Below are 267689 nucleotides of genomic sequence, written 5' to 3' on the forward strand. Positions count from 1 at the left end.
AGTCCAAGATCAAGGTGTCTGCAGGTTCGATTTCTCCTAAGGCCTCTCTTGTTGACTTGCAGACGGCCACCTTCTGTGTCTTCACATGCTCTTCCTTCTGTGTGTGCCTGTCCTGATCGCCTCTTTTCTTAAGGACCCCAGCCTATTGACCTCATTTTAACTTAACTACCTGTTTAAGGACCATATTTCCAAATATAGCCCTATTCTGAGGTCCTGGGAGTTAAGACTTCAACATAATGAATTTAAGGGTGAGGGACCACTCAGCTCCCAATAGGGTTTGTGGATAAAACTAAAGGAAAGTAGAAAGGGGAAAAAAGTGACATTTTTATTTTCACAAACCTCTAACTGAAATGTGACATTTCCTTCCTACATTACAAATGTGGGCAATAAACCATGGTTGCGCTGGCAGCACCTGTGACATTATTACCAATAAAAGTCACAAATATTTTCACATCAAATTATAGTTGTTGCAGATATCCTGAAATATTGTTTATATTTATAACTACGTTGAAATTACAGTTGTTAAGCCCACTGCTGGTTCTTCTTCACTGCATTTATTAAGAAGCCTATATGTTGCTATATAACGTGGTTTTCTCAGTATGTTGATAACTTTATGATAATTGGTTTCCCTTGCAAATTCAGTTTTATATTTTGTACTTTTAAACATTATTCTGAGAAGGCGTCCAGAAGCCTCACCAAACTGCCAAAGGGATACATGGTACATTAAAAACCCTGGACCTAGTTGAAACCTTCATTTTTACCAGGGAGAAAAAGAGAGCCCAGAGAGGGAAACTGACTTATCTGGGGTCCCACAGCTTGGTTGGTGGAAGGGCTGGGCAAGAGCTGAAATCTTCTGATTTCTAGTCCACTGCTGGGTCCACTCCATCACTTTTGCTGGCTATTCTTCCCTGGTGAAGATTAGTATAAAATCATTAGCTGTGATACAAATTTTCAAAATACCTTCAGATTATAGTGGTATATCCTGCATGTCCCCCAGATGGGCAGACTTGAAGGTCACCCATCCCCTTCCTAGCCAACTAGCCCAGTCTCTTTCTGAGAGATGGAAAGAAGGCCAGCTTTTAACTGCTTCTCCTCCTGACAGGTTAGGGAGATCTTAGAGGAGTGTTTACAGGTTTCATGGGCACTGGTTTTCTCTGATCACCCCATCCAGTTGGTTTCTCAACTTATCCTGGTTCGTCTGGAACTTTCCCAGTGTTTGCATTGAAAATCCTATCACCTGAGAAGCTCCTCCTTCAGGGTAAGCAGGAGTAGTTGGCCACCCTCCCAAGTCAACTTCTTACCTGAACAGCTGCTCCAGGCCCCTGGGTCATCCCTACTCTCTCATTACTCACCTATCCAAGCTGATTCTTCTTTGCCTACCTTGCGTACTTTTCCAAAGCCCAGCCTAAACCAGGCTGTCTCTTGCTTTGCAATTTCTCTGAAGACCTGGGAATTATATTATGGGTAAGAGAACAGCCTAATATCTTATTGTGGATCTCAAAGCCCCTGGACACCCGGTACACTTGCCCAGACTGGTTCTCTCATTGGTCACCAGCCTGCTGCTGCTTGACATGGGTCAATATGGCCTCTGCTGAGGCTGCTCAGCCTCATCTCTCCCGAACAGAGGACCCTGACCTGTCGGGCCTCATATCACTAACATCCATCCTCTTCTTCCCAATCACCATTCCAATCTTTCTTAGAGGTGCTTCTCTACAGTGAAGACTGGCTCTCACATTATTACCACAGCACACCTCAGCCTCTGATTTTCATGCCCCCAACTTGGCTTCACTTCTGCCAGTGAGAAGATTCATAGACATAGTTTTTTCAAAACAGTCAGAGCTTCCTTCCCTCCAACGTGACTTCTGCAGTCATTCCTAGAGCAAGGCAACATTAAAATAGCAGCCTGCTCCTGACCCCTGGGACAGTAAAAATACATCATTTTTGCATTTACGTTGAGGCATTCATGTATGCACTTAAGACATTTACTGAGACCTAGCGTGTACTGGCACTGAGCTGGGATGTGTTTATCAGAAGCATTTAAAGGTGAATGTTCTATTTGCAGCTACCTAGAGCAGATAATGGGGTTTCCCAGGTGGCTCAGATGGTAAAAAATATACCTGCCAATGCAGGAAGTGCAGGTTCGATCTCTGGATCAGAAAGACCCCTGGAGAAGGAGATGGCAACCCACTCCAGCATCCTTGCATGGGAAATCCTGTGGACAGAGGAGCCTGGTGGGCTACAGTCCACGGTGTCGCAAAAGAGTTGGACACAACTTAGCAACTAAACAATGAAGATGCTATGCTATGCTAAGTCACTTCAGTCGTGTCTGACTCTGTGCGAACCCATAGACGGCAGCCCACCAGGCTCCCCCATCCCTGGGTTTCTCCAGGCAAGAACACTGGAGTGGGTTGCATTTCCTCCTCCAATGCATGAAAGTGAAAAGTGAAAGGGAAGTTGCTCAGTCGTGTCCGACCCTTAGCATGGACTGCAGCCTACCAGGCTCCTCCATCCATGGGATTTTCCAGGCAAGAGTACTGGAGTGGGTTGCCATTGCCTTCTCCGAACAATGAGGATAGATCATCACATAAAGCAGCCGTGGTTGAATGGTGCAATCGACCAGGTGTTGGGTGAACCAAGTGAGGGTGTGGTTATTTCCATTCTGGTGACAGCGTGGAGAGAAGGAAAGGAAGAGAAGGTGACTCTCAAAGAATGATGTCTGGATCAGCTGCATCAGCGTCACCTGGGAACTTGTTGGACATGGAATCTGTCAGTCCAACCCAGACCTCCTGAATCAGAATCTCTGGGGCTGGGGCCCAGTGGTCTATGTGCTAAGAAGCCTTGCAGAGAATTTTACAGACACTCAAGTCTGAGACCCATCAGCACAGTGGATGTTGCTGGTGCCCCTCCCCCAGTGACCTTTACAGATTAGTGCAGGCATCACCCTGCTACTGCAAGTGCTGGCTGCTAACTCCTCACTGATGCCATTTCCCTGCAGTGGTGCCCTCTGCCAGGAAGGAGTTTCACTTGGGAGGTTACCTCCATCTCTATCGTACATTACAGATCACGGGCAAAGGTGGACATGGGCTACAACCCAGCTGCTCTCTTTGCCACAGTTCTGTGTGGGGGTAACTCTGGGTACAGCTACAATCTAGAGCTCCCGTGTGCTCCAAATGAAGCTGGTCCCAGCTGAGTCCACATTCCTGCTCAGCTGGTTTCCCGCCTCCATCCTGCTTCCCTCACATCTTTCTCTGAGGCCACCCCCAGAAGTCAACCTCATGCACCCCAGCTTTAACTGACCTTCCAGAGCAGAGGGTGACAGCACAGGGAAGCCTGTACACAGACACGCATATATAAAGCACCCCCAAATCTAGACTTCACACCTTGGGCAGGTATTAGCAGATTGATTTGCACATATCTGGGCAGAAGGGTGATGATTTAATACAGCTGACATTATTCGAACGTGCATTTTTCACCAGTGAAAATGCAAGGATGCTGGCCGAGGCAGTTTTTGGCTACGCTTTAGAGAGAAGCCTAATCAGTCACTTCTGATTCGCTGGCTGTTTATTGGAGCCATCAGTCATGCTGAACTCTCTTGGCATTAATGGCAATGTCATCGGTGCTTTTACAGGATTCTCCCTGTGCCTCCGCTTTAAATAACAAGATTATTATTTTTGACATGTTATTCAAGGTGGGATTTCCTCCCCAACCACTGCTTCAAGTCTGGGAGACCCTCACCTTGGAAGTGCTTCTCCTTCTGGCCCACCGGAGGCAAGTCAATTTGCCTCGGATTTGAGGAAGAAACTAAGTCAAGATGCCCTCACACAGACTGATCAGGGTTTGTTTTTAATTACAGGCGTTCTAACATCTTTGCAAAGGCTGCCACATGACTCTTTTGATTTTGGATGCTTTTTACCCGAGGCTGGGAGAGGCCATATGCTTGGGCTTCCCCAGGGGTCTGACAAGTTGCTGGGGCTCCTCGTGAACTTTATGTGGTTGTAGTGATGTAGGCTGGGCCCTGAGACCTGAGACCCTTTACCGCAGTGCTTGCACCTGGACAACCAACTCCTCGAGCAACAGGATACCAAAAAACCCTAAGGGACTACGCATAATTGCACACATGCACAACTGGGGCTAATTATGAACAACACGATACAGAAAGGCCAAAACCTAACTGCCACTTCTGAGTGCCTGGAGCAAAAGCAAGGAACGGCACATGATTCCTACATACAGCACCACCAAGGGGGTGGGCAGACCACCTAAGCCACTGATCTGCCCCTGCCCCTCACCCCAATTAAGGAACCAGCTCACCTACCGCCCCGCCCCCCCCCACCTCAGGGAACAAACAAGGGCACCTGTTACTTGTTTTCACTCCCCCATGTTGCAGCGCTAACTCCAATAAAGCCTTGCCTGAATTTCTCATCCGGCCTCTTCTCAATTGCTGCTGATTAAAGGAGTTCAGGAACCCAGGTTGGTAACAGTGGTGATGGTAATCTTGGTGATCTGTGAAGTGGGCTTTCTTCAATCACAAAGATGATATAAAAATAGCACCCAGCTGTTACTTCCCTGTGATTATTCTCTTTGACCAAGAAAAATCTGTGAATCAGAGGAACAAGTGCATGGATCCCCAAGCTAGTCCCCTAAAGTGAGCATTTCCTGGGGACTTGTGAGATTAAAGGACTCAACAGCTGGGTGAGAAATTGAGTGAATGAAGGGGGGTTGGGGTGATCTGGGGTGGAGCAGAGAAGAGTAGGGGAGCGTGCGAGGCCAGGCTTGGGGTGCAGAGCAGAGACCCGCTGAGCAGCGCAGAACAGAGTCTGGTTTCCGTCTCCACCATAGTTTTGTCTCATCCATATTGACTCTGACCTTGGGTCCAAAAATGCCTCCTTGACAATCATCCCTTTCAGCCCTCCGTTATTGCTGTCTGTCTGTCCAGTTTAGGGGTTACTGGACCCCTGTTATGTTTCTGCTTTTGGGTCATTCTCTCCAGGAGTGATTGTGAAGCACACCTGTGCTGGGCACAGGAAGAATGCAACTCAGGTTTCACATCGACTCCCCAGGCAGTCTTGGAGAAGCCATAATGTGGACAAAACGGTTTGGAATGGCATTATCTATCGAGTTTTTGTCATTTGTACCTTCTCCTACCCTCACTACCACTTCCAAGGGAAGAGATTATGGGTTGAGTGAGTGGATGAATGAATGAATGAAGTTGATCTTCACCTTGCTTATTCCCTCCATCGGACCCTCATACTCCTTCTTGGCTTGGACTGTTCTTCACATGCTCCATTTTCCAGCCCCTCCTGTGCCATCCTTGACTCAGCTCAAACATTGCTTGTACATGTCACTCTCTTGATCTTTCTGAAAGACAAACATGATGCTGTCACCTCTGTGCTTAGAACCTTTAAATGACTTCCCATTGTCATGAATTTATTCAACAAATACACATGGAACGCCTTATGCAAAGGTTGCCTTGTGGCTCCCTATACCTGCGATTGATGCTGGTTACAGGCAAGACTCCAAGTTACAAGTCTGTCTCCTAGTGGGACTGAACAAGTGAAAACAAACCAGAACCTTCCAGACTGTGGCCCTCAGAGTACGTAATCTTGGGCAGACTGGCAGATGGAAGGCCCATATTTAGTGCTTCTTTGTGAACCACACTCTCATCCCATTCACCCCTGCTGTCTGTGTTTCTTTCTCTGAATCACTTTCCTCCTCTTTGACACACACAGCTCCAGTTTTCTCGGATGTCACAGGAAGCTAGAAGAAGCATCTGGACTGGCAGCTTTTGCCAACATGAAATGGCATTCCCAAGGGGGCCCTGCCAGAGATACTGGTTTAGGCATGAGGAAAGGCCTTGATCAAGTGACCTCAGAAAGGGGCTATATGTCTCGGAGGCCACACCCCCTGCCTTCCAGCCCCTGTCTTCCCCTCCACTCCTTTCAGACCAGGACAGCAGTGGGTGAGCCATGGAGAAAATTCTGTTTTGGGTCCTAGGAGAGCTGGGTTCCAGTCCTGCCCCTGAGGTGACCTCAGGGAAACCTCCCGTGGGCCCCGGTTCTCGACCCTGAGAAGACGGGGCTGTATTAGATGACGTCGCTGGCCCCTCCCAGCGGTGCGTGAGACCCGCGTCTGGCCTTCCCTGAAGCTTGGCGAGTCGCTGTGCTTCAGCATCTCCCCTGGGGACAGCTCTGCTCTGACCGTTAGTTTCCTGATGTGAAAAACATGGCGGCAGGAGCGTTCACTCAGGGAAGACTTCCTGGTGATCTGTCACACTTGCGACCCCTGCCCTCTCCTTCCGCTCTCCGCTACTGGAAATCAAGAGGAAAGTGGAATTCCAGAATAAGGAACGCACAGGCAGAAGAGAGGGACGGGTCTCTGCTGAGGTGGTCAAGTGCCAGGGGTTTCCTGCCCTCTGCCTCCTGGGTAAGCAGCAGGATTGCACTTCCTGACCCCTTTGTGTTTGGATGGGACCATGTGATTAATTCTGGCCAATAAGTTATGAGGGGAGGTTTGCACGTGACTTCCCGGCCAGAGCATGGAGGTGAGAGGTGAAACCCTCTGGTGCTCTTGACAGTGTTTGAGAAGCAGTCTGTTCAGTCAGTGTGGGTCTCTGAGTGACTGTGTTAAACAGAGCGTCCAGCTGACGCCAGATAGACATGTAACAGAACAGAGAAATACCCTTTTTTCTTAGGTCTCTGAAACTTGAGGGTTATTTCTTATTGCAGCATAACTCAGTATGTCCTGACTATTACACAAACCTAGATTTTGTCAAGAACAGTAGAGAACATGGTTAATTTCCTCTGAGCAACTTTCATTTAAATCTTCATTGGTGGAGAGCAAAAAACACAATATGCCTAAGTGGAAGCTTAACTGAGTCTTTCCTTCCCATATTCCATGGTGCAATTTTGAAGGATAAAGAGGCCTTGGGAATCCTGCATGAAAGTGAAGATCTGTGCAAATTCCTGCTGCGTCAGTTCAGACCTTAGGATGTGAGGTCTGCCTGTCCTCTGCCTCTTCTCCCCAGCCTGACTCCATACCCCAACACGAGGAGTTTCCTTTGCCTATCAAGCTCTTTCTGAGTCAGATGGATGAGAAAGCAGTTGAGGAAGGGGAAACAAGACAGTTTGATATTCCAGGAATGAGTCTAGCGACATTTCCTGACTTGGTACTTTATCTGCCAGGGGGAAGAAAAGAAAATATTCATTAGGAAATTATCTTTAAGAGTCATGTGATGGGTAAGAACTTTCCTCATAGTTTTCAGTAATGTTGGTAGATGACATGATTTACTATGAATAATATAGAGAGGGATTATTACTGCTGTCCATCTCACTGTTTGCCTCAGGCATTTATTACCAAGGAAAGCTGATTACATGTGTAAGAATTTTCATGTCTAACCAAATAGTAGCTGATTTCAGTAAAGCAAATGTATAGACTTAAGAAAGAAATTTTAGCAGAAAATTTCCTGTTGAAAAAATTCTACAAATATAAAGTTTTTAAGTCCTATCATATTGGTTCATTATCCCTGAAGTAGAACTTGGTGTGTTTCTAGTACTGGACCAACTAATGGGATTCCCAGTGGGTCAGTGGTAAAGAATCCGCATGCCAATGCAGGAGACGCAGGTTTGATCCTTGGGTCAGGAAGATCCCCAGAAGAAAACGGAAACCCGTTCTAGTATTCTTGCCCAGGAAATCCCAGCAGAGGAGCCTGGCAGGCTACAGTCCATAGAGTTGCAAAAGAGTCAGGCATGACTAAACGACTAAACAACAACAAAATATTTTGTTTGACAAAAGATGTCTGTGCCATCATAATTATCAATGATAGAATGTATATAAACCCGTTGGACATGCCCCACAGGGTCCCTGACTGGCTCTCAGATTTGGTGTTAAAAGGCTCAGATTCAAGACCACCTCAGCTACTGATTAGCTCAGAAACCTTAAACGAATCAGTTCATTTCTCCAAGACTTGATTTCCTCATCAACAAAATGGAGATAAATGCACCCACTTCCTAAGGTAGTTTCGAGACTCTGCTGCTTCTACGGCCCAGTTCTGGTCAGGTTCTCTCACTGCAAACTTTCCATTCCTATTACTGTGTTGTCCAGGATGTTGGCCACAAGTGGCTATTTCAGTTTCAATTTATATTGATTAATGTGAAATATAGCTGGATAGCTGGTTCCTCAGTTGCTCTAGCTACATTTCAAATGTTCAACACCCACCTGGGGTGGGGAGTAGAGGCTGCCATACTGAATAGAACTGAAAGTTCTATCAGACGGCGCTCGATAAGCACTACCAGATTCTCGGTCCCGCCCTGTCCCCCAGCTCTCCTGTCCACCTTTTGAGAGGCTGTAAGGAACCCCACAGGGGCCCTCAGAGGAGAGTTGGAGAACCACTAGTTCATAGGCTAAGGTTCAGACTGCTCTGCAGGTGGCCCTTTGCGACCTGGCCTCAGCTCATTGTGTTCTCCTCCATCTCCAAGTGGCCACCCCCTGCCCGGCACAATGAGTTTCCTCTCCCTAACATGCCCGCCCCTCTCCTCTGCTTGTATCACGTAAATCATCTTTCAGGAACCAGTTTGAATGCCCTGAAGTAGACCGCACTCAACTAGAAGCGTTAGTCACTGTCCGCCTCCTTTACTGGTACCTTAACTGTCTTGGATTGGACCTGTCTCCCTAAACAGCCTGTGAGCTCCTGGAGGGCAGGGGCCATGCCCTTTATCTTTGTATGCCTGGTACACGAGCAGCACTTAGGAAATGTTAGTGAGGGGCATGGACAGAAGTTGGGTGTGGCCTTGCAATGGGCCTGTCTCCCCAAGTACACTTATGGAACCAGGGTGTTCTGTTCTCTCAAGACAGCAAACTCACACCAACCGCTGCATACACGCAATCCAGCCCCGTTTCTGGACTATACGGCTGCCTGCAATTCTCTGGCCTGTCCCCAGTGCTGGCAGGACACGTGGCCGGGCCGGGCCTAGAGTTCCTGGCTCCTCTTTCTTCTCTCCCATAAACATTTGTCAGTCGCCTCCTGCAGGGATGGCAGGAACTGGGGGAAGGGGAGTGGAGCCCAGGCAAAGCAACGCCATCCCCCACCCTCATGAAGTTCACATTCTAAGTAAAATAAGCAATAAATAAGTAAAACATCTCTTTTGTCAGATGGTGCAATGGAGAAAATGAAGCCAGGGAGGGTGGGTGTGGGGTAGGAGAGCCGTGCTGAGGGCGTCACAGTGTGAAGGGGGGTAGGCAGGTGGGTTTCATGGGAGGTGAGTGACATCAAGGCCATGTGGATGTCTGGGTGAAGGATGGTTTGGACAGAGGGGATCACAAAGAAAAAGGCCCTGTGGTGGAAGGGTGCTGGGTGTGCTTGAGGTCAGATCAGGGAAAGCCTCGTAGGTCTCTTACTGTGGACTGAGCCGTGTCCCCTCCAAATTCCCATGTTGAAGCCCTAACCCCCAAGGTGGCTGTGTTTGGATACAGGGCTTTAGAAGGCAAACTTAAATGACAGGGTGTTGGGGGGTGTCCTAATCTGGTAAGTGAAAGTTGCTCAGTTGTGTCCGACTCTGTGACCCCATGGACTGTATGTAGCCTGCCAGGCTCCTCCGTCCATGGAATTCTCCAGGCCAGAATACTGGAGTGGGTAGCCATTCCCTTCTCCAGGGGATCTTCCCAACCCAGGGATCGAACCCAGGTTGCCCACATTGCAGGAGGATTCTTTACTTTCTGAGCCACCATGGAAGCCCCAAATCTGATAAGATTCTGTAAGCAAAGGGAGAGAGAGATCACATCAGTGAGCACACAGTGAAGCCAAGCGGAGCGTCTCACTGGAACCTGACCATGCTGGCCTCCTGATCTTGGCCTTCCAGCCCCCAGAACTATGAGAAATAAATGTCTGTTGTTTAAGCCCCCCAGTCTGTAGAATTTGTTATGGCCACTGGAGCCAACTAAGCTGCCTCTGCAGGGACTTTGGCTCTTACTCTGAGTTGGGAGCCCTGGGAGGGTTTGAATTTGAGTTGCATGTACTGACCTATGGTTAAAAAAATTGTCTGGCTTCTTGCCCAGAATAGAGGGGACAAGGGGACAGGGAGACCCAAGAGAAGTCTGTTGCAAACATTAGTCAAAGTCCACACAAGGGGATATACTTCTCAGCAATAAAAAAGAACAAAGTGGAACCTGCTACAACATGGAAGAACCTCCAGGACACCCTGCTAAATGAAAAAAAACAGACGCAAAGACCACAGAGTGCATGACTCCACTTACATGAAATGTCCAGAAAAGACGTGATGGAATGTTCTAGAACGAGACTGCAGTGATGGTTATGTAACTATAAATTTACTCAAAATCATTGGGTTAAACCAGAGTGATAAGAGGGGAAGTGGTGAGAAACAGTCAGGCACTATTTTGTGGGGGCAACAAATAGGATTTGCTGACAGATTAGACGTGAGATGTGAGAGAAAGAAAGAAGAGGCAATTAGTGTGCTCATTCAGTCAGTCATGTCCATGCTCATACTAACAGAACTTACTATGCTGCAGACCCTGGTCTCAATCCATTACAAGCTCATTTAATCCTCATAAACATTCTATGAGGTAAAGACTATGGACCCCATTTTACAAATGAGAAAACTGAGGCACCACAAGGTGAAGCAACTTACTGATGGTCATGTATTTGGGATGAGTCCAAAGAACTGGATGAGTGGAGTGGATGTGTATTGAGATGAGGCAAGCCTGTGACAGGAGCTGGTTTGTAGGGACAGAAGGTCAGAAGTGCTGTGTGGACAGGTCAAGTTTGAGAAGCCTGGTGGACCCATGGGATAATCAAGTCACAAGTTTCTAGGAGGTTGCTTTGCTGTGGGATCCTCTTGCCTAAGCTTAAACCGAAGGTGCTTTTATTTGGAAATGCAACTTGGAGCTGGTGGGATGAAATGGGGGACCTGAGCCCTAAACAGCTGGGAATGGGATGTCAGAGATGGTAGTGGATTGAGTCAGGGGAGTCTGGCCATCATGGGTGGGACACTTGATTTTTTTCCCCACCCTCAGGACAAACCAAATGTGAGGACAAAAATTCTGATTTCCAGACATGAATCAGCATACCTGGTGATTCTAAGAACCTCAGGCAGTGAGTAAGTTTCTCTTCAGCCAAGCAGACAGAGCCTCAACACAGAGATTTGGGTAATTAGAATCATTAGGGGAATTAATTGACCTGATTTGGTCTCATCTGGACTATACAGGTCTCAGCAACATTTGCGTTAAATTAGAGGTTGTTCCCTGCTGACCTGCTGGTGGGAGGTTCTCTGAGTTCACCTGGTGGGGGTGGGGTGTGAATGACTTCACCTGGCTTATAGAGTTAAATGCAGCGTCTATACTTTCAGCCCTGTGGTAGGTGGGAACCCATCAGACTGGCTTCTGATAATCCACAGACCACTTACACAGAGGGCAGGCAGGCAGGCTCGGTGATCTTCAAATCCCACCTGTATTAGTCAGCTAGGGCCACCATAACAGAGAACCACAGACTGGCTTAAACTGAAATGTATTAGCTCACAGTCCTGCAGGCTAGAAGTCCAACATCATGTTATTGACCGGATTTGTTGTTCCCGAGGTCTTTCCTCTTGGCTTGCGGATGGCCGTCTTCTCCTCGTTTGCTCACGTGGTCTCCCTTCTATGCCTGTGTCCTAATCGTTTCTTATAAGAACACCAGTCATATTGGATTAGGGTCCATGCTAATAACTTCATTTTAACCTAATTACCTCTCTAAAGACCCTCTCTCCATATACATTTGCATTCTGAGCTACTAGGAATTAGGACTTCAACATATGGATTTGTAGGGACACAGTTCAGTCCCCAACTCCATTCACAGCTCAGGAATTCAGGGTCTCTTCTCTGTTGCTAACTCCCCATGAACCTAGGTGTGACATCCTCCCTTGGGCCTCAGTTTCCCCATCTGTGCTGCCTCCCTCATCTGGGAGGCTCAAATTAGTTACTGTTCAAGAAAGTGCTTAGCCATCTCCAAAGGGGTGGTCCTGGGAGGGACAGCAGCACCCCCCAGGGAGCATTTTAAAATTTATTTATTTTGAATTGAAGGATAATTTCTTTACGTTATTGGGTTGGTTTCTGCCATACATCAACATGAATCAGCCATAGGTACACGTATGTCCCCTCCCTCCCATCTCCCAGCCTTCTAGGTTGTCATAGGGCTGCAGTTTGAGCTCCCTGAGTCGAACAGCAATTCCCCCTGGCTATCTACTTTACACAGGGTAGCCTCTTTGTTTTTCTGTTGCTCTCTCCATTCATCCCGCCCTCTCCTCCCTGCCCTGTGTCCACAGTCTGTTCTATGTCTACATCTTCATTGCTGCCCTGCAAATGGGAACATTTTTTTAAGTCTGCAGCTTCATGCTTTGGGTTGTCACCATAGGTGGAAGACCTCAGGACCTTTCGAGGGCAGGAGCCAGAAGCTGTCCTGCTCTGGGGGGACATTTCTACACCAAGAACGGTCCTCTGCCACTCACGACTTCCTAATATCCTCTGTGTGTTCATGTAGGTGAAAAAAACAACCGATAATCATCTGAACCTAGCACCTAATTCTATTTTACATGTAAACAAAGAGGATTTTGTTTTGCAAAGTTTAAATGTATACTTTTTATGGGAAGGCACTGCCAGCAAATCAAGGGAAGATTGTGTCTTGTTTTGTTTGGAACTATATCAAAAATTATTCATTACTTTAGAAAACTCGCATTTTTAACAACACGTTCAGCAAACCGTCCTCTAATGCAGTGCTGTGCATGGTGCTTGAGTCACTGGTAAGACATGCTTGTACCAGCTTGCATGTGTGGCAGCCTCGTCCATTTCAGCTAGAGATGCAGGTGTCTCCTCAGGCTGTCTCCTAGCTTAACTGTGAAATGAAAAGTGAAACTATTAGTTATTCCATTGTGTCCAACAACCCCATGGACTGGAGCCCTCTGGGCTTCTCTACCCATGGGATTTGCCAGGCAAGAATACTGGAGTGGGTCGCCATTTCCTCCTCTAGGGGATATTCCAAACCCAGGGATGGAACCCGAGTCTCCTGCATTGCAGGCAGATTCTTTACTGCCCAAGCCACCAGGGAAGTCTGTGAAATACATTGTCCTAATTTACTTTCCTTCCATCCCTTTTACTTTTTTTTTTTTTCCATCCCAGGGCATCATATATTTTCTTAAAATTATGAGTTGGATAGTTATATTATCTATGAATTTCACTTAAAGATTGTAAAGTGAATGCTAAATATTTTCTAAATGGTGCCTCTAATATAGGGGTTGAGAAATTCTGCTCAAAGGCACCACGTGGGTACCGACTTGTGCCTGGCTGGTCAGTGCGGCTCTCTGGGGGCTTTGCATTTCCTCAGCCCCAGGGCACAGGCACCCTGACATCCCAGGTGATCTGGTTGCAGTGGTGCTCCCTCAGAGAGAAGGGAACTTCTTTGCTCTCGTCATTTCTCCTGCCTGTCACCCGGTGCGGTGCTGGCATCTGTGTTGGTCACTACTCATCACTTTAGATGATAGAATCGGCCATGGCTGAGGTCTCTGGGCTTCTGTGGGTGAGAGCATCGCTGAAAGCACATCTCCCCTGAGCCCAGCTACCTGTACCAAGCAGCTGGCAACAGCCCAAGAAACCGAGTCACCCGGAGGCTCGGCTGGGACAGAATCCTGGGGACAAGGTCATCACCGGCAACGTCACTGGGCAGTGTGGGGTGTGGGTGCAGCCTGCACCCTGGGGCAGGCCACCCTGCCGCCCTGACACTTGTTTGTGCTCCAGCTTCACTCCCAGCCTGGGTGCCAGTCCCTCCCCAGCCCTGGGACCTCAGGCTTCATTAGCGGCATGGCACAGAAATGAAGCCTGGCTCCCCTGGGACAGCCACTCTCCCCAGGGTGCCGCAGATCTTGCCCCAACCTCTCTCCCTGGCCCGGATTGGCCTTAGTGCTCCAGGTGACACAGAAAGTCCACCAAGAGAGGCCTCTTTGGCATCAAGCCAGAGAAGGCCCTGCAGTTTCCCTCGGGGCACCTGTCCCTCTGTGATAGTCTCTTTCCACTGCCTCCTCCTCCAGGTCATTTTCTCTGAGCTTCCAGCTGAGAATTCCCAAACACAATGCCCTGCCCCTTCCTTGAAACCCCACCACAGTTCCTGGGCTCCTACAGAGAGATTCTTCAAGCATTCCTCACTGCTTATCAACATGCAGATTCTCAGGTTGCCTCTTGGACTTGCAAAATCAGAGTTTCTGGGGATGTGGCCCTGGAATCCATACTTTATCACTCATATGAGCTCCCTGGGTGATTCCGGTTTTTTGTCTAAATTTGGGGCATCCTGACCTACAGAATCAAGTCCAGTTGTCTTTGCAGCACCGGCGTCTTTCACGGCTAGGTGCTGGTCTAATTATCCAGCCATGTTTGTCACAACAAGACTCACAGTGAACTTGTCATTCTTCCTTGCAAGTGTGGGTCCTACCCTTTCCACATTCCTCTACACATGTTCATCCCTCTGTCTGGAAGAATGGTCCCTCCTTTCCCCCTTGCAAACTCCTACACACCTCTTAAGACAAGACCCAACAGCACCTGGAGAAGGCAATGGCAACCCACTCCAGTACTCTTGCCTGGAAAATCCCATGGATGGAGGAACCTGGTAGGCTGCAGTCCATGGGGTCCCTAGGAGTCGAACACGACTGAGGGACTTCACTTTCACTTTCATGCATTGGAGAAGGAAATGGAAACCCACTCCAGTATTCTTGCCTGGAGAATCCCAGGGACGGAGGAGCCTGGTGGGCTGCCACCTATGGGGTCGCACAGAGTCGGACACAACTGAAGCGACTTAGCAGCAGCAGCAACAGCACCTCCTCTGGAAGCCTTCCCTGATTGCCTCCTGATAAATCCTTGTGGCTGCAGTGCAAGGTCATAGCTGCTTATAGCACTTTCCATCCTGCTGTGTCCTCATCCTTCAACCCCACCTGGCAATGCTCCTGCTCCCTGTCAGCCCCAGGTGACAGGAGGACTGTCTTCTTTCTCTTTGAAACCCCAGCAACGAACATACTTTCTGGTATATCCTTGGTGCTTGGTAAATTTTTCTGTAACTTTAAGTGGTCTCTTGGACATTAATTTCCAATCTCTTCTTAATTGGGGTTCTGCCTTAGGGTGCTGGGCTTCATTTAAACCTTGGTCATTAAAGAGCAGTTCCTTTGTTTCTTCTGTATGGTTTATATTTAGCCAAAGAGATTTATTTCTCCAATAAACCCTGCTCTCCAGACAGCCGCATTCATCTGCTCCTCCTGCTGAGAAACGGAGGGACAGGAGGCACCTAGATCGCTGGTGCTGGGGAACGCAGAAGAAAGGGACCAGGGACACTTGGTTCAGTCTCACCACCAGCCAGCAGTCGATCAAGGCTGTTCCCTGGCATTTGTTTCCTGTGTTTGCAGGGTTAAATGAGCTTCTTTAGGGGGGAAAAAACCTCAGAACTCATTTCTTTGTTCTATTGACTGCTCTAATTTTTAATATGGAAAAAAGAGAATCTGATTCTTGTTCTAAAAGGGTGGCTAAGCTGTCAGGGAAATCAGAGCTGACGGGTGTGTTGCTAGCAAACCCAACTGACTCCAAGTACTAAGCTATAGAAATGCAGGCTGGGGATATTTCCTACCTCCTGGCGACCCAAGACTGCTGGAGAATTTCTCCCTGACATTGTGAATTCAGGTACAAATTTGGTTTTAAGAATTGGGGTTGGGACATCCCTAGTGGTCTCGTGATTGAGAATCTGCCTTCCAATGCAGGGGACATGGGTTCAATCCCTGGTTGGGGAACTAAGATCTCACATGCCTTGGAGCAATTAAGCCTGCATGCCACAACTAGAGAGAAGCCCATTTGCTGCAACTGAGACCTGATGCAGCCAAAAAATACAAATAAATGTTTTTTGAAAAAATGAAAAAAAAGAGTTGGGGTTGATACTCATCTGATTTCTTCTGCATGGATCTCTTCCTTCCTGTTTTTCCTGTGTGAGAATTTGATATCTTGAAGGATTCCTGCTGCTAAACTATTTTCATAGATGCAAACCAATTGTTCTGGTGGCGAGGCTATTGTATTCCTTGCCAACTTGTCTCCAGGAGAATTAAGGGGTTTGGGGAAAGGGGAGGATGGCAAGCACTAAATGAATTGGCTGGGTGCTGAATTGGACACAAACAATACAGTCTTGCTCCTAGAATTCTGGAAGTTCAGGGTGAAAAGGAACTTTGGAGGTCATCTTGTCTAGCCCCTCTCTCCACGCTTGACCTACCTTTGTGACATTCCCAGCAAATGTTGATTATCTAACCCCCATGCAATCACTTCCCATGCCAGAGAACTCATTACTCTCTTAGGCAGCCCGTTCCATTTTCTGATTGCTCTGCTTGCCAGTTTTCTCATAGGGGTCAGTTCAGTTCAGTCACTCAGTCATGTCTGACTCTTTGTGACCCCATGAACTGCAGCACACCAGGCTTCCCTGTCCGTCATCAACTCCCGGAGTTTGCTCAAACTCAGGTCCATCGAGTCGGTGATGCCATCCAACCATCTCATCCTCTGTTGTCCCCTTCTCCTCCTGCCTTCAATCTTTCCCAGCATCAGGGTCTTTTCCAAGGAGTCAGTTCTTCACATCAGGTGGTCAAAGTATTGGAGTTTCAGCTTCAACATCAGTCCTTCCAATGAATATATAGGACTGATTTCTTTTAGAACTGACTGGTTTGATTTCCTTGCAGTCCAAGGGACTCCCAAGAGTCTTCCCCAACACCACAGTTCAAAAGCATCAATTCTTTGGCGCTCAGCTTTCTTTATAGTTCTACTCTCATATCCGTTCATGACTTCTGGAAAAACCATAGCTTTGATTGGATGGACCTTTGTTGGAAAAGTGATGTCTCTGCTTTTCAATATGCTATCTAGGTTGGTCATAGCTTTTCTTCCGAGAAGCAAGTGTCTTCTAATTTCATGGGTGCAGTCACCATCTGCAGTGATTTTCGAGCCTCCCCAAAAATAAAGTCTGCCACTGTTTCCATTGTTTCCCTATCTATTTGCCATGAAGTGATGGAACCGGATGCCATGATAAGATGAGCTGATACTTCTAGAAGAGGGCCTTGCTTGGATTCCTTGTGTCATGTAGAGAGAAGTTAAGGATTGGAGGTTTTCTCTTGCTCAAATTAACCATCCCTGGTTCTGTACACTGCCTCTGTGGGGGATGGGAACCCACATCAGTGTTACACTTTTCCCACATAAAGGAGGTGTTGTGACAGGAGCCCTTCGGGGAAAGCTCCCCTGTGGCACAGTTCACTTACTTCCCAGGACAGGTATGTGAATTCCATCCACAGTTATTGACATCCAAGTGGCGGCTGTCACTACCTCAGTACTTAGTACTGTAGTACTTAGTACCGTAATACTTAGTACCTTAGTACCTGGGCACATACAAGGTACTCAGTAAATATTTACTGGATGAATACAAGGATAAATGGATGAATGGTTAGATGAACAGGTGACTGGTTGAATAAATAAATAGATTAATGGATGAGTAAATAAAATTATGACTCACTAAAGTGGAGAAGGCCAACCTGGATGTGTTTGGATTAATTAATCAATATCTCTGGAACCTCTGCTATCCTATATTGTGCTGAGTAGAGGGAAGGATGCTGGGGAGAAAAATGAGTGGTTTACAAAGAAGTATAGATATGATCTTTGTCCTAATGATGGAAATAAGCTGGACCCAAACTCGTGAAAACAGCTTCCTCCCTCTAGATCTGATTGTTGTTGACACCTGTCTGTAGCAAGTTACCATCAATGTAACTTTGGTTCTTTGGAATTCCATCCTGTGATTTGGGATTAAAAGAAGTTAGAGCTGGAAGGGGCTTCCCAGGTGGCGCTAATGGTTAAGAACGTGCCTGCCAATGCAGGAGATATAAGAGATATGGGTTCAATCCCTGGGTTGGGAAGACTCCAAGGAGGAGTCCACTGGGATGGCAATCCGCTCCAGTATTCTTGTCTGGAGAATCCTATGAATAGAGGAGTCTGATGGACTGCAGTCCACATTGCTGCAAAGAGTCTGACACTACTAAGCAGCTAATACACACAAGAACTGGAAGGGATATTAGTGATCAATCAGTCATGTCCTCTCTTTTACAGTGAGCACCTGGAGATGGGAGCCAGTTGCCCAAAGCCGCATAAGTTGTTACCGATAGAGCCACTCCTAGAATTCCTGTTTCTCAACTCCCAGTATAGCACCTCTTTCCAGCATGTTTTCTTTGCTCAGAGAATATCTGTTTTAATCCACATTCATTGTGAACTTGCTCCAAAATGTCTGCTTTGCAATGACTTTGCAGACCTAGCTGGCTTTGGATTCCATAGACATCATTCATTCGTTCCTTCTCTATCCAGCCACCCTGGGGGGGAATATTTGTTATTTCACATTAGTATTAAGGATAAAAGATGCTCTGGGTATTCATTTTAAATAACTTGGAAAATAGTCTCCTTGGTTTATGCAAGGTTTGCAGCACTCTCCCTTGGAAGCCAGTGTGGAGATGAAGAAGGCTACATGTGATTTAAATTTAAAGATGGGTCAGATATGACCTGTGATCAATTTTCAGTGGCTGTTGTGCACTTGGGTTGCAGAGACATTAAGGCAAGCTTGTAAAATACCTAACAGAGCACTTAAAAATCTAATAAATAAGAAATACAATGCCACTGTCAGAAGCCTTGATGGAGGTTGGAGGGAGCCAGGGAAGTAATTTGTGCAATAAATCCTGTGAATTCCTATTATTTTTTTCCCCTTCAGAGAGGCTAAAAATAGAAGTCCCAAATAAATAAATATATATCAGAGGAAGAAAAGAGAAAATGGTGATTTGGAACGAATCGCTTGATGGTTTAAGCTGACAATCTAGAAATTGGAATGAGAGATTACAAGTATGGGGTATGATATCACCATGTCTTTTAGGGAGCCATATTTGATTTGGCAAAATACCTATCAATTAAGGGCCAGTTGGGGGAAAATGTTGCTATGTCCCTTAGAAATAGATCAAGGCAAACAAGGTAAAGACCCAGGAAAGTATGAATTTAGTCCTTCCTTGGCTGATGTCTTCTGGACATTCCAAGGTCTGAGTTCTTCTTTATGGTCATTAATAACCATGACCGAAGATGTTTCAGCTCTGATGTCTCAAAGCATCTGGCTTCCCCTTCTATCATACAGCTACTCTTCTGATGACCATCAGTGACTTCTTTTTCACTGAGGCCAATGGACACTTATCATATTTTATCCCTTGCTTCATGTGGCACTGATACTGACTCCCTGAAATGTGCCTTTCTTAGCGTTCATGATACCTGCACCTTGTGCTTCTCTTCCCATTTCTCATCCTTGTGTTCTCGGTATCCTTTGCCGGCTCCTTATCACCACTCGTGTTTGAATATTAATGTCCCAAGGGCTGTCCTTCACTCTCCTCTCACCCCACACATTCTGAGCAGCTTTGAGATTCTCAACTTTCTGTCTTCACCCATTATATGTCTTAGCTCCATGTTTTCAAATTCTTTCTAGATCTGTGCTGTGCTGTTTAATATAGTTGCTGCTAGTAACATGTGGCCTTTTAAATTAAAAATCTCAAAATAAAATAAAATTTAACAGTTGGATTTTCATTCGCATAAACCACATTTTAAAAATTGAAGTATAGGTGATTTACAATGCTGTCTTAGTTTCAAATGTACAGCAAGAAGCTTCAGTTATACATACATATACATATATATATATGTCTACTCTTTTCAGATTCTTTTCCATTATATGTTATTACAAGATATTGTATATAGTCCCCTGTGATATTCTGTAGGTCCTTGTTATTTATCTTCTTTACACATAATGGTATATATCTGTTAATTCCAAACTCTTTATTTATTCCTCTCTGCCCCCTCTGCCCATTTGGTAACCGTAAGTTTGTTTTCTATGTCTGTGAGTCTATTTCTGCTTGGTAAATAAGCTCATTTGTGGCGATTTTTAAGACTCCACAGATAAATGATATCATGTGATATTGTCTTTGTCTGGCTCACTTCAGTTATATTGTAATCTCCAGGTCCAACCATGTTGCGGCAAATGGCGTCACTTCATTCTTTTAGTAATGGCTGAACAGTATTTCATTACGTATACCCATGCCACATCTTCTTTGTGCATTTGTGTATCGATGGCCATTTAGGTTGTTTCCGTCTTGGCTATTGTAAATGGTCACACAAACCACATTTTAAGGGCTTGATAGCTGTGTGTGGCTTTCATGTTGGACAGTGTAGCTACAGAACTCTGCCATCATTGCACAAAGTTTTTTTTTTTTTTTTTGTCCAGCCCTGTGGCTTGTGGGATCTTAGCTCCCCAACCACAGATTGAACCCAGGCCCTTGGCAGTGAAAGCACAGAGTCCAAACCATTGGGCCACCAGGGAATTCCCCACAGAAAGTTTTGCTGGATATGCTGTTCTAGTTATTGCCACCTGCATAGTAGGAGAAGACTCTTGAGAGTCCCTTGGACTGCACGGAGATCTAACCAGTCCATCCTAAAGGAGATCAGTCCTGGGTGTTCATTGGAGGGACTGATGCTGAAGCTGAAACTCCAATACTTTGGCCACCTCATGCAAAGAGTTAACTCATTGGAAAAGAATCTGATGCTGGGAGGGATTGGGGGCAGGAGGAGAAGGGGACAACAGAGGATGAGATGGTTGGATGGCATCACCAAGTCAATGGACATGGATTTGGGTGGACTCCAGGAGTTGGTGATGGGCAGGGAGGCCTGGCATGCTGCAATTCATGGGGTTGCAAAGAGTCGGACACGACTGAGTGACTGAACTGAACTGAACTTAACTGAATATTCCACAAACACCTCAAATTCATCCTGCCTTAAGTATATTATCAGATTAACTTTGGTATGCATGGAAAAGGCTGACAAAAAGACATAAGAGAGGGAAAAAAAACCTTTCAGTTGTAAGTAATATAAAACCCATCTCAATGGTCTTAAATTATAAGGGGAGTGTTTTGAGCCACATTACTAAATGCTCTAAAAGAAGGGCGAGTTCTAGCAATTCAGCAACATTATCAAGGACTACTATCTCTCTACTGTATCTGTAGTGTTGACCTCATCCAAAGGCTGGCACCGATTATAGACACAAGGTGGCTTCCAGAAACTTCCAAAGCAACAAACTTCCTCACTCTTGTTCAAGGAAGACAGGGGTAGTTTCAGGTACAGAACACAGTGGGTTTTTTGTTTTTTGTTTTTGTTTTTTTTGCAGATTATATTCCATTATACGTTATTACAGGATATTGGTATAATTTCCTGAGCTAAACAATAGACCCTCGATACTTATCTACTTTATGTATAATAGTTTTTATCTCTGGGCTTCCCTGATAGCTCAGATGATAAAGAATCTGCCTGCAATGTGGGAGACCAGGGTTCAATCCCTGAGTCAGGAAGATTCCCTGGAGTAGGGAATGGCAACCTACTCTAGTATTCTTGCCTGGAGAATCCCACAGACAGAGGAACCTGGGGTCACAAAGAGTCAGACATGACTAAGTGACTAACACTTTCACTTTTGTATCTATTAATTCCTTACTCTGAATTTGGCCCTTCCTCCCTCCCTTTCCCCTTTAGTAACCTTAAGTTGGTGTCATATGTCTGTGAGTCTGCTTCTGTTTTGTATACAGATTCATTTGTATTAATATTATTTTTTAGAGCCCACATTAAGTGATATAGTTTTGTCTTTCTCTGGCTTATTTCACTAAGCATTATAGTCTCTAGATCCATCCATGTTGTTGCAAATGGCAATGTTTCCTTTTTTGTGGCTGAGCAATTTTCCACTGTATGTATGTACCAGATCTTCTCAAGCCAGCCATCTGGTGATCGGCACCTGGGTTGCTGCCACATCATGGTTATTGTGAATAGTGCTTTTGCTTTGGCATTATCAATCAAAGTCTTGAGATCCTCTCTGGTTGGACCAGTGCATGCTGACTGCCTATGCCTGAACCAATCAGTGTGGCTAGGGGCATGGAAGGTATTGACTGGCTTAGGGCAATGGTCCATCCCCAGATCTGGAATCACTTGGAATGAGCTTTTCCTGATGCATGAGGGTTCTCAGACAGAAACTGGGAGCTGCAAGGAAGACATGACAGAAACATGAATCAGAGGTCTTACCCACAGATGTCTGACAGGAGGGGATAGCATGATTTTAAAAGGAGATTGATCAGTGAAGTTTATTTTGAGTCTCCTTTATTTTCCGGAGAAGGCAATGGCAACCCACTCTAGTGTTCTTGCCTGGAAAATCCCAGGGATGGGAGAGCCTGGTGGGCTGCCATCTATGGGGTCGCACAGAGTCGGATACAACTGAAGTCTCTTAGCAGCAGCAGCAGCAGCAGCAGCTTTATTTTCAAGCTTTAGAATCAGAACTTGGGTACTTTGGGTTGAATTTGAAGAAAGCCAAACAGCAACTGCTGCAGGACCGTGCTTCTCTCTTATAACTCACTGTTGACGCTGAGCAGGACTGGGCTCCTTCCATCCTGTGTGTTTCCTAAGGAAAGCTTTTGCTTCTCAGCCACAGAAATGATGGCGTTTTCTGTGGGATCCAGAGGACCAGCAAATAGGGTTATTTTTTAAAACAAAAACAAAGTGGGGGAAAATGTGTATTGTCCATTTACTGTGATATATTCTTATGTTATTATCCATTTACTGTGATATATTCTTTCTCAGGGGTTTCCCAGGTAGGGCTAGTGGTAAAGAACCTACCTGCCAATTCAGGAGACATAAGAGTTGCAGGTTCTATCGCTGGGTTGGGAAGATCCCCTAGAGGAGGGCTTGGCAACCCACTCTAGTATTCTTGCCTGGAGAATCCCCATGGATCGAGGATCCTGGCAGGCTACAGTCCGTAGGATCACAAACAGTCAGAGAGGACTGAAGCGATTTAGCATGCACACACACATTCTTTCTCAAGCTGGGGAAAGAAATGCGAAGAATCAGGAAGGGGGATGAAAGCATAACGTAAATGAACACAGTACCATACCTCCTGGTTCAGACTGGCACAAAGTAAAACTGCGTCTCCAATGGCACAACCGATTGTGATAGATGCCAAAATTAGAACAGAAAGCTTCTCTATAATTTTTAACTGCTCTATTTGTTTGCCAGTACTCCATATCATTAGTAAGAAGGGCAAAAATCGTCTTAAAATTTCTGGCAAAAATTCACTTCATTGCATGGGACCAGAAGACAGTAAGTTCACATCTTTTCAGCAAGTATTAGGACAAGTATCCAAGTGGTTCAGACTGAAACTGCTTTCTTTCCGCATCTAATGAGCATCTTAAACGCAGAGAGAGAAAGCAGCCTCACAAACTCCATTAACAAATAGTGCTTTATTCAGAGAGCCTTAAAAATGTCTTTTAGCTTTAAGTATTTGTCCCATCTAGAGGGTATCCAGTGGAGGGGCTTCGGTTTTCTTTAAGTAATTCGGTGCTGGGGAAAACTGGCCAGAACTTGTTGAGATTCTCTTTTTTGCATAACTGCAGGTAAAGATTTTTCTCTAAAGTTGCTTAAGATTATCTTTCTCAAAGTCAAAACTTCTGAAATGTGTCCACTGTGGCAAGCCATCCCGATAATTGTCTCTGAAGCTCTGGAAAGTGGTGGAATAGAAGGCATCCAGTGTTCTGGGTTCAATTGTATTCCCCAGAAAGATATCCTAAAGTGCAAACCTCCAGAGCTTGTAAATAAGATTTTATTTGCAAATGAGGTCTTTGCAGATGTAATCAATTAAAGATGAGGTCACACCCAATTGGGGTGGGCCCCAATCCAAAGACTGGTGTCATCTGGATACAGAAATAGAAGCAGAGGCAAGAAGTGAGGACAAAGGCAGAGGCGAGATTGGTACAGCTGCCCTCCAAAGAACAACGAACACCGCTCGAAGCCACCGGAAAGCTGGGAGGAGGCAATGCAGACTTTGTCCCTAGACCCTTCAGATGGCGTCTAACTCTGCCAACACCTTGATCTTGGACTTCTGGGTCCAAAAGCATGAAAGAAAGAATTTCTGTTGTTTGACGATCTCCTCTGTGCGGTAGTTTGTTATGGTAGCCTGAGCAAGGTCCTCTCCCAGTTAGAACAAGACCCAATCTCTGCCATCCCTGGCTCTTCAGAGAAACTCAGGTCCTAAGCTGTCAGACTGACTCAGAGTGACCTTGCAAATACCCTATTCTGCTGCTATGGCCACTTGCTAGAGTTACTGTGTCATTTTTTTTGCTTCCCAATCTTTTTTAAAAAGTTCTTTATTTATTTGGCTGTGCTGGGTCTCATTGCAGCATGCATGACCTTTGATCTTTGTTGTGACATGTGGAACCTTAAGCTGTGGCATGCAGGATCTAGTTCCCTGATGAAAGATTGAACCTGGGCTCCCTGTGTTGGGAGCGTGGAATCTCAGCCACTGGACACCGTGGTAGTCCACTGCTTCCCAATTTTGAAGACTCCCTCGACCTTCTGAGTTAAGTCTCGACAGCCAGGTAACACAATTTAGTTACAACAGGGGAGATTTGGAGAGAGAAGCCATACCTGATCCAATTTCCAGGGTATGAATTCACTCCTGAGCCCAAGAAAGTTTGCACCTTCTGGTAGAAGGCCATTCTTCTGAAGACCTTCTTCTGAAATCTAATGACTGGAGCCTTGGATAAGATGCTTAAGATCTGTAAACCTCCAGTTCCTCATCTGTAAACTGGGTCTATAATTCCTGCCCTGTCAATTTCTTGGGGTTTTGGGGGGATCAAATGAGAGCGAATATGAGTGAACCAGTTAGAAATGAAAATTGCTTACAAATCTAAGGTATTGATTTTATCAGGATGGCCACAAAACCCAATTTCTAAGGAGGGAGGGAGAAAGTGTTAGAGTGGGAGGCTGTGGGAATTTAATACCAGGATGTTTCTAAAGCAGAACTCAGAATGGAGAACTGCTCAAGGTCAACCAGCAGAACCAGAGATCTTTAATCAGAGTTTGGCTCTCTAAAATTCACCATTCTGCCCCATTCCTCACTCCAACAGCCTCTCAGTTCAGTTCAGTTCAGTTGCTCAGTCGTGTCCAACTCTTTGTGACCCCATGAACTGCAGCACACCAGGCTTCCCTGTCCATCACCAACTCAAGTTTGGAGCTTGCTCAGACTCATGTCTATTGAGTCAGTGATGCCATACAACCATCTCATCCTCTATTGAGCCCTTCTCCTCCCACCTTCAACCTGCCCCAGCATCAGGGTCTTTTCAAATGAGTCAGTTCTTCGCATTAAGTGGCCAAAGTATTGGAGTTTCAGCTTCAGCATCAGTCCTTCCAATGAATATTCACGACTGATTTCCTTCAGGATTGACTTTAGGATTGACAACAGCCTCTACACATTTATTTTTTGTTTGTTTTATTTATTTATTTACCTATAATTTTTATTTAGCAGGCAGGTCCCTGGTGGCTCGGATCCCCTGGAGAAGGAAATGGCAACCCACACCAGTATTCTTGCCTGGAGAATCCCATGGACTGAGGAGCCTGGCAGGCTACAATCCAAGGGGTAGCAAAGAGTCGGACTTCACTTTCACTTTCAATTTTTATTTTATATTGGAGTATATTTTATTTATAATGTTGTGTTAGTTTCAGGTGTTCAGCAAGGTAGTTCAGTTATACATGTCCGACTCTTTGCTACCCCATGGACTGTAGCCTACCAGGCTTCTCCGTCCTTGGGATTTTCCAGGCAAGAGTACTGGAGTGGGTTGCCATTTCCTTCTCCAGAGGATCTTCTCAACCTAGGGATGGAACCCCTCCTGCATTGTAGGCAGACGCTTTACCGTCTCAGCCACCAGGGAAGTCACAGTTAGACATATACATATATCCAGTCTTTTTCAGATTCTTTTCCAGATTGTTGTTGTTCAGTCACTCAGTCACGACTCTTTGCAACCCCATGGACTGCAGCAGGCCAGGCTTCCTTGTCCTTCACTATCTCCTGGAGTTTGCTCAAATTCATGTCTGTTGAGTTGATGATGCCATTCAACCATCTCATCCTCTGTCTCCACCACCCCCTACCCTTTACTTCTTGCCCTCATTCTTTCCCAGCATCACGGTCTTTTCCAATTAGTCGGCTCTTCGAATCTAGGGAAGAACTAGAATACTGAGTAGAGTTCCCTGTGCTATGCAGTGAGTCCTTGTCATTTCCCTGACATAGACACTAGTGTGTCTATGTTCATCCCAAACTCCTAATCTATCCCTTCCCTCCCGACCTTCCCCCTTTGGTAACCATAGGTTTGCTTTCTAAGTCTGTGAATCTGTTTCTGTTTTGTAAACTCATCTGTATCTTTTTAGATCTCACATGTAAGTGTAATTATATGGTATTTGTCTTTTTCCATCAGTCTTACTTCACTTAGTACAATAAAGACTACACTTTCAGGGATAATTTCTAATAGTTTGTTACACATTTTCATCTTTAAATTACTTTTTATAATTTAGGAAATTTCTGCCTCTGCTTCTCCCCCTCTCAATTCCTATCCTCTCTCTGTCCTCTATTCCTCATCCTCTTTCTCTCCCTCTCAAACCCCATCTTTCTTCTGAAAGGTTTCAAGTAGAATGAATTCAGTGTTCTCAGCCAAGTCTCTGCATAAAGAGCTCACTATGTACTTTAACAAAAATTATCTTCTTTGAAGAATCCCTACTTTAATCTCCCCCAAGGCAGGTTTTTACGGTGTTAGAAAAAAATGACACAATTCTCTTCAAACTAAAAGCCTTATTAAGTAGCATTCAGAAAATCTTGCCGCTTCCTCTTCTTACCTTCCTTGTAATTGGAGGCTTAATTAATTGGATGAGTTTCAATGATTTTTTAATAGCATGTGGTTATTAGGACTAATCAAATACTCCAGCATAATTGTCTCAGCTTTTAGAGGGGGGTGATGAACATCTCTAACATTGTTAAGATTTAAAAAATACAGCTTGACTGAGTTAAAACTTTTTTCTGTATCATGCATGTCTCAGTGGGGCTGAAACCAACACATACCTGAGCCAACAGCCTTTCCTGGCAGATGTGGACCCAGCAGGTGACCCCAGCCAGGAGAACATCTCTTTCATGTGAGGTCTCTTGTTGGGCAATGAAAAGCTTGATTGTTTCAGGGAGACCTGTTTGAAGATCTGATTACAGATATGGGGGAGAGACCTTTCGATTATATCATGTGGTGTCATCTCACCAGCAAGATAATAACCACCACCCCAGGCTGGAAATGCCTCCATCCCTACTGACTATAGGACTTCAGAAAAGTGTAGTGGTCATGAGGTTCTCAGCAGGGGAGTGGAGCTTAATGATTCCTGCCCTTACCTGCCCCATCCGCAGGAGAGACTGTCAGCAACCTTGACATCAAACTGCAAAACTGTGTTAAGTGGGAAGTGCTATTCTCCATGTAATAAATGATCTGAGCGACCTCAAAGAGACCGGAATGGAGTTGGTAGATGTCCCCTGTACTATGACTTTCTTTGACTTAAACATCAATTGAGCTTCCAGCCCAGGCCCTGCTCGGAAGTTGGTCTTGACACTCTGATTCAAAGGGACGACTCTTTAGGACTCCCTAACATGTCCCTCCCCATTGATTTTGCATTACCCGCAAAGAAAGTGTCGTACTCAGAGATTCCCAAAGCAAACTTAGTCCTTCCGTCCCCCGTGGTCCTGCGGCTCCCGTGACTGCTCCCCTGTGGTTGCTGAAGGCAAAGCCTTAGAGCACCAGCGAGGGGGAGGCTGCCCTCAGCTTGGTACCTCCGGCCACCTACTGCCACTCCAGCCGTGACCGGAGACACACCTGCAGGTCCAGACACTGCCGCCTGCAGCTTGTAGGTTCCAGGGACAGTGGACCACACCACGCCTCCATTTCCACCTTTGATCAGAAAGCTCAAAACAAAACAAAGCCTGGCCCCAGGACACACACTTTACTCTTGTCAGATCTCCCCTCTTTTCTCAGGCCCAGGGCACAAGGTGGGGCTGGACCTGTCTCTGGCAGGGAGTGTGCTCTGGGAGGTCCCAGAGCATTGGTCCCCAGCAACTGTGAGGTCCTTGCTCGGGGGCTGTGATGCAACCTTCCCTGCCGGGGAAGGTGGTGGTGCTGGTGAGGCCATTCCTCAAAGAGGCTCTGCCACTGGCTGGAGCCCTCACTCTCCTTCTTTGGCACCCTGATCCATGGAGTGGGTTGGCGGAGGAGCGGCGGGGACACAGCGGTCCTGGGAAGCTTGGGGGTGGCCCTTCTGCAGACAGTCCTTCAGGAGAATGAGGCTTCTCCACTCTTGCCAGTGCCTGCCTCACCCGCACCCCTCAGGGCCACCTTCCACGAAAACGAGAATCCCTTCCCCTCCATGGGCAGCTCTGGTACTGCCTCCAATGGCACATGAAGGTCCTCTCTGGTTATCCCCTTCTTCCTGCAGTTCTAGGCCATGTAGTTTAGTTCCATTACTAAATTCATAAAATTGAGACAAGGTGTGGCGGTCAGATTGGAACCTGTTCAAGGGGACGAGACTTGAACCTGGGCTTAAGAATCCAGGAAATATAAGGCTTCCTGTGAACCTCTCTTCTGAGCCCATATCTGGTTCTTCCAGATTCCCAAGACAGGAGCCTGGAGTCATCCTCCAACCCCTCCCCCGACCCCACTGATCTTCAGTCAGTCAGCAACTGCAGTCCATTCATCTCCTAACTTTCTTCCAGGTCCAAACCCTGGCGCCTGCCCCTTTGCCCAGTCAGGCTTAGCCCACACTTGGCTTCCTCCATGAGATTTCCTTCGGTCCCTCTTCAAACCATCTTTTCATACAGGCTGCATAGTGCTTTCTTTCAAAGTCGAGTCTGACCACGTCACTCACTCACTCACGCCGAATCCCCCAGGAGCTGGTGTTGCCTCCAGGACATTAACCCAGCCCCGTGGTCTGACACCCAAGGTCCTTGAGGAAGTGGCTGTGGCTGGCTTCCCCAGGAATGCTTCAGCCATTGCTTGGCACCTTCTCTTTCTCCCTGTTACTGTTCCTCTCTTCAGGGTTGTGCCTGATTTTTTATTTTTTTATGTGTAACATTTCTGAAATTCATACATGTCTGAAACTGACACACATACTTTCATCCCCCACCCCACCCCTGCCCCGAGAAACTTAATAAATCAATGGTGCATCACAGAATCAGAAGCGTATTGGATCAGAGGAGACAGCGTGGCAAGTGGCAGAGGTGACCGTCACTTTGGCAGGGCAGGCAGGAAATGGGGAGCGCTGTTGTGTTCTGGACTTGATCTACTGGCAGCTGCCTGAAGGGGGTGGGAAGGGTCAAACTGGTCTTTTGACAAGACAAGATCTGTCTAGAAGTCCAGCGAAGAATGGGTTGGGATAGAGGTTCCCAGCCCCCGGGCCATGGATCAGTACTAGTCCGTGACCTGTTAGGAAGCCGGCCACACAGTAGGAGGTGGGCGGCGCGGGAGCTAGTGAAGCTTCGTCTGTATTTACAGCTGCTCCTCATCTCATATCACCTCCTGAGCTCCACCTTCGGTCAGATCAGCCCGGCATTAGATTCTCATAGGCGCTCGAACCCTGCTGTGACCTGCGCATGCGAGGGATCGATCGGGGTCTAATGAGAGTCTCTCTAATCCTGATGCAAGTCCAATGCCTGATGATCTGAGGTGGAGCTGAGGCAGTGACGCTAGTGTTGGGAAGCAGCTAGCGATACAGATAATCACTAGCAGAGAGGTTTGACTGCACAGGGACCATAATGAATGAATTGCTTGTGGACTCTTACCAAAACCCTATCAGTGAGTGGAAAGTGACGATTAAGCTGCATCTGGTGAGTTGTATAATTATTTCATTATATAGCACAATGTAATAATAATAGAAATAAATTTCACAATAAATGTAAAGCCCATGAATCATCCCCAAACCATCCTCCTGCCCTCGTCGGTGGAAAAATGATCTTCCACGAAATCGGTCCCTGGTGCCAAAAAGTTTGGGGACCGCTGGATTGGATGATGGAAGGGGGATGGGAGAGAGAACAAGACTTTAGAAGCTGAAATGTCTAGAGGGCGCTTTGCAAACGGACCTTAGAGTAGGGCCCCTTAATGTACAGTTAGTGCACATCGAGTGTGAGCCAACTTTTTCTATAAAAGACCAGATGGTATCTCAGACTAATGAACACTTTAAGATATTCCGAAAAGCCTGTTCCGTAATCCTGCTTTAGTAACTGAGTGCATTGCCCAGTCGTTTCTAGCCAACAAGCATTTCCCGCAATCTGAACCTCAAGTTTAATTGGTATTGTATCCTCTTGCTCTAACGCATGGATGCCAGGCACAGCTTTAAGTACTGTGGATAATTCAAAGGTAATTAAGACTCCAGGAACTCTAGTCAAAAAAGAGAGATCAGCTGAACAACCAGAGAGGGATTCAAACATGCTGTATGAGAGATGCGAACCAAGGGCCATAAGAATACAGCGGAAGGAGGGCGTCGATCTTTCTGGTCTAACAGAAGGCTCTGCTGGGAGCTAACACTGGAACTGGCCCTTGAAAGATGGAGTAGGGTTTGTCCCGGAAGAGGAAACAGCCTGAGTGGAGACACAAGGTGAAAATGGTGTGTTCTGGAAGAGGAAACGGCCCCCAGGAAGAGAACTGGGGTGGACTGAGTGAGTGCAGAGCCTGCAGGAGAGCTTAGATGGGGTCGGTGGGGAGGTGGTGTAGGTCGTGAAGGGCTTTGCCCACCCTGCCAAGGCCTTGGAGTCTGATCCTGAAGGCACAGCTGACCAAAAAAGGCAACTACTGATTGCTCCCCAGACCCTGAAATACTAAACTTTGATATTAAAAATTGTAAAATTCTCTCTAAAACTCAGTTCTCCTGCCTTCTCTGCTCTGACATCTACATCAGTTGCAGTTCCAGCCACGTCTCAGAAACACCCCCACCCCAACCAGCCCTGAGTTCTGTTCTGCTGCTCTTGGCCGTGACGTGACAACTCTTCTTCCAAACAGGTAAATGCAAATTTTGGGTCTCCTCGATCTGTTTCCACTTATTCCCTGTGGCAATTAAAAGATTTGCCTGATGGAAAGTGGGAAGACAAATTGTCTTCTCCTTGGAGACATCATCTCTGTGCCTGCCATTTAGAAATGATTCCAAGTTCATGCTTTGTGAGAAAAGTTACAAATTGCTCCCTGGCCTGGAGTTAGTGTACCCATCCATGAGTGACCTCGCCTGGGTCTAGGTGTTCTCTTAGCTGCAACACCCCATTGATGCAGCCTTGGGGAATCGAATGAAGTCATGGATCAAGGTCACTGCTCCGCATTCATTCACTTATCAAATATTTATTAACAACTGATTAGATCCCAGCACTGGGCATGTAGGAGGTACACACATGTGAATCAAAAAGTGCAAGTCAAATAGCACCACGTTGTAAAGAAACTGTACTCTAATAAAAATTAATTTTAAAAAACCACAAGTACTCCCCCACTAGAATATAAGGTCCATGGAGCAGGGACTCGACTTGTCTGAGTCACGACTTTATTGCCAGTCCCTATCCTGGAGAAGGATATGGCAACCCACTCCAATATTCTTGTCTGGGAAATCCCATGGACAGAGGAGCCTGGCGGGTTACAGTCCATGGGGTCACAAAAAAGTAGGACACAACTTAGCGATTAAACGATAGCAATTATGGTACCCAGCACATAGTGGCGGTGGGGGTAGGGTGGGGGTGGTGGGTCAGTCAATATTTTTCCTAATGAATAAAGGAACAAAGGCATTTATGTTGTAATGGAAAGAATACTGGAAACCTGGGTTTGAATCCTGGGATCTGAGTGTGAGCAAGCCAGTTTCTTTATCTATAAAAATGACTTGCTTCATCACTTAAGTAGTTGAAGCTTTGATCCTAATAATATTGAATATCTATAATTTCACATAATATCCCTATATATCTTCCTGCATGGGAGAAACCAATCTAACAAAATACTATAAATGTCATGGGTTCTAAAATGTCATCATCTACTCTCTGGGTCCCAGATAATATCAACTGATACTAGAAACAGGGGAAACCAAGGCTCCAATAGAATAGAGAAAAAAAGTACAGAATGAGTAACTGCTGCTTTTCTTTTTCAGTGTGGTGTTCAAGAGCCAGAGGAAGGACAGAAGCCCCACCAATTCCTGCCCCGCCCCAGATGTGCAGCGCGAGTTGATGGAACTTTCTCTAGCCCCCTTGTTACACAATCAGCAAAGTGACGTGATCAGCAGAGAGCTGGGTGCTCCGCCCCCACTCCCCTCTGCTTTTTGGTCAAGTGAGTCGTGATGGTCAGCAAGCCTGCCCTTCCTGGGCAGTTATAACAGTTCAGATAATAGACCCACAGGCGTCAGCCCTGCATTTATCCGCTCACAATGGCTCAGTTCTGCACCGCAGCATTATTCCAAGCCCACTTTGAAACAAACGCGCCTTGAAACACACATAGATGCGTCCCCCTGCCCCCACGTCTGCTGGAAACTTGAAAAGACACCTCAGCGAAACCAAGCTGGGCTATAATGAGAAGGGGCTGTTCCTGAGCACGAGCCCTAGGGCCGGCAGAACTTTAATCAATAAACTCAAATGCCAGGTGAGGTTGAGATGCAGGGGCAGAGTGAGGTGCCAGGGCCTGCCTGGCTTGCAGAGTTCCAGCTGATATAGGGCTTCTCCCAGACTTGGTCACAAATAGATGTGGAGGACATGGGCGACCTGAGATGTTTCATGATGTCCTGTTTAGATGACAATGCCATCTTCCGCCTCTCTGACTATCTCTTTTCATGCCTGAAGTGTCCAATGGCAAGCCAGTCATTTACATTATTCGAGGCACTGGGTCCCTAAAGCTTCTTCTAAATAACGGAAGTAAGAGATGCGCTTATCGTCACCACCATCCACATCACTGTCCCCATGGTCATCAGCTGTGCTCTGATTCGTGTTCACAATTACAAGGGGCTCCTGTTGGTTTCAGAGAAGGCAATGACACCCCACTCCAGTACTCTTGCCTGAAAAATCCCATGGATGGAGGAGCCTGGTGGGCTGCAGTCCGTGGGGTTGCTAAGAGTTGGACACGACTGAGCGACTTCACGTTCACTTTTCACTTTCATGCATTGGAGAAGGAAATGGCAACCCACTCCAGTGTTCTTGCCTGGAGACTCCCAGGGATGGCGGAGCCTGGTGGGCTGCCATCTTTGGGGTTGCACAGAGTCGGACACGACTGAAGCGACTTAGCAGTAGCAGCCTGTTGGTTTGCCATTTAACCCTTGCAATATCCTGATTGAGGTACGTGAGGCAGAGACTCCACATTTATAGATAAAGAAACGAGACTCATACAGGTTCAGTGACTTACTCAGGGTCACCAGCAAATACACAATAGAACCAAGGACTCTTATGGTTGGGATGGACTCAGAGCTCATCTAGTCCCAGGCATCTCTTCTCAGGTGCCTCTTAGCCTCCTAGGCAGGCAGTCATTTCACTTCCACTTGGATGCTTCAAGCAGTGAATTTACTTCCGCACAAGACAAGTGCTTGGTTCCAGTTTCTCAAGCCTCCTCATCATTCTGTTCTCCTTTATATTACGCAGCCCACGTCTGTCTGCCTTTATTTGACAACCCTTTTCGGCTACATGGAGTAGGTTGAGTCCTTCTCCATGACAATCATTTCTGTCTTTGAGAATACTTATGCCTTCCATTCCCAGGTCATCTTTAAGCGAAACAACTCCCCAGAGTTTCAAGAAACCCTCAATATCATTGTCAGTTTCTTGAATGTGTTAAATTGTCAATATTCCTTTAACGATGGAACCGATCTGAAATTGACATGATAGTCTACCTGTGGCCTGAGAAACAGAGTAGAACCCTTACTATCCCCTTCTTGGATTAGGCCCCTGGGCTTGTATTAATACCACCAGAGTCTGCAGAAAATCTACCCTTCACCTAGAATAATGATATGCAGGGAAGGTAAGATTTGATAAACAAATCATAGAATAATGAGACAGAGGAAAGGTAAGATTTACCAAAAGATCCTGGAACAGCAAGTGAGACACAGGAAAGGTGAAATTTGATAGGAAGGAAGCATGGAATGCAGCAGTAGAGAGGTTACCCTGGGGACAGGATGGTGGGGAATCTTGTCGGCGTTGGAGCTGCTAGAGAGGACAGGCAGAAACTCTAAGAAAAGAGGCCCTTGGGTCAGCCGTACACCCACCTTCTCTGCCCTCCCCTGCAAGGTCCCAAGGGCTGCTTCCATCCCCCACCTTGTGATGGCCAGGGTGACTGAGGACATGTACAGCAGAAACGGCTCACGGTCCACAAAGTCTGCGCTCTCCTGCCATTAGTTAGATAATAATAGAATCAGAGCTGGAGAGGCGGCCACCCAGTTGAGACGACATTTCCCCGCCCTCCTTACGGGTGGGTGTGGCCATGTAACATTCTCTCCAGTGGACTGTGAGCCGCTTGCTGGTCTAGGTCTGAGAAAAATTGGCAGAGCTTCTCTAGGACCTTCCCTCTCTCCCCCTCCCTCCACCAGCTGGGATACAGGATGTGGCAGGGACCCAACTTCAACCAACCCCAAGAGGATAAAACCTGTTGCAGTGGTTCTCAAATGCGAGCTCATCAGAATCACCCAGAAGGCTTGTTAAAACACAGATTGCTGGGCCCACCCCTCAGCGTTTCTGGGGTGGGGCCTAATAATCAATTCTGACAAGTGATTTCTTTTTCTTAAAAAATTAATTAATTTTAATTGGAGGCTAATTACTTTACAATATTTTGGTGGTTTTTGCCATACTTCAACATGAATCAGCCATCGGTGCACAAGTGTTCCCCATCCTGAACCCCCCTCCCACCTCCCATCTCCCTCCCCACCCCATCAGCTTTGACTGTCCTTCTTCATGCATCAAATTTGCACGGGTCATCTATTTTACATATGGTAATATACATGTTTCAATACTATTCTCTCATATTATCCCACCCTTGCCTTCTACATAGTCCAAAAGTCTGTTCTTTACATCTGTGTCTCTTTTGCTGTCTTGCATATAGGGTGGTTGTTACCATCTTTCTAAATTCCATTTATATGCATTAATATACTGTATTGGTATTTCTCTTTCTGGCTTACTTCACTCTGTATAATAGGCTCCAGTTTCATCCACCTCATTAGAACTGACTCAAATGTGTTCTTTTTTATAGCTGAGTAGTACTCCACTGTGTATATGTACCACAGCTTTCTTATCCATTCGTCTGCTGATGGACATCTAGGTTGCTTCCATGTCCTGGCTATTGTAAACAGTGCTTCAGTGAACATTGGGGTACGTGTGTCTCTTTCAATTCTGGTTTCCTCGGTGTGTATGCCCAGCAGGGGGATTGCTGGGTCATATGGCAGTTCTATTTCCAGTTTTTTAAGGAGTCTCCACACCATTCTCCATAGTGGCTGTACTAGTTTGCATTCCCACCAACAGTGTAAGAGAGTTCCCTTTTCTCCACACCCTCTCCAGCATTTGTTGTTTGTAGACTTTTTGATGGCAGCCATTCTGACCAGTGTGAGATGGTACCTCACTGTAGTTTAGATTTGCATTTCTCTGATAATGAGTGATGCTGAACATCTTTTCATGTGTTTGTTAGCCATCTGTGTATCTTCTTTGGAGAAATGTCTGTTTAGTTCTTTCTAACAAGTGATTTCTAACAGGAGATACTGCTGCTGATAATGAGGGAGCAGTCTGCAAATGACACCTTAAGAATTTCTGCCTTGAGAGGTTGCCTTAGTTTAAGGACACAGTGAAGATATCAGAGACTAGACCTGAGTGAACCTGGGTACACAGAGGCGCCTCTAAGGGATACCTGGACCATACAGGGCGGAGGGCCCAGGACCAAAGTCCGGGCGTCTCCAGTCAAGTCGGCGTGCAGAAGGGTGAGCCGCGCTCTGACCTCTGCTGTGTGTTGATAGTTTGCAGCTCTGAGCCCAGAAAGCAGGATGTACCAATGACTCAAGATTTTGTTCCTTTCAGTTCTCTGAAACTGGGCTCTGCTCATCTGAAGAGATCTTAGGAAATGTCACCTTGGATGTGGGGTGCTGGCCCCACCCCTGACCTGGGACAGGAAGACGCAGTTCTCCTGACATCCAGCAGACTCTCCGCTGTCAGCCACGATGCTATCTACCTGGGGTGTCTGCTGTTTGCCTGGCTGCAGGTTCCCCGTGCTGGCGGGCTGGGGGCCCTGTCAGGGCCAGCAGGACCAGCCCTCTGAGCGCCCCCTCTGCCCTCGGGCACTGTGCCCGCTCTCCTCTGTGCTTTCTCCCACTTTGACCCCCTCATCTCTTTTATTCATGTCCTGATAGCTGGATTCACCTCAAAAGGGTTTTAAGGTAAATTTGTTTTCTGGCCCTCACAAAAGCCTGTGAGGTAAGGATTATTATTTCCATTTTAAAGTCCTTGAACTGCTGCTTAGAGTGGGGACATAGCATAGCTAGTGGGCACAGCTAATGGCAGAACTGGGGTTGGAACATTGATCTTTTTGACTCCAAATCATGTTCTCTCTTCCTCCCCAATAGGTTATTTTTTAAAAAAGATATGAAGAATTAATACATATAGAAGAATATATGTAAACTTATGTAGATTATGTGCTATGCTTAGTTGCTCAATCGTGTCTGACTCTGTGACCCCATGGACTGTAGCCCACCAGGCTCCTCTGTCCATGGGGATTCTTCAGGCAAGAATACTGGAGTGGGTTGCCATGCCCTCCTCCAGGATGTAGGTTATAACCCATAACCAAAAAAAAAAAAAGCCCCTTGTGAACCTGCCCTTGGGCTCTCCATGGGACATGCTGCCTCCACACAGATATTGCCAGGGACCCTCCAGGAGCCAAGGTGAGCTGAGGGCATTCTGTTTTTTTCCTTTTTTCTGTCACTCTCATCTCCCCTGGGAGTCAGGCATGCCATGCTCAGCTTGGAGACAGAGAAACCAAAGTGCTGAACCTCTCCAACCAGACCAAGATCCCAGGTGGGGTCCCAAGGTGACCTGAGGTTCGCAGAGCCCAGGGCGTCCTCACTTGGCTGTTTGTCACACCCTCTGGGCCCATTTTTGAACATGTGGATCCCTGGTCTCCATCCCTGATCTCCAGGGCTGTGGTCCAGGGCAGTATTTTTTCAGAATTCCATAGGTGATGACCCTGGTGCAGCTGGCCCACAGTCCAGGTTGGGGGACAAGGTTCTTGGGCCCCAGGCTACACCGAGCAACCCAGGGAGCTGGAGCTGGAGCTGCAGAGCCAAGGCAAACACTTCTACTTGGCTTTGCCCCCTCCCAGTTCTCAGGGTGACCTGCAGCCATGGGAGGGTGGAGGTGGGGTGGGCTCCTGCTACAAACATGTAAACCTTTCCCTCAGCACTCCACCCCAAAGGCTGTCATTTCACATAAGACCAAGGTTAATGAATGAGTGTTAAGGGTTTCTAATATTTGTTGTTTATAAGGTAAGATGAGCCTACTGCTAGAGCTGACTGAAGACTCTTAATTCAGTATTCTACTGAGAAGCCTGGCTGTCACCCAGCTCTTGGCATCAGAAATGGCTGGGAATCCTGCAACTTTGGGGAGGAGTACACGCTGCCAGAGTCCCATTGCTGCTGCCTGTGTTTTCAGCTTCACCAGTGGCATTGGTGGCGAGCTGTCTGGTTAACCCTGCAGTGTGCAGTGATGTCCATTTGCATCAGCCGTTTGGGGAATCTATCATTTTCCAATAACTAGATACTAACATTATATCCGGGCTTCCCTGGTGGCTCAGTGGTAAAGAATTTGCCTGCTAATGCAGGAGACATGGGTTTGATCCCTGATTCAGGAAGATCCCCTAGAGAAGGAAATGGCAACCTATTGCCATATTCTTGCCTGGAAATGCCCGTGGACAGAAGAGCCTGGTGGGCTGCAGTCCATGGGGTCGCAAAGAGTTGGCCACAACTTAGTGACTGAACAACATCAATAACATTAAATTCACATGCAAACTATCCACACGCCTGTGGCAAAGGTGGATGTGAGCATGCACTTTGGTACCCTCAAATTTGCTTGGATAAAGGCATTGCATGTTACCACACAGTTTCTTTTCTACGGAAAATTGGGACAGGTGGGGGCTAGTGGTCCATGGGGTATCTTTTATCCAATCGGGTCACCAGGCGACAAAGTTTGAGAGTCATCGACGAAGTTTGAGATGCCTGAACCTCTAGGCATCACCTCCTAGAGTTGGAGGGGCTTCTGCCCCAAAGTCAGGGAACCTCAGAATCTGCTATGGTTTCTTTAATAGACTAGACCCAAGAGGTAGTTTCATCCAATTTCTAAGCCCAAGACCAGGCACATGTACAGTGGCTGCCTGCCCAATAACGTGCTATTTCATTTACAGCAGCCCAAGAGCGTAGCTTGTGCGTGTTAATATCGGATTATTTCTCTTCATAGTTAGCTGCCTCCTCACTTCCCTGTCTCCATGGCAACACTTCTCAAACACCACTTCATACTCTGAATACACAATGTAAACAATCTGCAGTTGAACATTTCCCAATTTAGGGATTTGGAGCCACAGCCAGCAGGCTTGCCGTTAGAAATAAAGGCGAGACTCCAATCCTGAGAAGCCGCTCAGAAGCAGCGCGCTGTGGGAACACACGACAAAGGATGCCTGAGCCAAATTCTTGATGGATAAGAAGCCCAAAAGTCACTCACCAATACTCTGTCCTTTCTTAGTATATGAGGGACTCAGGGTGACTCACTGAACTGGCAGGGACTCCTCTGTCATTTAGAGACAGAGCTTGAAAGAGAGAGAGAGAGAAGGGAAGTGACTTTCCTATTGTCACAAGGGTTGTGATGGAGTGAAGACCAGAACCAGGGCGAGTCCAGGGAACGGCACGTGCTCACCTTGCATGCGGCCCCCCAGCACCCCTGCGCTCGTGACAGACATTGTTGGTACATCTTTCCCGTTGAGCCTAGACTTGTGCTTCTTAATTCTAGCATTAACACTCTGGGAAGTCATTGCCAGTTGATTGGAAATGGCATGTGAGATGGTGATGGGTTGCCATCCAGCATGACTAGTACTAGATCCAGTACTACAAAGAGAATGGCATCAGTGTGGGTCACTCGTATGTTCCAGAAGCCTGGAGATCCAAGAAATAGGAAGATAAGGCAGGAAGGAAGTAACTCAATTGAGCATCTTCTGAGAGCCAGACGCTAACCAAGGTTGGTGTTCCCATAAGCATATGACCCAAAAGATGCCCATTCATGGGGCGTCAAGGGTTGGCTCAGTCCAGGCAACAGTCAACAGAGGGGCAGAGCCAGTTGGGGAATATCAGAGAGGAGCTAAGCATGGACATTACAAGAAGCATAAGGCAAAGCGAGTCCATGGAGGCTCCAAGGAATGGACGGGGGGAAGCTGAAACAGAAGAACAACCCCAAAGGAGGACAGTGGAGCCAAAAATGGGAGACCAAGCCAAGTGCTGCTGGGTGTGGGGCCCTGGAGGAAGCACAGCTGATAGGCAGAAGTGGGCAGGAGTGTGGCAGAGCAGAGCAACTTTAGAGGGGCAGGAGACTGGTGAGGGTGCCTCCTTTCCTCCAGGGGTCTGGTACAGGCAATGCTGGTTGTCCAGAGCCTCCTGACATGGGGCTTCCTCAGCAGCTGGGGGCCACACCATTTGTGTCTCTTGTCTTGAGAACTGCCTCCTCTGGGCTTGCTGGCTGCAGGAATGTTCCCCGAGGCAACCCAGACTGGCACCCCACCTGTGCTTCAGGGAAAGGCACTGATCCATCCAGGCAGGGGAGCCTGGAGGAAAGCCACACGTCCTTTCCCCCCAAGCCCAGAAGAACACCACTGGGTGCTAGGAGGGCCTCAGTGGGCTCCAGGCTCAGGCAGCTCTACTGTAGGAACTTCCTCCACTGAAAAAATAGGGACTCAACCTGCTAGGTGGGGAACGGCTTAGGACCCCTGTAAAGGCATTGTTTTTTTCTCTTCATCAAAGGAGATATTTTTCTTTCTAGTCTCTACCCACGTATAGTAATGCACACATTTTCCACATAGTTATAAGCTTTGCAAGGATGATTGTTGGGTTTTTTAAAATAGAAAAACTCAGATCTTTTACTTTCTAAGTCTTAGCAACCCTTAGCATCCTTTGATTTCTGAGCAAATGATCACATGCTGTATCTTTAGCAGAAAAACAAAGTGCACCCCTAGCCTCAGGAAGCTGAAGACAGACTCAGATAGTGGGTCCAGAAACATGCCACCAGTGGTGTCCTGTGGGAGCAGGCTGCCATTCCAAAGGGTGAATACTCTGGGAAGTGAGTGAGGAGGGGGGATCCCCCCATTTAGCTGCCAAACAGGCTTTGGAGCAGTGGGAGGATGGAATTCATCATTTCCAGGTTTTAAACAAGCAAACAGAAGGAGAAGCTCATCCCTAATATAGTTGCTGCACAGTTTCTGCCTCGTCATCTGCATCCCAGGGGCCCTGATTCTGCCCCCTCAGCCATCAGAATGCTGGTGACAAAGGGGTGCATGGCCAAGGGGGGTTTACCAGTTGTCTGTACTCCTGGGGATGGCATATCAGGTTTCCCAGTGAGACCAGGGCAGGTCCCAGATCTATAAACGTCCTTGAGAGTCAGGCCTGGGCTTCAGGTCCCCATTCAGTAACCTATGCTAGGCTGATCTTGCCTGGGGCCCTCTTAATGAGGAGGCAACATCCTTAGGGCATCGCCATGGAAGGAAGTTCACATTCACATCAAGGTTCTAGGCTGTGATGACCTGGAGATTGCATCTGAGCATTAGACCTGGGGCGCTGAGAATGCCTTGGATATTGTTTCTGCTTTCTGTTCATTCTCCTGCCTCCTCTCAGAGGAAAGACAAGGCTGATTACAGCATCCCCTGCCAGAGAAGACCTCTTTGCTGGGGCAGTTTGCTGAATGGAAAGAACTCCGAGCCAGGACACAACCTTCTGGCTTCACCTATGACTCACTCTGAACTTGGGAAAGTCTTGTCCCTTTTCTGGGCCCCAGTTTCCCCATCTATAAAGTGCAGGGATTATATAGCAAGATTCCTCAAAACATCAGTTCTGTGGGATTATTAACTGGAGATAAGAGCAGAAAGGAAAGTGGGGCCAAATTAGTTTGGGAAATGTAGAATTCAGCAAAATAAAAATGCTCCATTGCTGTGGATGTTCTCAGAGTCTTTAATACACTTTGCAGGTTTCCAAAAGATTATAGCACAAGGTATTTCCAAAATTTAGGCTTCCTTGGTGGCTCAGTGGTGATGAATCCACCTCCCAATGCAGGAGACACAAGAGATGCAGTTTCTATCCCTGGGTTGGAAATCCCCTGAAGGAGGGCATGGAAACTCACTCCAGTATTCTTGCCCAGAGAATCCCATGGACAGAGGAGCCTAGCAGGCTGCAGTCCATGGGGTCATAAGAGTCAGATATAACTTAGTGATAACAGCACATTTCCAAAATTTATTTAAACACAGACCTTCTAAACTCTTTCAGGGTCAGTATTAGAATTCTTTTTCTTTCCTTGGAGAGCCTACAAAGTCATTGATCTTCACTTCTTTGAGCATCTCAGGCTGTTTGGTTTTTCAGTTTGTTTCTAAAATATAAATAGTCCTTGTGAGGTCTTAGGGTGGGGGGAGGATTCACCTTAAACCAGAGGCTCTTGAAAGTCCTTGGAAGATGGTTTTGTAGGGAAGGGTTTGGTAGGGAAGTTTCTGCCTCTCTGGCAGAAACTGTATTCCAAAGCAGGTGCGTCTACTTTGGACACTTTTCCAGGGGGACCAGAGTAAAGCATTTGTCAAATTTTCAAAGGCATTTATACCCCAAAGATGGTGAAGCATTGTGTTCCAACTCTTGGTAGAAATGGTTTGATTTTGTCGGAATTTGAATGAGACTTTGAAACCTTTAAAGAGTATTTATTTATTCATTTTTGGCTGTGTTGGGTCTCAGCTGTGGCATGCAGAATCTTTGTTGAAGTGTATGAGCTTCTTTCTAGTTGTGGCTCGTCAGCTCTCTAGCTGTGGCGTGTGGGCCTAGTTGTCCCGCAGCACGTGGGGTCTTAGTTCTTTGACCAGTATCAAACCCGAGTTTCCTGCATTGGAAGGTGGATTCTTAACCACTGGATCACCAGGGAAGTCCCGAGACCTTGATATCTTGATTGGAATCAGGGCAGTGAGGAATAGGGAAGAGAAGTGACTGCAAAGTGGACAGAAGATGGGGAAAACAAGAGGATTCAGCAGTGACTGCATACAGGGCAGGGCACAGCATTCCCTGGTGTCTTCCCTCTTCCCCCTGTGAGCACCTCTAAAAGTCATCACGTGATTCTTAGCGATGGAACTCAGCTACTGAATATTAATGCTCCAAGGCAGGGAGAAAATTACCACTGCCCCAGAAAGTCTCCATCTTTTACAGGTCGCCAGGGCTCCATCTATTAAATTCTTGCTCACGGGCACAAATGTCCAGAAAGTATGTGTCTCCTCAAGGCCAGATACTGTCTCTTCCTCAAAGACACTGGGGCCTCCACCTTGGACTCCATACACGAAAACCGAAAACTGGTGAGGTTGCTGAAAATCTGAGAAACAGTGGCAGGAAACTGCCCTGCTCCACAGCAGAGTCCACACAGACCAATGTGTCTGGAGGCACTGGGGCATTCGTGGGGGTGGTTCAAAGAAGATTCTGGTGGAACCAAAACCAGAAGACTACATCCACAGAAGGAGACTTTGAAGTGTTAATTCAGCAGAGTTCTCAAGTTCACCACTCTGACCATCCTTTGATCACTGGCCTTTGCAACAGAATACTAATCATAAGTTTATGCATTATTATTTATCAGCAGCTCGGGGGATTAGAATTCTCTCTGCTTGAACAGCCTCATGACTGTTTACACACATGACCCCAGGAAGCACGGGGTTAGCAGCAGTCTGAGGGGAGAGCGTCACTTACTGGGTGTGCTCTCACAAAAGCTCTTTCTTTGTATTTTCAGAAATATCTCCACCCTGCAGGTAAGAATTGACGTTCAGAACCTGGGTCAAACGAGGGAAGACGGGAAGGTCAGATCCCAAAGCTAATTGACAGCATTCATCCAAAATCTTTTAAATTAATTTAAAATGATGAGTCATACCCACCCATCCACATTTCGTAACAGTCATGAAAGTATTAGTGTTTCTTTGGGGGGCTCTTTATTATGCAACCCAGTGATGAATCTCCTCTGGGCCTTCAATTCCCTCAAAGAGTTGCAGTTTGCTAATTTATTTTCCAGTGAATTGAGCCTTCTATTTAGCTTTTTGTTTCAGCTTAAGGGTGGTGGACCATGTGAAAGTTGATGTCTGGCCTAAAAACCTTGCTTGATGTTTCAAAAAGACTTTAAATCATCTACCAAAACAGAATCACCCATCCATTCACTTAGCAGGTATTTGCCAATGGCTTAGACGTGCAGGCGTGAGGGGAAACACTGACTGAAACCACCCACCCTGGCCAGGCAGCACAGTGACCATTTGCATGAGTTATTTTATGACAAGAGGTCCTGATAAGGAATACGGAACTAACAAGCCACCATCAACCGGAAGAATTTGGGGACAGGTCAAAAGGAGACACCAGTCCATAATGTCATACAAACCTCCCAGAATCCTCCTTGCTGGAATCCATCTTGGCTGAGCGATGCGTGCACCATCATGAAGGAGGCTGAGTCAGAACGATTGTCCAAAGACAATCCGGAAACTAACCGTATCATCATAAGGCTTCCCAGGTGGCGCTAGAGGTAAAGAACCAGCCTGAAATGCGGGACATGTAAAGAAACATGAGTTCGATCCCTGGGTCAGGAAGATCCCCTGGAGAGGGGAATGGTAACCTATTCTAGTATTCTTGCCTGGAGAATCCCATGGACAGAGGAGTCTGGTGGGCTACAGCCCATAGGGTCGGGAAAGAGTCGGACACCGCTGAAGCAACCGAGCACTCAGGCACTATCACCCTCAAAGCCATAAAGGTGAGTCTGGGTGTGTCAGAGCAGTTCTGCTCTCCACCCGGGCACCTGATCCCAATATGTCTCTTCCTTTCGTTGGCACGTGTGTCTCCTTGGACAATTCATTTCCGAGTGCTAGACAAGAACCTGCTTGTGGGCCCTGGAAGGGAGTCCCCTCCTTGCAACACAGGCGGGTGAACTCTGAGCTTCCATCTCACTCTGGCTTTTCTGGATCTCAGTTTCCCCACCTGTCAAAGGAGGGCTTGGACAGGAAGCTGCCTTCTTGGGGCAGGACAATGAAGCGCAGAGATCCTGGATCCAGACTGCCTGGCTTTGAATCCCAGCTTTGTCATTTACCAGTTGGGTAAACTGATGACTACAGCCTAGTTGGGAGGATTAAGAGGGTCGATAGATATAAAGTGCTTTGAACACTGCTTGGCCCCCGAGCAAGGACTGATAAATGGGCTATACTGTTATGATTATGCTTGCTGAGGCCCTGGTGAGATGACTCCATGTGCAGGGCACAGACCCCTCACTGTATCCTCGGCTCCCCAGCTGCTCAGCTGGACTGCATTTCCGGCCTCCCTTGCAGCTCTGGCACATGGATGAGCTCTAACGTCCCAGTGTGGGTGGAAGTGAAATTGCCATGTCCAGGTCTGACTCATGAAAATCTTCCCTGGAGGTTGGACTTTCCATGTTTCTTCCACTCTGCTGCTTCAGTGCAGGTGAGCTTGGAACACCTAGAAGCCCAGTGCTGAAGATGGTGTGGCCACAAGAGGGAAGGGACTGGGAACTCCATCCTACCACTTGGAGAAGTGCTGCCTGCCTTGACATCCAGTTCAGACTATGCCAGTGAGATCTGTGGCTGGGCACCAGGCTAGTGTGGACATTCGCGGCAACTCAAGCATCTTTTCTGAGGGGCTGGACCTGCTTGTGGTCATTTCATGTCTTGTCTCCAAGTTTCTGATGTTATCTGGGTGATGGAGCCAAAGGACACCCAGTTCTCTGGCTGGGGACAAGAGCTTGTATGTCCAGCAAGCCCTGGACTTCTCTCTGGCAAGCTCCCCACAGACAACTGCCCAAGTCTGGCCACCCGGGCTGGCTGCCCTCACTTTCTGAACAATGGGGCTGTATTTCTGCCCAGATGCCACAAAAAGCTGCTCAGGTTCCCCAGCAGCAGCCCATGTTCAAAGTATTCCATCTCAGTCATCAGGTCTTGGTCCTCCCCTGTCTTCCCCACGGTGGTCCCTTGAGTGGGAACTAGTAGGAGGGTTGTGGAGAAGCCTCCAAAGTGGGCAAAGTGAAACTTTTCTTCATTGGAACTCAAACTGTAACACCCTCCCTGATGAAGCCAGGGCTAAATGGATGCTCACCGTGTGAAATTGGTTTCTGGTGGGGAGTGGTTTGCTGACAGTGTGCCTGAGTTGGAGACACGTGTGTCCCCGTGGTCCAGCGGCACTTATTAATTCCCCTTGTGGCTGAGTCCCTCTCCCTTTGATGAAGATCTTCTCCAACACTTCCTCTGTCCCTCTCTCCTGACCCTTGTCATTCTCCTGGCATGACTGACATTTCTCCCCGTGTATTCAGGCCCTTCCAGAGATGCAGAGAAGCCAGGGCTTTTGAGGTCTGAGCCATTAGAAAGAAAGAAAAGTGAAAACAAAATAAAGCACTTCCAGAGAAAAATAAGAACCCAAGCTGCTCTAGCCTTTGGCTGAGTGGTACATCAATTGTAAAGGAAAACTCAGCTTTTGTGCAATGTCATGTTACATACTGAGCTGGGAGAGGTCAATCCAAAAGCAGAAAATTAGCAAGGGTCAAAATTGGAGGTACCTTTGAACCGTGTCCCTTGCCAAAGAGCCCTTCCAACTGTCCCATGGGGTCAGCCCTACCTGCCTCATTTCTACTTTCAGACTGACAAGCACCAGGTGGTCAGAGAGGCAGTAGGCAGAGGGCACTCAGGAGTCTGCACCTTGGAATGGAGTCTGGGACTGTGGCTGGTTACCCTGGGGATTTTGGCCAAGTCACTTAGTCTCCTTAAGTCACAATTTGACGTCTGTATGGAGGCTGACAGTTGCCCACCTAAATCCTTCCTCTTCTTCTGCAAGAACAGGATCCTCCTGGGCACAGGCTGCTCAGGGAGGCGTTTTCAGCCTTCCTTGGGCAGGCTGATCACGTGACTAAGCTTTTCCCCAATGGACTGTAAGGAGTGACACAGACTGGGCCGGGACTTCTGACACCAGGTGTTTCTGTTTCATGCTCTCCCCCTCCGTCCTGTGGATTGCAACCCAGGCATGCTGGTGAACCAGCTCTGACCACAAAGTTGCTGAGAACGCCCTGGAGGCTGGAGAGCCACAGTATGGCAAGAGTCTGAGTGACAAGGAGGAGCACAGCCACCTTACAAACCTGGGTGGCCCTGTGGGGACTCTTGCATAAAAGAAACTACTGTTCTCAAAGACACTCTTGTTTAGTGACCAAGTCATGTCCGACTTGTCTGTGACCCCATGGACTGTAGCCTGCCAGGCTTCTCTGTCTGTGGGATTTCCTAGGCAAGAATATTGGAATGGGTTGCCATTTTCTTCTCCAAGGGATCTTCCTGACCCACAGCTCCTGCAGCTCCTGCATTGTAAGCAGATGCTTTACTGCTGAGCCACTAGCAAAGCCACTCTAAGACATTCTTCACTTCAATTCAGTTGCTCAGTCCTGTCCAGCTCCTTGAGACCCCATGGACTGCAGCACGCCAGGCTTCCCTGTCCATCACCAACTCCCGGAGCTTGCTCAAACTCATGTCCATCGAGTCAATGATGCCATCCAATCACCTCATCCAGCTTTGACTAGATGGACCTGTTTAAACATCTTTCCTCTGCTAGTTGGCCTTGACTGAGATTTCTCATCATAGTCAGTAACCAGGAGCTGACCCAGGCAGTAAACAAGGACATCATGTATAGCCTTCTATCTCTACCCAGTGAACTAGTTAGCACACCCATGAGATCGATCAGAAGGAGGAGCTGTGGCTTGGTGTGGTAGGTGATGGGTATGGCTAATGAGCAGAATATGTGTGTTCTTAGTTGCTCAGTGGTGTCTGACTCTTTGCGACCCTATGGACTGTAGCCCGCTAGGCACCTCTTACCATGGGATTTTCCAGGCAAGAAACTGGAGTGGGTTGCCATTTCCTGCTCCAGGAGAACCTTCCAACTCAGGGATCAAACCCATGTCTCCTGCATTGGCAGGCAGATTCTTTACCACTGAGCCATCTGGGAATGGGCAGAAGACTGGCTTCAAATCCTAGCCATACTGCTAACTTCTTCTGCAAACTTAAGTAGGCACTTAATTGTAAGGATCCTTAGCTTCCTGTTCAGTTCAGTTCAGTCGCTCAGTCGTGTCCGACTCTTTGCGACTCCATGAATTGCAGCACGCCAGGCCACCTTGTCCATCACCAACTCCTGGAGTTCACTCAAACTCATGTCCATCGAGTCATTGATGCCATCCAGTCATCTCATCCTCTGTCGTCCCCTTCTCCTCCTGCCCTCAATCCCTCCCAGCATCAGGGTCTTTTCCAATGAGTCAACTCTTTGCATGAGGTGGCCAGAGTACTGGAGTTTCAGCTTTAGCATCATTCCTTCCAAAGAACACCCAGGACTGATCTCCTTTAGAATGGACTGTTTGGATCTCCTTGCAGTCCAAGGGACTCTCAAGAGTCTTCTCTAACACCACAATTCAAAAGCATCAATTCTTCGGTGCTCAGTTTTCTTCAGTCCAACTCTCACATCCATACATTACTACTGGAAAAACCATAGCCTTGACTAGATGGACTTTGGTGGCAAAATAATGTCTCTGCTTTTCAATATGCTATCTAGGGTGGTCACAACTTTCCTTCCAAGGAGTAAGTGTCTTTTAATTTCATGGCTGCAATCACCATCTGCAGTGATTTTGGAGCCCCCAAAAATAAAGTCTGACACTGTTTCCACTGTTTCCCCATCTATTTCCCATGAAGTGATGGGGCCAGATGCCACGATCTTCGTTTTCTGAATGTTGAGCTTTAAGTCAACATTTTCACTCTCCTCTTTCACTTTCATCAAGAGGCTTTTTAGTTCCTCTTCACTTTCTGCCATAAGGGTGGTGTCGTCTGCGTATCTGAGGTTGTTGATATTTCTCCTGGCAATCTTGATTCCAGCTTGTGCTTCATCCAGCCCAGCATTTCTCATGATGTACTCTGCATATAAGTTGAATAAGCAGGATGACAATATACAACCTTGACATACTCCTTTCCCTATTTGGAACCAATCTGTTGTTCCATGTCCAGTTCTAACTGTTGCTTCCTGACCTGCATAAAGGTTTCTCAAGAAGCAGGCCAGGTGGTCTGGTCTGCCTATCTCTTGCAGAATTTTCCACAGCTTATTGCTGATTCTGGCTATGCCTGTTCCCCAGGGATATTATGGGGGTCAAAGGACACAAGATGGTGAAAACACCACATATGGCAGTTGCCAATGGGAGAAACAGGTCAAGTCATATTTGCTGAATGTGGAACATTGTCTCTTCCTTCCATCTGTATTTGCTGAGCATCTACCAAGTCCAGTGAATGTGCAGGCAAGATGTGGTTCCTGTCCTCACAGAGCTTGGAGTCTGCTGGAAACTCTACACAAGGAAATGGCTTATCACAACACAGCGTGATGAATTCTTTGACAGAAAAACATAGACGAGAATGCTCTTAACTCAGCCTCCAGTGGTCCTGGGAGGAAATGATATATCCTTTAAGATTGGAAGCAACAGAAATAGTTAGCCAGGTGCCTTAGTCCAGGCTGCTTTAACAGAAGTACACACAGCAAGCGTAAACAACAGAAAGTTATTTCTCAGAGTTCTGAAGGCAGGAAAGTCCAACATCATGGTGCCAGCAGATTCAGGAACTGATGAGATCCACTTCTGATTCATAGATGGGTATCTTCTTGCTGTGTTCCTACAAGGGGAGAGGGAGTTCCTGGGGTGCTATTGTGTGTGTGTGTGTGTGTGTGTGTGTGTGTGTGTGTGTGTGTGTTAGTCACTCAGTCATGTCTGACTCTTTGCAACCCCATGGACTTGTATCCTGCCAGGCTCCTCCGTCCATGGAATTCTCCAGGCAAGAATATTGGAGTGTGTTGCCATTTCCTTCTCCAGGGATGCTATTATAAGGGCACTAATCCCATCCACGAAGGCCCCACCTTTAAGACCTAATCACCTCCTAAAGGCCCCACCTCCTAACACCTCCTAACATCAAACTTGACAATAGATTTCAACATGTGAATTTTGTAGGGACACAAACATTCAGTCCATACCACCAGGAAACGTGAGCTTTGGAGGTGGCAAGGCATGGCTATGGAAAATTAAACAAGGGTCACCTTTGAAGAGCAAGAAAGAGCCTGAAAGAGGTTTGAAAGCTGGAGCCTGGAGTGAAAGTAAAGGAATAATGAAATATTGAACTGGAGGCGCCAGGAGGTTCTGGAGCAGGTTGGGTAAAACAGTCTTGTCTGCAGCTTGTATGAAATACCATTGCCCAGCTCCCACCCCCAGGTGGTTAAAAACAACCCAGGTGAATTGAATGCAGCCAATGTTGAAAGTACTGATTAGATCAAGCATTATCTTATTTGTTTAGTTCAGGAGCTGGAGGTCTAGCTTGAAAGCAGCAGGGTATCTCTGAGGATTCTGTGGGAGGAAAGGACATAACTGGATTTTTCCTTTACCCTAGCTACTGGGTAGTCATTTCCAGTAGTCATGTGCGGATATGAGAGTTGGACCACAAAGAAGGCTGAACACTAAAGAATTGATGTATTTGAATTGCAGTGCTGGATAAGACTCTTGAGAGTCCTCTGGACTACAAGGAGATCAAACCAGTCATTCCTAAAGGAAAATAACCCTGAATATTCATTGGAAGGAATAATGTTAAAGTTGAAGCTCCGATACTTTGGCCACACGATAGGAAGAATCAATTCACTGGAAAAGATCCGGATGCTAGGAAAGATTGAAGGCAAAAGGAGAAGGGGGTGGTAGAGGATGAGATGGTTAGATAGCATCACTGACTTAATAGACATGAATTTGAGCAAACTCTGGGAGATACAAAAGGACAGAGGAGCCTGGCGTGCTATAGTCCATGGGGTCACAGTCAGACATGATTTAGCGATTGAACAACAACAAGAATAGCTGCTGGATGGAGGAAAGAATGTGATGTAAAGACTGGTTAAGAAGGCTGCTTGGGGGTGCAGGTGAGGAATGGAGCCAGAGCTGATATGGGATGACAAGAAGGGGACAAACCTGAGGCCTAAGTGACAACAGACTGGAGGGCAGCGGGGAAGAGGCAGGAAGACAAGACAAGAATGAGCCCCAGATTCCTGACACAGGGCTCAGAATTCCTGAAAAGACTCCAGATATAGACACATGAGTCAGTAGCAGAGAGTAAGTAACTTCAGCTGGAGAGTTGATGAGCTTTTCTGGGAAGAGGGGTATAAAAAGGGAAGAAAAGAGAGCCTAGGATAGAGGCACAGAGGACCAAGGGAAGAGCTGGTTGGAGAAGGAAGAGAAAAACTACAAGCACACACTGTTAAGATCTTACGTTAAGGATGTGACTATTGTAAGAAGGGTATATTCAGAGTGTCCAATTGTGTTGAGATGTATCCACAGGTCACTGGTGGCCTTGACAGTAAAGATGAATGGGAGCTTGGGGTGGCATTGAAATGATGGTGAGAGCGGGCTCCACCTAACAGAGGTAAGCATTCTTTATCTTTTTCACATTGTAACCAAGCCATGTTCATTTATTCATTCCATAAATACTTCGTTTATTAAGCACCTAATGTGCTGGGCACTGTGTCCAGAGCTGTGGATAAGACGGCAGGTCCTTGAAGTCCTCACTGGCCAGGAGGAGACAGATATTCTCATCCATTTCACAAAACCACGTGATGGAAGTGCTATACTGGCGATGCACTCCAGGGGCTTTGGAACAAGCTGGATCAACTCTATCAGGGAGGGGGAAGGGGCAGGCAAGAAAGGTTCCAGAAAGCAAGGAGGCGGATTGAGGTTTGCACTGGTATGGCTGTCATGGGGGTTGCCCACTGCAGAGTGCAGAGCTCAGCCTGGCAGGGGAGGAAGGGCACTTCTGGCTCCTCCCACAATGCTGGGGCCATGTGACTAGCTTTAGACAATGAGTGGTGAGCAGTGGTGTGCAGAGCCCAGAGTCGTCGACTGCCAGCTGAAGATCCTCTAGAGCGCTTTCTACCCTCTGGCATGACAAGCAGCAGTCTTTGAGAATGTGGCTGCTCCCAAGAACCCAAGTAACTGCCCTCAAGACACACACCTCTTTATAGACAAGAAACGTAGGGGGTAAAAACTATTTTCCATCCACCTATCTTAGGTTCATTGGCTGGACACTTGTAAATCAGACCAACAAAAGACAGACTAACAAGAGGAAAACAAATGAGTTTATTAACATGGGCATCATGCATACACATGGATTACCTAGTAATGAGTAATTCAAAGGGGTGGTAAGAATTTGGGCTTACATAACATTTTAATGTACATTTCATGTATTCAATGGAATATAAATTAAAGCAATTTCATATATACAATAGAATATGACTCAGCCATGAAAAAGAATGAAAGAATGCCATCTGCAGCAACATGGTTGGACCTGGAGAATGTCATGCTGAGTGAAGTAAGTCAGAGAAGGAAAAATATGACTTCCTTTAAACGTGGAATCTTAAAGGAGATGATACAAATGAGCATATTTATGAAACAGAAACAGATTTATATTGCCAGGGGGAAAGAATAGGGGGAAGGGATTGTCAGGGATGTACACACTGCTATGTTTTACATGGATAACTAACAAGGTCCTACTGTATAGCACAGGGAACTCTGCCCAGTGTTACACGGCAACCTGGAGGGGAGGGGAGTTTGGGGAAGAATGGATACATGTATATGTATGGCTGAGACCCTTTGCCGTCCACTTGAAACTCTCACAACATCGTTAATCAGCTGTACTCCAATATAAAATAAAAAGTTATAAAAGGTACATTTTCAGAGAAGTGAGAAGACAAAGGAAAAAGACTTTGTGTTTCTAAGGTGGCAAATTGTGGGAAGGCAAATGTAAGGGCTTCCCTTGGAGGCTCAGTGGTAAAGAATCTGCCTGCCAATGCAGGAGATGCAGGTTTGATCCCTGGGTTGGGACAATATCCTGGAGCAGGAAATGGCAACCCCCTCCAGGATTCTTGCCTAGGAAATCCCATGGACAGAGGAGCCTGGCGGCTTATAGTCCATGGGCTCACAAAGAGCTGAACACGACTTAGTGACTAAACAACAGCAGCAACAAAAATATACGGGGAGATCAACGGTGGATAAGGGTGAATTTTAGCAAAGTTTGTAGCTAGATTCCTCTGGTGCTGTCCCTGGGTTGATAAGAATCTAGAGTTGTTCCAGTGATTAACTTCTGTCCTTCCTGGTAGAAAGGAGTGGGGACATCTTTACAGGTTTATTTCCTACAGTTAGGCAAATAGGGGAAAGGCAAGTAGAGGAAGCTTTTCTTGTATTTGCTTCTTCTTATTTAGCTTCAGCTCTAAATAATCCTTATGCCAAAGTGGCATGTTTTGGGGTCAAATATTCTGCTACCCTGAAGCAAACTTTTGTTGTTTTACCATATGTTATGGTTATCAGGGCATAACCTAGCCCAGTGGCTCTCAAAATATGGTTTCTGGACTAGCCGCATCAGCTTCACCTGGGAACTTGTTAGAAATACTAATTCTCAAGCCCCACCCCAGACTTCAGTTCAGTTCAGTGGCTCAGTTATGTCTGACTCTTTGCTACCCCATGGAGTTTCAGCTTCAGGATCAGTCCTTCCAGTGAATATTCAGGATAGATTTCCTTTAGGATGGACTGGTTGGCTCTCCTTGCAGTCCAAGCCGAGTCTTCTCCAACACCACAGTTTAAAAGCATCAATTCTTCGGTGCTCAGCTTTCTTTATAGTCCAACTCTCACATCCATACATGACTTACTGAAGCTGAAACCCTGGGGTGGGGCTCAGCAGTTGGATTCTGAAGCATGAAAACTGCTGTCCTAGGGGTTGCCAACTGATACTGCCATCTGGAAAACAGAGCAGGAGGAGTTACAATTCATAGAGAAAGTCATTCTGGTAAACTTGCAAAAATGAAGAAGAATTAAATGGTGAGGCTCTTCATATCATAGGAATGAATTTTTAAGAAAAAAAATTTTTTACTTATCTCCACCTACTGAGCTTTCCTATCAAAATGGTGAAAACTGGTCACGTGGACGGTCTCCTACTGTGTCATATGACAGAAAACACTATTGCAAAGAGAATACTTGGAATCCAACGTCACTGAAGCCAGAACTAGGCTAACGAAGACAAACCCAGAAATGCACTTTCCATCTGTCTCCATGGCCCTGCTTAGAGAATGCTCCTGGACGCTTTGAATTGAAAAGAACATAAGACCCAATTCTCTCTTCTGCAAGGTGAGTCATTAGAACTGCAGCAAAGACTGTTTGGTAATGGGCACTATTTAGATGAAGCAAAAAGTACAGTTTCAAACGAACTGCTTTTTAAACTGTCAAATAAAAAGAATCCGTTTGTGCATATGAAATTATTCCAAGGGTTCTATTAACTGAGAGCAGGTGAAAGATGTCAAAGAAACGTTCTATTAAAGAGCAGGTTAAATGTTTAAAGATGGACACCTGATGACTCCTTTGGCCTGTTTTCTATTCAGAAATGTCTATTTTCGCCAGCCCTACATAAGCTCCATGCACAAGTTTTAAGAGAATATTGCATGCTCAGTGTCTAAGTCATATCCAACTCTTTGCCACTCTGTAGACTATAGTCCGCCAGCCTCCTCTGTCCATGGGATTTTCCAGACAAGAATGCTGGAGTGAGTTGCCATTTTCTGCTTTAGGGGATCTTCCCAACCCAGGGATTGAACCCAAGTCTCCTGCATTAGCGGGTGGACTCTTTACCACTGAACCACCTGGGTATCCTAGTAATAAGATTCCATTTTTAAAGCTTCAATAAGTTTTTTTTTAATTGAAACATAGTTGATTTACAATGCTGTATTAGTTTCAGCTGTACAGAAAAATGATTCAATTTTGCGTATATATCTGTGTGTGTGTTTTCAGATTCTTTTCCCTTATGGGTTGTTACAATATATTGAGTATATCTTCCCGTGCTATGCAGTAGGTCCTTATTGGTTATCTATCTTACACACAGTAGTGTGTATATGTTTATCCCAAACTCCTAATTTGTCCTCCCCATGCCCCCTCAACACTTTCTCCTTTGGCAACCATAATTTTATTTTCTATGTCTTCAGGTCTAATTCTATTTTCTAATACAAGTGAATAAGCTCACTTGTATTATTTTTTAGATTCTACAATAAATGATATATAATATTTGTCTTTGGCTTATTTCACTTAGTAATCTGTAGGCCCATCCATGTTGCTGCAAATGACATTATTTCATTCTTTTTAATGGCTAAGTAATATTCCATTGTACAAATATACCACATCTTCTTTACACACTCATTTGTCAATGGGCATTTAGGTGGCTTCCATGACTTGGCTATTGTATTATAAATGTGCTGCAATAAATACTGAGGTGCACGTATAATATGTCATTTTGTTCATTCTGCTAAGTTGCTTCAGTCTTGTCCGACTCTGTGCGACCCCAGAGACGGCAGCCCACAAGGCTCCCCCGTCCCTGGGATTTTCCAGGCAAGAACACTGGAGTGGGTTGCCATTTCCTTCTCCAATGCATGAAAGTAAAAAGTGAAAGTGAAGTCGCTCAGTCATGTCCGACTCTTAGCGACCCCATGGACTGCAGCCTACCAGGCTCCTCCGTCTGTGGATTCTTCAGGCAAGAGTACTGGAGTGGGGTGCCATTGAGAGTTGCCTTAACCAATGTGATCTGAATGCTGTCTTGCGGATGGGATGAAAGCATATTATCACTTTAACTCTTTTTCCTTTGGCAAAAATAGGATGTCATCAGCTCTTTGCTAGCTTTCCAAATGCCACATTTAACACTGTTTTATGGTTTTTTTATTTGCTATTGCTAAATAGCAATCTTTGTACAGCCTGGTCATTAAGAAAATTCTTCAAACATATGAAAAGTGGGGTTTTTTGGTCACTGGCAGGTTTGCTCGGTAGAGGTCACTCACATAGAGAGAGGTCCTCAATGGTAAGGCTGCTCTACAGACAAAACAGAACCCTGAGCTGTTCTATACAAGGCCTACCCGGCTGTTTCCATCTCATTTACTCTAGGGGTTTCCACTGCAATTAGTCTTGTGTTCATGCCTTCAGTATCCGTGGGTACTGAAAAGGGACTATGGAAAATAATTAGTGAAACTTCTCCCTCCCCTGGCCCTCCAGGTACCTCTCACTTGTGTCACTGTGCCAGGCCAACACAAGCAATGCTTAGTCTGAGAGGAACTGTGCAGATGGTGTCCCACTAGAATCAGTGGGACAGATTTGAAAGGGTCACGCTTCTGACACTTGAGTGTACACACAATCCTCTTAGGGGGTCTGGTTAAAAATTCACATTCTCAGTAGGTCTGGGCTGGAACTCTAGAGCCTGAATTTCTTGCAACCTCCCAGGCAATGCTTATGCTGCTGTGGACCACATTTTGAGTAATGATAAATAAAATAACACACATCCTGCAAAAACAGTGACTTTTGTAACTGACTCTGTTAAACCGGCATTTATCTAAGGGTCTGGCTCCCCTTTGATTTGGGGTTCCTTGAAAGCAGGAACTGGATAGTACACATATTTTGGTTGTTTTGTTCTCTGACTGGCACTTGGCACTGATCCTGCACTCGGTGGGTGTGTATTTATTTAATTAAACAGACCTGGCCTTGTTCCAAAAAGGATTTTACATGGACTTAACCCCTAGCACGCTCTAACTAGGTGCTCAATGGCCAGGGAAAGAAGTCATTCCCAGGGGCTGAGGCCCTCTGGCTCAAGGTCCCCACCACCTGCTTGCACCTGGATAACAACTGAGCGGCTGCTCTTCTGAAATTCTGCCTCCTGCCCCATTTTTGAAGCGGTTTACGCTAGAGGGCCGATCAGAGAGAAGGAGGAAAAACAAAACCAAGCCCAGAAAGCCCCGTGAAACGGTACGGCTCCAGAACATCAAAAGCTCAACTCTCCGCGGCGGGGCGGCAGAACTCTCGGGTTTCTCTCCAACGGGTCTCCTGCGTTTTGCAGGTCAGCGTTGCGCCCCCGCCGCCGGCTCTCCCGCCCGCCCCGAGAGCCCTGCAGGAGCTGGTCCCCGCGGGCGCGGGCGCTTGTTGGCTTGGTGCAAGCGTGTTTGTTATCTCAGCTCAAGCAATTAATCTTCTCCTGCATCTCCCGCCCCGCGGGGGTGTAGGGGCCTCGGGTCGCCTCGGGGGTCGTGCAGAGCCGGGACTAGAGCGATCGTTCTACGGAAACCCTCGTTTCCAGAGTCCCTGCGGTGCCATAACCTGTTCCTCTCTGCAGCAGCCCCGCAGGGTTAGAGAAGGGCTAGTTTCGGCTCCGTAGGGGCAGGGGGAGAGAAAAAGGGAGAAGGAGGGCGACTGTGTGGGTCAGTAGCTGAGCCTCGCCAGGGAAGGGAGGAGCGCACCGGCGAGTGCGCCCTAGGGGAGGAGTACACGTGCTGGGGAGGAGGGGCGGGAGGGGAGGAGAAGGGAGGCGAGAGCTGCAGGCGGGAGGCGCCGCGGCCTCACAGACGCAGGCGCCGGTAGCCGGAGACAAAGTTGCCGGGGAGAGCTCGCCCCCGGAGGGCCGACGTCTAGGCGGCTCGCGGCGAGGGTCGCAGGTCCCGCGTGTCCAGTCTGCCTCCCCACTTGAACGCACTGGGCCGGCCCGGCTCCGCTCGCCGGGAAGCAGGGGAGCATCGCTGGCCGGCGACCGCCGCCAAACTTGGAGCGGGAGGATGCTACGAGTGGGAGCCGCGGCGCGGCGCGCGGGGGCGCACTGAGTGCTCCCGCGGGCGCCCCGGGGCACTGCTCCCAGGGCTACGGCCGGGCGAGGGCGCCGAGGCTGAGCGGGCAGGTAGCGGCACCAACGCCGGGACTGCGCCAGCCCTGCGATCCAGGGCCGCCAGCGCCGCCGTGCCGGCGTCGCCTCCTTGCCGCCGAGCCATGGTACGCGGAGCGCGCACACCGCGCGCGGGACTCTGAGCTCCGGCTGCGCCGCGCGCCCCCCACCTCCTCTCCCTGCTTCCCTGCCGAGCTCGCCCGCTGGCCATGAACCTTTGGCCTGGAGCCCCTGGCCTCTGAGCCTCGAGTCGCCCGCTCCAGTCCACGCCGCTCGGCCCCAGATAGCACTCCGGCCGCTGGGGCTCCCCATCCTCTGTCAGAGACGGCATCCAGGCGCTGCGGGATGGCGCTCCGCGGGCCCCCTGGGCCGCGCAAAGTTCGCAGGAGGCGAGAGATGCTGCCGCAGCAAGTTGGCTTTGTGTGCGCGATTTTGGCCCTGGTGTGCTGTGCGTCTGGCCTCTTTGGCAGCTGGGGTAGGTAATGGTGCGGGCCTGCCCGGGGAGTTGGGGGGTTTGGGCTGGAAAACCGCGGGACAGTTCTGGGAGGTGTTCCCTCTTTTCCCAGCCAGATTAGCTCCAAGGGTTCATCCAGTCCCCTCCCCATCAGGTAGGTAGAGCGCACCCAGGAGGGCTGATGGCTACGCTCCGAGCGCTGGTGCCTGTTCCCCTGAGCTGCGCGTGGCCGCTGGGGGCTCAGAACGCGGCTGCAGGTCTGTGTTACTAAGACGAAAGCATGAACCACTGGCCCCTCGGCGCCAGAGTTCTGTCCCTGGGGGTGCCCAGGGGGTGTGGAGAGCGCAGCGGCGAGGTCCATGTATGGATTCTCTTGGCCTGGGGCGGACGAGACTGAATGGACCACCTTCCAGTTTTGCAGAGCACGGAAGATTGTTCTCCGCGTCCCTCGAAAACCCAGGTTTTGAGTCTCAGCTCTCGCCCCCGCCCCTGCCGAAGGGGCGCCCGGGGTGTCCTGACGCGTCCTCTCCAAACCCTAAAAATGGTGGGGCAGTCTGTCCCCTGGGGAGGTTGCCGCTGTGTTTCAAAATCACTTTTCAACTCCTCTTAATCCCCGCGGAATTAGAGTGTTGGTGCCTGGAACCACTCTCCACACGCCTTCCAACCGAGAAGAGACAAGGAAATTTGGGAGTTGCTTAGGATATGCCAATTTAAGATGGAGAGAAAAAGAAACTTACAAAAAATGTTAGGGATGGGGTAGGGCATGTGACCCCAGGTGGAACCTTCAAAAGACATTCAGAGTGGCTAACGTTCCCATTATATGGGTGCTGGGGACCTTTTAGTGTTGTTTTTAATATTCTATTTTAATTTTTAATGTTCTCAGGCAACTTTATTTCAACTTTTCAATTGAAGTATAGTTGATTGATAATGTGTTAGTTTCAGGTGTACAGCAAAGTGATTCGGTTATACATATATGTGCATATGTATGTATGTGTTTATTTTCAAACATTCAAGAAATGCTGTGATTTAACAATCAGGATATGGGGAATAAAGCAGATGGTACCTTCTTGAGTAGTTAGGGACAATTTAGAGAGGCTCATAGTGATTGATAAGAATCAGGTGGCGCTTCATTAAACTTTATACAGCCTTTCAAAACTCAAACTTCGTGATTTGAGGATGAAAGATTAAACAAAACTTGCCCTTTCCAAAAGAAATCCAGAAAGGTTATTTGAACACCATAGTACCTGGTGCTTTGCAATTGGGCAAGTTGATGTGTTTTCTCCCTCAATTACACACTAGAAATAACAAAATACCTAGAGGCTCTTAGATGTCAGCATTATAGAAGAGGTATTATTACCCAGCTGAAGCTGTGTGCACCTCAGGAGAGGTAAATGAATACTTTAAAGGTCTTAAAGTGAGAATTATTTTTTATTTGCTGGATCAGGAAGGCCTTTAGAAGTTCAGCTGCGCTTGGTCATCAGCATCCACTCCAGTGATCTTCCTTGTTACTCAGTATGGCCCTTGGACCATCAGAATCAGTGTCACCTGGGAGCTTGTTAGTGTAGAAGTCCAGCTCCTGGCTCAGACCTACTGAATCAGAATGTGCATTGTAACAAGGTTCCCAGGTGATTTGTATGCACATTCGAGGGTGCAAAGTCCCGGGACAGACCCTATCACCTTTCTCCACCTGTTTGCTGACTATCCTTCGGGACCAGAATACCTGAGCATGTTTACTGGCTAAGAACTTAACGGTCGCCTGTCTAAACCCTGTATTGCACTTGTGAGGGGCTGAGACCGAAGCAATCTTGGCCAAGGTCAGAGCACATGCTGACCTGTCTGGGACTAGAAACAATGAGCTAGATCTAGGAAACAGATTACTGTAGGTGAGCAGGTGATCCTGTGCTTCCAGTCACTGTATCATCCCTGCAGATGGCTTTAAATAGTCAAACAGGGCTGTTGCTGACAGAGCTAGATATATGCTGTAAGGCCATTGTGAGAATGTAGGTGCCATGTTGATATCATGGTGTTTGTGACTTATTTTCCAATCCAGGGCACAGAACAGCTTCTGTGAGCAAATATGTTCTCCCAGACACATGGAGAAATAGAAGGCTGATGGCACCAGTGAATGGGACTGAGGCAGCCAAGAACTGCACAGATCCTGGTAAGAGATTCTTCCCAAGGCATTGACTTGGCCTCAAGATGGTATGGATGTAGACAGTCGTAACCAGAGCTGAGAAAAGATGGTTTTGTGACCCTGAATGGGAAAGGGTAGCAATAAGGAGCTGAAAGGTAACATACAGACATTAATCAGTTATGCTGCTAAGCAACTCACATTCTTTATCCAACAACTGAAAAGGTCATCTTTGAGAGTTTTCCATTTTCAGTTTTTGTTCTCACAGTGCTACTAAAGGGTCAGTGTTCTGCCCCGACCCCCCATTTTGTTTGTCTGGATGTCTTTGTTTTCTCTCCCTTTTGCTCGCTGAGTCCATCTGATGGAACTCCAGGGGCAGCACACCCAGCTGCTCTGGGAGGGGACACTTTGGGATGACCCACCAGGTCATACCACCCAGGGTCGCTGCAGGGGTGGGACACACTGGGACCCCTTCTTTGGGAGAGGAATTCCAGATATCATTGCAACCTGAGAGATGGTTCTGCTTGCCCTGGGAGGTGGTTTGATGTTCCTCTTCAGACTTCTCCAGGGAGTCAGAGGCTGTAGGGACCCAGTCTTGTCTGTTCTTCTTGCCAGACACAGGCTTTGCTTAAACGGGTAGAGATTTCTTCCCAGGAGCTGTACTGGCCAGCTAATAGAAGCTCAGACAGGCCAGTCCTAGGTTTTAGCTTCAGCCCCCAAACTTGGGGCCCCTTGTGCAAAGGACTCAATGGGATGATGCATTTGAAAGCTCTTTAGGAACCGTGAAGTTTTATCTTATTTAAAATAATTGAAGTATAGTTCATTTCTAATGTGTTAGTTTCAAGTCTATAGTAAGGTGATTCAGTTATATATATATGTCTATTATCTTTCAGATTCTTTTCCATTTAGGTTATTATAGAGTATTATAGAGTGTTGAGTATAGTCCCCCATACAGGCTTATACATAAACCTTGCTGCTGACCTATTTTACATATAATAGTGTGTATATGTTAGTCCCAAGCACCTAATTTACCCCCACCTCCCCTCTATCCCCTGTGGTAACTGTAAGTTTCTTTCTAAGTCTATGAGTCTATGTCTGTTTTATACATAAGTTCATTTGTATCATTTTTTAAGCTTCCATATATAAGTGATATGATATTTGTCTTTCTTGCTTGATATGATAATCCCTAGGTCCATCCACGTTGCTGCAAATGGCCTTATTTCACTCTTTTTTTTTTAATAGCCAAGCAATATTCCCTTGTGTGTATATCTTCTTTATCCATTCATCTGTTGATAACATTTAGGTTGCTTCTGTGTCTTGGGTGTTGTAAATAGCTCTGCTATGAACATTGGGGAACATGGGGTGCCTATCTTTTCAAATTATAGTTTTCTCTGGATATATGCCCAGGAGTGGGAGTGCAGGATCACGTGGTAACTCTATGTTTAGTTTTTTAAGGAACCTCCATACTGTTCTCCATGGTGGTTTCACCAATTTACATTCCCACCGAGGGTGTAGGAGGGTTCCTTTTTCTCCACACTCGATGGAGGTTTTATTTTAGATGGATACCACTCAGCTTTTCCACCAAGTTGCCAAGCAAGCCAGTCTTTTTAGATGTCTGTTTTCTTACCTGTAAAATGGGAAGAATAGAACTTGGCCTCCTACTCTAGGGTTGTTAGAAGAACCGGGTGAGGCTCTGCATGGGGCTGTATGAAAAAGGAACTAGAAACCCAGGCCAAAGGAACAGGTTAGGAGGCAGTCTTCCCATGACTTATTCTCATGGGAGTGCCAGCAGAGCAGTGCTGTGCTCCATTGTATCCAACACTTTGCCTGTAGCCCACCAGCCTCCTCTGTCCATGGGATTCTCCAGGCAAGAATACTGGAGTGGGTTGCCATTTCCTTCTCCAGGGGATCTTCCCCACCCAGGGACTGAACCCGCATCTCTTGTGTCTCCTGCCTTGGCAGGCAGATTCTTTACCACTAGCGCCACCTGGGAAGCCCTTATTTTCATAGGCAAGTCTTATCCACATTTTACAGGTGGGTAAATACCTAGGGAGGAGACAGGAGGCACTCAAAGTCATGAAACTTTTAAGTGGGAAGCTGGTCCGGGAACCTAGGCCTGTAGGTCTGAAATGTTTGGTTAGTTCCACGCACCGACGAAGGCCAGGGCCTTCCCTCAAAGCCTGTTTTCAACACCATCAACTTCCCTTCCCTCAAAATGCTGTCAGAGGAGTCCATCTGGGACACAGAGGTTTAGCTAAATCTCCAAATTGTTCACCCTCTGCTTGATGGGGATGGGGCCGGGTGAACTCGCAGAAAAGCAGCTGGGATTCCCTTTGAACTCCCACCTGTCCTGGTGACCCAGTGGGCAGTGGTGCCGTCCTGTCATTTCACCTCCCTCAGCACATTCTTCCAGCAGCAGGAAGTGGCTGACGCATGTGTGGGACTAACCCGTGAACATGTGTACAGCCAGAAACTGTGGCTGGGGCCCATCCTCTCATTCCAGTCTCCTGAGATGCTAAAATCAGCACTATCCATGTGGGGAATGCTTTTTCACCCTGGGTAAAGAGGGGGAGTGCATTCTGCACTGATTTCTAGCTCACCAAGCTCTCATCTTGGACTGGCTATGTCTTCCTCCTGTAGCCTCTGTCACGTGTAGTCTGGGCACATTGGCTGATTCAGGACCCCATTTCTTACGTTAGAGTCTCCGATGCCCTAGTGTTGCTCCTATCTCTTCAGTGTACTGTCTGATCAAAAATTATTCCACTAACTATGGAGCAGTCAGCCCTATATGGCAGGAATGCCTGGTTTTGTCCCCCTTCAAAGAAGGAAGCAGGGAAACTGGCAAAATGTTTAGCAACAAGTCACTTGAATTGGGCTTCCCAGTTGGCACAAGTGGCAAAGAACCCGCCTGCCAGTGCAGGACACATGAGAGACACGGGTTTGATCCCTGGGTTGGGAAGATCCCCTGGAGAAGGAAAGGGCAACCGACTCCAGTATTCTTGCCTGGAGAATCCCATGGACAGAGGAGCCTGGTGGGCTACAGTCCTTGGGGTTCCAATGAGTTCATTTTGTATCAACTGTTTCTGGGATCGTGTCCTGCACATTAGAAAGGACTTGGTAAATATTGGTCAGGTGATGGAATGAAAGTGCCCTTTCCAACATTAAACACCTCAGTGTTTTTGCAAAGGTGAGGAACACAAGGCTCAAAAGTTTAGTGACTTCCCAGGATCTCTTGGCCGCCATGAACATCCTGGGGTCACCTGGCTCTGATCGCATGCCCTCCCTATTGTGCTTGCCCCTGCTCTCTGCCCAGGCCAGATGGGGCCGAAGCCTGAGTTCCCTTCCAGCCTCTTCATCCGAGGACCATGAGACTATCTAGCCCCCTTTCCATTTCACAAGTGGGTGCTTGGTGGAGGTAGAGGCAAGTATAAGAGGCAGCCCTTGTCATCAAGCAGATCATAATCGAGTAGAGAAGACAGAGTCTCAACCCAGGGGACTCAGTGACATGGGAGACTGCAGAGGTCCTCCAGGCAGCAGCCTCACAGGACCACATCAGGGGCTTGGAGAATGGCGAATGAGTCCAAGGCAGTTCTGCAGAGTCTGGGGGTCAGGATGAAGCAGGCCTCTGCTGCAGTGACGGAAAACTTTCCCAAGCTGGGTTTAGCCAAAAAGGGGGTTTATTGGTTGAGATCAAAGGTGAACTGTGATGCTCACTTTCTGCCTCTGAGCTCAGATATCATCCAGCATGCGGTGACCACAGCCCTGGCCTTAGGTCCTCCCAGACCCCAAAATGCTGGACAGAGTGCTGCTGGCTGAGGTGTTTCTGCAGAAGCCCCGAGGTTCTGGTGGGTTGGTGTGACTTGAGTCACATGACTTCCTTAAGCCAGCTGCTTGGCCAGGGGAGTGTTGGGCCTGGACCCGCTTAGAGTTAGGTCACAGGCTCTGTGTCTGGAGGGATGGGACTGAAGCTTCCTCCTCCAACACCTGAACTCCCCCTGGGAGCCAGCAGGGTAGGCATTTTCAGGAGGTGGCTTTGTAGCAGTCCTGTTCTGGGGCTGCTGTGATGAAGGTGGACCAGAGCTCCCTACCAGTTAGTGTCGGGGTGTGGGGGGGTAGTGGTGACAAGGTGGCATTTGATGGCTGCCTTCTTTGCTACACAGTTACAGGAGCTGCCTGTAAAGAACCACAAGTTTCTTGCATCCTCTGAGAATCCACTGTGCATCCCTCTCCACCAGTTAGACCGCCCCCTTTGTGATCTACCAAATGGGGTCTTTTAGGGATGCGGTCTCCCCATGTGGTCTCTCCACATGTTTCTTCATGTGGAGCTTGAACAATGGCCTGCTGTGTCAGTTCCCAGACCGGAAGCATTGCCCACAGTAGGTGTTCAGCAAACATTAGTTCACATTGCCTGCAGTAGGTGTTCAGCAAACATTAGTTCACATTGCCTGCAGTAGGTGTTCAGCAAACATTAGTTCACATTGCCCACAGTAGGTGTTCAGCAAACATTAGTTCATGTTCTCATAAGAACCTCCAGGAAGGAAACGTGTCTTATTTTCTCTCCCCTCAGAGTGCAACCTGTGCGTCTGTCAGAGAGATAGCTTTGTGTCCTAAAAACACAAATGGGACCCTGTTCTTGTCATCCCTTAAGACTTGAGGTGGACAGTGGGCTCTTTTCTCAGCCTGGGGTCATGTCTTCCTATCTCGGGAGTGTTTCTCTCTTGCTGTTTGCGCTTCAGTGTGATTCCGGCTTGCCCCCCTCCCCCCACCCCCCGCTGACCTCATCACGTTATCCCATGTTGTTTTTATGACATATGTCTCTGCTGTCTAAAATAATTTAGTTATTTCTCATCTGTCTCCCCTTGAGGGCTACCTAGCTCACTGATCTATGTCCAGAAGAGCGATTCTTAACCCTGGCTGCACGTTCAGATCACTGAGCCCTTTATTTATTTCTGGTTGTCCTGAGTCTTCATTCCTGCGCGTGGGCTTTCTTTAGTTGTGGAGAGCAGGGACCACTCCACGTTGTGGTGTTCTAGGGCGCACGGGCTTCAGTAGTTGCAGCACGCAGGCTCGGTAGTTGAGGCACATGGGCTTAGTGACCCCGAGGCATGTGGAATCTTCCTGGACCAGGTATCAAACCTGTGTTGCCTGCATTGGCCTGTGGATTCTTATCCACTGTGCCGCCAGGGAAGTCCCCACTGAGCACTGTTGAAATGCCTGGGCCCCACCCTGGAGTGTCTAATTGCTTTGTCTGGGGTAGAGCCCAGAAATCAGGACTTGCTCAGACCTCTCCAGCTTATTCCAAGTTGAAGCCAGAGTTGCTGCACTTGCTGGGCTGGAGTCCTGCTGCTCAATGTAGTTGGCATCGCCTGGGCGCGTCAGGGATGCAGAGTTTCAGGCCCACCCCAGACCTACTGCAGGGTCAGAGTCTGCATCCTAACGGAATCCCCCAGGGCGCTCCTATGCCCACCGAAGGCCAGGCAGCACTGGGTTAGGACACTGTCTGCCACTTGTAGGCTTTCAGTATCTGAATGTTAAATGAAGGCTTAGACTTGGTCTGACATAGTGATTTTCCTGAAACACAGTTTGGTTTCTTTTTAAATGTAGGGAAGCTAAAAAACAAAAACAAAAAACAAAAAACCACAAGCTTCCTTTTGACCACTGAAGTCTATGGAAAAGTCATTTATTTTTCTTCCCTCAGAGGCATTGGGTCCCTCCCTACAAAATGCATGAAATAGGAATGAAGGGCAGTGACACTGAATCCTGTGGGAACTACCTTAATTTGGGCTGACAGAACAAAGCATTATAGGCTGGGTGGCTTAAAGAGCAGACATTTATTTTTTCAAACATTGTTTTGGAGGATAATTGCTTTGCAATATTATGCTGGTTTCTGCCATCTATCAACATGAATCGGCCATAGGTATACGTATGTCCTCTCCCTCTTGAAGCTCCCTCTCATCTCCCACATCATCCCACCCCTCTAGGTTGTCACAGAGCTCTGGGTTGAGCTCCCTGTGTCCTACAGCAAATTCCCACTGGCTATGTATTTTACATACGGTGATGTATGTGTTTCCATACTACTCTCTCAATTCGTCCCGCCTTCTCCTCCCCCACCGTGTCCACAAATCTATTCTCCATGTCTGCATTTCCATTACTACCCTGCAAGTAGGTTTATCAGCAATATCTTTCTAGATTCCATATGCATGCATTAATATATGATATTTGTTCTTTCTCTTTCAAGAGCAGACATTTATTTCTCGCAGTTCTGGAGCTGAGAAGTCTAAGATAAAGGAGTTGGCTAGTTCCATTCCTAGCTTGCAGATGGCTTTCTTCTTGCTGTGTGTCCGTATGGTGGAGAGAGAACTGGAGGTCTGGTCTCCCTTCCCTTTATTAGAAGGGCACTAATCCTGTCATGCGGACTCCACCCTCATGACCTCAAATAAATTTAATCGTTTCCCAAAGGCTGTACCTCCAAACACCATCACATTTGAGGGTTAGGGATTCAATGTCAGAGTTTCAGGGAGACACAAACCTTCAGTCTGCATCAGGACCCAAAGGGTTTCCACACATCTCTCGGTGGTGACAGCTGGAGTGTTTGAAGACAGTTGAGGGTGGGACCTGTGATTCTGGGAGGTTCTGAGAGCTGCAAATGCCTGAGCCTGGCACTGACCTGTGAGATCCAGGGATGGACACATTCTGTGGCCGACTTTGGAGCTTCTGGGGACCACGTACTCCTCCACTCTCAATCTTCCACGATGGGTTCCTTTGTGTGATTGCCAGCTCCCACTGGTCTTTCCTGATCACCCAACCCAAAGTAGCCTTCTCTGTCACTGGTTCTCTTGGTTGCGCTTTTAACAGGCTCTATATCTATTGTTACACTGTTTGCCTCTCTCAACTAGGATATAAAAGACAAGGCTCATTTGCTCTTTAAAACCATAATAGGTATTTAGTGTTTCCTTTTGTAAAATGATGGTGGTAAGGGGGTGATAATTGCATTCATTTCATAGGGTTGTTAGAATTAAATGAGTTAATACCCATCAAGCATTTATACGCACATGTTCACACATCAGCTTCCATTTCCATGATTATTTTTTTAATCAGCTTATCCGGAGATGACACAGTGCCTGTGTATTATAAGGACTGGAAAACTATCTGTCAATTGAATTTTATGAGGACAAGTTAAGAAGTAAACATCTTACCACACACTGTTTATTTTCTCTTCTGGAAATACATTTACATTTCTTATTTGTTTTTAACCTTTTGGAGGTTTGGGATGCTGGAGGATGGTGTACCTTGCAGAAATTGCCTCTGAATAAAGAAACTGGTTTTCATCTCTCGGCATTTAGGTGGCGTTTTATCCTTTGGCTTCTCAGCTGGGGTGGGAATGCCTTCCCCCATTCTTTTCTGCCTTTTCCCACACATTTGAGATGGAATCAGTGGCCCTGCCTCTGCCATGTCACTCCTGTTCATTTGGGCTCCCTACATCCTGTGCCTTGTGCTTGAAAAGGGAGAGAGGAGCTTGGTTCCCCCCACTGATGCTGGAGGAATTTTCTTCATCGTGTTTGATTTTCCTGCTTTTCACATATGTCTTTTGAAAGGGCTCACGGTGCTGTGTCTTTGCTTGGGTGGCTATAACAAGAATACCATAGGTTGGATGGCTTAAACAAACAACAGAGATGTATTTTCTCACAGTTCTGGAGGCTGGAAATCCAAGATCAGGATACCAGCATGGTCAGGCTCCTGTGAGAACGCACTTGCTGGCCTATGTGTATCCTCACGTGGCAGGAGAGAGCAAGTGAGAACAACTCTGCTGGCTCTTCCTGTGAGGCCACTAATCCCATCAGGTCCAAAGCCATCCTCCATGACTTGTGCCACCCATGTGACCTCCCAGAGGCCTCATCTCTAACACCACTACCTTGGGGGGAGTACGGTTAGTGCTTCAGCAAAGGAATTTTGTGGGGACACCTTCAGTCCATATGGAGTAGGAAATGGCAAGCCACTCCAGTATTCTTGCCTGGAAAATTCCATGGACAGAGGCACCTGGTGGGCTGCAGTTCATGGGGGTCACAAAAAAGTCAGACATGACTGAGCATGCATGCATTCAGCCCATAGGAGTGTCCATAGAGGGAAGGCCAGGGGGAAGAGAGGGCAAACAGGTTCTTGAGAGGCGTGTGAAGATGAAGGGAGGCTCTAGATTTTCAGGAAAGCAGAGGCATTGGATCACATTCTAGGTGGAGGATATTTTGCAGTCAGCCTGGCTCTGATCTACTTTCCCTTTCTGTTCCGGGTCAGGGCTACATGTACAGACCAGGGGGAGAGGAGAGGGGATGGATGGTGGGGGGTGTGATGTCCTGCACACAGGAGCTGGCATTGAGCCAGGTTAGGAGGACATGTGATCATGGAGCAGGAACCCACTGCTGTGGGTCCCTGTAGGCGCCCCCGGTGTGGGGAGCAGAGGTGCAGAAAGCACGAGAAGGCAAGAGTAGGAGGAGGGGACCCAGAGCTGCAAAAAGTACATCAGGCCGCGTGGGTGTGGAGGTGAGGTGGTACCGGAGACGAGATGAAGTGTCTGGATTCTGAACGAACGTCTGTTTGGAGGCTGCTCCAGCAGGCTTGGGAGACAAGTCACATATCCCAAGTTTGAAAGTTGTTATGTAAAAGCAAATGCTGCTTTGGAAAAGCAAGAATTGAACTTATCCCTGTGGGCAGGGAGATCATGGTTCAGTTACTGTCCCAAGTGGCAGAGCAGGCGGTCCAGCCTGGGCAGGGGCTTTCCTGCAAGGGACAACCTCTAGAGGAGCCAGGTGACTTCTGGGGGCCGTTGTCACCATCTGCCTTGGAACAGAGATAGGCTGGCAGAGCCACAAGTGGAGGCCAAGGAAGAGAACAGTCTGTCATCGGGGCGATCACTCTTGGCTTTTTTATGTGGGTGAAGTGGATATGTTAATACAGCGGATCAAGTGGGAGCCAAAGTCTGGGTTCTAGTACTGGCTCTGCCAAGATCCTGCTTGGCCTTTGGGGTTTGCCTCTCCCCTTCTATCCCCCCTCCTTCCCCCACACCCCTGTCCCTCTCTCATGCCCCCAACCCTCCAAAGCGAGATTACATAGGATAAGTGTAAAGCCTTCCAGCAGCCAGACAGTGGCCCTGTCCAGAGAGCACTTTCCTCCTTGGACATGGCAGCTTGTGGTGGGGAAGGCAGACGTGTGGGTTTGAGTCCCAGCTCACTCTTACTGGCCAGCCATGTGACCCCCAGCGAGTTATATAATCTCTCTAAGCTTCAGGTTTTCTCTTTTGTAGCATTTCCTACCTGCCTTGTAGGGCTGCTGCAAGCCTTAAATCCCATGATGGATGATTTAAGTATCTCAGGGTAGCTGGCACACAGTATCTGTGGCCATCATTGTAACCATGGCTAATACCAGCATACTATGGGCAGGAGCTATTCCACGTGCCTTCTGTGTATTAACTTACTTACTCCTCATAAAAACCATTTGGGTGAGTGCTATCAGTGTCTTCATTTTGAAGATAAGGAAAAGGCGACTTAGAGAGGTTAAATGACCAGTTCAAGGTCACCCAGCCAGCAAGAAGAGCCAGGTGTGTGTGTGTGCGAGGGAGAATCCACAAACTTTGTTTTAGAGTTGTTTTAGGTTTTCAGAAAATTCGAGAAGAAAATAGAGTTCCTCTATTATTCCTCTTTTTCCCAGCTTCCCCGTTAATACTTGCCGTTACTGCGGTACATTTGTTGCAGTTGATGAGCCAATATTCGTACATTATTGTTAACCACAACCATAGTTTACATCAGGATTCACCCTTTGTGCTGTGCATTCTCTGAGTTGTGATATAGACCTGTAATGACGTTGTATCCACTGGAACAATATCCTGCAGAATGCTCTCACTGCCCTAAACATCCTCTGTGGGGCCAAGCTTTTTAATTTGGATGGTCTGAATTGTGTGCCTACATCCTTATCCATAATTATGAATAAACTGGGTGGAAAAAGACAATTTAGAGGTGAGGACTTGCGTTGCAATTCCAGCCTCCGTCACTGACTGGGACTGGGTGCCCCCCCAAAGGAACAGGGAATGCCTGCCCATTTGCAACAGCAAACATCTGTGTGGGCCTCTCTTCTTGGTATGCTTCTAATACCAATTTGTTTGCAATCAAAAGTTTTTTTTTTTTCTTTTTGCCTTATCCAAACTATGGGGGCCATCTGCTAGCAATCTCGCCTCCTTGCTGGGCCATCTGCTCCCCCCGTCGACTTCCAGATTCTCCTCTCCTGACGCCATGCGGGCCTCCCGCAATCCAGAGCGCCCACTCGGCTTCCTCTTGAACTCTGAGGAACGTTCCTCCTTGAGTTAAAAATGGAAATCATTAAGCATTGCCATGTGTTGCCTTGGGTGGAAGAGATCCAGCCGTTCAACTCAATAGCAAAGTCAAATGCTTGAAAAGGGTTTTTTTTAAAAAAAAAAACAAAAACCAACAAACATTGTCCATTATGAAGAGGCCATTGGAGCATAGCATTTGACGAAAAAAGAAGAAAAATAAATGTGCCGGAATAATTTACAGTTTCTTCTGAAAGGGCAGTGCATGTCCCCTTTGGGAAAGAAATAGGAAGGTCACTATGTGGCCGAGAAGCAGAGGAGCTCGCTGCCCAGTGGCTTGTCCCCTTGCACATGGGAAGGTGCCCCCAGATTCTGAGTCATGGCAACCTTTGCTAATTCAGCACAGGAGGGGGCTGCAGCTCTCGGTCTCAAGACATTGCCTGAGGACCTAATGGCAATGTGTATTTCTCAGCTGTCTGCAAAGCCTGAGATGTACTAGGCTGTGAAGCTGGGGGTGGGGCGTGGGGGCTGGGTGGGGGTGGGGGTGGGGATCTAGTCTCCGCTGTCAGGGAATAGGCTTTGCACGGAGGAGTCGGGGGCTTAAATAACAGAGTCGCCTATGGCAAATGCCTCTGGAGGAACGAGTATGGTGGATCAGGGCAAGGGTCCCCTCCCTGGAGAAGGTGACGCCTGATCGAGCCCTGGAAGGGTAGGAGGTGGCGGTTGAAGGGTGTTCTGAAGTGGAGGGCTAGGTCCATAGGAAAGTGCTGCGCAAGAAATCACAGATTTATCCCCTACCTGAGCAATGCTCACTAGCAACCACTGCCTTCTGCTCATTGGCTGTCCACGGGGAGAGAGAAAACAAACACCTCCTAAGATTACCATGCACAATAGTTAAGTAATTAGGCTTTGGGGATTTAGCAGGGAGTCAGTGCTCAACCAGGGCTAGGCTGAATCAGATTACTTTGATTTTTTTTTTTTTTTTAAAGCAGAAGGAGGTAGGGTTGGGCATTATGCTGGGGCTGCTCAGGATGATGTTGGTAAACGGTTTCACGTTGCCCCCACCCCAAGTCACAGTTCGGGCAGTTCACCCCAGTTCACAGGTTGTGCTGGCCCCAGCGCAGATGGTAAACTAATAGAAATATTTTGCTAGTCTTTCCGCACTAGCCTGGGAGCTTCTTGAGGGCACGGCTGTGTGCCCTGCATCCTTGGCTCTAGAACTGAGGCCGGAGTCGGGCATGAACTCAGTTTGTGGCAAATAGTGATTGGACAACAGAGGTCCCCGTTCTCCCTGGCAGGGAGGTGCAGCCCACGAAAGCAGCTCCTGTCTCCCCCGCTGTCCCCACTTGCCTGTTGATGCTTTGGGACAGATCAGGACACCCAGCCAAGAGGAATTAAGAGTTAAGAGCTCAGGGGTTAAGAACATGGACTCCGGAGCCAATGTGCCTGGTTTCCAGTCCTGCCTCTGCCCTTACTGCTCACTTGACCTTGAACTAGTTACTTTATTTTCTAACGTCACAGAGGGGGCAGGGTTTGTTTTGTTCACTGATACAGCCCAAACTCTAGAATAGCACTGTGTGTGTGTGTGTGTGTGTGTGTGTGTGTGTGTGCGTGCATGTAGAGGGCTGTACAGTACCTTCCTCCTGGGGTTGCATGTGCTTAGCATGTTAATCTACATAATGTACTTACAGGAGAGCTTGGCACAGAGCAAGTACTGAGCAGCTTTTTGCTGCTGAAATTACCTCCAAAAGATAACTCAAATTGAACATCATTTTACAGGATGAATTTTTTAGAAACAAAGGAATGAGGGTGAATTTTGTAAAGGCAGCACTTGCTTCATTTCGAGTAGAAAGGTTAAGAAATCAATATCTGGACCTATGTGTACTGTTGGCCTTTTGCGTGGTTGATGCTGAGATGGCCCAGACTATGGAGGCTGCAGGAGGCCTCTGTGTGTTCCACATCTGGTCCTTTCAGGTGGTGAAGGGGGACTTAATGAATTCGATCTGGAATCTGGAGATCAGAGTCTGCATTCTGGCCCTGATACAACCTGCACAGATGAGTCATTTTGGCTATTACAGCCTTAGTTTTCTGCCTGTGAAATGGGGGCATCATGATGACACTGTTTATTCTAAGGCTTTTAAGGATCAAGTGCCAGGTGCTATACAAGTATTATTCCTAGTGTTTGCATAACTATGTTGTTGTTTAGTCCCTAAGGCCTATCCTGCTCTTTTGTGATCCCATGAACTGTGGTCCATCAGGCTCTTCTGTCCCTGGAATTTCCCAGGCAGGAATACTGGAGTGGATTGCCTTCTCCAGGAGATCTTCCTGACCCAGAGATTGAACCAGTCTTTCCTGCTTGGCAGGTGGATTCTTTATCACTGAGCCACCAGGGAAGCCCTTTGCATAACTATAATAGATGCTTAACCGTTCGAAGACCATTCCTTCATTGTGAAATGGAGAAAATCAGTTATTTGGGACTTTTCAGAACTGACTCAATAAACCACAAGTAGGATTTGGTGCAAGCGCTGCACATGGCCTGCATGCAGGAAAGCCTCTCTTTGTGGAATGTCCGGCTAGAAAAAAAAGATGCAGGAGGTCTTTAGAACATCTTTCCAAATACCAGCTTTTATGACCCTCCTCATTGGTTTATCTCATTTCACTTTATAAATGTCTGACTGTTGATTTCATTATACATGCCTAGTTCAGGGACTAGCCTTTTAGCTGGGTCAATCCCATACCAGCTGGTTCAACTCTGTACTTAAGATTTATGAAAGATTTAAGATTTATTACAATAATCACATGGATTTTAAAAAAATTAATTAGAAGGCCTCCTGAGGGCAGTTTCTCTGAGCTCAGGTAGGAAACCATCTTCGAGTTTAGTACTTGGCGGCTAGATGAGTTTTGATCGAATAGTACTATCTCCTAGGCCCGTGGGCAAGTGAAAACTGATCTAGATGTGACCCTGCCTCATGTGAGGGAGCTCTCATTCCAGTTGAGAGGCTCAAAATACAAAATTGAGTGTACTACAAGTAGGGATATGAAGTGTTCCAATCCTGGGGATTAGAACCCAAGAAGGACAGGTAGGTTGTAAATATCAGGATCCAAGAGCATCCTGTCAAAAGGGGGCCCTGAAGATGGGCCTACACATTCCCTTGCTGAGCCTTGTAGCAATCCTAGGAAGATAGGTGGTAGGTGGGTATTACTGTTGTTTTTATTATATTCGGTTTACAGAAGATACGAGGGAGGCACAGAGAGCTTAAATAGTTGGCCCAAGTTCTCCTAACCTGGAATTGGCAGAGTGGGGACTAGAACTCAGGCCACCTGGCCCCAAAGCTTGTATTCTTTGGGGAGATGATAAAGGGTCTCCTGGGTGAGGGACAGTTAGATCTCGGGGTAAGCTTGGAGCACAACGTGTATGGGCGGGTGTGGGAGGCTAGTCATCGTGTAACAAGCATGTTGGACCAAGAGACTCAAACATCACAAGGCCTTTGTCCCCTGCCCTGTAAGCAGTGAGGGCCACGGATGGTTTCTGAGCAGCTCTGTGTTTTAGGAAGATGACTTTGCTGGCACCATGGGGGATATCTTTAAAGTAATAACTTTAAGGTAATAAGGTGAACATTCTTAGCATCATGCCTAGAGAAAAAGTGAAGACAGGGAGAACAGTTATGAGCTATTGCAAAGAAATGTAGGCAAAAGTGGTTGTCTTCTGCCGGATGTGGAGGACCAGATGAAGAAGGGCATCTTCTGCAGGTCTCAGCAGATGTTGGAGGTAGGAGGTGTCATTTCTGACCACAGATGCAGATAAAGGGCCCGGAAAAATCACCATTTTCCAAGATGGGGGCCTGGGAAGCACCCCTTTGTTCTTTAGACTTGGACCCCTCTATAGGGACCCTCGCCCAGAACATTGTGCTGAGCACAATGGCTGGTTTCTGTCCTCTATTTTGTGTTCTGAAGTGCACAGACACTCATTGGCTCTCCGTGTGTGAGGCCCTCGGTCAGTGCTGAGGGGAGGGAGAGAAGGCCCTGTTCTTGGTGAGCCCATAGGTGTGACTGCGACGTGTGACCTGGAATGACACTCTAATGCCCGGCGCAGCTGGAAGACATCATGCAGGGTTGAGATGTGCTTTGACGCAAGTGGTGTTTGCTGGACAGATGGGAGCGTGTAACATTCCTGGTGCTGGGTATGGTGGTTGCAGAAATAGGGTGGTAAGAGAGGACCCAGCTGGATCAGGGGCAAGAGTGGCCCTTTTCAGCTAGCTTTGTTCGGGTGGGCATGGTGGGCCCTGTGGCTGCCTCGTGCCAAGCCTGAGGGGCACTGCTCCTCCATCTGGCTTGTGCAGGGTGAAGGATGCCATTGTTGGCCTTGGGGCGCACAGCCAACTGGTGAGGGAGCATGGGTCACCTCAATCCTCCTTCTCCTTCTGCACTCTGCCCCCCATGTTGGGATGCCTGGGTTATGACGCTTTCTGTATCAGCTGGGCTTAAGCCCCACGGGATTTTGCAGAGGCTTCAGTTGCAGAGGCTTTTGCTGTAAGTGACACATAGGCATTTAAACAAAACCAGATTTAGCAGAGAGAGAATTCTGTAGCCCTTATTCTGGGTGATAGCCAACACTCAGAGCCCCACAGAGTCCCGCTTCTGTAGCTCTTTGCCCACTCTGAGTATGCAGAGGGGCAGCTGAGTGCCTGTCCTGGAAGGATTTGTGTCATCACGAGGGCCCCTGGCAGGGTGTCAGCACTCCAGCCTCCCTTTGTGGGCTGGTGGCCTCTGGGTCCTACATTATTTGAAGGTGAACATCAGGACAAGGACCATTTATGTGCCACATGAAATGTCCTCTGTGCTGAATGGGCTGCCTCAGAGTGGCTGATGACCTTGCCTGACCCTCCCCTCCACCAGGGTGTGGAGGAACATTGGGTGGAGGCTCCTAGGATTGCCTTTAGAGGACATAGATGAGAGCCAGAGATGGGAGTCCTGAAGTTGAAAGGCTGGTCTGCAGTCTGGAGAAGCCCATTACCAGAAAGAAGTGGAACCTCTCTGGAGACCTGGAAGAATGTCGATAGAGGTGATTAATGGAGTAGATAGAATGACTTAGAAGCAGAGATTAGAGCAGCTAAGTCACTGTGGTTTATTAAGCCTCTGTCAAAGCAGACTGTGTTGAGAGGGGGCACTTGACATGGTTTGGGAGTGATTTCATCTGGTTGCAGGAGGCTGTACCTGGGGGATCCTCAGACCAGGAGGGGAAGAGCCTCTTAAGGGAAACCTTGGCTCATCAAACAGCCTCCCCAGGAAAATGGAAGCCCCATCACCTGGGCTCTTTAAATTGGCTGGGGCAGCGTGCTGGAGGGTTTATAAGGGAACTGGTAGCAGAATGAACCCGCTATGCTGTTGAATCTTTTCTCTAATTTCTGAGTGATTCTTCTATGGACCTCAGAGGGGGCAAACCCTTGGAATAATTGCTTTGAAATCTCTTTGGTCACTTAAAAGCCTTGCTTGTTTTTCCTTCGCTGACAAAAATCCCAATGTAGCATGATGTGACAAGTATCTAAATGACTAGAGGGCTTTGGGTGGCCCGTATGCATTCGGAGGAAGAAAGAAAGAAGTGGAAGGGATTGGTGTCTAATTTGTAGACCACAGGCACTGGGCAGGTATTGCTGCTGCTTCCACAGCCTCTGAGCTCCAAGCTCACAGTGAATATTTAGACGCACACAATGAAGTCAGAAGGGCCCCGAGAGATCATGGCCGTGCACGTGTTAGAGCACAGAGCCGTGCGGCTCCATCGTTAATGTGCCCACGGTCACCTGGGGACTTGGTTAAAATGCAGACACAGGAGGTCTGGGGGGTGCCTGAGGCTCTGCATTTCTAACAACCTCGGGGGAGACATCAGCACCGCTGCTTCGGAGTACAGTAAGTCTCCTACCTACGAAACTTCAAGTTTCAAATTTTCAAAGGTGCAAACGTGCGTTCCATAAACATCAGGCGTGAGTGACACTGCGGCTTGCCCTCTGTCTCCTGTTGCTGACGATCCTTCAGCTCTACCATCTTCCACCTCCTCTCCCTCCTGCCGCCAGAACCTCTTCTTGCCTGTTCGCTCAATGCCAGCCCCTGTATGCTAGCAGTTGTACTCGTGTACTTTTCAAGGTACTGTGCTTTAAGATTAAAAACGCTTTCTTTGTGGTTGTTTTTTATGTGTTTGTGTGAAAGGCATAAACCTATTCCAGTACAGTACTATATAGCCAATCGTGTTAGCTGGCTACCTAGGCTAACTTTGTTGGACTTAAAAACACATTGGACTTACAAACGTGCTCTTAGATGGAACTTGTTCAAATGTAGGGAACTTAACTATAGTGAGAGTAGAGTCTGCCTGTCCTAGATATGAGTCCCAGCCCTGCGGGTGAGCTGAGCAGCCTTGGGCCAGTTACTGGGCCTCTCTGAGCCTCAGTTTCTGCAGCAATGAAATGAGGGCTATATTGCTTACCCAGCAGGGGCCTTGGTAGAATTCAATGAGATCCTCCCATTAGCTGCTTTGCTGAATGCTCTAGCAGCTACATAGCCAGGGTTCAGATATGGAAAGCTTGTGCTTAGTGCTTGGTTCAGCATTCTCCCAGTTGCTTCGAGAAGCACAGGTCCTGAAGGTGATCTGCCCCACTCCCCATCTCTTGTTCAAGACAGCATTTGTGATCAGATAACTTTGGGGAAGACTTGTAAAGTCTGCCTCTAATGGAGACAGATTGGGTCACAATAGCATGTTCAAGTTTCTGAAATAGTCTGCAGTCAGAAACCATTTAAACTTAGAAAACTGTATAATGGAAAAAGGCGTAAAAGTTACCATTTAAACCATTTTTAAGTATGAAGTGTAGTGGGATTAGGTGCAGTTCATATACGTGTGCAGCCCTTACCACCATCTCCCTCCAGAACTTTCTGGTCATCCCCACTGAAACGCGACTGAAACCAGAGCTGACTCCTTTCCCCTCCCCCAGCCCCTAAGCAGCCCCCGTTCTCCTTTCTGACTTGACTCCTGTGGATACCTTGAATAAGTGGAATCATATCGTGTTTTCCTTTTTGTGACTGGCTTGTTTCACTTAGCATAATGTCCTCAAGGTTCATCCACACTGTAGCATGTGTCAGAATTCCCTTCCTTTTTCAAGACTGAGTAATCTGTTGTTGTGTATAGACCACCTTTTGTTTATCTAGTCATCCATCATTCGATATGTGGTTGCTTCCACCTTTTGACTGTGGTGACTAATGTTGCTGTGAATAGAGATTTACAAGTATCTGAGCTTTAAACTTTTTTCAACCTAGTATTTCCCAAATATTGTGGGAGGTGGGGAGAAGTTTGGGAGGAGAAATGCTGAACAGTCTAGCCCACTCTCTCCAACCCTGTATATTACAGCCCTGGTGAGACTCCCAGGTCTGTAAGCTGAAGTTCTTAACCTGCCTGTGTTTTAGACTCACCCAGGGAGCTTTAAAAAAAAAAAATTATCCATACCTGGATTCCACCCTGGGCCAATTAAATGAGGACCTTTAAGGTTGGGACCTGGAGAGAGGTATTCTTAAAGCTCCCAGGTGACATTAATGAGGAGCTGGGGGTGGGAGGACTTCCCGAGGTTCACACACAGGGGCAGTGCAGGGCTGGGGTGAAAGCAGAGGCCCATTGAGTCCCAGGATGTTGCGTGCTGCAGTCCCTGCATAAGTCTCCATCACCCAGGTCGAGCTCCTGCCCTGGCGTTCCTGCCATGGGTGCCCAAGAGCAAGGGGATGACCTTGTGCTTAGCAGTCCCTCGGGTTCCCATAAACCCAGGCCATATTGACCAGTGTATTTTGTCCCTCTCTGCTGGGGAGGTCCTGCCAGGGGCAAGCCTGCACATGTGTGGTCACTAAAGCTGCCGTTTAGTGCCCAGATGTGGACTTGCCTCAGCGTGGCATGCCTCAGAGCTGAATACAGAGGAGACAAAGCCTTCCTGGTTTGGGAGGGTTTTGTTTACAGAGGATGGTAGGAGCACCACAGTTCAACTACTTCTCATCCAGGAAGATGGCTGTGGATTCTCCTTGTCACTTTGAGAGACTGAGTTTCCGGCCTTCATGCTGTCGGCCAGATGGCCTGGGCTGGTAAACGCTCCTCCTCCCTGAGACAGGGACTTGCCTCAGCAGGACTTGACCTTGGGAGCCATTGTTTAGTGGTCTGCCGTCCATGTTTAATTTCCTAGTGATCTTGATTGCCCAATCGCACTTTGGTCTGGTGTGTCATAGTGTGGAGGAAAAACTTAAAGGCATTTAAATAAGTGTGTGTGTGTGTGTGTGTGTGTGTGTGTCTGTGTGTCTGTGTGTGTCTGTGTGTGTGTGTGTCTGTGTGTGTGCGTGTGTTTTAATAGCATACCATGGGCCCAGGACACATGCCAAAGGGCTGTTTTTCCTCCAAGTTAAGCCTTCCAGCTTGGTCCTCTCTTCTTGAGAGTGCGGGGTCCTGGGATTTCCTGTGAGGAGACCTTCAACCCCGAAGAGATCATGGCAGTGTTCTGCTCTGTCCTGCTGGGTGATGCACCGGGAGGCTGAGGTGAGCTAAGCACCAGAGGGTCTGCCCCTTTCCTGGGCCCAGAAGCACAATTTGCAGAGCTGGTGAACCCATGGTAACCAAGCCCACACATTCGCTTCAAACTAGTAACCAGTCCCCTCAGCAGGCAAGCTGCAGAACCCAGGGACAGGAAAGTCCCTTTCTGATTTGGTACCTCTGACTATGGTGACATGGTGGTGACCTTCCCCTTCACCCTTTCCAGTTGGAGAGAATAGCACACGTGGTTTGAACAAACTGGCAGAAATATCTTCAAGCTGTTTTACTCCATAGAGACATGTGATATCAAAGGAATGATTTTTTAAAAATCCTCACAACCACAAGGAATGATTTCAATTCTTGACCACATTGTCCTCTTAGGGAGTTTTTATGACCTTTTATACCCAGGTCTTTATCCACGGTGCAGAAGGAAGATAAGGGCTGTTTCTTCCTTTTTGTGCATCAGGCTCCTCCATGCCCATCTTCTCCTCCATGCCCGAAGTGGGTGCATCTCCTCCATGCCCAAAGGAGCAGGTGCTTCTTTGTATTGGTTGTGAAAATCCATCACGAAGAGTAGACCGCGAAGCCTGGGGGTTTGCATTTTAGGTTTGAAGAATCAGGCTAGGCGCCTGTGTGGGTGAGTCGGTCTGGAACTTACTCTGAGCCGCAGGCGTTCGACATTGATCATCTGGCAACCGGCTTTGTTGGCTGTTGAAGGCACATCACTACTCAGCTCATGCCATTCGTGATGTAGCTGCCTGTTCAGTTCACCTGTCTTAGAAGGCCACCATTTCCCTTCCTGCGCATTCCTGGTTTCATATAACCCAGTGTCAATATAGCAACAAGGGACAGAGGTGACCCTGAAACTCTGTAGTAGACTCATCTCTCATGGTCTATTTGCTATGGTTTGTTCTGGCTCATCTGTTTGGTCACCTCTTTTCCTCTCCTGTAATTGCATCTTGGGAGCCGTCTTTTGGACACAATCTGTGTCTTAAATGGTAGTACCCTGTTGTCTCTTTCTAGGAGTAGTTGGCAGAGTAAGATGCTGTTTGCAGACTTATCAGAAATTCACTGTCATTCTCCATTCAATTTGAATAATCATTATTTTGAGTTTAGCTAATCCTCGAAGCCAGATTTTTCCAGTTAGCTTCTCCCTGCCTCTCAGATTGACTGGGTCCCCCCCTCCCCTCACACCTCTCCTGCTGCCTCTGGGGTTGAAGTCTGCTCAGACGATCTGCTCACTCATTTATTTACTCATTTGCTCATTTACCCAAGAAATTCAAGAGCCTCTGATGTGGGAAGCACTTTGCCAAGTGCAGATGAATCAAACAGGGCTCACCCTAACATAGAGTGTGGAAGGAAAGAGGAAGCATGAATCCAATTACTAGCACATCATGATGAAGAAAGTAACTGCTTTTGCCAAACAAACAAACAAACAAAAAACCCTCAAAGTCAAATAGAAATCTAACTCTTTACTCTGAAAACTCATTCTCACATGAAATAAATGTTACTTAAATGCCCACCCTGTGCAGATACCATAGGCAGAAAGACCAACTCCAATGTCAAGGATCCTAAATTATAATTTGGCTTCCCTGGTGGCTCAGTGGTAAAGAATCCTGCAATGCAGGTGATATGGGTTCAATTCCTGGGTTGGGGTGATCCCCAGAGAAGGAAATGGCAACTCACTCCAGTATTCTTGCCTGGGAAATCCCACGGACAGGGGACCCTGGTGGGCTACAGCCCATGGAGTCTCCGAAGAGTCTGACATGGCTAAACAACAAAGTTAAAATCTGACAGGGAGGTGAACTGTGAAGGACCAATAACTAAAACACTCTCTGGGGATACAGGGGCTTTCAGATCTACATACCTTCAGAGGCAGATAAAGCTGTGTCAAGGCTCAGAGAAGCAAAAGATTTTCCCTCGTGGTTGATTGTGGAGGAGCTGGCCTTACAGATGGCATGTACAACTTTAGACCCCACAGATGGAGGAAACTCCATGAACCTAGGCCCTAATCTAACTCTTTAAGACCCCATGGACCGTCACCTGCCAGGCTTCTCTTCCCATGGGATTCTCTAGGCAAGGATACTGGGGTGGGTTGCCATTCCCTTCTCCAGGGGATTTTCCCAACCCAGGGATCAAACCCAGGTCTCCAGGCCCTAAGGTAGAACTTTACATGATTATTTGTGTATGTCTGTCGTTCCTTATCTCCAGCTCTCCCCATCTAGGTAGAAATGTGACTTGTGTGGATATTTAATCCACTGATGTTGGACAGGGACATGAAGCTTGCTTTGAGACATGAAGCTGCTCAGGGGCACATGAGCAGATGTGGCTGATACTGTGTCTGAACAGAAGCGTTAAAAGTTGCTGTGTGTCTCTGCCGGCTCTTTCTCTTTCCCCTTTCTCATGAGGATGGCGTGTCCTGGATGGGCCTTTTCCTTCTGCCTGGATTCTAGAGTGGGAAGACCGGAGAAGCTAACTTATGATTGCCAGTATACAATGCAGACATGAAGCAAGTGTGTGTTGTAGGCCCCTGGTACACTGCGTCTAACAGTCCTCTAGTGAAAGCTGACTGGTAACAGTCTCAGAAAGGTGTGTTTTGCACACATGTAAAGTGAGGGGAGATTTGTGGAAGAGAGATTGCCTTAGAAGCAGATGGACAACAGGCTTCTGTTGTCCAGCTAAGGAGTTTGGATTTCTTACTGAGATCGTGGGAGTTGGGGGCGGGGGGCTTCTGAGCCAAGAGTTGATGGGATGAGGAACGTGCTTTGGGAAGATGATTCTAACCTCAGGACAGAGGATGGAACTGGTCCTAGGGAGATGTTTGAGGCTGTTTAGTTTCCAGGCAGAAGAAGAAGGGGCAGGAACAGTGGAGTAGAGAGAGGGTCCAGTTTCAGAGACTAGGTTGTGGTCAGATTGACATAGACCTGGCAGCTGCCTGAAGGCTGCGGGGAGAGCGGCGCAGGGACCAGGTTCTTGCTGGGGTGGGAGACGCTTTGTCTTGTTAGACCCTTCATAAGCAGGGAGAACTGGCACCATCTGGCCAGCTCACCATGTGTCTCAGTACTGCCTGTTTCCAAGATGCTTCATTTTGCTGTGTCAAGATGAGAGATCTGGGGAGACATGCCAGTTATTGGGTGGACTTCAAGTTCACTCCCAGCTTTGAAACTGACTAAAACTCTGCTGCTGCGAGAACTGTTTTGCTAACAGGGTAAAGGTGTGACAGGGCCTGACTGAGGAGGCAGATAGAATGCCCAGGGGGAGGGGGTCCAGTCGGGGTGCAGTGTACCCCAGAGCAGAATGCAAGGGGACCCCATGAGGGACTCGGGGATTTGACTTGCCCCCATTCATTGATCAGTGTTTAGTTGTCCCCTGTGTCCACGGGGGATTGCTTCCAGGGACACCTGAATCCCAGGGTGTTCAAGTCCTTTAGATAAAATGGAGCGTTAGAGTCAGCCCTCCTTGTCCACAGGCTCAGGTATGAATTTTGATCAGTGGCTGGTTGAATCTGGGGATTCGGAGCCTGCAGATATGGTGTACCAACTATAGCAGCATCAGCCTTTCATTAATCATTCAGCAAAGTGGTTAAAGCACCAACCCCGAAGCTGGATTGCATAGGTCTGAATCCTGGCTCTGCCATTCACTAACAACGATGTTGGGCAGGTTATTCATTAACCCTTCTGTGCCTGAGCTTCTCCATGTGTAGGATGGTGATGACATCCCTGAGGTGCGTTGCCTTAGGGTTCAGTGCATTAACATGAGTGTAGTACTTAGAATAGGATTTGATACACAGTAAGGACTGTTGAAGTAGTGGGGGTGGGGTGGGGCAGTATTTATTGAGCACCTACTAGGTGCCAGGTACTTCTCTAGGCACTGGGGATGCGGCATTGACCAGAGTCCCTGCCCTCGTGAGGTTTATTTTAGCGAAGGGGGCAGCACGTAAATTTGCAAATAAGTAGATGTCTAAGACCAGATGATAAACAGCACAAAGAAGCATAAACTGGGATAAGGAGATAGCGACCAGGGTGTGTTTGGGGGTTTTCAGGGGACTTTTCTGGTGGTCTAGTGGTGAAGATTTTGCTGTCTAATGCTGGCAGTGCAGGTTTGACTCTAGGTCAAGGAACTAAAATCCCACATGCCTTGGGGCCAAAAAAACCAAAACAAAACAGAAGCAGTATTATAACAAATTCAGTAGACTTTTGAAATAGTCCACATAAAAAAAATCTTAAAAAAAAAAATAGAGTTTTCAGGAAGGCTTCTTTGTGGATGGGACCTCCGTATAGCAAGGGAGGGCTATCTAGCTGTCTGCCAAAAGAAAGGGAGGTTGTGTTTCTGGCTAAGGAAATAGAAAGTGTAAAGGCCCTGAGGAGACTTTTTCCAGAACAGCAAGGCTATGGCTAGAACATAGTTTGGTCATTGAAATACTTCCACTTTTTTTTAAGGAAATTGAGGTTTTCTGCCTCTTTGGCAGGGTCAGTTTGTATAGCAGATGGGATACACAGTGGCGCTGGAATATATTGTTCTCAAACCTAACATTGTTTTTGGAGCCTCAGTAAAATGGGAATGGTCATCAGCAAATGGTCCCACGAGCAAAATGGGAATGGGCTTCCTTACTCCCTTGGGATGGTTGTCGGGAATACATGAGGTCATGTGTCCTCAATCTCAGTACCGAGGTTGTGTTCAGTAAACATTAATTATTAGAAGCCTTGGGAGAGAGTGATCTGAGGGAAGGGATGGAAATGTCTCCCCAATATAACATGTTGGGCTCAAATCTGAGGTCACAAGGGAGTGATGGATCATTACTGTAACCATCTAATTAAAAAGGCCTTATATCCAAGCTGTTATCTATATTGCAGTAATAGCTACTTGTGGTGGTGATTTTACTTGCAAAAGGGGGAAATGACCACGGCATCTGTGAAATGGCATTGAACAAGGGCGGTGGTTCTCAAGTTTGGTTGCTCATTAGACTCACCTGGGGGATTTAAAAAATCCCGATGCTGAGGCCACATCTCAGACAAAGTAAGTCAGAATCTCTGGGTGTGGACCAGTCTGCAGTAGTTTTTAAAGCTCTCTTAGTGATTCAGATGTGCAGCCATGATTAAAAACCACTGAGCTGGGGTGGAGGGGGGTGACCTCTTGTTCTGGAAGATTCTGCAAGGAGACTTGGGGGCATGTGTGCCAGATGCATGATCCTTCCCCCTGTGATACGGGACTGTGGCAGGGGGTGGTGCTGGGGTGAGAATGACCTCGAGTCAGGACTTCACTAAGCTGCTTCCTCTATAGTGCTGTAAGCTACTTTCATTGCCGGTACGGTTCATTTTATGCAGTGGGACATAGCTTGATTTTTAATCTTCTAAGAAAAGTGTCATAAAAATGAGTGCTTTATAGTGGCTTCCCTGTGTGTCACTAAAAAGAGTGCAGACTCTCCGGTAGGTTCTGATGTCAATCTCCTAGTTCTTCCTTCTGGGGAATTGGTGATAACCCTTAGCCAGTGTGGTGATGGGAATTAATGTGATACATTCTTGAACCTGTCCAACGTCCTACCACAGATTCATTCTACCTCGTTTGTGTTGGGATGCACCAAACCTTTCAAGGAGTCAAAGACACCAGCTGCCTGGTATCTCTTTGTGGGTTAAGACCACACTATCATGGCATCTGGTCCCATCACTTCATGGCAAATAGATGGGAGAACAGTGGAAACAGTGTCAGACTTTATTTTGGGGGGCTCCAAAATCACTGCAGATGGTAACTGCAGCCATGAAATTAAAAGATGCTTACTCCTTGGAAGGAAAGTTATGACCAACCTAGACAGCATATTCAAAAGCAGAGACATTACTTTGCCAACAAAGGTCTGTCTAGTCAAGGCTATGGTTTTTCCAGTGGTCGTGTATGGATGTGAGAGTTGGACTGTGAAGAAAGCTGAGTGCCGAAGAATTGATACTTTTGAACTGTGGTATTGGAGAAGACTCTTGAGAGTCCTTTGGACTGCAAGGAGATCCAACCAGTCCATTCTGAAGGAGATCAGTCCTGGGATTTCTTTGGAAGGAGTGATGCTAAAGCTGAAACTCCAATACTTTGGCCACCTGATGTGAAGAGTTGAGTCATTGGAAAAGACTCTGATGCTGGGAGGGATTGGGGGCAGGAGGAGAAGGGGACGACCGAGGATGAGATGGCTGGATGGCATCACGGACTCAATGGACGTGAGTCTGAGTGAACTCCGGGAGTTGGTGATGGACAGGGAGGCCTGGCGTGCTGTGATTCATGGGGTCGCAAAGAGTTAGACATGACTGAGTGACTGAACTGAACTGAACTGAATGGCCACACAGAGTCAGTAATACTGAAGCTTCAAGGAAAAGTAGCAGTCAGGAAAGGAAGAGGTGTCTCATTAGGTAGTGAGCTTCTGGTTATTTCTATTGTTTCCCTTCTTGCTTGGGTTGCCAGGGAGCTCTTATGCTCATTTGCCTTAGTCTCAAAAAAAAAAAAAAAAAAACCACTAATTCTCAAGTCCTTCTTTACTATTACTTCTCCACATAGCTACTCGACTTTCAGCCGTTTTCTGATTTCAAGTATATGGGCTATAAAAATACTTATAAAGAAAATAAATGCTAGGTATTTTGGATATCACCCTGTGCCTCAGTAGTTGACTGCAAAAGAGCTGCTCTTATCATGTTCAGAGAAGTTGCTGGGATATTAGAGCTTCTTCTGTGACCCTGACACCCAGGCCCAAGGAGCAGAAAGACTTGCTCAGGAGATAAGATAGTGCAGTGGAGCAAGCTAGGCACTCAGTATCAGATGCACAGGAGTCTGAATCCTGGCTTCTTCATTTACTAGACATGGGAGCTCAGGCAGGTTTTAACCTCCTTATGAATTCCTTATTTATGAGATGGAGACCATCCTAGCTTTGCAGGTCTGTTGTGGGGATTGGATGAGTTAAGGCGTATAAAGCACTTGGCAGGGTGCCTGGCACTTGAAAACAGACACAGTAGCATTTTTATCACGATTATTGCCAAGTCTGGGGTCAGCAAAAATCTTTCTGTAAAGGGCCAGATAGTAAATATTTTAGGTTTCTCAAGCTGTATGATGTCTATGGCAATCGTTCAGCTCTGCACAACGACAAATTTGTGTGTGTGGACATGTTGCAGTGAAACTTTATTAACTCTGAGCTGCAGTTGATGACCCGCCCTGGGTCACACAACCAGTTGGCAGTTTCCTGATCCCCAGTCTCCGGGGCCCCTTCCTCTGGACTCCCCACTGCACACCATCATAAATGGAGACTGCACAGTAATTAGTCTCATGTTGTCCAAGCTATTAGTTTTCTGGGTTAATGTCTTTTTCCTAAGGTTCATATGAAGACAGAGTTTCGTCTTGAGAAATTGGAAACAGGATCAGCATGCCCATGCATTTCCTCTGGGCTTCATCATCGTCTTCTTTTTAAAATTTATTTCTGGCTACACTAGGTCTTTGTTGCTGCACACAGGCTTTTTTTTTTTTTCTCTAGTTCTCTAATTGCAGTGAGTGGGGGCTACTGTCTAGTTGCAGTGTTCAGGCTTTCCCTTGCAATGGCTTTTCTTGTGGTGGAGCAAAGGCTCTAGGGTGCTTGGGCTCAGTAGTTGAGGTGCACAAGCTTAACTGCCCCGTGGCATGTGGAATCTTCCCAGACCAGGGATTGAACCCATGTCCCCTGCAACTGGCAGGTGGATTCTTAACCACTCTACCACAAAGGAAGTCCTGGGATTCATCTTCTGATGTGCAGGGGGAAATGTTTTTGAAGCACGTGGTTCTGAGTGCTCTCTTTGGGGAAGGCTTGTTGGAACCCAGGGCTGCCAAGGAATGGGGCCAGGTTCTTGTGAATGTGGGAACACCATCACTGAGAACGTTACACGGGAGTGAGAGTCTAAACTCAGGAAGGAAAGCAGGCTCTAAGGTTTAGCCACTGACCTTCGCTGATGATCTGAAGTTACCAGCTCTTAGGGAGGCAGCAATCCATGCGGTAACCTCAGGAAGGCTCATAATGAACCATCATGGAACAGCAGGCAAAAATGGGGACATGCCCCATTCCAGGTAGGAAGGGTGATGTGTGGATTACTGTGAATCACAGCCCCTCCTGCCCACCTCCCGATTTTCAGCGTCCTAAATAATAAGTGGCTGGATGATATTTCTTGAGCATACAAGGCATACTCTTTTTTTTTTTTTTTTAACATCAGCCCCCACCTTTTAGTGCTTCTCTAGTAGCTCAGCTGGTAAAGAATCTGCCTGCAATGCAGAAGACCCTGGTTCGATTCCTGGGTCTGGAAGATCCACTGGAGAAGGGATAGGCTACCCATTCCAGTATCCCTGGGCTTCCCTGGTGACTCAACTGGTAAAGAATCCATCTGCAATGCAGGAGACTTGGGTTTGATCCCTGGGTTGGGAAGATCCCCTGGAGAAGGGAAAGGCTACCCACTCCAGTATTCTGGCCTGGAGAATTCCATGGACTGTGTAGTCCACGGGGTCTCAAAGAGTCGGACATGAGAGCACTTTCACTCCACCTTTTCAATTATCTGCTTATTTGTTTATGGCTGTGTTGGCCCTTGGTTGCTGTGTGCAGGCTTTCTCTAGTTGCAGTGAGCGGGCTTCTCATTGCGATGGCCTCTTTCGTTGCAGAGCACGGGCTTTAGAGAGCGTGGGCTTCGGTCGTTGTAGCTCTTGGGCTTAGTTGCCCCATGGCATGTGGAATCTTCCCAGACCAGGGATTGAATCCCTGTCCTCTGTATTGGTGGGTGGATTCTTAATCACTGGACTATAAGGGAAGTCCCTTTTTAAGGTGTTTTTTTTTTTAATTAAACTTTTAATTTTGAGAGCTGTCGATTCACACATAGTTGCAAGAAATAGTGCAGGGAGGTTCTGTGTACTCTTGTTTTCCCTAATGGAGATATTTCGAAAAACTATTGTACTGTATCACTGTCAGGATATTGCCACGGATGCAGGCGAGATACAGAACGTTTCCATCATCCCAAGGATCCCTCCTGTTGTCGTAGCGCATTTTAAAATATAAGCTTTCATTGAATTTGGGGGCATTCAAATAGAGTAGCATGCCAGCAGAATGGTTCAATCATTTTAATGACTTTCTTTTTCAAATACTATCTGTAACTGAGAGTCTTGTTTCCAACAGCAGAATGTCTTCTTTCTGAATTATGGATAAATGAGCTTTAGAATTGATTGTTTTCCTAAGAGGCTGTACTTGCAGGTTGGAGGATGCTCCACAGCACCAATCCCACAGGACAGACACTTGCCACTCAACCTGGTGGACACTTGGTCAAAAGGAATCATTTTAGGGATGATTGTAGAGGGGAAACTTGCCTGAGCTCAGAATAATGCATTTATAAACGATGGCTGCAGGCTTGCAAATGTATTACTCTTGCTGTTTAATTGCTCAGTTGTGTCCAATTATTTGCAACTCCATGGACTGTAGCCCACCAGGCTTCTCTGTCCATGGGATTCTCCAGGCAAGAATACTGGAGTGGGTCGCCATTTCCTTCTCCAGGGGATCTTTCTGACCCAGGGATTGAACCCACGTCTCCAGTGTCTCCTGCATTACAGGTGGATTCTTTACCATGGAGCCACCAGACCCTATTAAAGTCTCTGTATCTAGAAAGACAGTGGAGAGTATTAACTGGTGAACTGACTCTGCCATTTGATCATGGGCAACTAAGTACTTTTTGGGGAACTGCTAACACTGCAGGGTGGAGGAGCCCAAGGAGTCAGTTGCTCCTCAGCATAACCTTGCTGCCAGGTTATAAAGAGAGGAAGCTACCAGTCAGATTCTGCCACGTGTGAATGTACAATCACTTGTGAGATAAATGAGGCTCTAACACACTATCCTTTTAGGTATGCTGAGCACAACTTGTAGGGAAGTTCAAGGTAGAAGTGATAACATATTCATGTGTCAGGATTCAGTTAACCTTATAGTCAGGATCAGGCAATAAGAACCCACCCTGAGCCAACAGTCAGGTTGAGACCATTTGGCGATCAGGCAGCACCCTTAAGGATGCAGGCTTCACTTCCTGGTTGCCCTGGGTGGAGATGACCTCCAAACTATCTCAACCTATCCACCCATCTCCAAGGTCACTGATTTAATCAATGAGAGTCCATTTCTAACACCTGGTATGTTGATCATCAAATTAGGATTCTGTTTACCAGTATATCCAAGTCATTATGCAGATTAGCAGAGTCCCTCAGCTGATGGGGAATAGAGGCAGCTGAAGGACCTGGGGTTTGGCCATTCATCATGCTAACTCACTACCCCAGGGGTGGGAATTCTAGATTAGGGCACTGGCATCCTCTAGGGCAGGGGTCCCCAACTTCTGGGATCTAATGCCTGATGATCTGAGGTGGAGCTTATGTAATAATAACAGGGAAAAAAATACACAATAAATGTAGTGCACTTAAATCATCCTAAAACCATCCCTGCCCCTCTTTCCTGGTCTGTGGAAAAATCATCTTCAACAACACACACACGCACTGTCTATACTGAAAGCTCTGAGTAAATTACAGATATCTTTTAAAAAGAGGTTTCAGGACAGGCTGAAATACAGAATGCCACCTTCAACACTTATAGACTGTGGGACTTAGATTTTTTTAACTGCCCTGTTTCCCCATCCATGAAGTGAGGATAAGATCTACCTTAAGGCTTGCTGGTAGAGCTTAAGAAATGTTAGCTGCTATTGTTAAGTGAAAAGAAATGCTTCTGAGCTTGCCTTCTGTCTCCACGGATATGAACAAGACACGTGCCCTTTAGAATCATTCTTTAGTGCTCCTTCTCTGATGGAAAAGCTATAGGCTTCATTACAGCTGGAGAGTTGGGAACAAGAATGGCCAGGGCTGGGGACGTAGAGGAAAGGAAGTGGCATTCCAGCAGCTGCTCTTTGATCAGCACTGTTGTGGGTGACAGTGAACAAGAGTCCTGACCCCCAGGGAGACGTGGGGGCTCTCCTAGGGAGGAGAGGCCTTGAACAAGAATTCAAGAATGAGATGAGCTGTGAACAGGTGCAAGAGGCAGTCAGAGCAGTCAAGGGGCTTGATCTCTTAAGAGAAAGCTCCACCAAAGCAGGGATATTTGACTTGAGATATCATAAAAGACAAGGTAGGAGTTACCTCAGTGGAGAAAGATGGAAGATGAAAAGACAGGTGCAAAGGCCCTGGGGCAGGGAAGGATGTGGTATACTATAGCAATACAGCCAAGTCTGGAGTGTGTAGAGTGATAGAGGAAGAACACAGGAGGTGAAGGTGTAAGGGTGTTGTGGTTCTAAAGGTCACTCAGTCATGTCTGACTCCCTGTGACCCCGTGGACTGCAGCAAACCAGGCTTCCCTGTCCTTAACCATCTCCCAGAGTTTGCTCAAATTCATGGCCACTGAGTCTCTGATGCCATCTTCTGTTGTCCCTTTCTTCTTCTGCCTTCAATCTTTCCCTGCATCAGGGTCTTTACCAATGAGTCATCTCTTCGCATCAGGTGGCCAAAGTATTGGAGCTTCAGCATCAGTTCTTCCAATGAATATTCAGGACTGATTTCCTTTAGGATGGACTGGTCTCCTTGCAGTCCAAGGGGCTCTCAAGAGTCTTCTCAACACCACGCTTCAAGAGCATCAATTCTTCGGTGCTCAGCCTTCTTTATGGTCTAACTCTCACATCCATACATAACTACTGGAAAAACCATAGCTTTGACTAGATGGACCTTTGTCGGCAAAGTAATGTCTGTGCTCTTCAATATGATGTCTAGGTTGGTCATAGCTTTTCTCCCAAGAAGCAAACGTCTTATAATTTCATGGCTACAGTCACCATCTGCAGTGATTCTGGAGCCTAAGAAAATAAAGTCTGTCACTGTTTCCATTGTTTCCCCATCTATTTGCCATGAAGTGATGAGACCGGATGCCATGATCTTAGTTTTCTGAATGTTGAGCTTTAAGCCAGCTTTTTCACTCTCCTCTTTCACTTTCATCGAGAAGCTCTTTAGTTCTTTTTCGCTTTCTGCTGTAAGGGTGGTGTCATCTGCATATCTGAGGTTATTGATATTTCTCCCGGCAGTCTTGATTCCAGCTTGTGCTTTATCCAGCCTGGCATTTCGTGTGATGTACTCTGCATATAAGTTAAATAAGCAGGGTGACAATATACAGCCTTGCCATACTCCTTTCCCAATTTTAAATCAGTCCGTTGTTCCATGTCTGGTTCTAACTGTTGCTTCTTGACCTACATACAGATTTCTCAGGAGGCAACTAAGGTGATCTGGTTGGTATTCCCATCTTTCAGAATTTTCCACAGTTTATTGTGATCCACACAGTCAAAGGCTTTGGCATAGTCAATAAAGCAGAAATAGATGTTTTTCTGGAACTCTTTTACTTTTTCAATGATCCAGTGAATGTTAGCAATTTGATCTCTGGTTTGTCTGCCTTTCCTAAAACCAGCTTGAACATCTGGAAGTTCATGGTTCACATATTGCTGAAGCCTGGCTTGGAGAATTTTGAACATTACTAGCGTGTGCTGCTGCTGCTAAGTCGCTTCAGTCATGTCCGACTCTGTGCAACCCCAGAGACGGCAGCCCACCAGGCTCCCCCGTCCCTGGGATTCTCCAGGCAAGAACACTGGAGTGGGTTGCCATTTGCTTCTCCAATGCATGAAAGTGAAAAGTGAAAGTGAAGTCGCTCAGTCGTGTCTGACTCTTAGTGACCCCATGGACTGCAGCCCACCAGGCTTCTCCGTCCATGGGATTTTCCAGGCAAGAATTCTGGAGTGGGTTGCCATTCCGTCCTCCAGGGGATCTTCCTGACCAGGGATTGAACCTAAGTCTCTTGAATTGCAGGCAGATTCCTTACCACTTGAGTCACCAGGGAAGTCCTGCTGTCTGGCAGCTCCCCATATCCATGTCACAAGGCAACCCTCCGCCAGTTTTGGCATGCAGCTATACACAGAGCATGGGGCTGTGTGATGGTTCCTATATTTCACACAGTTAGCATAGCAGATACATTGTTCTGAACCTTTCCTCGCTGTTGAAAGCTATCACGGATCATAGTAGATTAAATGTGGGTTTCTTCCTCTTTAGCCTGCATAGTATTCTGTTGTAGGATAGGGCTGTGATCTACCGAGCCTGCTCCCTCCTGACCCACATGTGTAGACAGGTGAAGCCAAAGAGAGCAAGGAACAGAGCGTTCCCTGGTGATCCAGGGGTTGGGACTTTGCCTTCCAGGGCAGGGGGTGAGGTCCAATCCCTGGTTGGGGAGCTAAGATCCCATATACCTCATGGCCAAAAAAACTAAAACATAAAGCAATCAATGTTATAACAAATCCAATAAAGACTTAAAGGATCCACATCAAAAAAACTTAGAAAAAGAGACAGCAAGAACAGTGGTGTGATGAGTAACTTAGAAGGGGGATTGCTGGCCAGAGAGTATGTGAATTCGAGATTTTGACAGCTGGTACCAAATGACCCCCCATCGAGTTTGGATCAATTACCAACCTCTGTCCCATGGAGCCAGGGATGAAGACCCCATGGTGTCATCAGACTTGTCGAGGCTGCCAGTCTGGCGACTGGTTGTGGGGTGGGTGGAGTTTTTGTTTCTCACTCGTGATCGAGGTTGAACATCTTTTCCTGTTTGAACCGTTTTATGTCCCTTTCTGTGTACTATCATTTACATTCTTTTCTATGCAGACACTTAATCAATTGCACATGATGGATGTCTTGTCAGAAAGAGGAATTGCCCACCTTCAGGGATCCTGAAGATGAGTTTAGAGAGCCCTGATGTGGAGGGCCTGACCGAGCAGGCTAGGAGAGGGGCAGGGAGAGCTCAGCTCCCGAGGCAGCTGAGGGGCTCCACCCAGTTTTGCTGCCTGCCTCTACTGCGGACTTCTCTCCAGCATCCTGCACAGCTGGCCTAGACAGAGGGACAGCACTCCTGTCACCCACAGTCACAAACTATGAGAACTTGAACTGAATCACCTCCCGGTTTTCCGGGCCTTCCTCGTGAGTTAGATGATAGGGTTCTCCTGTTGGAACCCAAGGCCACGTCTTAGACCCTCCCCTGCTCCCCGGTTGCCAGGGGATCATGGCCCTCACGGTCCTGACCTTGATCGCTTTTCAGTTCATTCATTTGTTCATTATCTATTGGCCTGCCTACAATGTCACCAGGAACTTTGTAGTTTGGGGGCCACAGTAGAGATGAGAATGAATGAATGCCCAGAACCTACGGCCCAGGTTGGGGGGCGGGGGACAGGATACACAAGCAAAGTATATAACCCACTGTAACAGACCCTCTCTTGTACACAGATCTCCTGGAGCACCTTGTGAGAATGCAGATTTTAATTCAGGCAAAGCCTGAGATTTTGCATTTCTAACAATCTCCCAGGAGATGCTGCTGGTATTGGTCTCCAGACCACACTCTCAGAAACAAGGCCCAAGAAGGTGTTAAAAGCAACAGGGGAAAGACTTCCCCGGTGGTCCAATCCACCTACCGGCACAGGTGACATGGGTTTGATCCCTGGCCGGGGAACTTAGGTCACAGATAGTGGCGGGGCAATTAAGTCCCAACTGCTGAGCCTGCACACCACAGCTAGAGAGCCTGGGTGCACATCTAGAGAGAGGCTTGAGTGCCGTAACAAAGGCACCATGTACTACAACTAAAAAACCCGATGCAGCCAAAATTTTTTTTTTCTAAATTAAAGGGACAAAACCCCCAAAACAATAGGGGAAAACATACAGCAGGGAAAAGGGGCCCTGGCTGTTCTTGAGGGTGGGGCAGCGGGAATATCCCATGGGCTCCCCACCCCAGGCCTTGCTGAGAAATGATGTGTGAGCAGGAATAGGAAGGAGGTGGGCACAGGCTTGCAGACACTGAGGGGACAGCCAGCGCTTGGGCCCTACGGCAGTGGGAGAAGCCTGGGCCATCAGGGGGACAGCAAGGAGGTGCATGTGGCTGGAGTCTTGTTTAGTCACCAAGTCATGTCCAGCTCTTTTGTGACCCTGTGGACTGTAGCCCATCAGGCTCCCCTGTCTATGAGATTTCACAGGCAAGAACACTGGAGTGGGTTGCCGTTTCCTTCTCCAGGGGATCTTCCCAACCCCAGGGATCAAACCCATGTCTCCTGCTCGGCAGGTGGATTCTTTACCACTGAGCCACCAGGGAAGCTGGGCTAGAGTCTGGTGGGGGTCATCAGGAGAGTAGATTGTGGACATGGGGCAGAAGGTCTCACAGGCTGTGGAAACATGAATGCTGCCTTCATTTAGATAATGACAATGGCCCAGTGGGTCTCACGTTCAGGTCGAAGCCAAGATCAGAGAGATTTGATGGTTTGTCTGAAGACAGCCCCTGAGCCCAGGTCCTCAGCCTGCAGATTTTTCGACTCGGAGATGCAAACCTGCAAAGTGTGGGAACTTTGTCAGTTCATGCAGAAATTGGTCTAGTGTTTCGAAATGCCTTTTTGCCCAAATACTGGAAGCAGGAGTTGCTGGGGAAGGGCAGAGGGGAAGCTCAGGGCAGCTGGGCCTGGGAGTGCCATCTGCCCAGGCTGGGGGTGTCCACTGGGGCTGGGGCCCCAGGCTTTGGGAGATCCCTCTGTACTCTCAAGCTGAGGTCACATGCAGTGGCCCTTAGTGATGCTGGCCCCATGAGCTGGTGGGTACGTGGTCCTGAGTGTGGTCTTAGCAGGAAAGTCTTTCCATGTGCGGGCACCCACCCTTTCTCATGGTCCCCTTGTTCCCTGAAAACTGGGTTTGCCTCTTGGTGGGTATCGAGCCAAAAGACCCAGCCATGCCAAACAGCCAGAGAAGGAGGGATTTATTACTTGCAGCAAATAAGGAGAACACCAGGGATCTTTCCCAAAGGAGTGTGTCCCTGAGCAGCACAATTGGGGGGTCATTTTAAGCTAAGGGAGCATGCATGTTCATGAGGGCTCTTGTACAGAGAGGAGCTGAGCATAGACTTGGGACAAGAGTCACGCTAGGTTGGAGGAGCCCAAGTCTTAGCTGCTGGAAGTCATGAGAGGCAGCTGTGTGGTCAGCTCCGTCTGTTCTCTGGCACTGTTTAGTCTGGAGGCTAATTGTCCGAGGGGGTCTGGACCCTGTAAAACAACTCAAGAATGTGCGTCAGGCTATTCTTCACCTTTGAAACAGAACTGGGAGTCTTTGTGACTGATTTATTGTCTCCGTTATGGTTATTTCACCCAGCCAGGCAATAAGCTGCTTTTTCCCGTGTTCTTTTGTTCCCTTAAAATCATTAACTGCTAGGACGTGTTCTTCTGCACAGGCAAGCATGAAGCCCAGGCTTAGACCACAGAATGGCCTCAGCCTACAGTGGCTGCTCCTAAGTCAAGAAAGCCACACCTGGTTCTCTTCCCTGGGGACCCCAACCTTACCTGCCTACAACCCTGACTGGCTGACATCATGTTTATTTCCTTGTGGGTGTGTGCATGCCACAGAAGGTATGAGGCATACACTTGCCTCACGTATACCCAGTCTAAATAGGAAGCACAGAGCTCTGATGACGCTGATGTGACATTTGCCGTGGTTTTCTCTCTTGCACGCCAGCATGAGCATGCCGCCCTGTGGACTGTTGCAGGTAGGAAAGCTGAGTCTCTGAAACCAGAACTCCTGAATTTGAACCCCAGATCCTCCATTCACTAGCTGTGTGAAACATCTGGCCTTTCAGTGCCTTAGTTCCTCTGACTGTAAAGTGGGGACAACGATGGCAGTGCCTTGGTGGCCATAAGGGTTAGAGGAATTAATGGATTGCGTTGTATGGCGTGGGGCCTGGCACATAGAACGAGCTTAGTGAATTGCACCATGCCCTCCTCCTTGATGAAGTGTCAGTGGATTCCATGGATACAGGATGAAGCGCAGTCTCTGCCCTTGGATGCTGTTCAGCCCTCTCTGGGATCTAAACCCCTGCCCCCTTCTCTGGCTACTCTCTTCTCATGCCCCTCGCTTACCTGATAACCCAGGTATGCAGATAACCCATTGTCACAATACATTACAGCTTCATGTCCCAAGCATCTAACGCTAAGCTGACACACTTTACAGCTCTTCAAGTACAGAGAAAGCACTTTAAATGCCAAAGGAATCTTACAGAGATGTTGGATGCTGATATATAGGTTTCCCAGGTAACTGGACATGGGACATTTGCTTCTGTTGGGCCTGAGTGGAGTTGTTCTCTCTATATTTTACTCAGTTGTATTTCTAGCTTTGATGAATAGTCATTGGATAATTACATCTCCTTTCAGTATTAGAACCACATTTCTCAGTTTCTTGAGACTTACACTTGGGCTATTTCCTCAAAAAATGTCAAGTCAATGCTACAGCCTTCCTTGGAAGGGTAAGATTAGGATCGTCTCTGCCAGAAGGACTTGGCACAATTAGGACCTAGGGAGAGATTCTTCTAAAGTCAATAAAGATCCAGACAGAAAGCTTGGTTGCAAAAAGGAATTAGATATCCTGGTGTCAAACCAGAAATTGGTCAGCTTGATTACCTTTCATTTTGGAAGCTTAACCATGTAGAATACATGTTGCATTTTGGAACTTGAAGAGACATTTGCATGCTCACACTCATAGCGTTATTCATAGTTGTCAAAAGGTGGAAGCAGCCCAAGTATCCATCTATGAATGAATAGATAAAATGTGGTGTATACGTACAGTGGAATGCTATCCAGCTTTAGAAAGGACCTCCCTAGTAGCTCAGCTGGTAAAGAATCTACACCTGCAATGCAGGAGACCCCTGTTGGATTCCTGGGTTAGGAAGATCTGCTAGAGAAGGGACAGGCTACCCACTCTAGTATCCTTGGGCTTCCCTGGTGGCTCAGCTGGTAAAGAATCCGCCTGCAATGTGGGAGACCTGGGTTCGATCCCTGGGTTGGGAAGATCCCCTGGAGAAGGGAATGGCTACCCACTCCAGTATTCTGGCCTGGAGAATTCCATAGACTGTATAGTCCATGGGGTCGCAAAGAATCAGACACGACTGAGTGACTTTGACTTTAAAAAGGAAGGAGATTCTGATATGTGCTACAACCTGGATGAAACTTGTGTTAAATGAAATAAGCCTCTCACAAAAATATAATCCTGTGTGATTCCAATTATATCAGTTACCCAGAGCAGTCAAGTTCAGTTCATTCGCTGACTCTTTGTCTGACTCTTTGCGACCCCATGAACTACAGCATGCCAGGCCTCCCTGTCCATCACCAACTCCCGAAGTTTACCCAAACTCATGTCCATTGAGTCAGTGATGCCATCCAGCCATCTCATCCTCTGTCGTCCCCTTCTCCTCCTGCCTTCAATCTTTCCCAACGTCAGAGTCTTTTCAAATGAGTCAGCTCTTTGCATAGAGCAGTCAAATGATATAGAAAGTAAAATGGTAGTTACCAGGGGCTGGCAGGAGGAAGGAAAGTTATCGCTTAATGGGTCCAAAGTTAGATTTTTACAACATGAAAAGAATTCTAGAGATGGAAGGTGGTGATGGTTGTATAACAATGTGGATGTATTTGATGCCACTGAACTGTGTACTTTTAAAAATGATTAAGATGGTAGAGTTTATGTGTATTTTACCACAGTTTAAAATTTTTACAGAATATATGTTGTGTTTCAGAAATGTGACAAGTAAAGGGAAGATCGTCTCAACCTATCTTGGGCTGTTTTTAGTGGAATGAAATCAATGAAAGTCTCTCAGATCTCCCTAAAACACAAAACTAAATGTGAACAAATGTTTGTTTTTGGTTACCTTCTGAGCATGTTCCTGGAAGGCCTGCTATTTGAGGCTGCTTTGGCAGAGAGTGTGGAGTGGAGAGAGAAATTAAAGTTGATTCTTTTCTCCTGAATTCTCCTCTTCCAAAAATTGCTTGTTTCCGTTCTGCCTAGAGGGGACATAAGGTAGAAATATTGGGTAGGGAACTGGAAAGGAAAAGGAGAGTATGCTCAGAGAGGCCATTTAAATGCATTCAACTGGTATAGGTCTTTCTTTTTCTCCATCTAAAGAGCAAACAGTGGTGACCCATTTTGAAACATGTTTATTTTAAATTAAGTTGACCCTTAGAAATGATGGGCCTCCCTGGTGGCTCAGACAGGAAAGAATCTGTGTGCAATGCAGCAGACCTGGGTTCGATCCCTGGGTCAGGAAGATTCCCCTGGAGAAGAGAATGGCTACCCACTCCAGTATTCTTGCCTGGAGAATCCTATGGACAGAGGAGCCTGGCGGGCTACAGTCCATGGGGTTGCAAAGAGTCAGACACAACTGACTGACTTTCAGTTCACTTAGCAATGATAAACATGCTTGTGGGTTCTGCGGTTTGCAAGCACAGATTGAAATCCTATGACATAGGAGAAGATTATTTGCTGATCTAGTGGTGTTCTGTATAAGCAGGAGTGGTGGGTGGCTTGACTGGGCTGCCCAATGACCATCACTCAGCAATCTTCACTCATTCCAGCATGGAGAGCTCCCATATCCAGTGGCCTCCTGGACACCTCCTCTGGGATGTCCACCAGGCACCTCCAAGTTCACACGATCAGTGCGGATTCTTGATGTCCTGCCTTATCCCTCCCATGCCAGCCCCAGCTCCTCACCATCTCTCAGTGACATCACCAGCTGCCCAGGTCACAAGCTAGAAGTTATCAGACGTCCTTCCTTCCCACACCCCGCCGACGGCCTGATCAGGCTCCAAAGCACACCGTGAATCTGTCATTTTCTTCCATCTGTGTTATCACCTCCCCAGTCCTGGTGTAGCCTGCGGTGACAATCTAACCCATGGGGCCTGTCCTATCTAGTCTAGCCTAGGGAGCTGTCTGCCCTTATCTCGCCAAGCCTCTTGGGCTCCTTGAGACGAGTCGGGGAGCATCTTACTGAGCCCCTGGCTGTCCCCATCCCCCACAATCCACTTTTTAAACAGCCACGACAATTGTTGAATCCTTTCTAAAATTGTCAAATACTATACCACAGGTGCAAATATATGCATAAGACACAAATATAAGTATGAAAGTGAAAAAAGTGAAAGAGTTAGTTGCTCATTTGTGTCCAACTCTTTGTGACCCCATGGACTGTTCAGCCTGCCAGGCTCCTCTGTCCATGGGGTTCTCCAGGCAAGAATACTGGAGTGGGTTGCCATGCCCTTCTCCAGAGGATCTTCCTGACCCAGGGATAGAACCTGGGTCTCCTGCATTGCCAGGTGGATTCTTTACCATCTAAGCCATCAGGGAACACAGCATTATAAAGTGAACACTTATAGAAAGGTCACTCAGATCAAGAAATGGAGCATTGTCACAACCCCCAGGGGCTCCCTAGCATGTCCTCTGCCAGCCACACCCCTTTACTCCAGTAATCACCTTCAGTTCAGTTCAGTTCAGTTGCTCAGTCGTGCCCGACTCTTTGCGACCCCATGAATCACAGCACGCCAGGCCTCCCTGTCCATCACCAACTCGCTGCCTTGCGTTTCCTAAACTAGGTAACACTAGCTTTATTTTTGCTTTAAAAGCCTTTATATTATTGGAGTTATATGAAAACACACACACGTTTGTGTCTTTTTCTTTTACTCTGTTTTTGTCCATGGGTTCTTGTAGCTGTAGTTCACGGTCATTGTGTTTGTTTCAGACAGGACTGTGCATTGTTTTATACACTACGATGCATTTTATTGAATACAGTTTACTTATCCACTTGCAATCGTTAGATGTTTAGTGCTAATCCCAGCCGGGCTCCTATATCTATTCTTGTCCATGTTACCTGGTCCATGGGCTAATCCTACTTCTAGGGCAAGCCCTAGAAATGGAATTGCTTCCAAACAGCTTCCACGGTGTTTGTATCAATTTACATTCCCTCTAGTTGCATTTGTGAGTTCTAGGGCACCATACTCTCATCAACACATAGTATGGTGGCCTTTGTAACTATGACTCTCTGCGTGGGGCTGTGTAAGTGATATTGTATTGGAATTGCACTTGCCCAGTGTCTTAAGAGATGGAACATATTTTCACCAGTCTAATGGCCATGAGACATCTTCTGTGTGAACTGCCTATTTTCATCTTTTACTCATTTTTCTATAAGTTGTCTTATTGACTTGTAAAACTTGTTTGTGTTTTGGATATGGGTTCATTGGTTTTTGCTACAGTTACCTCCCAGTCTGTGACTTGCTTTTTTTTTTTCTCTTAAGGGTGTCTTTTGTTAAAGAGAGGTCTACCTTTAATAGAGTCAAATGCATCAGTCTTCCTAGTTAGTATGCCCTGTGTTTTGATAAAGATTGATTTCCCTACCTCAAAGTCACAAGGATATTCTCTTGCCTTGTCTTCTAAGAACTCTGTTTTTAGTTTTCACCTTCAGTTCTGTAATTTGCCTGAGAAGGTGGAAGAAAGAGGTCCAGTGACGCTTTTTCCGGTAGATGAACCCAGTGTCCTATCAATGAAGGGTGACCTTGTAAAAATGCAAATCATGGAGTGTCACCTGCTCCTTTGAATCAGCTGTATTCGAGCTCAAGTAGCTTCTAAACCCCTTACCTCTTTCTTACCTCCCTGTTTAACCAGTTTAGCTCTAGTTCTGTTTCTCAACTGGGTAGTATAGCCGAGCAGTCTACGGTGCTGGAGTAAGGCTCCAGTCTCTTTGGAGTTGTGGGTTTGAATCCCACCGCTGCCGAGAAGCACTTTGGGCTTCCCTGGTGTCTCAGACAGTAAAACATCTGCCTGCAGTACTGGAGACCTGCGTTTGATCCCTGGGTTGGAAAGATCCCCTGGAGAAGGGAATGGCTACCCACTCCAGTATTCTTGCCTGGAGAATTCCATGGACAGAGGAGCCTGGAAGGCTACAGTCCATGGGATCGTAAAGAGTCAGACATGACTAAGCAAATTTCACTTTTGTTTCTCAAACAGACGAAGCTCACTGATGCCTCAGGGCCTTTGCACTTGCTGGTCTCTTTCCCTGGAATACTCTTGTCTTGGAGTTTTGCCTGGATGTCTCTTGTATCTTTAATATCAGTACCACCCTCTCAGAGAACCTTCTCGGTTTACCCAATAGATCTCTCCCCTCATTGTTCTTTCTCCTGTATTAAAATCACCAGTCATGTCTTAAACTATTTTTCTTTAATTTCTCTCTCCCTGGTCAAATATCACTTTGAAATTAGAGATTATTTGGCTTGTCTTCTGCTGTGTTTCTGGTCCCAAAACATAGCCTAGTTAATAGTAGAAGCTCATTCACTGTTGAATAAATCAACCATAGTTCTGTGAAATAAATTCTGTGAAAAATAGCCACCAGGTGCCACAAAGGACTTTTGAAAACATTTAAAAGGTGGCTGATGTATGTTGTGATGATTTTCATTGTTGAACTCTTATGTAGTACTTACATGTACTTGGCACTGTTTTAAATTGCTTCCTCAGATGAGGAAAATGAGGAAGAGACACAATAAATACTTAAGGTCACCAAATTGGAATGTCAAAGAGCCGGGGTTCAAACCTAGGCAGGATTCATGTGCACTGTAAAATTCAATGAATGAGAAAGGGAAAAAGTGTGAGAGAGTATCAGTGTCTCTCTGGAAATTTGCAGGTGACCCTGAGGAGCAGCAGAGCTTAGCAAAGCGTCTCCCACTATGTTGCACAGAGTTCTAAACCCTGAAAATGATCCACTGATAAAAGGTGCTGGGAAATGTGTATTTTGTGTCCTTTGGAGAGTCACAGCCCAAGTTCAACATAATAAAGGGAAATCCTTTACCATGCAGCAGGAACTCTCTCCTGTTGAGCCCAGCATTTCCCAGTTTGTATGAACACAGCCTCCTTGCAGTATAACTATCAATACTCCATTAGTTAATGTTCTATGAACACATTTTGAACACACAGATAACAGTATGCGATAATAAATAAAACAGCATCTGTGCTGTGCTTAGTCGCTCAGTCGTGTCCAACTCTTTGCGACCTCGTGGACCGTAGCCCACCAGGCTCCTCTGCCCAAGGGGATTCTCCAGGCAAGAACACTGGAGTGGGTTGCCATTCCCTCCTCCAGGTAAATCAGCGTGTGTGTGTGTGTGTGTGTGTGTGTGTGTGTGTATCTTGTTTCTATATCTTTACTCTGGTTTTTTTTTGCTAAAATAATTATTCATAGGTATGTACTTATTTGCCATGTGATTGTTTTCTGGTTATTTTTGTAGTTTTTCCTGCTCTTTTCCCCTTGTGACTGGATGACTGTCTCAGTGTTGTGTTGGAATTCCTTTCTCTTGTGTATGTGTGTCTGTTGTAGGTTTTTGATCTGTGGTTATCATAAGCTTCATAGATAACAATGTCTCTGTCTTTCTCTTTCTCTCTCTCGTGTGTGTGTGTATGACATGTATACATATATATGTGTATTCATAATGTGTATATACACACATATTATTTTAAGATGATGAACCCTTAGGTTCAGACAGATTCTAACAGCCTTGTGTTTTCCACTCCCCACACATTTAATGTTTTTGGCATCATGCATTCTCCTTGCATGTACTCTCTGTTGTGTCCAACTGTTTGTGACCCATGGACTGTAGCCCACCAGACTCCTCTGTCCATGGGATTTCCCAGGCAAGAATACTGGAGTGGGCTGCCACTTCCTTCTCCAGGGGATCTTCCAGACCCAGGAATCGAACCACCTCTCTTGTGTCTTTTGCACTGACAGGTGGATTCTTTACTACTGTTGCCACCTCAGACGCATATTTTGTTTAATTTTTTTGTTTGTTTGTTTTGAGTATTCCTGGTGGCTCAGTGGTAAAGAATCTGCCTGCAATGCAGGAGAAGTGGGTTCGATATGAGTTAGCTATTAAATACCAACAACATTCCTATACTACTAATTGTGGGTATAGGTGATTTTATTCCTTTTGTCTTTTAACTTGCCATAATCTTTGTAAGTGATTGATTTTACTGTATGTTTGCTTTTACCAATGGGATATTTTCTTTGATAACTTTCAGATTTCTAGTCACAGTCTTTCATTTTCCACTTTAAAAAATCCCTTTAACATTCCTTGTAAATCTAGTTTAATTGTGCGGAAATCTCTTAGCTTTTGCTTGTCTGTAAAACTCTTTATCTCTTCTTCAAATCTAAATGATATCCCTGCTGGGCAGAGTACTCCTAGTTAATAGGTTTTTTCCACTTATCACTTTGCATATATTGTGCCATGCTCTTCTGGCCTGCAGAGTTTTTGCTGAAAAGTCAGTTGATACTTTTGCTTGTCACTTGCCGCTTTCATATTCTCTTTATGTTAATTTTTTCCATTTTAATTATAATGTTTCTTGATTGGGACCTCTTTAGGTTCATGGGGTTTGGACTCTCTGTGTTTCTTGCATCTGGATGTCTATTCCTTTCCCAGGTTAGGGAAGTTTTTCAGCTATTATTTCTTCAAATAAGTTCTCTGCCCCTTTCCCTCTCTCTCCTCATTCTGGGACCCTGTAATGTGAAAGTTAATGTGCTTGATGTTGTCCCAGAGGCCTCATAAACTCATTTTCAAATTTTTCTTTTTTGCTGTTTGGATTGGGTGGTTTCCACTACCATCTTCCAGTTTGCTGATCTGTTCCCCTGTATCATTTAATCTGTTTTATCTCATTTATTGTATTCTTCAGCTCTGTTTGGTTCTTCTTTATATTTTCTCTTTGTTGATCTTTTCATTGTGTTCACCCATTCTTCTCCCAAGTTGGAATATTTTTATGATCATTATCTTGATCTCCACTGGGTAGTTTGCCTATCTCCACTTCACTTAATTCTTCTGGGGTTTCATGTTGTTCCTTTGTTTGGAACAATCCCTCTGTCTCCTCATTTTGCCTAATTCTGTGTGTTTATTTTTGTGTATGAGGTAGGTTGGTTACATTGCCTGATCTTGGAGAAGTGACCTCATATAGTAGACATCCTATGGAGCCTTGCAGCAGACTCCCCTCTGGTCACCAGAGCTATATACTCTAGTTGTTGTTCAGCCCCTAAGTCATGTCCACCTCTTTGTGACCCATGGATTGTAGCGCACCAGGCTTCCTTGTCCTTCACTATCTCCTGGAGTTTGGTCAGACTCATATCCATTGATCCGGTGATGTCATCCAACCATCTCATCCTCTGTTGCCCCCTTCTCCTCCTGCCCTCCTATATCCTCTAGGGGTGCCCCCTATGTGGGCTCTATGGGGGTGGGGCTGACTACAGTGGGTGAGCTGGTAGGTGCAGCTGGCTCTGAGCCCAGTTGGCTGCCAGGCCCTGCCTTGTGTGGTGACTCTGGCCCCACTATGGGATGGGGCTGGATCCCAGGGTGGGAAGCAGGAGTCCCGGGGCTGCTGCTGGACCACTGGAGGACCCCAAAGTGGCCCTAGCCAATGCCAGTGTCCTCATGGTAGGCTGAGCTCCCCAAAGTGGCTGCCACCAGCATCTCTGTCCCCAGGGGGAGTCCCAGTTGCTCTCACCCCTCAGTGAGGCTCTCTAGCATGGCCAATAGGTCTTCTCCACCCGGGCTCCTTTAAAATTATCACCTCTGTGCTGGGACTTAGCATCTAAGAGCTTTCGTGTGTACTTTAAGAGCAAAGTCTGTTTCCTACAGCCTTCTGGCTCTCCATACACAAGCCCCACTGGCATTCAAAGCCAAATGTTTCAGGGGCCCCCCTTCCTGTTGTAGGACTCCAGGGCTGGGAAGCCAGTGTGGGGCTTGGACCCCCTCATTCCTGGGGAAGGACCTTTGCAGTTGTAATTGTCCTCTCATTGGTGAGCCGCCTGTTTGATGATGTTGGTCTCGACTATCCCTGCTCCCATCCCAAGCAGGAGTTGTGGTTTCTTCTTTATATCTTTGGGTTTCCCTGATGGCTTAGCGGGTAAAGAATCTGCCTGCAATGCAGGAGATGTAGGAAACGTGGGTGTGATCCCTGGGTCGAAAAGATCCCCTGGAGAAGGACATAGCAACTCACTGCAGTATTCTTGCCTGGAGAATCCCATGGACAGAGGAGCCTAGCGGGCTGCAGTCCATAGGGTTGCCAAGAGTCAGACATGACTGAAGCGACTGAGCGTATGCACACATATCTGCTCTCCACCCCTCCTGTCTCACTGTGTTCCTTCTTTATAGCTTTAGTTATGGAAAGTCTTTTCTGCTAGTCTATAGGTTGTTCTCACAGATAGTGACTCTCATATCTTTCATAGATAGTGACTCTCATATATCTCATAGATAGTGACTCTGCAAATGGTTATAATTTTTGATATCCTCACAGAAGAGATGAGCTCAGGGTCTTCCTTCTCTTTCATCTCAGCCATGCATCTCTATGTATAAGTCCATGTATAATTTAAAAGCAAGGGAAGAAGGCATGTAAGCACAACTCTTATTAAAATGTTTGTCTATTTCCTTCCTGTAACTTTGTTATGAGTTTTAAACATACCTGACTATATTGAAATCTTTATAAAGATTTCAATAAAAGATAAAAGAAAACTTCCTATTAAATTTTTCTTCCATTTAACATTTGATTAATATGATTTTATAATTTTTGAAAAGATTATTTAAAATTAAAATAATTTGATCCTCCCGTTTATGATTTTATGCCCCCTTCACCTAACCATTGATCTGTTCTTTGTATATATGAGCTTGTTCTGTTTCGCATTGATTTGATTTTTTAAATTCTATATATAGGTGAGATTATATGGTATTTGTCTTTCTCTGACTTGTTTCACTTAGCATAAATGTACTCAAGGTCCATTCGTATTGTGAATGGTGAGCTTTCATTCTTTTTATGGCTGAATAATATTCCATTGTATATATACCACATCTTTCTTTATCCATTTATCCGTGGATGGACACTTAGGTTGTATCTAGAGTTTGGCTATTGTGAATAAATGCTGTAGTGAACTTAGAGGTGAATGTATCTTTGTGAATTACTGTTTTCGTTTTCTTCAGATAAATATCCAAAAGTGAAAGTGCTGGATCTTATGGTACTTCTATTTTTACTGTTTAGAGGAGTCTCCGAACTGTTTTCCATAGTGGTGGTACCAGTGTACAGTCCCACCAGCAGTAAGCCAGGGTTCCTTGTTCTCCACATCCTTGCTAACATTTGCTATTTTGTTGTCTCAGATAACGCCCATTCTGACAGGTGTGAGATGATATCTCATTGTAATTTTGATTAGCATTTCCCTGATGACTAATGATGTTTGAGCCTCTTTTCATGTGCCTATTGGCCCTCAGTAGGTCTTTGGAAAGAAGGTCTATTGAGATTCTATCCTCAGGTTGCTTGGGGGTTTTTGCTTTTGAGTTTGTGTAAGTTTTTAAAATATATTCGTGATATTAATCTCTTACCAGATAACATGATTTGCAAATATTCTCTCCTATCTAGCAGGTTGCCTTTTCATTTTGTTGATGGTTTCCTTTGTTGTACAGAAGATTTTTATTTCATTATAGTTCCACTTGCTTATTATTGCTTTTGTTGCCTCTGCTTTTGGAGTCAGATCTGGAAAATCACCACCCAGACTTGATTACAGGAGCTCTTGTGTTTTCTTCTAGGAGTTTTATGGTTTCAGGTCTTAACATTGAAGTCTTTAATCCATTTTGAATTTTTGTATATGGTGTAAGACAGTCATCTAGTTACATTCTTTTGCATATGGCTGGCTGTTTTCCCCAACACCTCTTTTGCTTTTTAATGTATCTGGCTGCACAGGGCCTTCAGCTACAGCACATGGGTCCTCACTGTATCACGCGCATGCTCTTTCATTGCAGTGCAGACTCGCTTGTGGGTGCTCTACCTGTGGCACGTGGCTTAGTCACTCCAAGCATCTGGGATCTTAGTTCCCTGATCAAGGATTGAATCCGTGTCCTGTGCACTGTAGATTCTTAACCACTGGACCACCAGGCAAGTCCCCTCCCAACACCTTTTATTGCAGAGACTGTCATTCCCCCACTGTGTGTTCTTGGCTCCTGCGCTGTAACTTAATGAACCATATGTATGTAGGTTAATTTCTGGGCTCTCTAATTTATTCCATTTATCTATGTGTTTGTTTCTATGCCAAAGATTACTTCTTATAATTACATCCTGAGAAGTGGCTGCACCATTAAATTAAAAAAGACTTTACTTCAGTAGTTAGATTTCTAGGTGATTTCTAACTTCTGCCATCATAAATAAATAGTGTTAGGATAAATGCCTTCTGTGATAAAGCTTTTAAAAATATACTTAAAATTGTTACCTTAAGATACTTTCCTGAAAATAGAATTACTTGGGCAGAGTATACACATTTTTAAGGCTTTGATCTATTAGACTGCTTTTTAAAAAAGAGTCATGCCAGTTCGCTATCTGCAGGGTATAAAATTCTTGGTTTTTAAAATAGATGTCAGTGACCTGGTTTTGATTAGAAAATTCTACTACGAGGTGGATAATGGGTGCCATGAATTTTTGTATTCTTACAATTAAACTTGTTTCCCATGTGTTGAAGTAAGACTGTTGTTCAGGAATCATTCTCCCACATTTCACAGTTTTTATCTTTTCTGTAAATAGCTAAAAAGTCTGTTCCTTATCTGTCTGGGGATTTTGTGGCTTTACAACAAATGTGGATTTAAACAGACTAGGGGAAGGCCTAGGAAGATACTAAGATTCAGCTTGGTTGCACAGGGCTTGGGGTCACATAAGAGCTGTGCCCTTGGTGTGGGGGTAATCACTCCTAGGTCAAGCCCAGTCTAGCATTTGAGAAACTCAAAGAGTCTGTATGCAGTTCCTTCTCTGGCTCACAGTGGAGCTGACAGAGAATATGAATTTACTTCTTCCAGGTCATTTACATTTTAACAGCGTGTTGAAAACACCCCTCTGTGCAAACCTCCAAAGTCCATAAGTGAAGGGATTTCAGGTGCTTTAAGTGGTTAGTGGAGAAGATGTTTTGGTCCGAGATGCCTGCCCGGTGTCGACAATAATACAGCTTATATTCCTGTTTAATTTCCAACACGCCTGCACATCTTCTCCACTCATTTGAGCCTCACAGAGGCGCTATGAGGGAGGGAAGATGCTCACTGTCTGTTTTTAGATAACGTGATGCCCCCCTGGACAGGTACAGGAGTGGCTCCTGGAGGAGTCAATGCTCACTTACTGGACCATCCATCACCACCACTAGATCTGAAAATGTTTTGAGGATGAGTGTCCTTTTATCTGTGTTGATGGTACCTGCACATTGCCTGTCCTCCATGAGTCATTTATCAGGGTGATGGATAACCTCGATCCTAGGACCCACGGTCTTCCTTCTTCGTACTCTCCACGGTCTTCCTCCTTCACACTCACCAGGCTTCCAGGTTACCACAAGATCTCTCTTGAGTTTCTACAGCACAAAAATCTCCAATGCCCAACTTGGCTACACAGTATCATCTTGTTATTTCAAAGGACGGGCCATTCTGTGTGTGTAAGTAATTAGAATAAAACTGTCCAGCCTCTTAAGTACACAATTGAAGTGAAATGGAACGTTTTAATCTTATAAAAAGACATGGCGTTGCCATGCTCCCAGCAAGCTTTCAGGTAGGAGGCGTCAGGATGGAAAAAGCCACAAGTGTTCACGGCCAAAATCTGCCTGTGGCTGGTGAATGTTTCAGGTTGGCCCACAGTTGGCATCACTCCCCACACGTTTCTCATCTCGAGGATGTTGACGGATTATGTAATAGAACATTTTTTGCTGAAGATAGCATTTGAAACTGCAAAAATGTTCCCTGCACTAGCTAAAAAATGTTTTGGGGAAAAAAAGTCTTAGGCTTCAGGCTTTCTTCTTGGAAAATGCCAATGGGGGGCGGGGGGGGGGGGTGGAGAAGAAGAGTAGTTAGGGAGAAAGGGGTCCTTGTGAAGATATGGGGTGGGGCTCAACTGATTTCCCTAAAGCTAAGCTCTCAGCTTCGAGAGTTTCTGGTTGCTAAGTTGCTTTGTAAAGATAAAGCAAATGAAGGCTGAGATGGAAAGGAAGTGAGTGAACGGAGGACGTTTCAGAGGCAAGGAGATCATGCCTGGAGTTGTTCAGTCAACACATTCAGTAAATCTGATGCTTGCTGAGTGCTGGGACAGCAATTAACGAAAAGTTCTTGTCCTCATGATGCTGCAGTCTAGTGTGTGGGCGAAGAGAGACAGTAAACACTGTGTTTGGTAGAAAAACCCAGGTGACAATTACAGAGACGAAAAGCCTCCACTTGAGTTGGGGTGTGTGGGATGGGGGTGGAGTAAGACGATGAGCTTAGCTTTAGTGTTGTTGAATTTGTGGTCTCCGTGGGTCCTCCAGGTAGGAGCTGGTGCCCAGCTTGGTGGTTGGAGTTGGAGCCTGGAGAGATGCGGGCTGGATATGGGATCTTCCAGGGTTGGGAGGGGCAAGGAGAGCCTTGCGAAGCATCCCATTCTGGGGCCGAGAGGAGAACCCATGCTTTGCCTGGCTCACAGTGCTCAGGGAGGCTCCATCATAGTAACAAATCCTGACAATGGCCTGAAACACGGGGAAGTTAGAGCAGGCGTGGTCCCTGGACCAGGTAACTTGGGGATGTGGCCCAGGACTTTCCTATCTTTGCTTGGCTGGAGTGAAACAGAAACCCCAGGCCTTGGCCTCCCTGTGGGATCCCAGCCTGATTCAGGTGGCCCTGGGGGCTGACCTCAGGGGCCTTTCACGTTGCTAGACTCTTGGCAGCTCAGGCCCAACCTTCTCTGTGTTGCTTCCCTCTGGCCTCTGGAGAGAGAACTGCCTTTTCCAAGACGCCTGGATGGCAGCGTCTTAGTACCACATCCCTCCAGGCTGGGTGCTGCCTGACTTCCGGCCCTCCCTGTGCTCTTGGCCCCTTTGTTGCTCCTTCTGGCACTTCAGTCCTCCCCCTCCTTCCAGTCCCTCCATTCTCAGCTCTCCTGTTGCTCAGAGAGGCCTGGGGGTTGGGTACCAGGTGGGCAGCTGTAGATTGGATTGACTCCGCTGAAATTTACTATCAAGTCATTAAGCCAATATATTCACACAGCCACTGACGCAAATGGGCATCCGTAAGAGGGATTTTGAGGGGCATGGTAGAGATGGCTTCTGGCTTAAGAGCTTCCAGGGAAATGGAAATTTGGGCTTAAAAATGAGGACTTTTAGAAAATAGTTCCCTTTTACCCCACCCCCACCCCATGTAGCACTGGCATCTGTGCTGGAATGAACACGTTTTGCTCAACAAATTTTGCAGAATGAAGGTGCAAAGAGAGGAGACAGCTTGGGGCAGAAGCTGCAATGCTGTTGGTATTCAGTCAGCAAACACTGAATGCCTACTGTATGCCAGAGGGTGGCAGCTGGCAAGGAACACACACGATGAGGCTTTCTCTTAGCCAAGCCTTGTATGCCTCTTCAGTCGCTTCAGTCCTGTCCGACTCTTGGCGACCCCATGGATTGTAGCCCACCAGTCTCCTCTATCCATGGGATTCTCCAGCAAGAATACTGGAGTGGATTGCCATTCCTTTCTCCAGGGGATCTTCTTAATCCAGGAATCCAACCCAAGCCTCCTGCATTAGAGGCGGATTCTTTACCCACTGAGGCATCTGGGAAGGCTAATGAAGGAAATTTGGAGTTTGTTGGAACAAAGAAAAAGAAGGATCGCGGAGGAGGGGAGAATTCCTCCCATTTTCCAGTCTCTTGTCTCTCTCCTGGGCGGCGGGTGCTGCAGCGAGATGTGCGGTGCATGTCAGGCAGATGGCTCAGCTGGTGCCTGGAGGACAAGCCTGTCCCCAGCAGGGTCTCGGGTAACAGTCACAGGACGTGAAGCCGGAGCAGACCCGCTGGGTGCCAAGCGCCGCAGCAGGGTGCGGGGGAGTTGCCACTGTGCAGCGGGTGCGGACGTCTACAGTCCGGGAGAGATTCGGTTTCCGCACTCCATCTGAAGGCCACCCCGTGTCCCGGGGTCAGGTGGCCACCAACTCCAGGCCACTGGCTGCTGCCCAGCCAGCACCACTTAGGACACAGGCCCATGAGGACTCTTCGCCTTGTGCAGGGTTCAGGTTACTGATGCTGAGGGTTTGTTCTCGGCTCTGTCGTCCACGAGGCCACGAGACCGCCTTTCTGAAGGCGGTCACTGCCCAAGGCCCTGCTTTGTTAAAGTCTCCAGAATGCACCACTGCCCTCAGGATGAAGAAGAAACTTCTCAGCCGAGCACTGAGGGCCTGGCTGGCGCTCTGGGCCTGGCTGCCAGGGCTCCCTCGCTGGGCCTGTGCACTTCTTGGCGGCATCTCTCACCCTAGGAAGCTTCCTCGGCACTCGCTCCCCTCTCCCCTTCCTCTGCCCCACATCCTGTGATCTGATGACTTCAGCTTCTTATTTCAACACCTAAATAAACAGCTGATGCCCTCAGACCGGGTTACCTGTAGGGTTTTTTTTTTTTTTCCCCATTACTGCTTTTATAACATCATTAGATTATAATAATTAGTGTGTCACATTGCTGTCTTTTCAGATGTGCTTATAAGGGCTTCCCTGTAGCTCAAACGGTAAAGAATCTGCCTCCAATGCAGGAGACCTGGGTTCAATCCCTGGGTTGGAAAGATCCCCTGGAGCAGCTCATGGCAACCCTCTCCAGTATCCTTGCCTGGAGAATCCTGTGGACAGAGGAGCCTGGTGGGCTGTGTCCATGGGGTCTCAAAGAGTCCGACAGGACTGAGTGACTAGCACTGCTACTACGACCAGACGTGCTGTGAGCAGCTCAGCTCACCTCCCAGCCCGTGGTGGGCACGTGATGGTCCCAAGCCTTTAGCAGATTGGCCCGAATCGGTCATGGTTGTGGTCCCCTCCTTGGTGACCCCCTGCTAGACTCTTGGGGGCTGGACAAGGGTGGGAAGGACGACAAGAAGTGACAGGGGAGCACCCTGAAGTGACGGGGATGGGACGGCTGCCTTTGGGGATAAAAGGGAGAGACAGGGAGCACATGTTTATCTGTAAACACAGGATGAAACGAATGTGTACACAGACGGCAACACCTGTGCAGGTGGAGGGGGTGGGCGGGGCGATGGTGGCTGTGGGCATCAGGAGGCGTCATTGGAGCACAAGGCCCGTCAGAAAACAGCCTTTTGCTCAATTCCAGAGGCCCTGCCCCCGTCACAGGAGGCCGGAAGCCAGGAAGGAAGGGCTCAATGTACATTTGCTGTTCCCTTTGCACAGAGAGGCTCCCCCAACCCAGGGGTCTCTTCCACCTCCATCGGGTGTTCCCTGATGGTCCGCGGGAAATTGGAGCCCCTTCCCTACTCCTCCAATGACAGACGGCAATAGTGACCAGGACAGCCTTGGCTCCTGCTTGAGTGTGTCCAGCAGAAGCTCCCCCAGCATCCAGCACACACCAGGGGCTTAGTGTTTGTTGAATGAAGCTCCTACCCTGCTCCCTCCACTGAGGCCCAGCAGCCTGCTGACTTCCCAAGCCCACCCTGTGGGCCCCGTCTCCCTGCCTTGCTCCTGTCTTTCCCTCTTTGCCTGACTCTCCTCCCTCTCAGCCTCTCCAGCTTCCTTTGTGCGGTGCCTCCCTCATGAAGCCCCCCTGGATATACCCCACAGTGTCAACTGGGCCCTTCTCCTTCTGTATATCTAGGCCGCTTGGTGTGAACAGACTCACAGTCTGACTACCACTTGTTTATCGCCACCGCATCCTGGGGACTCCCCGAGGGGAAGAGCCACTTGCTCATCCTTTGGCTGCCAGGACACAACGTGTTGTCTGGCACATCTGTGCCCACTGGGAAAAGTCTGAGCTAATCTTCATTCACCTCCCAGGGCTGTTGGAGCCTTGATGAGGCTGTCTTGATGAGATTGGGTCTGCAGATCAGCCAGATACCTCCAGTGATCTCAAGGCTTGCTATTGTCTTTTTTTCCCCTAAATATGTTTAGGAGTCAGTTCTAATGAGGCGGATGAACCTAGAACCTGTTATACAAAGTGAAGGGAGTCAGAAAGAGAAAGATAAATACCGTATTCTAATGTGTATATATGGAATCTAGAAAAATGGTTCTGAAGAATTTATTTACAGGGGCAGCAGCGGAGAAACAGACATAGCGAATAGACTTATGGACACGGGGAGAGGGGAGCAGAGGGTGAGATGTATGGAGAGAGTAACATGGAAACTTACATTACCATATGTAAAATAGACAGCCAACGGGAATTTGCTCTGCGGCTCAGGAAACTCAAACAGGGGCTCTGTAGCGACCTAGAGGGATGGGATGGGGAGGGAGATGGGAGGGAGTTTCAAAAGGGAGTGGACATATATATACCTATGGCTGATTCATGTTGAGGTTTGACAGAGAAAACAGCAAAATTCTGTAAAGCAATTATCTGTCAATTAAAAAAGAAGAATATACACAACATTGAGCGAATGAGTGCTAGAAATCTAATGCACAGAGTAGTGACTATAGACAGCGGTTTTTTATTATGTTTTTGGTGCTACTTCACTCTTTTTTTGGCTGCATTGGGCTGCATGTGGTGTCTTCATTCCCTGACCAGGGAACCTGCACCCCCTGCATTGGAAGTGCTGAGCCTTAACCACTGGACCACAGGGGAAGTCCCAACAGTCTTGTACTATAATCATCAAGGTTGCTGTTGTCTTAACAATCCTTGTTTTGGAGCAGGTCTGAATGGGCTCATCGCTCACATGTCCAGAGGGCAAGAAAGCCTCCCTGTCTGGCTGGGCTGACCTCTGAGCCCTAGCATTCATGAAGGGGAACCAGGCTGGAGCTTCTAGGCACTGGTTTGTGCTTTTCCCATTTCTCCAAGGCCCTCCCCTCGTGCTCCCCCCTCCAGCACGTCTTACCTGTGGCCTGTTTTCAGCTTCCTTCTTCTCACCGTGAAGGCAGGACTGTAGCTACTCACCCCTCTGTCCCCAGGGCCTGAAGCTCAGAGAGGGAGCACAGTTAGGGAACAAGCCAGCCTCGGGTCCTAACATCCCTGGGGTGGTGTGTGCTGTGACAGGGAGGTCCCCAAGCAGGTGGAAGATGATTATAATAGCAGCTCATATTCATTGATGACTTCCTATGTGTCTGCCACAGTTCTTAGAATTTCATGCATAGAATATAACTATCCTTTTTGTCAGTTTTTATTGTGGTATAATTGATGTGCATTTCCAAAATTCACTTTTTTCAAAGCCTTTATTGAATTTGTTATCATATTACTTCTGTTTTATGCATTTTGGGTGGCTTTTTTTGGGGTTATGATGCATGTGGAATCATCGAAAGGCAAAGTTTTAACCACAGGACCGCCAAGGAAGTCGCAAATTTCACCCATTTTAAAGTGTACAGTTTGAGAATTGTGTTCATTGTGTGAGACTCTGTAACCATGCTACAGTCAAGATGCAGAAATTTCCTTCACCCCCAAAACTTCTTCATGCCCACTTTGTCCTTGACCCCTAGTCCCAGGCAATCATTGATTTGATTTTTGTCACTACATTTTTGCCTTTTCTATAGTTTCATACAAATTAGATCATACAGAGTGTAGCCGTCCTCTTTGGCTTCTTTCCTTTAGTGTAAATTTCTCAAGATCGATGATGTCGAGATACTGTACACCTTTCTGCTGCTGTGTAATGTTCCACGCAGCATGCTGGGACTAGACCCAGGTCTCTTGTTCTTAGCTCAGCGTCTTCTTGGCCACTCTGTAAAGCCCCCTTCCAAGCTCTGGCTGAGGAATCTGAGCTTTCCATCGGGCTTTGAGTCTCAGGAGTGGAGTGAGGGGGCAGGTGGCTGTCCCACGTATCATCCAGGAATTGTTGGTTCCTTATCGTCACTTTAACGCCTTCTGGTGCAGCAGGAATAAAGGAAAAGGCTCACTCAGGGTCTTGCTCATTTGGAAGTTGGGAGGTCAGTCCTTTGACACTAATCACGTGAAAGCAGGAGTGTAATCACTGCTGCTACCCAAACTCTGTGCTATTTTGGCGAGAGATGGAGACACACTTCTAAGAGCTATCGAGCACTTGTTACGTGAAGTCAGGGGCTACTATTTTCTTTAATTAATTTATTTTTTAATTGAAGGATAGTTGCTTTACAGAATTTTGTTGTTCTCTGTCATAACAAAATTCTGTAAAGCAACTATCCTTCAGCCATCAGTACACATATATCCCCTCTCTCTTGAACCTCCCTCCTGGGGCTTCTACTCTAACAGTGTTGTACTGAGTCACTGAATCCTCACCACAAGGCAGAGGGAAGTCAGAGGGAAGGGAGAGGCAGAGAGAAGTTTATTCTGCCCAGTTACTCAGCAGCAGAGCTGGTGTTCCAACCTCAACCCCCAGACGTGCTCTTAATCCCACACCGTTTGAGGAGCACTGGAATGGAATTTGGTTTTTCCCAAGGTTGGCCCTGGCCTGGCTTGGAAGATGATGAGATTTGAGGTAGTAAACTGAAATGCTCTGCCTAAGAAATGAACAAGAGTAAAGGGATGTCAGCAGGTAGAAGGTAGCTCTTTATAAGAGAAACAGCGAGAAAAAGAGGGTCGCAGGCTGCTCAGGGGGAGAGACTCCCCATCCTGGATCATGGTGGGGGTGCAGAGTGGCTCCATTAGGCTCTGTTTCAGATGGTGTTTGCACTGTTACACCAGACCTTCAATGGCTGCAATGCACTTTCTGGTCTGAGGTGGTTTGGGGAATGAAAAAGCAGGAGGTGACATCAGAGCATGGGGCAGGGTGGGGAAAGGCCAGTGTTTGCTGCCTCTGAGTCTCAGGGTGGAGAATGGGCATTTAAGAGAACTCAGAAACAGGAGTATATGGAGAGTTGTCAGAGTATAGTTTTGACAAAGGTAAACATAATTCTCATACAAATGGAGAGCAAACACTTGTCAAAGACTTACTTATCTCATTAATGACAGAGTCAGCAGGATGACAAAGGTGTTCTACGAAAGATACAGAAGGAAAACATTCCCATGACTGAAAGGATGCTGCAATTTGATTCTACCAAATCAATGGACATCCTTTAGAGAACGAAGCTACCACCTTTGGGATCATCTTTTATCCCTCTAGACAGAAACGAGCGGCTGTTGACCAGTTCTCAGTGAGTTATCCTCCAAGTTTACCAAGTCTGAGCTACAGTGTTGTTGTTCAATTGCTGAGTCGTGTCTGACTCTTTGTGACCCCACAGACTGCAGCACGCCAGGCCTCCCTGTCCTTCACTGTCTTCTGGAGCTTGCTCAAACTGATGTCCATTGAGTTGGTGATGCCATCCAACAGTCTCATCCTCTGTCGCCCCTTTCTCCTCTTGCCCTCAATCTTTCCCAGCTTTGGGGTCTTTTCCAATGAGTCAACTCTTCTCATCAGGTGACCAAAGTATTGGAGCTTCAGCATCAGTCCTTCCAATGAATATTCAGGGTTGATTTCCTTTAGAGTTGGCTATTTTGATCTACTTGCTGTCCAAAGGACTCTCAAGAGTCTTCTCCAGCACCACAATTCAAAAGCATCAGGAGGAAATTATTAAAATGACATTCCCAGGAGGACCAGATGATCTTTTGCTGGACAGGTTAGATGCTGCTCCAGTGTGACGTTGAAGGGACAGCAGACATCCATCTGCCTTATTTCAGAGTTGGATAATTTTTCCTTAAGTCTTTAGTGACATCTGGGGAGAGGTTCCTCCAAATTTCCTGTCATGGATGGGTTTGGGACTCTCGCTGCTATTTAAATATTAAAGGACACAGGCTCACTGTCAAAGGTAATGGACTGAAAATACATATCACCTTCACTCCTTCCCAAAATCCCATTGGAAGACCAAGGAAATGGTTTTTCTTAAGAACTAGAATCCAGAAAGATAAGAAAAGGAAAATATCAAGAGTTTTGGAAGCTGGGGAGTAGAAATGTGAATAGTAAGTCATCTTGCAAGTGGAGGGGACAGCTTAAGTTGGGGGAGAGTACAGCACCTTTGTAAGTGTCGAGGGGACGTGATGGGCTGAAGACACAGGGGTCGGTGGGAAGTCAGAGAAGCAGTTTGATGCCCTCTCCTCACTCCTCCTCCACTTAGGACAACCAGACTACCCTCCCACTTTCTACTATGGCAAAAAAAAAAAAAAAAAAAAAAGAGGGATTACTTTTTAGAGAGAGTAGAGCCAAGAAAAGGGATTAGGGGAAGGTTTAAAGAGCTGGCTGGAGACTCAGAGCTGTCTTCCCCACTCAAGAAGCCGGCAGCCAATTCTGTACCCACTCAGAGGAGACTGGGAAGTTCTCTGGGAACTGACCAGCCTGAGAAGAAAGATCTAAAGACTTAACCTCCAGAGGTCCCCACCGAAACACCCTGATTGCGCTACGATGAGGTGTTCAGCCACCAGCTTCATGCGTGTGCCCCGCGTATCCAGGCAGCTCTTCATACGTCTGTCTTGAGTCCAGATGACCAACTCACCTGGCATCCAAGAAGAGCGTTGACTTTGTAAGGCAAACAGAAGAGAAGCAATTTAGAGCCTACCCAACTATGCATGGGTGGGGGCAGATGAAAGTTGGGGCCCAGCATATATTCCTAGGAGAAAGGTAGGTTTTGCAGTACTATGGCTCAGCGGTAATGAATCTGCCTACAGTGCAGGAACTCCTGAAGACACGGATTGGATCCCTGGGTTGGGAAATTCCCCTAGAGAAGAAAATGGCAACTCACTTCAGTATGCTTGCCTGGGAAATCCCATAGACAGAGGAACCTGGTGAGATACAGTCCTTAGGGATGCAAAGAGTCAGACATGATTGAGCCACTGAACATGTACACATGTAGTATTCTTGCCAAAATCTTTAGTGTGGATCTAATCCTGGGGACACAGGCAAATTCTTGTGTGGATCAGTCTGCAGGAAACTTCAAAGATGTGGAGACCTCAAAGATGGTAATGAGAAGGAAAGTTGACCTAACTCTAGAACAAAGGAGGTGAAGATGGTGTGTCTACCAAATGCCATGGTTGGATCCTGAACTGGAAAAAGTACATATTTGCAAAACATATTTCAGGGATGGTTGGAGAAATCTAAACGTGAGCTCTATGTGAGTAATGTATTAAGATTAAATTGCTTGACAGTCACGGTAGTGATGTGGGTAGAAATAAGGTCTCTAAATTTTGGTCCTGTTGATGTTTTCGGTCAGATCATTCTTTGTTGGGGACAGGGGTGCTGCCCTATGCGTTGTAGGGTGTGTAGTAGAATTCCTGGTCTCTACCCCCCAGATTCTAGTAATACTCTCTCAACTCTTAACAATAGAAACTGTCTCCAGACACTGAATTTCTCCTGGGAAAGGAGGCGGGGAGAGGGTAAAATTGCCCTTGGATGAGACCCCTTGGCATGAAGGAGAGACTGTTCTTTTTCTAAGGAGAAAGGTATTAAAGTATTGAGTTGGCCAAAAAGTTCATTTGGTTTTCCATAAGGTGTTATGGGAAACCCAAATGATCTTTTTGGCCAGCCCAATACTTGGGGCTGAATTTCACTTCAGCAGTTTATCTTCAAATGGTTTAACAAAATAAATGTATGGTACAGAAAAAGTGTGACAAATATTAACTGGTTAGTCTAGGTGAAGGGTACATGGGAGTTCGTTACATAATTTTTTCTTTAAATTTTCCTTTAGGTTTGAAAATTCCCACAGTAAGATAATGTAACAAATTTGCAACGGAGAAGTCATAGAACTCAAAAAAAAAATGGCTAAAAGGTAAAAGTGATTAGTCTCCTAGGTATGGAGCAGAAATTAAATACAGGAGCTGCCACATATTAACCATCTGACTTTGGGCAACTGTGTGACCTCTACAGATCTCAATTTCTTTGTTGGGAGAATGAAGCTCATCATTTCTGTCCTGCCTCCCTCACGAATGGAGAAGGCGATTGCTGACTTTAATACGGAACACATTTCTCTGACCCTTAGACTTTGTGTGAATGGGGTTTATGTACATTTCTGATTTGTATTCACTCACTCGTTTGTTCATTTGTAAAATATTCTTTGACAATAGTTCAATAAATAAACATGCTTGTCTTAAACAGGAGGGAAAACAGTAAGAAAATTAGAGATCAGAAGGTCCAACATTAGAATAATATTCTAGGAAGAGAAGAGAAGAGAAATGGAGGGGCAAGTTATTAAAAATAATTCAAGAACACTTTTTGGAACCAAATTTCCCAATGAAAAGCCCATTAAGTCTTTGGCAATGTGGATAAAAATGGGCCTTGCTAAGGCTTCTCACTGTGGAATTGTCCCCCGTGTTTAGTAAAGTGTCTGAAAGTTTCCAAACAAGGAGAAAGAGGTCACATCAGATGTCTTGAAAGACCAGGGAGTGACACCTTGGAAATTCTGGAAGAAAACCACTCCAGCCTAGATTCTCTGTCCTGATGAGCCTCTGATCGAGGCTGAGTACAGAATAAAGGCATTTTCAGACATGCAGGGTCTCAAATGTATCTCGGTATCAGCCACTTTGCAAACACAACTCATGTCGCACACACTCTGGGGTCTGCTCCTCAGGTGGCCTTTGGGGCCTGGCTCAGTGTCACCAACTGGTGCTGGCCCTTCCTCAGTCATCAGGGTAGGGGACTCCATCCTTTCTCCTATGGGCTGTCATGTCTGTGCTGTTGGCCAGACACTGACCACCACACTGGGCTGGGCTCCTGGTCCACCGGGGAGAAGATGCCCAGTGGCACTGGGTATTTCCTCAAGTCTAACACTGGCTCTGAACTTGGCCTGTGTCTCAGGAAGTGTAGATTTCAGAGATCGTGACCCTGATTCTCTCTCAGACTATCACAGTTGTGAGTATGTGAATCAAGAACAGAGAGATTTGTTCAAGAATCCAAGGATGTAAGCGTGGCTTGGAAGGGAACAGGCAGTGATGTGTTTATATAAGAAAGCACATCGTGAAAGGAAGACTTCAACCTGTGGACGCCAGGAAGGGCTCTCAGGGCTCTGAGCTGCATTTTGAAATTGGGTTGGGGGGGTGGGTGCGCAGGACTTAGGCCAGCAAAGGCGGGTGTCTGTGTGAATATGTGCAGACATGAATCAGTACTGGGGAGAGGGCTTACAGGTAGAGGGGTCCCCCGTGAGTTTGAGATTCCTTGCAGCCCTTGGGAACCAGTCAGAGCATATGAGTCTCAGAGGATGGACCCACCTTCCACGCCACCTCCCCCAAACTGAGTGAAAGCAGCAGGGTGTACGGGGAACCCACGGCCAGGCTGGCTCTGACCTTGAGTAGCCACTGCCCACAGGTATTTGCCGCTGGGGACCTGAGTCCGACCCAGGAGGGAGGAGTGTAGGGGCTCCACTGCGCTCTGCCCCTGGGGGTGTCTCAGAGGTAGACAGGGTGTGGGTGGAGGCTTCTCTCCTAAGTCTAACTGCATATGCTCTATGTCATGGCCACGAGCTCTGACCGCATGGATTGTGAGCTGGGATGTCTTAGCATTGTATCATCAGGGACTTTTAGGCAGTGATTTTTAGCAAAGTGTGCCCCAGAATCTGGAAGGAGACTCACTTCCTTGGACCATCATCAGACTCTGAGCCTTTCTGATCTCACTTCTCCTGTCCACAGAGTGGGGATGACGTCAGCCTCTGGGTTTCACAGATGTGGGTGGAACATTGCCCATTGCATTGCGTTTGTAATTCCATTGAGCCTAAGAGAAAGGGAGAGAGGGCATTACTGGAGTTCTTAAGAAAATTGTATATTTGGAAACGGAGGCTCTGGGAGGAGAATGCCTTGCCCAGGGTCCGTAGGGAGCCAGGGTGCCCAGTATCCAGGGGTGCATGTCCCCTGCATGGGGGCTACAGCCCCACTTTCCTTCATTGATTGTTTTATCCTATCCTTATCAGACATCCTGAGTGACAGTGTTAGGTTTTGCAATAATTATTCCCTCTTCAGGTCTTTTAGATATCAGAGAAACTCACCATGGAGAATAAGGGTGGGGAAGAGATCTGTCTCCACCCCTAATTTTGGGGGGGGCTATGTTGGGTCCCCGTTGTTGCACGTGGGCTTTCTCTGGTTGTGGCAAATGGGGCTGCTCTCTATTGTGCTCAGCTTCTCACGTGATGTCTTCTCAGTGTTTCGGAGCGCAGCCCTGGGCGTGCAGGCTTCAGGAGTCACAGCACGTGTGCCCAGTGGTTGTGGCTTTTGGACTCTAGAGCACGGTCTCAATAGTTGTGGTGCATGGGCTTAGCTGCTCTGCAGCACATGGAATCTTCCTGGATCGGGGATCTAACCCCTGGTTAGATCTAAGTCCCTGCATTGGCAGGTGGCTTCTTAACCACTGGACCACCAGGAAAGTCCCCCCAGCTGGACTTCTAAGATGAGGACTGTGAACTCCATGTCCATTTGGGCTGCCACACAGCACTTTTCTAATGAGAAAAAACACCCTTCACTTAGCTATGTGCGGGTATGTGTTTAACCATGGCCAATCTTATTTTTTTTAGAAATTTCAAACAAGTATAAAATTAGAGGTAATAGTATAATGAGCCCCCCCACACACACACACATATCCATCATCCAGATTCGTGGCCCATCCCATTTTATCGCTATCCCCCTACTTGGCCCTTCCCATTATTAGAGGCAAACTCCACATATACAGGATATCATTCATCAGCTAGTCAGCATGTATCTCTAAAAGGCTTTTTAATGACATCACCACTATTGCATGCCATTCTTGCATCTGAGAAATGAACTGTTTTTATACTTTATTCACGGGAAAAGAAGGCCCCAGCCCAAAGGCAGAGGGAAATTCAGAAGTTCTTTGCTTTCGTTCTTCCCTGGACTTGGCTCCTGGAGATGGAAGAGTGGGTTCAGGGGCTGTCACGAATGATTTAGATCCGGGGTGATTTTTACCCCACCTCTCCTGAGCCCTCGTGGCTCAAGCGGTAAAGAATCCGCCAGGTGGCGCTAGTGGTAAAGAACCTGCCTGCCCATGCAGGAGACCCACGAGACACATTGGATCCCTGGTGGGGAAGATTCCCTGGAGGAGGGCATGGCAACCCATTCCAGTATTCTTGCCTGGGGAATACCATTTACAGAGAAGCCTGGCAGGCTGTAGTTGACAGGATCGCAAAATGTCGGATGTGACTGAAGTGACTTAGCACTCAATACAGGAGACGCCGGTTCAATCCCTAGGACAGGAAGATTCCCTGGAGTGGGAAATGGCAACCTACTCCAGGATTCTTGTGCCTGAAGAATCCCACGGACAGAAGAGCCTGACAGGCTGCAGTTCATGGGGTCGCCAAGAGTCGGACACAAGAGTTGGGTCCCTCTTGTGAGATTAAATTGGATCATCTTGAAGGATGTGAATCTCTGGTCATGGTTCTATAAGCCGTTAGCCTCTTGGAAGGTGGCATCAAGTCACAAAGCTGAACTCCATAAACAGAGGACAGGTGTTCCCCCATAGCCAGGGGTACTCCCATAGGTAGGTGCCTGGCAGGTGGGCACCGAGCCTGTTGTATCTTTCGCAGAAGGCTCGGGCATTCTGGAAAGAAGAGTCCCTTGCAACAATCCCCTGCATCCGCCTTCTCTTCCTTAACTCTCAACATCACCGGCTCTCACCACATTTTCTCATTATGCCCAGTGTTTGAGAGCTCAGCCTGAATTTTAAATTCATGCTCTCAATATACTGCACCTTAAAAAACAGGACATTTTTTAACACTGTATTACACAAAGTTAGGGGACCTTTAAGCATTGGCTCCAGTGTTTTGCAATTTGCTTGCTTGCCCTATTTTTGTTAATAGACCTTTAATTCTCCTTAAACATTTGCTCCTATCTTTTGCTTTTATTAAATTTTGAAATGCACGTGTGTTTTTGAGTCCTCTGGGTAACAAAATGTCAACAGATTATAGAGTACATTTTTTTCCATGCCTGCTCGCCTGCAGAATTACAACAGTAATCTAAATCTGATTAGAAATGAGGTCATGACCCCCCCAACACTCACCCCAGAACCTCTGATAATAAGACCAGGGAAATGTGAGAAATTAAACCAGTGATTAGGTTCCCTTCAAAACAGTTACAACTTTGTGCCGGATTCACTTCTAGGGGCTGGGCTTAGTGGGATGAAGTATCATTCAGTCCTTTATGCCCATCAGCGATCTGAGTGCCTGCAGAGTAAGGGTCATGAAGCATGTGATCGAGAGAGAGTTGGGAGATGCTGTTTGACTCCCACTGGGGATGGCTGTAATTTAGAAAAAAAAAAAGAAGAAGAAGAAGAAGGGCTGGTAAGAATGTGGAGAAATTGAAACTCTCCTACAGCGCTTATGAGGATGTAAAATGGTGCAGCTGCCAAGGGAGATAGTTTGGAGGTCCCTAAATAGGTTAAACACAGAAGGTCTCTGTTTTCTCCCCCTCTGTGGTCCATCTGCTGCATGCTGCATGCAAGACTCTGGGCTGGAGTTGAAAAGCCCTGGAAGCCTCTTTGCCAGGTGCCGGGCGGGCCCATACCTGTCCAGCTCCTGCTGAGGGGTGATGCGTGTGCCCTTGTCCTCAGCTGGGACCTGCAGGTTTTTCCAGGCATGGATTAGCCCAGCACCAGGATCAGCTGCTTAAACCAGCTTTAGTTCTGGTGCCAGCAGAGTTTGGGAGTTCCTGGGACCAAAACCAAAGTCAGTGGTTCCCGATTGCCTCCCAGGGGACATGTGTCGAGGTCTGGAGACATTCTTGGCTGTCACAGCCCCCAGGAGAGGGATTTCAAAGGGCATCCGGTGAGCAGAGGCCAGAGATGGTGCCAAACGCCGTGCAATGCTTAGGACAGCTGTGAGGACAGGTGACTTTCTGGTGCAGAAAGTCAGTAGTGCTGGGGCTCAGATCCCTCTGCTAAGCACGGCTGTCAGGAGGGCAGCTTTGGTCGTGGCTCTGCTTGGTCTGGCTGCAGCACGCGGGCTCTCCGTTGCTACCCTCAGGCTTTCTCCAGGTGCGGCTAGTGGGGGCTTTTCTTCGTTGAGGTGCACTGGCTTCTCTTTGTGTTGTCTCTCTCGTTGCAGAGCATGGGCTTCAGTAGTTGGGCTTAGTTTCCCTATGGCATGTGGGTTCTTAGTTCTTATAAGAACTAAGGATTGAATCTGTATCCCCTGCATTGGCAGGTAGATTCTTAACCAATGGACCACCAGGGAAATGCCAGGAGGGTGGGTTTATAACGCTAGGGAAACACCCCAGAGGGGACTGTTCCTGCCTGCCACTTGTGTCCCATTTGTTATCTCAACAGCCACGTAGGCACCTCCCTACTTCATGGAGGAAGACAAGTGAGACCCAGGAGGGATCAGTGACTTGTTCAGGGACCATCTGAAAAGACCTTGATGCTGGGGAAAATTGAAGGCAGGAGGAGAAGGGGACGACAGAGGATGAGATGGTTGGGTGGCATCACTGACTCACTGGACATGAGTTTGAGCAAGCTCCGGGAGATGGAGAAGGGCAGGGAAGCCTGGCGTGCTGCAGTCCATGGGGTCGCAAAGAGTTGGACGTGACTGAGCAACTGAACCACAGCAGCAACAGGGAACACACCTGCCCCGTGGCCAGGCTGGGATTTGGACTGAGGTCTGTCTCCCTCAAGGACCTGTTTCTTCAACGGTCCATCAGTAAAACAGGGAGAATAACACATGTCTAGGCCACTTTATGGAGACCAAATGGGTCAGGTATGTTTTATTTAGAAAAACCAACATTACTCACTGCTTCTTGCCTGGGAGCCCTAGGGTATGGTCCTTGCTCACAAGGCACCTAGAAATGTAGTGTAGGGGGGCAGACCTTAAAACAAATTAAATCTACCATGCTGAGGATGAAGAGCTTCAGGGAGAAGGGTGCAGCCAAACTGAGGAGGTGCTGCCCGAGCTGAGTAGTCAGCCTGTAGAAGAAGAGCAGGGAAAGGTGTTTCAAGTAGGTGAAACAGCATGTCCAAAGGGATGGGGTTATGACCCAGTGTGGAGCTGTGGCAGGAGCCGAACTCCAAACTGGCTCCAGAGGCCCAGGTGAGAAGCGTGGCTTTAGAGTAAGGGGACCTGGATGCTGTGCAGAAGGGCTGAGACTTCATCCTGAGAGTGAGAGAGGGGAGCGACAGATCAGGTACATTCTAGGTCAGGCATCCTGGCTGCTGTGTAGAAGAGCGACCTGGGCAGGTGATGGGTCAGGGTGTCAGGTTGCTTTACGCTGTGAAGTTGGGCTGAATCAGTGGGGATGGAGGGGTGGGGAGGAGGGGACAGATTAGAGGCAGGAGGTGAACCAAGCAGAACTCCGTGGTTGGTTTGCTCTCGAAGGAGAGAGTTCTGGGTTTCTAGCTTGGTGAAGGGGAGTGTTAGGATCCTACCTAAAAGGGAGGGTGCAGGAGATTTGGGGGTGGAAGGTCTGAGTGAGTCACGGTGGGACCAGCAGGGGGGTTTGTCCAACACGTGGTTGAGTCTGACCTTGGGGTGGTAGGTGTGTGTGCAGTCTGACTGCTCTCACTCACATGATCTGTGAGACTCCTCCAAGTTGCGGGAACAACAGCTCACTCTGTTTCACTGCTCTAATTCTGTGACATGACTACATAAGGGATTGGTTGGTCCATCCAGCTCTCGGTGAACATTTAGTTTGTTTGGAGCCATTAGGAATAATGTTGCAGCGAACATCCTTCTGTTACCCACTCCAGTCCTTGGATTCTTTCATCAGAGGCCAGAGGAGGGATTCAGGCAAGGCTTTCCCGGGCTCCTACAGCCCTGGGGCATGAAAACAAGCAGCAGCTGCCCTTGATTGTTCCCTGAGTGGAGGTCGAGCTGATTCCTAAAGTGGGGTGAGGGACAGGGTCGGCTAGGAGGGTGAGGCAAGGGAGGGAGGGAGGCTTAGGTAACCTGCCCACCTTCTTGCTGCTGCTGTGTGCCGGGATCACGCCCAGTTCGCTGCTTTTGCTCCCGGAGCCTCAGAAATAGCAGTTGATTTGTGGCCTTTTTTCAGTATCTTCTTTTAAAAATAGGTTTTATTTATTATTTGTTTTAAAAATTATTTGGCCATGCCGCATGGCATGTGGGCTCTTAGTTCCCCGACCAGGGATCGAACTCATGCCCCCTGCATTGAAGGTGCAGAGTCTGAACCACTGGACCACACTGGAAGTCCTATATCATTTTGTTTATAGTTGTCCCAACCGTGCATGTATGCAGTTATTATTTTTGTGTGTTATAGTTTCTATGTGTTCTGTTGCTTGAGGAAATATGTGTTCAGGTACAAGTGCAAACTCAGGTAAAGGATGCCGGGTCCCAGCCTATCTCACTTATACGTGCTTCTTGGGAGCCATGGTCTCTTATTTTTGTTGACTGTTTAGGAGTAGAACTGCTGGGTCATGGGGAGGTGCTTGGACATCTTTCAGACTTGGCCAGACAGTTTTCCCAAGTGTACCTCTCTTCACTTCCACCAGGGCATATGGGGAGCTGGTTCCTTTATGTCCTGACCAACATCTCTCTTCTGGTGCCTTGTTGTAATTTTAATATGCATTTCTCTGCAGATGAGGGTCTGGGCACCTTCACCTGTGTGTATCTGAGTCTTTTCCAGTTTTCTATACCTGCTAGGTCACTTCAGTTGTGCCTGACTCTGTGTGACATTATGGACTATAGGCTGCCAGGCTCCCCTGTGCATGGGATTCTCCAGGCTGGAATACTGGAATGGATTGCCATGCCCTCCCACAGGGAAATCTTCCTGACCCAGGGATTGAACCCACAACTCTTACGTCTCCTGCATTGGCAGACAGCTCCCTTACCACTTGTGCCACCTGGGAAGCCCCCAAGGTTTCTATTATATTGTCTTTTTCTGATTAATTTGTATCCATGTCTCTTGATTGTCAGATTTGTGCGTTGTGAGTATCTTCTTCCCTTGTGGCTCAGCTGGTAAAGAATCCACCTGCAATGCAGGAGACCTGGTTTCGATCTCTGGCTTGGGAAGATTCCCCTGGAGAATAAAAAGACCACCCACTCCAGTATCTTCTTAGGTCTCCTGAGAGTATCTTCTTACCCCCATGTGTTTCATTTGTGCTCTTACTGTTGTTTTTGAATGACGGTTTTAAATCTGAATACATTCAAGTGAATAATGACAGCAATGAAGTAAACATCCTTATTAAAACTGGAGCGAACTGGGAGCTTAGAACAGCAGTTCCCAACCTTTTTGACATCCGGGACTGGTTTCATGGAAGACAATTTTTCCATGGACTGGGGGGTGGGGACGATTTCAGGATGATTCCATTGCTGTTGGGTTTGTGCTCCTATGAGAATATAATGCCACCACTGACCTGAGAGGAGGTGGAGCTCAGGCAGTAATGCTCGCAATGGGGAGCGGCTGTAAATACAGAAGTTCTGCTCACTGGCCTGCCGCTCACCTCCTGCTGTGTGGCCCAGGGCCTGGGGACCATTGGCTTAGAGACAGAGGAAATCTAGTACTCTGACTAGTGTGACTGCTTTTTCTTGGCCATTCAGTGTGGTTTGTGGGATCTTAATTCCCTGACCAGGGGTTGCACCTGCACCCTCAGTGGTGAAAGTGCAGAGCTCTAACCCCTGGACTGCCCGGGAATTCCTGCTAGTGTGATTTAAAATGTCTGGTTTCTGGAGGGGAGAAAGGAGGCCTCAGAGTAGATCTTGAGTCTTGGATCGTTACTATTTAGGTGGGTCCCCAGGTCTCTGGCTGTAAAGGGGATGCCATCTGCCTGGCTTCCTGGGGTGTGCAGAGAATCCAGGGAGTTCACACGGATGAGTGGTATGTTCTCAGAGAGTCTGCTCTGAACCCAAAGGCAGAAGCGAGGCCCCAAACCACCTCCTCTCTGGCTGCAGGGGCAGCCTTGTCCCCCACAACCACAGCAGGGGCTGCTGGAATAACTAGCAGGAAGCGGATCAGGCTCAGGCCCGAGGTGGCATGCGGGGAAGCTGGGTACCCCTACCCTCTCTGCCTCCCCAGGGTCTCCCTCTTCCCATCCAAGACCTGGGAGCCCTGGAGAAAGGAGGCTTCAGGAGGCTGGCTGGTCTGGATCCCTGGCATCAGGGATTGTACCACCCTGGCAGGTGCCTGGTTTGAAGGGGCTGAGGCTCGTTCCTGCAAGGACCAGCACTCCTGCTGGAAACCCAGATCCCTACCGCTCAGCACAGCTTCCCTCCCCATCACTTTTGCTCCAGACACTTGACCTTCCTGTTCCTCGATCACATCACCACTTCCTGCCTTTGCCTAAACTGTGCCCTGAGCTAAAGCTAAAGATTCTGTCTCCTCACCCACCCACCAGCACCACCCCGCCCTGTTTTCCCATCGTCCAGGTCTCTGCTCCCTGTCTCCCCTCTTCAGTAGCCCTTCCCACTCTCACCCACTTCTGCCCTGGTCTCTTCTGGAGCTCACCTCTCCCTGAAGCTGGGCCACATGGCACGACTTGGTAGGTTGCCCCTCCCTCCAGCACGGACCTCACCCTGTTTGCTGCGGCCCTGTGGCCTGTACGTCCGCTTGGCGCGTAGTAGGAAGTCACAAACCCTGAAGGCAGAGGGACGCAAACCCACAGATGACAAGGAGTCGGTCCTCTGCCACGGAAGGTAGAACAGGATGGCTGAACGGCTTCCACGACCAGAGGTGAGAGGACCCCACCTTCCATCTGCGCCCTCTGGTTTAAAGAGGACTAGGAGCAGAGCTGGAAGCTCTAAAGGTTGAGTTTTCTAAGAGGTAGCCAACCATGATCTCTCTCGTAACCCTTGGCCCCGTCGGTCTGAAGGAGGGGGCCAGCACGTTTCCCAGCCTCAGGGAGGGCTCTGCCCTGAGAAGCATGCTTCTTGCCTCATGGAGTCACGTGTTGCTATGACAACCGCAGCCCCATGCTGGGCTCAGAGCAGTGCCAGGTGGCCCTTTGCTGGGGCAGGCGAGTGTAGGTGCGAGGGTGCCTTTCTGGTGTCTGGGCAGACTTGGTCAGTGTGAGATCCTGCTGTCTGCTGTCTTGGGGTTGGATTTTCAGCACTCCACCCCTCACTAGGGGCTTCTCTGACCATCAGAGCAGGATGCGCTGCTTTTACAACAACTGGATCGGCCTTTGTAGAATTCCACTTCTGAGACAGGTGAGGTTTATCAGCTCCAGAAGGAACTTGTGGGTCCCACCCAGGGTCCCTCAGCACCCGGAACTCTCAGCCTGCAGGCGAGGCTGTTCCCCCTGTCCCGTATAGGTGCCAGACTGGGTGCCCAGTAGGCCAGAGGCTCTGAAGGCACAAGGAGCCAAGACTGGACATGAGATGCTGCTGTTTGTGAGCCAGTAACCATAGACAAGGGAGGTGAACCCTCCGAGCCCAAGCTGTCTCTTGTGTGAAAGGGGCATTGCTCCTTTTTCTGGGACCTGTTGTAAGGATTCTGTCAAAACAGCAATCCCAGGAGGATGTGCACCAAGTAAGGGGTGGATGGCAGAGATGCCCACTGAACCACAAAATGCAGCCTGATGGTCACTTTAAAAATCTGAATTGCATTTGCATAACAGTACTTTGAAGTTCTTCAATTAAGTGATCCTGTTTTGCTTTGCTTTTTATTCTAGTAGGCTCAGGATTTTCAATCATGCCTGAAGAGTGGAATCACCTGGAGAACTTTTAAAGGTTTTTTAAAAATTAATTTTTTAAATTAAAATTTGAGATTCCCCATCCTCTCCCAGCATTATGATGTCACCACAGGAGCATGGCCTGGGCCCCAGGATTTTTCCAAGTTCCTCAAGTGATTCCAAGGCTGAGAAGCCCCTGTTTTAAGACATTATGTCTATTTTTTTTTAAATAAATAGAATTTATTTATTTATTGGCTGCACAGTGCAGCATGCAGAATTTTAGTTCCCTGACTGGGGGTGAACGCACACCCCCTGCAGTGGAAGCTTGGAGTCTTAACCCCTGAACTGCCAGGGAAGTCCCATGTGTATTCTTTGATTCACTACCTTTTAGAAAACTGTAGGATCCCCAAGACAGGTAATTTTAAAAATCATGGAGGTTCTGAAAAGAAACTTTGCCTTATTGTGCAATCTGTATCTATCATCTTGTCTGTTATTTGCAGTGTGGGGGTCAGCTCCCTAATTGAAAATCTCCGCTGATTTTTTTTTCCTCTAAACCTCTTCCTGCCTCAGGGCTTTTGCACCCCCTGTTTTCTCTTTCTAAACACTCTTCCCAGATCTTGATAAGGCGGGATCCTTGAAATCTATTCCCCGCTAGCTTAAATGTCACCTCCTCAGAGAAGCTGTCTCAGACTTTCCAGGCTCAAGCCACTCTCTCCCTAGTCACACCCTATCACATTACCCTTCATGGCCGGAACTGCTATAATTACCCTGTTTATTTCCTTACTTATTGCTGGCTGCTCTGTTCTGGAGCGTGAACCCTTGAGAGCCTCACTCTCCGTTCACCGCTGGATCTCCAGGCCTGGCACGTGGGAAGTGCCCAGTGAGGCCTGCTTGAATGTAAACGGGCTTGAATGTGCATCTCGGGCATTTGTGAGACCCTTGAGCACAGGCCCAAGGGTTGTCCCTGTAAGGCCTTTTGCAGGAGTAGAGGCGCAAGTGGTGCTGATGCCTGAAAACACATTAACCAACCTGTTAGAGGATGAGGCGTCTAAACTACAAAGACAGGTCTGCTTTAGGATTTGCTCTAGACTATTACAGGGAGAGGGGAAAATGAAGAAGGTACAGAACTGTACTAGAGAGCTCTCCCTTGAGGTCACGTGGATACTCCTATCAGTTCAGTTCAGTCGCTCAGTCGTGTCCAACTCTTTGTGACCCCATGGACTGCAGCACACTAGGCTTCCCTGTCCATCACCAACTCTTGGAGTTTACTCAAACCCATGTACATCGAGTCGGTGTTGCCATCCAACCATCTCATCCTCTGTCTTCACCTTCTCCTCCCACCTTCAATCTTTCCCAGCATCACGGTCTTTTCCAGTGAGTCAGTTCTTCACATCAGGTGGCCAAAGTATTGAAGTTTCAGCTTCAGCTTCAGTCCTTCCAATGAATATTTAGGGTTTATTTTCTTTAGTATTGACTGGTTGGATCCCCTTGCAGTCCAAGGGACTCTCAAGAGTCTTCTCCAACACCACAATGCAAAAGCGTCAATTCTTCAGTGCTCAGCTTTCTTTATGGTCCAACTCTCACATCCATACATGACCACTGGGAAAACCATAGCTTTGCCTAGACAGACCTTTGTTGTCAAAGTAATGTCTCTGCTTTTTAATATGCTATCTAGGTTTGTCATAGCTTTTTTTCCAAGGAGCAAATGCTATCATAGCTTTTCTTCCAAGGATATCCCTGTGGATATACTGTAATGATAGAGGCCAAATACTACTAAGCTATAACCATGAAGATGCCAAAGTCAAGTGTTAAACTCTGGGTTGAAGGATAGCCAGGAGTTTCATTTTATGATTATTTCATATTTTTAAATTTTTCTCTGGACACATTTCCTATAACTAGATATACTAAATTTTACAGTGGTTTAAACACTGACTTGCAAATATATATGTATATAAATAATATATATACTATATATATATAAACACACACACACATATATATAAGTAAAAGTAATACCTCTGGCTCTGAAGCCAGATGAACCTGGCTCTACAGCTTGCTAGCTCTACCTTAGGACAATTAACCTTTCTAAACATCAGTACATCATGAGAAATGCTGAACTGGATGAAGCACAAGCTGGAATCAAGATTGCCAGGAGAAATATCAATAACCTCAGCTATGCAGATGACACCACACTTATAACAGAAAGCGAAGAAGAACCAAAGAGCCTCTTGATGAAAGTGAAAGAGGAGAGTGAAAAAGTTGGCTTAAAGCTCAACATTCAGAAAATTAAGATCATGGCATCCGGTCCCATCACTTCATGGGAAATAGATGGGGAAACAGTGGAAACAGTGTCAGACTTTATTTTTTGGGGCTCCAAAATCACTGCAGATGGTGATTGCAGCCATGAAATTAAAAGACGCTTACTCCTTGGAAGGAAAGTTATGACCAACCTCGATAGCATATTGAAAATCAGAGACATTACTTTGCCAACAAAGGTCCGTCTAGTCAAAGCTATAGCTTTTCCAGTGGTCATGTATGGATGTGAGAGTTGGACCATGAAGAAAGCTAAGCACCGAAGAATTGATGCTTTTGAACTGTGGTGTTGGAGAAGACTCTTGAGAGTCCCTTGGACAGCAAGGAAGTCCAACCAGTCCATCCTAAAGGAGATCAGTCCTGGGTGTTCATTGGAAGGACTGATGCTGAAGCTGAAACTCCAATACTTTGGCCACCTGATGTGAAGAACTGACTCATCTGAAAAGACCCTGATGCTAGGAAAGACTGATGGCAGGAGAAGGGGATGACAGAGGATGAGATGGTTGGATGGCATCACCGACTCCATGTATATGAGTTTGAGTAAACTCCAGGAGTCGGTGATGGACAGGGAGGCCTGGCATGCTGCAGTTCATGGGGTCACAGAGTCGGACATGACTGAGTGACTGAACTGAAGCCTCAGTATTCCCAGCTGTTAAATGGGGTAATTAGTCTGCCTCAGAGTTGTAGTGAGGGTTAAATATGTTAATATACATAAACTTTGGTTAGCACATAGGAGTGCTCAGTATGCATTAGTCTGTATTTTTGCTATTACTGGGGTATTTGTATATTTTAGGTATCAGTTCAGTTGCTTAGTTGTGTCCAACTCTTTGTGACCCCATGAATCGCAGCACACCAGGCCTCCCTGTCTATCACCAACTCCCAGAGTTTACTCAAACTCATGTCCATTGAGTCGGTGATGCCATCCAGCCATTTCATCCTCTGTCGTCCCCTTCTCTTCCTGCCCCCAATCCCTCTCAGCATCAGAGTCTTTTCCAATGAGTCAACTCCTCACATGAGGTGGCCAAAGTACTGGAGTTTCAGCTTTAGCATCAGTCCTTCCAATGAACACCCAGGACTGATCTCCTTTAGGATGGACTGGTTGGACTTCCTTGCTGTCCAAGGGACTCTCAAGAGTCTTCTCCAACATCACAATGCAAAAGCATCAATTCTTCGGTGCTCAGCTTTCTTTATGGTCCAACTCTCACATCCATACATGACCACTAGCTGGATCTCACACGCTAGTAAAGTAATTTTAGGTATACCATCTCGTATAATCATTTAATCCCCCAAACAAATTAAGGGTAGTTGTAGAAGCAGAAACTGAGGAAAATGAAGCAAAACTTGCCTTTGGTTGTTGTCAGAGCCCAAATCGGGGCACAGGTTTGAGCTATCTTTTCAGGATATATCTTCTCATGTGTTGACCACCTGACCCTACTTGGACACAGAAGAATGGGTCAGTTCTATAAACTGGTCCTAGAGCAATTCTTAGAGAATCTTGTCCCCCTAGAAGTTGCCCTGGGTAAGGATTGCGGTGAGCGGTGGGGTTGGGGTTGGGGGAGGGGGGGCATGGGGCGTGGGGTAGAGGAGGAGACTTCCCTGGTGATCCAGTTGCTAAAATTCTGAGCTCCCAATGCATGCGGCCCGGGTTTGATCCCTAGTCAGGGAACTAGATCCCACATGCTGCAACTAAAGAGTTCTCATGCCACAACTGAAAGATCCTGCAACTAAGACCTGGCGCAGCCCAGCAGGTAGATACATACATACTTAAAAAAACAAGCGGCCCTGGAACGCAGAGGGTCCAGAGGGTCCTGCCTTGGGCACGCTGCCCCCCAGTGGCAGATATGGGAAGTGCGTCTGATCTAGGCCACAGAGCCTCTTGCCCCGGTATGAAGAGTCAGATGATCTGTATCACCAGCTGTGTGTCTTCGCTGTCTAACAGTGAAGTCATTGGCTTATTGGCTTACCTCTCTCATCCACTCCGCCTTCGCCCTGCCTCCCCGCCCCGCCCCCCACCCCAGCCTCCTCTGGACAATCGCAGGGGTCTGCCTGTCTGCCTCGCTCCCTGAGCCTTCATTCGTAGCGCCTCCTAGTTGTCTCCATAACCAGCAGATGCGTTCTTCTCACTTTCATATGTTAAGGCCCTCCCTCTGTCTGGCCCTGGCCCTGTTCACTAGCCTCATTTTGTGCCCCCCTCTCCCGCACACCCCTGCGTAGCCCAAAGAGGGCACCAAGGAAGGGAAACTGGGTTGTGGAATTGACAGACTGGGGCAGGCAGACACAGGCTGCACAGATGTGAGCCAAAAGCCCTGACCTCTGCCTGCTCCCTCCTGGGTGTCCTTCCGCCTCTGTCTCCAGGCCCCACCCCCATGGCCTTTAGGCACAGCTCCCTCTCATCTGGTAAAGAATCTGCCTATAATGCAGGAGACATGGGTTCATCCCTGGGTTGGAAAGATCCCCTGGAGAAGGGAAAGGCTACCCAGTCCAGTATTCTGGCCTGGAGAATTCCTTGGACTGTATAGTCGGACACGACTGAGCAACTTTCACTTTCCAGCTCCCCTCTTCTGAAACATTTCCTGTTGACACTCCAGGCAGCAAGGACTGCTTTCTGCTCTCTTCTGTTCCCACTGTGGCCCCCCAACCCCTCCCGCCCGGCCTCACAGTTGAGCCTGTGACACCGTGTTTCCCATTGGTGTTCCCAGCTACACTGGGTGCTTCCCCAGGGCAGAGGCTGAATCAGCTGTCAGAGTTACTTCGCCTATCAACAAGGTGCCGCTCATGGAATGGGCTCCAGTGTTCTTAAATGATTGAAGGTGAAGGCCACTTCCCAGACACCCAGTCCCTGTGCCCAGGGGGCCTCCTCCTGCAGAAACTCCTCCTTTTTTTTTTTCTTTTTTTAAATTTCATTCTCTTTTTCTTTGGCTGTCTGTGCAGCAATGCCGGCTCTTAGTTCCCTGACCAGGGATTGAACCCACATCCCCTGCTGTGGAAGCTCAGAGTCTTAACCCTGGACAGCCAGGAAAGTCCCAGAGGTACCTTCTTTATCCACTCCTTTGAGAATATCTTCAGCTTGGCCTAGAGCTGTGCCTGGCTGGACCTCTCTCCCAGCTGCTAGAGATCGTGCTTTTGGCCGAGAACCCAGTAACTCTGAACTATAAGCCAGAATTAGTCTTGACCAAACCATTGCTCAGTCGGTAAAGAATCTGCCTGCAATGCAGGAGACCCTGGTTCTATTCCTGGGTCAGGAAGATCCCCTGGAGAAGGGGTAGGCTACCCACTCTAGTATTCTTGGGCTTCCCTTGTGGCTTAGCTGGTAAAGAATCTGCCTGCAATGTGGGAGATCTGGGTTCAATCCCTGGGTTGGGAAGATGCCCTGGAGAAGGGAAAGGCTACCCACTCCAGTATTCTGGCCTGGAGAATTCCATGGACTGTATAGTCCATGGGGTCGCAAAGAGTCGGACTCGACTGAATGACTTTCACTTTCACACTTACACTTTCAAACCATTGCAGGACTTCAGCTTGACTCACATGCAATAGGAACGGAATAAACACCTAGTGAAATGAATTTTTGATTACCGCGTGGGCATTGTGAATCTTTGCGTCTTCCTTGCCCTGTGTTTCTCTCCCCCAGCTCAACCCTGAACGTGTACTCTGTAGCTCCTCTGGAGAGAGCCTTGCAGGCAAGGCCTTTGGGGTAAAGTAATGCTGGAAGTAGCATAAGAAAAGAAAATGACAGGCCTCTTTAGGCAGAGGTTTTAGCCTCTGCTGTAATTAAAATTTGCTTTAAGTTTCAGGACTGCATTTATCAAGACAGGCTGTACAGTGTAATGTGGTCACATTTTAGAGCTGATTTTTTTTTTCAGGGACGTTTAATGGAGGTTTTTAGGTCAGTTCTGATTTCTTAAAACATATCTGCACGCACATCCGGAGCCTGCTCTTGCCTGTGCTGCAGAGGAAATGGGGCGATAGAAAGGTGAACTGGGTAAGAAACCTGTCCTCAGCAGACAGCTGTAAATAACGTAGGACAAGTAGAATGGTCTCCGGGTGCCAGGAAAAGGCAGCAAGTTCAGAACTCTAGCAGGTCCATCCTGGGGGGCTTCGTGGAGGAGCTGGCCATCTAGGCAGGCCTTGGAAGACACTGAGGCTATAAATACATGTTAACTGCATCTGGGGAAAGGCAGCCCAGGTGGAGGGAGCAAGATAAAGGCCCAGAAATGCAGCTGGCTCAGAAAACAGGAGGCTGCTAGATGGGCCTCAGTGGGACCCAGGAATAGGGAAGGGACAGGCTTGAGAAGGGAAGGAAGTTGGGGTCAAGCAGTGGAGGGTGTTTGAGAGTCACAGCTCTGGCAGTGGCTGCCTGTGGCATGCAAGAGCTCTTGTCACTGGGGGCAGTTTCCACTGTTGGGGCTATGGGGACGACAGTAGACATGAACCTGCCAGCTGGTGAATGGTGGGTGAATGTTCCCACTCCCTGAGCTCAGAGGGCAGCTTGTAGGGGCTGGTTACTAAGTGACCCATCCGCACGACGCAGAGAAAGGATCTGGCTTCTCTCTGCCTCCACCCCCACTCCCATCTGTTCTTTGAAACCTGACTCAGATTGACCAGTGCTAAGAGGAGAGTAATATTTAAGAGACTGATCTGGCAGGTGGGTGGTTTGGGGAGCACCCACTGCCAAGGCTTGAAGCCTGCCTCTTGCTTGTGCTAACTGTGTGACTTCAGACAAGTGATTTAACTTCTCTGAACCATCATTTCCCCATCTGCAATCGACAAAGTAATTAGGATAGCACCTGAGAGGTAAAGTGGTTCTGAGCAAAAAAGGAAGCCATTAGTGAGACTTAGAAACCATGCCTGAAGAATAGCAAGTGCTTAATAAGTGTGGGCTGCTGCTGCTCTGCTTGACTTACTGTCTTACTACCCAGTTTGGGTCATGCCTTAACTCTTAGCATCTCTGCTAAGACACAGTGCCTCCCAGTTCCCAGGTGTTCTGAGAGGGAGCTGGAGATAGTTCCCATCTGCCCAGAGCAGCAACAAGCTCAGCTGGAGGTCAAGGTCACATAGGTCCGTTTAGATGCTCATACAGGGATTCCAGGGCTTCCCTGGTGGCTCAGATAGTGAAGAAGCTGGGCTTCCTAGGTGGCTCAGTGGTAAAGAATCTGTCTGCAATGCAGGAAATGTGACTTTGATCCCTGGGTTGGGAAGATACCCTGGAGGAGGAAATGGCAACCCACTCTGCTATCCTTGCCTGGGAAATCCCAGGGACAGAGGAGCCTGGCAGGCTGCAGTCCATGGGGTCGCAAAAAGTTGGACACGACTGAGTACGCACACGTGCATGACAGGGCTTCCAAATAGTGACTCGGCTCCCACTGCCTGCTCAGGAACAGGCATGGGTGTTGGTCACATTCTAGGTGAGCTGGCACCTGTGTAGTCTCAGCGCACCCCTGTCTCCCGGTTAGGCTGAGCTGGCATGTCTCAAGGACTGTGTCTGCCTATCCTGTGCACCTCCCTTCAGCCCTCCTGCTTCCTGAACTTGATGTCTCCCCTCCCAGGATTTGTGGGGAGAGGTGAGAGGACAACAGAGGTGAACCCCTCCCCAGAAGAGGAGGGGCTTCTAGGTGGCAGGACTCTGGATGCTCAGAGCTTGTGTCCCTTTAAGGCAGCTACCTGGTGAGGCTGCCAGGCCCTGTGCTGATTTGGGGAGGTAGGAAGGGGATATCTAGAAGATCTGTGAGATTCCTCAGAAGGGGAATTTTCAGACTCCAAATCTCCATTCTTGGGAGCATTATTTCCCTTGATGGTTTCATCTTTTCTCTTTGCTAGATGCTCAGTGGGAGCAAAGTGGCCCTCTGGGGAGCAGGCGGCACGGAATGTCATATGACAAGCACTAAAATGGAGTAAACTCTGGTTGGTGATGGACAGGGAGGCCTTGTGTGTGGCAGTCCATGGGGTAGCGAAAAGTCAGACACAACTGAGGGACTGAACTGACTGAAAATGGTGTTGGGAAGAGAGGGGCCTGGGTTTCACTCATGAGGACCTTGGAAAAAGTCTCTAAAATCCTCTGTGCCTCAATTTTCTCAGCTGTAAAATGGGATCAGACATACTTCCCAAAGTCGCTATGCAGATTGACTGAATGCTCGTAAAGCACTTAGTCATCTTTCCTGCTATAATTCCCTGGGAGAGCCTGAAACCAGCAGGGCGCCTGGGATCCAGCTGTGAGCAAGACCCTGCCCAGTGGGGTCTGCTTTTTGGGGGAGGATGGGGTAGCCTTTAGCACAGTGCCTGATACACGCTAAACCCTCTAAATGATACGTGGTACCTGCTGTTAACCAGAATTGATGGTATTTAAAGCCAGCTTCTTTGTCCCCTCTCTCCTCCCCTCAAAAGGCAGTTAAATCAGGGAAAGTCAGAGAAGAACGTTGTCCACAGAAGGAGCCAAAGAGGCAGAAAGGGGTTTGTTTGGCGTTTCCTTTAATCTGTGTTTAATGTGTAAGCAGATTATCTGAGCAGAACTGGGACTTCTGTGCGGGATGATTTGCCCGTCTTTGGCCTGGGCAGCTGGTGGTGGAGTGACACCACCGTTGAGGCTGGGTTCATCATTTCTGTTGAAATTCCAAGTAGCCCTCGGTGGAGAGATGTGGGCAAGAGGAGGAGGGAGCAGTCTTGCACATTGCTGCAGAAATGTGTTCTTGCAGCTGTCCATGAACGCGAATCCCCTTTGCCCTTGACGCTGCAGAGGCTGCCACTCTCACTCCCAGCCTCACGGCATGAGTCTGTCTTCAGTCCCGCGGACCCACCTCCACCAGCCTCCTATTGTGCTGTGGGATCTGAGGGAGAAAAATGAAACAGCAGGAGCTGAGGGGGACTGGGGGCGACAGGCAGGGGTGAGGGGGAGCCGTCTGCCTCTGGAGAGGAGTGTTTGTATCACTGGCGTTTAAAGTTATATCAGTATTTTTTTAATCATGGGAAATATACATAACATAAATTGTATCATTTCAACCACGTTTAAGTGTGCAGTTCACTGGCATTTCGTCCTTTCACTTCGTTGCGCAACTATCGCCACCATCCATCTCCAGAACTTTCCAGACTAGACCTCCACACCCATTCAACACTAGCTCCTCATCCTGCACCTCTCAGTCCTGGGCACCCACCAGCCTGCCTTCTGTTCATACACATCCGACTGCTCTGTGTGTGTCACTGAGTTGTGTCTGTCTGAGCCACGAAGGAAGCCCCTTTGACTACGCTGCTGCTGCTGCTGCTAAGTCGCTTCAGTCGTGTCTGACTCGGTGCGACCCCGGAGACGGCAGCCCACCAGGCTCCCGCGTCCCTGGGATTCTCCAGGCAAGAACACTGGAGTGGGTTGCCATTTCCTTCTCCAAAGCCTGAAAGTGAAAAGTGAAAGTGAAGTCGTTCAGTCGTGTCCGACTCTTAGCGACCCCATGGACTGCAGCCCACCAGGCTCCTCCGTCCATGGGATTTTCCAGGCAAGAATACTGGAGTGGGGTGCCACTGACTACTCCAGATGCCTCTAAATGAGATTATGTAGTATTAGCTGCTTTTTTTCTTTTGACTGGCTTATTTCATTTGGTATAATGTGTGCAAGGTTCATCTATGTTGTAGGTGTATCAGTCCTTTATTCCTTTTTAAGGGTGAGTAACATTCCATGGTACGTGTTTACCACGTGGTGCTTCCCCATTGAGTCATAGATGGAATGTGGGTTGCTTCCGCCTCTTGGCTATTGCGGATAATGCTGCAATGAACATGGAACTACAATATCTGTTTCAATCCCTGCTTTTAAGTCTTTTTTTAAATTTTTTTCTTAAAAAAATTTTTTTTTGGCCATGCTGTGGGGCAAGTGGGATTTTAGGCCCCTGCCCAGAGATTGAACCCGAGTTCCCTGAGCTGGCAGCTCGAGGTCTTAACCACTAGACGGCCAGGGAAACCCCTTTGCTGTCAGTCCTTTCAGGCACATACCTAGAAGAGAAATTTCTAGATCAGCTGGCAATTTCAAGTTTAATTTTTTGAGAAATTGCCGCACTGTTTAAACTCTCATGCACAGTCCACCCCTTTATTGCCTGCATCTGGGGTTGACACACCCAGCCCTCCTTCGGTGCCCATTTCTATGCTGTTTTCCTGTTTTACCTAATAAAGCCTTGAGAGAGACCTTAGCACCTGTGTGAGAGAGAGTTAGGTCTGAAGCGTGAGGAAGACCTGGTGCTGTGTCCTAGTCATGGGAGATGGGCTCCCCAGGACTCAGTACTGAGACCGGCAGCTGCTCCCATCCAGCCTGGCTTCCCAGCCACATGCTCTCTGGTTCTTGGAAGCTTCCGATGGATGGACTTCCAACCTTGTTGGCTGAAGAAGGACCACAGGCATTCACTGGGGACACTTATGCTCTGGGCTTGACTTTAGCCAATGGCCTGGGTTGAGCTCTCCCCTTGTGGCTTCCTAGCCATTTAATGTCTACACTTATGCAGTTGCAGAGTGGAGATGCCACCCTTCCCCTTTCTCCTCTGGGCACCAAGGAGGAGGAGAGGGAACATCAGAGGTATCCTTGCTCATGTGGGGTGGGCAATACCAGTTCCAGCTGGTGGTTCTGGAACTCATGTTGTCGACCCCGAGGGATGTCAAGGCTACTGGTGTTCAGGTAATTGGGACAAGGACTTCAGGCTCTGGGGCAAACCCCCAAAGACCAAGGCTGGTGCCCGGGAGATGTCTCATGCCCACCTCTGGTCAGCCTGCGGAGGGTGTGGAGAACACTTTTGGTGCACTTGTCCTGAATTTGTGTTGCATTTCTTTAAAAAACAGAAAGACCCACTTCCATTTAGATATGTGCAATGGCACCCCACTCCAGTAATTTTGCCTGGAGAATCCCATGGGCAGAGAAGCCTGGTAGGCTGCAGTCCATGGGGTCTCTAAGAGTCAGACATGACTAAGTGACTTCACTTTCTCTCTTCACTTCCATGCATTGGAGAAGGAAATGGCAACCCACTCCAGTTTCTTGCCTGGAGAATCCCAGGGACGGGGGAGCCTGGTGGGCTGCCGTCTCTGGGGTCACACAGAGTCGGACACGACTGAAGCAACTTAGCAGTAGCAACACTTGAACATTTATGGTAGAAATACCATAATAACTGGGATTTTCTTCAAAACAAATGGGATGGGGAGACAGCGGGAGCTGGCACAACTGACGGGGATATGAGATGAAACCAGATCGACCCTGAGTTGATAGTGGTTGAAGCTGGGCGGCAGACACACGAGTGCTCATTACACTATTCTCTCTGTTCCTATGTCTGACCTTTTCCATACTGAAAATTAAGAAAAATATAGCCTTTTCCTCCACCCTATTCTTGAAAGGAAGCTAACCTGCACCAAGCTCTTCTTACGTTTGGACGCTTCTCTAATCTATTAAATGCTCACAACCTATGAGTAGTGGGTGCTGTTATCCCCATTTTTCAGGTGGGTAAATGGAGGCACCTTGACATTTCAGCAGCTGAGTGTTTTAGCTGGGCTCTGAACCTGGTCTGGTTCCCTTACTGATGCTCTACCCCATGGAGCTGGGGCTCCTGGAAGGAGAGTGTCAGCCCCGGGTCTGTGCAGCCCCTGGAAACCAGTGTCCTGGGCGACTCCTGACCCTGTCGCTGTGGCTTTGCCTTCCCCAGGAAGCCCTGCCTGCAGAACCTAGAGATCATTACAGGAAGAGGTAATGACTCGGCCCAGGTCACTCAACTCCACCAGGGCAAAGTGACTCTTGCATCAGGTGGGTGCTCCTGGCCAGCCCCCAGGTACCGTGCACCTCATTACCACAGTCTCGTTTCCTGTGTTCTCCCTGGGCTCCTGAAATTTGCTGTTCAAATCTCCCCTCGCCCTGGGGCTCCTGCATTCCCTGTCGAGTCTCAGTCCCAAACATCCTCTTGTACTTGTTTTCCGCCCTGTCTTTTTGGTTTCTTAACTTGCCTCCTCTGCAGATGCCAGCTGGCCCCTCTGCACAGGTGGCTTCACCCATCCTTTGCAAAATCCATGTATCCCTGCTCCATCTCCTGCCTCCTCCCGGGTCGTTCCTGCTTCCCTCTGGCCTGTGTCTCCCAGCTTAGCGCCCCCTGCCCCGCTCATGCACTGCTGCCCCGCTGCCCGCGTGGCCCAGGTCGACGGCTTCCTCCCACCCTCATGGAGGAAAGTGCATTTCTCTCCACTCACGCCAAGGCGTGCCCACGCCATCTCACCTTCCCCTGAGTGGAGGGCACGGCAACTGCCAAACAGGACCTGAATTCCCGGCCTCCTACTCAGTTTCATCAGCTTGTCAGCCTTTATTCCATCTGAGATATTTTTAAACCCTCTTAACACTTCTGCCTTAGTTTTAACTCTCCCCCCACCCCAGTTAAAACACAGTTCTCCTTCCAGTGGATTTTCCCCTGAAGATGTGACAATATGTTTTCTTAAAATGGCTTCTGGAACTTGATTCCTTCGCAACACATTTGAAATGAGAACCTCCACAAAAGTGATACAGCGTTCTCCTTGGCTGTACCGTGTACCCTGCCCCAGACTAGGTGGGGGAGGGGGCTTCTCTATGAGCCCCATAAGCCTTCCTGGGGACCCGTCTGTATCACTGAATTTACTTGTCACCAGATGAGCCTGGTAGCACTTTTTTTTTTTTTTTTTTTAAACAAAAAGTACCAGGTTTACCAGGGAAAACTGCAGTTCCTATTTTAGGAACCTTGAGTTGACCGTGAGCAGGAGGTGGTGTGGTATTAGATCAAGATGCCAGCTAGGGTAACAGACCCTCATATTTCAGCGTCTTAGCACAATAAAGGTTTTCGTCTCACTACATAACACTCCAGGGTGTGTTCTTGGCTTGCGGAGCGTCTTCCACATGGTCACTCAGGGACCTGGGTTCCTTCCATCTTTGGCTTTCTCTCTCTAGGGCTCTGGGGAAAGAAAATGGTGAAATAAACACACCTGCTGCTTGATGACCATGGTCTGAAAGGATGTATCGCTTCCACCACTTCTACTTACGCCCCACCTAAGTGCAAGTGACATGGGAGGTGTTCCGGTGGGCTGGCAGCCCCAGCTGGATTCCTAACACAGTGCCAGCATCACCTGCCAGCCAGGTACATGCATCCTTTAGGATGCAAAGCCCAGTCAAGCCTTTGGATGACAGCGACTTTGGTCAGCCGTCAGGCTTGGCTGCCTGAGAGGCCCCGAGTGAGAATGACTCTTCTGACCCAAGTTCCACGTGCTCTGTCCTGCCCACTCTTCCCACCGAGCCAGGACCTCCAATACCAGCTCTGGCTGCATGGCCACCCTCCTCGAAAGCACCTTTCTCAAACTCTTCTTTACCTCTCCCCAGTCCCTTGTGGATTTTACTGATTCTTCTCTTTCAACAATATCAGAAACACTTTGTAGTATAATTTTCTAGAGATCAGGCAGGATTTCTGCATTTAGATTTCGTGTGTAAAAAACTAATATCTTGATCTTAAAAATATTGGGTTGTTATCTTCTCACTTTTAATTTTAGGGTCACTGAAAGAAGTTCAGTTCAGTCACTCAGCCGTATCCGACTCTTTGTGACCCCATGAACCACAGCATACCAGGCCTCCCTCTCCATCACCAACTCCTGTAGTCCAGCCAAACCCATGTCCATTGTGTCAGAGATGCCATGCAACCATCTCATCCTCCGTCGTCCCCTTCTCCTCCTGCCCTCAATCTTTGCCAGCATCAGATTCTTTTCAAATGAGTCAGCTCTTTGCATTCAGGTGGCCAAAGTATTGGAGTTGCAGCTTTAACATCAGTCCTTCCAATGAACACCCAGGACTGATCTCCTTTAAAATAGACTGGTTGGATCTCCTTGCAGTCCAGGGGACTCTCAAGAGTCATCTCCAACACCACAGTTCAAAAGCATCAATTCTTCGGCGCTCAGCCTTCTTCACAGTCCAACTCTCACATCCATACGTGACTATTGGAGAAACCATAGCCTTGACTAGACGGACCTTTGTTGCCAAAATAATGTCTCTGCTTTTGAATATGCTATCTAGGTTGGTCATAACTTTCCTTCCAAGGAGCAAGCATCTTTTAATTTCATGGTTGCAATCACCATCTGCAGTGATTTTGGAGCCCAGAAAAATAAAATCAGCCACTGTTTCCACTGTTTCCCCATCTATTTGCCATAAAGTGATGGGACCGGATGCCATGATCTTCGTTTTCTGAATGTTGAGCTTTAAGTCAACTTTTTCCCTCTCCTCTTTCACTTTCATCAAGAGGCCCTTTAGTTCCTCTTCACTTTCTGTCATAAGGGTGGTATCATCTGCATATCTGAGGTTATTGATATTTCTCCCAGCAATTTTGATTCCAGCTTGTGGTTCTTCCAGCCCAGCGTTTCTCATGATGTACTCTGCATACAAGTTGAATAAGCAGGGTGACAATATACAGCCCTGATGTACTCCTTTTCCTTTTTGGAACCAGTCTGTTGTTCCATGTCCAGTTCTAACTGCTGCTTCCTGACCTGCATACAAGTTTCTCAAGAGGCAGGTCAAGTGGTCTGATATTCCCATCTCTTTCAGAATTTTCCACAGTTTATTGTGATCCACACAGTCAAAGGCTTTGGCATAGTCAATAAAGCAGAAATAGATGTTTTTCTGGAACTCTCTTGCTTTTTCCATGATCCAGCAGATGTTGGCAATTTGATCTCTGATTCCTCTGCCTTTTCTAAAACCAGCTTGAACATCTGGAACTTCACAGTTCACACATTGCTGAAGCCTGGCTTGGAGAATTTTGAGCATTACTTTACTAATGTGTGAGATGAGTGCAATTGTGTGGTAGTTTGAGCATTTTTTGGCATTGCCTTTCTTTGACATTGGAATGAAAAACTGACCTTTTCCAGTCCTGTGGCCACTGCTGAGTTTTCCAAATTTGCTGGTATGTTTAGTGCAGCACTTTCACAGCGTCATCTTTCAGGATTTGAAGTAGTTCAACTGGAATTCCATCACCTCCACTAGCTTTGTTCGTCGTGATGCTTTCTAAGGCCCACTTGACTTCACATTCCAGGATGTCTGGCTCTAGGTGAGTGATCACACCATCATGATTATCTTAGTCGTGAAGATCTTTTTTGTACAGTTCTTCCGTGTATTCTTGCCACCTCTTCTTAATATCTTCTGCTTCTGTTAGGTCCATCCCATTTCTGTCCTTTATCGAGCCCATCTTTGCATGAAATGTTCCCTTGGTATCTCTAATTTTCCTGAAGAGATCTATAGTCTTTCCCATTCTGTTGTTTTCCTCTATTTCTTTGCGTTGATCACTGAGGAAGGCTTTCTTATCTCTCCTTGCTAATCTCTGGAACTCTGCATTCAAATGGGAATATCTTTCCTTTTCTCCTTTGCTTTTCAGTTGTCTTCTTTTCACAGCTATTTGTAAGGCCTCCCCAGACAGCCATTTTGCTTATTTGCATTTCTTTTCCATGGGGATGGTCTTGATCCCTGTCTCCTGTACAATGTCACGAACCTCTGTCCATAGTTCATCAGGCAGTCTGTCAGATCTAGGCCCTTAAATCTATTTCTCACTTCCACTGTATAATCATAAGGGATTTGATTTAGGTCATACCTGAATGGCCTAGTGGTTTTGCCTACTTTCTTCAATTTAAGTCTGAATTTGGAAATAAGGAGTTCATGATCTGAGCCACAGTCAGCTCCTGGTCTTGTTTTTGCTGACTGTATAGAGCTTCTCCATCTTTGGCTGCAAAGAATATAATCAATCTGATTTCGGTGTCGACCATCTGGTGATGTCCATGTGTAGAGTCTTCTCTTGTGTTGTTGGAAGAGGGTGTTTGCTATGACCAGTGTGTTTTCTTGGCAGAACTCTGTTAGCCTTTGCCCTGCTTCATTCTGCACTCCAAGGCCAAATTTGTCTGTTACTCCAGGTGTTTCTTGACTTCCTACTTTTGCATTCCAGTCCCCTATAATGAAAAGGACATCTTTTTGGGGTGTTAGTTCTAGAAGGTCTTATAGGTCTTCATAGAACTGTTCAACTTCAGCCTCTTCAGCTTTACTGGTCAGGGCATAGACTTGGATTACCATCATATTGAATGGTTTGCCTTGGAAACGAACAGAGATCATTCTGTCATTTTTGAGATTGCATTCAAGTACTGCATTTTGGACTCTTTTGTTGACCATGATGGCTACTCCATTTCTTCTAAGGGATTCCTGCCCACTGAAAGAAGAGACAGTCACAGAAGATTTTTTTTTCCTTTTCTTCCAAGTTGCATCAGCATTGCTTGATTTCACCCTGAGATCCCATCTGCCTGCCTCTTCTCTTCTGAATGTCTGGGCCCTGATGACTCCATCTGAATCCTGGGCCAATTTTCCATCTTTCACATACAACACTGTTTCTTTTTAATTTTTATTTTTAATTGGATAATTACTTCACAGTATTGTGATGGTCTCTGTCATATATCAGCATGAATTAGCCATAGGTATACATATGTCCCCTCTCTCCCCTTCTCACCCCTCTAGGTTGTCACAGAGCACCAGCTTTGGGTTCCGTGTGTCATAAAGCAAATTCCCACTGGCTGTCTGTGTTACCTATGGTTTGATCTATGTGTTGGGGCAATAGCTACTCGTCTCTGGCTTGTGGCCAGAAGCAGCCTTGTTTCCAGTGACTTCTCAAGCAGAGGGACGTGCAGGTTTTGTTGATTGCTTTTCATGCCCTTCTGGGTACCCCATGTTCACTTTTAGGACCACTCTGTGAAGCAGGCCTTGGCATGGGAGATGGGCACCCAGATACCACAGTGGTAGAAACGTAGAGCCCTCTGAGTTGGTGGCAAAGAGTAAGAGGGAGAAACAGTCAGTTGGGATTGACTTTACTTTTCCATCATTCAAAGAATCCAAGCTGCTGGTGAGCATCTCCCCTTCTGGAAATATCTATGGAATGATTTCTGCTTAGAGGCTCCAAGAGTTCCTACTGTTATCCTTCAGGTGGTTACCGAGTGTCTCCTGCAGGGCAGTGGGCACAAGGGACTTACCCCACACGGATACTGGCCATCCGAAATGGAGGCCGAACAGGTGCCAAGGGAGATGGTCACGGTTTCTGTCTAGTTCTATCCAAGACAAGATTTTAAGAACAAAGCCATGAGTCCTAATTTTCCCTTATCATTAATTCTCACACTTTGGATTTTGCCATTTGCTCTTTTTATAAATTAGAATGTTTTACTTGATTTGGGCAAGTCACATCTATAGGCAACGTTGTTAACATGCATAAGAAATGCAGACTTCTGCAAACAGTTAACAAGGGTCATCCAGATGAGAAATTACTGCACTTGTAATACTGCTTTTATCATCATACATAATCCTACACAGAGTTTTGTTCAAAACAATCATGAAAGAGACTAGTATCATATGTTTTTTTCTGTAGAAATTCAGATTATTCTTCCTATAACTTTGGAAACTACTCTGAACCATAAATAGCTGCTTAATGTGCAGTCATGTAGGATATCAGCAATACCATTTACACATCTGTGAATGTTGTTAAATTTTAAATGATAAGGTAGAGTTGAAAAAGAGATACTAAATTGAATACTGTCATTCCAGACTCTTCTGCTTCAGGGTCAATTTCCTGGCTCCTTCCACCCAAAGAAAGCAGGGTGCCAATTAAGAACTGCTTTGAGACTAGAGCTAAAGGGTAACTTTCCCACTCAAAAGCCAGACATCAACCGATAAGAAGGGAGAGCAGAAAAAACAAAGGGATTCAGTAGGAGAGGGGCTGAGTGACCTCCCAGGTAAATAATGCAACCCAACAGTTCTGAACTTGACCCCAGATAGATTTATAAACCATTCTTCTATTTTTCTTTAGAAATTGTGCACCCATCTTTTGGCCTGATTTTTTTTTAGTTGAAAATAGTTGTTTTACAATGTGTTAATTTCTGCTACATAGCAAAGTTGATTCAGTTATACGTATGTATACATTTCAGAGAAGGCAATGGCACCCCACTCCAGTACTCTTGCCTGGAAAATCCCATGGACGGAGGAGCCTGGTGGGCTGCAGTCCATGGGATCACTAAGAGTCGGACATGACTGAGCGACTTCCCTTTCACTTTTCACTTGCATGCATTGGAGAAGGAAATGGCAACCCACTCCAGTGTTCTTGCCTGGAGAATCCCAGGGACGGGGGAGCCTGGTGGGCTGCCGTCTATGGGGTCGCACAGAGTCGGACACGACTGAAGCGACTTAGCAGCAGCAGCATGCATACATTTTGGTTTATCACAGGATGTTGAATATAATTCCCTATGTCTATCTATAGTTCCCTTGTTGTTATTTTATATATACTAGTTTACACCTGCTAGCCTCAAATTCCTGTATCCCTCCCCTCTCCCGTCCTCCTGTTCTGTATGTCTGAGTCTATTTCTGTTTCATAGATAAGTTCTTTTGTGTCATATTTCAGATTCCCCATGTGCGTGATATCATGATATTTGTCTTTCTCTATCTGACTTACTTTATTTAATATGATAATCTCTCAGGCCATTCATGTTGCTGCAAATGGCATTATTTCATTTTATTTCATTCTTTTTAATGGCTGAGTAGTATTCCATTGTATATATGTTATCACATCTTCTTTACCCATTCCTCTGTTGATGGACATTAAGATTTTTTTTCCTTAACTATCATGAATAGTGCTGCAATGAACATAGGGCTGCAGGTATCCTTTTGAATTATGGTTTTATCCAGATACTAATATATGTCCAGGAGTAGGATTCCTGGATTGTATTGGCCTGACTTTTACAGCCATTTATTTCTGCCTAACTGAGGAGCTCAGATATCTTGGTTAAGGGTTAATCTTGGCTGTACTACTTTTTAAATATTTATTTATTTACTTGTGCTGGGTGTTAGTTGAGGCATGAGAACTCTTAGTTGTAGCTTCTGGGATTTAGTTCCCTGACTAAGCATCGAACCATGGCCCCTTGCACTGAGAGAGCAGAGTCTTAGCCACTGGACCACCAAGGAAGTCCTTTGACTGCACTATTTTTAGCTTGCTCTGAGTTGCCATGAGTGGAAGCCAGGCTTCCCAACCCCACTGCCTCTAACAAGGCAGTGATGCACAAGTGCTCTCGAGACCAGTGGTTCTCAGAGCAGAGTCCTCAGCTTAACCAGAAGACTTAGGGGGACTCCTGACAGGCCAGAGCTGATGTTAAAAAAAATGTTCCTCTGGTTCTTATGGACAAATGACATGTGCGTATGTGTGCTAAGTTGCTTCAGTCGTGTCTAACTCTGCAACCCCATGGACTGTAGCCTGCCAGGCTCCTCTGTCTATGGGATTCTCCAGGCAAGAACACTGGAGTGGGTTGCCATGCCCTCCTCCAGGGGATCTTCCCAACGCAGGGACTGAATTCGTGTCTGTTACCTCTCTTTCATTGGTAGGTGGGTTCTTTACCACTAGCACTACCTGGAAAGCCTGGACAAATGATATACCTAGGACTAACTTCATTTGCAAAAACTTCGTTTGCAGAAATTGTGAAGGGTAACTATTACCCGACCTAGCTATTAAGGACCGCTTTGCTAACACTTTCTATTTGTGAACTAAAATTTCAAGAGTGTCTAGCACTTGAGGGCCCTACTTCAAGATTCTGTAAGAAGTCTGGATCCCACTCAACAGCTGGTGATACTGCCCAGTTCTGACTACACATGTATCCATGGAGTTGGAATCTCCTTGACTTGGAGGAAGTTTGCTTGACAAGTGCCCCTTCTGTTTATTGTCTGGAGATGCTCATAGTTTTTAATTGCTGCTGTTCTTGCTTTTCATTTATAAGCAAATCCCTATTAGCTGGGCTTCATTGCCCGTTTAGTTTGGTGTGGGTTGTTTGCGTCACAGCACAAAGTCTGCCACACCTTCGTATTTTGGCTTGTTATCTGCCAGTAGTTAGACTGAGATTTGTATATGTTTTCATTTGACTAAATCACACCCCACTTCTCCCATCATCCCCCCCCTTAAACTGCCTAAGGAGTGATGCTTCGTATCCATCATGAAATTCTTTGTCCCCTGAGAAGTGGGGACAGATGAGGTTGGGTGAACCCCGTATGCTGTTATTCCTCCTTCATGGGCCATAGTGTAAAAAGATAAACAGTGAAAGATGAGAGAGTGAACCTCCTACACTGTTGGTGGGGATGTAAACTGGTGCAACCAACATGGAGAAAATAAACTGAAACTAGAGTTAGCAGGAGATCCTGCAATCCTATACCTGAGCATATATCCAGATAAAACTGTAATTTGAAGAGATGCATGCATGCTAATGTCCATAGCAGCACTCTCTACAGTAGCCAAGACATGGAAGCAGCCTGAACAGCCACTGACAGATGAACTGGATAAAGATGTGGCTTATACACACGCGGAATATCAGCCGTAAAGAAGAATGAAGTAATGCCGTTTGCAGCATCATGGACGGACCTAGAGATGATCGTACTAAGTGAAGTCAGTCAGACAAATACCGTATAATATCACTGATATGGGGAATCTAAAGTATAATGCCCATGACCTTATTCACAAAACAGAAATAGAAAACAAACTTATGGTTACCGAAGGGGCTAGCAGGTATGGGGGAGAGAGATAAATTAGGAGGTTGGGATTAACATATCCGCACATACATACTACCATATATTAATATAAATAGGTAAATGACAAGGTTCTATTGCATAGCACAGGGAACTATACTCAGTATCTTATAGTAGTGAGAGTACTATATGAAATGTAAATAACTTCATGTGTATTATTTTTAGATTCCACATATAAGTGATATTATATGGTATTTGTCTCTTTCTGACTGACTTCACTTAATATGATCATCTCCAGGTCCAGCCATGTTGCTGCAAATGGCATTATTTCTTTTTTTATGGCTAATATTCCATGTGGGAAAAGAATCTGAAAAAGGTTGTGTATGTACAACTGAGTCACTTTGCTGAACTCTTGAAACTAATACAGCATTGTAAATTAACTGTCCATCAGTTTTAAAAAGTGAAAGATGTGGGAACTCTTGCTCAAAGAAAGACCAGGGTGCAGGAATCCCAAGGAGGGAATGGAGACCAAACCTAGGGAGGGTGACTTCCTGCATCGCCATACAGCTCAGCGTCGTATTTAAAAGCACACCCACAGCTTCTCTGTCTTAAGTCAGTTGACACCTAGCACATCTGTAGCTCTTTCTCTGCAGTTAGATTTAGTGTGTTTGACTTAGTGCTCTGTTTCTTCATCTGTCTTCTCTCTTCTTGACTGTATCTCTCTTTGAGGGTCAGAATTATGTCTCCTATGTATACAGCAGTCTGCTGAGCTGTGATGTTAACAGACCTAATGGGGGCATTTGAAGGGCTTCCTGAATCTCCATCATAGCCTCTGCTCATGATGGCACACCTCCCCGCCACCCATACACCCTATTTCTACCAAAATATAGATAAGAATTGGAGTCTTCCTGTAGCATGGAGGGTTATAGGGCACCATCTCCATGCTGGGCTCTGTGCTGCCCCAGGGATCCTAACAGAGACAAGCCACTGGTTCCTGCCTTCAAGATGTTAATAGCATTTTCTCATTGTCTGGTAGGTAGAAAGTATAATTTTCTTCTTATCGCTCTAAGTTTTGACTGCTTATACAGTTTGTATAGAGAAGCATCAGGGGAAAGGAGAAGTTCTCTGCCATTTTTGCTATAGTAATACACACCAGAGGTTCCCTGGTTGTTGCTCTGAGATTGGAGGATGGTGGGAAACCTATCACAGTGGATAATCTGAAATTTGCATTAGAGTACAGAGGTGTCTGTGCTCAGAGTCCCCCGGAAAATTAGCCTCCCTCTGTGCCTAGCTCTTTCTGCTCCCGCCTGGTTCTCCCGGCTGTGATATTGGAAGGAGTCTCTGAGTCACCATGTGGAGTGACCATCTGTGACTGACGAGGGGTCACAGCCTGGAGATGTGTGGGTGTCTGTCTGTGATGAGCAGAGTACCGTTCTGTTTCCTTAACGCCCAGTCCAGGGCTGTTTCCCCCATTGTTGAAGGAAGAAAGACCTTTTGCCTGAGAATAGTTGCTTTGTCATCCTGTGGGGGTTGTCTGTGCTCAAGAGGGATTTAAACGGACAAAGGGAGGGGTGTGCATGAGTAAAGATGTAGAGGTCAGCCTGGCCAGACATTGTGTGTGGGACAGTGATCAGGACTGGGCTCACCCACGACCACGAGGGAATGGCTGGCAAGACTGGAATTGTTATGTTGTTGTTTAGTCACTAAATCATGTCTAACTCTTTTGTGAGCCATGGAATATAGCCTGTTATGCTCCTCTGTCTGTGGGATTGCCCAGGCAAGAATACTGGAGTAGATTGCCATTTCATTGTGCAGGGTATCTTCCCGACCCAGAGATCGAACCCACGTCTCCTGCCTTTTCAGACCGATTCTTTACCGCTGAGCCACCAGGGAAGCTCTGGAATTGTTATCCAGGGCAACAAATTTTGGAAGGAATGAGGGGTGTTTCTGAAAGTTGTGTTTGTGATTATCTAAGTTGCAAATTGGGATTTGTAAAACCTAAAGAGGAAGCCTACCTGGTAGTGAGGCTTTTCTGACCTACGTTTTTTCTCACCCTAAAAATAAAAGCAAATGACTTATGGCTATTTAAGATTCATAATGTTACTGGACTTTAGGTTTGGCCACTTAAACTGAAAAGCCAATAGTTCAAGAGGCAGGTGTCAATAGAAGGGAAAGTTGCTTTAATCAGAAAAAATAACCTGGGGAGAAGGTGGACTCGTGTCCTGAGAGCAGCTCCCAAGATTCTGCTCAGCTGTGACAGTTTTTCAAGGGAAAATGGAGGAAAAAAATCTCAGGGAATTGTTGAGGCAGGAGGTTGGGTTCTGGGTCGTTCTTCACTGAGTGCAGGCTGGCTGGGTCTGTCTTCAGATGTTACCTTTCCCGCGTGATCTGCCTGCAAGATTGTTTATGGGGCTGATGGAGGTAGACAGCTACTCATTCTCTTCCGACTTCATTCTTCATTCTTCTTTTTATCTAGGAAAAGAATCAGCAGGTTAGGCAAGGCGTGGTGTGCATTCAGGAAAACATAAGTCAGGAGTTCATTTCAATTGCTTAGTGATCTCATTCCTATATTTAGGTTTTTAAGGTTAGAAGGGGACAGAAATGGGTCAACAGGAAAGGGGCAAAAAAGCTGCTTTCAATTTTCCCCTGTCAGACATCATTCCATTTCTGTGGGATCAGAGGCAAAGGTCTATCTTCTGTAACTCCTCCTTGCTGACATAGGGCACCATATTCTCAGAGTGGAAGATGTCAACGTGGGTAGCATCTCTTTGCGGACACTTTTAGTTGCCTGCTTGCATATATGAGCAGAGCAAGCTACAGTTATCTTTGATGCCCATAAAAATATACTATTATTATGAGCAATGATGTTAATCCTATTCTCTTGACTCTAGTTCTTGAACTGAGCTAGCCATAGACATGGGGTTGCAAAGAGTTGGACACGACTGAGCAACTAGCCCTATAGACACAGTACAGCTCAGGGTGGAATACCTTATGTTGTGGCTGCAGGCTGGTCATCATGCAGTTAGCTTTTTCCCTCTGGTGACAGTTACAGTGTCTGTACAGTAACCCAGGAATGTGTATCAGAGACTGAAAGAGAATGTGGCTCCTTGTCCTAATCATTAGCTGCTCAAGCCTGCTCTTTTGTGACTGTGGGAGTCCTGGGAGGCTTCAGCTTTTCTACAAATAAGAGGCAGGGGACTTAGAGGGGTTTTTGTACTTAATATCAGGGGAAGGTACTACAAGGTTCTGCTCAGTTTCAATAGAATATGTAGGATTCGATATATATACACTATTGATACTGTGTATAAACAGATAACTAATGAGAAGCTAGCTCAGGAAACTCTGCTCAATGCTCTGTGGTGACTTAAATGGGAAGGGAATCCAAAAAAAGAGGGGATGTACATATAACGGATTCACTTTGTTGTCCAGTAGAAACTAACACAGCATGATAAAGCAACTATAATCCAATAAAAATTAATTTTAAAGAATTTTAAAAATAGAGTATGTAGGATTTGGCTCCAGAGTGGTCTGGAACAGAAAACTTAATGGAGGCCACAGGGAACCCAACCTGACTTCTTTTTGAGAATAAGCCAAGCACCCAAAATAAGGGCCCAGCAGGGCTGAACCCTGAGCTCAGGGTGTGAGCACAGCTGTCATCGCGCCTCCACCCGGGCCCTGGCTCAGGGCTGAGCCTTGGGAAGGATGGGCTTTTGCTGTCACCCCTGCAGTGCACAGCCCCCCGCGTAGGCCTGGTTTCTGTTTTCTAATCGTCCTGGGTGTTTATGTGCATATGTTGGCAGAAACACGCAAGTGGGCCACTTGGGGGGAGGAGTAAATTGTCATCAGAAACCACTGGGCAACAGAAAGGCGGGTCAGTGCCACCCTGGGGTGGCCTTGTCCCTAGGGCAGCGGGGGCCACCGAGGGCCTCTGAGAAACAGCCTGGCACAACCACAGCAGGGCTGAGAAGAGGCGAGCCTGGCAGGGGGCGTCCTCTAGAGGGTCAGGGAGCTGGACGTGTGAGAGCCATTTTGGAGGAAGAACTGGTGGGCTTCTTTAAAGATAGGAGGGGAGGGATGGGAAAGGACATGAAAGGGGTGAGCCCCCAAAGCCTGGTTTTACTGACATCTCCTCCTCTTCCTTGAAGCTCTCCATGCCCTAGGAAAAAGCCTGGGGACTTCCCTGGTGGTTCAGTGGCCAAGACACGCTGCTTGCAATGCAGGGGCCACGGGTTCAATCCCTGGTCAGGGAATTAGATCCCACATGCTACAACTAAGATTTCACATTCAGTTCAGTTCAGTTGCTCAGTCATGTCCGACTAGTTGTGACCCCACAGATTGCAGCATGCCAGGCTTCCCTATCCATCACCACCTCCCAGAGCTTGCTCAAACTCATGTCCATCGAGTCAGTGATGCCATCCAACTAACTCATCCTCTGTCGTCCCCTTCTCCTCCTGCCCTCAATCTTTCCCAGCATCAGGGTCTTTTCCAATGAGTCAGTTCTTCTCATCAAGTGGCCAAAGTATTGGAGCTTCAGCATTAGTCCTTCCAATGAATAGTCAGGACTGATTTCCTTTAGGATGGACTGGTTGGATCTCCTTGCAGTCCAAGGGACTCTCAAGAGTCTTCTCCAACACCACAGTTCAAAAGCATCAATTCTTCGGCACACAGCTTTTGTTATGGTCCAAATCGCACATCCATATATACTGCAACTAAAGATCTCACATGCCGCAATGAAGACCCAGAGCAGCTAAATGAGTAAATAAATACTTTTTAAAAAGAAAGAAAAAGTGCTTTGCTTCTTCCCAGGACCCTGACCAGCCAAGGGCTTCTCATTTGGTTCCCTCACACTTGTCCCACCTAATGGGCCCAAACAGAGCCTTTCTGACCCTCACGATGTGGGGAGGGGAATTTCTATGGCTGTTCGGGCATAAATTATCACCAAGAGGGTGGGCTACACTGGATGGAGTTACCACATGAGGGAGCCTTGTCTTCCTGTGGGGTGGCCCTTCCCCACCCAACACCTGCTGCTGTCCAATCCTGGGATCCTCCCGGCCCAGGGCCAGCCAGACCGAGGGAGCCTGGCTGCAGACTTGGCAACCATCCAGCACCTGAGGATGATCGCCGAACTCCTGGAGGGGGATCCCAGCAAGATTTAGGATCTTAATTAACAACTGTAACAACCTAATTCTGCTCAGCCTGGTTAGATGACATTTAAATGCCGGTACTTTCCTAAACTGCCTGCTGAGAGCCCTGCTAATTTGTTCAGGCCTCAATTGATGGTAAAATGCATTCTCAGGAAGATACAGTTTTCTAGACTCGGGTTCTTGAAAGATAGTATGTTGTTAATTTCATGTTCACCGAGTTAAACATGTCACTCCATGGGGTTTAAATTATGATAAACTTGCTTACGCAGTTCAATCTCACCTCAACTTTGGCACCTACTAGATAGGGATAAAGCTTTCCCATTTGGCCGGATGAATCCAAACACTTCCGATTAGTGGCAGTTGGATCTGAAGTTTCTTTTTCCCTAGAAGGGGCAGGACAAATATATCTAAAGGAAATTAGGAAAAGGCAGTTGGATTTTTACGAAACGTGGCTAGAAAATAACGTGATATTCTGGTTACTTTTCATATGCAAGGTGTTACCTGAGGAAGAAATCAGTATTTCCTGGTGTGGACTTTTAAATGTTGCCTCATATTTGGATTGAAAGCCATGTTATTGCCTCATCGGAGTGGTTATGGAATTTTGAAGCATCTTTAGTTACTTCTTCCTGCTTTTGTTTTCCTTTGGTGAGATATTGGAGCTGGAGCTCAGCTGGCTGCCAAGGCTTTGCTCTACAATGGAAGTGAGCCAGCCCCTGGCCCTCTGGTACCTCCAAGCACATTCTTCCAATGAGCATTTCCATCACACTGGTTAATTAAGACAACTGTAGCAAAATTTATTAATTGCAAAGGTATTAGGTTGGCCAAAAAGTTCGTTTGAGTTTCAATTACAGCTTACAGAAAAACCCAATTAAATTTTTAAAAATATAAGTGTATTTATTTTAACCAATTGAACTTTTTAGCTAGCCCAACAGTTAGATACCTGAAAGTGGCCTAAAGAAAGTTTTGCAGAGAAGGAGAATTTATCTTGAGCTTTAAAGGTTGAAGGTAGGCGCTGGGGAGGTGAGGCACAATTTCAAATCAAGTCACCACTATGTTGGAACTGGTGGTGTTCTGTTAATGATCTGTATTTGATCAACTGGAAAAGATCAGAAGCTGTGGGTTCAGAACTTGGGGGAAAGCACACCCAGCCACCTGGAGGCAGGTAAACAGGGGAGAGAGACCAGAGGGCTTGGCTAGGAAGCTCCAGCCACAGTTGTCTCCTTTGGACAATGGAGAGCCTTGAACCTTAGGTCATTAGGCGTGCCCCTTTTTCCCCGCTTCTTGGGGAAGTATTGGACAGTATACATAGCTCAACACATAATCATCTAAGATGAGAGACCATGTCCTCATGAGCTGTGGTAATGTGAAGTGAATTCCTTTCCTCTGACTGCCCTGAAAGCACCCTGAGAACCTGGGCCTCCTCTTATTTTTGCCTTGTCTTGTTTATTTCTGTGGGCTTGGGTGCTTCGGGGGAGGAGCCTACTCCCACTTGTAAATACAAGTGTTTTTGTTGATATCCTTGATGCCTGGTGTAAACAAGTGTGTTTGAGGAGCTGTTGGCTAAAGGAAAGAAAGAAATCCCGTCTCATCTGTCTTTCTGCCCAGTGCCTGCTTGAAAGGAGAAAGTGGGAAATGAGGGTGAAAACCCAGGTGGAAATGACTGTTTTGAAAGCGTCTCCACTCACGCAGGTGTCCATCCGTTCTTGATTTCCCGCAGCAGAGCAGGGGAAACAATGAAAAGACCCCAGCCTGATCACTTGGTCTTGTAAGAGAGTCAGAAATCACCTGCCTCTTGGAGTTGAGTTAACCAGCAATGCTCGCTGGTTAAAATCACCAAAAATCTATTGTGTGCCTGGTGCTGTGTTGAAAATGGGCAGCATCAAAGGAAAAACACAGAGTGTACTCAGGGAACTTGTGCTCACGGTCTGGGGGTAGATCACTGTGTACAGCTAGGCAGGTTGTACAACGCTAGGGGGCGCCATTCAAGTCAGACATATTGTTGACTTGTCACTTAATTATGAGATTATTCCAATAGATGGAAGCAAAATATGTTGAGGAAGGGACACTTTCCCCCCTAATTCTAGTGCCTTATGGGCTAATATAGTCTGAATGTGGAGGCAGACAGAAAAACGGTTGCAGGACACCATGCCAATGGCCAGAGGGGACCTGTGTGCATAAGACAGACTTAGTAGAAGAACCCTCCATGTAGCTGATAGAGCAGTGGAGGGCTTTGCAAAGGCAGTCCTTTGGAATACCATCTCCCTGAGCAGAGAGGCAGTGTCATATAGTGGGAAAGACATTAGGTTCAACACCCAGATTCCTGGGTTCAAATCTCAGATGTGCCCCTTACTGTATGACCTTGGACAAGTTACCTAGCCTGTCTGTGCTTTTCCTGAGTTGCTACTAATTCTGCAGTAATCCTCAGGACTTGTGTCTCTCCAGCCAGGCTTAGAAATGAAGAATAGAGCAGAGTGGGGGTGCAGGTAGGGAGGCATCTCAGTCCTGCCCCTATGGACTAATACACTCACATCCCTCCCCACAAAACACTCCTGCCCTTTCCTAGGGTACAGACTGGACAAAAGCCAAATTCACCCAGTAACAACAAAACTCATTCTGTTTTTCCTCTAAGCACCAATATTCACAAAAGTAAGAGAAATATGGGTTAAACACATTCAAATCTTCAAGGTCCATTGCCCAATTTCCTTGATGATGGGTTACATTGGTTCCCTAGCATTTAAGCACTTGGTAGTTGCTGATTATGGTCCTCAGATAATGTTTATCAACTCATACTCTTGTTTCAAGTTACAAGGGCAAAGCTGAACAAGATTAATGTTCGCTGGGATAAGTAAACCTTATGTCAAAAGCAGGACATAAAACTGGTTACCCTGGCTTCTAAAAATATCTCCGTGAGGCAGGCAGGATTATTGAATGCTAAGGGTGCTCACAACTTAATTTAGTGTGTGCGCTTAGAGTTCTGTTGTGTCCGACTCCTTGCAACCCTTTGGACTCGAGCCCACCCAGTTCCTCTGTCCATGGGATTTTTCAGGCAAGAAATACTGGAGTGGGTTGCTATTTCCTTCTCCAGGGGATCTTCCCAACCCAGGGATCAAACCCACGTCTCTTGTGTCTTCTGCATTGTAGGCAGGTTCTTTACCCATTGAGTCACTGGGGAAGTATTTGGTATGGTTACCCACTAAATTGGGATGGTCCTGAAGTTACATATTGATAGTAGAAACTCCCTGGGTATATCTCCTTGAGCACAGCCATGAAGGGCATCCCAGCTCCTTCACATCACCTAAGTGTGATCCACAGATCATGAACAAAACCCCCAACTCTAGATCATAGAGGCGGTTGCTTCAAGACTGAGAGCATATATTAGGAAAATCAGAAAATATTATTCCTTTGAATGTTAAGATAACAACCACAACAGTAACCGAGAAATCCCCAAATCTCAGTAGCTTTTCCCAGTAGTACTTAATTTTTCATTTGTTCAGCAATTCAGTGTGAGCATTTGGCAGGGAGCCTTCCAGGGAATGACACAGGGATCCGGGCTCTTCCTGCCTCCACTGCCGTCCTCAGGTGGCCCTCAGGTGGCCCCCAGGTCCCCCCGTGGAAGGTGAGAGAGGGTTGAGAAGAAGCAGCATTGGCTTCTGAGGGACTTGGGAACAGAAGTGACACATGGCATACACTGGTGGTCTGGCTGATGAAGTCCTCTGGGTGGACAGCAGTTTATACCAGCAGCAACCCTGTACTGTGGAAGGGAGCATGGCTCTTTAGGAAACCTCCCCCTCACCACCTTACCACCGTGTAGTCATGAGTAATAGTATCCCCGCCCCAACAGACACAGACATACGCAAAGAGACGCAGAGACACGCAGACACAGACACACACGCTGACACACACAGCTACAGAGACACAGACACACACCCACAGACACCCCTGAACAGCAGATTATCTAAAGCTCAGAGAGTACTGGCTGGAGTTTGAGGTCCTGGAAACAGGACTTCAAAAATCAGGGAGAATTATCCTCATCTCTTCTGGATACAATTAGGGCCAGCCTTTAGTCAAAATTTGAAGTAGGCATCTTCTTGCCTCGATTTCTTCTTTCTTTTACATCCTTCTAATGCCTTCCTCTACAGACTCTGCTAAAAATCTCTATTTGGGCACTGCATCCTCACCCCCTCCATTCTGAATTATATCCCCGTTCCTGCATTATATCCCTCCCTTCTCTTCAGTACGGCTGATGCCCAGTATTAAGAGGTGAAGTTGATAGGAGTCATTTACACTAACTAACAGTTGACTGACAGCTCTTTTTCTCTGGGAAATAATTGCATTTTTAAAAGAACATGTTTGAAAAAGCTTTGCTCTGGGTTTGTCAGACACTCAGTTCAGTGACTGCATTAGAAAGAAGTGAGCTGTGAAATTTAAACACAAATGTAAAAGAAATGGGGAAAATGGATACTGCCCTTGGTGCCTGGACTCTATGCATGTCCATCTCCCTGAGCAGAGAGGAATGCAGTGTAGTGATGACATGCTGAGCACCTCGGTACAAACCCCTATTTTGCCACTTGCTGTGTGACTGTAGACAGGTTACCTAACCTCTCTGTGCCCTATGCTCAGTTATTGTAGGAATTTCCACCATACCCCAAGGATTGTGTGTTCCCAGCCAGACAGACCAGGTATATCAGTTTGCCCTTCAGCTGGGAGCTGGATCACCTCCAGAGAAATGACATGATTTAAGAACAGGGCATAGTAGTTGTTTGCGTTTGTAAGAAAGTGGCAAATATGAGCATTCAAGTGGGAGATTTTCTATCAGTCCCTGAGTGGTCAAGATGGTGCCTGGAATTAAAATATTTAGCATAGGCCACAACCACTTCAGTGGTTTCCAGCATTAAGGATTGATTTCGGCATTAGAATCAGTTTGCAGGGTGACCTGAATCAGTGAAGGCAGAGGGAAATGTATATATATACACACACATATACATATTTACATACATACTCATGTAATATACATATACACATATGTGTGTTCAGTCACTTCAGTCGTGTCCAACTCTCTGCAACCCCATGGACCACGGCCCGCCAGGTATACGTATTTTGGGGAAGGAGGGCTACGTTTGTTTCTAGTATGGTTTCAGACAAAAATGATTTCCAGTGAACCAAAGTGCTAACTTGTAATTGGATGCTCATATGGTATCTGTGTGCTTGTCCTTGCTGCAAGAGTGTGTATCTCTTTTATTTTACATCCACAAGGGGGGATGAGTCAGGATGGAAGAAAAAAAGGGGGGGGGCGGTGACTAAATTGACCTGGGATTAGAATCTATTTTTGTGCTTGTGGTTAAATAGAGTCTTCTGGGTTTATTTGTTTAAGGAAGTGGCTTACTGCATTATTTACTTCGTTGTCCCAGAACAGCAAGAGGCAGTGCCTGTGTGTTGGAAAGTGCAGCTAAAGCTTTTCTCCCTCTGCAAGCATGTGAGTCTGTGTTTCCTGGGAAGCCTTCTAGGTGGGCTAATTATATTGGGGGCGGACCACTGTTTGTTTCACCTCTTCCTTTGTTTTAGAGCAGGTTGATCTATACCTGTTCTGCCAGCAGGGAATTTCCCTGTGGGAAAACTTCAGGCGGATGTATTACTGTATGCCTTTTCCTCACGTGGGGAACTTTGATGCCAGTATGTGTGGATTACAAGGCATTATTGTCAGGACTAAATAGAACATCCTGGGGGCTGGAGTTTTCTGAGAGAGAAAAGAAGCTGTAGGAAATCTGGCCTGAGGACCATCTGGCTGAGTCTTTGGGGATGATTGGGGGTGTGAGTGAGGATTTGGATGGACTTTCTGCAGACAGAGGTGGGGCTGGGTCAGGATGGCCTATGGAAAACAGCGCCCCAGTCAGTTCTGATAAAGTTCAGCCTCCTCAGGCCTTTCCTATCTCAGCCAGGGTCACTGAGACACGAAGGGGTCCAGCAAGCTGACATCAGCAACCCCAGGTTGTAAGAGGAGGCACTGTTCAGCAACTGGATGGAGGAATGGACCTGGGGTGGGGGGTTGCCAGCGCTATTTCCCAGGGAGCCTGTTTTCTGCTGGGCTGGACAAAGATGAAGGCCGTTTGAGGCTATGAGGTGCAGAGCAGGTAGAGGAGCTGCTCAGGAACAAGGGATAGGGAATGCAAATGCATTAAATACTTTCATTATTGGGAGCTTTGCAGCTGCTGCTGACCTTCTGTCTTTTTGTTCGAGAGGAGGCTGGGTTTTAGAACTTTTTATTGACAGATAATATACATGAAAGTGGACTTAATACATTTTCCCAAGCCATGCGTACCCGGGTCACCAGCACGAGACCAAGCAACAAAATATTACTGGCCCCAGAAGGCCGCCTGCACCCCCTTCTGGTTGCCCCAGCCTCCCTGGCTGTACTGACCATTGCTATATACTGGGCCCTCTTCCACATGTTTATATAGACCGTCTTGCTCCATTTTCTGAACAAGCCTCAGAGATGGCAACTAATAGTGTGCCTCTATCACAGGTAGTACACATAGACACAGCAAGTTAAGCACCTCACCCAAGGCCACACCACTAGCAAGCGGTAGACCCGAATTTAAAGGTGGTGAGAGGTCCACCTTGCCCATGGGGCCTCTGGGTGGAGATGGGGGACACTTGGAGGTACTGTATTTTGCATACCAAGAAAATAGAAAGGCCAAGTGTAATTGTTCGTTTAGTACTCTGATGAATACACTATAATGCATCCCCAAATGGAGGTCTAGACATTTCTGATGCTTGCACATGTTGGGGTGTGCTCACCCCACGTTCACTCAGCACACTTGGATGTGAACACCTCTTGACCAACTCTGAGCCCTTCCCTCAATTGGAGAAGCACTTCTGTGGTCCAGCTCTCTCATTTATAGGTGAGGAAGAGGGTCCAATCCTCTCATTACAGAGAGGGGAAGTGACTCACGGAAGGTCACACATTCAGTCAGAGTCAGAACTAGGACTCAGACGCGAGGGTGTGGACTCCTTGTATAGATCTCTTTCCTTTCTGCCCTGCAACACCCCAGCTCATCAGCTTCTCTGTGAACACATTCCATAGACACTCACAGTTGAACTGAATAGTGCAGAGCCTCTCTCGGGTCACAGGCTGGGGTCCCAAGCTGCCTGCCCACATCCGCCCCCTCCAGCCTTGGAATCAAGGTTGAACACTTAGTAGGCTCCATTGCCCACTTACTCTCTTTGCTCAGTGAGCTGCTGCTGATAGCCAGCATCTTCCGTGCCCAGTGGGAGGCCTGCCCCTTTTTGACCATCTCTGAGACCAAGTAATTCCCCTCTCTCATTTAGGCTCTTACCCGACATGCAGTGAGAACAGGCACCCCTCCAGTCTCTCCCAGCCGGAGCCTCTCTGGGTTGTTTGTATGACACAGAACAAGGTCCCTGAAGCTCATGCGTCCTCTGAACCCTTACTAGAAATCCATACTGCCTGCTGTTGCTTCTCTTCCTCCCGCTCAGTGTGTTGGTGCCTGGGATTAGTGCCTTCGTTTTTGCCCCAGTGTTATTGAGCACCTGCTGTGTATAAGGGACAATGCCCAGAGATAAATAAGACAATGTGAATGCTTTAGATGAGGCCATTTATCAAATAATCCTCTTGGATGGACACTTTATCACATGCAGTTCCAAGATCAAGGCCGCTGCCTTCCTGGGTTTCAGTCTAATAGCAGCTGGCTGATTTAGGACTTTGGTTGAAAGTGATCAGGACCCAGCCTGGACTGGCATGAGCAAGTGATGGGAAGTGATTGGCTCCTGATCTGAGAGGTCTAGGGCCAGCTGTAGGCATAGCTGGATCCAGGGGTCAGTGAGCAGCAACGGGATGGGCCCAGCTCTCTTCCATGCTGGTTTCCTTCCCAGCCAATCTTGCTCTACACAGGGATCCCGGAAAGTCACAGCCTGCATCTTTCATACTTTTAGGTTCAGCAGAAGAAAGCTTCCCCTCACATTCCTGGGACTGACTCTCGTTGGATCATTTACCTATCTCTGAACCAACCTCGTAGCCCTAGGGAGGGACCAGGCCCACGCTCATCAAATGGCCAAGAACAGGGAAAAGGTGCTCCCTGGAGGAGAACAAGGGTTGCGGGATGCTGAGCAGGCCAAAGCAAGGACATCAACCCTGTCGTCCACCCCAGGACTCTGAGTCCCCAACTCTGGTATAATCTAGCTCTCTCTGAGTCCAGCAGACCTGCGTTTGGGCCAGGCACATTTGTCCTCTTGGTCACAGGGTGAGGGGCCATAGCCCCCAAGCCTTCCTGAACTGTGCCACCTCCATATCATCACGCACCTATATTCATGGCCTCTCACAGCCCTTTCATCATTCTAGCCAGAAACCATCGGTGTGTCCTTCCTGCCCTCCCTTGGTCCTCCATCCTGCTGCTCAGGTGGCCCCAGTATTTGTGCACCTGTCCCTTCCTCTCCATCCTCAAGTTACTCCAGCAGCTTCTGCCTGAGGTCCCTGCTCCTCACCCCCATCTCCCCACCACTCCAAATGATCTTTCTAAAACAGACATCAGCAAACTATGATCAGGAGCCAAATCTAGTTCCCACCTGTTTGTAGTTGGCCTACACGCTAAAACTGGTTCCCACATTTTGAAATGGTCGAGAGAAACGTGTAAGAGTAATCGTTTGTGATACTCAAACTCAATGTGAGATTCACATTGCAATGAGCATCAGGTTTTATCGACACATAGCCATGCCCATCTGTTGATGTGTATGTATATGGCCGCTTTCATTGCTTCCCAAGCGGAGATGAGTTATTTGCGAGACTATATAGCCCCCAAAACCTGAAATACTCACTATCTGGCCCTTTACAGAATTAAGTTTCCAGTTGTTGGGGTAAAATATTCTAATCCTGTCATCCCTGTGCTCAGAAGCCTTCGAGTGCTTGCTGGTGTCACAGGGACGTAGCTGATTGCCACCCTGACACTCAGAGCTTCTCCTGATGGTCACCTCCCTTACTCCCTGGGTCCTGACTGCACAAAATTCCATGACTCAGAAGCTCTCTCCTTCCTGCCTCAGCATCCAGTTCACTCCTTTGCCTAGAAAGCTCATCTCTCCTTCCTGGGAGAGACCAGGAAATCTTTGGAGCCCAGCTCTCTCATCTGCTGCTTTCTCCCTGAGTCCTTTTCTGAGTTGGAGGTAATTGTTCCCTCTTTTGTATTCCACTAAAGCTCTGCCCCTGCGGCATTTGTCTTGTTACAGTCACCATCCAAACTGCACACGTTTCTCCTCCCCACTAGATTGCAAACACTGCTGGGTTTATCTGTCCTTCCTTGCAACCGCCGGCACAAACCCTCCCAGTAGATGGTACCCGCTTGGTATTTCTCAGAAGGAGTGGAAGTCAGAGTCTGATCTGGAAGCAGCTTCTGTTTGAGGGACAGACCTGCTGGTTGTATAGGAACACATGCATTGGAAAGTGCAGCTTGCCGAAGAAAAATATGAAACTATTATAAGACAGAATGACTAGGAATTGATTAACTTAATGTGATATTAAGGGGAGAAGGGGAAGAAGCAGAGGTTTCTGGCATGTTCCTAGGCACCCAGTTTGGGCAGAGAGGGTCCTGTGAGGGAGGAAGAACTGTGCTTAACACATCTGGACTGGTAAACCCACCATGCATGAGAGGCAGAGTGGGCACGTCTTAGTTACAGGAGGCAGAGAGAGGCAGGCATCGGTGTTCAGTGGACAAAGACAGCAGTCACTGTCTTTGTGTTTAAAGTGTTTCATTCCCTAGACAAGCGTCTCTCAACCCAGACGCTATTGGCATTTGGGTCTGTATGATTCTTTTTTTTCTAAGATTTTTTTTTTTTTTTGGATGTAGACAATTTTTAAAGTCTTTATTGAGCTTGTTAAAATATTACTTCAGTTTTATGTTTTGTTTTTTTGGCTGAGAGTCATATGGAATCTTGGCTCCCCAACCAAGGATCGAACCTGCACCCCCCAGTACTGGAAGGTGAAGTCTTAACCACTGGACCACTAGGGAAGTTCCAGGGCTGCACAGTGTTGCTTATGGGGGCTGTTCTGTGCATTGTGGAGTGTTTAACAGTATCCCTGGCCTCTGTACTCACCCCTGCCCCCAGCATGCCAACAAAAGGCATCTCCAGAGCTTGCCTGAGCAAAGGGACACAACTGTTCCCGGCTGAGAAACACTTTCCTAGTGACTGCGTCTCACACTTTCTGTGGTGAAAGACTTCTTTCTTTACTTTTGCCAATACGCTTGAATATGCTACAAAAGTATGTTCGTAAAATACTGGAAAAATGAATCAGTCAACAAATGATCACTTTTGTTTGTCACAACATCAAATCGCTAGCAAGTGTTTCATTGGTCTCCTTGCTTCTTCGCACTCTGTTCTCCTGCAGCGGACCAGTAACAAAAGGGTTTGCAGACCGCACTTGAGCACAACTCTAGACCCAGGAGAAGGTTTAAGAGCCTTCATTCTCTGCTCGAGTAGAAGTGAAGGATGGTTGCCGCTGAATGGGTATCACTTTCACACCGTGGCAAAGTAAGAAAGTCGTGCGTGGAAGCATCGTTAGGTCGGGAATGGTCTGTGGAGTGCCCTTGGGGAGGAGTCTGCATTGCTGGGCGGACGTGTAGAGAGCGGCGATGCAGGCTGGTTGGAAAGTGAGACTCCTTTCCCCGCCTTAGTGATCAGCGTCTCTCCTGCCACACGCAGTGTGTCCCACACGGAGGGGACGAGACACAAATGAACTGAGTGAGGAACTGTTGGGTCAGGCAGCTCATCAGGAACCTCTTACTCTCCTCTTCCTCAGGTGGAAACCAAAGCTGCTCTGTCAAAATGACACTTAGTGGCAGGACTGAGGCCAGAACTGAGCTTTCTGGACTCAGTCCAGTGACCACTGTCCATTCATTTTGGAAAATGAATTTGTTTCTGGCTGAGCTGGGTCCTCGTGGCTGCACTGGTATTCTCTAGTTGTGACGGGGGCTACGCACCAGCTGTGCTGTGCAGACTCCTCATTGCAGTGGCTTCCCTTGTTGCTGAGCACAGGCTCTAGACACGTGGGCTCAGTAGTCGTGACTCACAGGCTTAGTTGCTCTGTGGCATGTGAGATCTTCCCGGACCAGGGATCGAACCTGTGTCCCCTGCATTGGCAGGTGGATTCTTTACCACTGGAACACCAGGGAAGTCCCTCATTATCTGATTCTTGACTGTCTCACAAATCTTAATTTTGTTGATATTTGTGAAGGGGGAGCATGGGCCTGAGTTTCAGTGAACTCATGTGGTTCATTTTATAGTTTGTTCTGTGCTTTGATGGCTCTCCTGTTCATAACAAGCTAATAACCTCCTCAAACCTCACAGCGCTTCATGGAAACTAAGGAGACAAGTAATTTTCTGCTGGCTCACAAAGGAAGGCCAAGAATAAAATTCAGACCCTAGTGACTCTTCATTGGAAATGTTTTTGACAGAATCTAAGGATGAGAGCAAACATAGAACTTAGAATTAGGCAGACTTTTTTGATCTTCTGAGATCTTAGGAAAGAGACGTTGTGTGTCTAAATTACAACTGTCTGTCATTCAGCGACTGTTTAGTTAAGCATCTATGATGTGCAACACCCTGGGAATCCATCAATCTGCCAGCCTCCTCCTTTCTGCTTGTCACCTTGCTTCACCCTATTAGTTGAGCTCCAGTAGCTCAATGGTCTCATTAGAGCTGTAAATGTTGACAAGGCCACCGAGGGACTGCCTGGGATTAGCACAAAAGCAGAAGCTGTTGTGTCCTTTTCAAGAGGGTCTCAGTGGGCCTTGCCGAATATAACTGATGACCTCAGTTTCTGTTTGTACTCAGTCCTGACCAGAGGCTTCTTGCCTTGAGGCTGCCCAGGGGACCAGCATGGATTAAGTCTGGGAAGAGAGGCAGTTTTATAAGCCAAGGAGAAGGATGGCCAAACAGGGAGCCTCTTGAGTGAGGGCTGGAGAGACAGGGCAAGGCCTCGGAGTGCTGAAGTGGGGTGACTGACCCACAGCTGTGGCTTATCAAGCCAGTGGTGATAGCAGCCTTCAGGTCCCTAGGAAGGGGATGTGCTGAATGTCTATGTTGGAAATGGAGTAAGTCTTTCCTGGCACATAGGCAGGGGTTAACTTGAACTCTCTTGACTAGTTGATAGTGAGTTTCTACTAAAGGGCACTTAACTTCTAACAAATAGAATAGCCATAAAATTTATCATCAAACTGGTACACTTGGGCAAGTGGAGGGGAATCATTTTGGGCAGCAGATGTGAATAAGATGGTTTGGGAGCATATAAAAGACTGAATAACAATGATTATTATATTGTTCTTAAGAACTCATTAATGCAGAGTGATCTTCTGTGTTCTGTAGATAAAGGTTAATCAAGTCAACAAATAATAAACACAATTATGGTGTTGAGCTGTGTCCCCCCAAAGAGGTATCGAAGTCCTAGCCCCTGGCATCTGTGAAAGTGTTGGTATCTCAGTCATGTCCTACTCTTTGAGACCCTGTGAACTGTAGCCTGCCAGGCTCCTCTGTCCATGGGGTTTCCCAGGCAAGAACACTACAGTGGGTAGCCATTCCCTTCTCCAGGGGATCTTCCTGACCCAGGGATCAAACTCTGGTCTCCTGTTTCAGGTGAATTCTTTACCATCTGAGGCACCAGGGAAGCCCAGCATTGTGACTGGGATCTTATTTGGAAATAGGGCCTTTGCAGATGTAATTAGTCAAGACGAGATCATCGTGGAATAGGGGGCAGGCCGTAAATCCAGTGACTGGTCCCTTACAAGAAGGCCATGTGAAGACGCAGAAACACCCAGAGGAGAAGCTATATGATGACGAAACAGAGACTGGAGTGATGCGTCTTAAGTCAAGGAACTCCGGGGGTTGCTGGCTGTCACTGGAAGCCAGAAGGGAGTCAGAAACACATTTCCCTAAGTCTCTGGAAGGAACCATCCACACATTGGTTTTTCCCATTTCCAGCCTTCAGAACCACAGGAGAATAAATTGCTGTCGTTTTAGGTCACCTGACATGTGGTACTTTCATACATAGGCCCTAGGAAACGAATCTGGGTACCTCCTATGTGCCAGGATCTGGTGGAAGTGCCAGGGTTACATCAGAGACCTCCAGTCAACATAGCCCAATACCATGAGGGCTCACAACGTAGAGCTCTGTCCCTGGGACTTGGCACAAACTTCTGGTTTCTATATATACAGCCAGACAATAACTGTTTCGGGATGTTGATCAGACAACATGCTATTTTTGTTTAATACATGAAAGAAGTCATGCTAAGAAAAGTTGTGCCTATGAAAAAGTTGTCTGTCCTTTTCATAACTTGATAGTGCTACACGGTGCCCACTGGTGAGCAATTCAGAGTTGCGTTGCTGTGTAATGGACAGGAGTCTTGATGACTGATCCCCTTCAGATATTTTATTGGCCGTTCTGGAAAATGCTCTTGTTGGATTCAGTTGGATTGAGTTGGGAATCAGGACAAGCAGTAGAGAGGCTGGCCCTTGCTGATCGTGTCTTGACCATCTGGACCATCACTCTGGCTGGTGGGCCAATCACTGTGGCTTGGGACTTCCTGGACTGGCTGTTGCAGAGGACATGAGTCAAAGTTCTGTTGTCCAGTATGGCCTGGCCAGTATCTGTTTGTATGTTTGGGCCTTTGTCCTGCTGTTGCCAACCAGCAGTGATGCTGAGGAAAGCTCTTGACCTGTCTGGAAATCCATGTTCTCTCTTCCCTTGAAAATGGGAGGTTAAGCCATTGTCAGTGGGCAGGACAAGGATGCTGAGCATCAGGGCAGGGAGAGAGGTGGAGATGGCAAGAATGGCTTCAAAAATGTTTCTCAGGGGATTTTGATAAGCCAGGTCCCCTCCTGAGTGGAGAACAGCTGGGTCACGTGGCATCTGGAACTTCTTCCAACCATAAATTTCCACAGTGGTTTCTCCTGGAGAGAACAATACTTCCACTGGACCTTCCAATCATATTTTTATTTTTCGTGGTGCTTAATCTCTTTCGGAATGTACTGAAATGAGAGAGCGGATTTTAGACTCATTTTCATGCTGGTTAAGCCAATGATTTAATCTAATTATTTTTACTCCTGTTTGGGACATTGGAGTGATGCTATAAAACCTATACATTTCAACTGCTGTCCTTGAAAAATATGCAATTCTTTGCAACATTATTTTAAACCATAGAATTGGAGGGAATCACGACTTTTCTTATCTTTTTTTTTTTTTTTTTTTTTTTTTGCTTTTGGTTTCTGGCACATGGGTGATATCTAAAACACAGAAGTTGGAATGATAGAAATTTGAAGCTCTTTCAGTTACTCCCCAGACCGCCCGTCTAGCTTTCATAGTTTCAGAATTAACGTCAGGGCTTAGAATATGGAGTTATTTTTAACCAGGATAGAAAGTGAAGAGAGAATGGCATGTTTTGAGGCAATTTTTTTCCTTTTGAAAAATTCAATTCACAGTTTCTATTCCCAAAAGGGAATACACTAATTAGGAGGTTTAAGAAAGATCAACATCTAATGGAGGCACATTTTGTCCAACACGCTCCATCAGGGAAGGATCATGGCTCAGCATCCAGGCAGCAGTTTGGAAAGCCAGGAACTGGGAAAGGAGACCAGCTAGCCACACCATCTCCTGGTCATCCCTCCAGGCAAAGCCCATCCTAGCAGCTCCTGGGTTCATGTCAGAAGAAAAGTGGATGGCCAAATACTCGCGACTCAGCAGGCATTTCCTGAATACCTACCCTGTGCGTGGCAACGCACTCTAATCTTCTTGCCTGGAGAATCCCATGGACAGAGGAGCCTGGTGGGCTATGGTTTCCATGGGGTCACAAAAAGTTGGACGTGACTGAAGCGACTTTGCACACACGCACACACGCATACCTTGTGCCAGGACCTGGCAGTTCACAGATGCGCCCAGTGCAGCCAGAATGGAGCAGACTGATGAAACTGTCAGGGCTATACCACACAGGGCCTTGAAGACCTTGAGAGGGTCCTGGGCATTCATCCGCAGAGGAGTTGAAAACCACTGAGGAGTTCTAAGTCATAGATGCATGTGAAAAAGCTTACCTGACTGCTGTGTAGAAAACCTAAAGGAGCACATTGAGAATGGATGTGAGGAGGTCAGGCAGGAGGCGGGTTCAGTGCTCCAGCCAGAGAGGATGCGGATGTTGGAGATGAGGAAGCTGATGAACTCAAGAGCTGTTTTGGAAGTATGATTGTGGAGAATTGGCCCAAAGAAGGCAAAATTAGCTTTTAGGGCAGGAAATAGAAACCATTCTCAACATTTTCAACAGAAAGGAATTTAATTCAGGGAATTAGGTTCTTACAAAATTGCAGGAAGGGCCAAAGAAACAGGAATTGGAAATGGAATACTCAAATTCACGAACATCGTATGTTCAAATAGGGAAATATAGGTATATTGTCAGGAGAGCTATTCAACACTTGGGTCTCCAAACCTTTGGTTACCAGAGGAAGCCTCTCTGCTTCGTTTCTGTCCTCTGAATCTGGCAGATTGGCAGAACATACTTCTTAATCAGAACCCTAGCTGCAAGGCTGGCCAGGCTCCACAGAACAGGAAGTAGGACTAGCATGTGTAACTATGCAGCACGTGGCTTGCACCCCCATACTTAGTGCCCTGGATGGGAAGGCTCATGGAAGGAAGTCAAAACGCATGCTGAGTGCCAACTGGCCTATCCACCCATCACAGGGCATGAGGGAGGAGGAGGTCATCAAAGATGGCACCAGACCAGTATGAAGGGTGGGCCATTCGCTGCAGACAGGTTTAATGTATTTATAAGGTGACCAGGGAGGGATGTGCAGTTGCCAGCTGGGTATGTTAGGTCTTAAGCTCAGGAAAGACAGATCTGGAAGAAGTCTGCAGAGATCCGAAAGTCAAAGCCAGGTCATCTGGTGAGAAGAGGGCTCAGGACAAAGCCCCTAGAACCCCAGCATTTGGGGTCCCACAGAGGAAGGGACCCTCAAAAGGACTGTGTGCACGTGAAGAGAGTGTGGGGTCAAAGAAACTAAGCGAGAATGTTGCAGAAAGGCGGAGTCATACAACTGTGTGGGTGACTCTGAGCGCATTTTGTTACATGAAAGAAGCCAGACCCAAAAGACTATATTCCGTGATTCCATTGATATGACATTTTAGAAAAGGCAACACATCGGAAGCTGGGGCTTGGAGAGGGCTTGACTATAAAAATGCCATACAAGGGAATTTGAGGGTGATGGGACTCTTCTGTCTCAGAGACCTGAGGATGCACAGAAGTGCACATCCCAATGAATGAATTTTACTGGATGTAAGATGGATGGATGGGTAGATAGATAACACATATATCCATTCATACCTTCATATATGTGTTCATTCACACATATAGGAAGTGGTCAGTTTTACTAAATGTTTCAAGGAAGTCAAGGAAGATGAGTGATAGGTTTCTCCTGGATCCATGGACTAATGGGCTAGACCTTGGCATGGGTAGGCCCTGGGCTCTAAGTGGAATTGACCTAAGACGGGCAATATGCATTTCTCTTTTCAAGAGCATGACTTCTTTTTTTTTTTAACTTTTTATTTTATATTGGAGTGTAGTCAATTAACAATGTGATAGTTTCGGGTACACAGCAAAGGGACTCAACCAAACATATACGTGTATCCCTTGTCCCTCATACTCCCCTCCCATTCAGGCTGTCCTAACCCTGAACAGAGTTCCCTGAGAGCACGACTATTTCCCGTGGCCCACGGAGCTTCCAGAAGTATGGAGTCTGCTCCTTGGTTAAAGGAGACTTCAGTTCTGAGATGTGGGCAAAATGTTTAGGTGAAAATAACCTGGTATTGGTTGGGTTCCCAGCCTGGGTTTTTCTCTCTCCTGTGTCAAACAGTGGTTTTACAACTGCAGGTGACTCCTGTAGCTTCTCAGAGCCTCAATTTCCTCATCAACAAAACAGAAATAATGATCTTCTCAGGACTCGACATGGCAGATTAAAGAACTTTGGAAGTCAGTAACACAGCCTTCAAAATTTGACTCTGGAGAAAATCATAATTCAAAAAGACACATGTACCCAGTGCTCATTGCAGCACTTTTTGCAGTAGTCAGGACATGGAAATAACCTAAATGTCCATCGACAGATGAATGGGTAAAGAAATTGTGGTACATATATATGATGGAATATTCAGTTCTGTTCAGTTCAGTCGCTCAGTCATGTCCGACTCTTTGCGACCCCATGAATTGCAGCACACCAGGCCTTCTTGTCTATCACCAACTCCTGGAGTTCACTCAGGCTCGCATCCATCGAGTCAGTGATGCCATCCAGCCATCTCATCCTCTGTCATCCCCTTCTCCTCTTGCCCCCAATCCCTCCCAGCATCAGAGTCTTTTCCAATGAGTCAACTCTTTGCATGAGGTGGCCAAAGTACTGGAGTTTCAGCTTTAGCATCATTCCCTCCAAAAAAATCCCAGGGCTGATCTCCTTCAGAATGGACTGGTTGGATCTCCTTGCAGTCCAAGGGACTCTCAAGAGTCTTCTCCAACACCACAGTTCAAAAGCATCAATTCTTCGGCACTCAGCTTTCTTCACAGTCCAACTCTCACATCCATACATGACCACAGGAAAAACCATAGCCTTGACTAGACGGACCTTTGTTGGCAAAATAATGTCTCTGCTTTTCAATATGCTATCTCAGGCATAAAAAGGAAGGAAACTGAGTCAGCTGTAGTGATGTGGATGAATCTAGAATCTGTCATAGAGTGAAGTAAGTCAGAAAACAAATATCGTATATTAATGCATATATATGGAATCTAGGAAAATGGTACTGATGAACCTATTTGCAGGGCAGGAATAAAGATGCAGATGTAAAAAACAGACTTGTGGACACAGTGGGGGAAGGAGAGGGTGGGATGAACTGAGAGGGTGGCGTTGTCATATGCATTGCCATGTGTGAAATAGATCGCTGGTGGGAAGCACAGGGAGCGCAGCTCGGTGCTCTGCGATGACCTAGAGGGATGGGATGGGGAGGGGATGGGGGAAGGCTCAGGAGAGAAGGGATATCGGTACATATATCGGAGAAGGCAATGGCACCCCACTCCAGTACTCTTGCCTGGAAAATCCCATGGACGGAGGAGCCTGATAGGCTGCAGACCATGGGGTCGCTAAGAGTCAGAAACCACTGAGCGACTTCACTTTCACTTTTCACTTTCATGCATTGGAGAAGGAAATGGCAACCCACTCCAGTGTTCTTGCCTGGAGAATCCCAGGGACAGCAGAGCCTGGTGAGCTGCCGTCTATGGGGTCGAGCAAAGTCGGACACGACTGAAGCAACTTAGCAATAGCTTATTTACTACATTGCACAGCAGAAACTAACACAACATTCTAAAGCAATTATCCTCTGGTCAACAAAAGAGAAACTTGACATGGGCATCACTCTCTCCACAGGCTTGCTGCCCTTCCCACCTCCCCCAGATCGGTAACCCCTGGCTTCCTCATGCCTCACTATCACAGCAAGCTTTACTGTCTCTCAATCATGTGTTCACTTGTCCAATTCCCACCAGCCCCTTAAGAGCCCATCCTCAAGGCTCAGCACTTAGCCTGGTGCCTGACGTGTAGTCAACTTCAAGAAGCATGTATTGACTTGTACTAGTTCAGGATCAGGGTGTTTGCCATCCTGCTAACCGGTCACTTTCTGAGTAGCTTTGGCTTTCTCCAGAAGTCCCATCGCCCTCCAAGGAGAGGAACTGCCGGGCCTGAGGATGCTTGTAGACGCATTAGGACCTCATCCGCCTGCTCCCAGAGAGTCCAATACCTGCCACGTGGGGGCTCAGTAAATACTTGCTAAACAAATTCATGCATTTTGCAGCTAGCAGCAATGTCAGCCAGAGTATAGAGCTTTGAAAGGGCAACATGAATTCAGGGTTTCTGAAATATAATGGCATCACCCATCTAACTGTGTGTGTCAACAAAAAAGGTCAGGGGTCTGATTTGTGTTCAAGAACTTGGTAGCTCTTGTTGGGGAGGGGCTGGCAGATGTCCCCTGGGGCCTTATGGTTTTCCCTCCAATGTTTGCAGGCATGCTAAGTTGCTTCAGTCATGTCCAATTCTTTGTGACCCTGTGAACTGTAGCCCGCCAGGCTCCTCTATCCATGGGATTCTCCAGACAAGAATACTGGAGTGGGTTGCCATGCCTTTCTCCAGGGGATCTTCCTGACCCAGGGATGGAACCCGAGTCTCCTATGTCTCCTGCATTGGCAGGCAGGTTCTTTACCACTAGTGCCACCTGGGAAGCCTGGGTAAAGCTCTAGTGTTTAGGAAGGCAACTGACAGGAAAGACCTCTTGCCCTAGTCCCCCCCACCCCCTGCACACAGTGGAGGGGGTGTCCAAAACCAAGAGTGACGGAGAAACCAATTATGGGCACTGAGGTCCACAGGAAAGAATTCTCAGAGAAGGGTCGGGAGTGGCTGCTGGGTCGCTGGCAGCTCCCCCACCCCCACCCTGCAGTGTGGACGGTGCTGGAATCATCTTCGGTGTTCTGAGCTCCGCTCCACCTGCAGACACATCTCTTCCCCCTCCCCACACCCACCACCCCCAGATTTCTGCGGCTTAAAGGCTTAGGCATGACCTCAAAAGCTGCTTGTGTGCGCCCTGTTGATTCCTCCCTTCTCCCTGGTGGGGATTTGATCAGGTAGGGCAGGCGCAGCCCCCTCTCAGACATGCAGGCGTCCTGCCCTTGAATGTGGCTGGGGGCTCGTGATCCCAGCAAGCCCGAGAGAGGAGAAGAAGGTTTTCTCAGGAAGCTGGGATTAAACTGCACCTGCATTCAGATCCTAATGTGGCCAGTCTAATCATGCTCACCCTTTGCCCCACTAAGCTGGCTTTGTCTTCTCTTTGATTTTCACAAGCCGAGGCTCGTCCTCTGGATCAGCGGGGACCGACCTGGTGTGGAGGGAGGATTCTGTCCATCAGTGATCCTCAGAGTGATGGCAGCCTAGCTGGGCTAAGTGCCGTGCATACATTATCTGTATCACTTAATCTTTACTGCAGCCTGGCAGGCAGGGTCTGTAGCATCCCACTTAGAGATGAGGTCACAGTGAGGAGGTGTTCAACAACTCCCCAAGGTCATACAGGTAACGAAGGACAGAGGCACTCCCTGAAACCTGCAAGTTATCTGCTTCTGGAGACAAAGCCCTGAGCAGCTGTATAGCCTGCCTGCAGTTGAAAATTGTTGCTGTTGATGACAAAGGTGGGAGGGATGGAGTTCCTGTTATTAACACATTGGCTCTGTGGCTGCTACACGTCCCCCCTCCCCCATATGCCAGTTTCTAGAGGATTTGATTCTTGAATTGGGGAGTGGACGGGTCCCCATTACCAGCTGCCAACTGGGGAGGGTAGGGCGACCATTTCCCTGCTTGTAGCCTTTGATATCCATGCCAGGGCATGCCGCACACAGTAACAATGACTGTTTCACCCCCTCGTGTGGTAGCAGATTGCCACAGAAGAAACGGAAAGGACAGAGAGGTTAAATGACTTGCCCAGGGTTCCACAAGCCGATGGGTAGTTGAATCAGGACCCAAGTAAAGTCTCCATGTCCTGGTACTGCGTGATTTGCATCCGTGTTAGAGGGTCTCCATGCTAAGTCCTGGTTTATGTGGTCCCTGAACAGATCATTTCCCTGCTGAGTCTTATTTGGAAAACAGGGACATTTGTGGCTGTGGCGCCTGCCTCGTGGGCTCGGGGTGTGTCCAGAAGACTTGGGTAGGTACAGAGGGCGATGGGTCATGAGCAGCTGGTGGCTCTGCTGGTTACTCTGTCTCTGCTGGCAGAAGTCAGGCCATGATGGCATTCGCTCCCCTCCACAGCCCTCTAGCATATGCACGCGGTCACAGAGCAAGGTGCCACGGCTGAACTAGTAGAAGCCATTTCTCACCAAGGACAAAGTCATTTATAGCCCACATCCCCCTCCCCACTGGAGCCCAGACGATATGTCCTTATAGCAGAAAGGCAGCCTTATTTGTTTCTAATTCTCAAAGAGTGCCCAGGATTGGATAAATCACCAGCTCACAAATCATTGGTTTGGAGAATCAAAAACTGACTCAAGTTTTCACGGCAGAAATGTCTGTTTGATCTGCCCTTATACCCCAGACAGTTCCATTTCTCCTGGAAACAAGATCCTGGACGCAAGAATGCCAAGTTATTCCCTCTATAATTCTCCATCTCTGAGCCGAGCCTTGAAGCAGACTCCTGCCCTTGAACTGACAGCAGCAATTCTATTAAAGAAGTTTGATTACAGGGGGAAAAAGTGAAAGAATCTATATTTCATTAAATGCTGCTTGTTTTAAAGTGGGAACATTTTCTGAATATCTGGGGGAGCTAATAATGTTTTCTAGGTTTTATTGGGAGACTTATCTTAAAAAGCAGAATTTTTTTTTTCTGTTTTAAAGGAAAACCCATCACTTTTAGAGCCAAATTATATTCACAGAGGAGGGACTTTTATCCTGGAAGTTTATAATAAGCATTTGGGGCTTCCTAGGTGGCTCAGTGGGTAAAGAATCTGCCTGCAATGCAGGAGACACGGGTTCGATCCCTGGGTTGGGAAGGTCCCCTGGAGAAGGAAATGGCAACCCACTCTAGTATTCTTGCCTGGAGAATTCCATGGACAGAGGAACCTGGTGGGCTACAGTACATGGGGTCGCAAAGAGTTGGACACGAGTGAGCAACTGAGCATGCACTTATAAGCATTTATTGAGTGTCCACTCTGAACCTGAAGAGGTATAATTCTAGGTTTTAAGAGTTTTGCAAGAGTAATGAAAGCATTCTGACAGGATGAGATGAGGTACATTGTCATTTTTGTTAATATGTGAAAGTCGCTCAGTTGTGTCTGACTCTTTGCGACACACAGTCCATGGAATTCTCCAGGCCAGAATACTGGGATGGGTAGCCTATCCCTTCTCCAGCGGATCTTCCCAACCCAGGAATTGAGCCAGGGTCTCCTGCATTACAGGTGAATTCTTTACCAACTGAGCTTTGAGGGAAGCTCTTCTTGTTAATATAGGGCTGGCCGAAAAGTTCATTTGGGTTTTTCCAGAAACTCAAACATACCAGAAACATGGTATGGAAACACCTGAATGAACTTTTTGGCCAACCAAATGTTTTAGCATTGTTTTTTCAATTGCCTGCTAAGGTCTATTAACCTACTGTGTGCCAGGACAGTGTGGATCAATGCCTTCCAGAAGCTTCCAGCACAGCTGAATCGATGAGGACCAGTGATGAGGATACGGGGATGTGGCAGTGTCTGATGGAGAACCTGCAGAAATGACATTGATAGGATACTTACCTGTTGGTCACCCACCGGGGGCGATTGTTTTTCAGTCACTAAGTCATGTCCAGCTTTTTGTGATCGCACAGACTGAAGCATGCCAGGCTTCCCTGTCCTTCACTATCTCCCAGAGTTTGCTCAAACTCATGTCCATTGAGTCGGTGATGCCATCTAACTATCTCATTCTCTGCCGCCCCCTTCTCCTCCTGCCTTCAATCTTTCCCAGCATCAGGATCTTTTCCAACAAGTCAACTCTTTGCATCAGGTGGCCAATGTATTGGAACTTTAGCTTCAGCATCAGTCCTTCCAATGAATATTCAGGGTTGATTTCCTTTAGGATTGACTGGATGATGAGAAACAGTTATTCCTCCGTTACAGGTGAACATTTTGAGGCCAAGAAGCAGATGAGTTGTTCAGGCTACTTGGGCGTGTCGGGAACGGAACCTGCATCCTGAGTGTTTGATTCCCAAAGCAGAGGGCTCTCTGCCTCACGGGGCTCCCCCCACAGTCCAGAATGTGTGAGCCCAGAGGATATGCTGGTACCCACCCCACAGGGGCATTCTTGGGGCCAAAGAAAGGTGCATGACATGGTGCTCAGTGACCTGAGATGCTGCCTATACTCGTGGAAGCGTACCTGGCATTGGGGTGCTGAGATGGTCAGGAGACAAGGGTGCTCCTAGCCCCGCCTCCTCCTTGTTCCAGCTTGGCTTCAGCTCCCCTTCCAGGGCTTACCTGGAGCCTCGCCTCCCATGGACCATTTCTCCTGCTCTGTGTGGTTCTGCTGAATGCGTGCTCAGCAGGGGACAGATTTTCTTGGTGCCCACAGTGCCATCCCCATCCCTGACAATGTCACTTGACCTCTCTGGGATCTCCACTTCCCCACCTGGAATGACAGATGCATTGTGGGTGGGAGGAGAAGGTGGGAGAAGGGGCTGATGGCTCCAGACCGGAAGGTCTTTGCAAAGAGGCCACCTGTCCCTGAGCTCTGAAGTGACTCCGGCCTCTTCTCTTCATGGAGCTGCTTCTCAGTTCTAACTTGACAGTGGTGAGGGAAAAGGATTCCAGAATCCTGGGGTGAGGGTGCTGGTTTGAAGCTCACCATGAGCTTGAAAGACTTTAAGGCACGTTATTAAAGTTAATCTCACCATTTTACCAGTGAAGAAACTGAGGCACAAGGAAGTTAAGGGACGTGTCCCTGTTGACCCAGCCTGTAAGTATTAGAGCTAAGAACTGAACTCGGCCATGTGAACTCAGAGCCCGCTCAGAGCAAGACAATGGTCTCCAGCCTCAGCAAGACTGTTGGTGGGGATTGTGTTTGTAACAGATCTGAGTGTGCGTTGAAGCAAGTTGGAAAGCTCTTTGCTAGGAACGCGATCAGAATCCTTTGACAGAATGAGGAACCATCCTCTGATTTTCCTCTTTGGCATCTTTCGATTTTTTAATGCTTTTTTGGGAACAACTTTGTGCCAAGTCTCTTCAGTTGTGTCCAACTCTTTCTGATCCCATGGACTGTAACCTGCCAGGCTCTTCCATCTGTGGGATATTCCAGGCGAGAATATTGAAATAGGTTGCCATTTCCTCCAGGGGATCTTCCAGTCCCAGGGACTGAACCTGAGTTTCTTTCTGTCTCCTGGATTGGCAGGCGGGTTCTTTACCACTAATGCCACCTGGGGTCACAACTTTATTGAGATATAACTCACATACTATGGAGGTCATCTGTTTAAAACACAGAATTCGGTGGCTTTTCATATTTAGAACTGTGTGAGCATCACTGCAAACATCACCCTAGAGAGAAATGCAGTACCTCTTAGCTGTCATCCCCCAAACACCATACCTTCCAGCCTTGGGCAACCATTAATCTATCTCCATCTTTATGGACTGGCCTCTTCTGGACATTTTATATTAATGGAATCATGCAATAAGTAGTCTTGTGACTGACTGCTTACAATTCTTTCACTTAGCAAAATGTTTTCAAGCATCCTCCATGTTGTAACATGTATCAGTACTTCTTTTTATCACCAAATAATATTCCATTTGTATGGATGTATCACGCTTTATCCTCTCATCAGTTGGTAGATGTTTGGGTTGTTTCTGCATTTTGGTTATTATGAATAATACCACTGTGAACATTCATGTACAGGTTTTGTGTGAATGTATGTTTTCCATTTCTCCTGGGAAGATACTTGGGAGTAAAATTTCTGGGTCAAACTCTCTGTTTAATATTTTGAGGAACTGCTAGACTGGTTTCCAAAGTGACTGCACTGTTCTGCATTCCTACTAGTGATGCATGAGGGTTCCAGCCTCCTTGCCAACACTTGTTTTTATCTGTCTTTTTATTTATAGCCATCCTAGTGGTTGTGATGTGTTTCATGCTCTCTTTTTTTAATTGCAAGGGATATACAAGCCATGGTCAACTCTAAGGTAGAAAATATCCGGATAATCTGTATCCAGCAATGTTTTCCTAAGAGCTCAGATCTGCCACAAATAGGAGAAATAGCCAGTCTCTCCCCAGGTCCAACACCAGGGGCTTCCACAGTTCCATGGCCAAACCCTAGGGACACTCCTTGATAACTAACACCTTACCCTGTTCTCTTGTCTTCCAGCGATTCACGAGTTCCCCACAGACCTGTTCTCCAACAATGAGCGACAGCACGGGGCCGTCCTGCTGCATATTCTTGGTGTAAGTGGCCCTCTTGGGGTGGGACATCCCTCACTTTCCGGCAGGGAAAGCCTGTCTGCAGAGCACAATGTGTCAGAGATCTCACCGTGTTCTTATAAGAGCCCTCTGAGGACAGGTCCTAGACGTGTTTTACCCGCAAAGAAATGAAGTCTTAAGGATGTGAAGTGACTTGCTCAGTGTCACACAGTGAACGGCCCCAGAGCCAGAACAAAGGTTCACGTCTTCTTGTGCTTCCTTTTCTGCTTTTTATAAAACGGGAGTGACGGCATCTCTTCCCCAGATGTGGAAATACAAGCGGACATGGGTCACATCCTTCAGACATAGCAGGGAATGGGATAATGCTCTCCAGTACCATGCCCCACCCCCATGTTTTACCGTCCTGACATAACTGTGGTTTGAGACTTTGGTGCCCTTCTTCTCAAACTTCCTCGGTATTAAATGAGCCTGGTGAGCAGCGGCAGAGTTCGAGAAGCAGTTCAAAATGGCATAGTGGGCCTAAAACCTAAATGATATGTAATAGTTGCTCTTCTCTGCATGCGAACTATAGCCCACAGCCATTGCCCATAGTTATAAATGAAGTTTTATTGGAACAGAGCCATTTTCATTCATCTGTATATCATCTGTGGCTGCTTGTCTGCTTCACTGGCTGACCTGAGTAGTTGTGACAAAGACTCTGGGATCCACAAAGCCAAAAAAGGTTTTCTGTCTGTCTCTCTATAGAAAAAGTTTGCAAGCCTCGTTGTCTGATGCAGGGAAATGAAAGCGCTCAGGGTTTAATTTTCTACTTTGGATCAACCACAGCAAATGTTCCTCCTGATGTGGTTCCCTGGCTGCTCAGCACCATCTGCTTCTATATTTAAACCCAACCAAGTATTCTTCTTTGCAAGAGATAATTAAGCAAGGGAAAGCTGGGGTTCTCACATAGATAGTAGCCACCTGAGAATAAGGGGTGAGTGAAGTTTTAATTAACGGGATAAACCATTAATGAAAATGAAGATTGTAGGCAAATTTCAAGTGACAGTCTTGTGTATTATTTCTCAAATGGAGTTATTATCTTTATAGTTTCTCTGGCTTTCCCCTGCCCTCCCTGTTCACTGAGGGGATGTGGATTTGACCAGTTAGTCCCACAATCTGTCCCTCTGCCTCACCAATGTCTTTTCAAACCCTTTTTCCTAAACTTGAGAGGTCCTTGGGAATTTTGCAGGAACCCTTTCAGAGCAAGCACTATCCAACTACATCTGGAGAACAAAATCCAGCCCACTTCCTGTTTTTATAAATAAATTTTATTGGTAGGCAACCACCCTCATGCTGGGGTCCAGCCCCAGTGGATCCAGGGAATTCGAAGCAGGGACGGAGTCAGTGAGGAGAGATTTATTTATTTAGAGATATAAAGAGAGATTAGGAAGAATAGTGTAGTGAGAGAGAGGAGAGAAAATAGAGGAGAAAAGAGGCTGTATTCCTTGGTTTGCACAGGAGACCAATAAAACTCCGAGACAAGGGGCTTGCACCATCTAGATAGGCCACTGGCGCCCACTTGAATAGTGGAGGGTGCCCCACCTTGGGAACAGGTCTTAGAAGCCAGGGCAAATAAGTAGACACGGAGAGCCTCTGTGCTCCAGACAGGAATTCAGCCTGAAAAGGGAGAAAAGAACGACATGGGGGAGCCAAGCATCAGTGCAAGACCCACAACTTTATTTTCAAATGCAGCTTATATACCCCAAGTTGTACATAAAGAAATAATGGAATATGCAGAGTTTTGCAGGGGCAGCAGTCCTGACCCTTATTGAGGCCAGACTTTCTTTTTGCATACCTTCCCAGATACAAAAGGTCTTAGGTGGTTTTACATCATCTTCTGGCCAGGGAGCCTCTTAGCATTTTTATGGCTCTCTTCCTAGATAAATGTCTATCAACCAGAAAACTCATTTTCCCTTGAAGTGTTTTTTCTTTAATCTGCATCACCCTCAAAGTACTAAATAAAGTTACATTCCTGTAGAACAAAGGTGCAGTGGGTTATAACAAAGAAAGTACTTAACTCAAAGATCTAATGTTGCTAATGCCAGGGCTACTACCTGTTTTTTCCTACATACCAACTATATCAACAAATAAAAGATATGAAAACTTGGCAGCAAGTATTGGCTCAACAATGAAACCCTTAATCAGTCCTATTCTAATGATTTTGACTCCTCGGAAGCCCCTACATTCCTAGGATATTTGAAGCTTCCTGTGCCTCTCGCAGTTGGGAGGCTGTAAACAATCACATGTGCAGCTGTAAGAGTCCGGACAAACCTGTCAGGCAGGCTAGAAAGCCATCAGAGGGGTTTTGGGGTTGAAACACTCTTATTATGTCCAGGAGACTTATTATCTAAAAGCTCTAAATTAACTTTTTCCAGAAAAAGGTGGTGGGGGGACAGCCCCCTGTTAATGTCAGAGGAGTTGGTGGAAAGCATAACACAGTAAAGCAGGCAGACTCTGGTTTTGGGGGTAGATGCTCGAGAAAGTCCAGGGGGACCCCTGAGGCCTGATCCCGCCTTTGTGTTTGTCAGGCCCCTTTCCTCATGACCTTTGCCACGGGCGGGATTCCCCATGCTGGCCCCCCGGCACCCTCATGTCCGTGGCTGCTCTTCTTCTACAGCAGCAGAGTGATGACAGGCTGTGTGGCCTGTAAAGACTCATCAGACACTTTAAGAAAAACTTTGCTGAGGCCTTCTTTAGAGCAAGGAAAAACTTGAGCTTTGGAGCCAGGTTTTGTCTGTAGCACTAAGAAGCTTCTCAGAACTTCCCGCCCAAGTGAAGGAAATAGTGGTGCCATCTTGGCCCCCTTTTCTCTCCAGTGTTTCTGAGACGTCCGGGGAACCAGAAGCTCTTTGCCTGGGAAATGCTGTAGAGGCGAATTTCTGAGCATATGAATTTAGGTTGGGATCCTGAGATTTGTAGCAGGGTCTCCTCTCTCTCTCTCTCTCTCTCTCTCTCTCTCTCTCTCTCTCTCTCTCTCTCTCTCTCTCTCTCTCTCTCTCTCCACGTTTCCCACACCCCTGTTATTTGTTTCTTTTTGCTTTCCCCCAAAAGATACTGAGTCAAACTCAGGGATAGCCACAGCTGGACTCCAGAACACATTTGCCTTGGATGCTGCGGTCACAGTTGATAGATCTTCCACTTTATTTGTGGGCTTCCCTGATAGATGGGTTGGTAAAGAATTCACCTGCCAATGCAGGAGGCACAAGAGACATGGGTTCGACCCTTGGGTCAGGAAGATCCCCTGGAGTAGGGAATGGAAACCTACTCTAGTATTCTTGCTTGGAAAATTCCATGGACAGAGGAGCCTGGAGTCGGACACAACTGACCGACTGAGCATGCCTGCATGCATGCAATTAATTGTAAAGCTGTTGGAATATCACACCATTTTAGCTGAAGCAGCCCAGCCTTTCCTTCTTTTGTGAATAGGGCATTCATATCGCTATTTCTCTGAAGAAAAAAAAATGGCTTCCTGGTGTTCAGCATAAAATCCCATCTCCTTTCCACAGATTCGGGTCCTTGCCTCTCCCTCCAATCTCACATTAGTCATTTTCCACTTTACTTTCAATCTGTTCTGCCTGCACCAGTGTCCTTGCTGTTTTTCAAATGCATCAAACACACTCCTGCCTCAAGACCTTTTCATGTGCTGTTTCCCAGCCATTATAGATACTTTATTTGCCTATTTGTGCCCCACAAAGAGGCAGGTGCTTTTCCTGGCATCCTTGTCACCTTGTCCCTAATGGCTAGAATAGTACCTGGCATACAAGATGAGCTCAGTAAAGTCATGTTGGGTGGACAGGTCAGAGAGGAGTTCTGCAGATAACATCATCTAAAAACTACTGATCTGTTCTTGCTCTGTCATCAAACAGAAGAAAATGAGACTTGGAGACATGACTTATCCAAAATCACAAGGCAAAAAATTCCCAGGATCAGCCCTAGAATCTGGATTCCTTTCCCTGAGCCTCCCAATGTTCAGTGGCTCGTGTATTTTAACCTGGACCAACATCAAGCAGCATCCCAGGAAATGCTGGGCCTCAAGTTGTCTGTTTTGGCAGGAGGTGGGCAGCTGTTGACAGGAAATGATGCCTTTGCTAGAACTCGAAGAGGGGAAATCAGGATGATGCTTATTTTAAACTCTTAAGATGATGGTTTTAAATGCTTGCCTTCTCAGCCCTTGAGGTTTGGATCTTGCCTGTCGAGGGCCTACTTGTGTGTTGGAGAGAGAGGGTTGCTTGTTTAAGAAGAGAGGAAGGCACACAGGACCTTGTGGACTGACTTTTAGTCCCCTCTGATGCTCAGCAGGTTATTTCTCCTGTCTGGGCCCCGTCTGCCAGTGAGGGGATTGAGGAAAAGCACACCCGAGTGGTGCTGGAATTTTCCTAACCCAAGCAGGCTGGTTTGGGGCGTGATGGATTCCTGGCCACGCCCATTGCTGGCGGGAGTCCTGGCTGATGGCTGTCTCCCTGTTTCCTTTGCAGGCTCTGTACATGTTCTACGCCTTGGCCATAGTGTGTGATGACTTCTTTGTTCCGTCTCTAGAGAAGATCTGCGAGGTGCGTGGGAAGGACTTAGGACCTTTGGCAAAGCCCGGGTCAGGGGCTGGGGGTGACTGACACTTGGCATATCAGTACCAGGCCAAGAAGTGGGGAGCACTCTGGAAATGAAGGTTGTCAGGCCAAGTACATGGCATTGCTAGTGCAAAGCCTCGCTCTGAAGCTCCAGATTACAATTAGGGGGTGGTGCCCTCCCCCAGAGCTTGGCAGAAGAAAATGCTCCCCCAGTGAAATTATTACCCAGGACCTCTGGCTTCATAGCAGATGCTGGTGGTTAAGCCAAAGCTGGTTAGTTAGGGAGCATTTGCCAAAACCAGCTGCAAGTGACAGGTACCAGGTGGGGCTCTGTGTCCCCAGGGAAGATGCTGAGCTGCAATGGCAGGGAATGCCCTTGGTCCTAACCTTTGCAGCCTGACGTTTTCTCCTTTTAATTCTTGTGTCAAGTCTTCCCAGTCCTGCCCCCTCCTCCCTCAGCTTTTAGCCAAGGAAGCAAAACTGTCTCTGTTTTTAGCATCTGCTGTGTTCAGACTGGGGGCTTCCCAGGTGGCACTAGTGGTAAAGAACCTGCCTGCCAATGCAGGAGACATAAGAGATGTGGGTTCAATCCCTGGGCTGGGAAGATCCCCTGGAGAGTGGGCATGGCAACCCGCTCCAATATCCTTGCTTGGAGAATCCCATGGGCAGAGGAACCTGGCAGGCTGCAGTCCATAGGGTCGCACAGAGTTGGGCAAGACTGAAGCAACTTAACACACATGCACAAGTGCAGACTGATCTGGGTGTCACTGCACTTTATCCACTTGAAGTCTCCCAGCTGTGTGAAGCCATACTGTCGTTGGGACATTTGCCAGTTGGACGTGGATTGTTAGGGGTGGGCACGTCCCCATTACTTTATCCCCTGTTGGGCTCCAGGAGGACTGGCTGCTTTTGACCTAGTTCACTAAGTGGTGAGTGACCTGGCAAAAGTGTGCAAAGGCCCTGCCTTCCCTTTGCTCCACACTTGACCCCTCACTCCACCCAGATCAAATGATATGCTCTTCTCTAAGACATTTGTCAGCGGGAGAATGAGCCAGAGGAGGAACAGAATCAGGAAATGGCTGCTGGGATGTCAGGGTTGAATGTTCAACCTAGAGGCAGCCCTGGGGTGGTGGGCTATCACTTCTTCAGAGGAGGCCCTCAGGAGAAACAGTCAACTGGTCTTTCCAGAATACACACCCTGGAATATGTTGTGGGTCATAGCAACCAGGTTAGTTCCCCTGCCCCCTTTGGGGTGACAGAAGCCCATGGACACAGGACCACATTCAGTGGAGACGCTAGACGAGGTTACCCATCTTCCTAAAAACACAGAGGTGATCAAGGGTGATGCTCCTGGCTTCACAGGGAAGACTGGTGGAAGAGACCTAGTGAGACCCATCAAAGGTACTGAGGATTCAAAAGGAGGGAGGGAGCATCTCTGGGGAGAAACCGAGGAAAGCTTCATGGAGGAGGTGGCATTTGGTCCAGGCTTTGGAAGTGAGAAGTTCCACCAGCTGAGTGGAAGGAGGTCATTCCAGAGGGAAGGAGTGACCCAGGCAAAGGCAGGAAGGAGAAAGGACAGGATATATCATGGTTTGGATTCTGCTAAAAGCTATCAGAGGTGCTTTGATGGCTGAACCTCTGTGAAACCTCCTCTTTGGCAGGGCTAGGGTGGGTGGGCTTCTTCCTGGGGTGAGGGTCAATGCTATGCCCCCATCCCATTTTCCACCAAACCCACAGCTCCAACCCTTCTGAGGACTCCAGTAGCAAGCTTACTGAGGAGGTTGTACTGGCCCAGGGAATGGATTCCTCAGTGGCTTCAGAGCCCAGGCTCCCCAGGAATGCTTTGGGAGGTGGGGGCTGGAGGAGACCAAGTCCTGCTCTGAGCCAGTCTTCCCAGAGGCCTTCTAAGGACCATAGCTGGGCACCTTCAAGTTGGCATTCAGGGGGACCCAGAATTTCCATGGTTTTCCCAAGCACCCAAAGCCCCCAGCCCCAAATTCCAGATCAGAGGATGGGCCTCTGTGTCCAGAACATGGTCTCACCAAGCAGAGTGGGCCTAGATAGTTCTAGCCCTGTCCCAGGGCTTGGCAGAAGAAAATGCTCCCCCAGTGAAATTATTACCCAGGACCAACTCAACTCTGGGGACAGGAGGTGAGGTCTGTTCCAGTGGGCAGCCAGGTGTCCGACTTGCCATTGGGAAGGCCTTCTGGGATGCAGGGGCCAGGCTATGCACCTGCGTTTTCCACATCCCACAACCTGATGTATGGATATTCGCATGGTACCCAAGGTCTGTGTGAGCACCAGAAGTGACAGGCGCTAGACTAGCGGACTCCCCGATGACCCCCAGCTCCTGTTCCAGGCATCCAAAGATGAAAAAGACCCATCTTGTCATCCGGTGGGGGAAGCACGCACATGGACCTCAGATCCCCACTGCATGGGTCATGTTTCAGCTTCTCTTCCCTGGGGGAGTGGCTGACTCGTGGTGGCCCTTTTAAAAAGTCTTTATCGAAGAGAGACTGTTTAAGCATTCAGACAATAAACAAAAATTGACAGGTGGGGGAAGGGGAGAGGGGACTCTGGGGTGAGCATCAGGCAGAGTGGAGGAGGGCGTGTGCTCAGAACGAGCGAAGAGAGGCCACCAGTCCTGAAGCTTGACTCTGGCTGCGGGGCTATGCCCCGCGCTCTCCATAAGTGGCCAGCAGGCATGCTTACTGTGCCTGCAGTACAGCCTGAGGGTCTGCGGTCACTTCTGTTTCAGAAACTCCATCTGAGCGAAGATGTGGCTGGAGCCACCTTCATGGCTGCGGGAAGCTCAACACCAGAGCTGTTTGCCTCTGTCATTGGTAAGAAATCCTATCAGCTTGAGACACGGGATATAGGAAGAACCCAGGTTGGGTGCCCAGACTCTTGTGGGCATGTTTTTTCAGCTCTGAGTGTCAGCTTTCTCATCTGTAAAATGGGAGACATGGAGAGAAAGTGAATTAGTGGTTCCCTGGGGTGTGGGGTGGAGTAGGGTACTCACAGGTATGGGGTTTTTTTTGAGGTGATAAAAATGTTCTAAAATTAGATTGCAGTGATGATTGTATGATTCTGACTATACCAGAAAATGCTAAAGTGATATTTTAAATGGGTGAATTTTACAACATGTGAATTATCAATAATGCTGTTCCCAAAAATGGGTGGATTGGTATAGCAGGTCCCTAAGGACTCTTCCACCTCTGGTTTTGTTGTTCTCACCAGCATCTCGGGTGTTCCCTGGTAGTAAGAACAAGTCCTGTCCATTCATGGGGTGGGGGACACGGAACCAGCCAGGGTCTGAGGAAGGGGCAGGCCTGGGCTTGCACATGAGGTTGGCGCCTCTCTCTTCCCAGGCGTGTTCATCACCCACGGAGATGTCGGGGTCGGGACCATCGTGGGCTCTGCTGTGTTCAATATCCTGTGTATAATCGGAGTTTGTGGATTATTCGCAGGGCAGGTCAGTGGTGTCTCTCTTCTCATGAAATGGCATAGGGATAGCGTGGGAGAGACCCAAGGCCCAGCCTTAGCCATGCCTATAACTCTATGTGGCTTTGAGAGGGGGTGTCCCCTCCAGGCCCCTTTCCTTGCGTGTAACACGGGTGTCCTGTGTTCCTTCCATCCATGGGTCTGAGAGCAGAAAGCACGTCAGCTGCCCCCTTGGCTGGTCTTGGGGGTGGGTTGTGGGGCATTTATTTGACAGCAGTAAATATTTAAGAAGTGTTTCCTGTAACCCTGACCATGAACTAGACTCTGGACTTACTTGGGGCCTGTCTTCTGCCTCCGTGTGGGTGCGTGAAGCTGGCTTGCTGATTTCCCAGCACATCTTCCTGATCCTTGGAGCCACAGGGGGGGATTAGACTTGACCTCAGAGAGTCGGGCTCATGGAAAGCTCTTTCTGGCCTAGGGAGGTAGAGGGAGGTGGCCAGTCACCCCCAGAAAGTTCTAGCGCTGAGAGAAGAGTGAGTGTCTCTGGCCTCCCCCAGCCACATGGCTTCTCCTGGGATACGTGCCATGTGGTCACCATGAAGGAGCAGGGGGCAGCTTTGCCATTACTTATGAATGTGAACCCGCTGTCCTCTGTCCCCAAATATGACCAAGAGAGTGAGGTGCCTGGAGCAGCCAGACACGCTGCGCTCCTGGTGGACAGTTAAGATGAGTTCCGAGGGCATGTGTCTGCAGCTGCAGGGGTCTGGGGGCAATGGGACACCCCCCCAGCTGTGTCCCCCCATACCCTGTCTCCCCAGCTGGTGAGGCTAATGGCCCTTTGCTCGGCAGGTGGTCCGTCTGACATGGTGGGCCGTGTGCCGAGACTCCGTGTACTACACCCTGTCTGTCATCGTGCTCATTGCCGTGAGTTAACGTGCCCTTCCCCCACCCCACTGTCCTGTCCCTGGCACTAGGACCAGAGAACCCACGGCACCCCACCCTGGGGTGTGCTGGCCACTCACTGTGGTCGTGTTGACCTATTCCCCTCCACGGTGCTTCCCTGTCCCGAAAACCTCATACCTGATGCCTTGGTTATCAAGCACATCCAGGTACTACCTTGAGGGCAGAAAGGCCTTGAAAAAGCTAACGCAGGCGTCACATGGTTGATGCAGTTAAGCTTAAGAACGTGCTCATCAGAGGCCTTGAGACCCTCACTTAGAGCCAGTTTCCTAAGGAGCACAGTTTCTGGTTTCCTAGCTCACTGCAGAGCTGGGAAGAGAGAGACCAGCTGGGAGCCCTCAGGGTAGGCAGCTGGGAGCAAGGATGTGTGCAGAAAAGGCAGAGGGCCTGAAACAGGGACCCCTGAGGGCTGGGGTGACATCATGCATAACATGTGACAGCGATACAGCAGTGAAGCCCGTGACGCAGGTTACTGCCGAGGACCATGCCGTCCACAGGGGAGCAGTTTCCATCCAAGAGGAGCTTTCAAGTGACTGCGTGAGGGCAGGTCATATCAAGAGGGCAGATGCGTGTGGCATGCCCAGATCTCAGAGTATGAAATGTGTTCTAGAATAGTTCTCCCCCTAAGGACATCTAGAGCCAACTGGATTTGATAACCATGATCTTTGTATTAGTTAGCTATTGCCATGTAACAAATTTCCCTCAACACTCAGCAGCTTAAGACAGCAAACATTTATTGCCCCCTTTTTCTATGGATCAAATCTGGGAGTGGCTTAGCCAAGCCCTCTGGCCGAGGATCTCTCATCAGTGTACTCACTGGCCAGAATACAGTTATGTCAAGGCTCCCCTGGGCAACAATCTGCTTTCAAGATCCCTCATGAGGCAGTGGGCAGGCCTCAGGCTTGTCCATAGCACAGCTCACATCACTGGGAATTGCTTCCCCTCCCAGCAAGGGCGAGGAGGTGCCGAGATGGAAGCCACAGTCTGTTTGTAACTGAATCTTGGACATGACAGCCATCACTTTTGCCATATTCTATTAGGAGCAGATCCCTAAGATCAGGCCACATACACAAGGGAGACTGCCCTCCACACCCCCAAAAATGAAAGTTAGAGGTAAAACAATTTACCTATATACAATTTTACCAAATCAGCATAATGCCCAAAAGCATATCATAAAAGACAAAAGTAATTCATAATAAAAGAATACATCTAGTGTGTAACTGTTTGGGCAGGAAGATGCTGGAACTCTGAGTGATGTAATCTGTTGACCTCATACAGGAAGTCTGCAGGCCCTATGGGTGCCAGTGCAGGCTGATATGCTGGACTGGTCACCCTGTGAGTGGTGTTGACATTGATGACGGAATTTTCTGAAACTGTGAATGACTCCTGATAAAATCCTAAACTGAGCCAAGTACAGTCATCCCTCTCCACTTGTGTGATAGCTAACTCACTAGAAAATTAAGTATTTATTAAAACTGTGTAAAAATACTTTGATTTATAAAATGGAGTTAAGTTCAAAGCTCAGGTCATTTTTTTTTGCTGCTGGCTTAAATAGCTAGCAGGACATTTAAGATGTGTGTCAAATATGGATAACTCCTCTGGGAGAAAGATTTTACATGTGCAAGATTGACTGATGTGCTTGGTCTTCACCCTCTAAATGCCAGTAGCCTTCCACTGGGTAATAAAAAACTGACACTGTCCCCATACGTGTCCCCCAAGTTCCCCAGATGGTGATACCAGGCTCCCCTCTGTTGATGTGATACCAGGCTCCCCTCTGCCTCTTCCTCAGAGCCTTGAGACTGGGGAGCCTCAGCAGTGCCCAGCCAGGATGACCCTGTCCGAATGGCCTCCCAAAGCAGATCCTGTGTGTGCTGCCTGCCTGACAACCAGCAGAGGGTGCAGTGGGCCCAAATCCAGACTGCAGCCCGTGGCCTGTCCTGGCCTCATGTGTAGGGACCCCGATGTCTCCAAGATCTGATTGGTGGGCATAACCCCCTCCTGTGTGCACTGGGCCTGGCTGGGGCAGTCACAGGATGCCTCCCAGGACCACAAAGGCATCATTTGTCTGCATCCCACATAGGGGATGCTGGGTGGAGTTGTTGGGCAATGTCAGTGCCCTCTTATGAAGCTGTGGCAACCTCACCATCACCCTTGGCCTCCCTTCAAGTGGTACAAGTGGGTCCTTTGTCCTCAGAGCTTCCAAAGGGCTTATTCTTTATTTTTAAGACAATGACACCCTTTCCTCGCCACCCACCCCACCCTACCCCATCCTACCCCACACAGAATTACCAAAGATGGAGGGAGGAATAGATAGATAGATAAATAGAAAGATAGATAGATAGATAGATGTGCAAGCGCAAACATACTTTCAGAGATACCTTTTCAGTTTTTAAGATTCTTGATTTCAGCAACCCTATTCCATTAATGAGGGCAGACCCCTGCAGATGGGCCCCCATGGCTACTTGGATTATCAGAAGGCCAGACCAGTTCTCTTTGGAGACCCACACGAGGCCTCATCCTGCAGCATCTGCAGACCAAGGTTTCCACTAAGGAAGGGTCACTTCTACGTTTGAGAAACCTATACCCAAAGAGAGGTGCCAGCTTTCTGTGAAAATCAGAGCAAGCTGGTGCGTGTCACCTCACGGTACTTAGGGGCCTTGTTTGTTCTTCTTTTGGAGTAAATCTGTCCCCCCATTCTTGTTTCTTTTGCCTTCCCAGTTCATATACGATGAAGAAATTGTGTGGTAAGTTTTAAACATTTGTTTCTTTTTCATTTTTCATTAGTATCCTCGTTTGTTGGGTTCACTGCATCTTTTTAAAAATTATTTTTACAAACATAAGAACTTGTGAAGTTAAAAAAGGCTATCATTCTTTTGTAATATTTATTTATTCTTGGCTGTTTAGAGTCTTAGTTGCAGTATACAGAATCTTCCTTGCAGGGCGCAGGCTTCTCTCTACTTGTGGCGTGGCCCCAGAGTGCATGGGCTCTCTAGTTGTGGTGCGTGGGCTGAATTGCCTGTGACATGTGGGATCTTAGTTCCCCAACAATGGATGGAATCTACATCCCCTGCATTGGAAGATGACTTCTTAACCACTGGGCCACCAGGGACGTCCCAAAAAGGGTATCATTCTAAGCAGTCATACCCTTATCTATCCTTTCAAAGTGACAAAGATTGTTTTCCTTAATATTCCCACCCTGCTAGATAGCAAGATATTTTATAAAGCTAAAATAATGAAAACAGTATGATGTATTGCACATGGGCCAATATGGAATATGGAACCGAGAACGCAGTAATGGGCCCAGTTCTGGGATGGGGCATCATGACAAGGCAGAGAGATGGGGATAGGGAAGGGGGCAGCCTCAGATGCTGCAAAAACAAGGAATCCATGTAGAATCCCTCACACCTAATATAAGAATAAATCCCAGATGAATTCAAGATTTTGCTGCAAAAAGCAAAATTAAAGAGTTTTAGGGTAGAATATAAAACTCATCTTTATAACACTGAGGTTGGAAATGATTTCTTAATTAAGATACAAAAGGCACAAACTCCTAAAGAGAAGGTTGATATTTCCACTCTAACCTTTAAGGCATGAATGTATTGGGTTGGCCAAAAAGATTCAGATTTTGATTTCAGATTCATTCAGATTTTCCCCATGATGTTGTTGTTATTGTTCAGTCACTAAGTCATGTCTGACTCTTTGCAACCCCATGGACTATAGCACGCCAGGCTTATCTGTCCATCACTATCTCCCTGAGTTTTCTCAAACTCATGTCCACTGAGTCAGTGATGCCATCCAGCCATCTCATCCTGTCGCCCCCTTCACCTCTTGCCCTCAGTTTTCCCCAGCATCAGCGTCTCTTCCAATGAGTTAGCTCTTCGCATCAGGTGGCCAAAGTATTGGAGCTTCACCATCACATCGTATTTTCCATAATATGTTATGGTAAAAACCCGAGCAAACTTTTTGGCCAACCCAATATCTTCCAGAAGCCATAAAAACATTCTCTTCGTTGACGGTGATTGAGACCTGTATCCGGTATGTGACTATTTGTGGGAATGTATTCATGAGCAGCTGCATGCTTGGGAACCAGAGCATGCTGGTTCTGGGTCTACCCCACCTGTGAGCCAGAAAGTCTCTTTCCTCTGGGTCTCCTCTTCCTCACCTGTAGACGGAGTTCTGAGGCGGTGGTCAGATCATCGACAAACCCCTTTGTCACTCTGCTGGGCTCTGGACTCTGTCAGCAGAGGAAGAGCTCCCCAAAATGACTGCAGCTCATGTTGGGCACTTAGTAGGTCTTCAGGACACATTCCTCAGATGACCCAACAAGTTAAGCCATGGGACTGCCCAGAGGCTTGTGTTCTGAGCTACAGAAATCCCTACCTCGTGTGGAGTTGGATGCTGCTTCTGCAGGACGACAGGAAGAGTGCACCCCAGAAAGACCTCCACCCCACCGGCCCCCACCTCATGTTCTACCCAAGAGGCTACTGTGCCCAGCCTGTCTCTTCAGGCAGTTCTTAGGGCACCTTCCCACCTGCACCCCCAGCTCTTCTGGTCTCTGGCCGGAATCTCGCATGACCACAGGGCCCTTTAGGGTCAAGTCTGCATGACCCCTGGCCACTCCCCTCCCTTCCCTGGGATGAGGTGCTGTGCTTAGTCACTCAGTCGTGTCCGACTCTTTGCGACCCCATGAACTATAGCCCCCCAGGCTTTTCTGCCCATAGGGATTCTCCAGGCAAGAATACTGGAGTGGGTTGCCTTTCCCTTCTCCAGGGCATCTTCCCAACCCAGGAATCGAACCCATGTCTCCCATATTGCGGGTGGATTCTTTACCATCTGAGCCACCAGGGAAGCCCAAGAATACTGGAGTGGGTATTAATACTGGAGTGGTATCCTTTTTCCAGAGGATCTTCCTGACCCAGGAATTGAACCAGGGTCTCCTGCATTGCAGGCAGATTCTTTACCAGCTGAGCTGGCAGGGAAGCCCTGGGATGAGGTGATTCCTCCCTTTTCTAGGTAGCTGGAGGCGCTCCTCCTGAGTCCCGCAGAGCCCCTGTAGTTGAGAAGACCCCAGCCCAGCCTTCTCTGTTGCCAAGCGAGTGCCAGATGGCAGGACAGATGCGGGCTGGGCGGCTCGTCCGCTGGCCTGGCTCCTGGGTCAGGGAAGGTGACAGGACACCCCGCGGTGCCCCACCCGCCGTGCCGGGCACACCGAGCCGCAGCCGCGGGCTTCCCCCGTTCTAACCAGCCTCCTTTCTCTCTCTGAGGTGGGAAGGCCTGGTGCTCATCATCTTGTACGTGTTTTACATCCTGATCATGAAGTAAGTACCATTCTCCTCTCCTGGGCTGTCTCACCCCTGGTTCCACACCCCGCTGCAGCCTTTCGTCAGAGGCAGAAGAAAACCTCGGTCAGCCCTTTTGGTCAGTTTTGGCCACCCTATTTCTCCAGGGGACACCCTGCTGGGGCAGCCAAGGTGGGAGAGAGAGATTCAGACTCTGTAGTACGGTACCGTCCGCACTTGGGCCAGGGCGGGCGGCTGGTGGCAGGAGGCTGAGGCCACTCCCCGAATGAGTAACAGTCAAGGACCTCTCTCCCACCCTGTTCCACAGCCTTGGCCGCAGGGTGACTGCTCTTGCTTGCTGTCTCTATAAATCCCCTGATAATTTAATGCCACTCTTTCAAAAGAGCCAGGCAGCTCCAGACTCATAAAATGCCGCCTCTGGAGGCTGTCACCCTTGCACAGCTACAGAGGGTACCACAGGCAGTTCTAAAGGTGCAGACCCTGGGTGCATACCCTCCACCCAGGGTCTGCACTCATGAGGCCCTCTGGAAGATTCCCCCGGTCAGAATCATCTCAGAACTACCTAGGATGAGTAGCATTCAGTCATAAAAAGGAAAGTATGACTCATGCCGTAATGCGGAGGGACCTTGAGGGCATTATACTGAGTGAAAGGAGTCAGGTCACAAAAGGACAAATACTGGGCCATTCCACTTCTGTGAGGTGCTGAGGAGACTCGGATTCCTAGAGGCAGGCAGCAGATGAGAGCTTGATTACCAAGTGCCTGGGGGAGGGCATCATTAATGATTCCTTGACGAATGAGAACAGAGTTCTGTTTGAGACGATTGCACCACCTTAGAGATGTAATTATGGCCACTGAAACGTAGAAAATTTTATGTCAAATGTATTTTTCCACAATTGAAAAAAAAAAGCTACCCACGAGCTAAGCCACATTCAGATTTTTAACTTTCTCCTCACACCTCCGCAGATAATTAAAAAAGAAAACACCACTGAGGTTTATAAGACTAGGAATCCCCACGCTGACATAAAACACGTATCATGTTTTCTAAAAATGGATGGTAAGCTGTCAAAACGGCAGGAGAATTGTCTTTAAAGGTCTCCTCTCTGAGTGCCTTTGGGTGAGGCCGCCAGCCTGGGATCTGGGACAGAGTCTCCTCTCTTTGGGGACAGTGGTGCTGGCCGGATGGTGTGGGGACAGGGCCTCAGGGCACCCACGGGAGCAAGGCCAGGCCCGGGAGTGCCTGCTTTGGGCCTCTCCCTTTTGTTAGGGCAGGCTTATGGTGTGCAGAAGTAGGCGTCAGTCATTTTCTTGAGCTAAAAGGTCTCTTATGACCCCAGGAAGCCCATTCAAAAGGGGCAGGCCCCATTGTTCCAGGGTTCCTGTCAGGAAACTCTGTCAGCTCAACTGAAAAGATTAGGATTAACATAAATACGCTATTGATACTATGTGTAAAATAGATAATGGGGACCTACTGTATAGTACAGGGAACCTACTCATTGCCCTGGGATAAATTTAACTGGAGTCGCAAAAAAGAGGGGATGTCTGTGTGTATGGAGCTGATTGACCTTGCTGTACGGTAGAAACTCACACAACATTGTAAAGCAACTATTAATATAATCGAATAAAAATTAAAAAAAAAAAAACTCTTAGCTCCCCACCCCCTCACCCAAGGCCAAGCTCACTGCAGGTGTGCAGGGGAGAGGGATGGGGAGGAGGCCCTGCCCGCTGCCCCGCCCCTAGCCACTCCCCTGCCTGGCCTCTCCTGCTGCTCTGACCTCCCTTAACTAACTTGCAGGTACAATGTGAAGATGCAGGCCTTTTTCACAATCAAACAAAAGACTATCGCAAATGGCAACACGGTCAACAGTGAGCTGGAGGATGGTAATGATTACTGTGATAGTAGCTCTGATGACCCTTCCCTGCCATTGCTGGGGCAAGGTAAGGCTGAGCAGACAGGAGGGGGCAAACTTGCCATTAAAACCACACACACACGCCATAAGCTGTCACTGTCTCCCTTGGTCACAGGACCCTACATGAGGAGGGCAAGTGATTGGGAGCTATGGCTCAGATGGGACAAAGATGAGCCCAGGGTCCACAGTCACGTCCCCAGGGGTTACCCCAGGCCTCCTGAGGAAGGCTCAAGGCCTGCCTGGCTTTCCTGACATGCAGTGAACCATATCTCTGACCTGGGTCAAAGGCCAGTGCCAGGAAGCTGAGGACTTGGGAAGGCAGAGCAGGTGGGGTCTCCCTGTGGTTTCTCAGATACCAGGCCTGGTTCTGGAGAGCTCTGTTCTAGAGAGACCGCTGACTCGTTGCCCAGAGGAACAGCAAGGCTGGGAAGGACGCCATAGAGCTGGAGAATTCCAGACCTGCCCCCAAGAGCCCTACTGGAAGCCCCTTCTCCTGGGAGCTGTGGCCTGGTTTCCTCAGCTTCTCCCTGGACCCTTGTCTGGGGATTCTGGACCTCCGAAGCCAGCCCGTGGTCTGTCAAGTACCCCCAGATGTTTGGGCTTGACCAGCTACTGCCTTGGGAATCTTGTCCTCAATTCTTTTTATTTTTTGGCCGAACCTTGCTGCATGTGGGATCTTAGTTCACTAACTAAGAATTGAACTCATATCCCCTGCAGTGGAAGCTCAGAGTCTTAGCCATTGGACCACCAGGGAAGTCGCTATTCTCAGTTCTTAATCCAGCCAGTTACCAGGTGATTCCATCCAGGGGGGGCAGTTCTGCCAGGGAGCCAAGAGCGTTGACGCCCTCTCCCACCCAAGGCTTGTGTTAAGGTCTGAATAGGTTCTTGGAGTCAGGATCTGGGGGAAAAAACAGCTTTAACTGGCATTGCCGACGAGTTCCACCCATGGTGTTGGTAAAGCTCTCCTTTAACCAGGAGCCAAAGCACCGTGGACCAGCCTCCTGAGGGGTATTTCTCTTTTATTCCTCGTGGCCTTGGGCAAGTCACTTTTAGGTCACTTTAATTCCTAATTCCTGTAGGCTCAGAGGGGACTGTTTGCCTGTGTCTGGGACACGTAGGGGCCGAAATCTATACTCCTAGGTATTCCCCCAGCCCTCACCCTAGGGGTGGGTCAGGGTAGGAGATTCCTCACATGTGCACTTTGAGCAAGTGCTGGGTTGGCCAAAAAGTTCGTTCGGATTTGGGGGGAACCTGAACAAATTTTTTGGCCAATCCAATATGTTCTGTCCCATCTCAGGTAACCCCCAGGAGGAAGGTACCTGTCGTGGGTGCTGAGTGAGGGGTGAATCTCTCCACGTGGAAGGAGGAAGGCTGCTGGGGAGAGGGTATGGGTGCAGCCAAGGCCACCGGCCCACCCCTAGGGCCCCAGGAAGGAGCCCAGCAGAGCACAGGCTGGTGCCGTGCGCCTGTTTCTTGACGCGAGCAGACTGCCCCAGAAGAGCTGTTTCCAGAACAGCCTTGTCAGGAGGGGAGGAAACAGTATGGCCACTGTTTGGGATTTTTAGCTCACAGACATAGCAGCTCCAAGGCGGGTCCCAACCCCTCACAGTTTCTTAAGACAGAGGCTCTTCCTGGCCAACCTTGTACACAGAGATCAGGGCTCTTGGGGTCCTCTGAACCTTCATGGTGAGAGGAGCGATTCTGTTTACCAAGTCAGTGGGAGATGCCCGCATCCTCAGGTGCCAGCCCCAGGAGCTACCTGCTACCCATGTGGCTGATGGAGCAGGCTGGTCCCCAATGCCGCGTGTCAGGGATGTGAGCATTTCCTCTTCCAGGCGAATCCAGGCTGCCCTGAGGCCACGTGGGGCCTTTCTGGGGGCTCTCTGGTGGTCCTCACCTTTGCACTTTTATCAGTAGGATTTCCCACTAGTTTATTGCTTTCCCCCAATCCTCGAAGTCCAGGACAATTTCTGGAAAATTGGAAGATTAGACACAAGACTGTCCCCTAAGGCCAAGGAAAGGAGGGGACATAGGTCTCGCTCCAGCTCTGATCAGGGTGAATGCTCTTAGATAAAAGCCAAGGAGGAAACGGGCTAGGGCAGGGTTTAGGGACGTAGGCCTGGAACTGGAGAGGTTGGGGCTCGGAGACACAGCCCCGGATGGTGGCTGCTCCTTTCCTCTTGGGCCCATGCTCTTCAGGTCTCCTTCCTGGGTCTCCTTCGGTGGGCCCCTCTCCCCAGCAGCCTTCCTCCTTCCACGTGGAGAGATCAACCCCTCACTCAGCACCCACGATAGGCGCCTTCCTCCTGGGGGTTACCTGAGATGGGACAGAACAGATTGGCTTGGCCAAAAAGTTCGTCTGGATTTCCACACGAACTTTTTGGCCAACCCAATTCTTGCTCAATGTGCACATGGGGTGGGGGGTGGGGCAAGCGGGGAAGTGTTTATCACTCACTCAAGGGCACTGTCCCCTAGAGGCAGATTGACTGGGGCAGGAGATTACACCCAGGGTGTGGCGGGTGTGGGGGGTGCCTGAGGAGAACAAGGCTTTGGGATTTTACCCTTTCTGACAGAGTTGCCACAGAATCTTTCAAACTCAGAGCTCATCTCCCCTGGTCCTCAGTCTCCAGGCAGGTCCCATAAACCACGCCATCCAGGGTTGTCAAAGATTGCTGGCTTATAGATAGATGCTTTCAGGAAGACACACACACACAAAACCCTGATTTTCCTGTTTCGCAGTTTGGGTGTTTCCCATAGATGTAAAATCAAACTTTTTTTTAAACCCAACCTCTTGACAGGAAAGGACATTTGCCTTTTTACCCCCCACTCCTATAAAATGCCATTATGTACTTGAATGCTCTTAAAGATCACGCAGTTCAGCTCACCAGATCAGCGCAAGCTGGTGTTCTCTTTGCGGGGAATAGCATCCTCCAGTTTTGTTCTGCATACAGCTTTTTTTTTTTTTTCCCCTAAAAGTTTTACACATTTTTTTTATACCACACTTCAATTCTGCTCAAGAAAGCAGAGAACAATACAGCAAGAAAAGTGTCCAGGATGGAGGCAGGCGGGCACCCCATTTCCCACCGTGGCTGGAGGTCTGGCCTCTCCTTGCTGGCTGTCCAGTGGCATTGCTCATGACCCAGTAGCCGGGGCCATTTTGACCACCAGCTGGGCTCACTGTAGGACCCTTCCAAGCTTCCCTGGCCGGGGACACAACTTTGTCTTGGAATGGGGAGGGAGCAGGTGATACCTGGCCTTAGGTTGAACTTCCAGGGCAACATGCTGACATTGGCTGGGTTACCTGCTAAGCACGCAGTGGGTGGCGCCAGGATGAGATGCCCAAGAAGCCGAGGAGGAGAGGGGCATTCCCCACGGCCAGAGGTCCCGAGCATTGAAGTCCCCCTACTAACACCCTCCTTCACATAACCCCCGGCATCTTGGCCACCATCAAGAATGCTGCCCCAGACTCCCGGCGTCCACCGCACGCTAATCATCTCTGCAATCTCTGTTGGCCTTTGTCTCCTTAACACTTCTCCTCTTCTAAATTGTAAGTAATCTGCTTTGGCCCAAGCAATAACACATGCATTTAAGAAACAGAACCCACGAGTCCAATGCACGCCTCACTGGCGGTTAATATTTGTCTCCTGCAAATGCATGGTCCTTCCGGCTTTGGTTCTAACCACATGCCTCCTGTCTGCTGAGCCTTGCTGCCTGTTGGGTGAGGGTGTGTGTATCTGGTGTGCATTTGTTCGTGTTTGTGCTATTAACTCTCATGCAGGTTTGCTCTGACTGCTCCTAGTTACCCTGTTATCCAGGAAGGACACTCATCAGAAACGGGTGACCAGTGGAGAGGGACAGGCGTACCTGCTTTGGCAGCCCCTCAGAGGGGAAAGGCTCCCCTGCTTCTGAGTGCTGTGTCCAAGAGTGTTTCTATTTCTGGACCCTCCTGGGCTCTGGAGTTGACTGTCAAGCCCCCCAGGGACTCCAGCCCAGAGCATGTTCCTGAAGGTGGCGGGGAGAGTCCAGGGACCAAGGAGATTTGTTCTTCAGCCTCATGAGTGGGAGCAAAGGGTCAGAGAGAGTGGCCTCCCTGCTGGGGGGTGCTGGTTTCACTGGAGACCCTGGTCTTGGCCAGCAGCTCACTGTGCACGCCTCACAGCAGGCTCCTCTCCTGGGTCTCAGTTGCCTCATCAGGGCCTGTGAGCCAGATCTTTGACCTCACTCCTACCGCCTCATGGAGAACAAATTTGGAAGCATAGTGTGCCACGTGGAGCTGGTTCTTCTAAGAGAGAGCAGGTAGCTTCACAGGAAGCTTAGAACCAGTGCTGTTACCTCCCAGCATTTTCCCTTTACGGGGCCCTTGTCCATTTGTTAAGTTTTGTCTCAGCCTCTGTAAATGGTGGGGAAGAAAGGTCCCCCTCAGAGTCATTGGTGAGAGATGGCAGGGATCCAGTCCACTTTGTAGGTGGGCTGCCTCATGAGGCTTAGGTGAGGAACTGAAAGACCCTTGCATTTAGCCAAGACTGGGCGCCAGAAGAGAGGGTCATCAGTCAGCAGAGGGAGTAGCCCTGGAGATGAGCATGTGGTCCTATAAAAGGGGATCCTGGGGATCTGCTCAATACTTGCGGGTGGTTCAGACCCAGGTGGTTCGCTCTACTAATGGGAGGGTCTGCAGCCAGCCTCCCATGTGGCTACCAGCGGCTGAGACCACAGCCCAAGAAGTCTGCCCCTCGGGGAGATGTCAGTCACCCCAGCCCTGGGGTTTTGCCCTGGCGGTTCTCAGCACTAATCATGGCTTTGTGCTCAATATAGTGAAGGAGGAGCCGCAGTACAACAAAAACCCAGTGGTGATGGTGGACGAGGTCATGAGCTCCAGCCCTCCCAAGTTCACCTTCCCAGAGGCGGGCTTACGCGTAATGATCACCAATAAATTTGGGCCCAGGACTCGTCTGCGGATGGCCAGCAGGATCATAATTAATGAGGTAAGTTTCCTTCAAGGCCCGTGAGACTACGTGAGTCTGAGGCCTTGGATGGGTTCCAGCACTGCAGGAAGCCCTGGCTTGTCAGGACACTTCCTGGCATTGGGCCTGAAGTGTCAGGTGTTTATCACCAGCCCACTGAAGCAAGGAAGCCCAGACAGCACCCACAGGCAGCAAATGATCCTATCAGGAAGGAGTTTAAGACAGGTAGCAATTGAATACCATGTCTGCCACATTCCACTAAGTATTTTGTCAAGTACTGCTGCTGCTGCTAAGTTGCTTCAGTCGTGTCCGACTCTGTGCGACCCCATAGTTTGGCAGCCCACCAGGCTCCCCAGTCCCTGGGATTCTCCAGGCAAGAACACTGGAGTGGGTTGCCATTTCCTTCTCTAATGCATGAAAGTGAAAAGTGAAAGTGATGTCACTCAGTCGTGTCCAACTCTTAGCAACCCCATGGACTGCAGCCTACCAGGCTCCTCCGTCCATGGGGTTTTCCAGGCAAGAGTACTGGAGTGGGGTGCCATCGCCTTCTCCGTTTGTCAAGTACTAGAGAAAGACTAATTGGAGAAAGACTGGTCTGAAGTACAGATTTTTTTTTTTAATGTTACTCAGGGCAAAAAAAAAAAAAAGAATACACACCTATTCTCTATGGATAGAGCAACTCTAGAAGAAAACTGAAGGACTATAGAAGCCTTCTGGTTTGTCTCTCTCAGCGTGTGGATCCATTACCTCCTTTGTTATAATGGAAAGTGAAGTGGAAGTGAAAGTCGCTCAGTTGTGTCCAACTCTTTGCAACCTCATGGACTATATAGTTCCTGGAATTCCCCAGGCCAGAATACCAGAATGGGTAGCTGCTCCCTTCTCCAGGGGATCTTCCCAACCCAGGGATCAAACCCAGGTCTCCCACATTGCAGGCAGATTCTTTACCAGCTGAGCCATCAGGGAAGCCCAAGAATACTGGAGTGGTCAGCCTATCCCTTCTCCAGCGGATCTTCGCAACCCAGGACTTGAACCAGGGTCTCTTGCATTGCAGGCGGATTCTTTACTAGCTGAGCTACCAGTGTTATAACTTACGTCTCTTTTAATGCAACCTCAAGGTAGCTGCAGATGTTCTTTTTCCAAGGATAATTCTCTCTTGTTTTCTATAAAGCTGGAGTCATGACCCCCTTCCCACTGCTACCATTCATACTCATACTGAGTCACGCCCCACCTCCTTACAATTCTGTCCTTGCATAGCTGTTGCTGAGTCCAAACTTAGTCTGTTCACCACAGGACAGGCCAATTAACTGAGAGATTAGGTGTTGAAGCAATGACTAGGACATTATTCAGAAAGCGACTGATTGAGAAGATGGCAGACTAATGTCTCAATAGGACAGAGGTGGGGAGGGGGGTAGTTGAGTAGATAAAGACCTTTATCGTGCAGAAATCTGGAATGGCCAACCTGGGGGAAGAGAGGTGATGTGTTAATCAGAGGGGCAGGCTCCCCTGAGGCAGGCCTTTAGGGAGGGAATGTGTTCATCTCTTCAGGAAGAGGGTCAGGGTTCCCTGAAAAGTATTAGTCACTCAGTCGTGTCCAACTCTTTGTAACCCCATGGACTATAGCTTGCCAGGCTCTTCTGCCCATGGAATTCTCCAGGCAAGAATACTGGAGCTGGTGGCCATTCCCTTCTCCAGGGGCCCCATTCCCTTCTCCAGGGCATCTTCCTGGCCCAGGGTTCCCTGAAGCATGTTATTATGTATGATTATAATAACAAAGGGTGGCACCGGTGGTAAAGAACCCACCTGCTAATGCTGGAGACAAAAGAAACTGGTTGGAAGATCCCTTGGTGGGGGAGGCATGGCAACCCTCTCCAGTATTCTTGCCTACAGAATCCCATGGACAGAGGTGGGCTCTGTCCACCTGGTGGGCTCACCTGGTGGGCTCCAGGTGAAAAATGTAATTTTTCAAAGGTTAAAGTCAAACAGATCCATCACGGAGTCAGAATTGGTTCTTCCCTGCAACACAGCTATTTGCGGGGTTTTTTGTTTGTTTTGACTATGAGGAAGACCTTTCATTTAACCCTTTTTGGGTGGTAAAATATTATGCCTGGGCATGCGTCTCAGATGTAGATCATTTTTCTCTTTTAGGTGGCTAAATGTTGTGGACATGTTTGTAGGAAAAAAAGTTTTCGATTTCCACTCAATCCTAGACTTCATGATTTAGGAGTCCCTGCCTAAAACCAGTACGAAGCCAGTTAATGGTCAACTCATCTTTCTTTTGGAAAAAATAACATGCTTCCATTTTAAGTAATAATGACTTTTTTTGCCCATCTTTTTGCTTCCAGTAAGCACAGGATAAGTGTTAGGCACACAGTTACGGAGTATTGCCTTGGGGGCATGTGTACTGACTCTTGGTTTCTTACTGATGTAACTGGGAAGGAGATATGTGTCCATATGTGATGATTATTACCCACAAGGCTTTAATCCTAAAGCATAAATATTTTTAATGAGAGCCAGATAAAGATGAGCTGTGCAAAGGCAAACAGATTTTTAGAAACTTGGAAACCTGTTAATTTCTTGATATGTGGTTTCTCCCTTTCTCTAGTTTAGTAGAAACCCACTCACTTGGCTTGTGCTTGGGTGGAAAGAAGGCAGACTTGGTCAACAGCTATAAGGAAATAGGGGAGGGAAGAGGTCTGATTGGTTCAGAGGACACCCATTACACAGGGTGAAAGATTTGGACAGCAGAAGCCTTCCAAATGGCTACTAACCCTATACAATGCTCAAATTAAAAGGGAAATGCGAATTAAAACCACGATTAGATTCCACCACACATCCACCAGAATGACTAAAATGGGAAGAACTGACAATATCAAGCATTGACAAGGATGGGAAGCAACTGAAATTATAATCCATTTCTGGTACAAGTGTGAAATGGTTCAACTTGCACCTACCTTATGACCTCACAATCCCACTTCTAGATAAATACCCCAGAGAAATGAGTGCATATGTCCACAAAAAGGCATGGTCATGGCATTCTTCCTGATAACCAAAAAAGAGGAAATAACCCAAATGCCCATCAAGTGGCAAAGGACATACTGTTTGTTATTCACACGGTGGAGTACTATAAACCCCTGGAAAATAACGAACTACTGATTCATGCAACAAGGTGGATGAACCTCACAGATATTAGGTTGAGTGAGAGAAGCCAAATATAAAATAGTATGTACTCTCTGAATCCATATGTAGGAAATTCAAGTTCAGGAAAAACTTAATTGATGTGTATAAAAGTCAGAATGGGGTTACCTTAATTACTTCTGGAGAGAGGGGACCCTTAGCGAGTTGTCTGAGAGGCTGGAAATGTTCTACATCTTAATATGAACCATCACTGGACCATTGTACACAATGTACATGCAATTTTTGCATGATATACCTGAAATAAGATTTTTTAGCTATGCAGAGCCTCTCCTGTGACTTTGGTTTATGACCTGTGGTTTATGACCATCCACTGGGAAAGTCAGAGTGACTGCTTTTATCCAGTGTCATGGGCCAGTTTGTCAGGTTGACACTAAGAAGAAACCCTGGGCTCTGACCGATCCCCTTGCTGATACTGGTCTGAGTGGAAATGAGCAAACTTAGCTGGATTCTAAGGTCCTGGAGCCATTTCTCAGGCAAATCCGAAGCCAGGGGTGTTGTTCTAGAAACCCTTAAGTGCCACCTGCCTGTGAGGAGCCAAGCAACAGGATTCAGCTTTGTCACGCGCCTGTGTGTCTGTCTTGCCTCCTGTCCACACAGAGGCAAAGGCTGATCAACTCGGCCAACGGCGTGAGCAGCAAACCGCTTCAGAACGGGAGGCACGAGAGCATTGAGAATGGGAACGTGCCCGTGGAAAACCTGGAAGAGCCACAGCGGGACCAAGAGCCCCCGCCGCAGCCCCCGCCACCTCCCCAGGAGCCAGAGCCCGTGGAGGCCGCTTTCCTGTCCCCCTTCTCCATGCCTGGTGAGTCCTGGGGGGCAAGGCTCTTGGGCCACACTGCTGGGGCCTCCGAGGGTCCAAGCCCGGGTCTTCAGAATAGAGAGCTGGACCCAGGAGGGCGGGGGAGTCAGGTGTGAGGGTCCAACATTAAGCCACTTGATGAACACCTCCTCGGTGCTGAACTGTGGGTTAGAGCCACTGTAGGAGGCAGGTACTGCCCAGGGTTGGGGAGCCTGGGATGCCAGACAGCTGGCCAAGTGGAGGCCTGGGAAGTACACCAGTAACCCCTAGAAACTGCACTCAAATGCCCAGGGCAGTGGGGCTTTCTCATGCAGTAAAGAAAAACAAGCACATACGTTATTTTTATGGACACGCTCAGACTCTCCAGCCCTTCCAGCCCTGCCCAGCAGATATGCTCTTTGCACTTGCCCTTTGTTGAAATGCACTTTCTTCTGCTGCCTGTATCACTCACTTCCTTATCTTCTTCGGGTCTTTCCTTAAATGTCACCTTTTCGGTGTGGCCTTCTCTGACCACCCTAATTTAAGTATTTTATATATATATTTTTTATCTTGTGTGTCTCCCTGGCTAAAATATCAGCTCCGTGCCAGCAGGTATCTTTGTCTATTTCATTCACTGTTGTATCCCCAGTGCCCAAGCATGACACATAGTAGGTGCTTAGTAGATGTCCATCAAGTGAATGATTTCAGGAATTTGTGTGTGAGAGGATCCCCAGACACACCCAATCTGTCTTCATCTTTAGCCATATTCCTCTGCAGTCCATGATGAGAAATAAAGGCCTGAGCTATTTAGCCCCATCTCGGAGGTTTTTTCTTGGTGTCCTGCCATCCTGAATGGCAGCAGAATTCCAAGATTTTCAAGTCCAAAACTTGATGTTTTTCCAAAAAGACTTCTGTGTTTAACAACAGGCTCACGGATGGCACCTGATTTGGGAGATGGCTTGGGGTGGGGAGAGGAGAGGAGAGACAGTATGGTCCCGGGGAGGAAGATGCAGGCGCAGTCCAGGAAACAGCTTACTTTGCTGGGGGTTTGGACTGAGAAGAAGCCACCCTTTGGCGGTTCTGTTCTCCAGCCCCAGGAGGTGGATGGAATCCCCATTTTACAGATGCGGGGCCTGACAGGGTCATCACCACCACCCCCTACTGCTGTTTCATCTAGACGTGTTCCTGACCCTGCTTATTATCCAGGACTCTGCAGGAAACCAGGGGAGGGACCTGCCCTTTGGGGCAGCTGCCCTTCTGTAAAGGGAGGCAGCCTCATAGAAGGGCACCTCATCTTTCCATTTCCTTGAAGCTTTGAGTTTGGCAGAACTGAATTGGGTGGTCCCCAGGGCCAACCACCCCTCTCCTCTCATCCTGGTGCCAGAATCTGATGCTCCTGGGACAACTGGCTTGTGGGAAACCAGGTCTAGCTCCCTGCAGGGACTCTGAGCAGGTCACCTCCTGAGGTGAGGAGCTCAGAATGCTGTTCTCTTGCAAGGGCTGGGACCAGATCGCTCCCAGGTTCTCTGCACCCACGAACCCTTTCCCAGAGAGCTCCGCCTTTCCTGGAGGGTGGAAACTTCCTGTTGAAGTTGGTTCCACATTCCTCTTCAAGCCAGAGGCTCTGGGACATTCCCCTGGGCTGGCCCTCAGCAGAGCTTCCGCCCAGGGCTCGCCTCTGGAATGGACCGGGGCTCTCTGTGTCCCTGCGGAAGCTCCCTTTGTGACCCTGCGGAAGTGTTTCCAGGTGGCGCCCTGGGAAACCGCAAGTACTTCCTCTCCATCTCCTCTAACCTCAATGTGAGAAGCGGGGGCGGGGGAACGGGGTTGTGTGGCTGCTGCCTGTTTAGGTGTGTCCAGCGGCCGAGGGAAATTGAGGCCAATGTGGACAGGGGTTCACAGGAATGTGGAGCCAGGCAGCGGGACACAGCACCTATGAGAGATTCCACACAACCAGCTGCAGGCCCTCCGTCCACCCACTCATCCTCGTCATCTTTTCAGCTCGTCTCTGGTTGTGGCTCAGTGGTGAAGACTCCGCCTGCAGTGCAAGAGACTTGGAGGAGACATGAGTTCGATCCCTAGGTTGGGAAGATCCCCTGGAGAAGGAAATGGCAACCCCACTGCAGTATTCCTGCCTGGGAAATCCCACGGATAAAGGAGCCTGGTGGGCAACAGTCCATGGGGTTGCAAAGAGTTGGACACGACTGAGCGACTAAACAACTGGTTGTGGCAACACAATGATCTGAGACCATGGGGAGGCCCTGAGGGGCTTTAGGGGCCGGTGGAGCTAGCGTTCCCCTAAACTGGGGCCCAGGAAGGAAGCTGGGGCCAGGGGAGGGATAAGGGGCGGGGCACTGGGAAGAGGGGAGGATCTGTTCCACTCAGAACTAGCGCGGCCGCAGGTATCAAGGAATGAGCCCAGGCTGTCTGGTGTGCAGCTCTTCCGTGTGGTTGGGGACAGGCTGGGAGGCAGGCGCTGGAGGCTAGAAGTCCTGGGGTGGAATCTTGGTTCTACTACTCACCAGCTCTGTGACTCTGTTTCATCCCCTAAACCTCAGTTCCTCATCCACAAAATGGGATGAAGGCATCCTCTGTAAGCAGTACATAGGTCTTTATTCACCCCTTCTGTGTGACACACGGGTGCTCAGTAAGCGTTCGTTTGGATGACATGCCTGCATGTTAAGTCACTTCAGTCATGTCCAACTCTTTGCAACCCTATGGATTGTAGCCCACCAAGCTCCTCTGTCCATGGGATTCTCCAAGCAAGAATACTGGAGTGGGTTGTCATTTCCTACTGCACGGGATTTTCCCGACCCAGAGATCAAACCTGTGACTATAATGTCTCCTGCATTGGTAGGTAGGTTCTTTATCACTAGGGCCACCTGGGATGACAACATGCTTTAATCACATGGTTTCTGTTACATCCAGCTTCTCACGCTCTCTTCTGCTTGGACCATAAACAATGTTCTAGAAAGTTCATGGGAGTCAGAATCCCTGGAGGTCTGGCACCGTGGTCATTCCCAGAGTCAGGAAGAAGGAACTGGTATCTACTCTGCTATCCATCTGTTTTGTGCTAGGCACTGAGCTTCAGGTACTTTGCAGACAAGATGATTATTTCAGTCAGTAAATATCTGGGTACCAAACTCTCGTGGGCCTTGGTGATCCAGGCAGAAACAGGACACCCATGGACTCTGGGAGCTTCCAGGCGTGTGGGTTAAATCTGAGCAGATGATCGCACAATGCATTTTATGTATCACCTCCTGCCCTCACTACACAGCTGAAGGTTGGGGATGGTGGAAATGCCAGCCCATATCCCCCGGGCGCTGCCCACCCACGTGATGTGTCACTGGGCTCGTAGACCAGAGCCCGAGAGCACCCAGCCACAGCCTAGCTCGGTTGCCTGCCTGGTCTGATGCTGGATTCGCATCTACACCCGGTGCAGCTGTGCTCTTCCCACTTCAGGCCACAGAGGCTGGTAATTGGGCCTCCTGGGCCAGCTGTTGGTTGGGAGAGAGCAAAAGCAGGAGGAGCTCTTTCTCCCATGGGAACTGTGGTCTGCAGCGCAGGCATTGCCCTGCAATGGCCAGCCAGTGACCCTGAGCCCCAGTCTGGCTGGGGAGAACCCTTAATACATGCTGTTTGTGGCTGATGTACTGTCTGGGACATTCTCCTGCCCCATGGGCCACACCCTTGCCCTCCAGCTGGACTGCTCCTGCTCCCATAAGGGTAAGGAAATCACATCTTGTGTCCAGTATGCTGGCCCTTGTGTCTATCATTATTATAAGTGGCCACATCTATTGGGGTCTTGTGTGTCAGGCATTGAATGAAAAATAGGGAATTCTTACAGGGCTCTTCTGGAGCTTCTGTGTGCCATGTCCTGTCCTAAGAGCTTTACATGTATTCCCTCATTTAATCCTCATGACAACACATAAGGTGGGGACGATGATCATCTCCAGTTTATGGAGAAGGAAAGGGAAGCACAGAGAGGTTCAGTGACTTGCCCACAGTCACCCAGCTACCAAGTGGAAATCAAGGGTTTCCAGCCTGGAAGGTAGGTAAAGTGTACTGAGCGCTTCCTATGGACCGGGCAGGGTGGTTCACACGCACTCATTAAGTCCTCAAGACCACCCTGGAGGGTGGGTACTGTTATTATCCCCATTTCCCAGGTGAAGAAGCTGAGGCTCAGAGAGGTTTAGTTGCCCACGATCACACAGGAAGAAGGGACAGCACCCCACACTGGCATAGTGCTTAAGGGACAATACTGTGGCCAACCAGTGGATTCTTCTGCACTCTTCCTGTGGAGTCCTTAAGAAAATGCTTGTCTCTGTCCATCGTGTCTTCTAGCCGGTACATAGGTACCAAGGAACTTGTCTGTGTTAAGAAACCATGTTGAATTGAGTTTGAATTATAGGCCTTCGGGGACCTGGCATGCTCTCGTCAGTCCTCGGATGACACAGCTAAACATTTTCTTCATCAGAAAACTCAGCACAAGCCATCTGAAGATTTCGGGAAGTTTCTAGAATGTCTTCTCCCCACCCCATCCCCCGTCTTCCTCTGTCCTACACGGAACTAGAGAGCCGTGCTGGCTGGGAGGAGAGGGGTCTGCTTATTCTCTCTGAGCCCAGTAAGGGGGACTGCAGAAATGGAGCCCTAGAAAACTCTGCCCTGCTCTTTCCTCTCAGCCGCTCAGCATGGCTGGGAGCACAGAGGAGAAGCTGCTGCTGCCACGGGCTCACGTACATGTGAAATTCCACACCCAATTTCTGTCTGCTCCAGGCCCCCAGAGGCACATGGCACTTCACGGTAAAAATGATTTTGTTCTTGCCTGGGTCGTGGGAGCCGCCAGAGAAATCACACAGTCGGTAGACTGTCTCGTAAGTCAAGGTCAGGATTTCAAAGAAGTGGCCTTGTCAGTCACTGTGGAGCCCTGAGGTGTCAGCTCACACCTAATTAGAACAAACACTGGCTGAGCACTGTAATTTCTTAATATAACAGCTCTATTGAAGTGTAATTTACTTACCGAAATAGTCACACCTTTGAAGTACACAGTTGAGTGGTTTTCCGTCTACTCACAAAGTTTGTGCAACCATTACCACAATCGGTTTTCTTGAGCACCCCCGAAGGAGCCCCCTACCTGCTAGCAATTATTCTCTGTCCTCCCCCTCATCTCCTGGCAACTGTGACTCTGTCTCTTCGGGTTTATCTATTCTGGATATTTTATATAAATGGAATCATTAAATAAGTGGCCTTTTGTGTCTGCCTTCTTTGTTGTTGTTCAGCTGCTCAGTCATGTCCGACTCTTTGTGACCCCATGGACCGCAGCACACCAGGCTTCCCTGTCCTTCTCTGTCTCCCAGAGTCTGCCTTCTTAGCATGTTTTCAAGGTTCATCTGCATTTGGCATGTGATGGTCCTTCATTTCTTTTTCATGACTGAATAATATTCCATTGTATGGATGTACCACATTTCTCCAACAGTGAATGAACAATTGGATTATTTCTGCTTTCTGGTGATAAGTGGTTTATAAAAAAACAGCTGCTAAAGCATAATAGAGAAAGAGGGTTTTTTTGAGGGGGGGTGTTATTTTTAATCTAAATGAAAGCAATATTCCTCTGAATTCTCTGTGGTTAACAACAGATGGTCTCTGAATGCTATGGTTAAAAGCAATATGGGGAATTTTAGACCAGCTTCTTGTATTCCAAAGCAGAAAACTGAGGGGCCAGGGCTTGCCCAGGGGTCACTACTGACCAGATGGAGCCAGGCATCTGGGCCACCTGCCCTGGAATCTACTCTGTGATCACCCCACAGCCAGACCAGCACAGTCCAAACTGGAAGGAGGGAGGTGAAGGGGCTCAGGACCTGTCATGAGCTGGGCATGCACTGGGGACCTGAAGTGTCTACGGATGCTGGCAACAGAAGCCCACATGAGCTTCCTTTGAGATGAAAGGGGATCTTTGTTATCATAAGGATACAGGGGTGTGTTGTGGATCCTATGAACACTTGGACTCACCCAGGGGCTAGACTCGGAGCCTTCATGCGTGTTAAGGCTCTTCCTGGCTCTTGTCTTCCTTTCACATGCCTGCCTGTCTCACTCTGCTCCTTGGCTGTGGACTGGCTTTTCTCAAATCCACTGTCAGTGCCCATGGCAGACCGTGGCCTCCCACTGGCCCCAGACTGACTTCTGCCATGTCCTGCCCCCCTCACTTGGTTGCCTAGGGTTGCGTCTGAATTCCAGAGTCCTAAGAGGGAGAATGCTATCAGCCCAGAGGTCAGGGGCCCACCCCTGGTCAGTACCCATGCTGGCCAGCATGGCTTTGGTGGCCCCTGGGAGGGCTGTTTGGAGAGAAGAGATGCTGAGCACACACGCCCGCACCCCTTGTAGGTCTATGACAGGTGCCTCGGGCGTTATCAGGAGATGATGGATGCTAATCGCTGATGTGGGAGAAATAGAAATTAATAGACCTAGTAGGTGGGTTCCTTATGCAGTGGTGGGACAGACAGTCCAGGCTGGGTACCAGTAATGACGCCCACTGAACCAGCTGCTACCACCTCTCTCAGAATTGAAGAGGTGGGGGACTGGGATGTGCTGAAATGTTCAAAAACTCACTGTCAGAGTCACGACCCAGGGACCAGGAAGCCACTGCTACAGCTGTGCTGCCACCAGAAGCTGCCACTGGGCTGCTGGTCAGGCCTGAGAAGGCATCCCTGGTGCCCACTCAGCTAGCTCCTGGGCAGGAATGTGCCGCTGTAGCCAAAGCAGCATCCCGAGAGGCCTGTTTCACAGCAGTGCATCGAAAGCAGCAGAAAGGTGGCCCAGCCCCTCCTCAGTCTGTTTTTCAAAATAAGGAGCCCAGTTTGAGTCTAGAACTTCAACTGCAAGGCAGTCTGGGAAGTGCTGTATGGACACCCTAGGAGGAGGTTGGCATGGGGGCTGCTGAGGGCCAGCTCAGCATGTCCACTCCCATGGGAGCTGCAGGGATGCCTGGAAAAAAGCAGGGGAACTAATCTTTGCTGATGACTTGGACCAGAGCAGACCTGGTGAGGGGCTCATGTGGCTTCCAGTTGCATAGTGAGGCAGAGGAGGGGGCTGGGCCCTGGCCTATAGCTTGGCAGACATGTTCTTCATGGAGCTTGGGCCATACATGCCTTATATTTGGGGCTTAGAGTCTGCACACAGCCCTGCTTGCATGTCTGGTGTGGTCCCCATTTCCCAGGTAACTAAGGGCCTCAGGCAGGGCTGGTACCCCAGGTCTGCCTGACTCCTGAGGGCTGTCCTCGGCTTGGTTCCAGTATTGACTTTGGCCAGGAGGGCACTCTGCCAGGCTGGAGTGTGTGCTCTGGAATACAGGGGCAGCAGGAAGGAAGGGGAGGAGGCGGCCAGCTGCTGGGTCTATGGGGTTTGTAAGCACTGGGAACCCACAGGCCTGCCCTGGATGTTTGCTGGATGTTTAAGGTGAGAGGGCCTGCTATTGGGCCTGTCAAGCATTCCTGACTCTTATTTCACTCCCCAGGGCCTCCAGACTCAAGGTGCAACCTTCAGAGGCAGGATGGTCAGCTTCGTACTTCTTGCCTTTCTTTTGTTTCCCGGTAGATCCTTGGGGTGGGTGAGACGGGGGAAGTTATCACGTCACAGCTAAGGACAGGGTGGCTCAGAGAGGTTGAAGATCCACCCACTGCCACACAGTCATGAGTGACAGAGGACAGACCAGCTCTCTGGCCCCAGCCTTGAGGTTCCCGTGGTGGAGTGCAGAGCTGGCCGTAGCTTGAGGTCATCTTTAGAACAAAAGAGGTGGCTCACCGACCTCAGCTCTGGGACCCACTGACATCCAGTCCAGAAGCTTGACTTGGTAGGGGCTGTGGGCATAGATGCAGAGCTGGGGTAAGGGTCCCTGGGGTCTACGCCTGCTGAGCGAACTCTGGGCCTGGCTTCTGTGTTGACCAGGAGGTCCTGGTCTGCATGTCTGATCTCTCCTCCTTTTCCAAGGGGAGGAACACTTCTTGGGGAAGCATGAACAGGGTCCCAGAGGCTGAACCATGGTACCTGACTGCCGTGAGAGGGGGAGACCAAGCCAAGGCTGCCTCCCTGGAGACGGCCTTTCGCAGCCCCCCACAAGCTCTCCAGGCTCTACACTGGGCTGCCAGGGCGTCTCTTACTGGGCCTTTGGTCCCTGTGCACTCAGGCCTGAATGCCCACGTCTCCATGTCAGCCCCCAGCAGGTCCTGCCCTCTGACCTTGCTGGAGCCTCTTGTTTTCTCTCACATGCTCCACTTCTGTCTTCCCCTTCCTCCCAAACCTCAGCTTGGCAGCTCAGCTTAATTAGAACCCTGATCTTATCTACTTCCCACAGGGTTCCCCACCCCCATTGTCTCTCTAGTGCCCTTAGGCTCAAAACCCATGCTCCAGGGTTCAACATGGTGTCAGTAAGAGGCTTTGGTATTGGGCTTCTGGGTCTGCCACTTCCTAGCTATGTGACCTTGGGCTAGACAGCTTACTTCTTGAAATCTGTTTTCAGTTCAGTTTAGTCACTCAGGCGCGTCTCTTTGAGACCCCATGGACTGTAGCATGCCAGGCCTCTCTGTCCATCACCAACTCCCAGAGTTTACTCAAACTCATGCCCATTGAATGAATGATGCCATCCAACCATCTCATCCTCTGTCGTCCCCTTCTCCCACCTTCAATCTTTCCCAGCACCAGAGTCTTAAACCTGTTTTAGTTTCCATAAAACACCCAACCCAGTGCTTGACTGTCGTAGTCCAGTACTCAGTAAGTGGAACTTAATTAACCATTATTATCAACAAGAGCTAAAATTTAGTGTGTACTCTGCACCAAGTGTGGGCTAAATGCATCTCATGTGTTGGCTCATTTTAGTCTCACAATAGCAGTGTGTGTTAAGAGCTGTTGTTATCCCCATTTCACAGCTTGGGAAACGGAGATGCCCAGAGGCTAAATACTTTTCTAAGGTCACAGAGGTAGAATATGCCAGAACTGAAGTTTGAACCTGACAATGTAGCTGTCATTAACCATGAAGTTTCTATGCCCCTCAGAGAGCAATCAGTTTAATGGTAAGTCTGAGGATAAAACAAAAATGTATTAGAAGTAACTAAGAATTGATGGTAAGATTCATTCACTCCCAAGGAATAAGAAAACTTTAATGGTTCCCCTGCTTAAGAGGATTTTTATGTTTAGATCGCAGCCTTGAGCTAAAAGTGTAAGGCTCTAATCTGACAGTTGATGACGCTGTCCACCAGTGGGCAGCAAAAGGACTTTCACAGGCTTTGAAATCATGGGACTCAGAGGGCAGGCAAGTAGTATAGTACAGAGGACTCAAGATTTAGGCTCTAAAGACCTGCATTCAAGTCCTGGTACTGCCTCTGAGCTTGTGATGTTTAAGTCACTGAACTTTACCAAAGCTTACCTGTGAAACGGTGAGAATATCTCCCCAAATTTGATATGAAAAATAGTGTTTGTGAAAACCACCTCCAAAATGTGTGAGGCACAACACAAATGTTGAATAATGGTGATAGGACTGTTCACTAACCCATCCCTGACGATGATCCACCCTCAAATGCATCCCCGTACCTCCCCACAAGGACCAGCTCAGAGGTCACTGACTGGGCATGCAGGGTCTCTTTGTGGCTCTGCCGCTAATTTTCTGTGAGGTTTTGGCAGTTCATTAACCTTCATGGGACTTGGTTTTTCTCTTTATAAACAGTTAACCAAGTGAGATTTATCTCAGGAATGCAAGGTTGGTTCCACACGTGAAAAACAATAAGACATGCTGTATTATTAGAATAAAGGCTAAAAATTGCACAATCATCTCAACAGACACAGAAAAAGCATTGGTCAAAATCCAACACCCTTTCTTAATGGGGGAAAAAACACTCAAACTAGAAATAAATAGCATGAATTTCCTCAATCTGATAAAGGGCATCTACAAAAAACCCCCAAATTAATGTCATATTTAGTGGTGAAAGATGGGAAACTTTCCCCCTAAGATTAGAAATGACACCTCTTACCTCTTCTATTCAGCTTTGTGCTGGAGGTTCTATCCAGGGTAAATAGGCAAGAAAAAACAAAAAGCATTCAATTTGGAAAGGAGGAAGTAAAAGTGTGTTCGTAGATGACATGATCTTATATATAGAAAATCCTAGGGAATCTACCAAAACACAAAAAACAACCATTAGAATTAATAAACTTGCAGGCTCCAAAGTCAATATACAACATTCAACTCTATTTTTATGCATTAACAATATGAAAAATGAATGTAAGAAACTTTATTTACAATGCAATCAAAAAGCAATAAAGTACTTAGGGATAAATTTAACAAAAATAGAACAAGACTTGTACACTGAAAACTGTAAAACATTATTGAAAGAAATGAAATATCTAAATAAATGGAAAAACATCCTAAGTTTATGGTTGAAAGATGTAAAAGTTTTAAGGTGGCAGTAGTCCTCAAATTGACCTATAGACTTCATGCAATCATTGTGAAAATCCATGCTAGGTTTTAGGGGGTTTTTTTTGTTTTTTTGTTTTTGTTTTTGCAGAAATTGACAAGCTGATCCTAAAATTCACATGGAAATACAGGGGACCCAGAATAGCCAAAACAATCTTGAACAAAACTGAAAGACTTCCTGACTTCAAAACTTATTACAAAGAAATAGTCGTCAAGACTGCCTGAAAGTGGCATGGGATAGAAATATAGCTCGATGAACTAGAACTGAGAGTCCAGAAATATGCCCAGACATTGCAGGAGATGCAGGAGACGTGTGTTCAAACCCTGAGTTGGGAAGATCCCTGGAGGAGGAAATGGCAATCCACTCTAGTATTCTTGCTTAAAATATCCCATGGACAGAGAAGCCTGGCAGGTTACAGTCGTGGGGTCACAAAGAGTTGGATGCAACTGAGCATTAAAAGAAAAAGAACTTCAAGATCAATAATTCTTGGAAAGGGTGCCAAAATAATTGAATGGGGGAAGGAATAGTCTTCTCAACAAATGGTGCTAGGAAAACTAGATAGCCATATTTTTTTTAAAAAGAAGTCGGATCCTTAACTCACACCACATATGAAACTTCAGACTTAAATGTATAGCTAAAAATATGAAACTCTTAGAAAACAGTGTATATATTTGTGACCATGGTTTCTTATATATATCAATAGCAGAAGTAGCCAAAAATAGAAAATTAAAAAACAGACTTCATCAAAATTAAAACCTGTGGGATTTATGGGATCTATGAAGTAAGTCAAAAAACTCCTGGAATGGGAGAAAATATTTGTAAATTATATTTCTGATAGGGATCTAATATCTGAAACATACAGTTCTATATATAGAACTATAGAACTCTTAGAACTCAACAGTAAAAAGACAACCCAGCCTTTAAAATGGGCAAAGGATTTGAGTCAACAGTTCTCCCAAGATTTATAAATAGCCAATAAATCCATGACAGATACTCACCATTATTAGTCATCAGGGGAATGCAAACCAAAACCACGGTGTGATACCACTCATCACTCAGAATGGCTATAATTAAGAGAGACAACACGAATGTGTTGGCAAGGATGTGGGTATATTGGAAACCTCGTATACTGCTGATGGGAATGTAAGATGGTGCAGCATCTTGGAAACCAGGCTGGAAGGCTTTCAGAAGGTTAAATGTAAAGTCGTTGTTGTTGTTCAGTCACTCAGTTGTGTCCTAACTCTTGGCGACCCAGTGGACTGCAGCATGCCAGGCTTCCCTGTCCCCTCACAGTTTGCTCAAACTCATGTCCATACTGCACCATACTGTGTGGTGCATCAATTCTAGTTATGATTCCTAGTTACATATGCAAGAGAAATGAAAACATATGTCCACCAAAAAACTTGTACATGCATATTCATAAGAGCATTATTCATAGTAGCTTAGAAGTAGAAAGAATCCAAATATCCAAGTGATGAACAGGTTAAACAAAATATAATATATTCATATAATGGAATATTATTTGGCCATAAAAGGGAATGAGACACTGTTCATGCTACAACATGGGTGAACTTTGAAAACATTCTGCTAAGTGAAAGAAGCCAGGCATGAAAGGCCACATACTATGATTCCAGGTATATAGAATGTCCAGAATAGGCCGATCTACAGAGACAGGGTAGATCACTCACAGAGCTTGAGAGGAAGAGAAATGGGGAATATTGGTAACAGGGAGGGGGTTTCTTTTCAGGGTCCTGAAAATCTTCTGGAATTATATAGCCTGAAGGAAATGGCAAGCCACTCCAGTATTCTTGCCTGGAAAATCCCCTGGATGGAGGAGCCTGGTAGGCTACAAACAGTCCATGGGGTCGCAAAGAGTGACTTGAGCGACTTCACTGACTTCACTTTCACTTTCTAATATACTAAAACCACCTAATATACTTTAAAAGTGGTGAATTTTATATCTTTATTATCTCAGTTTTTAAATGGAGTCAATCTAGAATGGTGTTTCTTAAGCTGGATAAGCAGCATTAGTAGCAACAGGGAACTTGTTACAAATGCAAATTCTCGAACCACCTCCCTCGCCAACTCCACAGCTGTCCAATCTTTAGCTCCAGGGGATTCTGATTAATATTCCAGTTTGTGAACCACTGGTCTTAGACCTATGCTTTTGTATAAACACTCCTAGTTTGCTGCTGCTACTGCTAAGTCACTTCAGTCGTGTCTGACTCTGTGTGACCCCACAGACAGAAGCCAACCAGGCTCCCCCGTCCCTGGGATTCTCCAGGCAAGAACACTGAATATCTACTTCATCCAATAGCACACACCCCCTCATACCACAAGTTAACCACTCTAGGTAGTTCATTGTCCACATTATTTTGTTTGAAGTTTTTCATTAGCAACTGCATCTGTTCTTCATTTTTTGCACCAGTATGATTAGCCATCTGTTTTGTTAGAGTTCATTTGTAAAGATTTTTTTCACATAATTAAATTGTGATTTCCTGCTTCAAAAAAGAAATCCGAGAGGGAAAGAAACACCAGCAGCTCTTCTTTCTCTTGCTTATGTTTGCACATCAGAGTCCACAGTGAGCGTCTCTCAGATGTCCTTGACATTGCACTTGAAGGATGGCAGTTGGCAGTGGGTAGGAGGGGCTCATTGTCAGAGGAGTGTCCCTCAGCATAAACATTGTCACCCTGTAGACCCCCAAACTCTTATTGCTTTGCCCCATAAATTAGTCTAGGCTTGATGTTACAGAAATCCAACTCAGGTTGGTTTAAGCCAAAGGACCCACAGCGGCAGATTCAGTGGGAGAATCTACCTTCAGGCAAAGCTTGACATTGGGCTCAAGTGGTTACAAGACCCTGTCTATCTCTCAGCAAGGCTTTCCCCTGCACTAGCTTCATCCTCAGGTAGCTGGCAAAGATGACCACCAGCCATCTAGGTTTATATCCCATTGGGTTAACCAAGTGTACATACAAGTGGTGCCTCTGGCTGACTAAGGATTGCATTGGGCTGCATGTAACAGAAAATTTAAGTGACAAAGACTTCACCTCAAGGGGTTTATTTTTAATCACATAAAAAGTCCTGAGATTAGGGAGTCTTGTAGCTCTGTTATACCATCGGTGTTCCATTTCCATTCCTCCATCCTTAGCAGGTGACTTTTGTCTTCAAGTTTGCCAAGTGGCTCCTGTGGCTTGTATGTTCATGTTCCAGGCAGGAACAAGGGGGAAGAACAGAGGACAAGAGGTGTGTCAATAAACCGTCTCTTCTTATCAGGAAGATAGTCACGTTTCTGGAAACCCCACCACATAGACATCTACTTACATCTCATTGTCCAGAACTGTTCTGTGGCCTCTCCTTCCTGCCAGGAAGCCTAGGAAATTAAGGTTTTTAGCTGGGAACCTACTGTCCAAAGCGAAATAAGGTTCTGTTAATAAGGAGGAAGGGATAATGGATATTATAGACAGTGGTTCTCAGCAAAATCCTCACATAGGTCTCTAAATGGGTTATCCACTCAAGCCCAAACCTATGTAAGCCACTCAATGGCAAGGGTTGTTGACTTGTCCCCTGGCAGATTCTCAGAGCCTAGAATAGCGCCAGCACAGAGAATGAACACACTAAGTATTTATGGAATGCATGATTAGCCAAGCTTGACTCGCACACCCCACCCATAGAGCTAGGAAGTAGAGTCAGCCCTCCAAACCATGTGAATGATGTGGCATGAAGGGTTCGTTCCCTAAAAAAAAATTAGCTTATTGTTACCAGTAAAGGGGAGTGGATGCTGGGCAGACAAGAACAATAAATGCCCAGCACAGCCGAGCATTGCCCCAGCTAACCATTTTCTAGAGATAGCAAACTACCCATCCAGAACTACACTTTTCATATGCAGACTAACCAAGCCTGAGCCCAGTATTCTGAATCACCGGCCTCCATCTGGCTCTCACATGCCAGGAGGCTCTGTTCCCTGGTGCTGATCAACCAGGGTCCCATCTGGCTCCCTCACTGCAGGAAGCTCTATTCCCTTACCCTGATCACCCATGGTCAAGTACCAGATAACTGGAGACAGCCCTGTCCTCAAGAACCTCCTGAGACTGTTCAAACGAGCCAGTCCTAAGCCTGCTCACCCTGCCTTGCATTTGCTCCTGGAAACCACAGTAATCATTTCCATGTTTGGGGTCTTACAATGCCTGATTAAACAATGTAGACACTGAAGACCAGTGGAAGGTGGGGGTAGGGGGTGGGGGGAAGGGGCACAGCATGATCACTGTGAATGTCTTCCACGCTTGGACCATGACCCACAGTAATAATTAAATTGTGCGCATGCGCACGCACACACACACACACACACACACACACATACATGGATATCTATAAAAAGGAAACAGAAGTCTTCTGAGTAATATTTAACTCACTATATACCATAGCTATAATACTTTTTTCTTTTTAGGGGAATACTAGATGCCACCCACTTACTTGATTTCGCAATCCCATCCACTAATGGATCTCATCCAACAGTTAAAAAAAGCCATAGAACAGGTCAAATGGGGTATTGTCTCTTAGTAAACAATTGCGGGCCTTGAGGCTTGCTAGCTGAGTGGGGCCAGGTCAGATGTGCAAACCAGATGTGAAATCCATACTAGGCAAACTGACATCAGGTGCAGTTTGGTGCCTGTGAAAATAAATTATCCTTCTGCTGTGGCATGTATATGTACCTGCAAAGACACTCCTAAGCCTGTAAGTGTCCAGGTTTACAATTCCCCAAAGTAAATCCTTCCCTTATGTGCAGGGTTTTAGGTCATTTATGGGGATGCCCTCCTTCTCTGGCATGAGTTGGGATGTGGGTTGAAATTTTGTACAAACTAATCAGGAAAACTTTCTTCTGTTTGTACAAGGATTACAAAACACAGAAAGGTGTATGTAGAAGAAGACCTGGGAAGACAGATGTTTTTCTAGGTGTAGCATCTAGAATGAATTTGCTGATTTCTAGCTAACCGTATTCTCTTGATTCATAAACAGGCTGGGTGTTTTTTCTCAGCAAATACGATTTTAGTGACTTAGGAAGATTCAGGCACAGGTGTTCAGAGCTAAAACTGCTATTGTCAGCCTACTCTGCAGTTTCTTTTTTATTGAGCTATAATTTATCAACCATAAAATTCATACTTACAAAGTATACAAGTCAGTGTTTTTTTAATATGTTCACAAAGTTGCGCAACATCACCACCATATAATTTTTTAATTGTTTATTTGTTTTTGGCTATACTGGGTGTTCCCTGCTGCATGGGCCCTGCATTGGCAGACAGATTCCTATCCACTGTACCACCCAGGAAAGTCCTTTTTCATTTCATACAGTGTCTTATAGGTTCATCCATGCAATGTAGTATCAATGCTTCATTCCTTCTTATGCATGAAAAACATTCCATTGATTTATATGCTACATTTTGTTTATCCATTTATAACCTCATGGTTATTTGGGTTGTTTCCTCTTTGAGGCTGTTATGAAAAATATTGCTATATATATTTGAGTACAGATTTTTGTGGGACGTATTGAGGAATTGCCTACTGTTCCTGACTCAAACTTCCAAAATAGTGTTGAATAAAAGTTCTAAGAGCAGACATCCTCATCTTGTTGAAGGTTTTCAGCCTTTCACCATTAAATGTGAAGTGAAGTGTTGGGTGTGTGTAGGTGTCCTTTATCAAGCTAAGGAAATTCTTTTCTATTCCTAGTTTGCTAATGCTAAGTGTTTTATCATAAAAGAGTGTTGGATTTTGTATCAATTGAGAGGATTGTGCTTTTTCATTCATTATTCTGTTAATGTGGTTTATGATTGAATTTCATATGTCAAACCAACCTTACATTGCTGGGATAAATTCTACTTGGTACTGGTGTATAATTCTTTTTATGTGTTGCTGGATTCAGTTTGCCAGAATTTTAAGAATTTTTGCATCTATATTCATAAGGGATATTGGTATGTAGTTTTGTTTTCTCTTGATGTCTGGCTTTGGTATCAGGGTACCGCTAGCTTCACAGAGCAAATTGGGAAGTGTTCTCTCCTTCTTTATCTTTTGGAAGACTTTGCAAAGGACTCATGCTAATCCTTCTCTAAACACTTGGCCGAAGTACCCATGAAACCATCTGGTCCTGGCTTTACCTTAAGGGAAGTTTCCTGATTACTATTTCAGTTTCTCGTTATGTGTCTATTCAGGTTTTCTCTTTCTTTTTGAGTCAGTTTGTTTCTGTCTTTGTGGAACGTTTTTTCTGTTTCACCAAGGTTACCTAATTTTTTGGCACACCGTTGTTCATAGTGTTCCTTAATAATTCTTTTTATTTCTGTAAGATCCATAGTGGAATCCCTCTTTAATTCCTGATTTTAGTAATTTGAGTCTTCTCTCTTTTTTTCTTGGTCACTTTATCTAAAGATTTGTCAATTGTGTTATCTTTTTAAGAACCAATTTTTCATTTAATTGGTTCTGGGATTTTTTCCTATTTCACATACTTCTGCTTCAATCTTGATTATTTCCTTTCTTCTTTTTTTGGACTTAATTGACTGGTTTTTTTGTTTGTTTGTTTGTTTCTTAAGGTATAAAGTTAGGTCATTAATTTGCATCCTTTCCTCTTTTTTAATATAAGAATTTATAGTTATAAATCTCTCTCTAAGCACTGATTTCACTGCATTCCATATGTTTTGGTGTGCTCTCTTTTCATTTTCATTCATCTCAAAGTATTTTCTAATTTCCCTTATTATTTCTTCTTTGAACCATTGGTCATTTAGGAGTGTGTTATTTAATATCTACATATTTGTAAATGTTCCAGTTTTCCTTGTTATTAATTTCTAATTTCTTTCCAATGTGGAAAGGTTGTAGAATAAACATTACATGATTTAAATCCTTCTAAGCCTTTGACTGTGTGGATCACAATCAACTGTGGGAAATTCTGAAAGAGATGGGAATACAAGACCACCTGACCTGCCTCTTGAGAAACCTATATGCAGGTCAGGAAGCAACAGTTAGAACTGGATATGTAACAACAGACTGGTTCCAAACAGGAAAAGGAGTACGTCAAGGCTGTCTATTGTCACCCTGCTTATTTAACTTATATGCAGAGTACATCATGAGAAACGCTGGGCTGGAAGAAGCGCAAGCTGGAATCAAGATTGCCAGGAGAAATATCAATAACCTCAGATATGCAGGTGGCACCACCCTTATGGCAGAAAGTGAAGAGGAACTAAAAAGCCTCTTGATGAAAGTGAAAGAGGAGAGTGAAAAAGTTGGTTTAAAGCTCAACATTCAGAAAACGAAGATCATGGCATCTGGTCCCATCACTTCATGGCAAATAGATGGGGAAACAGTGGAAACAGTATCAGACTTTATTTTGGGGGGCTCCAAAATCACTGCAGATGGTGATTGCAGCCATGAAATTAAAAGACGCTTGCTCCTTGGAAGAAAATTTATGACCAACCTAGATAGCATATTGAAAAGCAGAGACATTACTTTGCCAACAAAGGTCCGTCTAGTCAAGGCTATGGCTTTTCCAGTGGTCACGTATGGATGTGAGAGTTGGACTGTGAAGAAAGCTGAGTGCCGAAGAATTGATACTTTTGAACTGTGGTGTTGGAGAAGACTCTTGAGGGTCCCTTGGACTGCAAGGAGATCCAACCAGTCCATTCTGAAAGAGATCAGCCCTGGGATTTCTTTGGAAGGAATGATGCTAAAGCTGAAATTCCAGTACTTTGGCCACCTCATGCGAAGAGTTGACTCATTGGAAAAGACTCTGATGCTGGGAGGGATTGGGGGCAGGAGGAGAAGGGGACGACCGAGGATGAGATGGCTGGATGGCATCACGGACTTGATGGACGTGAGTCTGAGTGAACTCCAGGAGTTGGTGATGGACAGGGAGGCCTGGCGTGCTGCGATTCATGGGATCGCAAAGAGTCAGACACAACTGAGCAACTGAACTGAACGTGAAGTAATGATAAGAAATCAGGCTCTTTCCCATTCCCGTGGCTGTTTGTTGTTGCTTTACTATTGTTGCTGCTTGTTTGGTGATTTTTCTAATTCTGTAAAATCTATATTGTTTGTTGTGTGACCCCTGAAATATCTGCTAATGATTACACAGAGATTTCTTTAGATGCCTGGCTCTAAACAAGTCTCCTTCTCTTTGCTGGGTTCTGTGTGGGTTTGGGGCAGGCCTTTAACACTCAGTCAGGCAGTTTACAACTCCACCTTAGCCTTTTACTTCTTGTTTTCTCAGAGTCTCAATGTTAGGCAGAAGTGAAAGATTAAGGTGTTCTCAAGTCTTTCCTGCATGCTCAGTTGCCCCGTCCTGTCTAACTCTTTACGACCACGTAGACTGGGGCCTACCAGACTCCTCTGACCATGGGATTATCCTGGCAAGAATACTGGAATGGATTTCCTCCTCCAAAGGATATTCCTGACCCAGAATCAAATCCGCGTCTCCTGTGCCTCCTACATGAGCAGCTAGAATCTTCACCACTGAGCCATCTGGGAAGCCAAGTCTTTCCTAAGAATGCAAATAACACTGGGAACAGCCCTTTGCCTGTTATGAACTTTCGGTATTCCTAGAACTACCTGGGAGCTTTTCCAAGTCCTCTAGGGATATCTCATTCCCAGCTTTTCCTTTTAAGCTTTTTCATTAACCTATCGTTTGTCCAGCTGTTTTCCACCACCGCAGGCAGCACAGTTTTCAACAATTGTCTCTGATTGTTTTCAACAAATGCCCTCAAGGAAAAGTCTGTTCACACTGGGTGAGCTCTGATTCAAGTAAAATAAAGACACCTTGAAAGTAGGGTCTTTCAGGAAACCAGCAGACAGGTCAGATAATGCCAGTCCTCTGGGAACAGACTTGGAAGGAACTCTAATCCTGTCCTTCCCCCTCTGGTGGATGCCAGGCTACTGGTTTTTCAAGACTGCTCCAAAGCTGATGAAAGAAAATGAAAACAAGACAAGTTAAAACTCTATAAAGTTCACTGTTCTTAATTTTACCCAGATTATTTTCTTAAATAAACACTTCCTCGATGGCTACAAAGCTTTGGTTAATTTCCAGAGTTCTAAAACAAGTTGACTTAGACTATTTTTGCTAATGTTTTCATTGCTTTTACGGAGGAGAGAATTTTCAGAGGCACTTCCTCCACCAAATCATTGGCATTACCCACAAGCCTGCTTTGAGCATGCATGTGCTCAAAATACCCAGTGGCTTATTAAGGATAAGCCACTTATTAAGGATCATTACACTATGCTTGTACTCAGTGGCCACTTTTCCTCAGTTAAATTGTTTGTGGATTCCCTTGGTAGGGGTCAGTGAGGTCATACCTGTCAGCTGAATACCACATTTTAGTCTTGCATCTGCCACTGATTGAGTATATGACCTTGGAACAAATGAGCTGAGATTTCTAGAGCACCTTCTTTGCCAAGTTCTTTGTGCTGGGTGTTTTATATACACTGTATCATGTCATTTTTGCAACAACCAAGAAAGTGATAATGTTTCCTTTTAACAGATGAAGAAACTACTAAAATGCAAAATGCTTAGCATTATGCCTGCTCCACGTGGCAAATATTCCCTGCATCAACTATTGTGTTGCCACTTACCTCTGTTACTATCGGAGGAGGAAGTGGAGTTGAGGGGGTTGCTCAAGGTCATTTGAATTCCAACCGCACTTTGACTCCAAGGCCTATTCATGTTCAACATCCCATTCCAGCTGCCCTGTACAAATTTGTTCCAGCTCTGGGTCCCATTTTCCTCACCCTGTCAAATGAAGGATTTGGACTGACAGTGGTTATTCAGTCAACAAACACTCATCTGTTTTGCTGAGATCACTTCCAGGTTGACGATACGGAGGGGTGTCATTCTGCGAAGTCCGTTGCTGGGAGTCGTATTCGTAGCATCTTCTTGTTTGGCATGAAAAGGTAAACGTGCAGGTAGAGTGGCAGGTGTGTAACCTACTGTTTCTCGCCCTTCTGGCTCCACCCCATCCCTCTGCAGAGGCAAGAGGGGACAAAATCAAGTGGGTGTTCACCTGGCCGCTCATCTTCCTCCTGTGCATCACCATCCCCAACTGCAGCAAGCCCCGCTGGGAGAAGTTCTTCATGCTCACCTTCGTCATCGCCACGCTCTGGATTGCTGTCTTCTCCTACCTGATGGTGTGGCTGGTGAGTGGCGGGGGAGCGGGTGGACCGTGCGGACAGCCCCTGCCCAGCGCCTGCTGGAGGTGGGAAAGCTGGGATCAAGAGTGACCACAGGCACTGCTGGATCACCTTCAGCAACTCACCTACCTTGAAAGACCTTGGCTTATTTCTCAGCAGGAAGGGGTTTCAGCAGAGTCATTTGAAGCTGTGCTGTGTATCGGGGATACCCAGATAGACACGGCATGGTCCACAGTGTCCATGGGAGGGAAGGTTACCTTCACATGGACAGCCTGGGACATGCCACCCTGGTGTGATGGGAAGCGGAATGTGGCAGGGATGGCAGACACTGTCTAGAAAGAGCTCTGGAGGGCTAATCACTAGGCCCCCTTCCTTTTCAGCATCCATAGAGGAATGTGATGGAGACTGGAGTCGGAGGGAGACAAACACCAGGCAGCCCTTTCCATGGCCCCTGCCCGGGGGTGTTCTTCCCCCCTTCCTATGTCCAGGCACAGATATAAACTTTAGGTAAACTGTTCTAGTCCTCACAGCAACCCAATGGGGTAAGCAGTTTTATTGTGCCCATTTCCCAGATGAGGACCCTGAGGCCTAGAGATTGAGTCATTTGTCCTGTTAGTTAGGCAGTTAACAACTATTGCACAACTAGTTGCACAATTACTGAATTCTAGAGTTGGGATTAGAACCTGGGTATTGATCCCCCAGAGTCTAGGATCTCAGCCACTCACCTGAATGGCCTCTCAGTTGTTCTTAGAATCTTCAGGCAGAGAGGCTTTGGCCTAACCCCTCTGGCCCCACATGACTGCTCCCTGGGCAAACCTTTTACGGGCTAGGTGGGGCCAAACAGGAGCCCCCTTCTTCTGACTCTGTATATCATCTTGTGGGGTTCCCCGTCTTCCTTTCACCCACCTGGGGAGCCCATGAACAGCGAGAGAAGCGGGTACAGAACCTCTGCGTTTCTATTCTGAAGTTCACCTGCAAGCCTCTCACACCTCAGTAGTATCCATGCAGCCATTTCACTCTCCTCCTAACACCTGATGCCACCTAACACACAGGGCAAAGGTGTGTGTTGGCCTCAGAGGCACAAGGGCAACATTCTCTTAACCCAAGAGGAACAGTTTGGTGGGAGAAGAAGAGCTGTGTGGTCACATGGGACTGGCTGTGGATCCTGGTTCTCCCCACTGGAGCCATGAAACCTGGACAGGCGACTCAGCTTCCATGAGCTACTGTTGTGCCCTCTGCAAAATGGACATGATTGCCACTGTCTGCAGGTTATTGGGAGATGAAAGGGTTCTGTTCAGGCATCGGGTGTGAGCTAGCAACATAGCAAATTGATCATAACTGTAATTATCAGCCATGTTCACCATGAGATGCAGCCGACTGCTTCCAAGCTTGTTCAGATAGAGGTTTAAATCTCATAGATGCCAAGGTGTGTGCGTGTTTTCTTATGTAGAAAAGAAGTTGCAAATAGCTTTAACAGACTCCCCCCACCCTCCGAAAAGGATGACTGTCAAAGATGTTGTTCAGTCACTGAGTTGTGTCCATCTCTTTCTGACCCCATGGGCTTTAGCACTCCAGACTTCTCTGTCCTTCACTATCTCCCGGAGTTTGCTCAAATTCATATCCATTGTGTTGGTGGTGCTATCTAACCATCTCATCCTCTGCCGCCCTCCTCTCCTTTTGCCTTCAGCCTTTCCCAGCATCAGGGTCTTTTCCAATGAGTCAGCTCTTGGCATTGAGTGGCCAAAGTATTGGAGCTTCAGCATCAGCTCTTCCAATGAATATTCAGGGTTGATGTCCTTTAGGACTGATTGGTTTGATCTCCCTGTAGTCCAAGAGACTCTCAAGAGTCTTCTCCAACACAATTGGAAAGCATCAATTCTTCAGCACTCAGCCTGCTTTAGGGCCCAACTCTCACATCCGAACATGACTACCGAGTAGGGTTAAAGGCCAGCCCATGCTTACATTTGATAAAAGGATCCAGCAATTTCTTTGACTAAAGTGCATTCCACAAACAATATTGCAAGTGAAAAAACTGTTTCATGACATTTGAGTGGGTGTGAGAGTTAGGGAAGATCAAATTAATTAATGTGTGAAATTTTTTCTTCTTTTTAATTAATGAAAACAACAGTATTATGAAATCAGTTCTAATAATTAGCTGTGACATTCCCATCCCCCTCGCCTTGTCTTACAAACCCCATTCCTGCTTCTTAAAAGAGAGTCTTAGCAGTAGCTTGGCCAAAGTCATAGGAACCACCTTGCTGCAGCACTCTTGCCTGTGATTTGGAACTTCAGCTGGCCTCAGTTTTGGGTAATTGAGTGGTTTCCACAGTAGAAAGTGGTGAAGATGACAGTGCCTCGTTAGCCTGATTTCTGTGAAAGCAAGATGTGCCAGGGTCCAGGCGCTTACTTTCCTCATGGGGGCGGCAGGGAGCACTGAAGTCTCACCTGCTCATCTTTTACCCCTACCATCCTTCACATCTCTCACCCCTAAGGCTTTGGGGAAAACAGTTCTTGACTGTCAGTATCCAAAGGGAGGGAATCTCAAAAATAAGTCAACTGATGCAGCACCTTCGCCCACCTGGGGAGACTGGGGACCAAAGAGGAGGTGTGACTCCAACAAAGTCAGGTGGATCATCAGCCCAGCTCTGGACTTGGCTCCGCTTCCCTTTCTGAAACCTCAGCATCAGGAGTTCAGAGGGCCCCAGGCTGGAGTCCAAGGATAAGCCATACTCAGGTAGCATCTCTGGTCCTGAATGCTTGGAGTGTGTTCAAGTGTTAGTCGCTCAGTCATGTCCAACTCTTTGTGACCCCATGGACGATAGATAGCCTGCCAGGCTCCTCTGCCCATGGAATTCTCCAAGCAAGAATACTGGAGTGGGTTGCCATTGTGTGTACACACACAGAGCCTTCCTTCTGTCCTTCCACCCTCCAGCTTCTTAGCCAGGTAGTCCAGTGATATAAGGAAAGGAAAACAAGGGAAGCATCTTCATTATTGCCAGTATAGGAGACATCTAGACAGTACTAGATGTCTCCTATACTTGTGACATCTAGTATCACCCATTAAGAACATGTCAGCCACGCCAGGCTGTGCTTGTGCAGACCTCCCTCTTGGTCACTGTGGGTTAAGCACTGATGCCTCAGCTCTGTGGCTTTGAGTCCTCAGTCTTTCTCCTTGCACAGCCCAGAGCAGGCCAGTCAGCGCATGCACTGCCCGGTTCCTGGCGCTGCTGAACTGAGCACTGTCTTTGGAGGGTCGAGCATCTCCAAACCCATCTACAAGCTTTGTCCTAGGAGGAATATGGTTTTAGTCCACAAGCTCTGGCTTCATTCCAGGCCTAAGCTCTGCCCTTGGAAAGCGCACTTCATCTGGGCTAACCACTCACATTTTCTGTGCCCCCACAGATTGCAAGATGAGTGATTGAAAGTGAAGGGAAACACACATCTATGAATGTCTCACGCAGCCCATGCAGTCGCCTCATCTTTTCTCTTACTCCTCATTTAAAAGCCCATTTCACAGATGAGGGAACTGAGGCTCAGAGAAGTAAACTAGCTTACCCAAACATTTGCTGGGACTGGAGCCATCAGCTGAGATGTGAACAACCCTGAAAGATCCTGCTGTTCACACTTTCTAGATGGGGAGGTGAGCCGTCTAAGGGGTGTTTTGAGTGAGGTTGTCCAGGTGCTTCTAGGGCTTTCCATTCAGCTGCTGCTCACCATTTCCCGAGTGTCAGGCATTTATTAGAGGAGTTATGTGACCATGCTTCAAGATCCTTAAAAGCCTGTGTATCCTTCAATCCAGTGATTCTATTTCTTGGAAGTTTTCCTAAGGATATAATAGCAAGATGAGAACCCAGGGATGTTCACACAAGACAAAATGATGTTCCAGAGGGAGGATATATATGTACTTATGTATATGTACTTTATATATATATATATATATAACACACACATACATACACTCACAGCAGATCTGCATTGTTGAATGACAAAAACCAACACAACTTTGTAAAGCAGTTATCATCCAATTAAAAAAGCATGATGGCAAGGTTGGAGTGCAGGCTTTAGAGTCAGAAAGACTTGGCCTGGAATCCCTGCTCTGCTGCTCACCGACCTGACACCCACCTGCATTGTAACTTCTCCCCCTCTGACCCTTGTTTCCTTGGGCATAATAATGGTGCCTCCCTCAGTAGTGGGTGGTGCCTAGAGCAGATGAGATTGTGAAAGTGAAAAGGTGGAAAGGACCTGGTACATAGGAGGTGCTCAGTAAATGTTACATGTTATAACACGGTGATATTTTAAGAACAAAAACAAGCCATTTCCTATCCACCGGTGATGGATGGACAGGAACTTTTACAGCTATGCAATGGAATCCACACACCAGTGTAAAATAAGACTGTAGATGAATATTTATGATGGCAAGATACTCACATTGTATCACTGTGTGAAGCATATAGTCACAAAATATGTGCTGATAGTATAATCTGATTTCATTTTTTTCTAATACAAACACCAAAAAGAAGGTCAAGGATATATTCTAAAGCCCAGGGATCAAACCCAGGTCTCCCACACTGTAGGCAGATTCTTTACCAGCTGAGCCACAAGGGAAGCCCAAGAATACTGGAGTGGGTAGCCTAGCCCTTCTCCAGCGGATCTTCCCGACCCAGGAATTGAACTGGGGTCTCCTACATTGCAGGAGGATTCTTTACCAACTGAGCTGTCAGGGCAGCTCATATTCTAAAGCAGAGGTTTTCAAATGTGGTTCCCAGGTCAGCAGCCTCAGGGTCTCAACCAACTAGGAACTTGTTAGGAATGCAGATTCCTGGGCTTTACCCCAGATCTCCTGAATCAGAAACTCTGGGGGTGGAGCCTGGCAGGTCTTATTTTAACAGCTCACTACAGGATTTCTTACATTTTCAAGTCTAAGACTCACTGGCTCATAAAAAGTGTTAATAGTGGTTGTCTGAGAGTCTTGAGAAATGGTAGGTGATTTTTACTAATACTTACATTTGACTTTTTTTCTTAACTTTTTAAAACAGTAAACCCAGATTACTCATGTAATCTGGAAAAAAGAATACTCAAAAGATAGTTTTAAAAAAAGAAACCATATTCCAGATTTTTCTGTTGGATACAGGAGTACTATGTTTAAGTTAAAAACTCTGAGTTGTAAGCAGGGTTTTCAGGGGTGCTCCTCTGTGAGTTGATGTTTCCCCCCTCTTCTGCAGGTGACTATTATTGGATACACCCTTGGGATCCCCGATGTCATCATGGGCATTACTTTCCTTGCAGCAGGCACGAGCGTCCCCGACTGCATGGCCAGCTTGATTGTGGCCAGACAAGGTACGGATGGTGTCTTGGGCCCGCAGCCGATGGCATCACGTGGACGTGGGCCCATCCCCCTGCCCGCGTTACAGTTCATAGCTCTCAGGACTGGTAGTCACTAAGTCCCTCCGTGGAGGAAACGGTGATGACTGGAAAGCATCATGTAGATTCCATCCATGGAGAGAATCACTACCAAGATCACCTCCTCTAGGCTTCTAGAAGCCTCTGTGTGGAGGTGAATAAAAATGGACTTGTTCTGGGAGTTCCCTGCTGCCCTAGTGGTTAAAATTCCAGGCTTTCACTGCAGGAACTGAGATCCCACTAGCTGTGCTGCCAAAAAAAAAAAAAAAAAATGAACTTGTTCTGACAACACCAATGTGTGATTGAACAGAATGGGAGCCCAGAATTTTTATAGCACATGCACTAATGTTCTGATCCCAGGCAGGCCAAGTGAGGATATCCTATGTCTCCAATTATTTTCTGATTCCTCTTCAAATTCTAGAACTTATGTAATGTTATGGCTTGCTTGGTGGATTTTCTTTGGAGCTAAGTGCTTTGGGGGTGAGCAGGCTAAGGAACACTGTATACTCCTCGATAGCAGAACAGAAGGGCTATGAAGAGCCAGCCTTCCTCTGCTGCTCCTTTGCTACCAGTGAGATAGCATCCACGCCTGGACTTCCACCGACCTTCCTCCGTAGACAGCAGTGTGAAAGTATGGAAGGCAGGAAGGGCAAATAGTGGCGTGAAATCTCAGAGGAGACAGGAGGGGAGAGAACTGTCCAAACAGAAAGTGGGTTCAGAAAGGAGGAAAATGTTTTATTTCTTCAAGATGAAAGAAAGGTTGGTTAGTTGGCTGATCGGTCCTGAGAAAAGATGAAATGAGGGGAAGGGAAGGGTGGGAGTATGTTTGGCAGGAGGCTGGAGCCTCGTGGAGAATGGGGACAGCTGGGGACGGCAGCAGAGGGGCGTGGAATTGAACTAAGTGACCTTCAAAGTGGATGTATTTATTTCCCAGGGCTGTCATAACCAAAGTACCCCAACTGGGTGACTTAACAGAAATGGACTCTCCAGTCCTGGAGGCTACAAGTCCAAGGGCAAGATGTTGGCAGGACTGTACTTATCTGGAGGCTCTGGGAAGGAATCCTTCCTTGTTCTCTGCCAGCTTCGGGGGGTGCCAGGAATCCTTGGGTTGTGGCTACCTCCCTCCAGCGTCTGCCTGTGTTTTCACATGGTGCTCTTCCCTCTGTGTGGGTCTGTGTCCAAAGACACACCAGTCACTGAATTAGGGCCCACCTTAATTCAGTAGGGTCTTGTTTTAATTGGATCACATCTGCAAAGATTCTATTGGCCAATTAGGTCACATTCACAGGTTTTGGGTGGACATGAGTGAGGGCCGCTATTCAAGCTGGTACAGAGAGGAAAAGGAAAGCCAATAAACCCTGAGAGCCTGGCTGACGTTTGGGGTTGTGAGTTTGGGTGGGGTTCCAGCATGAATTTGGAGTTGTACCAGCTCCCGCGACACACAGATGAGTTCATCCGGAGCTGGGGGTGGTTGGGTGGACACAGTGGAAGGTCAAGGGGCCAAGAGAATCTGCCGTTTAAACAACTGGCCTGGAGTCCAGGCTAGTGGGTCAGGAAAGGGGTCATAATATGAGAAGATTAAGAACTTGGAGGGGAGGGTCCCAGTGTAGTCCAAAGGGGCTCTGTAGGAACAAGAACAGGTGGGGATATCATCCTGTGGGATGTAGAAAGACAGAAACGGAGGAAGGCTGACGTGGGGGTGGGAGTGTATAGCTGTCCTAAGGGTGATGCTGATGTGAGTGACAGAGGATCCAGCGGACAACATTAAACATAGATTCTTTATGGCGGAGGATGCAGAAACCTCTGCCCAGAGCCCCCTGCATGAGGCAGGAGCCATGCAGTGAGCTCTAACATGCAGAGACTGCATCCTGGGCTCCCTAAAGCCTCGCAGCCCACAGTGTGGTCCAGGCTGGCAGCATCAGCTTGAGAGAAATACAGAGTCTCAGGCACCATCCCAGCCCCACTGAACCAGAGTCTGCTTTTCAGCAAGACCCCAGCGAGTTGTTTGCTCTTTTTTGTCCATTAAAAAATATTGTATTGGAGTATAATCACTTTACAATGTTGTGTTAATTTCTGCTAGACAACAAAATGAATCAACTCTATGTACACGTATGTCCCCTCCCTCGTGGGCCTCCCTCCCACCCCATCCCACCCATCTAGGTCATCACAGAGCACCGAGCTGAGCTCCCTGGGCTTTGTAGCAGATTCTCACTAGCTATCTATTTTACACATGGTAGCAGATACGTGGGCTTCCCAGGTGGCTCAGTGGTAAAGCATCCACCTGCCAGAGCAGAAGACACAAGAGACATGGGTTTGATCCCTGGGTCGGGATGATCCCCTGGAGAAGGAAATGGCAACCCACTCCAGTGTCCTTGCCTTGGAAATCCCATGGACAGAGGAGTCTGATGGGCTACAGTCCCCGAGGTTACAGAGTCAGACACGACTGAGCAACTGAGCATGCGCACAGCATACATGTGTCAGTCCTAATCCTAAATACACATCTCTCCAAAGAAGACACACAGAGAGCCAAGAGGCACATGAAAAGATGCACAACATCACTAATTATTAGAGAAATGCAAATCCAAACTGCAGTGAGGTATCAACTCACACTGGTCAGAATGGCCATCTTCAAAAAAAACCAAACAACACATGCTGGAGAGGGTGTGGAGAAAAGGGAACCCCTCTTGGACTGTGGTTGGTGGAAATGGAAATTTGAGTCGTGTGCTCTCGAAGTATGAGAATTGCTGCTGTAAGATTCCTTAGGGGGCTGCACCCACACAGAGCCCGGCAGTCCAAACTGAGAACACGCTCGCTCTTCTTGCCCAGACCCGGGCACCTTGGTTCCTCCTGACCCATCCAGCTAGTGCCTGCCTCCTCACCAGGGATGACTAGCTGGCCCAAAACAGGAGCTGCACGTTCGTGTTTCACAAGATCCTGGGAGACTGGACAGCAGGTTTCCCAGAGATACTGCCCCCAGTAGGAGTCAGCTGCCAGGATTTCGAAGGCACTCGGATAGGTGCCCAGGCAGACAGGGAGGGAGCTGTGATGCCCTCAGGGAGACACTGTGCTCTGGAGGTCAGTGGATGTCAGCAACAGGGTGGGAGGAGGTAGCCTGGCTAATACCTGGGGGCAGGTGGTTGAACAGAGGTGAAGCGGTCATCCAGTTGCTGGTCTGAGTCTCTGCAAGCTGCTCAGTGACCAAGGGGACTTTATGGTTATAGGCACGTGCATTTCAGGCCTGTTCTTTCCACAGATGCTTATGGCCAGATTATGACAGTCATGTTGAATTTGGGCTAGGGAGCCAGGTTAGAACAGATTTCAGCCAGCATTAAAAGTTTGTTTTCTAACTTTGGTACCTCTCAAGTTATTGAGTTCCTAAGATTGTTTGGCTGTTAGGAGACCAGACAGTGGGGCAGGAGGGAAAGGCCCCTCACCTCTAAGATGCTTCTAGTCTGGCTGGGGGCAAAGAGTCCATTCTTGGGAGGCCAACCGGGCCTAAGACCTGCTGCTCTGCCGTCGGGTCAAGTTCATGGTGCCATCGCCTGGGTCGCAAGTATGCATCGAGGACAAGGCCGCCTCCCTCCCGGAGAAGGTGGGCATCTCAAATAAGGAGAGGCACATAGTGGGTCATCCCAGAACACAGGCTGACACCCCAGCAGGAGGAATAATGAAGGGCTCTGGGTTAGTTTCCTGGGGCAGCCATAATTACCACAACCTGGGAGACAGGAAACCAGAAACTGACTGTCCCACAGTCCTGGAGGCTAGCGGTCAAGGTGTTGGAAAAATCTGGTTCTTTCTGTCTGCTCCGGGCCTCTCTCCTTGGCTTGTAGGAGGCGGTCTTCATGTTCGGTTGGAGTTCTCCTTGTGTGCAGGCCCGTGCACAAATTTCCCCTTTTAATGAAAACACCAATCATACCAAATTAGGATTCATCCTCATGTTAACCTGATTACCCCTGTCCGATTCTTTGTGACCCCATGGACTGTAGCCCTCCAGTTCTTCTGTCCGTGTAATTCTCCAGGCAAGAATACTAGAGTGGGTAGCCATTCCTTCTGCAAGGGATCTTCCCAACCCAGGAATCGAACCTGGGTCTCCTGCATTACAGGCAGATTCTTTACCATCTGAGCCACCAGGGAAGCCCTGCAGAGACCCTGTCTCTGAATAAAATCACATTCTGAGGTATGGGGGGTTAGGAATAACCTGTTGGTTGTCCCCGCAGGCCTTGGTGACATGGCGGTCTCTAACACCATAGGAAGCAACGTGTTCGACATCCTCGTGGGACTCGGCATACCGTGGGGGCTGCAGACCATGGTTGTTAATTATGGGTCCACGGTAAGTTCGTCTCACTTCCTTAGTGAGATGACACTGGACCCTTGTGCTTCACAGGGAGCGAGCGTGGCGTTGGCCCTGTAGCTAAGAGCTTCAGGGGAGGCACTGCCCCCGTCTCCTCTGCAGGCTGGCAGCCGCTTTGTACAAAGGCATCCAGAGCAGCCTGGGGGTGCCTGCAAGAGGCAGCCCATGTTTGCTTGGAACTCACACGTGCTTCGGCTGCGAACACCCACCTGTGGCTTCTAGAGGAGGGAAAGGGTAGGCCCGAGGGCAGTAGGGCTCTCAGGACAGATGGGCCCCTGAGCAGCCCAGAGGTTCAGGGCGTGTGTGTTTGTTTCTCCAGGTGAAGATCAACAGTCGGGGTCTGGTCTACTCCGTGGCATTGCTGCTGGGCTCCGTCGCTCTCACCGTGAGTTTTTACAATTCCAGAATGGCAGTGTGAGACACACATGGTTTCCTCCGATTCTGCACAGTCTCTGAATTCTTCCCCTTGGCCGTGAGGGATAAAGCTGAAAAACACATATAAATGCACAGATACCCCCAGACACAGTTTGTGCCAAGAATGTTGGCATCCACCACAGCACTTTTCCTTGAGCTGGTGAGAAGTCCCCAGAAGGAGGGACTTTCGTTTCCTCTCTTCTTCCCGCCCGGTCTGTCTCCCCTCAGTGGTGCGAGTGGGAGGCTCGTTCCCCCACCCCCAGTCCATTGGAGCTGCCTTGGGGGCGTGATGCTCAGGCCTCGGGGATGGTACATGGTGACTCAGAGGCCTCCTTACTTCACAGGCCCCAAACTGTGGTAAACAACGCCTCGGCTTACTTTATTCCATCTTTACAAGCACTTGATGATTTTCTACTTTGCAGAAGAAATCAAGGCTCGGGAATTAAGTAACTTGTCCCAGGTCACAGGGCTAGGAAATGGCCATTTGCCATAATTGTTGTTTCCCATAACTGTCCCGTTAGTGCTCTTGCTAAGAAAGGAATCCCTTCTTCATGGACCCCACATTTCTAAAACCTTTTAATGAGGACTCAGATCCACTCCCTTCATGAAGTCTATAGGCATGGGAAAAGCTGGGCTTTGAACCCCTATTGGTCTGTCTCTAAGGACCCACAGCATTGGAGGTAACTACAATTCAACTCTTGGGGAGCCTTGATTCATGGATAAGAAAGAAGGTAGTTTCAGAATGGAGGGGACATATGTATACCCATGGCTGATTCATGTCGGTGTATGGCAAAAACCACCACAGTATCATAAAGTAATTAGCCTCCTATTAAAATAATTAATTTAAAAAAGAAAGAAGGTAGTAATAGGAGGTAGCCAAGTATGAAACAAATGTAGAAAGAAGCAGCATTCCAACCCTATCACTCACACACATACACACGCACACACACGGTCCAAGCTGAAGCTGTCCAGACAGTGGGCCAATGGGAGCCTTGAAGGTTTTGCTGAAGAGGGTTGAGCAAGGGAAGGAGCCAGTGGCAGTCCCCGGTTGACACTAAAGAAGGCTTGGGAGGCCTGTGCATCCCCCAAAAGGAATGTGCCTACCAGGGGAGGGCCTGTCCCCTAAGGACACCTGCTTTGCATGCCTGGAGTCAGCATCCTTTCATTAGACGAGTCTAAAACCTACAGGGCTCATTCTGATCAAACCAAGGATACACCCGGCAGCACCCCTCTGTTCTCGTCCACAGTTTGGAGGAAGTTCTGGGGCTCACCGTTCGTGTGTAATTTTCCAGTAAAAGTGCCTTTTGTATTTCTCTGCTACCCCAGCCCAACACTCGCTCTGTCTCCTTCTAGGTCCTCGGCATCCATTTGAACAAGTGGAAGCTGGACCGGAAGCTGGGGGTGTACGTGCTGGTCCTCTATGCCATCTTCTTGTGCTTCTCCATAATGATAGAGTTCAACGTCTTTACCTTTGTCAACCTGCCAATGTGCCGAGAAGACGATTAAGATGAAGCCACTGGCCCCCGTCCGGGAGCTGTTCTGGACACTCCGGCGCTGGCGTCCCTTTTTCCCTGCCCCTCCCCACCACGGATCTCTCCTGCATCGGCCGCCACCGTCCGTTCTTTCATCCACGGGAAGAAAGCGCCATCGTGGTCTGTGTCTGGTCACGGGCCAGGCTGCTGGGCGTCATCCTCCTCCTTGGAGTTCTGCCCCCACAAAAAGGCAAGATTCAGGGGCCGCTGTTGGAGCAGCTTCGCAGACCTCCGAGCCGCCGGCCATAGGGACGTGGCATGTATCTCCTCTTGGACGCCTGGATCAGAAGGACTTCTGTACGTGGGTTGTCTTTCTGTCACACGGCAGCCTCGGAAATGAGGCGGTTGGTGAACACAAGGTTTCCTGGGGCAAGTGCAAAATAGGAGTGTTGTTCTTAAGGGGCCCCGCTGGACCAGAGGGTGTGGGTTCCTTGGGCAGCATGTGCTCCTTAGAGCTTCTGAATCCTGCTGGAAGCACTCAAGGTTTAGAGAGAGCGAGGCTCAACCTGTTGGGAGTTTGGGGCCATGACGACAAACACTCCACCCCTTTTCCTGGACAAATTTGGAAGAAAAGAAACAGTTGTTCACAGCAGAAGAGAGAAAACAAGTGCATACACTTCTCGTTTTCATTGATACATTCAGAGAATGAGCAATGATACAGTCAAAATAAAATGTCAGCTATAGATCATCATACTTGAAAAATACCATCGCACACAAAGGACCTTGATGGGGACCAGAAAGGTAATACTTACGGGAAACAAATCCTATGTGTATCATGTTGCGTTGACACTAAGACATTTGGTTTGGAACATAGAGAAAGTTGAAGACTAACATCTACATGGGTGCTAACTCAGAGACACAGTGGAGATAGTGCTTTACAGCCATTAATTCCAGACCTGTGGCGTGGGATGCGCTGTCAGTTTGGGTTTGTCATTTCTTTGTAAATGCCCTGCCCTCAAAATCACCCTGTTCAAAGACCCAATTGTTTATATGCCCAACAAATTTCATAGCCTGCTGAACTGGAATGTGTGTGCCAGAAGCAATGGTTAATGACAAGAAGAAAGATTTCCTGCAAAACCACCAATTGCTCTCTGGTGAGCTGGAGGCAAGTATGGAAACCGTTAACTTGGAAATTTTTAGAGCTAAGGTTCTTGAATCTTATAGTTTGCTAAAAAAGGCCAAAGATGAGAGGTTAATTGAAAAATAGATAGAAACATTAAACAATTTTGACTGCTTCGTAGCTCTCAAATACATATTAAAAAGATTTACGAACACAAACCATTTGTGGTTTCTGAAAAGAAAGCACAATTCATTTTGTAGAGAGGTGTTCTTTTTTATTTTTTTTAATGTTTCTATTGCAAAGAGTCTATCAGATTTGATGCACTTTAATACTGGGCTATTTTGCACAGAAGACTGTATGGGGAATGCCCCCATGATGGTATGAGGAAAGGAGGGTTTTAGTGATTCACTGATAATTAATCATGGGTGATAAGTGTAAATCCAATAGCTGATTCTTTCCCGAGACACAACGGTTGTAACCTGCAGTGGAATCTGTGGCTGTGCTCTCTGTGGCCTCCTGAATTTCAGGAGGGCATGTTTAACCTTGTGTCCCTAAAATGTCCTTAGCATGAGCCTCAGACGTGACAGCCCCATCACTGGCTTTCTATTCTGGATCCTCATCAGTGTTAGTAGCTACACCAAGTCAAGACTTCTCCTTTTGTTTCTCTGCTTAGATACTCAGTGGTCTTCCAGTTGAGGACAGGGGTCATTTTCCTGAGAAATTAGCTAAAGTGGGTGGCCAGGGAGCCCCTAGGTTCATCAGCACAAATGTTTAGACACAGAGGGTTTCAGAGTTGTTGGAACCATTCTGCCCACAGAGAATAGCCACCTGGTCTCCTCTGTCTTACAGCCTCATCCAGGTTTCAGAGTGCATCTGTGTCCATTTTTGAATCTCAAAACTGCCCTGTGATGTAAGTAGGGATGATCGTCCCCATTTAACAGGAAGTTCAGTCTTGGAGAGGTCAGGTGACTCTAGGTCAATGGCTAGTAAGTTGCAAACAGGAGCTGAGTCCCAGAGCGCCACCTGGCTCGGCCAGTCCAGCATGTGGTCATCCTTGGTCATGCAGATGGGGATGTGTCCTTGTCCTTGGGGTTGGCCCTTATTGTTTGAGTCAAAACTTCATCACATTTCTAACTGACATCTGGATGCTCTGTCTCCCATCCTAATATTTATCCCCATCCTATGTCCCTATTATTTTCTGATAAAGATCAAAAAATATTTTTAGCTAGGCTGTATGGGCCCTGATGAGAGCCCTGCTGGTGTTCCGTCTTTGAATCCCTGTGTAGCTTTCAAAGAACACACCCTTATCACCCACCTCTTCCTCAGCAGAACCCCTCTGAGATGATAAATATGCTGCAGTTCCAGTTTGAGACAAAAACTAATGTTTCTAATATGTAGAACAGCCCTCCTGGCTAATCCTCTTATGACTTTAATGTGCCAAGGTAACTTCCTTAAAGGATCTATGCATTTATTGTAGCTAGGAAACTACATATACACTGTAGGTGAAGAAGTCTCTTTTGTAACTAAATATTTTTTCCATTTCAAGTTTAAAGAATTGCTTGATTAATTCGGCCTTCATTTGAAAAATGCTTTCGTCACTGCGCAGGGTTGCTTCCTTTATTTTATTCCCGAAGCTAATTAGCACAGAGTAATTACTCTGCTATGAAAATAGGCAATCTGAAAAATAAACTTGGCTCTTTGAATTGGGGGCAGAAAAATGAACCCATTGTACTCAGATAGAAAACGTCTATAAAAGCAGGAGCAGGAGGCTCCTGGCATCTCTGGTGTGGATTTTCCTTTGCCAGCCGAGCATAGTCAAGGGGAAGGTATGCAGTGTCCTGAGAGCCTGGCCCTAGAGGAAGGCTCTAGGTCAGCTGCAGTGACAGACTGATGCTAAAGGCAGATCAGAATGGTCTCATTCCCATCCTTCCTGTAACCCACGGTGTCCCGACCTCTGTGTTCCCCTTCCATAAGCTCCGACCTTGTGAGTTTTCCTCTGTTCATTACCTGCTCCTCCTCCCCTCACCCCACCTATTAGGACTTGTTCTTGCTTCTCCGGATGGTGCCTCGTGGTAAACAACCAGCCTGCCGATGCAGAAGACATGAGACACCAGTTCAAGCCCTGGGTTGGGAAGATCCCCTGGAGAAGGAAATGGCAACCCACTCCAGTATTCTTGCCTGGAGAATCCCATGGACACAGAGGAGCCTGGTGGGCTACAGTCAGTGGGCTTGCCAAGAGTCAGACACAACAGCGAGAGGGCACGTTGCTTCTCCTTGTCAATCTTTTGCTTTTACACACCCAAGCAGCTGAAAAGAATAACCCTTCAGGAGCCAGATGGGCATCCCCATCCCTCCGGGGGTGAGGGAGACAACCCCCTACAGACCCCAACCAAAGACCCCCTCCTGGGCTTCCCAGCGTCTAGGTTCTAAGGGAAGAAACTACCGCCCCCACTTTCCTTTTTTAAATTTTTTCTAAAAAAAAATGTGGACCATTTTTAAAATCTTTATTTAATTTGGTACAATATTGCTTCTGTTTTATGTTTTGGATTTTTGACCAGGAGGTATATTGGATCTTAGCTCCCCGACCAGGGATTGAACCAGCACCCCCTGCGCTGCAAGGGGAAGTCCTAACCACTGGACCACCAGGGAAGTCCCCCTCTTCCTTTTGGGGGAGGATTTGCATGCCTTGTAGCATCAGTGGGCGCTCAGCCCTCAGGAAACACTGGGCTCCGCACACAGGCTGGGAATCCAGGAAGAGTGTGGGCCTCCTGGCCTGATGCCCTCCTTTCCTCCTGGCATCTCCCCTCCCTGAGCTCTAGGGGCCCTCCCTGTCCTTAAGGCAGGGGTGGACAGAGGCAAGATGGACTGGGAGAGGGTCCATTCCTCCTCCTCCCTCCCCAGGTGTGAAATGCTCTAGCGGAGTCAAGGTCTGTAACAGGACAGAGAAGCGGAGACTCTTCGACTCGAGCTGGCACTGCCCAGTGAGCTCGTGGCCCTCCCATCTGCCCTGACACTGAGTGGGTCCTTAGGGTTTGGGCTTGGCCTGTCTCTCAGCCTCACCTTTCCTTCCCTGGCAGGAAAAGATGGTTGTGCAGCATATATGACAGGCTCTCAGCAAATGCTTGCTGCTTGAATAAACAAAGAACTTGCTGGTTAGGGTGAAAATCTTCAGGAGATTTTCCCCTGCTACTGGGTTTTAAGGGTTTCCCTTGTGGCTCAGCTGGTAAAGAATCTGCCTGCCATCCGGGAGACCTGGGTTCAATCCCTAGGTTGGGAAGATCCCCTGGAGAAGGGAAAGGCTACCCACTCCAGTATTCTGGCCTAGAGAATTCCATGGACTGTGTAGTCCATGTGGTCACAAAGAGTCGGACACGACTGAGTGACTTTCACTTCACTTTCACTGTGATTTATATGGGCTTCTCAGGTGGTGCTAGTGGTAAAGGACCCGCCTGCCAAATGCAGGAGACATAAGAGACATGGGTTCGATCCCTGGGTTAGGAAGATCCCCTGGAGCAGGGCATGGCAATCCACTCCAGTATTCTTACCTGGAGAATCCCATGGCGGGCTGCAGTCCGTATTTACGGGTCCCTCTCGTGCCCTCTGAACATCATTTCTGTGTGAGTCTTCCTCCCCTTGGGGCAGTTAGCAGATGCATTCAGGATCTCTGAGATGGATCACATCTCGGCAGCTTCGTCACCACATGGTGCTCATTCCAGACATTTTTGGAAACGCTCTCTGGGCAGCTCTTGAGTGGCAGGAAGAGCGTCATCCCCCGCTTATTCCTGGACCCAATGTGCTGCCCCTCGCCCCTGCCCTCTATGTGGATTCACCCCAAGCACTGGGCACCCCTCCAGCTGTGAACCCTTTCTCTTTGCAGCTGGTCACATGAGCCCCTGAAGTGCAAAGATGCTCTCAGGCTTCTGGGCGCATATAGAAGGGGCCTATCCTGCACTGTGTCAGTCATGTGGGTGGTAGAACAAGAGCACCTTGGCACAGGCCCATCCTCCAAGGCCGAGGACACAGGTGGGAGGCAGATTTTGTGACTTGGCTCTTGTGGAGCCCCTTCACCTTGCTGCAGAGAACTGTTCTCCCAAGGGCACAGTCCATTTAGGTTGTTGCATTTGCTTCTTAATAGGGAAAACCAAACGGACGCTAGTTTGAAAGTGAAGTCGCTCAGTCGTGTCTGACTCTTTGCGACCCCATCGACACCAGGCTCCTCTGTCCACGGGATTTTCTAGGCAAGAGTACTAGAGTGGGTTGCCATTTCCTTATCCAGGTAATCTCCCTGACCCAGGGATCGAACCCAGATCTCCCGCATTGTAGACAGACACTTTACCATCTGAGCCACCAGGGAAGTCTATCAGAGACACTAGTTTAGTATGCACTTAATTCCAGACCTCATAGCTAATGGGTCAGTATCCAGAGTCACAGGCTGCCCGACCTCAAGGAAATGGTACCTGCATGAATTTGGGAGAAGAGGTGTTTTCTCCCATCTTGCCACCCAGGAGGAGCTGTTTCTTCCATCACAACAGGGAAGCCAGCTCAGTTGTATTAGAGCTTTAATTATTTTATGGGGGTTTTTAAAAATTCTAACTTTTCAGTTGACCAATGGTTCCCAGGTTCCTTTGTGAAAGTGAAGTGAAGTCGTTCAGTCGTGTCCAACTCTCTGCGACCCCATGGACTGTAGCCTACCAGGCTCCTCAGTCCATGGGATTTTCCAGGCAAGAATATTGGAGTGGGTTGCCATTTCCTTCTCCAGGGAATCTTCCCCACCCAGGGATTGAACCCAGGTCTCCCGCATTGTAGGCAGACGCTTTACCGTCTGAGGCACCAGGGAAGCCAACTAGGTTCCTTTGGTCTCTGCTAAATCCTCATGCATTGCAGGGGGACGTGCTTGGTGTCATCTTTTACCTGCACAAGCTTCCAGGCTTTCCATCACCCCTCATGGTGTTGGCATCCAGCTGTCAAGGTGGTGTGTCCTCCACACACTTCATAACAGGGGCTGAGAACTTACTGTCTTCTAGTCTGGGAAAACATCTGCTGCCTGGACACCCTGATAAGACGCAGGGTCATGGGAGGTGGCTCTGACAGTTAGAAATGCTCCCTGAACCCATGTGAAAGTCAAGCCCTCTCTGGTGTGGTGTTTCTGCCGTTAGGTTTATGGGTCTGGGATGGGCTGCTGCTTTATTCAAAGCCCTATGATGCATGCAGGCCTATCCACACCTATTTCCTCCGTTGCTAGAATTCAGACAGCTGCTTTTTATGCAACACGTTGGTTGGGACTTATCCACAGTAGCAGCCAACAAAGCCCTTAATCCTGGAGAAAGTGTGTACCCTCCCCATCCCACCACTGAAAAATGTAGTTTTTTAACTATTGAAAGTATGCTCAGTTTTTGGTCTCTGGGTGTGTGGCTTGGTCTGGTCAGCCTTTGTGCATAAAGCAGGGTCCCAGACAACAGAGCCCCACACCCCCACTCCAGAAGGTCCCAGATACCTGGGAGTATCCTGATGATCGTGAAGTCCCCTTTCAACAGGAGCGAGGCCTTTCTTCCCACTGAAAATGGCTGGGATGTGAGCCAGACAGCTCTGTTTTTCCAAATCAGATGTTCTGGTGGGTTTTTCCTCTGGCCGCCAGGGCATCCCTGCTCTCACCTCCAGAGGTACCCTTCTGAATCCATGGGACACTTCCTGGCACTTTCTCCACCTGCCTGGACCAAGGATATCTGGGGGCCCAGGGAGAGAACTGTGGCTAATTCTCTGTGGCCAGGTCTAAGGGAGTCTCCTTGGGGGGCTGCTAGTCTGAGAGGCTGGGTGTCCAGTTCGGAGCACACGCTCCCTGGTAGGGTGCCTGCCCTCTGTGGGTATCTCCTATCCAGCTACTGCCAGCCTGGAGCAGTTGCTGAGTGTCTGAATACAAAGAGAGCCTTGATTACCTAGAGAGGAAACAGGGCTGCCAGCCAGATGGGGCTGGGCCCAGGCACAGATGCAGGAGCTGCCAAAGAATGGGCAGGGGAGGCCTGACCCAGCCCGGGGGCGCACAGGACCATGGGATCTTCCTGGGGCTCAGGTGTGACCTAACAAATAGCAGGTAGATAGAACCAGAGCTCTCATGCCCAAAAGGAACCCCCCTTAGAAATAACCAAAACCCAAAACTTCTGAGGCTGTTACGCGTCACCTGAGTGAGACATGTCTGGCATGCTGCCGTCTTTGTTCATCATCTCTAATGGGCAAAGCAGGAGCCGTGAGCTGAAAAGTTGTAAATAATAAATATATTTATCCTACTATTTATTTTTTCAATAACTGTGACCTCCTGCACTGTGAATGCTCTGTGATATGAGATTCTTAGTTTAATAAAACTGTCATTAAATTTGAATGAATTGCTACTATTGATTACTAAACACTGGCATGAGTTTATTCTTATTGTGAAGACAAATCTAGAGTCAATACGAACTAAACCTTTATAAGAAATCTAGCAGTCAGTATTGTAATGCAATCTATGAAAATCTGTACACTGTCAATAAAGTAAATGAACACAAGTTGTCTTTCCCTATAGAGAGCTTCCAGTCATGTTTTAATAGACACATACATATTTGTATTTTTGGAAAGAATTCTTTACACTGGAATAAAAGCCATTTATGGAAACCATTTCTATTTGCATATTAAGAAAAATAAACTTTGCAAAGGATGTGGGTTGGTGCTTTTTAATTATGATTGATAATAAAACGAAACAGGAAACTCATAACTTACCTTGAAAAATAAAAGTGTTAGTCGCTCAGTCATGTCAAACTCTTTACAACCCCATGACTGTAGCCCACCAGGCTCCTCTGTCCATGGAATTTTCCAGGCAAGAATACTGGAGAGGGTAGCCATTCCTTTCTTCAAGGGATCTTCCCAACCCAGGGATTGAACCTGGGTCTTTTACACTGCAGGCAGATTCTTTACCATCTGAGCCACCCAGGAGGTCCACGTAACTTACCTTAGCAAAGCGCAAGTAAATCCGGAATGATCCAGCCTTCTTCTCTCGTCTCATCAGCAAGGTCAACTTTATGGGCAGGGCACCCATGGCGTCAGCCATACACGGCCTCACACTCAGAAAGCCCCCAGGCTCGGCTGTCACTATCTTGAAATCTTAAATGATTATTTCAAGGGGACCTCACATTTTCTTTTTTTAAATTATAGTTGTTCAATATATGTTATAGATGTATAATATAATTCACAATTTTTAAAGAATATACTCCATTTATACCTTTAAAATGATGTTTTAATTCCCTGATAGTACAATATGTCCTTGTAGCACATGTTTTCATTTTGCCCTGGGCCGTGAAAATTATGAATCTGGTCCTGCTCATCAAGAACAAGGTTATGCTATGCATAACAGAGAAGAGATTGGTATCCTTAGGCAAAGAACTCTTGCAAGCTAATAAGAAAATGGCAAAAACGTTTCAATAGAAAAATGGTAAAGAAAAAGCAATTCTCGAAGCAGTATAAATGGCTAATTAACAGAAGAAATTGAATCTCACTGACCACAGCAGGGAATACATATTAAATACAGTAAAATATGCAGAGACCTAGGTCTATAAGGCTTGAAACAAACAAGTTGGGAGCTGGGTCTTCAATATGCTTCCCTGGTGGCTTAGATGGTAAAGAATCTGCCTGCAGTGGGTCTGCAAACCTACGAATGCAAAACTGAACGTGAATGTTAATATTTTTTAGAATGAGAAAAGCAATCACAAGAGATTACATGTTTTTAAAAGAAAGTCTCACAAATGTAAAAAAAGCCAATAAAAATACAATAGCATTTTTACTAATCATCTAACACTCCTTAATAATAGTTTTTCTACATTATCTGGCTGGGTATTTTTCATCATCTCTTCATTTGACAGTGATTTTGTGTTCCCATTTCCTATGAGGATAGAAATATAATTCAGTATTTATCCTGGCATGGTTGACTGAAAGGTTTATTTCCAGTTGGAATTAATAAAGCATATAATTGATCAATATAATCACACAGATTTACTTGCTAAAATTTTCTACAAAAGAATGTTACGCCATCAGCTCTTGTGTCATGAGAAATTGCAATGAGGGGGAGAGATTCTGGTTAATTCCTTCATTTGAAATGTTTCCTGAGTCCCAGCTGCCTCAGTGCCACCATAAACTTTAACATGCATGTGAATTACATGGGTGTCTTGTTGAAAAGCAGATTCTGATTCAGCAGGATCAGATGGGGCCAAAGATGCTATATTTTCCAGCAAGTTCCCAGGTGTTGCCAGAACTGCCGGTCCACGCTGAATAGTGAGAAGATGGATCAATCCCAGGGCTTCCCAGGTGGCGCTAGTGGTAAAGAATCCACCCGCCAATGCATGAGATGTAGGTTTGATCCTTGGGTCGGGAAGATCCCCTGGAGGCAGTAACTCACTCCAGTATTCTTGCCTAGAAAATCCCATGGACAGAGGAGCCTGGAGGGCTACAGTCCACGGGGTCACAAAGAGTCGGACACAACTGAGAACAAACGAATCAGTCCCGCTCAGAGTGTGAGCTGGGCATCTGTGCAGCCTCTCAGACTTGTCCGTCTGCCACAAGATGAGTATAGATACTGAGAGTATAAACATTTATGGCAATATGATGGGTAATTTTATGTCTGAACATGTTTTTTTATTGCATTTTTCTAGCAATTTTTGTTGTACTCATGGACATATCTGTCCACAATGAATTAAAATTTTTTTAATATTTTTTAAGTCTTCTCCACAGGTTCTAATTCAGATGAGAAGTTATACTTCAGATGAGCGTTTAGATGGGTTTGACTCTTTTCTGTGTAAAAGTCAATCCACAAGATATTGTGGCCTTTGACTTGGTAATTCCAGCTCAGTCAGCTCTGAGGATCCTATAGCCTCAAGTTCCTAATTCTCAGTATCTCATTGTCCCTCAGTCCATCTGGCACTGCGTGGTTTACAAAAACCAGTGGAACACAGGACAGTAACAGAAAATATCTCCATTTCACAGATGTAGGAAATGAGGTTCAGAGAGCATGTGTGCTGTGTGCAGGGTCTCTCATCCACCCACCATGAGAGCCAGCCTGAACAGCCAGGCCTGGGACTGCCCAGACCAGAGAAAGGAGAGGGTGGTTGGTGGAATCTTGGAGCTCGTTTCCTAGTTGATTTCACAACTCAGGCTCTATCAGCTTGTTTTTGATGTTTTCTAAAACTTGCTCCAGGCATTTCCAAGTTCACCGTGGTGCTGGTACAGGCAGTCCGATGGTCCACTGGTGCGAGAAGCAGGCCTTCACCTGGGCTTTTGTTGCCCATTCCCTGGTGGCTCAGACTGTAAAGAATCTGCCTGGAATGTGGGAGACTCAGATTCGATCCCTGGGTGATAAAAATCCCCTGGAGAAGGGAAACCACTCCAGCATTCTAGCCTGGAGAGTTTCATGGACAGAGGAGCCTGGCACGTGCAGTTCACGGGGTCACAGAGAGTCAGACACAACTGAATAGCTTGCACTTTTTCACTTTGCTAGCTGGTGTCCCCCAGGCAGAGCCAAGGGGAGGAGGAGATCCTGACCCCTGCCCATCCTCACCAATGAGCTCTCTACTGAGATTCAGCCTACACCCACTGCCTTTGCTGCTGCTGCTCCTAAGTCGCTTCAGTCGTGTCCGACTCTGTGCGACCCTGTAGACGCCAGCCCACCAGGCTCCCCCGTCCCTGGGATTCTCCAGGCAAGAACACTGGAGTGGGTTGCCATTTCCTTCTCCAGTGCATGAAAGTGAAAAGTGAAAGTGATGTCGCTCAGTTGTGTCCAAATCTTAGCAACCCCATGGACTGCAGCCTACCAGGCTCCTCCATCCATGGGGTTTTCCAGGCAAGAGTACGGGAGTGGGGTGCCATTGCCTTCTCCGACACCCACTGCCTTTAAGGTCTCCCAACCTACCCTCTGCCCTGTAATCGTCTTCAGACCATGCTACCCCCAGGCTCTGGTTCCTCTCAGTCACTCTGCAGGTTTTAATACTGAGGATTACATCCTTTCTAATAAACAAACTCCGGTTCTCCACTTCTTTTTATCTCCCTCTCTTCTCCTGGAATCTCCTCCACCTGCTCCTTAAATGAAAGTGTTTACCTGCATTCCACCCTGAAGCGTTTCTTCTACCTGGTGGCTCTCAATCCTGGCTGACCGTTGGAGCCATCTTGGGAGCTTTAAAATACAGGACTGTCCAATCAAGCTGGCCTGGGCATTAGGGTTTTAAAAGTTCCTGTGCTGTGCTTAGTCGCTCAGTCATGTCCAACTCTTTGTGACCCCGTGGACTGCAGCCTGCCAGGCTCCTCTGTACATAGGATTCTCCAGGCAAAAATACTGGAGTGGGTTGCCATTCCCTTCTCCAGGGGATCTTCCCGACCCAGTGATCAAATTTGGGTCTCCTGCATTGCAGGCAGATTCTTTATCACCTGAGCCACCAGAGAAGCCCTTATTTGCAGATAAAAATCCCAGGTAATTGTAATGTACAACCAAGATTCCATTGATCCAACTCAACCTTCCGAGACACAGCAATGATTAGCAGCTTCACTGCTGTCCCTCGAGATAGATACTGACAGCCACAAGTTTCTCTGTCCCTCCAGACCCCTTCACAGGCACTTTTCACCTCCTGATGGACTATTCAGCTTCCCAAGTGCCTCATAATCAGTCTGATTAGAAATAATCCAAATTTTTTAAAAATTTGCTTTTGGCTGTGCTAGGTCTTCACGGTTGCACGTGGGCTTTCTCTAGTTGAGGCAAGCCAGGGCTGCTGTTCATTGCGGTGCACAGGCTTCTCATTGCGGTGGCTTTTCTTGTTACAGAGCCCGGGCTCCAGACGCCTGGGCTTCAGTAGCTGCCGCTTTCGGTCTCTAGACCACTGGCTCAGTAGTTGTGGTACACAGGCTTACTTGCTCTACAGCATGTGGGATCTTCCTGGACTAGGGATCAAACCCACGTCCCCTGCACTGGCAGGTGGATCCTTCACCACTGGATCACCAAAGAAGTCCAAAAGTAATCCAGTTTTTTAAAGAGAGAAACGTGCATAATTTTTTTCATAATAGTCCCAAACTTGAAACAGCTCAAATGTCCATCAACAGATGGGTAGAGTGAAAGAGAATATTTAATATATTATAGAGATGTTGAGGTTATCAATGGGGGGAAAATCTTAAATATTGAACTCCAGGTAATGATATCCTGGCTCAAGTGTTTAGGGGTGAAGGATACTGATGTCTGCAACTTACTAAGATATCTGGGTGGGTCATGGACAGACGTGATACAGTGAGTTTGGTAGTGTTAGTGGTAGATTATAGATGGTGGGTGTATGAATGTTCACAGTACAGGGTGTTTTTTTCCGTATGTTTAAAATCTTTCATAATAAAAAGTTGGGGAAAATCACCAAACTCTCCTCCCACCCCCAATCACCTTTTGCTCTTCCCCAGTATCTCAACACTCATCAGCAAAATGTCAGCTCCTCCCACTGCCCCTACTGCTATCTTCTTTTTTCCTCCCTTGTGGTCATTTTTGCAACTTCTCATTCCCTTTCTGCTCCAGCCTTCAGGGCCCCACTGGCACTATTTATGTGATCCAGGGCAGAGGCTCTGAACTGGCCTCCCTGCCTCCACCCTCAGTCCCTTCCCAGTCCAGCCTCCATTCGGCAGCTAGAGGGATCTTATAATGCAGAAATCTGGTTCATCAGTCTTCTAGAACTTAGAAGCATTTTGTTGCTGTTCAGTCGCCAAGTCATGTCCAACTCTTTGCGACCCAATGGACTGCACCCCAGGCTTCCCTGTCTTTCAAAATCTCCCAGAGTCTGCTCAAATTCATGTCCATCGTATCGAAGATGCCATCCAACCATCTGGTCTTCTATCTTCCTCTTCTCCTCCTGCCCTCAGTCTTTTCCAGCATCAGGGTCTTTTTCAATGAATCAGCTCTTCTCATCAGTTCAGTTCAGTCACTCAGTCATGTCCAGCTCTTTGTGACCCCATGTACTGCAGCCCACCAGGCTTCCCTGTCCATCACCAACTCCTGGAACTTACTCAAACTCATGTCCATCAAGTTGGTGATACCATCCAACCATCTCATCCTCTGTCGTCCCCTTTTCCTCCAGCCTTCAACCTTTCCCAGGATCAGGGTCTTTTCCAATGAGTCAGTTCTTCGCATCAGGTGGCCAAAGTATTGGAGTTTCAGCTTCAGCATCAGTCCTTCCAATGAATATTCAGGGTTGATTTCCTTTAGGATTGATTGATTTGAATCTCCTTTCAATCCAAGAGACTCTCAGGAGTCTTCTCCAGCTCCACAATTCGAAAGCATCAATTCTTCAGTGCTCAGCCTTCTTTATGGTTCAGCTCTCACATCTGTACATGACTACTGGAAAAACCATGGCTCCCAATTACCTCAGACCCGCCACAATGCCGTTATCTTCCTCTTTTTCCTGCATGACTCTGCCTAGCCTCAGAGACTCTACTGTTTCCCCTGTTTGAAATGGTTTTCCCACCCCTTGTCCTGCAGAGGAGGGCCCACACTTCAGGCCAGAATGAATCACTTGCTTCTGTTTGTTTTTTGATTTTTTTAAAGAGAGCTTGGAAACAGGCTTTATTTTTTTTTTGGCCATGTCCCATGGCATGTGGTATCTTAGTTCCCCTACCAAGGATCGAACACACTCCCTTTGCAGTGGAAACACAGAGTCTTAACCACTGGACCGCTAGGGAAGTCCTCTGTTTTGTTTTTAATTATCTTTTTTTGTGTGTGTCTGTAAGCTCGCTTCAGTTATTGATTCTTTTAGACAATTATGCATTTGGAATTTTCTAGAACAGTCTCATATACTTGCCCACGGCCTCCACCAACCACTGAAGGTCTCCACTTTTGGGATGTCTGTACTACATCTTTTAGACCAGCCCTTAAAGCTAGAAAAAGCACAAAGTTTTTGGTCACTCCCTGATTTAGTCAGTAAACATGTATTGAAATCCTGCTGTGCAGCAAGCAGCAAGCCAACTGCTGGTTGAAGAGATGGGAGGCCTCCTGCCTGTCACTTCAAGGGGCCCCCATGTTCTGGGAGGGAGTGAACACAGGAGGCAAGAGCACAGAGAAGGGGTACCCAGTCCTCCTCCCAGTCGGGGAGATGTTGACTCAAGCTGAGCCTTCAGGGATAAGGACAGTCAGGAATCAGGCTGGGAAATATCATGCCCACACATGAGCCATGTAGAAGGGGACACATTCTAATCACAGCAAACATTTCATCTTTAAAAAGAGTCAATGAATAACCAGGAGAAAATATGACAGAGATGTTCAAATATTTTGTAGATGAAAACAATGTTGTCTGCCATTTCAGTAAACCACAAGTGTCGCCCACACCAATCCAGCCAGCCCAGTGCTGCACCAGAAGGGGAATTCAGGGTGGAGAAAAACAGGAATACTGGCCCCAGGTAGTTAAGATGCGTATCAAAGGAGTCATTTCAATGAGCCCAGATTCTTGCATCTTCTGATATGTAGGAAAGCATTAAAATCATTAACTTGAGTTTGTGTGTGTGTGTGTGTGTGTGTGTGTGTGTGTGTGATTAGTAGTACTCATTTGATGTTCAGTTCGGTTCAGTTCAATTCAGTCGCTCAGTCGTGTCCGAGTCTTTGTGACCCCATGAATCGCAGCACGCCAGGCCTCCCTGTCCATCACCATCTCCCGGAGTTCACTCAAACTCGCATCCATTGAGTCCGTGATGCCATCCAGCCATCTCATCCTCGGTCGTCCCCTTCAACTAGATGGGTTTGGGGGGATTTTTTCAGCAAACATTTCTACACATTCTGACTCCTCTCTTACTGCTTTGGAACAGTCCTCAGAGCAAATCTAAGACTGCTTTCCTGGCTAGAGTCCTCAGTGCTGTGCTCTGCGGTGCTTAGTCACTCAGTCATGTCTGACTCTTTGCAACCCCATGACTACAGCCTGCCAGGCTCCTCTGTCCATGGGATTCCCCAGGCAAGAATACTGGAGGGGGTTGCCATTCCCTTCTCCAGGGGATCTTTCCCACCCAGGGATCGAACTCGGGTCTCCTTCATTGCAGGCAGATTCTTTACTGTCTGAGCCACCAGGGAAGCCCCATAGTCCTCAGCAAGTTCCCCAAATAAAACATAACTCAACATTAAGGTAGTGTTTATTTTTTCAGTCAACACTATCTCATACCGTACACAAAAATCAACTCAAAATGGAATGTAAGACCTGAAACCATAAAACTCCTGTAAGGAAGTGAGCAGTATGCTCACTAAAGAAGAAGGCTGTGTGTGTGGGTTCGCTCAGTCGTGTCCAACTCTTTGCTGCCTCATGAACTGTAGCCTGCTAGGCTCCTCTGTCCATGGAATTTTCTAGGCAAGAATCCTGGAGTGGGTTGCCATTTCCTATTCCAGGGGATCTTCTCAACCCAGGGAACAAACCCATATCTCTTGTATTTCCTGACCTGGCAGGTGGATTCTTTACCAGTGTGCCACCTGGGTGCTCCAAACAAAGAGGACTACATCAAGCTAAGAAGCTTTTGTGCACCAAAGGAGACCATCAATAAAATGAAAAGGCAACCTTCCAAATGGGAGAAGACATTTGCCAATCTTGTATCCAATAAGGGATTAATATCCAAAATATATAAAGGATTTAGCAACTCAACAGCAAAAAACCTATATTTTAAAAGGACAGAAGACCCAAATAGACATGTTTCCAAGGAAGACATACAGACAGCCAGAAGGCACATGGAAAAATGTTCAATTACTATCAGAAATACAATCAAAACTGCAATAAGATATCACCTCACACCTGTTAGAGTGGCTATTATCAAAAAGGCAAGAAATAAAGAGGTATTGGCAAGGATGTGGAGAAGAGATAACCCTCATACACTATTGGTAAGAATATAAATTGGTGCAGTCACTATGGAAAACAGCGTGGAGGCTCCTCAAAATTTAAGACTAGAACTACCATATTGCAACCCAGCTATCCCATGTCTGGGTATTTACTCAAAGAATACAAAGACACTAATTCAAAAAGATGTCTGTGGACTTCCCTGGTGGTCCAGCGGTTAATAATCTGCCTGGCAATGCACGGAACGTTGGTTCAATCCCTGGTCCGGGAAGCTTCCGCCTGCTGCTGGGCAACAAAGCCTGTGTACCACAACTTCTGAAGCTTACATGCTCTAGAGCCTGAGGGCTGCCAACTACCAAAGTTTGAGTGCCTATAGCCAGTGCTGCACAACAAGAGAAGCCACCACAATGAGAAGTCTGTGGCCCACGACTAGAGTAGCCCCTGCTCGCCCAGACTAGAGAAAGCCCATGCACAGCAACAAAGACCCAAGGCAGCCAAAAATAACTAATAAATAAATTTTTAAAGATATATACACCCTTATGTTCATCACAACATTTTTTACAGTAGCCAAGATATGGAAGCCACTGCCCATTAAGTGAGGAGGGATAAATATATAAATAGGAAAGTGAAAGTCACTCAGTCATGTCCGACTCTTTTCGACCCCATGGATTAAGACTCCAGGCTAGAATACTGGAGTGGGTAGCCATTCCCTTCTCTAAGGGATCTTCCCAACCCAGGGATCAAACCCGGGTCTCTTGCATTGCAGGCAGATTCTTTACCAGCTGAGCTACAAGGCAAGCCCAATACATATATATATATATGTATTGTATATATGTATGTATATGTATATGTGTATGTATATACATATACAAATGGCAAGATGGAGCCATTTGTGACAACATGAATGGACCTTGAGTGTATTATGTTAACTGAAAGGAGTCAAACAAAAAAAGCAAATACCATATGATTTCATTCATATGTCAAATATTAAAAAAATAATAATAATAAATGAACAAACAAAGCCAAATAAAACACACAGATGCATTGTCAAATTTTAGCAAGAATCCTGCTAAGTCAGTTTAGCCAGATCCCCCATCCTCCATACTGATAACTCTTGATATCTGATCCAGTTTTTCACCCCCCCTGACTCCAGGTGATGTTTAACCGCACTGCCTGCCTTCAGTAGGAATCTTGTTAGGTCAGCTCAGTCAGAATCCCTCTGACTCTTGCTATTTCCTCTTAGTAGTATCCCACCCACTGACTCCCACCCTGCTCCCACTTTCCTTTGCTCTATTCAGATCGGACAGGTTCAAGACCCCACGGCGGTGGTCCTCCTTGAACAAGGCCTGCCTGCTCTTTAACAAGGATCATGAAGACTGTTTTCTTTACCACTCGCCACATGCTGCCTTGGGGCCAGGAGGAGGCGCAGTGCATGGTGGTCAGAGCCAGCTGTCTGGGCAGCAGAGTCCAGGGCTGGGGAGCACGGCCAGGCACACGGAGAGGGTGCACCCTAGATCCAGGAGCCAGAGCACCTCCTGTGGGGCTCCTGACCCACAAACCACTGCTGACGTGGGCCTCAGGGCCACAGAGCTGGTTGGGGTAGGGGCTGAGGGGCCCGCAGGGCCAGCGAGGCTCCCAGGGGCTGAGCAGGGTAGAGGTGCTACGAGCAAGCTGGCACCTTCCCCTGTCCTGGGAAACCCCTCAGGCTGGGACCATCTAAGGTGCTTGGTCACCCCAGGCCAGGGCCAGGCTCACAGGTGCATGGCCTGGGCATCCACAGAGCCCATGCTTAGAAGATCCTGCACGTAGACATTCTTGTGCTCGGTTTAATGTTCTACTGCTATTGTCTTGAAATCTGTATCACTTTAATATAAATTTATTTATTTTAATTGGAGGTTAATTACTTTACAATATTGTATTGGTTTTGAGCCAAGGGTACACACATTTTCATTTTACGCTTAGTCCTGCAAATCGTGTAGCCAGCCCTGCCCTAGGCCCAGACCCCTGTGAGGGTCACACACTGCAATGCCAGTGGCCGAGGCTTCTGTGGATGACACCCCCTGAAAGGCAGGGACCCCACGCCTTCCTTTCTGGTCCTCAGCATCACCTTGTCTAAGGAGGCAGCATTAATTAATAGCAGCTGAATTGAACTCAAACTTCCTTAAACACACATCTTGACAACCCTGTCAGGGGAAGAGCATGGGGTGGGAGGCACTGCAGAGTCCTTGGAGCTGGGCATCCATTCTTCACTTATAAAAATCAATACATGGGGGAGGGGTTCCCTGGTGGTCCAGTGGTTAAGAATCTGCCTTACAGTGCAGAGGACACCAGTTCAGTCCCTGGTCTTGGAAGATCACACATGCTGCAGGGTAACAAAACCCATGTACCACCAGCTACTGAGCCTGCATGACCCAGAGCTTGAGCTCCGCAACAAAAGACTAGCCCCTACTTACCGCAACTAGAGAAAGCCCAAGCTCAACAACAAAGACCCAGTGCAGCCAAAAATAAAAATAAATTTTTAAAAAATCAATAGGGGAAAAAAATAAAAGGGCTTCCCTGGTGGCTGAGAGGGTAAAAAAATTTGCCTGCGATGCGGGAGTCCTGGGTTTGATCCCAGGGTTGGGAAGATCCTCTGGAGGAGGGCATGGCAACCCACTCCAGTATTCTTGCCTGGAGAATCCCCATGGATAGAGGAGCTTGGCGGGCTACGGTCCATGGGGTCACAAAGAGTCAGACAGGACTGAAGTGACTAAGCACAGCACAGCACAAGGGAAAAAAAAAAAAACAAAAAATAAGTCAATGAAGGGAAACTGACATTTATCAGAAGCCTGCTACTCAACACACAGGGAGGCACCGTCCATACAATCTTAGGCGTCCACATATCCTCCAGAAAAAGAAACGTGGGCCTAGAGAGGCTAAGAAACTTCTCCAAGGTCACACAGAGGACAAGGGTGTCACTGAAAGGGAACTGCACTGTGCGGTTTTGAAGCGGCCAGAGCATGCATCATCTCAGCACCCACCCCACCGCCCAGGATCTCCTGAAGGCAGGGAGTCCACAGTGAGGAGTGTTCTTAACCTGAGGTCTCAGGAGCCTCCTGCAGGGTACACACCCCTCTGGGGACTCTCCCCTGGGATGGCAGCAGAGGCCCAGGTTGGGACTGTGGCCAAGACCAGTGCTGGCTCAGGTTTCCTCTCACTCTGCCCGACTTGTTGTGAACCCATGATTCTAAAGGAAACACCCTGGGTTTTCTCATGAGGAAGATGCCTTGAGGACACCACACTTGATTTTCAGAGGAAGTAAATAGCCCCAAAGGGAGAAGTGAAACAGAAATAAATCATGGCCTCTCTCCCACATCGTGATAGAACATCTTTTTCGCCGAGCGCACTGTACAGAGGTTTAAGATATGATCTTTGGGACTTGCCTAGTGGCTCAGTGGTAAAGAGCCTACCAATGCAGGAGGGGCTTCCCTGATAGCTCAGTTGGCAAAGAATCGGCCTGAAATGCAGGAGACCCTGGTTAAATTCCTGGGTTGGAAAGATACCCTGGAGAAGGGATAGGATACCCATTCCAGTATTCTTGGGCTTCTCTGGTGGCTCTGCCTGCGGTGCAGGGGGCCTGTGTTCGATCCCTGGGTTGGGAAGATCCCCTGGAGAAAGGAAAGGCTACCCACTCCAGTATTCTGGCCTGGAGAACTCTATGGACTGTCGCAGAGACTGGGACTCGACTGAGTGACTTTCACTTTCACCAACGCAGGAGTCACTGGTTCTATCCCTAGTCTGAGAAGATCCCACAGGCCTCGGAGCAACTAGGTCTGTGTGCCACAGCTATTGAGCCTGTACTGTACAGCCCGGGAGCCGGAACTACCGAAGCCCCCACTTCCTAGAGACTGCACTCTGCAACAAGAGAAGCCACCGCAATGTTCACACCTCACCACAGACAGAGAGTAGCCACCACTTGCAGCCACTAGAGAAAGGCCTGCACAGCAACAAAGACCCAGCACAGCGCAAATAAATAAATAATAAAATATATTTAAAAAAAATACACTCCGTGCCCTCAAGGCAAAAACAAACGAGGAGGATGAGCTATGGTGAGCGTTTCCAGCTCCTCTCAGTGGTGGGCACTTCAGCTTTATTCAGCAGTAACTCATTTTCCCCTCATTACTATCTTGACAGCTAAGCAAGGTCCTACCTCCAGGCCTCTCTTCATACAGCTTTCACCTCCCCCTAGGATGCCCTTCCCTTATTTCTGCCTGTTGGAACCTTCCTCTAGAAAACCACAAAAGACCAGTGGCTTAAACAGGATAGGATTTTATTTCTGTCTCATGTAGAAGAAGACAAGGGTGCTCATTCTGGCCTGTTGGGGCACTCCATGGCACCAGGCAGTCAATCTCTTTATCTATGGTGGCTCTTTCTTCCTCAGGATATAGATTCTGCCTCATAGCACAAAACAGCTGCCTAACTTCACCTTGACTACAACCTCATGAGAGATCCCAAGTCAGATCCAAGCAGTTAAGCTGCTTCTGAATTCCTAACCCAAGGAAATTGGGTATGATTAAAAAAAAAAGTTTAATGCTGTTTAAAGCTGTTAAATCTGGGGCTAATTTGTTACACATCAATGAATGACTAATACACTGTATATACAGGTTTAGTCTTTTTATTCAACTGTTCTGAGCCCCTAGTCTGGACACCCATGGATGAATCAGACAAAGTTAAAGACTATCACTTGGAACACGAGGAGAGGGCAGATATCATGTCCTTTGCGTCCTCACCCTTGGAGCCCTTTCTCCACCTTGACACACAGTAGGGTCACAGGACCTGGCACACAGTAGGAGCTCTGCTTTCCAGAGAAGATCTTCTACTTCCTGGCTTGCCTTCCAGTGAGATGAGCCAGCTTAACAGATGATGAGCTGTTAATGCTCAGTGGTCTGGCCTCCCGTCAAAAATGTGGATTCGTTTCTCAGAGGTCACTGTTTCAAAGCCTCTTTCCATTCCCTCACTCCCCATGCTGCCAAGAGGAAGGACATGCAAACCAGGCAAGCGAGAGCCTTTCCTGAGCCAGCTGCCTGCAGCTGGAGAGAAGGCTGCATCCTTCAAGGCTCTCTAAGGCCTGCCTCCTCCTTCAGGGCTCCGGGGTCATCCTTCACTCGGACAGAGAGGCAGCAAAAAAGAAAATGTTCTTGAGAAATGATTCCCCATGCTGAATCTTTATGAACCACAGTGTCAGAGCAACTTGAATTATACATCTAACTAATGGCTTTGTTTTCTTAAATAATACATAGACAACACTCTACTATGAATTCCACACAGCCTATTGACTCTTTTTTTTTTTTTTTTTACTTTATTTTGCTTTACAATACTGTATTGGTTTTGCCATACATTGTGAGGGAGAGGGTGGGACGATTTGGGAGAATGGCATTGAAACATGTATACTATCATGTAAGAAACGAATCACCAGTCTATGTTCAATACAGGATACAGGATGCTTGGGGCTGGTGCACGGGGATGATCCAGAGAGATGATATGGGGTGGGAGGTGGGAGGGGGGTTCAGGATTGGGAACTCATGTACACCCGTAGCCTATTGACTCTTACAGAATGCTTTCACTGCTTTTCACTAAACTCTTGAATCTGTAACCAACGCTATGGTTGCAACTGATGAATGACAGGAATGTTGCAAATAACACACTTTAATTTACACTAATGGATATAACCAAAGCAAAACAATAAATATGTATTCAGAACTGTACTCATTCATTGATGACATGAAGACTTCTGTATATAATTAGACAATAGTTTTTGAAGACTGGAAGAATATTTGCTTGATTTCTTTGTGCTTTTCATAGCATAATGTCTAAAGAAAATACATACTTTCAGAAGTAGCTTTTTATAAGTAAAATTGACATACAAGAATTGTACATGTTAAAGGTGTATATTTGATGTCAATATATGTAAATACCAATCAAGCCATCACCACAATCAAAATAACAATAAGCCACATGTAAATATTTCCTCACATATGACCTTGTTTTTCTGGTCATCTCTATGCAGATGCAGTTGACATTGTTGGCTGTCTACCCTACATCCATTCTCTTCTTCCTTCTCTTAATTTTGCTAGGGTTTCAACCGTTCCCCAACATGATCTGAAGGAAGGTCATCTCCACGCCCAGGACCAAGTGCGGATCTTAATCAACCTAAGCCAACTGGTGTGTGACATTCTCCTGATGACTCAGCTAGACGTGTGACCTAAGTTGGCCAATCATACTGTAGGACTTCAGTTGCATGCTTTGGAAACAGGCTTTTCCCCTCTCTAGCGGGATGGCCTCATAGAGAATGATGTCAACTGCCATTGGAAGCTGTCTTAGAACCATAGGAGAACCAGCCTGAGGTTGAAGTCAACGCTGAGGAGGCCAGAGCAGAAAGAGGGACCAAACCTAAGTGACTGATGGTAATGTTGAGTCTTTTTACTATGCAGCATCCAAGATGGTTCCAAATAGTCCTTGCTTGGTCTTCATACCTTTGCTTAAGCCTCTCCTGCTGAGTGTAGGCAGGACTCATGACTTGTTTCTAAAAGAATAGGGCAATGATGATGATTAGGTAGTACGAGGCTGAGACTTCCATCTTTCTGGCAGACTTTCTCCATTACCTTCTAAGCATGCACACATTAATGAAGCAAGTGGCCATATTAGACATTTCCACATGTCCAGGAATGGACATGAAGGTGGCCTCCAGCCAACAGCAGGCAAGGAACCGAGGCCCCTCAAGGAACTAAGTCCTACCAACAGTCAAGTGAGTTTGGAAGTAGACCATTTCCAAGCTGAGCCTTCAGCTGAGACCCCAGCCCCGGCTGACACCTTGACAGCAGCCTCATGAGAGACCCGTAAGCAGAGGCAACCATCAAAATTGTGCTAAGAATCCCGAGTCACAGAGACTGTGAGATAATAAATATGCTGTGCTAAGAGAAATATCAATAACCTCAGATATGCAGATGACACCACCCTTATGGCAGAAAGTGAAGAAGAACTAAAAAGCCTCTTGATGAAAGTGAAAGAGGAGAGGGAAAAAGTTGGCTTAAAGCTCAACATTCAGAAAACGAAGATCATGGCATCTGGTCCCATCACTTCATGGGAAATAGATGGGGAAACAGTGGAAACAGTGTCAGATTTTATTTTGGGGAGCTCCAAAATCACTGCAGATGGTGACTGCAGCCATGAAATTAAAAGACGCTTACTCCTTGGAAGAAAAGTTATGACCAACCTAGATAGCATATTCAAAAGCAGGGACATTACTTTGCCGACTAAGGTCCGTCTAGTCAAGGCTATGGTTTTTCCTGTGGTCATGTATGGATGTGAGAATTGGACTGTGAAGAAGGTTGAGCGCCGAAGAATTGATGCTTTTGAACTGTGGTGTTGGATAAGGCTGTTGAGAGTCCCTTGGACTGCAAGGAGATCCAACCAGTCCATTCTGAAGGAGATCAACCCTGGGATTTCTTTGTAGGGAATGATGCTGAAGCTGAAATTCCAGTACTTTGGCCACCTCATGCGAAGAGTTGACTCATTGGAAAAGACTCTGATGCTGGGAAGGATTGGGGTCAGGAGGAGAAGGGGACGATCGAGGATGGGATGGCTGGATGGCATCACCGACTCGATGGACATGAGTCTGAGTGAACTCCGGGAGATGGTGATAGACAGGGAGGCCTGGCGTGCTGCGATTCATGGGGTTGCAAAGAGCCAGACACGACTGAGCGACTGAACTGAACTGAACTGAACTGAAGTCACTAAGTTTGAGGTAATAGATAATAGCAATAGATAAGAAGGCTGTATATTGCCATCATGCTTATTTAATTTATACGCAGAGTTCAGTTCAGTTCAGTCACTCAGTCATGTCTGACTCTTTGTGACCCCATGGACTGCAGCATACCAGGCCTCCCTGTCCATTACCAACTCCCAGAATTTGCTCAGACTCATGCCCATTGAGTTGGTGACGCCGTCCAACCATTTCATCCTCTGTTGTTCCCTTCTCCTCCCGCCCTCAATCTTTCCCAGCATCAGGGTCCTTTCAAATGAGTCAGTTCTTCACATCAGGTGGCCAAAGTATTGGAGTTTCAGCTTAAGCATCAGTCCTTCCGATGAATATTCAGAACTGATTTCCTTTAGGATGGAGTGGTTGGATCTCATCCAAGGGACTCTCAAGAGTCTTCTCCAACACCACAGTTCAAAGCATCAGTTCTTTGGCACTCTGCTTTCTTTATATGTAGAGTACATCATGAGAAATGCTGGACTGGATGAAGCACAAGCTGGAATCAAGATTGCTGGGAGAAACATCAATAATCTCAGATATGCAGATGACACGACCCTTATGGCAGAAAGCAAAGAAGAACTAAAGAGCCTCTTGATGAAAGAGGAGGAAAGTGAAAACATTGGCTTAAAACTCAACATTCAGAAAACTAAGATCATGGCAACCGGTCCCATCACTTCATGGCAAATAGATGGGGAAACAATGGAAACAGTGACAGGCTTTATTTGGAGCGGCTCCAAAATCACTGCAGATGGTGACTGCAGCCATGAAATTAAAAGACGCTTACTCCTTGGAAGGAAAGTTATAACCAACCTAGATAGCATATTAAAAAGCAGAGACATTGCCAAGAAAGGTCCATCTAGTCAAAGCTTTGGTTTTTCCAGTAGTCATATATGGATGTGAGAGTTGAACTATAAAGAAAGCCGAGTGCCAAAGAATTGATGCTTTTGAACTGTGGTGTTGAAGAAGACTCTTGAGAGTCCCTTGGACTGCAAGGAGATCCAACCAGTCCGTCCTAAAGGAAATCATTCCTGAATATTCATTGGAAGGACTGATGCTGAAGCTGAAACTCCAATACTTTGGCCACCTGATGCAAGAACTGACTCATTTGAAAAGACCCTGATGCTGGGAAAGAATGAGGGTGGGAGGAGAAGGGGACGACAGAGCATGAGATGGTTGGATGGCATCACCAACTCAATGGACATGAGTTTGAGTAAGCTCTGGGAGTTCGTGATGGACAGGGAAGCCTGGTGGGCTGCAGTCCATGGGGTCAAAAAGAGTCAGACGTGACTGAGCAACTGAACTGTACTGAGATAACAGATGCATTTCCCTAACCTGGGCTATGAGTTATATGAGACATTTCCTTTGGTCCACTTAGAGTCAAGGTTTCCTGTCACTCAAACCCAAAAGCATCCTCCTATGGCATATCTCATTCCACTAGTTTGAAACCTCCTCAAGGACAGGTCTTCCATGTCCTCCCAGAGTCTCACTGGTATAATTTGTAGACTGTATGAATTAAAGACATTCTTTTTTCCCCCTAACATTTATTTGGCTGCATAGGGTCTTAGCTGAGGCATGAGGGATCTCTTGTTGCAGCAAAAAGATTCTAGTTTCCTGACCAGGGATCGAAACTGGGTCCCCCACATTGAGAACGTGGAGCCTTATCCACTGGACCACAAGGGAAGTCCCAGTTAAGGACATTCGTGACCCTAATTTTAGCTCATCTTCTGATAGCACAGTTCATTTCAATTAAGTTCAGTCACTCAGTCATGTCCAACTCTTTGCAACCCCATGAATGGCAGCACACCAGGCCTCCCTGTCCATCACCAACTCCTGGAGTTTACCCAAACTCATGTCCTTCGAGTCAGTGATGCCATCCAACCATCTCATCCTCTATTGTCCCCTTCTCCTCCTGCCCCCAATCCCTCCTAGCATCAGGGTCTTTTCCAATGAGTCAACTCTTCACATGAGGTGGCCACACATAAGTACTGGAGTTACAGCTTCAACATCAGTCTTTCCAACAAACACCCCAGACTGATCTCCTTTAGGATGGGCTGGTTGGACCTTCTTGCAGTCCAAGGGACTCTCAAGAGTCTTCTCCAACACCACAGTTCAAAAGCATCAATTCTTCGGCACTCAGCTTTCTTCACAGTCCAACTCTCACATCCATACATGACAACAGGAAAAACTATAGCCTTGACCAGACAGACCTTTGTTGGCAAAGTAATGTCTTTGCCTTTTAATATGCTATCTAGGTTGGTCATAACTTTCCTTCCAAGGAGCAAGCATCTTTTAATTTCATGGCTGCAATCACCATCTGCAGTGATTTTGGAGCCCCAAAATATAAAGTCCACTGTTTCCCCATCTATTTCCCATGAAGTGATGGGACCAGATGCGATGATCTTCGTTTTCTGAATGTTGAGCTTTAGGCCAGCTTTTTCACTCTCCTCTTTCACTTTCATCAAGAGGCTTTTTAGTTCCTCTTCACTTTCTGCCATAAGGGTAGTGTCATCTGCATATCTGAGGTTATTGATATTTCTCCCGGCAATCTTGATCCCAGCTTGTGCTTCCTCCAGCCCAGCATTTCTTATGATGTACTCTGCATATAAGTTAAATGAGCAGGGTGACAATAGACAGCCTTGATGCACTCCTTTTCCTATTTGGAACCAGTCTGTTGTTCCATGTCCATGTCTAGCTGTTGCTTCCTGACCTGCATACATGTTTCTCAAGAGGCAGATCGGGTGGTCTGATATTTCCATCTCTTTCAGAATTTTCCACAGTTGATTGTGATCCACACAGTCAAAGGCTTTGACATAGTCAATAAAGCAGAAATAGATGTTTTTCTGGAACTCTCTTGCTTTTTCCATGATCCAGCGGATGTTGCCAATTTGATCTCTGATTCCTCTGCCTTTCCTAAAACCAGCTTGAACATCTTGAACCAGCTTGAAGTTCACGGTTCACATATTACTGAAGACCAGCTTGGAGAATTTTGAGCATTACTTTACTAGTGTGTGAGATGAGTGCAATTGTGTGGTAGTTTGAGCATTCTTTGGCATTGCCTTTCTTTGGGATTGGAATGAAAACACCTTTTCCAGTCCTGTGGCCACTGCTGAGTTTTCCAAATTTGCTGGCATATTGAGTGCAGCACTTTCACAGCATCATCTTTCAGGATTTGAAATAGCTCAACTGGAATTCCATCACCTCCACTAGCTTTATTCGTAGTGATGCTTTCTAAGGCCCACTTGACTTCACATTCCAGGATGTCTGGTTCTAGGTGAGTTATCACACCATCATGATTATCTTGGTAGTGAAGATCTTTTTTGTACAGTTCTTCCGTGTATTCTTGCCACCTCTTCTTAATATCTTCTGCTTCTGTTAGGTCCATCCCATTTCTGTCCTTTATCGAGCCCATCTTTGCATGAAATGTTCCCTTGGTATCTCTAATTTTCTTGAAGAGATCTCTAGTCTTTCCCATTCTGTTGTTTTCCTCTATTTCTTTGCATTGATCACTGAGGAAGGCTTTCTTATCTCTCCTTGCTAATCTCTGGAACTCTGCATTCAAATGGGAATATCTTTCCTTTTCTCCTTTGCTTTTCAGTTGTCTTCTTTTCACAGCTATTTGTAAGGCCTCCCCAGACAGCCATTTTGCTTTTTTGCATTTCTTTTCCATGGGGATGGTCTTGATCCCTGTCTCCTGTACAATGTCACGAACCTCTGTCCATAGTTCATCAGCACTCTGTCTATAAGATCTAGTCCCTTAAGTCTATTTCTCACTTCCACTGTATAATCATAAGGGATTTGATTTAGGTCATATCTGAATGGTCTAGTGTTTTTCCCTACTTTCTTCAATTTAAGTCTGAATTTGGTAATAAGGAGTTCATGATCTAAGCCACAGTCAGCTCCTGGTCTTGTTTTTGCTGACTGTATAGAGCTTCTCCATCTTTGGCTGCAAAGAACATAATCAATCTGATTTCAGTGTTGACCATCTGGTGATGTCCATGTGTAGAGTCTTCTTTTGTGTTGTTGGAAGAGGGTGTTTGCTATGACCAGTGCATTTTCTTGGCAGAACTCTGTTAGTCTTTGCCCTGCTTCATTCCGTATTCCAAGGCCAAATTTGCCTGTTACTCCAGGTGTTTCTTGACTTCCTACTTTTGCATTCCAGTCCCCTATAATGAAAAGGACATCTTTTTTGGGTGTTAGTTCAAAAAGGTCTTGTAGGTCTTCATAGAACCATTCAACTTCAGCTTCTTCAGCGTTACTGGTTGGGGCACAGGCTTGGATTACCATCATATTGAATGGTTTGCCTTGGAAACGAACAGAGATCATTGTGTCGTTTTTGAGACTGCATCCAAGTACTGCATTTCAGACTCCGTTGTTGACTATGATGGCTACTCCATTTCTTCTATGGGATTCCTGCCCACAGTACTAGATATAATGGTCATCTGAGTTAAATTCACCCATTCCAGTCCATTTTAGTTCGCTGATTCCTAGAATGTCGACGTTCCCTCTTGCCATCTCCTGTTTGACCTCTTCCGATTTGCCTTGATTCATGGACCTAACATTCCAGGTTCTTATGCAATATTGTTCTTTACAGCATCGGACCTTGTTTCTATCCCCAGTCACATCCACAACTGCGTATTGTTTTATACCAATACATATGAAACAGCAGAGGGGGCATTTTGCTTGAGCAGCTGTGAAGAGATACCCCACGTCCAAGGTAAGAGAAACCCAAGACAGTAGGTGTTGCGAGAGGCATCAGAGGGCAGACACGCTGAAACCATAATCACAGAAAAGTAGCCAGTCTGATCACAAGGACCACAGCCTGGTCTAACTCAATGAAACTAAGCCATGCTGTGTGGGGCCACCCAAGATGGATGGGTCATGGTGGAGAGGTCTGACAGAATGTGGTCCACTGGAGAAGGGAATGGCAAACCACTTCAGTATCCTTGCCTTGAGAACCCCATGAACAGTATCAAAAGGCAAAATGATAGGCTACTGAAAGAGGAACTCCCCAGGTCAGTAGGTGCCCAATATGCTACTGAAGACCAGTGGAGAAGTAACTCTAGAAAGAATGAAGGGATGGAGCCAAAGCAAAAACAATACCCAGTTGTGGGTGTGACTCGTGATAGAAGCAAGGTCCGATGCTGTAAAGAGCAAAATTGCATAGGAACGTGGCAGCACAAAGCAGGGACAAATCAAACAATGACACAGGACTCAGAAATAGAGCAGGCTTTCTCCTTGGTTACAAGTCTTTTTATTTAGACAATAAGAGATTATTAAGTGCCTGCTGTTTGCAAATCCCTCCACCGAAGATTATGAGGGGAGAGAAAAAAAATTTTTTAAAGAGGGCGTATTTCCTGCTCCTAGGGAGCTGGCACTCTCATGCTAAGGATAACAGAGGCATGAGAACATCATAGTGTCTAGAAATATGTAACAAGTGTGGTTTAAGAGGGTATTTTAGTAGGGAGCATGCAGGCTTCAGAGAGGAACCTGGAGTCAGATGAACCAATGCAGTGACTGGGCAAGAGAGAGGTTCTTCAAGAAAGATCTTGAAAGCTTTCAGTTTCTGCCACAGTGATGAGTGGGGCTGGCCAAGGGCAAGTGGGAGACCAGACAGGAAGCTGTCCCAATAATCCAGGTTGGAGGTTGCTTTAAAAGTTTGTTGGGTTGTGTCCTCAGCTCATGAGCACCCTTGCTCTCTGAGATTGCCAACCCCTCACAGCCAAGACAATAATCAGATGTCATCTCCAGAGAATTGGGAATCGGGACTATGGGATGCTAGTCAGTCTCTATACAGGGGTAACTGAGACCTGGAGACTTGGGGGTTGTGGGGTTGTCTGTCTGCAGAGAGAAGGGGAGAAAGATGGGGACCTGCAGAGAGAGGACAATGAGGCAGAATGCCAGAGACTGGGACTAAAGATATCCTGCTTGGTTCTAGGGGACAGAGAAGGGTGTTAGTCGCTCAGTCGTGTCTGACTCTTTGTGATCCCATGGACTGAAGCCCACCAAGTTCCTCTGTCCATGGGATTCTCCAGGCAAGAATACTGGAGTGGGTAGCCATTCCCTTCTCTAGGGGATCTTCCTGACCCAGGGATTGAACCTGGGTCTCCCACATTGCAGGCAGATTCTTTAACATCTGAGCCACCAGGGCCAAACATTATCTGTCAGGATCCCACCCCTTCTGGATCCTATGGAATCCCTGTGCACCTGTGGGTTCCACTAGGCACACCTTCACATGAGTCAGATTCACCTTCCTGCCACATGGAGTCTCAGAGTGGCTGAAGGTACAGGTGTAGTCAGATCCTCAGCCAGCATCCATAGGATAACTGGGCTTTTGGAAATGCTTCTTTAGTCAGGGTCATGTTTCAGAAATCTGATACAGTCCTATAAAAATTCAGAGTCCCAGTTTTTACTCTTTTTTAAAATTGTAAGGCCCTTTATGCACAGGCCCTCATTCCTGCTGGGCGTCTGCTGGGGAGAGCTGAGAAGAGGCTTCCTCCAGAGCCAGGTTCTCAGGTCACCCCAGCCCCTACCCAGTCACCGCAGACACTGTGTTCCTGGCTGACCCGAAGGATACTGAGTGATTTTGCAATAATAAAGTTTTTCTCCACCACTTTCAACATATTTCACCAGGGTAACAGGGAACAGAAATGTTGGAGCTCTGGTAGGGGGAGGTGGTCAGAAGAAGTGGAAAAGCCTCAGGAATAGAGCTGTTTTCTGTGTCTATTTTTGCAAAACAAAATTGCCCCAAACATTTTTATTATATTTCACAATTGTCCCAGTCAAGAATTCAGGTAGGACTTGTCCAGTGATTCTCCTGGTCCATGTGACATTGATAGAGGTCACTGCATGATATTTGGCTAGCAGAGGGGCTGGTCCAGAGGATCCAAGATGGTTTCACTCATCTGTCTGGTCCCTTGGCTGATTTGCCCAAGAGTGCCTGCC

At 47.3% G+C, this 267689-nt stretch overlaps 1 protein-coding gene across 2 annotated transcripts; it reads left to right on the forward strand.

Annotated features, from left to right (window-relative positions):
• Positions 57070 to 240244, forward strand: SLC24A4 (solute carrier family 24 member 4). Of its 2 annotated transcripts, none has more exons than XM_005695332.3 (17): positions 57070 to 57411; positions 59441 to 59551; positions 179546 to 179622; positions 184113 to 184187; positions 186961 to 187045; positions 187574 to 187677; positions 188496 to 188570; positions 191325 to 191350; positions 193871 to 193924; positions 195700 to 195842; positions 200627 to 200796; positions 204568 to 204772; positions 225201 to 225367; positions 230584 to 230698; positions 234979 to 235091; positions 235432 to 235497; positions 236880 to 240244. In XM_005695332.3, the coding sequence occupies exons 1-17, from the start codon at positions 57282 to 57284 to the stop codon at positions 237030 to 237032; spliced, it is 1869 nt and encodes a 622-aa protein (XP_005695389.1). In that variant the 5' UTR covers positions 57070 to 57281; the 3' UTR covers positions 237033 to 240244. The 2 variants fall into 2 exon arrangements, with proteins under 2 accessions (XP_005695389.1, XP_005695390.1); XM_005695333.3 differs by having other exon boundaries at positions 57071 to 57411; positions 195700 to 195785.

This window comes from Capra hircus, chromosome 21 (genome assembly GCF_001704415.2).
Source record: "Capra hircus breed San Clemente chromosome 21, ASM170441v1, whole genome shotgun sequence".
NCBI lineage: Eukaryota > Metazoa > Chordata > Mammalia > Artiodactyla > Bovidae > Capra > Capra hircus.

Coding starts and splice junctions, on each gene's coding strand:
- SLC24A4 (XM_005695332.3), top strand. CDS start 57,282: ATGGCGCTCCGCGGGCCCCCTGGGCCGCGCAAAGTTCGCAGGAGGCGA. Junction 188,571..191,324: donor CTGTCATCGTGCTCATTGCC/GTGAGTTAACGT, acceptor TTGCCTTCCCAG/TTCATATACGATGAAGAAAT. Junction 235,498..236,879: donor TGGGCTCCGTCGCTCTCACC/GTGAGTTTTTAC, acceptor GTCTCCTTCTAG/GTCCTCGGCATCCATTTGAA.